This window comes from Phalacrocorax carbo, chromosome 4, assembly GCF_963921805.1.
Source record: "Phalacrocorax carbo chromosome 4, bPhaCar2.1, whole genome shotgun sequence".
Taxonomy (NCBI): Eukaryota; Metazoa; Chordata; class Aves; order Suliformes; family Phalacrocoracidae; genus Phalacrocorax; species Phalacrocorax carbo.
Window position 1 is genome coordinate 16,989,767 of NC_087516.1, and position 281,534 is coordinate 17,271,300.

Consider the following 281,534-nt stretch of genomic DNA (forward strand, 5'->3'; position numbering starts at 1 on the left):
TTTGCAGGACGGGTAGCTCAAAGACAACTCAATCACTGATCTGAACTCCTAGACGTTGCTACAACACGGCTGCTGAACAAAGGCAGGCTTTGATTTATGCAGTGAAAACAGAGTGGGTGGAAATGTCTCAGGATTCAAAAACCTGTCTGTTTTAAAGCTCATCCTTAGTCCCCGTAAATCATGTTCATATTAAAAGCTGCAAGAATAAATTGGGGTATTTCATGTCCCCCCTCATCCTCATGCCATCCTGCAGCCTGACACTGCACTCACGTCTTCAGTGGGATGCAGCATTTCCAAGCTTTCATGTGAGAAAATTTTGTGCTCCCATTTCAGGCTTCTGAGACAATATTTTTTGTGCTCCCATTTTGGGTTTGTGAGACAGAAACAGAAACCGCTGCAGTTCCTGTTTTTGCAGAATGAATGCTTTAACCCAATAGTTTGTTTAATTTACCAAAGCTGTAGCTGTAACACCTGCAAGGCACATCCTCATATAATTTTCCAACAAGCAGGAAAGAATCCAATAGGGAAATTACTTTCCCTTTTTTCTCTTTCTTTTTTTTTTTTTTTTGGTGTAGCAAAGCTGCTTTTCAGTAAAGATGCCAAAAATTTCTCTGCCCAAGCAGTGAGTTTAGTGTATTTGGCTTTGGGATGTGAATATTTTTACACAGCTTCTCATCTGCTGTTATTTAGTAACAGTTTTTACAGGGTTATTTTCCTGCACTACTTGGAGAGTGCAGATGGTTCGCAAAGATTTTTAGCAACTTTTTGACTGGCCTGTTCTTTACTGTGTGCATTTGTGCTTGAAAAACTGAGGAAAAACTGGGCTGGAGGATAGAAAGCCTTTAACTCTCCTGGCTACACAGAAAATGTTGAAAATATGGGCTGATTTCATCTGAAAGATTTGAAAGCCAGAACGAAAATGAAGATTCCCACATTCATTGTATTTAACATTTTATCATTTGGGGTTGGGAATAGCTGAATTATTAATTTTGAATGTTTGGAAGTGCTCTTGTTATAACCATAGACTAAATCAAATGCAACTAGCAATAATCAGATCTGTTTTCAGGAGCTCATAGACAAAGAAAAAAAACTTAAATTACTTGTAAATGGGCAAATGAAAGCCTTCCAAATGACCAGATGAGTGAGGGAGACAAAAGAATGATGCAAAATACATTTAAATTGGGACTGCAAACAGTTTGATCATATATTCCAGGCATGTCCAACCAAAGCAGTTACTATAAAGCCTCGATACAAAAATGAAACACACAGCACAGGACTGCACATCTACTGCTGAAAATCAGACACCCCTTTTGACAAATGCCTGCCTTTTTGCTGGAGTAATGTTCACTTCAAAGGCTAAACAAAAGAATGATTCACAATAAAAACAACATCCTTAAATTTTCGTGAGGCTCTGAGCTGTGTTTATCTCTGCAGATGCAGGGTGTCTGCAATCATGCCACTCAGCTCAGGCTGCTGCTGCAAAATCGGAGCTCTCACCTCTGCACAAAGCTGTTCTGTTTTGATTTACTTATTCTGAACATAAAATAGCCTGTTAGCTGCAGAAATTAGAGGTATTGGAACACTGCTTTCACTAAAATTAAAAACCCTTCAGGGGTGTATAGAGGATGCGTTTGGGGTATACTTTTTATACCTTTTAACTGAATGACTTTTACATGTACTAATTACTCCCACCACTATTTTAAGCTAAATGCTAAAATAGCTGTATTTTCACAAATTCTACATTTTCTCACCGTTATCTCAGATAAAGAGCATACTTTGTATTTTTCACCCATTGTGTTAGCACAAACCTGCCAAATCCACCAGAAAACTATCTCGCTGCTTTCTCCAGTGCATCCTCAAGGACAAGGACTTGTGACCTCCAGCTCCTCAGCTGGCTTGGAAGTGATGAGCCACGACTGAGGCTCAAATGAGCAGGGGGGCTCAGTCAACAAGGAACACTTCGGAAAACCCCACCACCAGGCAAAGTAAAGAAAGGAAGAAACTGGTGTAAATCTGGGCATAATCACAGCTCAGGCCAAGTGCTATGGGATTCTTGCCGCCTCCACCACTCATTTGTAAAATAAGGATAACAGCCCTGCACTCCCACGGGAGATGTCCTGAGGAATAACAGATTAAAGGCCATTAAGTGTTTGGGTGCTGTGATGGGCACGTCAGCACCTTATTCCTCAGCCTGCCTATGACTGCTTTAGTCCTGCACACCAGTAAAAGCGAGTCTCCTTTGCATCTGCTGTCCACCCTCTTCCTCTGGAGCCTGACCCTGGCTTCCTTCCCCAAGCCTTTGCAGCCCCTTTCCCCGTGCCTGCCCATGAGCTATTTCTACATGGAAATAACCTCACTGGCACACAATTCACCCCATTTACAGTGCAAGGAAAGTGCTACCCAGGTTCACAGTGGTGGCATTTTATAGCTTAAAAATGGCTTTTCGGTTATTGCAAATGGGCAGTAAACCGATATCCACGTTGCTTCTTCCATTTTACTGCTTCCAGACCAAAAAGCAGATAACATTCTTGTTCTTCATTTAAAGAGATTTTTTTTTTTTAAATTATGTATCTTGAGGTCAAATTGTTGGGGTTTTTTTCAGTGATTACTTATAATAGCAACCTGAAATTCCACTTCCACAAATAAGTTTATTATTGAATTTTCTGTATTATGTTACTAATTCAAATTTTTGTAAGAAGAAACTGAAACAGAGTGCTGGGAGCTTGATATTGCTGAAGTTAAATGTGTATTTGATCCCACTCAGGAGACTAGCAGGTGCTGGCAGGGACCTTGAACAGGTACTGAATTCACATAACTGTATATCCAAAAATAAAGAGAAAACTCTGTGATACACTAAGACCATTCTTGGAGTGAAATGACAAGCCAAATTACATCTTAGCCTTCAACAGCAGGAGAGAGGTGTGCCACACAGCTGCTATTGAAAATACCAGGGGGGATTAACATCTCAGATCTCCAAAAACTAAATTGGAGATGTTAAAAAATTGAGAGAAGAATGTACTCCTTTGAGGGTGAGGGCTTTGAAAACAGACAGAAGACCCTGGCTTTCTTCCATCCTTGGTTTTCTAAAAAAAGGCATCTTCTAGATGGCACTATAAAATTTCCCAGTTCCAAACTTTGAACCCAGCCCTGTGGTTCATCAGATAAAACTGCCATCAAAGCCCCAGGCAGAAGCCCAAAAGATAAAGACCTCATCCTTTTACCCATGTGCGAGGAACCATGAGGTGGCTGGCCAGTGCCTGAGCATCCCAGGGCACACACAGCACCATCCCTCAGCTGCAGCTTTCTCCTTAAGACCAACTCTTTATTCCTATTAGTCGAAGCTCATTCTGTTGGCATATTCATCCCCATAATAAGGAACGTTTCCCAGACTAATTTGCAATGTTGAGGACTACAGATGGATGTACTTTCTGGTTTCTTACTGCAGCAGAGGATTCAGCGCCTGGGTTTGTCTCTGCTGCTTCCCCTGCACATTAAATCCCTTTTAAGGTCTGCCTTTTCCTTCCTTTGCAACCTTGCCTTGCTTCCTTCTCCCAGCCCAGCAGAGGCCTCTTGATCGTTGCAGGCATTTGTGAGGTCCCTGGTCCTTTCTCTCTCCTCTGCGCAGCCCCAGGGCTTGAACGCTTCCCACCAGAAAGGCACCGTAACGTGCATTTCTCACTCTGACCTAAGGGACTCCCAAAGGCATGTAAGTGTAGAAGATACTGCCAACAGCAGTAGACTGAAATGCCAGGTTAGCTTTGCTCTTGTCTTACTTCTGTGCTGGCATAAAGTAGGGCTCAGATCTGAACTCTGCTTTTCTGTTGGGTTTGGGTTTTTTTTTCCTTTTGTTAGGTCTGAACCCTCATTCAGAGAATGTCACAATTCTTTTTAAACCTCTGTAAAAGAGCTTCACTGAGTTTGGGAATAGCTGGGTTGAATGGTTCAGACTGGAACCCCAGGTGTAAATCGTTCTTTTTATGCTCTTCCATCTTGTGTTATTTATAAAGCATATCTGCCATGCAGCCCAAAAGCAGAAGATAGTGTTGGTGCATCAAGGTAGCTTGGCTGACAGTTGCTGTCTGGTTGCAGAGAGGACCCCATGCCAGCTGGTTTACTTGGGTTACTGCTTTTCAGGACCTTTAGTGCACTTAGCACTAAGGTTTTCTATGCTGTAGAGACAAGTTCTCATCAAAATGACTTGCTAGAGGCTTTGCACCCTCTCCAGCAGGAGCAACGCTATGTGCAGAGGGAGCAAAGGCAACACCATCCTCAGATTTCAGCTGGCCAAGCCGCTGCCTTGGGGCAGGACTGGTGAGATGGGTATTTGACAGCCAATACACCTTTTTTAACAGAAGGGAAAAGAGCTCATTCTCTGCATGACATGGAGGTGGGCTATGAGACTGGGAGACTGTAGCTTTCCCTCTCTTTTGCAGCCAGCCAGCACCGTCCCACGTGGTGGGTCTGCAGCCTCACCCTGACACCCTGCATCCAGCTGTCCTACAGCAAACCCTCACACCAGGGAAAGCTGTGAGCAGTCTGGTCGCTGGGCAGATGTTTCCCAAGTTTACTCAAGGTGACTAAAAATGTGAATGCTTTCCAAATTCAGATGAAGTGTAGGTGAGGGGAGGGTTAATTAATTTATTTTATATGAGAGAGCTCTAAGCTTTAAGTTACACCCCTAAAAAAGATGCTTGCCTCTTTTTTTGGTGGAGCTGACTCCTAATCTTAGTCCTTTCAAACGCACAAAAGTTATGCCAAGAAACCATAATGCTAAGCTTGCTGTAGGGCAGATCAGCTCTATCCGTTTTCACTGATTCACTGGAGCAACCAGTTCATTATTATCCTGGCTTCAGAAAAAACTTTCTTGGACATTAACTTTTCTTTGGAATATAAACCAACCGATGCTCTTAGCTTGTACACAGGGCGAGGGGGACGCTGAAGCCTGCCCACTGGAATACGCTGGTCAAAGAATGCACTAAAGGGTGTGCAAAACCAAGAAGGGCATGTCTTGAGCAGGTACAATTTGGTGTAGCAGTAGGGGTAAAATGGGTGAAACCACAGTACCAAAATCCCTACCGATGAAGGAGGAGCTTTTAGATGAGCTTGGGAACCACAGAAGTATGTTTTAGCATCACCAGTCTGAGGTTGCTCAAGCTGGTGATGCTGTCAAATACTTCAGAGGCAAACAGTAGAAGAAGAGGATAAAGAATAAAAGCAATGGGGGACTAAATGGCAGTCCCAATAACAAACAAAATGATGATGGTATTTTCAAAAGTGCCACCAGAGGGCAATAACAGGCAGAAAACGAGCTAACCTTGGGCTTTCTGGGACTGGGTGCTTCTTGCATCTCACCTTCAGACGATGTGAAACGCCTTTGACTCGTCTTAGGCAAAAAAAATTCCCGCCGATTTACCTTGCTCACCCTGCATGCGAATGCGAGAGGACTTCATATTTCAAGCCTGTGTAAAGACTTCTTTGCACCTGGGCAGCAAACGGAGCACCCAGAGCCCCCCTCCAGCCCTGCGGCCGAGCCCGGCTGCGATGAGCAGGGGCTGGGCAGCCAGAGCTGTGCCCACAGCTTGCCTTGGGCAACTCTGCCACTTTCCTTAAGGACGGAGTCCAGGCATATTCCTAAACCCTTCTCGTCTGGGGCAGCAAACAAGCTGCTACAAGCACAGCCAGTTTTCGGCTAGTTGGTTTTTTTGTTTTGTTTTGTTTTGTGTTGTTTTTTTTTTCTAATGAGGTTGGCTTTAATTCATTTGAAGGAAAATTTGGTTGGATGGCTGTTGCGGACACTAATGCTGCAGAAGGAACTGGGCTCATTCCCAGGCACACCGTGCAGATGTGTCTGTGGGGCTGTGAGGATTTCCCACACTGGGAAGAAGGCTCTCACCTTCTCACATCCCTGCATCCCCACATCCCTGCACACTTTCTTCCTCACATCCCAGCATCCCCACATCCCTGTATCCCCTCTGCCCTCAGCACGGCAGGTCTTCCCTCTCTGATGCAACACATCTGTGCAAGGAGGGACTTTCCTTAACTGCTCAGCAGCAGACGCTCCCCTCAATGAGTGACTTGGGAGCACCGATTCAATCATTTCTGCCCATGGAATTTAATTGTGACAACAGCAAGTGTTGCTTTTACATAACTTCTTTTTTTTTTTTTTTTCTAAAGCATTAAAAGTAGCCTCTAAGCCAACACACAGCTTATCTGGAATACAGCTAAGTGGAGTGTTCTGTTTCCTTTGCTTTTTCTTTTGGGAGGGGGCAGGGGAACAAATCACGTATTCTTGAAATGAAATAACTTTGAAACAGAAGATGAGAATTTGTGAACTCATGCTGAGATTTTGCTTTGAATCATGGGAAAAGTGACTGTGAACTGGAGCCTCCCCCATCACTGGGGAGTGCCCTCACCCTCTCAATAATAAAATAATATTCTCTTCAGTGCAGAAAACATGTACCTAGCCCGTGGAAAGCTGAACTTACATCAGAGAGACTTGGAGGATCCAGCCAAGAATATCCTTGTGGCTGGACATCCGGATATTTTCCTGGAGGGAGGGATGGACTCAGATCACCTGAAGCAGGAGAAGGAGTTGGTCTCCTACGCTTCATGACAGTCAGGTTTTTTTGCTTTATTTTCTTTTAATATCAGTGTTAAAAAATTAAATACTTTTTTCCAGCTCAAAGCAGCTCTTCCAGCCTCCTCCATTTTCCCTTTTGTTTTTGCTCGGAAAAAAAAGGAAAGCAACATTAAATATTTCAAAGCAGCATAGCCCAATTCTTCTCCTAATTAGCAGATGAATAAAAAAACCCCATAAGCTGCAAAACCATTATCTAGACTTTTTAACCCAATGTTGAAAGGTGTCAAATGCGGACCTTTGAAAAAAAGCTGATTCCTTTTTTGTGGGTAACAACCATACACACACACAAATTCTAACACAGGGAGGGAAAGAAAGAAGTGGTCAGATAGAGAGCTATCTCCCTGTGTGTATGCTGGTATGCAAGGGGGAAGGTCAAGCCATGCTCCCTTTCTTGGCATGACTAGCAAAATGTGTAGAGTTCCTCTGTGCATTAAAAGCTGTAATCATGGCCTTGTGGCATGTTGGAGGAAAAAAACAGTAATTTTAACCAAGAAGTTATGAGAAAAAAAATTACTCTTTCCTAGCAAGTGAGGCTCAAACCCTTGATACTGCATGCCCTCTAAAAATTGCCATTTCTCCTTGCACTCTACACCAACATCAGGAGGGGACCTGGGGTGGAGGATAACCTGTCGCTCAGTGTGGTGGCCTTTGGCTTTGAGAAAGCGCCACAGGTACTGCACGCTGCTGCGGTGCCAGCTCTGGGTGAGCGTGCAACACACCTGAACGTGTGGGATGCCCTTCTCCCCCCGCTCACATCCCCTGATGCTGGTGGGAGTCTCCCCACTGAATTCACCGGCAGTTGGACACAGGTAGGGGAGCATCCCATCCAGGCAGGGTTTGCTCCTTCTCGGGCTCCTTCTTGGGTTCCTGCAGCCCAAAAGCGGCTCAGATGCACGTGGATCCCTCCTTGCTTCCCCCAACCAATTTGGCTGGCTCTATTTCTACAGTTCTGTGAGTTTTGTGATACCATGTATCCTCAAATGTGTGTCCTTCACAGCATCTGAGGGCCTCTTCAGGGGTAGCTTTCAGTGGCCAGGAAGGGAGATCCCCTGAAATCCCAAAGGACATCTCAGAGTTTCACATCTTCAGAGGTTTAACCTGTAGCTGCTGGGAGAGAAAAGCATTTTACCCTCACTGCTTGGGAGAAGTGATTATGAAGGTTCTTTAAAAGAGATTTAGAAAGTGGACAGAAATATCTCTTTAAAAATAGCAAAAATAACCTATAAAAATGGTTCCAGTTTCCAGGTGCTCCATTCTCACACTAAGGACAGGTTTTTAGCAGCAGAGAGGGTATCAAAGAATGACAGTTAAAACCATGGTCATGCTCTCTGCATTCAGGGTCATTTGGGAACCAAATTCTGTCTCTCAGAGATGAACCTTATGCATGTGAGTCCACTCAGGTACTTCTGCTCTGGCAGAGTAACCCTTAATGAGCCTTCTTAAATGTCGCAAAGAGGCACAAAGAGACATTACTGCAAAAACAGATTGAGTCCACGATTTCTTAGTTATTCCTAATGATGTAATTCTTTTGCCTTGCAGCGCTATTACTCCTGGGTTGTTTGGCTGGAGTCACTTGGGAAGCTTCAAGAAATTTTGGAAAACAGCACTGCGGAATTAGAGGTCTCTCTCATCTCTGCAAGGATAAATATATTCACAGAGCAATTAGTTACTGTGGAGTTAAAATGCTGTCCAGGAAATATAAAGGGTGGAGAACAGGAACATTTTGGAACAAGAAAAGAAAAATATTTGGAAATTTTTAAAATAGAAACCCTATAGAAAACAGGTCACATGGGACAGAGAAAGGATATCCTCATTTTTCATCATTAAAAAGAAACAACACTGTAATTAAAAACAGATTCCAGAATACTGGTCTGTTTATTCACTATAGATGGCCCAAATTAGCAGTTGGTTAGGAAACACAGACACACAGAAAAGGATAGAAAAATAAGGGTATAGAATACTGTTCTTTCTTTTAGACTCCCATATCCAAATACACACGTTTTTTCATCTAAGACTGCGTGCTCTTGTCTTTGCTGTGGTGAGCTAGTTAAACAGCCCCCTGCCTTCGCCAGGGATGGAGCATCGTGGTGATGGTCTTTGCAGCTCTCTGGGCTTGCTACCACTCCAACTTCTGCTGTGTCGCAGGATTTTCCAAATTCTTTGCTGCTCTTCCTATTACATTTGTACCTTCATTTCCAAGTGGTGAGGGCTGAGCCAGAGGGCTGGGTAAGCCTCCGGCGGGGGCTGTCTCCCATCCCTGGCCGGCGAAGCAGCAGAGGCACTTGTTCCCGGCAGCAGCAAGGAAAGCGTTAGTGCTTCTCTCCTCCCCTTCCTGCTCCTTTTTCCACTAACACCATCTGGCTGAGCATCCGAGCTGTTGTCCCCATGGCCTGGCTGAAACCACACCGTCTCACCAGCCAGTTCCAGGCTACTCCCCGCTGCTCCTTCGGCACCTTCTCTCCATCCGCACAGCACCTTCACCCCAGCACCCAGCTTTGCTATGGGAGCAGCGGGGTAGGAAGGAGCAGTTTGCAAGTCCTTCCTCCCAGAGCAATGCCCCAGCACCCAGGCTGGGCAGCCTCCATCCCTCCCACAGAGACGGATCCTGGGAGCCATGACACCATAGGAAGAGACTGTAAGGTTGTAGCATCTTCCGCTTGAGGCACTCCAGTAAAAACCTACAATGAAGGCTCATGGACTCTGGTCTCTGTTTCTTTAATTCAATGGAAAATGTCCTGCAAACCTAAATCAAGTCCCACTATCCACGCAAGCTTGTGTGCTCCCTGTCTCAGCAAGTGATGGCGATATCACTGCCTCTGGCCACATTCATGAAAACTGGACCATACCATGAATGGCAGCATCTTGTACAGTCCAGCTTACACCACTGCCACTTGCTGTGGGCTTGGCAGCCTGCGGAGAAGAGGGTGGTGATGCCAGTGGGTGGTAACATACTCAGCACCCAGGGCTGACCTGTAGCCTGGCCTGGATGGGCACCTCCGGGGCTGGTGGCCACAGCGCCATGCATGCCGCATCCCGCATGCTGCAGGGAGTCCCTCCCTGCCTCCTCCCCACCGAGATCCTTCACACTGCCTTTAAAGCATCCTGAGCCCTCCAGTGAATCTTTCAGCTCATTAATCTGGCAGAAGAAAGATGCAAGTTCTTGCTGGGTGAGTTTATGCCAGGTTAATGAGCTGAATCTGCCCACAGAGGTGTTCAACGAGTGGGAATACAAGCAGCAGGGATGCACAGCTTAGCAGAGCAGGTGCTGGGGAGCAAACACCCCATTTTGGCAGCAGGGAACTCCTAGATAAGCTCAGCCTGTCTTTTGGATTGCACCCTGTAATAGCTGGTTCCCCAACGCCTGTATATTTGAAAACCAGATATTCATGGGCCCCGATGACCTGATCCCCAGTCTTCTGTTAGTCACGATACTCAGTTGCACAAAGGTAGCAGTACACCTCCACTGTGGCAGCACACCTTGGAGATTTAGGATGGGCATTAAAAACTTCAGCTGTGCATGAAAGAAAAGCTTTTCTGCTAACAAAAATAAATATTCCAGTGTTTTAGAATAAATTGCTCATTCTGGTCAGTGCTGTTATGCTACCTCAGTAGGTTTAAGTAGTCAAGCTAATTGTGACAGCAGTGTTTTGTTTCGGAATCGGACATTTCATTTCAGAAAGTTACCAGCTACATTTTGTTACCGTTAGTGTTAGAGAACTTGTACAGGTCAGGAAATGCATACAGCCAACAGCCTACTCACTTGGAAAGGCATCCATAGACAATAAAGTTTTATGAACAGAAATTTAATGGCATGGTTCTTTCCAGTCTTGCCAAAGAGACTGAGCTTAAGTGATTATTTTCGATGCTGAGTCCTTGTAGTTAGGTATCTGCTGGTAATGCAGGCTGCATCCTGCTCCACTGCTGTACCACAGTGCCATCTGTAATTAATTGAGCGTCAGCCTCCCCGCATTTGTTTTGTCTTAGCTTTGGGGGATGGTGTCAATTAACAATTAAAAGAATCCTCTTTCCGTTAAATTAAAGAGCATCGAAAAAAAGAAATGCCTCCCTCTGATAGTAGTTTAGCAGCCGGAAGGACCGTCTATCAGCCAGCCAGAGAAGGAACAACAGAAACGAATATACATGCGTATCCATATGTAGTGTTTGGTTTTCTTGAGCAATTGCCATTTTATCCTGGAGTAACCCTCGAACCATTTGCAGGAGGGTGTCAGATAATGCTTTCTTCAAACCCAAGCCAGCTGTATGTGCAGTCAGGGAGAAGCATATGGTGCCTCATGTGCGAGGCTGATATTTTCTGGGTTATGAAGGCAGCTCCAAAGACTGTCTGGCTGACTGTCTCACCGTGTGAACACCGAGCTGCATTCGGCAGCTGCCCTTTCTGCCTGAGAGGGCCACTTGCATAGGTTGGGAGGCAGGACATTTTCTGAATTATGTAGAAAATCTGCCCCTCTTCAGGTAAGGGACCTTTTCAATTTCTTCATATATACAAACTACTCTCATCCGATAAGGCAAATGTATATTTTTGAATGCTTTGCCTTCTTGGTTATGCATTACATAAATTCAGTACAATTCCTGTCCTTATTGGAGGTGTACAGCCTTTTCTTATCCAATTCTCCTTTACTATAGTGACTAATTGCTAGAACTTCATAATGAGTTTTGAGACTGGGTAACTAAGACTCATCAAAATGCTATATGTCTGTCTGGACAGGACTGCTAGCATTTCAGCACACACTGTCATGTGTGTACACTTAAAAAAATCACTTTGTCTGTGTTTGAGTTTCTTTTACAGTGAGATTTTTCATCTATGCTCAAGGCCAATAGTGCTTGAAACACTTTCATAAACACCACTTTTGAGAGGTTTGTGATGTTCTCCTCACCTCCTTTTTGAAGAATACACTCCTTGTAAAGCACAATTAGAATAGACGCAGCCCTCCACATCCAAGGGCTCGATAGCCTTTTAGCATTTGTCCAGGGGAGTCTTATGTGCAGGTTGCGAGCTACCTTGGACCCGAAGAAATTCAAGTCTAGACCTCTTGGTGCTCAGGAGGGTGCCCTGACCACCAGACTTTGGTCTGTTCTGCCCAAAGGACATTCTTCACCCCTCTGCTGAAGCTGTGCCACACTGCAGAGGAGCAGTTGTAATTGCCAAGGGTTGTTGAGTAAACGGGAGCTTTATTTGCTCTTTAGCCCTGTGATTAGGGCCCTCATCTGGAGATTGTGGATCTTCTTTCCCACGTGTGCTTCCAGGTCTGTTTTTACCCATTCCTAGCACTAGCAATGCTAGTGTTAAAATGAACATAGTATTCACCCCTGTATTTGTTCAGGAGTTTGGGGCTGGGAATGAGGCATACCCTGAACACTTATGGGGATAAGCCTGTCATGAGAGTCAGGCAGAGAGGCAGTTGCTTGACGTAATGATTACAAAGGCAAATCTGAACATGTGCATGGGCACAGAAAAGTGGGCATACTCTGGAGAACCTTGCCTGAAAGTTGTGATTAAACTCCTAACTCCCTATCAGCTTGCTCACCACTATCTTTTCTTTCCCCTCTTCACATTCCTGGGCAAAAATGAGGATGGACTAGTCAAAAGTAATAGGTTACAGGAAATTAAACAAGAATATATACAGTTTGGTTTTAGCTATTGTAAATTAAAGCACTTGGCAAGATAGTCAGAAAGGAACTGGAGAGACCAACAGTAGAAGTTAGGTCACTGTGAGAAATAAGAATATTAACTGCTTTGTACTGCGGTGATGGGATCACATAAGATTATTATTTTTCCCAAAAAGATTTATCAAAATACTGTAATATAGTCATAATTTGTCAGCAGTTATGAAGCCCAGGCACCTCAGGCAACTTTTCAAATTCTGCATAATCTTCAACATCTATGGGAAATACAATGAAATATACCCTGCTCTTAATTGATTCCTTTTGCGCCACATTTTTCACGCAGGCTTGGCTGTTGGCCTTTCTTTGCTAAGTGAGGGTTTCAACAAGTGGAGAAGATGGATGGCCAAACCAATCAACTACAGAATACGCAAAAGGTCAAAGCACTCAGCTAGCACATTGCGGACTGCTTCCAGATAAACCAAGCATAATAAATCTGATAACTTTCTCTTTGAACAATCAAAATAAGGAAACTAGAAAGTAGTTCAAGCTGATAAAGTTTTCTTTATGACTTGAAGTGCTACATACATAGCCCTGTAGAATAAGAAACAGTATAAAAGTCCTTTCCTACACTATCCTGTTGAAACAGAAGAGAACAAAAATAAGTAGTTTGCATCTGCGATGCTGAATAGATTTGTGTCAACATCTAAAGTAAATTAAGATTGATGCGTGCAAGCAGTGAAATGTTGTTAACCTTTGTGAATAGCTGTAGCATTCTTCTTCATAAAGGTTTTGAATGAGGGGCTTGTAGAAACATGACCTCTCTAACATACCCTTTAGTCCTGGACAATGACCATAGGAGGGCAGAAGTGCTTGTGTACTGCTGCTGCTATGGTCTCTGTGGTCTCCAATGCCAACAGGCCTTCATTGTAGTAACTGTATGGATGCCTAGGATTTAATGTCTTGCTGGGTGGTGCTGGGGAATTCCTGCCCATGACATGGCAGATGCAGCAGAGCTGTGGGAACTTCACCGATGTCAGCAGAGCACTGACGAGGGGCCAGCAGAGCTTGCTTTCTCACATGTACAAACTCAGCATACCCAGGAAGGGGAAACCGTTAATAATGCTCAGAGGAAATATTTGGTTTCCCAATGCTCCCAATCAGTATGTCTGCTAATTTTAAATGGGCCTCTGTTACTTTCAGGCTTATCTTTAGTTGCTGCTTGACTGCACTTGGCAGGAAAGAAATAAATATAAGCCATTCTTATTACACTATCTTGAATACCAAGCATGTTTTCATTCCATCTAGCTAATATGAGTAAAAGATAAACTGGTGGCTTATTTCCTCTTCCAAAATAAAGAGGAGTGATAAGCTGAGACCTCATGGTGATGAAGCTGTGGTGCCTCTGGAGGGTACATCTGTACAGCCACCCATGACACAAAGACAGTAATCTTGCTCTGAAAGGGATGTGAACTGACAGATGAGGACTTTATTTCCATCATAGACTATTTGTGTGGATTTGGAAGAAATAAAAACCTGGGTATTAGTGAAACCTGTCTATAACCTGTGAAGGGGCTTCACCTCAGCCCATGTGAGGTCCTAACTCCTGCTCAAGGTAACCTGAAGGTAGACCTGTTTTGTTATCTTTAAGGAAGGACCTGTAGCAGTGATATTAACCTGACAATTTCTGAGTAACACAAACGTCCAGCATTTGGAAAACAGATACTTTGGTCTGCATTTGGCACAATGGTAATTCTCTCTGCTTTGAGAAAACAGACTAACCAAGAGAAAACAAGATAGAAGATTTAGACAAAGCATTGTTTTTTGCAGAGGTTGTCAGCTTACAACAGCCCTCACTCATTTCAGGAGCAGTGTAAATCTCACTAGGTGCCCAGTGACGGCCTGAGGTATCAAAACATCTTTGCAAGTCTGGGCTCTGGTGTTTAGAACTTCTGCTGGGAAAGTGTGCTACTGAATGAAGATGGAAGGGAAAAACAGCAGGAAAAAAGCTCTCCTCATCATGCAGAGGCGCAGGCAGGTGAAGTGAAACTCCAAATAAAATTTTGATTGCAGATGTATAGTGGAGGCAATGGAGCCACAATGCTTTGCCCCATTAAGACTCCAAGCCCTAACACTGGGGCGATCTGACTCACTGGAGGGTAAGAAATGTAATGTGCTGTACTGCTTGCAACAAATAGCATTCGATTCAAAACAGTACATATAGCAGAGTTGTTCCAAGCTGTTCCAAGCAGATAAGATTTAAATCCTGCATGTTAGATTTACATTGGTGACTAATGATTGAATGGAGGTGCAGAGCAGAAGTGTCTTTAGTTAGGTAATCTTATTGGGAAAATGAAATCTGGACTGTGTTTTCTAGCAAATTCAGGCTTAGAATAAATTATACTCATATGAGAAGTCACAGGCCCTGTTGGAACTGCACTTTGCATCTCACATAGATAAAAAAATGCATGTGGAGTTAATCCATTGATACGCAGATGCCTCCCTGAGGTGTGCAGCCCCAGCACCTGCACAGTCATCTGGACATGAGCTGTTCATCATCGATGTGTCCCCGTCCTGCAGCCATTCACTTGTTGGGCATCTCCAGATGGGTGCACCAACTGTGAGTCATGAAAGCAGCACCCCTTAAAAGCAGACCACCCACCCCTCCCTCTTCTGTTTCCTTAACAGTGATACCTGAATTTACTGAAGTTTTCACACTGATCTCTTTCTTAGCTATTTCTGTGTTATCACCCTGGGAATACCTTATAAGTTCTTTTACTGACCAAACTGTAAATGCCAAGAGCTAGCTATTAAAAACAAACAAACAAACAAACAAACTAAGCAAAATTTCCAAGTGTTTTGACATCATATTTCCATGTAACAACTCATTTTTCTTCTCATTTAGGGCCACCGGGCAATGACATATTTCTGTTTACCTGGATGAAGCCAGTCTTCATTCACACCACTCTGCATGAGGGAAGAATTAGCCTTCTGGTTTTTGGCAGCTTTGTGAACTCCTAGAGTGCACTGTGCCATATAAACCTGCTCATTCTCTCAGTATTGAAGCAATATGAATCCTGAGCAGTTACATTCACATCTTGGCAATTGAATCGAGTATTATCTGGATGTAAATGCATTCAGCCATAACACAGGAAAATCCCAAATGCCAGCATCAAAGGATACTTCTCTTTTTAATGCCACAAAATCATAATTCCTTCCTGTCAGCAAATCAACTTCTTAGTGGTTCACTGCAGATGAAGGATATTGTTTGATTCCTGGTTCAGATACGTGTGTTGGAAACATCCTTGATACCTATTAGAACCTGCCGAATCTTAAAACACTTTGGTCAGAGCAAGGACTTAAAGATGTCACCAGGGAAAAAAGTCCCAGCTGCTTACCACATGAGAGGATTGAAGATGAAAATTTGTCAACAATGTGACAACTATATTCCTTAGAGCAAATTTACTCATGCATCTACTACATGGATTCATGTTTTTTGTCTTCATCTTGCAAAAATCTGTTATGCAACAAGTGTCCATACAGGATCATATGAAGACTTGCACTCACAGGTGAAGAAAGAGGCATTTTCTTCCCCTTTGAAATTACTCCAGGGTGAATGATTCTTTTTTTCCTAACCCCTCTGTTAGTTGCTGTGTTGTACCTGTGAGGCCATGAATGCCAAATAGCAGTTCCCAGTTCAGCTGCTGCAGCTAGCAGCTCCATCCTACCACAGCTGTGTCTAGACTAAGCCAAAAGCAAGAAAATCAATGTTCTGGTGAAGTGCTGAAATATGAAATGGTTGCCTAGAATTGTAACTTTAGAGGGATTAAAAATGAGCCTATCACAGGTACCTGTGAGCAACCCTATAGAAATATAATCTTTCTTCCAAAAAAATTGAAACCTGTGTTTTCTGCTGAACACTTAAACCTCCAAGGCTTGCAGAGCACTTTGCAGTTTCTCCTCCACTTTTACTCCTGCCTCCTGTCTCTGATATGGAAAACTGGTAAGCAAAAGAAATTGGTTCAACTCCTTTCTTTTAAGAGTCTTGTTATGTGGGAGCTCACGTCCCTTTCCCTCTGACAAACCTTTAACTGCGTTTTCTTCCCTAAGCCTCCTTCTCTATAACATAAGAGAGGAACTGCCAGCTGGTGCTTTAACTTTGTGTTGTGGACCACAGAAAGCTATCCAGGTAGTCTCAGAGGTCATAAAACATTAACAGCTTAGAAGAAATGTTTGATTTTTATTATTGCTGTTATAAAATTACTGGGTTTAATATTATTTGCTACTTCACTAATGGCTGTTTAGTCATTAGTCATAATTCTATGAGGCGGTTAGCAAACAGAAGAGAGGAAGACTCAGTCCAGAGCCCAGGTTCGTAATTCCTGCTAGTCTTCTCCACACACTGTTAGAAAACATGTTTCTTCCTATGGGACAGGGACAACATGAAGAATGTCCCTTGAAAGACACAGCGGGAAGGTAAAGCAGTTTCTCCTGCTTCCCTAAACAGGAGCAGGAGGAGGCCAACTGCAGCAGCACTCTCTGGGTGATCTTTAAAAGTTCTAGGTAATTCCCACAAGCATGCAAATACATTTCCTGAGGTGCCGGTACCTAATGTCTGATTACAAAATGAAAATTAAGACACAGAAATCATTGACGCTGTTTCTACAGCACATTTAGGTGACATGAGGATGGTATTTGTACATTCACAGTTGCCCACCTGCATTCAAGTCCACCAGCAGATTCACAGAGTAAAATAAAAATACTCTGATAGCTATACTTTGGGGGAAAATGGAGACTTGTCAAACCATTTACTGAAGTTTTCACAGTATCATATGACTTTCTAACAGAGTATTATATAGCCAGGTTATCATCATTTAGTACTGGAATAAAACTCCATTAGAAGATTTTAAAAAAGATTTGGTTTTCCTTAAACCCTGTCTCCCATTATTAGCAGCAGTATTTTATCTATATTGATTGAATGCACAGGACCTTGGTTTTTAATTCTCAATTTAAAATATGATATACTTAATATTTCAGTGTCCTGTAAATTAGAACATTTGAATGAACATGATTTTTTATAGCCACTTTAAAGGTGGTATTTTGACATTGGCTTATTTTGTCACATAAGATTAATTTCCTCTTTCAAGAACCTCAAACACCTTTGAAAATTTCAGTCTAATGATTCCATCTTTACTTAAGTTAGTTTTGCAAGAAAATATGGCTGACAAAGCCAAAGTCACTTTAATAACAGCTACAATAAACTGTATGTCACCTTAGAACCAGCAGGTTCATTGGATGCACTTCCAAAAGTGGTCAGTGATTTGGGGCATAGTCTGAGATACGCTTTTCAGGACCCTCGTTTTTAAACAGAAGTTTGTTATGGTTCTGTTGTGGTTTAACCCCAGCTGGCAATCACACAGCTGCTCGCTCACTCCCCCCAGGTGGCATGGGGGAGAGAATCGGAAGAGTGAAAGTGAGAAAACTCATGGGTTGAGACAAAGACAGTTTAATAAGGAAAGCAAAATCCATGCGCACAAGCAAAGCAAAACCAGGAGTTCATTCACTGCTCCCCATGGGCAGGCAGGTGCTCAGCCAGCACCAGGAAAGCAGGGCTCCGTCACACGTAATGGTTACTTGGGAAGACAAACACCATCACTCCGAACATCCCCCCCTTCCTTCTTCTTCCCCCAGCTCTGTGTGCTGAGCATGTTGTCATATGGTGGGGAATATCCCTTGGATCAGTTGTCCCGGCTGTGCCCCCTCCCAGCTCCTTGTGCCCCCCCAGCCCACTCGCTGGTGGGGTGAGAACCAGAAAAGGCCTTGGCTCTGTGTAAGCCCTGCTCAGCAGTAACTAAAACATCTCAGTATTATCAATACTGCTTCCAGCACAAATCCAAAACACAGCCCCATACTAGCTACTATGAAAAAAAAAAATGAACTCTATCCCAGCTGAAACCAGCACAGGTAGTGTAGAAGCTCAGAGACTGAAATTTCCTGAAACACAATACTGTGTTATATTTTGGCTTTTTGCTTGCTTGCTTGCTTTTAGCTACTCTGCAGAGGGAACTCATATTTGCAAAAAGGGACCTTCAATTCATAAATGTGCACCAGGTGTGTCAGCCCTAGCTGGTTCAAATAAATTCCTTGCAAAAAGGAGGAATTCAACATGGGCACAGGCAACTCTCCTGCATGAACGTTTCACATGCTCCACTATCTTACTTTGAGCAAAGCAGAACTGAACCATGCCCAGTAAGTGGATGCCTTTGAAAATCAAACCTCTGTTATTTAAAGCTTGATGGTGTCTCAGAAGATAGGGTCAGTGCCATGAGTTTCTTTTGAAATCCCCCAAAATCACATGGGGGAGAAGTTTGGGGTTGTGCTCAGCATGAACCTCAGCTTGGGTATCCCACCCCCTTGTGAGAGGGACACCCCACATTGCATTAGCAGAGGAAGCCCAGGAGAAAGCCCTTGTACCTGTCCCCCAGAGCCTCAGACCAAGTACCAGTGCCTCTAAAAATACTGGGAGTCTTTTGGCCAATTCAGGGACCGGGCTCCTTTGGGAGCTCTGAGCACTTTGTGTATTTGAGGTTGTTGCTTCTTCTTCCACTTTGAGGCAGATGCTGCTCCTCCCAAATCCCACGCTGAGGGGACTACATGCCAGAAGAAGCATGATTTTTTCCTCTTCTCTGTGTCTTTACCAAGAAGGAGACAACTTACCCTATCATGCTTTCCAAAGATGATATAACGTTACCTCCGGGAGGCTATGCCCCAGGTCCTGTTAGGACTCTGTCATACTGCTTCAGTCTGGAGCACACACTTGCTGCTTGCGCTGTGGTACACATTGAGCTCCTTCCAGCAGGAGTTTAACAGCAAGCTCACAGTTGCTTTAAATTAGAAAAGTTGGCAAGTATCCAAGGAAAGGAGTGGGAGCTTATTTAGCTGAGACAGACAGTTACTAAACTCAATACAAGAGCATCAAGCTTCAAATAAGTTTTCACTAAGTACATTACTTGTCATCACGCCGTTTAAATTTGTTTTAAAGGATTTTGAATCACCAACGATTACCTGTTGGTTGAATTTACAACTCTTACGACGCTGCCCCTGAAAAATCTGATGTCATTTACTCAAGCATAAAGGTAAGTTGTAATTGATTCTACTTTCCTATTCTGACTTCTCTGAAATGCATTTGAAGAAGGGAATGCAATGGAGCAACCTTTCAGAAGAATGCAGATTTTTGCTGGGATACATGTGATTCCATTAGAAATCGACTGCAGTATGGCTTCAGTGAAATCTGTTTATGTATCTTGTCTTGTAAGAGAAAAGTAATAAACTCGGACTTTATGCACATAGCTTTGCCATCAGAAAGTTACCAGACAGATTTTTAAAAAATCAAGGACAAAATTTTCTGGCAAAAAAATATTTTTAAATGCCTACATTTCACAGGGTTTAGGGTGATTTAATTGTCTAAAATATTTTGAAATATTTCTCTCTATTTAGCTTTAATCTTGCATTCCATCAACCCAAAACAGAGATTATTGTTTTTTCCCTCGTGAATGATTCCAACATCATTCCAAATCTTCACTTTAACCTTTGTTGCTATGGTTTCAAAGAAACTTGTTTTGGGAAAAAAAAAATCTGTAAATACCAAATAAATCATTTTGCATCAGGGTTGTGCTCTTGCAAAGTTAAGCTTCTGCATTTAACTTATTGAACTCTCACAATTATAGCTGTTTATTATTTTGCTAGGCTGTTTCTTCTGTTTGGTTGGGTTTTTTCAAGGTCATTTAACTTTTTGTGCTTCCACTGCTACTGGTAGTATGCTTTGTGCCTATGTGCAGACTGGGGAGAGAATGTGTGCTGTTAAATATAAATGAAATGCTGGGTGTAAGTGATTAAACACAACCTTAGTCTGGTTAGGTGAGAGTGTAAATAGATTAGCAGTTTCTTGTTCCCTTTTTTCCCCTGGGTCTCTGCTCACCATTATCCAGGCGAGGCTGAGGCAAGGCTCGCCTGAATGCCAGCTGCCCAAAACCTGATACTCACAATGGTGGCTAATTTCTCTAACCCACTCACTTTCAAGGAAATTATGAAGCTTTTCAGGCTGAAGTTTTAGGAAAATATGGGTGTGAGCACAACATTACCCACAGCCCTTGGAGCCGTGCAAGCTACGGAAATTTGCTAACACTGATGACTACAGAAACAGCAACCTGCTTCAGAAATCACACAACTACAGTGCTATATAGCATGGTGCATTAAAGAGGCAGAAAATCCCATCTTCCTACAGTGCCTGCTGCCTGTTTTCCTTGGCCTGGTACAACTTCAGCTGTGCTACTGAAGCAGATTTTCCCTGGTGGGAATGCAGAGCTGCCAGTTCCCCTGATGCTGTGTCCCTGTGGGTCATGCTCTGCCTGAGAAATGTACAGAAACATGGGGCAGAGGAAAGGGTGCAGAAAAGCAAAACTGGAAGTGGATGAGCTGATATGCCTGCCCACTGGCATGGAGAAAAACCTGAAAGCCTGGCTCCCTATGAAGCTGCCCCTGGGTTAAGTTTTGTCCTGAGTGGGAAGCCCACCATCACCATCCTCACCGAGCTCTGGAAAGGTAGGCCTGGGGGCGCCTGCACCAGGTGTCACCTGGGCAAGGACTATGTAGCAGGGGGATTGGGAATTGTATTTCCCTCGCTTAGTGGTTGCCTAGTCCTTGTCCTTCCTCCACAATGCTGCGTAATACCAAACTGACGGGTATGTGAGAGGTGATGGGTGGTGAAGGCTGGTCCCACTCCAGCCTGCTTAGTGACACAGCAGACAAGATGGTTTCTGAAACGGAGTATCTCAGCCACAGGGACGGCTTCTTGCTCAGCAGCAATAACAGGGAATAATGCAAATGAAGAACACAGTATTCATATTGGTTCATCCCTCTGTCATCTCCATACTTTACTATTGCACTTATCTACAGTTCAGTCATAATGAAAAGGTGAGAAGGTGGATGGAAATCCACATATGAGCAGTATCCCGAGGGCTGGGTTTGCATACCTGCAGGAGAAGATCCTCTGTCCCATTCACTGTGACAGAGTGACTTACATCCTTAATTCTCCGTGACATGTCCATTCACAGGTCTGTCCTATGCACATGCACTGGTAAACCTAATTTCCAGGCCTCTTAAACAGATGCTACAGCAACAGTACATATACTGTGATTGCATGATAAAAGAACATCTGTGTTCCCAGAGACACGCTGCAGGTGGTAAAATGCCAATTTAGATTGGCCAGAAAAACTTAACCTTGCAGGGGAGTGAAAATCCTAAGGCTGCAACCTTCTATACAAATATGAGGCGTTAAAAAAATATAGTGTTTCTGATTCCTAGAGGTTGCTTATCACAGATACAAAACAGGTCAAACTCCATGTTATCTGCTGAAGTGGATTCTTTGTTAGTCAAAAAGACAGCGAAGAAATCATGCAATTGCCTTGGCAGAGAAATCTAGAGGCTTTGCAGGCTTGTCTTTGCAATCATACCCAGAAAATAAAGGCTGCAAGTGAGATAATTACTGGCCAGATCTACATTTTAGTTACAGGCATCAGGCTGCAACTGTCAGCAAAAGGTATTCATTTCTGCTCACAGTCTCTCTAAAGTAAGGGATGCAGACCAGTAGGGTAGTTTCTCTGTTGAGGTGAAGAAGAAATCCAGATTACTCTGGTTTTCCCACGCTGAAGTAAATTGTTCAGGTTCTTCATAAATCAGGATTCAGTTTTCATTTTGGAAAAGCAGTGTGAATCTGTCCCTGCGTGTCTAGCCTCAAGCTTCACCTGATGTCAGATGCAGAGGGGAAAGCTCAAAGCAATGAAGGCAGAACTGCAGAGGACCTGACTCAAGTCTTCAGAGACACTTGATGGTTTCACTAAACCTTGGGGTGTGGGGGGAATATGAAAATATGATCAAAGTCTACACATTTCTGTGTGAGGTATATGTGTTGGGGGCGGCAGAACTGTTTAATAGAAACCAATTCTTAACACAGAGGATAATGGAGACCATTTTAAAAGGGGAAGAATAGGTTGTGCATAATGTGAAAAAGATCCTGGCAGTGAGAAGTATACAGTTATAAAATAATCCACAGGGAAAGAGGGGAAAAGTCTCACTGGCTGGGATGTTTCACTTTGTCTGGGCAAACCTAGAAGAAATCTGTGGAGAGCAATCTTTCCTAGGCTGAGAGATGTGAGAGTCCATATGTTGTGCTGGCTTAAATGTATTGATTGGCTCGTCTTCAGTCTATCTACTGGATTTGTCTTCCTCAACTGTGTGAGTACCGTGTCTCTCAGACCCGAATGGGGCCTACAGAAGTGGAGGCCAAATCTCAAACAAGATTTAATGGAGATAGTTGACTGTGTTTGGACACCGTCAGGCCACCCATCCTATTTTCAGCTTACACTCTGCCCTCCCCCTTTGGAGAGACCCCAAACCCAAAGTCAGACACCCTGCAACAAACAGGAACATCTGGCAAGAGTCTGAGGTTAAAGCTGGGGAAGGAAAGGAACTGTTCAGTAAGGGGAGCTTTTTTTCGGATGTATTGTAATTCATGCACTGTTTTATTTCTCTCAGTTTTGCCACATTCTTGCAATAAAGTTATTTTTCTCTCAGGAGAAATGAGAGTGGAGAGGGTATTAATAACGGAGGTGGGACCTGAAATGTAGTGTAAAAAATGTGCAATAAAAACAGGGAGTGACGATGCTATAAAAACAAGGAGGGCTCAAAGGGCAGAGCTGAAGAGGTGTGTGTCCAGCCTGCTCACCCCACCTCTTTCTGTTGGTCCAACGGGCCTCATGGCTGCGTCCGGGCCAGCACAGGCACTCTGTCAGCGCAGCATGGGGGTACCAGATCTGCGAGCTGCTGAGAGAGGGACCTCCTTTTTTTTTTTACCCTTTGGAAAAAAAAAATTCTGAACTTCTTGTGGATTTCTCCAGGAAAACTCCTTTTTCTTGGAGGGAGATGCTCCCTGTGCTAGAACATGTGTCTGCTATTCTCACTAGCAGTTACAACTCAGGACCAAAAGTCTTTTCCTTTTTCAGCAGTCTATAAAAACTTGATGTTACGCCAGCCTTGCTAGCCCTGCACTGATGTTCCTGCATAGCGCCAGTCTGCTGTACCTTAATGCACCTGGGGATTGAGCCCACCTCCCCAGCACATCCCACACTGCGGGTTTCGAGTCCTTTTTCATGGTCACTAAACAGTGGAAGTGGCTTTTTTGGGACTTAACAGAGAAACACCTAGGCTGCTTTTTGCATCCACTGCTTATTCCAGACACCATGTCGGTATTATTTTTACAGAGCAATTGGCTCCTTTGAGTCTTTCTGAGCTCCAGCTCGGCACAGATATGCTCTGAAGGTAGTCTTCCAGAGCCTGTCTTTTTTTGGTCCCAAAAACCAAGAACAGCCTTTCATCACAGCCCTGCTTTAGCAGCTCTCCCAGTCCCACACGTCTTTACTTGTCTCCAACTTCCCCTTGGTTCCTCTACCCTCTTCCTATAGCTGATTTCCCAGTGGCTGGAGGAAGACTGAGACTGCTTTGGTGTCTCTTCAGTTACTGTTTTGGTTATTCAGTGCAGACGTTCCTGCTAGAAACTGGCAATACAAGTCTGCAGATGACCTCTGAGTGCCAGCTTTGTGGTGGGGCAGCAAGATATTGTTCCAGAGAGATGTAGTGATTTTGGGGGTTGGAACAGGATGGTCTACGCTCCAGCAAAGCATAAAGGCCTGGACTCCAGGTCACAGGCCCCACTCCTCTCCTGGGGGAAGGAAATTTTCACTTCTCTTGGGTAAAGAGAAGAGAAAGGAAAAAACTATCCCCTTTCCTTATTCAACTTCACCATCAGCAACATCATGTACCAAGTGTCCCTCATGGGAATGCAAAGATCAAGTAACATGGGCAGTCAGGCAGAAGAAAACAGCATAGGCAGGACAAGCAGGGTCAGTGGTCCTGGCTAGCTGTGAGACAGGTTGTCCTGCTGCCTCTCCTCTCCCTCCTGCACTCCAGAGAGAGCAGGCCCTCTCTGCCCAGGGCTGGCGCCCGGGTCTCAGGAGGGCTCTGTTGCACATCCAGGTCCATGGGTGTGCAGTGGGTATTTTTTTAGTTTCTTTAGAGCATGGGCTGCATTTCACTGTATTTGAAGATTTACAGATGGATTACAATGCTTTACTTTGGAATGGGGTTTTGGAGGCTGCACTGGAGGTTGCCTTCAGCTTTTTAAGGAGAAATGAGAGTTTCCTCTGCACAACAAGGGGCCATTCACCTCAGTCCTGATTTTGTGGCCTGCTTCAGGCAGAACTAATGTTCAAAATTTCTGTGCCTGGAATTTCTCAGACAGAAATACATTTACATTGCAACTGCATCACACCTGACTGTGCAGTCAGGTGTCCAACTTGTAGGACCTGTACTGTCAGCCAGTCTGACAGCATGCACTGAATCTGCCTGGGGTTTCTTGCTCTGACAGATACGATAGATTATTGGAAAACCTTGGCTAAATGCACATAATCCTTAAACCCACCTGGAGACAATATCCAGGCAGAAAAAGAGATCATCTAAGGTACAGAATTTGTCAGAAACCACCCAGCATCTTGGTTTCTCCTCTTCTGCAGGCGTGCTCTGTCCCTGCAGACCAGTGCTGGCATCTGAGAGTTTTGATTGCCAAAGGCTGAAAAAATGTCTGACTGGTGTGTGTAAACCATCTGTTTCTGCAGCCCGATAGGGCATGTATTAAAACCCCACAGTGAGATCCAGGCCACACTGAAGTCAAAACAAGCCTCGCGGTTCCCTTTGGTGGAGTGGCATAGGGGGATGCACGGACTGGGTCTGTCATGGGTGCAGCTCCATGGATACCCAGGGTATATTTGGATTGCTGCACCTGGCAGAATTTAGCCCCAGCTTTCCACCTCTGCAGATAATAGCTTGTAAGCAGGAGGGTTATTTTCATAGCTCTTGCATGAGGTGAAAGCTCATGTGAAGTGTTTTGACGTGATGTGTCTCTTGGCTGTTTCCAACCTGCTTTGGCAATTGGGAAGTTGTATCACTGCTGGGGAGATACTCCAGGGTTGTAAAACATCTCCATTCCTTCAAATATCACCATTTTCTTCATCAGAAGGGGTGGCCAGACTGCTTACTGCCATCGTTGCTCATGCTTGAGCGACTTCTGCAGGGACTCTGGCACAAGGTTTGGATTCCTTGGCATTAAGACTTTATGATCCCATAGCAGAAACAGTTTCTCTTGCACAGAAGAACTGCCAAGACACCCTTAAAAGGAAGGCTCTGCCGAGCACACGCTGCTGGAGACGCTTGCCACTGCTCCAACCTCGCCAGCAGCCATCCTGAGCAACCCCAGCAGCAGCCATGCCTCTCCCCTGCCCCCCTGAGCCCCTGTGCAGAGGGGAAAGGGCCTGATCCTTTCAGACCCCGTGGCCAGAGGTTGGCAAGACCGTGCCAGGGCACCGAAACCCCCCCAGCATTGGAGCCGCTTTGCTGTACATGCCTCTTTTCCAGCATGTCAGCGGAAGCAGATGTTTTTAATTTATCACTAAAAACAAACAACTTAATCCCCCAAATATGCAGCAGTGGGGGGTGAGGAGGGGCCCTTCCACTTAAAGCTGATTTATAAATTGGATAATTAAGGTTAATTTGTCCATGAATGAAGCAAATATGTGTCAGATATCATTAGAACGCTTCCTCTCTCTAATTTTTGCAAGCCCTAAACATTCAAAGCTTTTTCAACCTGAGGCATGGGACATGTTCCTGTTCAGATGGCCAAGTGGCTGGCATTGCTTCCTTTCATCAACAACTCTAATATTTATCTATTTAGGCCTTCAGAACATTATTTATGTGTAACAGACACTGCAGCCCTCAGTTGCATGGGTGCCAAAGGCAGGTCACAGCAGCAGCTCCAGCGCGCGCCCCTTCTTGCTTTTGAAGATGTTATTTCATTCCAGCTGCCTGAGAGCAAAGGCTGGAGCACAGCGTGGCCCCCAGACAAGTCTGCCCTCGAAAGCCCAGGCAGGACCGTGCCAGGAGCTTTCACAGAAACAGCGTTCGCTTAACACAGCGGAATGGCTGAAGGCATCAATGGGAAGGGGCCCGAGTCCAAACGCAGTCCAGATAAGATTGAAAAAATTATCATTTTTACCTATGTTGTATGAGAGTTGGGGGCCACAGCTACGTGCGCATGTATTGAGCCATCCAGCCTACAAACAATATACATTACTTCTGTGGACACCTACTTCAGACCACCAGTTCCTACTGCTTACAGCCTGTGTTATTATTCATTAATATTATTCATTAAAAAAATCTCTTCTCCAGGCAGCTTGGCACCTAGCCTCAGCACATCTGCCATGCACAGGCAGCACTGAAGTAACAGCCACCCAGTAGCCTTAAAAAGATCTTAATAGCTCCTGGAGACATGGCAGCAAAGCCAGCCCAGTTCTGCAGAAGGGCAGAATTTGGGGGCTGCCAATGGAGGTCTCTGCGCCTTGGGTGTCTGTGAAAGGTGATGGGAAAAGGCAAGTCCTACCAGCAGTAGGGTGGTCAAAATGCTTGGGCATCCACAAAAGAGAAAGCATCTGGTGTGGGAATGGGAGAGGGTCCTCATGTGGTTCCTCAGCAGCCGTGGACGCCTGCCTGTGTGGGTGACAGGATGGGGATGCCAGGGCTCAGCAGGGCTGGTCCTGTGGCTGCAGATTGCTGTGCAGCCAGGAATAGGGTGCTCAGGGAGGCAGGGCTCATCAGCATGGTGTTACCTGAACCCCAGGGGTTTATGGGTTTATTACCTAAGAGGTAAAACAGGAAGAATACTGAGCTTGATCTGCACATTGATGTGCTAAACCTAGGCTGTTCCATAGGAAATGGATAGCTGTACCAATTTCTTCAGTAACACCTTTAAAAATAGGGTTCAGTTAGGTGTCCTTTCCTAGTAGATGCTGCAGTGCTCCCCATTCCTCATATGCCAGTGCCCCTGCTGCAGAAAGGGACCCAAAACACAGGCTGTGCTCCCCCTGGGGCTCTCACACACGACAATAAGCCCCTGTAAACCCAGGTGTGTGGGTGCACGTACTGCAGCCATGGCAGAGCATGCTGCTTTTGGAAGTTTGGGCTCTCAGGTTTAATTGCAGCAGCTGAGCAGGTTGTAAGAAAACGTAAAATAGCTTCCTATGCAGTTTTTTGCTAGGGGCATGGGAAATCAAATCTTACAGAGGAATGGTGATATGACTGTGGGATGCTGTTGCAATGACCAGTGCTCCTTACCTCAGCAGTCTCTTCTGCTCTAAGCAACATCTCCTAGGGCTGGAGCAGCTGAGAAACCCTTCCCCCCATCGTTTCTATTAAGTGGTAGGATTAGACAATGTAGCAGGACTGCAAATAACTTCTCATCAAGTCTTAATGTCAGGTAGGCTGAAGGAAAACCAGAAGCAAAGCAGGATTAGACTCAACAGAAGCACCAAAAGCAGGAATTGGAGTGCTCAGTGCTCTGCTCCAGCTACTACACTCCCGTCCCTCACATAGACAATATCCATAAAGCAATCTGGGAAAACAGTGGGTTTGAGAAGAAAACTGAAGACAACTGGAACAACACTGAGCTTGAACAGAGCTGAAACAAATCTATTTTTGGACTAAACAAGCAAACAAAAAAATTAACTCATTCCAGACAAGCCCATATTGCTCAAGCAGTTTTAAGCTGAACACAACGAAAGCACCAGCACCAGTTTATTCTGCACAGCTGCAATCTGCTTTTTAGTTTGAAGCCTTTTCCTAAATGAAGAAACTATATGCCATCACATTAGTTTGTACCAGTGATGTAGCCCTTTACTATTTGCAGACTGGACTGCACTTCAAATGGTGATACACACTCTAAGTGTCATCTTCTCTACCTTGTTAAGGAGGTGCCTTCCCTCATGCTGTACTCATGAGGGATGGTCAGGGATACCCTTGTGTCAGAAACCCTTGTACTTGCAGGAAGGAGACTGGTTGCAGCTCATTGCAAGAAAGGAACATTTCTTTTTCATATTTTCAACAGCTTGGTCTGAAATAGCCTCAAGCTCACTCCAGACCTGATGAAAAACCTGATGAATTTGAAGGAGGAAACCTGTATTTCCAGGTTTCTGTATTTCCAGATGTGTCTTAAACATGATATTTTGGGACACTGCTTTCTGTTTCTGACTGGTTTTTCCAAGGCTGTGGAGAAGAAATGGGTACAGATTTAACTTATGGGCAATTTGAAGTGTGGGAAAAAGAACAATTTTCTTAAACTGTCAAAAATTTGAACATAATGTTTTACTATCATATTGAAGGTACATGAGCAGCAGACTTTTGATGGGAAAATGACACAAGCTACTGATAGAAAGCATGATTTCTAATTCCCAGGGAGTTCATTTTGCCTTCCTACCTCTGATGAACTAGTCAGTAGTTGAAATGAGTTTTGCTTTTGGCTGTAGATACACCCCACAACAGAAGGGACAGAATGTCCTTGCCTTAAAGCATCTCCAGGCTTCACTCATGTTGCCTGACCTCTAAGAGGCAAGGCAGTTTACTAAAAAACCTTCCTGACTCTCAAATGGAAGATCCCACATCTCCTCAAGTGCAGGCTCAGGACATTTGTATCTGTGCTTGAGATTTTCTTTTGATGGGTTTTGATGTTTGTGTTGCTGATGTTCCTAAATTATATAGTTCAGTGAAGCATTCAAAAACAAATGTTCAGCCCCCATGGGGTATGGTAAAAGGCCTAAGGATAAGCTTTGATGTGGATATAAAGCCATGGTAGCTGTCAGGTCCTGAGTCATCTTCCAGTGGCACCCACACGATCAGAATGGGAATATATATGCTTCTGCACATTTTTGAGCCAGACCTTCGGCTGGTGTAAATTAGTTAAGCTGCCTTTGCAATCAATGCAGCAGTGCCAAGTTATGTCAGCTCAAGATCTGGCCATTCAGATTTCAAGACTGAGAAGTTATACAGACAAGATATTATACACTACAGGTTTAAAAAGGAGATTAGTTTTTTATGCATTAATGACATGTTGAAATCAAAATAAATTACACATTAAAAAGTCAGAATTCTTCATTTTTAATGTGCAATTTGAATCATCAACAGGAATTTGCAGCTCCTGCGTTCTTGCCCACTATTCAGTAACTCCTGCACTAGCTGAGACCTTGTGAACAAGTGCCATTAGCATCTCACCTTAAATGAGATATTGCCACAGTCATGATTTGGCTGGCTTGGCAAGTCTGAGCAGGTATGCAGCACGGTTTCCAAGACAGAGGCTGGCAGTATGGGCCATCCACATATGGATTGCAAAGAAACCTGACTGGATCGCTCCAGGAAGTAGAACAAGTCTAGCATCGATCTGTGACCCATGCTATATTCTTTTGGTTTTTTCCCAGAAGTAACATACTGTTGCCTACCTACACACCATATATATTTATATATACTGGTGGGACCATGCATAAAACAGTATTACTCACCAAAAGCTAAATGTGAGATCAAAGTGTGAGGACCAAGCATATGAGCCACTTGTTTAAACATTTTCATTTTCTTTCTTGTATTTCAAGACAAGACTATCTTGTCTTTCAATTCCTCCCAAGCCCTTCTTACGTATGAACTGAATTTCAAAACCAAAACTGATTCCAGATGTCTTAAGTATATTTTTCCAGGCCTCCAATTTAAACAAGTTACAGCAATACTCACCTCTATTTCGTTTTTGATCATTATAATATGAATTCTCACTGACAGCAGTGGAGATCATGGGGACCTTTCCTGGTTTCCAAAACCAGCTTTTACTAATTTGGATCCCATTCCAGATTGTCAGAAGGGCTCTGTTTTGAGGATGATCATTCATTTGATGATCCCTAGTACAGCTGCCCACCACATGTACAGCAGCTGTGTTAGCACTTTTTAATTTTCCCCCACTTTCAGCTTCAGCACTGGAACCTATTACATAGCTGGCATCTCACAAGTGCTGTGTTACTTTGCCCCTTGCCTCAAGAAATGATCTGTAATAGCAGGGTGGCTATTAATAACTGCTAACTAATAGCAGGAATGCACAGAGAGGTGACAGCAGGTAGGACACCAGCCCTGAGACAGCCACTCAATTTCTTACTCTGCACAGACTGTGTGAACTCTGACAAATAATGTCATCCTTGTGCCTTAGGTCCACATCTGTAAATGAGATATTATTTTTTGGCTTCCATGCCAGATAAGTTTAATCAAATGATTGGGTGATCAGATACTGCAATAACCAAGAGCTGGTAATTACCTGGAGTAAGGTATGCAAAATCCCTCTGGACTACAATCATGGAGTCAGCTCCCTGCTCTTGAGGGTAATGGAGGTCAGGTGCTCTATATGGAGTGGAAAACCCTGAATAATAGAGTCATCATGGCACATACTGCAGAGACAGCTGCCAGCTGATTAGACCTGCTTTGAGCAGATGTTGGATGAGACGAACTCCAAGGGTCCCTCTCAACCCAAATTACTCCTGTGATTCCGTTCTAACGCTGCGCCTCCACAAATACATCTTCTTGGAGCACTGGAGACCACGGTGCACACCCCTGAGGCAGCGCTGCAAGAGACAGCTTACCTCCATCAGGGACAGGCCAACTAAGTCATGATGGCCTCCACCAAAAGTACTTGTCACCCCAATCCTAGAAAGAGTGTAAGTGCCTTTAGGTAGCACTGTACCTCCACGGAGCCAATCAATGGCATGGTTTATTTCCAGATGACCATCTAAAGATAATGAAACTTTACCATATTGGGAAATGTGCTCTATATTTACCTGCCACGTCATCCTACATTGCCTCTGAATCACTGTTTCAGTCCTTCTGGCCCAGCCCTTACATGCAATAGCTAAACCGAGCTGTGTGGTTCCTACTGACTCTTCGTATGTTGCATCTGTCACTAACTAACTAAATGTGGGCTTTGTAAAAGGCTTGAGAGCTGACATTGGAAATAACAGCCACCGGGATGTATACCCCTGTGATACCCAAATTTTTTAAAGCTGTGCGTAAAATCAGTTTCAAAACAAAGTCTGATCAAGGTAGTTTAACGGACTGTGTCACATCAGGCATAGGGACCTACTTTCTCAGGGTCTCAGCAGAACAGCGCTCCCAGTCTGCGGGCAGCACAACCCAACCAATCTTCTGCTGTTCAAAAGATAAACGAGAAACATAAGACTTTAATTTACATATAAGGGTCTATACTTCTACCAGGGGAAAAAAAATAGAAAAGAGATTTTAAAGTTTTTGGTGTGGTAGGTCAGGACATATTCTTCACCAGACAAGTCTCATACGTGCTTTTCAGCTTCTGGGGTCCTGGCCAAGCTTCCACTTTCACATTCACAACCACAATTGCAACTGTGACCCTGGGTTTGTGAACCACTTTCTTAACTCCTATATAAAAGTCTGTGAATACACATATAATACTCAGTAAAGCAGATAATATTTTCAGAGACTACAGCTGCCTCCAGTTGCAAGACACGATTTCACGTGGCCACAGTAAAACACAGTGCCCCAAGGCTTGCAGGGATTACACAGCTGTATTGTGGTTGAAACAGCCTGGGGGAGAAATGACACCATCCATGTACAGGGAGCTGCAAGTGCACTGCCTGATGGCTTGTGGCTTCCTCAGATGAAAGCCAGATCCCTGCGGCAGAAACCGAGTCATGCCGGGGGGTAGTTAGCTGGAGCCCAAATTAGTGGTGTGTTTCAGATACTGCAAACGACAAGATTTGATTCTCAGAAGCTAGGTATATATTCTGCTTATTTCAAAACACTTCACAAAGAAGCAGGTAATAGCTCCCAAGCAAGTGTTGAAGTTTAGCCTCTTGTAATTACTGACAGAAAGCTGGAGGGGATCCCGATAAGCCCCACTCATGGGGCTGCTGTCTGAAACCTGGGCGTGTGCGAGTAGTCCTGCGTGCCAAGCCTTGTTCCTACAAACCAAGTCACAAGGCCTCTGCACCGTAAAGCAAGCTTAAAAGTAAAAAAAATCACAGCAATTTTCTAAAAATAGAAAAATTGAATGGGGAGAGAGGGAGAAAATGTGCTTACTGATGGCTTAGCAGAGAGAGAAGAGGTCTAGCACAGCAGGTGCTGAGCAGGAGCCAGCGCAGGGGAGTTCAGCACCCACCTATGTAAATAAGCCCTAGGTATGAGACTTGAGCCCACTGTGGAGAAAAAGTGGTCTGGTATCTAAAGAACAATACTTCCACCCACACTAGTTTTAAAACAACAGCTTGCAAACATGCATTTTAATAATAATAAAAAATAATCAATGCTAATACTTTGAAATTCAAGATACACATATATAGTCTGATAGTGCCTTATATTTTGAAAAAGTTAGTGGAGAAAGGGAATGGGAAAACAGCAGGAAGAGCTGAAAAGTGTCAGAATTAATTTACTGTAGACTCAGAGTTTCAGTATTTGACAAAAGAAGTAGATATAAATGGAAACTAAATTGAAACTGAGACTTCTGTCATTCAACAAAATAGATCACTGCTATTAGTCAGCTACAACTGGGACAGACAATTTAATTACCAATAAACAACTCTGAAGTTGTACATGTGTTTTAGTGTCTTAATGAAGTTACAAAAAAAAGAAGCAACAACAAAAGCTGAACTCAAGTCTGAGGTTCAATAAAAACCTTGATAACACGCATATAAAATGTGTAGGGGATTTCTGAAGTCCATTGTCACACAAGGGAAATAACACACTAGACAAGAGAGATGAGATCATTTGATTATTCTTCATTAACAACTATTGTTTCATTAAGCTAGAAATGCTTATTAAAAGTTTTGAGGGCTTTTTTTTAATCTTCATGTTTCATAAAGCCAGGAATATTGCATATTTTAAAGTTTGATTTTAGACCGTAAGTTTGTTTCCCTTTTTCCTTCTTTTGCAACTTAATACAATGGAATGAATTAGGACTTCGATTTTCTTTCTTATCTCTTTGTTACTCCTTTTATTATGCCTAAAATATGGGGCTTTTTTATCCTCTCCATAAAACCTCTGTCCTCATTGTCTGAGAATTGAATGACTATGTTTAAAGTAATGTCTTTATTCTTGTAAATAAAATTTTACAACGGCGCAGGGAACTTCTTTTTTGCTGAAACCTTACATTATCCTACTTTAAGCTACATCATTATCTTGCTTTTCATATTTGTCTCACTATTTGTTCTATTGAGGACTTGTTCCAAAAGCTGTGCTTGTTTTTATTATGTTTAATAAGTAGACCAAAGGAAAAAGAGAGAGAGAAAAAAAAAAAGAGAAGTAAATGGATCTTTTGAAGGAGAACAAAAAATATCTGAAAAACACTCATTTTGCTTGCAGGCAATTCATTGCATTTATGATGTCCAAAATGCTAAACTTCAGCCTGGGTTACATTTCCTGGCTGAGATACAAAGATTCTAAGAAAACCGAGGTTTGAAATAGAAAGTCAGCAGTAAGCTCATCTGGAACACAAGGAACCTCAGCAGAGGGGACAGAGCTGAGAGCGCTGCCACTTGGGAGCTGTGAACTGAAATAGAGATGCCTGTCATCTTCGTTTCATTTTTAAAATATATGAATAAAAGCTGAAAACATGCACTGTGTTTTCATTTTGCTGTGCCTGCGCTAGGAGCATTGCTCACGTGCCCTACCGGTACAGAGCATGACATGCCACAGTTTCTGTGCTCCGATCGCTCACTCTTATGTTACTGCTCAAGTATGCATTCAGAAAAGAGCCAGCAGATATAGTAGATTTATTCTAGTTGTCGAGGTCAAGGACTCCTTTTTTTTCTGGATTCAGCTGAGAGGGAACTCTTTCCTCATAATACCAGACAAGCTTTCTGTTTTGCAGTTTACTGTCAGTGTGCACCACTGATAAAAAAAATTGTGCGAGTATTTTTAAAGGAAATTATTTATCAGTCTGAAGCACCGGTGAGTTATGTGCCGCCTCCAGTGCCAAAGTTAGGGGGCTTTCAGCAAAGCACGATATCTACATGCACTGCAATTCAGAGACTCCAGCTGCTGGGAGCTCTTGCAAGCCATGTAAGTAAAGGGCTTTATTTTGCTGAAGCAATCTTTGTATATTCTCTTGCCTCATAAAAACTCTGAGATAATCTAAACTTGAGGTGAATTTCCTAATACTAGTAATGTTGTTGTCTTGCTGCTGCTTTGAATAGCGTGCATATGCATATGTCAGCACAATAAATAATTTGCCTTTCTAGAAATGTTTTGCCTGTGAGTAGTGTGAGGAGCAGAATCTGTACGCAGCTCAGGAAGGCTCTGCATGCTTTTCCAATCACCAACAGTTTCTATTTTGTGTTTGTGATCGGCACAGAGAACTGTCTGATGTCTTTGATCTCTTGTTACTCTAACTTCAGGGACAATGGGAAGCTGGCAGGAAAATGCAAAACGTGTGCAAAGGAAAACAAAGAGCAGAAGGGTAGTTTAAAGTGGCGTCAGTGAACCCAAGTGGTGTGTAACCCCCGTGTTGAACTTGTGGTCTTGTGGGATTTTGTGTGCTTATAGTGAGGTTTAAGACGTCCCAGATTATGTGACTAAGAGGAACGTTAAATGACAGAGGAAAATTTTGATTACTTTATAAAATGTATCCTGATGTTCATGCTCATATTTGAGTTAATCCCTTTCTGTATGGTTATTTGGAGTTTATTGCAGGGGATGGATCAACTTTCTCTGAGCTGCACAATGTAATTTAAGGTCATGAAATATTTCCTTGTTCTCTATGCAGTTCACGTACGTATTGCAATCAAAAGGCCTGCCAGACAGGAATTGAAATCCCAAATTTCTCTTGCTATATGTGAGGTCCTCCCTGCCCTTTTGATGGCTGTGCATATGCCGAAAGGGTAGTAAGTGAATGAAAACTGACTGTTGTGGCCAGAAGCTTCATTAGCTCTGCTGACCAGGTAGAAGTGGTATTATCCTGAGGCAGAAATTTCAAGTACTTAGGCTTCCCTGTGTCTTCCTGTCCAGACAGCCTCTAGCCCTTTGCATTCCTTGCAACCTTTCCAAACCTATGTAAACCCTCTGATTTTGCACCTTCTACTTGGCTCCCACTTTCTCCCAGCTCCCACTAAATTTTAGCAAGTCCTTCCCTCCACACCCATAGGTCTGCAAGGTACAAACTCTGCCCTCCAGCCCCCACAGTGGAAATCTGGCACATACCCACAGGGCAATGCCAACTTTATTTATTGCAGATATGCCACTGCAATTGCCTCTTGCATCAGGTGCTCAGAGGAACACAGTGATGCCCCAAAGAGCTTGTACTGCTCCCAGCCCTCTTGTTGGCCTTCATTTCCATGGCAATGCAAGAGCCACATGGGGAAAGGGATACTGTCCATTAGAGTTGCCCACAGTTGATTGAAGTCAATGGGAAGGCTCTCCTTGACTTCAGCCAGGCAGTCAGACCTGGGTGCCAAAATAGCAAGGAAATCAATACACTTGCAGGGCTTTGGAGCTGCAGCGTGTTGTTCCCAGTGAAGCCAGGGTGTCACCTCCCTGAGAACCGAGAAAGGCTCTGTAGAAAGAAGGTTGCTTGGTGGAAACAATCATGTTTCAGGGCACGGTTTAGGAGACATGGTATTGTTGGGTTGGCAATTGGAATTGATGATCCTAGAGGTCTTTTCCAACTTTAATGATTCTATGATTCTACGTTTTGAAGGTGTATTGGCAGAGGAGTCTCAGAGTCGTAGGGAATCAGTGTAAAAGTCAGGCTCCTCTGGTGATGGAGGAAGAAGATGTTGCTTCTCAAGAGTATTTGGAGAGTGACAAAAAGTTTAATTTTCAGTTCAGAGATGGGTAACAGTTGAGGTAACTCTTATTATTTTTTTCTTTGCAACTCAGCTCTCATATACATAGCTGGTGTAACAGCACTCCAGGGAGAAAAGAGCAGTTTGTTATATTTTTGGAATTTATGTATATTCATGTGTTCCATTAGTCTCTTGGCAAATGCATATTTTGACCTCTAAAGCTTTGTGAACCTTTCATATAGTCCTTTGCTTTGAAGCAACAGATGTCTGCGATAAGCAGATGGTTATGGCTTTGAATCTGAACATCTTTAAATACTTTGTTGTGTATATTTTATGGGGAGGAATGTACTCTGTCTTCCTATGCAGAACTGATGCACTAAATGAAAAGTATCCATGTCTGGATGCTTGATGTCACTTCCTAGCTTGCAAGCTAATAAACCACATGTTTTTCAGGATTATTTGTTGTGAGATATTTTCACCCCATTACTCAACTTGTCTTTTCAAATTGCAAACCAACTGCAAAATGTGCTAGTCTGAGTTCAGTCAAAGCAAACAAGCAACAAAAAGAGTCAAAGGAGCGGCCCCGGTTGTGAATTGCGTTCTTACTCTAATATATACCGTGAGCAGGCTGAAATCTTGCTCTTGCAAAATTTCCCAGAGGAAATAAAGCAGTGCCTATGGAAATGACTGAGAACAACATATCTTGATCTTTCTTATTCTAAAATGTCATTTTTCAGGAGGTACTGCTATGAAATTCAATGAGCAGGAAATCTAAGAACATAAGACCTTAGACCAGGAATAAATTTGGGAACACAAATGGAAAGAATAAATCTCAAATAAGAAGATAACTCTCATTTTCTTTCATCAAAAAGAAGCCAGATAAACAGATCTAATCCAAATATTTTGCTATTGGATATTCACTTACTGCTCTAAAAAATTTAGTTCTTTTCTCCCTCTCCACCTGACTCTCAGACTTGAAGAGTTTGTTTTTCAAAGAAATCTCTTGAGACAGCCTATGACATGTGAGAACTGTTTAAACTTGGATTAGTTGATCTTAAGAACAGATTATTGCACAGACCATCGAAGGCTTTGTTAATTATAATGTTATAAGATATGTTATTGCATGGACTCAGTGCTTACACAAGGCATCAGCCTGACTTGAAAGAAGAGAAATGCCTCATTTCAACCAAGCTTTGGAGTTTTTGCTTCCACCTTTGAGAAGGCAGAGACTGTTGAAGGGTACCTGGTGCTAGAAAGGTGCTAGAAGGGCTCAGCGGTCATGCAGGCTATGCTCTTTCTCTCTGTTTTTTTCTCTTCCTCCATTCCCTCTGGGAATCTCTTCCTTTCTCACTTCTCCAGGATACTGTAACCCCTAATGCCAGGTTGTCCCAGTATACAGGTTTTCCTCTTTTTGCACCTCAGATCAGCCTCTCTTTACTCCACAGCACCCGGGCTGGTGTTCAGCCTTGCTGGAGAAGAGAAGGCTTGGGATGGAGAAAGGGACCGATGGGAACAGTTTGGGATGGAGAAAGAGTCTGAAGTCCACTGTTTGGACTGCAGTGGCTAATCCCCATGTCTGCCAAAGTAACCCATGTGTAAGCAAAGCATGCAGGCTGCTGACCCTTGTAGTCTGTTGCCCAAGGCTAATGGCTTCTTTGATTACTGCCTTGACTAGCTGTGCATTTCCTGGTGGTTTCTTCACCCAGGTGTCTTCTGGGACTGGTCATTACCCAAGACAATAGTGGACTAACAGAACCATTAGTTTGACCAAAGAGAGCAGTTTCTTCAGTTCTACTTTGAAATCTTTAAGAGCCATTCTATATCCAATGCTTAAAAGGGTTTTTTTTAAAAAAAAAAAAAAAAAAGACAAAAAAGAAAAAAAGAAGTTGAAGGGTTCTATTTTATAGTCTATTATTTGACAATATGAGGTTTAGAAATCTACATACAAATGAGGAGTTGTGAAAACTTCTGATTGATGGGCTGTCTTTCTTTCTGACAATTCTAATTGTTTAAAGGCTGCAAATGTTCAAATACTTTGAAAACTGCAGGCAGTACTCTGCTACCTGACAGCAATGCAACTCAGAGAGAGGCTCTCCTAAATAAATCCCTGCAATGACACGAAGAGATTACATTCTGATGCGTGCCAGACTTCTCTTGTATCTATCTCAGGATCACTCTCACTCTGTGGAGCCCTACTATCCATCACTGGCCTGGTGCGATACCGCAGCACATATGTATTTATTTCTCTGAATACCACCTCTTGGGCTTACAGATGTGAGGACTGAGGCAAGACTCAATGACCATAGAATTGAGAACATACTGGAAAGTCTGTGAAGATACAGAAAACTGCAGGTAGCTTTCCTGAATTCTGGAAATATGTGTCCATTCATGGTCATCCATAAATAAATAGGTTCTTTGTAAAGAGGGAAAGAAAACAGCTTTTAATCCTTGCCATGCTGCTGTGTGCCTACAGGGTTCCCATAGGGTCACAAACAGAAACAAACCCTCCAAACCTGTCAGAAAGCTCCCAACCTAAATGTTGTACAAGACAATCAGCAAAGCAGAGAGCGAAGGACGATAAGTAGCAAAACATCCAAACGTGACCAGTATGGAGAGCACAGACCAGTTACCATTACTGTGGTTCCAGTAATGGAAAAGCTCTTGGCAGGCAAGGAAGCAGTGCAGCGGCATCCCAGTTTGCAGATGGAATCTAGTCTGGAAGCTGCTCTAAGCAAGCCGCTGCAATGGAGGGTTGCAGTGGGAACACAGGCTTTTTGCTTGTAGGAAAATCAGCCTTCTGGAACAGGAACTGTCATCCTTAGATATCAATAGCTGTTAGTTACTGCAACCTATCTTTGAGTGACTGCCCATTTCTGAAGTTCAGTGAAGTAACATACTTGATGTCTTATATGTAGTTGTCGGGGAGAAATCTGCTTATGTTCATATTCCAGAGGGAATTACTTTTGCTATATTTGTAAGATTTCATCTGTAGCTTTTAAGATGTTTCCTGAAATCTGCAATTACATTCATGTAACATCTGCGTCCAGCTTTTTCTAAAATAATGGTGAAGCAGACTACGTGGTAATTGAAACAATTATTTCACTGAACTTCATCTCCCTTTTGGTTTATCAGCTGAATCTCTAGCAAGTTATTTCTGCCTTGAGGGGCTGTTGATAGATACTTCACTGAGTATCTTTTAAGCATAGGAATGGACTTAGCACATGAGGGAAAGAGTCATCCCCATGTTCATCCTCCAGGTTGAAGTGAATGATGGCATCAGGCAGACAACATGCAGAGATGCTTGAAGGAAGGTGTTGCCAAAGACCACTGCAATAGCACATCTATGCTGTGAATAGCACATTTGAAACTATCCAGCAACAGCTATGTCACCTTGATTTGCATGGTAATACAGATGATGCAGTAAGGCTCTGGAGAGATGGATCCACAGTTAACCAGCAATAAAACTTTTGGCTTTTATGAATCACTGAAATTTCAAAATTCTCAGGGGTGTATTTCTCTAACTTTGCACCTTGCCTCTTAAATGAAGAAACCCTGCTATGGTCACATCTATGACATCACCTCTTCAAGGGGGAAAGGATGTCACACTTATTATTTCTATCTGAAAACAGCAGGTGCAGAAACAGAGTTCTGGACATTTTTCATACACATGAGCTATGACAAAAGCTTGCTCATTATCAGCCTTCTGGTTGAGAATAAGCCTACATTACCATTGAGAATAAGCTATGTTTAAGGGCCTACAGAGCACTAGACCCTGTTCCAGAATAAACCAGGTCAGGGAGAAATGCGAAATGTCTTTTCATGAGAGGAATGTTGTTTCCGAGATAATCCCATAATAGAAAGTCTTTAGGCTACATAGCCATTTGCAAAGTGTGAAAGGACAAGGACGCTGGCTTCATTTTATCTTGCGGGCAAGAAAGGAACATGAAGGTCCAGAGAAGCACTTCTGCTCATGGGATGGTGGTGTCTGGTGATCTCCCTCTTTATGGCAGAAAAAGCAGTATGTGGGTCTTTAGACATCATCATCCCCTTCAGTGTAGCCCTTTCTTACTCCATTTTTTTTTCCCAGAGAAAGAATTTAAAAACCTCCTCCAGCATCTCATCACTAACAGGGAATTTTTCAGTGTCAGATTATATAAACTGTATTTTGCCTACATTTATGGAAGTTGTGACCACACTTCTGTGGTCAGGGCTGTGTGTATATTCATGTTGATTTCACTGTAATGCTAGCTTGTTGCCCCTTGTTGTAATGAGGTCTTAGGTTTTCCCTGTTGGCCTGAGGTGGTATTTTCCAGATTATGGGTGTATTTTCCCTAAACTGACAGTGTGTTACACACTGTAGCACTGTATCACTTTGCCGTGCCTCTGAGGGCTCAGATTTCATGCAGGTGCCTAATGCTGTTCTTGAAGTTCATGCTCTAATGCAGACAGGGCGGTTGGCTAATTTCTGCTTCAGATGGCTTCTACCATCTTTTCTTCATTGCTGCCAGTGTTTTCTCTTGCTTCCCTGGGGACACCAGATGCATTTAATGAGTCCAGTTCCAGATTCCAAGCTGAAACACATCATGGACAGCGGCCACGTGTTGTTCAGATGCTTGCATGGGAGGGAGAGATCTTTTTCCTTTTTCTCTTGCTGAACCAATTCACTCAATAAGAACTTGGTTTAGATCACATTGGCATTGCTTTTACCTAACTCCAACCTCCTGAATTCCATGCTTTTACTATATCCTAAAAAAGGAAAGTTGTCTTAAAAGAAAACTGGTGCATGGAACAGCGTGCCTTGCTCCCAGCTTAAATGATAGGACAAGAAGAGAATTTAAACCTAAAAGTCACAGGCTGTAGCTGATGAAAAATAAGACAACAGCCAGAGACATGCTTCTCCCAGTGTTGCATAAGTAGGTATAATGTATAATGTACTGCAACATCACAGCAGGTCTCCCAAATTGAAAACAAGGAGGAATAGAAGACTACCATACCTTGGCTCTTAAATCCCTGACTGTGTTGTCTGTGTTGATTAGTTACTTTGGTTTGTGCTTCCCCGCACAGCTCATTTTTCCCCTTAATAAGAGTTCGGCTTGTAAATTGTCACTTGGATTGATAGTATTTGCACCAAACAGTGTAATTAGGCTGGAGTGATGGAATATATTACATTGTTTGTTTTCCATTATGTTTATTCCAGATGGTTTTTGTCACTGACTCTTTTTCTGAGCTGGGCTGTTAATAAAAATAGGATAAACCTAATGAATAAATTTGCTGTGCTTGGTATAGATCTGTGGTGATGGCTGAGATGGAGTTATGCCACTGGGTAATGGGCTCTCATTAGAACTACAGAAATGTTAATTCTCACTCATATATGAGCCCATGGGTAGCAAGGGGTTGAAGTAGATACTTGTGTGGGGTTTTTTTCCTTTAAAAGACATCAATTTAAAAATTACACTGAAATTATGACGAGTTCACAGTTGTGGTGCTTTATTGTTTCTTGGGACAAAGGAAGTGTTTTATGGTAAAGCTACAGAGTGGGTAGCTGGCTTCAAGACTTTCATTGCTGGAAAGTTCCTCTGTACCCTTGACCAAGCTGTTTTGGTCTTTGCCTCAGATCCTGAACAAACACTTCTTCTGCGTTTTACCTGTCTTGTCTCTTCAAATAGAAGTTGTTCAAAGTCGCTGCCTAGGCTGGAGGTGCAAAAATTATTTTAGGAAGAGAACTGGAACATTTTGGAGAAAAGAACCCCATATGGGATGGAGATGCAATGTGGAAGTCTACACAGCACCAGGACTGTCTTAATCTGCTCGCTTGCCAAAGTGACGTTGACTGGAAAAAAACAAAAGCCAACTAAATGGCATGACAGCAGACCTTGGAGAAGTCATATCACTTAAGGAGTTTTCCAGTACTGGCCTCTCAGTTTTTCCATCAGAAAGGAAAATAAGAAAGTCCAGGATGAAGCACAACATGGTCTATCCTATCATCTTTCAAAAGCTTTAAAAGCTGGATTGAAAGAGGTGATTGTGACTGCTCAGCAGTAGGACGTTAGAGCCCTGGTTAAAGAGCACATTCTTTTAGAAGAACAGCCAAAAGCAGACGGTAGCAAACAAATTTGGTTTCTCCTATCATTTCCCACTTTCTCTGAATTCTTCCAGAAAGCACAGAAGCGGTCAGCTGCCTGCTGTGCTGCCTTTTGTCTGTATGAGTGGCTCTGTTGAGAAGGACCTGGGAGTGCTGGTGGGCAGCAAGCTGACCCTGAGCCAGCAATGTGCCCTTGTGGCCAAGAAGGCCAATGGTATCCTGGGCTGCATTAAAAGGAGCGTGGCCAGCAGGCCAAGAGAGGTTATCCTCCCCCTCTGCTCTGCCCTGGTGAGACCACATCTGGAGTGCTGTGTCCAGTTTTGGGCCCCCCAGTTTAAGAAGGATGTGGAACTGCTTGAGCAAGTCCAGCGGAGAGCTACCAGGATGATCAGGGGACTGGAGCATCTCCCTTATAAGGAAAGGCTGAGAGTGCTGGGTTTGTTCAGCCTGCAGAAGAGAAGACTGAGGGGGGATTTCATCATCACCTATAAATATCTAAAGGGAAGGTGTCAGGATGATGGGACTAGGCTCTTTTTAGTGGTGCCCAATGACAGGACAAGGGGCAATGGGCACAAGCTGGAGCACAGGAAGTTCCACCTCAATATGAGAACCAACTTCTTTCCTGTGAGGGTGCCAGAGCAGCGGCACAGGCTGCCCAGGGAGGCTGTGGAGTCCCTTCCCTGGAGACATTCAAACCCCGCCAGGATGCGTTCCTGTGCCCCCTGCTCTGGGTGTGCCTGCTCAGGCAGGGGGTTGGACAAGATGATCTCCAGAGGTCCCTTCCAACCCCTGCTATTCTGTGATTCTGTGATTCTTGCATTTCTGTTAACTGCTTAGCCCTGTTCTGAGCAACTAGAACAGTGCCTCTGGCACATTAAGGTAATGCAAGGCAACACTTCCCCAAGTGAAAAACCAAGCTGTGAACACCAGAGTGTTGACTCACCAAGGTTAGGATGAAGAAATTGTCCATCTGGGCTCACATGGGCCCACCAGTAACAGGCTGGGAGCCCAGTTGGTGCTGTGAGCTGCGTGGCAGGGGGTCTCAGTCACAGTGGATCTGAGCATCTTGCCCTCTGCCAGCCTGGCTGCAATCCCCTCCTGCCCTCACCTGCTGCAGTGGTGTCACTGGTTTGGAGGGGAGAAGGGAACAGCATTTCTCCTTGTGAAAAGGCAGAGCATCTTCCTTTCTGTGTTGCTTCCAGCCATGTCCTGGAACTGGTAGTGAAGGATCTTCCCCTTCAGCCTGGCATTAGTTTTAAACCAGGGAGCCAGGCTCACAAAAACAGCACAATGGCTGGCATTAGCAGCCATACCATATTTTACAAACTATACCATGCACCTCTTACATGCCCTTTTCAGAGATACGTCAGCTAAGCTGCAGCTAGACACTAAACATTTCTGTTGGCTGGCATTTCTGAAGGTTTCTTGGAACAGGAGTGAACAAGGAAGGGGGACAAGAAGCAAGATGTGTGGGAGCAATAGTTCAAGAAGCCCCCAAAGGAATGGTGAGCTGAGAAAGGCAGGGAAGGCACGGCTCTTTTGGTCACTGAGGTATAAGGCAAACGAGGATACAGCCTGTACCCACGGCACTGGGTGTTCTGCCTGGCCAGGCTGCAAGGCATGAAAGCGTTAACCCTTCTGGAATCGGTACAGGACATTCCAGTGCTTGAATTCACACAGTAAAAATAAACCTCGTGCAAGGCGTGTTGCCTATGGGGTTTACACTCTGCTTTTTGATTCAATCATTTAGGAATGCGAAGCCCTTCTACCAGGATGGGGCTCTGACAGCACCTTCACTTTGCCATCACCGACTGTCACCAAAGGTGGAGCTGATCTGTGGTAATGAAATTACAACGGCCTACGTCTGCCTGCAGCCACTTGGTCATGCTATTTCTATAGGGTCTGATTCATCTCTGGACTGTGCTGTAGCACCATCTTTTAAAGACTGAGGACAGAAAGCTTCCTCTCCTGTGTGTTGTACCCACCATGCTCTTCCTAGGCACCCCTGCATGTCCACTTACAGAGTCGGGCAATGGTATGTCCCACGGAGGGTGAGGGTTTGCTGCGAAATAAGATAGAAGAGTCCGCACATCAAATTCCTGGGTATTTTGTTGGATTAGAAGGACAGTTTAGTTGTCCCCAGCCAGTTCAGTCTGTATGCAGTGTCAGACTAAAGTAAAGCAAGGTGCAAACTGGACAACAGCACTCCAGGCAGGCAGGTGCTCTGGGGGTTTTTCTCCTGTATTGGCCAGGATAGGACTTGGCCTTTGTATTTTTGAACAACCACAGTTCCTGCTTCTGCAGCTGAAATCTTTATCTCCGCTAGTTCCCAACACTCAGAGGCTTCTGATGGGAGTTTCCACTCATTTCACATCTCTCTCTGTCACCTGCCTTATTTTCCACCTGAACACAATCAGATACTCCCACGTCACTCCCCACATCCCCAGGCGGTCCTTTGGGTGGCAAGTGGCTCCCAATTTCAGCACCACACTTCTGCTCCCCAGATCAACCAGCTCCAACTGCCAAAATGATCTTCCTTATTCTCTGGTTTTTTGTCTTCTCTTCCTGGCTCCTCTCAGTTCTCCCTTACCACCTTCTCCCCATGCTCTCACACCTAGGATTGCCTCTGTATTTTCAGTACTGCCTTTTTCCTTGATTTTTCTTAGAATACGGGATCCTCAAGGCTGGCAGTAGTTTGCAATTCCTGTATTTGCATACTGAGAGGTGGTCTACAAAGAAGGCACATGGGGAAAAAAAATAGTGGTGTTATTTTTCCTCCTATTATTAGGTGGAGAACATGCAGTCAGCAGGATAGTTTCATGGATTTATTTATGAGTTGTCCTTATACAAGGAAGTGGAAGAGAGAGTAGAGGAACATTGGACCAATTTCTGTTTGGTTACTCACTGGAAAACTGGAAATAACCACGACACAGTCTGAAGACTTACCCTGGATTTACACCAGAGCCAATGAGACCATACTTTACTCCACTGATTTTACATCACAACCCAGCGGACACGGACAATGCCTGCAGAGTGGGAAAACCTATCCGAATGCTTATTAAGAGTCCAATAATAATGTTATTTACTGAGGATTATTTTAAAATGCATTTTCTTCCTTCATTACTTCCACCCTGGCCCTTTTGGTCTTCTGCTATTGTCAACCACAGTTGCTGATCTCCTTGGCCATAAAAGTGAACGGCAATTTCAGTCTTTAGTGAACTTCATGAAACATCTGGCATTTCTCATTTCACAAGTCATAGGACTCGGTTGTCAGCTTAGATTTTCTTAGTCTTGTCTTTTAACCTCAGAACACTTGACTCTGTTTGGAAATATTTCATGCAGAGTTTTGAAAGAAAAAGAATCCATAACATCCAACAATTATATCAAGAACTAACATTTATTTTATCTCCTTTATGAAAAGGATATCTGCAAAATTTTAGCCTGTTACAAGAAATGTTGATAATAATTATTTGATCTCTGCATTGACCTTGTTAATGCCATTCAGTGTGGCATTTAACTATTAATGAAAACTGATTTACTTAAAGATCACTTGCCTAGCAACTTTTGTAGGAAACTCAAATAGAAAAATGCTCCAGCTCTATTATTAGGCTCTATCCAATTCTACTCATGCCATTAAAGATGCTTCAGAAAATACTGCAAGCCTGAGCCAAGTCAGTTTATCTGCTTATAGCTTGCATAATCCAGTAAACCCAGTGCACGTGCCTGACTTGATTCACATCACTACTCCCACATGTTGATGCGTTGCAACACATCCAATGTACTTGAAGTTGACAACTCTTTGACAAAAAGAAAAAAAATGAGGAGGACAAAAAGCCTGTACTTTCAGTCAGAAGAGTAGAAAGCAGGAGAATAACGTCAGAGCAGGAATCCTCTGCAGCACTGGAGGCAACAGGAGCCACGCATTGCACTGAAAATTTCTTCAGCCTTCTCCATTTATTTTCATCTCTGTGGCATGCTAATGTGTTAGCTTTACAGTGCAGCATGCTGCCAGAGCATTGCAACAATTACATTCAATGCCAGATGCTAAAAAAGCTTCTTGGAATATTACTAAATAAGGTATTGTGCATGTTCTTCATGGGGAAAATAACTAAATTCCCTGAGCAGTAAGAATAAGGGAACCTCTTAAGTCTATTAGCGATCTTTCAAACGCTTATACTTCTTTATGGTGTTTTTCTTCCCTTTCATTTAGTTCTTCCACTTTCAATCTCAGCTTGACCATTTTTGGGGGAAACTGAAATCACCTCTGATTTGTTATTGCTGTATTACGGTCTTAATTTGAGATTCATGTTGATCTATTTAGAGTAACAGCATACCAAGATTTCAGTATCTAGGAACAAACAGTATCAGAAGACTAATTACTTGGAAAAAAATTATGCTAAGGGCTAAAATTTAGTACTTTTGCTGGGCACGTTATTATATTTCCTATGTACAGGGTTTATTTTTAGGATCATAAAACACTTTCTGCAGGTTGCCATCATAGGTAACTATCTCACACAGCCACTAGCCAGGAGGGCAGCGCTGTACATGCTTAGTCAACTTGGGCAAGCCCTGGCTACGAGGGAGGACAAGTCATGGGTCCCAAAGGATCACGATCATGACGCTAGCATTCAAAGCTGGAACCTGAGACTTTTTTCCATAGCAGCATATTCAGCACTAGGGATAACTAAATGGCAGCAGACCCACAGCAGCCTGGCTCAGAGCCCACTCATGGAGGGAACTGCACAATACCCCTCGGGTGGCAGTAACCTGTTCTTGCTCACTGCCTTCTTCCCACCCCATCTCCCCTGTCACAGCAGGCTCCCACAGAAGACCCAAGGGCCTTCTCGCCACTTACCTGGTGCATGAACACAGCAGAGCTGGTCTTGCTGGGGTTGGCCACGTTTTACAGCACGTGCTGGGTCTGCTCATCTGCGCGTACACAGCAGGCACATTGCTACAGGGGACGGGTGCAGCCATACGGCCTCTCCTATACGGAGGGTAATGCATTGCAGCCAGTGAGGCCCAGGCACAGGGGCACCACAGCCGTAGCAGAACAAGGAAACAAGCTGACAAAATATCTTGTTCAATTTCTGGTCCGTGTGAAGGACTGCTGGCTGTTCCTGAGGCTGCACAGTGCTTGCTGTCACCTGGCTGTGGCATGGCTTCGGAGAGAGTAGTTGAACCTGGGATCAACCTTTGTATAAACCATTTTCTACATATCTTCTATCTACCGCTTTAGCTCTCCCACAGGCTGCCAAGATAACTTGATTTGCTGTTTAAAAGCTTAAATGGAAATTGAAAAGTTTCCAACATCATCACTAAAATGTGCAGTGGGGACAAGCAGAAGAACTAAATTTATCGCTGGAAAAACAAAGCCGATACTCTTGTGAGTGGTTGGAAATCAGTTTGGCACTGCAGTTACAGCACTTCAGTGTCTTATTTTTGTTATGAAAATTGTTTTTCTCAGTTTTCTTCAAGGCCAATCAGTAATCATTTGTTTTGTTGGATGTGTTTTGCTATGACAGTTTTCATGTCTCTCTCATTCACAGTCTGATTCCTCAGTTTGCTGAAGGACAGCTGATAAAACTCAGTTTCAGATAAACCAAAAATTACTTTTATGCCATAAATACCCTCCGTGATTATGGGAAGACATACAGTCAGTCTCTTTTCATTGGCAGTGAAATCAGCATATAAAGCGTGCTTGTTCATCATTGTTCATTGTTGCAATATTGTTTTCTCAGGGACATCAGGCCAAATTCTCTTTTTTCTTCCTACTGTCCTTATCTGAACCTTTAAGCCCTTTCTTTCTAAGTTATGAAAAGTAGTTCCCAGTATGCTCTGTAAAATCCTCTGTCTCTCCCTAGGGTATTCATATCCACTACACTCAGTAAAGATAAGACTAAAAAGAAATGTGTCACCTCGTGACCACAGCAGCCATACCAATTGCTGTGGCCAGATTTTTCCACTCACTAATAATTTACAATGGATTCCCTATTCTTTCCACTTAGCTCCTAATAGCATTCAGAAATGTCTTTGTTTATCATCTGGCAATATCAGAAGCCATTATAATCAGATTGCATATTTCAGTGGTAAAATCACCAAAGATCTTGATCCTGAGGATGCACAAGAGACGTTACCTTTCACAGCAGCTGCAAAGCACTTCAAGTAGCTAGCAGTTTTAATTACGAATAAGCAACCAAACCAGAGACAGTATCAAAGCTTCAGATTTGAACTGAGAGTTGCCCTCAGCTGGAGGGAAGCTGGACTGCAGGTGGTGGCCAGGCCACGTAAGCCACCATCCGTCAGGCTGTTTCTTTAACACAGAGGGGTTTTGGAGAGCAGCAGGCAGGCTGTTTTCACTCACCATGAAATTTCCATAATAAATTATACTACAAACAAAACAAAACAAAGCTACTCCTTTTCTTTCAGTGGTTTTCCTTTTTTTCAGTAGCATTCAGCAATATTTTAAGATTATTAAGCAATATTTTAAATTTATCCATACTCCATCATCTTATTATAATCATCACAGTGGCACAGCACTAGCTGAGTAGCTGGGTAGTGCAGGACGGACAGACCAGGAGAGCTCTTCCTTACTTCCTTTCAGGAGTCATTAGTATTTTTCTTCTCTCCATTTGTGCTTTATGAGTATTAATTAACTCATCTGGCACCACTTCAAGGCAGGAAATCATTGCCCTTCATATGGAAATAGAGAAATGAAGCACATTATGTGATTTGCCCAAAGCTATAAAGACAGTCATTATCAGGACCAAGAAGAGAACTGATGATATTTCTTAGTGATTGGTCCTGTAATGCAATTAGTAGAGCAACCTCCTTTCCCCTCATCTTCTGCTGTGTTATCCTCCACCTAAGAATGGCACAGACTTCAGCAGTGCTTGCTGTTTGAAGCTGAATTCTACTGCTAAGGTTCATTTCCACTCAGTAGGATGACTCCTACTGATCCATTTTTCCATCTAAGAGAAGTATTAAAATAAGCCTTTGATTAAAAGCAATATAAGAATCCCCTTTAACTGCAGTGTCACCCCATCACTTGGTAATTTTTTAGGAACAAGCTGATATCTTCAAGAGCATTTTTTATGCCATCTAGTGGTCTTCAAAATCAAATGCCAAGCTCAAACCCAGCTCAAATACCAGCGTTCCACCCAGCAAAGTAAATCTAGGTCCTGCTCTGACAAACCCTGCCTTAATTAGGGTTGCCTGTGCCTCCTTTTCTTTTGCTGCTACTGCTGTCAGTCTTTTCCTTTGATGGCTGCAAGCTGTGCTGCCAAAACTCTGGAAAGCTGCAGTAAGAAATGGCTTGAAAACAGAGTTAAGTAAATGGATACTCTCAGGAGCACTCTCAGCTTACATCAATGCCGTGTTTCCGTGGAACAGGGAACGTGGTTTCTTCGTTGCTTGGAAAGTGCGAAGGAAACTGTGGTCATAGATGAAACAACAGGCAAATAATAGTAATTTATATACACAAAAGATTAGTCATTTGTTTCCCAAGGAGATGGACATGACTGGGTACCTTGGGGAACAGGGATGACCCTGGTGGCTCAGGTTTCCTTCTTACCCTCAGGAGAAACAAACGGGCACAGAAACCTCATTTTCTGCACACAGAGCCACAAACTAATGATTTCTTCCCATTGTACCTTAACGCTGTGCACGGGCGTGCCAGGCTCTGCCCCACGACATGACATACTGGCCGAGTGAGAGCGGCACTGGCTGCTCCGCCGGGCTGACCCCTAGCCCCTGCAGGGAGGACAAGCAATGCAGAGGGCTTGCACTTGGTGTTATTTTCAGCCACTTTTTAGTTCTATTCTCAAAAAACACAGAAAGGGACTTATTTCAGCATGTAGCCATGATCTCTAAAAGTGCAATCAAAAGAAATACTCCTCTAGCAAGGGCAGTAAGGAAGGGCTGTATTATGTATACTTAATTAAAAACTTGCTTGAAGAGTTAAGGAAAGTCAGACAGCACCATCAGCTGTAGTGACATTTTTCCTACTTCTCAGTGTAAACACCATTACCTGCCTTCTTTAGTAAAAAGCAACTGTTGAACAATGAGAAGAAACCATAAATTTAGCGTGCCTGAAAATAGGTCAGCTCAACAGCTAAGGTCATGGCCACACAGATGTATTTGTATGGCATTTAAGGTTGTTTTAAGCAAATACATTTTAACTGACAATTGTCATGAGCACAAATATGATAGTTCCTAATGCAGATAGGGGTTAAGGCATGAAAAGCATGTTAATTTGTCACAGTTGACCTTAGTGTTACAATAGAAGTTTAATACCGTCTGCTAAGACAGTTTTGGCCAAGTGAAGCTAGTAGCTCACCAGAGTTGGTCAGCATTGTGTATTACTTTGTTTGTACACACATTAACACATTTAGTAAAAACATAACAGCTTGATGAGAAAAGCTTCCTGTTTGGACTGGATTGCCTTTGACAATCCTTCATCAGTCCCCATGGCCCTAGCTCAAGCCAATGCCAAGACCTTGGGAAGTGAGCAGCCCAAAGCAGCTGAGTCCCCTGCCACTCTCCAAAACTCCTCGCCCACAGGTCACCCCTCATAGCTTCAGCAGCAGGACAGGTTTCTGCTCCCACCCTGGTGCAGGAGGGCTGCAGACAGACAGCCTCCTCTGGATCCAGCTGTGCCAACCCAAGCTTGTCTCCTGCTGCCCCACTGTCCCCTGGCCAGCTAGGGCTCCCCACTCCTTGTCAGGCACAACCACCACAGCAAACAAGAGCTCTCTTATTCCCACTGTACAGGCTAACCTGGTTCATTTTGCCTGAAAGAGGCCAGGATACACACTTTGGAGCACCCAGCAGAGCTGGTGCTGTGCCAAAGAGGCTGGCGTGGGAAGGCAAGTGGTGACCTCTCCAGCCGTCACCACCTGAGATGCATGTCTGCACCCCACTTGAGCCAAAGAGGATCTGGGATGGCTCTGCCAGCAGAGCTGCAAGGGCAATAACCTCCAGCGGTGTGGCTTGTAATCTTCACCTGGCACAGCTCTCTACAAAATGAACATCTGTCCACAGCCTACAGATATGTTTCAAAGCTGATTTAATTAGACCAGTGCAAGCACCCATCTGGACACTTTTAGCGCTTTGGCTCCCATTCACCTAGCAAAGAACAATGCTGGATAAAAACTGTTTTCACCTGCCCCAGTTGCAAAGTGGCCAGAAGGAGAGGAGGATGTATCAGCCACATTAGCATCTTAAACTTCTGGCAAGTAAGTCTGGTGAATCCTGATGAGGTGTTTTACAAAGTTGCCGTCTGCTGAGATCTCCTGTGCACAATGGCCGCAGCCGCAGAAAGGGCAGTGGAAGGAACATGTGCCTGTGGCTGTGCAAAGCCCAGTGTCTCAGCTGAAAGAGCCAATTTCAGTAGGTCCACAGAGTGTAGGAATGGTTTACACTGCCTATGCCCTGGTCAGGCATTTACTGCCTGGGAACCCTTCCCTCTCTTACCCACCTGGCTCTTATGTTCCCCTACACAACGGTACTGGAGAGCAAAGCATGCAAACGCTCCCCATATGATTTACTGGAGGGTTAAACAGCCTGTGGAAGTGGCTGATCTACAATGAAAGGGACCCCTAGCAGAAGAGCAGTAACAAACTGCAGTGGGATAGTTACATTTTAAATAGGTGCACACATTTCTGAAGCAAGCACCTGACCATATCCTTAATTTATATAGCTCCTTATTCCAGCTTAGGCCAAATAAAAATAAATTGGTGGATTCTAGATCAGTTAAGGCATCCACTGATGATCTGGCATTTATTTAACTAAATTATTTGAAGATAAACCAATGCAACTTTGTGCATAAATGTTAGAAAAACATTTCATGCAGATTAAAAGAAAAAATCATCTCTGACAACTGAGAGCACCATCATTTTTTCAGCACCATTTGGAGGCTGCAGATAACCCAGGTCTTGAATAGATTTTTTTCTAAACCCTTAATAAAAACTTACAATTTAAATTACTTTTAATCTACCTCATGCTTACTATCCATTGATAAAATTGTTTTTAAGAAAAACAATTGGAATTTTAACTAGTTACAGATGGTGGAGATAAGATTGGTCTTTACAAATCTGTGTTTAAAATAGGATTTTCAGGGAAAGTACTGTTTATGTTTGCTAATGTTATCCAGGCTGTCTATTTGTAAACAGGAGTCAAAGGTTTACAAGCTTTAGCTTGCAGTAAATCAGAAGAAAGAGGGCAAGGCCATAAGCATTAAAACCCCCTGATAGGCTGGAGTTGCTTTATCCTACATGGACAGGCTACAGCAAGGGTCAAGCAATGAGCAGAAGGGAACAGATGCCCTTGACACAATTTCTGTTGTCTTTATAGAGAAGACAATATTGGTAACTCATTAAACGATCAGATTGGACTTCAGGTTCCCCTGGCCTTTTCCTAGTAGTCGGACCAGACCAGGATGATAAACACGGATGTAGATAGGCGGACAGGGAGATCTCAGGGTTCCTGAGCTGTACAAGTTCGTGGGCAAGAGGGACACTGAACAAAGCCTCCGTCTGGCCTCTCCCCGCTGTGGGTTTTAGCTGTTCCCCTTTTGCTTAGCACAGAGAGACTTGCAAAACCGCTCCCTCAGAGATGTTAAAATGAAGCCACGCAAAACCCAGAAGCTACCAACCATTAGTCATTTTGAAACAGCAGCAGCAGTGTTTCCATGCACTTGCTACCCGCAGCAGGTCTCAGCTGCCCGCCCGCCTCCAGGCCTTTGTGCTTTTGGGCACAGTAAGAGTTGCAGACAGCCTGGCTCTCCCCCGCCTCACTGTGGCACCCGCCAACAGGGCAGAAACAGGGAAGATTTAAAATTATAGAAAAAAAGCAACCCCATAACTTACAGATGAAACTCCAGAACAGAACAATCTCTTCACTTAATGGGATCCTTGTTTTTGCCAAACCCACAATGTTTGCTAATAGGCAGTGAGTCACTATTGCCCTTTCCCCACAGTTGAGGGACTCCAGAGATGAGGCTGTTTTGGCTGCGATTACTTCTGCACAAGTGGTATCACCTGCACAGCATCTCTGCTTCCAGGGTTTGAAAGCAAGGATTAGTCTTCAAAAGCCCACAGATGAGTTGAGGGCAGCGACAGTACACGGAGGGTTGGGGCTATACCCTACACCCTGTGCCCTTCCAACAGGTCCCTCTTCTGTAACTGCTGGCATACTGCATCCCTGTCGTGGTTTGAAGATAGGGCTCAAACAGAGAGAAGGGACTATGATATCTGGGCTCACCACAGCTTGAACATTCACTGCAACGGTTTACTTCGGCCAGACTTCTGGCAGGAAAAAAAGTTCCACATCTGAGATTTCCATTTAAGGACTTTCCCCAGCCATCTTCAACTTGGCCAGCTGTAGCATCATGCTGTGGGGACAAGCTTTCACACTGCCACCTCCCTGCCACCACGCTGCTCTCCAGACAGGCCTATGTGGACAGGCCTGTGTCCCGTGTGGACATGGTGGCAATCCAGACGAACATACAGATTTACATCAGGATGGCCCTGGTAGCCCCTGGCCTTCGCATGCTGCTGCATCTCTCCTTCCCCATCACCTCCAGCCTCAGCATCTGGCAATTGAAGAGAAAACCCAGAGGAATCTGTATCCCAATAGACAGGGAACAAAGGGGAAAAGGGTCTTTTCCCCATATGCCTTTTGGGAGCAGGACAGATTTTAACCTTTGGGCTCCCAATGCTGGGAGGAGAGCTCAGCAGCCCAGCAAGGACAGGGGAGCTCTGTGCTGGCAAGCACAGGAGGAGGAGGAGGAGGAGGAGGAGAAGAGCTATGCCAACAGGGAATGGCAAATGTCATCACCCCGTAACTTTCCCAGTGTTGTGGCTGTGAGGACATGTGGTCATCAGTGACGCCGTTACATTCAGCTGGCTACTCCTGGTGAGCAAAGCAAGAGTCTGTATAATCTGCTGTTCTGTGGCTAAAACATAAATAAAGATACTCAATTTTGAATAATAAAGAGACACATCTGTATTAAGAAACCATGATTGTTTTGTTAAAATTGTGTCAACAAAAGCAGTATTTTACAGAGTATCTGGAAGACTGTCTTTTCAGCTGCATGTAGCAAACACATGAGAGTTTATGCAGCTTTGATGAATTCAGAGCTTTTCTGTTTGTTTGTTTCTATAAGAGCCACTAATGTCTCCTGGAAAACATTTTATTTACTTTTTACTACTTTTCTTGGCTTTTAAGTCTAGCAGAATGACGATTGCTACAGTGGGGAGATTCTGTTCCATGTTGTACATCTTTGGCAGAGACCAGGTAACACAATCTCAGGCAGCTGCATTTTTGCAGCTGTACTTCTGCATTTTTGTTACAGATGATGGGTTTACACTGATCTGAGGACATAATATGAAAGCAGTGAAGCTGTTAGACCTACTGATTTTGTATGTGTTTCAGAATCTTGCTTACTAATGTTAGTACATGAGAGGAAAAGAGCAGATGGCTCTTACAATCTAGCGGACCATGTAACCACTAGAATTTGTAATTGTAAATTAAAAATATTCAACGTGGAAGTATTTGTGGCAATCATAAGGAGTCCAAAGTTACCGCTTTTATAAGAAAGATAATGAACTAAGGAGCAGATTAACCACTGTCTCTTCTAATGCAAGAAATAGAAGGAATCAAATGAAATTATCTGTTAAAATATTTAAAAGAGGCAAAAAGGTTTAAGGGAGACAAATGTGTTCTGTGCATACCTAATCCAACAAATTTACCTATGAGGAGTGTTGTGGAAAGCCAGAGTTTAAACTCTTTCCAAGTTTATGGATAAAGAGTCCAGCAAGGCTGACAGAAAGCAAAGACTCAGAAAATACCTCCAGTTCAGAAGACCTCAGCTGCAAAGGATTGGAAGCAGGAAGATAATCTCCTGGCAAGCATCACTGCGCAGTTCCCACATCCTCAGGAAGAGCGCAAAGGCCTGCTCCAGGACACTGCTGGAGAGCAAGGGTACACAGCTAGAAGGGCTTTTGATCATATTTGTCAGAGTCACTCATATGTAACATTAATCCCAAAACAGAGGCATAATGAAACAACTGTTGTGGGTAACTTCATAATTGCCCCAAGAGAACAAACTGGGACACCAATTAATTTTATGGAGAAGGAACAGCAGTGGCTTATGAACTTCTGCAAAGACCTAGATTCATGCATTAACAAAAAAAGCAGAATAAATAAAATCTGTAACAGAGAAGCTGTGTCAATAAAATTGTCTCAAAATAGTGTTTCAATATTCTCTCCCACAAGCTCAGCAATTTATAAAACTTATTTTTTAACTTTACAGTGTAAGTGTACACACACATATATATACATACATACATTTAATATTTCCTAAAGAAAAAGGAAAACCAGAAGCCTCATAAGAAATCACAGCACCTCAAAGAAAGAATAGGAGAATTCCAGGCAGGAAAGATGTGATGTTTGAGCATGGAAGAGTTTTCTATTGCAATTATCCTGTTCAAGACATAATGTGAATTTTAAGCAATAAACAAAATCACAAATGTCAAAATAGAACTTTCTGCAATGCCCAGTGAAGATACCTATCACAAACATAAAACGCCAAAATGGCTTATTACATGCCAGCTTACTGTTTATCAGCTAGAAACAAACCTAAGTACATTGTTAATTCAGGCCACCAGAGAATAGATCTGTATTAAAGAAAATTAACTCCATCAGTCAAAGTCAGCTAGAAAAAAACCCTTTAATAATACCTTTTACATAAAATAATACCTTTTGCAATCACGCTCCAGGGCCTTGAAGAAAAGCTAAGTGAGAATCCGGACTGCTTTGGCTGGTAAAGGTACAGATGTATATGTGTATACACACACACACACGTGCACACATACATGCACTTGTCTGTGATAAAAATATGTCCTGGCTGAGGGAAAAGCAGCTGCCTGAACTGATCTGAGAGACTTCAAATTAGAATATTTTTTTTCAGTTTTATATCTTGCTTCCATGCCATAAATTTTACCACTGAAAAGTCATTTTAACCAAAGCAAGAGAAAGCTTCTCCATGTTTTATGTATTTGCAACTTTATTTGCAAGTCAACACATTCTGAATCTCTGTAGGCTTCCATTTAAGTGGAAATTGCAAAACCCTTTACCTTGATGGAAACTTGAAGTTAGTATGCTCTAAGCCTTGCATGACTCCTCTTTTTATACATTTTATTTGTATTAACTATTATGTAAGGAAATTTCTGGGGACAGATCATTAGAAGTGATTCTGGCATAGTCTTAGACTAGCTAGAATTTCTTAAGAAATCAATTTAAATCAAGGCTACTGTTTAAAATGCAAAAAGGCTCGTGGCAGACAGCTGCCATGGATATGGCTGGATATATGGTTCTGGATAATAAGACTGAGTTTATTGTCATCATTATGCATTATATCTGTACATACATGAACGAGAAGCCTGGGCAAAACTCTAGATACTACAATAAGGCAAAGTCATATTCACTGATTATGGAGTTGCAAGAGGGTTATCTATATCTAGCTGTATTTTTAAGAAATATGCATGCTTTGACATAACCTACCACATACCTCTACCGTGAGCTGTGTTTGCACTGCAGGTGCACACCAAGACTGTGTCATCTGTGGATACACCTCTGTGCTACCTGTATGTCATTTTTACTCCTTCCCCAAAGGAACCCCTCTGGTCCTGTGTCTGGGCAATCAAGCCTGGCAGTCCAGGGCACAGTCCACCACGCAGCTTAGGGTCCACCCAAATGTACCTCTACTGACTATGTGGACTAACCTCAGCATGCTGCATTTGGGTAAAATGTCTCCATCTATGCTTTTTGCTACACAGTGACATCTTAATTAATGTGGGGAAGACCAGCTGGATTGGGGACCTCCTCAGGTGACTCTAACAGCCCATAATTCAAGGTTAGCTGATACTTGTTGTCAGACAGACATCAGGGCAAATTCAAGTGAAAATGAAATTAAATTGGTTGCTAAACACTCTGTGACCTTCAGACCATCCAGGAATGTCCATTTATGTCGCATGGAGACCCTGAAGCATCACACACATAAAGAACAAAGTCAAGGTAAAGCCTGCTTGTTACCAGTCAAAGGTCAGACTTTCCTACTGAAGAGTGACAAGTTGACTGACAGCTACAGCTTCTTTGTGCTATCCCCTGCAGGAACCCAAGAAAACAAACACTTCCCAGATAGGATGGATTTCAAAAACCAGTCAAATTATTGTTGGAAGAACTTAAGTGAGAAAACACCTTCAAGGCCAGATATAAATACAAGCCATGTGGTTTCAATAGAGCTATGCCCAACTACGAGGCCCAAATTTTGTTCTTAATGATAAGCAGGAGTACGGCTCATGCTCCGTAACAAAGTCAGAAATGACCAGTTATCAGACGCTAGACCTCATCTGCACTATTCTGAAAAAACTGCAGGAATTATGCTGACTTCATCCATTTTAATCTCCCATGAGAAAACTGATTTGAAATATGAAATGGCAGTTGACAATTACTTAAGAAAAGCAGAATCCAAAAAGTGTTTTTGAAATAACCTGCTTTTACATAAGCAGAGCAATATTACCCCTCTTCTTACTGATGTTGTTGTTTTACTGATGAAGAAACAGAAGCATGTAAGATTAAATAACTGCCACGGACAAGACATTTCTGATTAAGGAACAGAAATCAGATCTTCTGGAAGAAAACTCTGTGCTCTGTTTTCTTTCTTCCTCTCTGTGAATCTGATCAAACACTGCTAATAAGAGAGAGATTTGCATTTTATTTCAGTATGTACAGAATCAGGCTGACAAAATATTATGTGTATCAAATTGAAGTTATCATATCACAGGAAAACTGTCATTCTCCTAAGTGAATTTATGTCAGACAAACTTGTGTCAGACAAATTTGTGTCAAACAAAAGAAGACAAAGCTCTTCTCTTCTCTTCTCTTCTCTTCTCTTCTCTTCTCTTCTCTTCTCTTCTCTTCTCTTCTCTTCTCTTCTCTTCTCTTCTCTTCTCTTCTCTTCTCTTCTCTTCTCTTCTCTTCTCTTCTCATTAAACTCTTTTTAAAGACTTGTTAGGACATATTGCAATTAGGATATACAGTAGGCTATAGTAGTTAGTAAAACAGATTGATAGACTCTCCAGAGCTCTATACAACAGCATGAGTTTTTAACTTCTAAGGTTTGTACAAATTAGAAAATAAATAAATAAATAAATGAGATAATACCTTTTTTCCTTCATGAAATTTTTTCTTGGAGATTTAAAACCGCCCACCTGAAATGTCCAAGTTAGAAGTACAGAGGAAAAAGGATTAATGTCAGTGTTACTTCAATAAGAAAACCATCTTATAACAGATTCTAGGTTTTTCAATGTGTTGTAAGAACAACCCAAACATTTCTTCAAATAAGAAGCTTGACACATCTTCACAATATATAGCAGTTTATGTATTAAAAATACCCGAACAACTCAGACTGAGACACTGCAAATCCAAACAGTCCACCATAGATATGGTTCTCATAAGGAGACTGAGAAAGCAAGATCTAATCCGGAAGGACACAAGTTGGCTATGTGGCTCAGTGAATGCTGCAGTGGGGAGAGGGGTAAGGAATTAAATAGACCTTTGAATGTCTTGTGCTGAAATCTGTTATTTCCATATGCGTAGAGTGGAATTATGCTGCCAGACTGGGATCACAATGGTTTTTTCCTCTTTAAATAAGTAAAAATTGCCAGAGCCATGAGGGCACGAACATCCCTGTCTGTCCTGCCAGGCTCTCCTGGGGTATCCCACCACCCTGCCCATGGCCCAGGATGCCATTTCAGCCCAGCTGACCCCCACCTACAGGCTGACATCCTGCCCTGGCCTTGGATGCTGGGGGTGCCCCTGGCTGCCCTCAGGCTGCCTTGGTCCCTGCTGGGGTGGTAGGACAGGCTCTGGCTGGTGAGAGCCTGCCCTGCCACCCTGTGGGGAGCTCCATCACTCCCAGCCCCAGGGAGCCGCCAGCCCTTGCCCAACACAAACACCTCCGCAAGATGGGAAGTTGTAGAACATCAAGCCCATCAACTAGAAATGCAAGTCCTGCGTGAATGCTTGCTGGGTACCAACGGGGTTGCCAGAAGGTGGGCTTGGGTGGAGCTGGTGTTCCTATGAAGCCTGATTGGAGGCAGGATGCATTGTCCCTTTTGCTCTTCTATGGAAACACAAATCTTTGTTTCAGTAAGAAAAATACCATACCACACAGAATTTAAATGGAATTTTATTTTATGGCTCCAAACTGTTAAGAGCTGTCTTTCTAATGTGCATGTCTTTCAGTCTCACAAAGAGGTCAACCTCACTGAAAACTAAGTTGTTATTTAAAGGTTTGATTTAATCAGGAAGAGGCATACTTTTAAAACGTGTTATTACCCAAAAGCAGACATTACATAAATTTCATTCTATTTTTACATCTTCCTGGCTCCGATCTCCTAAATCTGACATTAACCATAACAATCACACATGTGACTAAACCAGGCCAAATTCTCCTTTTTCTATTCCAGTATAAATATAGAAGTAATGCTGTTGAAGTAATAGCTTTGAGGTAGACTCACTCCACAAGAACAGGATTTTTCTCAGAATAGCCAGAGTCAGGAAAGTATGCTGATTTTGAGGCCAGATTTGTATCTCATATACTGACAAATTAGAGCACCAGTGTGGAGGAGACCACCAGGGTTGACATGATAGCTTGGCAGTCCCAGGGGCTGGGGACATCTGTTAACATGGGTGGCTTTTTGAAAAGCATGTGAGGGTTCAAAGCTCTCGTGCCATTTTCAAAATGCCTTAGGCTTTCACAAGTTCAAGCCCCACTGATTTACAGTAAGGCTTAAGCTTTTAAATGCATTTCTCATTTGTGAGGCTCAGCTTCACAGCCACAATCTCTCCCTTAAGTTTGACTTTTCGGTTCCACGCTGAGGCTCTCTCTTTGATGCTCCTGAACACTCCAGTGGTTCACCAAGGGTCAGAAGACGGAGGCCTTGCAGCTAATGCCGCGCAATGGATAGTGCAGTGCCCTGTGGATGTAGTCCTGCAAGAAAGGTAGCAGTATTTGCATGGCTCCAGGTTGATTGGGCATTGAGCCATGTCAGGTGTGCACAGCCCGGGTCTCACATTGCTGTCCTGAGTATCGGTGTGGCACAGCACTGCTCCTGTAGATGCGCCTGAAGAGACCCCCTTCAGAAACTCTAGGCTAAGGCAGCCTCTCATGCTCCAGTTGGTACGTCAGAGGTTTTATGGTCCATTCATTTGGACTTAGGTACCCAGTTCTCTCCAGGATGCATTTTCTGTGTGTGAAAGTCATATGTAAAAGTTGGACTATAGGAACTTTTATAAATTCAGCCCAAAGGTCTTAGCACCACAAAGTTATTTCCTACCCAGGAATACTTAATTCCAGAATGCTGATTTTCTAAGCCTGTTTTCACATGCACAGTTGTGCAGTTATCTTTCGAAGGTTCTCAAGCAGGAACCTGGGAGCTATAGTGAGTTTTTTTCAGGACTGGTATTATCTGAGCTCTGTTGTGCAGCTCTGCCGTTCCTGAGAGCACAGTTTGGCTAGCATGGAGCGCTTCAGAAATTCCTGCTTTTATACTGCAACATATAAACTCTCAGTAATAAAATTCAGAGTGTTTTAAGATAATGAAATTCATACTACAGGGCTTTTACAATGCCTTCCATCTTCTAAAAGTGTCATATAAATAAAAATTAATTAGTCCTCCACAGTCTTGTCAGACATGCATACTCATCCAAATTTTAAAGTTAGAAAATTTATACTTTATCCTACCATTGCACTTCCTAGTGTGTTAAGGACTGTTTACAGTATCACCTGGTTTGAAGGGACCACAGTGTTTAGCAAGCCATTCCTAGCTAGGGATTTGCCCATGTAGGTAAAATTTCCAGTTCCCTTCTTGGAAAAGCTAATGGCTTGCTGTGTTGTAACAGCACTGCAGAGAGGCCCTTTGCACACTTAAAAATATTGCTAACTTAATCATGACTGTTTGCAGTGTGAAAAAAATTACTTGTGTCAAGCCTCAGATGGATGTCCTCTTCCACGTACAGTAGAACAGGGACAAGAGGTTGCCACTCAGCTGAACACGGCTGCTCCCTGCCCCAGGTCACAGCCTCCACTGCTCCTCTGGCAGAGAAGTTTATGGGAGCCTTCCCCAACTTGCTTCGGGGGAAATCCACCAGCTTAGTCCTGCCCAAGCATTTAAATTGCTCCTTTGGTCTTTGCCTAGTTTGATGTAGAATGTAGTCCCTGGCTGGATGCCTACTTTTCCACGGGGTTCCCAGAAAGACACATTGCCTGGGTGATATCATTTGATGAACTTCCAGAAGAAAACAATGTGCTGGGGGAGGAGTGTCCCTTTCACAGTCTGGAAGCTTTCTTCTCTGCACAATTATGTTTGTAAATGGTGAACACTGTTGTTTGGTAGAATATTCTGCCATCAAGGGAGCAACTGGATGAAGGAGAATCCATCCTCAGTGGTGTCTGTGATCTAATAAATGACATTTACCTTGAGGGGATGAGAATTAAGCCATGCCTAGGGAGTAAAACATATTCAGCCAGAAATGCAGCAAAGTCCCCAAAGTTTTTCTTGCTGTGTGTGTCTTGAGCTCGCTTTACTGGCTGGTCCCCATCACTCACCCCTGTGTGCAAAGTGATTGCTCTCATGGTGGGAGCTCTTTATGGACTTTTGCCCACGAAGCCCAGGTACAAACACAAGTGAACACAGGGCACAAGGCAATGGAAGTCTGTCCCCTATGACCTGTGGCAATAACCTATGACTTTTGTTCTTGTTTGTCCTCATGTGCCTTGCAGTCTGACATTTTCTTTTTGCACCCTCTGTATTCCCTCTTTCCATGCCATCCGAAATGGTTTTCCTAGTCCATTCTCCATTTCTCTTCTTTCATCACAAGGTTGGTAAAGCAGAATGACCTAAGATAGGAGACGGAAATTCTGGCAAGGGCTGGGGACGAACTAAGAAGAGGAAGCCTGCCTGAACTGAAAGGCACTCCATGGGAGATGGGCACGCTGCTCTAGGCATCTATCCACATCTTTAGATGCCTACACACTTCCACATGCCTGACTCCAGTTCAGATTCATAACTAAGCCTGCAAATTGCATGTCATCCCTGAAGAAAGCTTGTGATTTATGGTTCCCATCTCTTTTTTCATTATTATTATTTTAACAAAACAGAGAAAACCTTTTAAAGAAGCCTGTACCCAAAGTGTAGGGACACTTCTATCCTGAGTGTTCCAGTGTTAAATCCTGGCCATTTTTCACTCCATTGCGAGAAAACATATTATTGCCTCCATGTCAGTTGCCAACTCTAACCAATTGGCTTAGCCTCTCAGCTCTCTGTCAGGACAAATTCTGTCAGGTTTCATTTATTTGTGTGTTCTGGTATAGCTGGCAGTGAAACTGCTTCGCCTGCCAGCCCTCATGTTAAAATTCCCCACAGATGAGTCAGACTATCTCACCGATACATGCCTTGACCAGCTTTTAGGGCATTTTTAGTAAAAACAACCTTCCAAATAATGGGAATGGCTGCAATCAGAAAGAGAGACTATGATTCAGGTCAGACACTGAGAAATAAAATTACTCCCACTCCCTTGATATTTTGAAAATCAAACACATTAAACTTTTGGTCTTGATTACAAGCGCACTATTTTTCATGAAGGCTTGAGGCGTGGTTGAAGAATCTGACTGCATTCAATGTCGTTATGAAGGAGATTGTTCAAACTAGACTGTTAAATGTCAGCATTGCTAATAAGGACTTCAAGGATTGTTTGCTCAGAAATATTTAGCTAATGGTCCTTACCACTGACCGATTGATCCCTTTGGGCACCATCAGCCATTCTAGGACTGGGAATCAAAAGTTCAGACCACTCAAAAACTGTCAGGTCACTCTCCTCGTCCTACACAAGGGAAGACAATGTAAACCCATGTGAAGATTGCTGGATTGCGTAGCTAACGCAAGGAGTGTGGCAGTGGCCAGCTGTGGTCTTGATTTCTTAGAGTAAGGCATGGCCTTATGGGTGGAACTCTGGAAGTCCAGCATAGTCCCCATAACACAAAACAAGCTGGGAGATGCATAAACCTGTGCTCAGCTGGAGGTGAATGGTCAGTGTAAAATATCTCAGAAAAAAATCCATGATTAAGTCTTGTATTTTAAATAGCACAAAAAGAAACTGCAGAGCGCGGTGTGCTAAACCACAAGCCACTGTTTCTGAGCCTTTGCAGAAAGGTCAGTGGTGGCAGCAAAACTGAATGGCAGGTTTGGACCCTTCAGGCGTGTGGGCACAACTGATATTTGTGGATCATGTTTTGACAGAGAAAAGACAGACATAGCTAGTGAGATTTAAGCTCATTGTTGAGGGTGCCTCTTTCTGCTTCTCATCCTGACTTATTACCTCCTTCTCCTCGTTTCTCCTACCATACCTCTCTTTTATGGGAGAGCTGAGGAAGGTTTGTACATCCCACAGTGGGGATGCAAGGTAGCCGTGTGAGATAGTATGGGCCTTTGCTATTGGAGAGCTGGAGGATGTGTAGACTATCTTGTTCAGCACCACTAATCCATTGCCGGTGCTGCAGACAGAAAAGGCCCGGGAGCATTGCTACTTCTCATCTACATCTTTTTGCACAAGAAGGTTAAAACACATCTTCCCCTCCTCCTCAAATAGTTGTGCATATGTATTGGAAGTGAATTCAAAGCTAGCAAGGAAGGACAAAAGTAAGCACACAGCCAGGATAACTTGTGACTAATAATTACTGGCTTTTCACCCAGCTTTTATTTATAACAGATTCATGGGAAATCTTCTAGGATTTTTCAGAATAATGCCAATTAGTAAACTTTAGAATTAAGACCTGCTTAGCTGAACAAGGGAGGAAGATTAGATATATACCAGGAAGTCTCAAAACTTGGAATTTGCTACAATCCCTTAATTCCTAAGCTTAAAAAAAATGTTAATTACATAGTCTGAGTATATTAGTAATGAAGTGAGATTTCCTAAAGGCTTGATGTTAAAGACCCTCTGCCCAGCACCTAGCTTCAGTGGGAATGCAACGTGCAGTGCATCTTCTCAGGTAGATGATAGATTCACAGAATACTTTTGGGTTGGCAGGGACCTATTAAAGGTCATCTAGTCCAACACCCCTGCCATGAACAGGGACACCTTCCACTAGACCAGGTTGCTCAGAGCCTCATCCAACCTGACCTTGAATATTTCCAGGGATGGGGCATCTACTGCCTCTCCGGGCAACCCATTCTGGTGTTTTACCACCCACATTGTAAAAAATTTTTTTCTTATATCTAGTATAAATCTACCCTCTTTTAGTTTAAAACTATCAACCCTTATCCTATCATAACAGGCCCTACTAAAAGGTCCTGTCCTCACAGGAGGCGTGCTCAATCCCTCTGATCATTTTTGATCCCTCCTCTGGACCCACTCCAACAGGTCCATGTCCTTCCTGTGCTGAGGGCTCCAGAGCTGGACGCAGCGCTGCAGGTGGGGTCTCACCAGAGCGGAGCAGAGGGGCAGAATCACCTCCCGCGACCTGCTGGCCACGCTGCTTTCGATGCTTCGATTCTTTAGATCTGTCACCTTAACAGACTGCAACAAGGCATTATGTCCAGAATAGTTTTTTAAATATTTTTCCAATACTGCATGAATCAGATGATCTTTTGGGTTTATGCGATTATGCTGCTCAGCCAATTTGAAAAGTGATGGAACAAATTAATCTGCCACCCTCACTCAGAAAAGCTGTTCCAGAAATCACTGTGACACTAGAATAGATCAGCATGTCCATCATCTTCCAGTGAATGTCTTGGCGTGAATGCCTGCTCTACCTAGTGGATTTGGAACCTATTGAAATGCCATTTCCTAAACTTGGAATAGCATTATTCTAATGCTGTGTTCATATAATTCTCTTTATTATTTTTGGTGATGATTTTGATGAATAAGATTGTTATTTTTGTGAACAAGAATACTGTGCTTGTTCTGGATTTCAATATTTAGAAAAAGAATGAACTCCTCAAATATTGTTTTTCCCTGAATAAAAATTATTTGGCATATATAAATGACATTGTTTCCTACCCCAGATTATGGACAAAAGTTTGTATCTTTGAAAAGGACGACCAGAAGCCAGGACCAAAGTGTAATTTATGACTCACTTTCTGCCTACCAGTTAACTCTCTGTGATCAAGTATTTCGCTGCAACACAGGTGACTCCTGAGAAAGTGATCTGGAAGGTCTATTCCACCCTCTAACTTCATAAACCCAAGTGAACTGAAATCTCTGATTTTGGCCTCCTAATTCAGCCTGAAATTTCAAAAGCATGGCCATACGTTGTCTTTCACCTTTAACATTGCTCTTTACCTTTTAGAGCACTCACCAGGAAACAGGGGGCATGTGTTCAATGCTGTACATCTTTCCTTGGTCTGAGGAGATCCACACTTTCCAAGAGACTGCTGCAACAACAGAGAGAGGCACCCCCTACCCCTCCTTTCAAAACTGGACCATTACGCAGGAAGAAGTGCAAGTGACTGAAGTCAAAGGGCAAGAGAAGTCCTGATCCTCTGGCCTAATGCATGGTTTCCCAAATGTCATTTGTTGGGTACCACTGCTGGAAGCAGCCTTCTGTATTCCCCCCAAGTCTAAATCCAGGACTGTAAACGTCTGAACATTATCACCATTTCCTCCCACTCCCAGCTCTGTTCCCCATCCTGCAGTCCCACCATTCTGCTTAACAGCCCCATCACTCCTTAAGACCCACAACCCATAGCTGAAAGCCCCACATGTTCCCTTCTATGCCTCCTCCTTCCCAAATTGGTTCTCCAACCACCATGCCCCTAGCCATCTAAGGAATATCCCTATCTCAGCAACCCCATTCCCCTCACCTTCCCCAAATGACCTTTTTCCCATGGCCTTAGCGGAAACACAAGTCCCAGACTAATTAATTTCCTGTAGGCACATGAGAAGAACAGCAGGGGAGGTCTGGGAGCTGGAGACAGCTTCACACATCAATAAATTACTGGCCAGCCAGTGACAGCAGCAGCTGTGTGAAGGCTCTCACTCTGATTTGTAAGAGATCCTGGACGTAGGCAAAACCAGCAGTTGTTGAGATTGGTTTTGCTTGGCTTACATACAAGACACTGTGGGAACATCTAGCCTACTGATTCAGACTTTCATTTGGTAAAGGGCAATTTTTGTTCCCATCCGTGATCCTTAGGTCATGTCTGCTTCTTATCCATCAGCTTTGTGTAAAGTGCATATGCAGTCTCAGGCATGAACTCCCTCCAAGCTGCTCCCTCCTGGCTAAGTGCTTGAAGTTGTTCTTCTCTGCAGAGAGCTTTGTTGTCCCTGATTTAAGTCCTATGAAAATCCACGAGCTTTATTTGGGTACACTCAGTAGTACATCACAGCAAACGTCGCTGTGAAGTTTGTGCTTGGAGCTAACTACTGCTTTGGAGTTATCATCTGCTGCTCTGCTCTAATGTTAGGAATTCATATGCTAATCCACTCTTGGAGGCTGTTGAGCCTGACTGTACTGCAAGGCTTTATCAAATGACAGCAAAATTAATAGTTTGGTTTCTGCCAATTTGATACAAAATGCTTAATATGAAAAGCAGAATACACATCACGGAAACAAATTTTGGAGCATTGCTTATTTCTCTTCAACTACAATATTTTCATGCTTTTTTCTGCATCGCCATTGATACCAAGACAGTTTTAAATTTTCTGTTCTGTTAAACAGAAAAGATTCTTCATAAAGGCTGTCTATATATATGTCTATTTGTATGTGTATCTGCTGGTCTTTTTCCCCGCTGAATAGATTTGACCATGCCGTGTACCAGTTGAAATATCATGAACTGCAAATAAATATAACAGTTTGGGTTTCTAAAGCAATCAGTCAATGCCAATCAGTATCACAGAGAAGGGAATGGGAACAACGATTTCCAGATTAATTCACTTTGCAACTTCTTTAACTCTGAGTTTGAAAATAAATCTGAGTTTCACTGTACAAAAAGGTATAAAGTATTTCACACAGGTGTTTTTCCGAATCCTGCACTCCATTTCTTCTGTTTCTCCCCACAGAAACCAGTGGACTCCGATTTCCTTGAATGCTGTAAATTAGCTATGAAGGAATGGACAACTCCAACAAAAAAACCCACACAAATCTTATGAGAAGCCAGGAAGGGAACTAAAAAAACCAGCTTGACTTGCAAAACTTCACCTGACCCATGACTGACTCTCTGCTAATGCAACACTAATTTAAGACGCCTTTGTACATCAGGTACTGCAACTCCTCAGCATGTTGCTGTTTGTACAGAGTTTTTTCTTTAGTCTCACAGCATACAGTGGAACAGAGAAATCCAAGTTGCTTTCACTCATTTATGAAAACACCCAAATACTACATATAAAGCTTTAAACTGTTTTCTTGCAAGATATTGCAATACAGTTCATTTCATATGACAGTCCAAGCCAGGTTTAAAAAACCCCAACCTGTTAGCAGCCCATTCACCCTCCATCCATTCCCTGCAGGGCAGCTGCCTGATCCGACCTGACCGATCGGGGTGAAGTGGTTATTTGTGCTGTGGTCATCAGGGCTTCCAAACAGGAGCTGAAGCTGTAGCTCTCGTACTGGTATCCTTTCTGTATGCTCAGCACGTTTCTGCTGCAGTTATTCAGGCTGGAGATTCATTTGTAACCATAAAGGCAAATTTCAAAATGAAATTATGGTGTACGCCTTGTCCTCACTAGAAGAGACTACTTCTGCAGGCACATCCTCCTAGCACAGATATAACTCCCTCCAGTGACAGGGCTTTTCTCTGTAAAGCTTATACAGGTCCCAAAGACAAAACAAACTATATATAAACTAGCAATGGATTTTGCAATGAAAAATCCACGTTCTTCTTTTAACATGCAAAGTTTGGTCCAAAAAAGCTGGTATTCAACAGTTACACTACGTCAGTCTATAGGCTATAGGAAAGACATACAGTAGCATATGCAGTGACCAGAAAAAGGTCCAACCTGACAGACTTTCCTCCTTGCTTTCTACATGGATTTTGGTAATGCAGAAATCCCAGGTTGATCTCTGCATGTGTACCTGTGCATAATGCACCACAGTGTCACCCTTATCAGCATATTCAGAGCCACCTCCATGTGACTAGAGTGCCATAATATGCATAGTCTTATTTGTATATATTTTTTCCAGATGCAAGGATGTTTGTGTTGCTTTACATTACAAGTTTTGCCATCTACACAAGTGAACAACCCCTTCAAAGCCAGTTCAAAGGAGAAAATTACTACACCAGATACATCTGTAGCATCCCTGGTTTGCCAGGCCCTGCAGGTCCCCCCGGAGCTGGTGGATCCCCGGGGCCACACGGACGCATCGGTCTTCCAGGAAGAGATGGTAGAGATGGCAGGAAGGGAGAAAAAGGCGAAAAAGGGAGCACAGGTATTGAATATTTGTGTCACCTAACACAGTAGTACAACAAAGTAAGACGTTTCATCGTCACTTTTATATATATACCTATATGTATATGCATATATGTATATATATACAATGAACATGTGTATGTGTGTGGGTTTAAGTGTGATGCATGTATATATAGTGAGAGAAAGAAAACATGCAGATGTATTTTAGATATGTCTAATATGCATATACTGAAATCTGTGTAAATAAATGCAAATGCATAGCCTTCCTGCATATAGATGCTAAGAAAAACTTTGGGAAAATTGAAGCATGTGTGGTGTCAAATAAATAGCCGAATTTGTACCATTAGCTAGGACTAAAAGAATAGCAGGTATTTCAGTGCACACTAAAAATGCTCAAACAGTAGGAGATATTTAGTGCACAAGTATCACTATACAGGTAGCCACGCTGCTCTTTGTTCATAGTTCAGTCAGCAATGGACTGATACTTATGAAATTCTTCCTACCAAAGTAGGAAGAATCAAAGTGAAGAAAAGTAGGTATATAGAAACAAAGGACCCCCGGGCTGTGGAGCCCAGTCCTCTGTTCCACCCTGCCATTCCTTTTGCAAACTTACTAGAAGATTTTGAAAGTATTTTTGGAGTATTTTGAAGTTCTGAAATTCTGTGTTTTTCTTGTTTGTTCAGGCACACATAGTAGCCCACACAATCATTTACTGAGATGATATGTGCAACGATTAACTAACTTAAAATGTTTTTGAAGGTTTAAGAGGAAAGACTGGGCCATCAGGACCAGCTGGAGAGAAAGGAGACCAAGGTCAGTCTGGTAAAAAAGGACCTGGAGGATTGACTGGTGCCAAAGGTGAAGTAGGTCCAGCTGGACCACCTGGGCCTAAGGGAGATAAAGGAGACCGAGGAGAACCAGGTGCACCAGGGGTCTGTAAGTGTGGAAAGATAGTGCTGAAATCTGCCTTTTCTGTTGGCATCACCACCAGCTACCCACAGGAAAGATTACCAATTGTATTCAATAAAGTCCTCTTCAATGAGGGGGAGCATTACAACCCTTCCACAGGGAAGTTTATTTGTGCCATCCCAGGTATTTATTATTTTTCTTATGATATCACCTTAGCAAACAAGCATCTTGCAATTGGGCTGGTTCACAATGGGAAGTACCGGATAAAGACATTTGATGCGAACACAGGCAACCACGATGTAGCTTCTGGATCCACAGTGATCTACCTTCAGCCAGAAGACGAAGTATGGCTTGAGATATTCTACACTGACCAAAATGGTCTCTTTTCCGATCCAACATGGGCAGACAGTTTGTTTTCTGGATTTCTCTTATACGTTGATACAGATTACCTTGACGCTTTATCAGATGAAGATGAGCTCTGAAGCAGATGATGTCAAATGGCATTCAAACTGGACACCCCAATAACACAGGACATTATCTAGCTGTGTGGGGAGACAAAGTTAAAAAAATTATCTGGGACTTTATTTTTGCTTTGACAGGAACCAAATCTGAGCTCATAAGGATCCTTCTAGAAACTAAGCTGGATTTTTTACTGAACAGCAGGGATATCAAAAGGAACAGTAATTAACAAAAGACTGCATCACTCCAGGACTGATTCCTCCTGAAAGTTATGTTTATAATACTATTTAAACAAAATTAAGATACTGTACATTGGATTTTATATAAAATATATGAAGTTGCAATGTAGAATGGATATTTTGTATACGACATTAAAGTAAAATTGAACAACAGATGGCAATATCTTCTTTGGTCATTTTAGGACAGAAAATATATTAAAACAGATAAAACATTGATTTTAAAAAAGGAGAGGAATAAAATAGGAATGTCTGCTCAGGATGCAGCTGAACAGGTCACAAGGAGAGTCCCATCTGATATTTACACAAACAAATTATATTCATAATTAACTAACCTCTTAATAAATACATGAAGATTTGTACTAGCTGAGGACTGCCCAATGATAGTCACAAAAGAACAGAACAGAGGTATTAAACGTATAAAATAATTAAACACTGGGAGATCTGAAAATTTGGAGATTGAATATCAGTATTCAACATGGGTATTTTCAATGTAGTTCCAAGTGGGTTTGCTATTCTTTCAATGCTATTCAGTATCTTTACAAGAAGTGTGGAAGAATATATAAACTTTTTACTGAAGAAAAGTATGGATGCCAAAAAACTGACAGAACAGCAACCAGTACTGAGAATAAATTATATGGAACAAACTGAGTCACATCATTAAAGCAGACTTAGTTATATTCCAATATGGCCAAATGCAATGAAATAAATGTAGGTCACACAAAAGATGAACAACTGCCTTCAGGAAATAAGTGAATTTGGAAAGGGTACATGGGACCTGATGGATAATCAGCTAAATATGAGTCATCAGAGTAGGCTCTTGCTACAGCCCATTGGATGGATGATAAATGGAATTATAAATAGGAGTAAGGAGTAGTTACTTACGAAGCTGCGACTTCTGTCAATGTTTCGAAAACTTACTGGAAAATGAAAAAAAAAAAAAAGGTTGTAATCCTGCCCAGGCAGGTTACACAAGAGATGTAACAACGTCAATTTATTTTTCTTGTCAATGAGTTTAAGAGGTGATTTGATCACAGTCTGCAAGTACCCTTCTGGAGATAAAATTTCCAGTAGTAGCTGGCACTTCCTTCTATCAGATAGGAGCATAGCAAGATCCACCTGTGAGAAACTGTATCAATTCCCATGGGAAACGAGGAACCCATTTTACCGGTGGCGGTAATAAATCATTGTAAAAATACCTAGGAACATCATGAGTTCTCCCGCATTCAATATATTTAAGTCAAGACTGGCAATCTTTAATTTGATCTTCTTACTTTCCAAGAATTTACAATCTTATTTTATTCTTCCCAGATTTAAAGGAACCTGCTATTTTTATCAGTTCTTCAGAGTTTCAAATGCTAGTGGTTTGTGTTGCACAGCTCCTGCTCCCATTTTATTTATGACCAAGGTGGAGGGAAATTTCTGGGGTTTTTCTGTGTACTTAATTAAGAAAATTACAACCAAATAAAATTACACAAAAATACCGCTGAGACTGCAAAATGAGGAAATGTTAGCACTACAGCTATGTGTGGAACATTAATCTATGCACCCTGTATCCGTGCCCTCATTTCCCCATGCATTAACACACATCTGAGTACATGATTGCTGCTTTATGCAGTGAACAGGTACAAAGTCCTGTCCACAAATCAGACTGGCAATGCCTGTGCAACCCTGATTTTATTTGACAGTGAGAGATGTGTGGTAGAAGACAAAAGTGGATTATTTTTTCTAACTAGACATCTAATTTATTAGTGTTATACAAGGGCTGCTTCCTGTGAAAAATATGGAAGAGAACACCTACAGGTTCAGTTTATCACTGTGCTGTACAATCATTTATACATCTGCAAATTAAGCAAAATATGAGTGCAAAATGCAGCCCAATCATCATTTACAACGACTGATGCCAATGCTTCGCAGCCATCAGTGCCTATGCGAGGCACAAAGACTATCGGCATTGCTCAGTGCTGTCTGCACTGAAATTCCACAGGACAGAACAGACCATCGTATCAGGCCCACGCCTTCCAGGAAGCATAATTCAACAGAAGCAGGACTGCACCTATACTATGTATTATGCAGCAAAAGCAATTAATGGAAGTATTTAATTATATGTTTATTTAAAAAAAAAGATGGAAATAGGTTTATCACATTTGAATCAATAATAAGTTTATTTTAGGAGTTGCAAGTCAATTTTCATTAGAATTAGAAAATCTCCTAACAAGCCAAACTTAAGAAAAGAGTGTGACCAATTTTATTCAGACTCTGCAGAAACATATTTGGTAGTTATAATAAATCTGGAAATTTCCAGACAAAACTAATTTTCCACAACTGAATAGAGAAAAAATAGGGCTTTACAGTGAAATGATCCTGGTTGCAATCCTAACTAAAGAGCAAGCAGATTCCATGTAATAATATTGTAAAAATGAATGAAAGATTAAAAAAGACACTTCAACCACACCTAGGTTGAAAATGACATCATGGGAATAAGTAAACCAAGAGTTATTGCTTCCCTCTACCTAATAATTTTAGATTTATGTTTGTACAATCATAGAAAAGTCATTTTAGATTCCCTAAGTATTCCCATTTGGATTCTGTAGTTATTTGAACCATTTATATTTTGGAATGAACTGTTAAAAATAAGTAATTCTGTTGAATTATTCCTATAGGTTTTGGCAAGAAGAATCTTTCTGCTACCCATATAGACAACATATGTATACAAGTGGCATGTGTCCCTGCCCTCATGCAGGATCTCAAGACATCATCCTAAAGTAAATCATTGCTGTTGCTATTATTTTACTTGAAAATAGACCAACTTCTATGACATGATTATTTCATTAAGGGTATTCCTCTGTCTAAATTTGAATTTGTTTGGAAAATATCTTGGGCTGAAGTCTTCCCACTATTTACACCTGTAGGTGGGGAGGTCTGGTTTGATTTAAAGATGTTACAGGATAACAAAGAGCAAAATCTCTTTGGATTAAATCTGAAATTAATCGATATTTCTACATGATATATGTCATTCTACACATGCCATAGTGCCATATTATTAGGCATCCAGACCAAGTTAGTCATCTAGACTTTGCCTACAGTCAGCAGAGAGAAATTAGTGTCAGCAGAGAGAAACTCCCAGGAGGACATGTGTCTTTGCTATGGCACCAACTCTTGGGCTTCCTGATCGAGGCTGCAAGAACTCATATGAACCTGAGACCACCAGGAAAACTTCAAGCAACATTAAAAAGATTAGTGTTCGTGAGATTCATAAGTAAATATATATATATTTACTTGGGATATATGTATGCAAATATACACAAGTAAAAATAAGGTTATTTGAAACAAAATAGCTCCCCACAATCTTTTACTCTTTCAGACTTTCTTTATACCTGGTAGAGCAACATCAAGGAATAAGTCAGTCACATGTTGCATTGCTGAACATTTTTAACTGAGATAACTAATTAACCATTAAACTCCATCTTAAAATTTATATGAGTATGTTACTTTGCATAAATACCTTCACTTTCTTCACTACAGGTATTCATGTCCATATGGTTTAGGCTGTACAATCTTTTCAGGAGTGACAGGTCCTAAAGAATTTTTTTAAATACTCATACAATATACAGGAAAGAGTTACTGATGGATATAACTTCTGAGAACATTATCTACATTCTTCAAATCTTTTAAAATCTACTTAACGCCATTTATGTACTTTTCAGATAGGCAAAAATATATAAAACTGACAAGCAGCTTATTTCGTTCCCTACCAAGTATGTTTCATCAGTTGGTGCAGTTCACACAATACTTTATTTTTACTTACCTTCAACAGGTCACACACTAGGTTCAGATCATATTAATTCACTAAGACATTTACTGAATAATTTGCTTTTCACTAATTTATCCATTGGCAGGTAATTCATACTTAGGATAACTATACTGATGTGGTACTAGGAAATTTGGTCAGTAGGAACTTCAGTTTTACGTGGAAATGTGGCTTACTTTTTCTATGTATTTCAGTAGGTGATGAACCCCATCCAAGAAATAATACATGAGAGTAAACAGGAGAAAAATAGAGTTGAGAAAGCAATATATCACAGTCTTTCTCAATGAGTAATACATTGCTTTCAGGAAGCAATTTATTCCTTTCAGTATAAGCCATTTAGAATTCAGCTCAGAGAGCATTTAGAGGTCATATTCACTTCCCTGTAACTCCTTAAGTCAACATGTCAATGTCTGACTGTTATGTCAGTACTTCTGAATTTCAAAGGCATGATTCTTTCTCACGTCAGCATGAAGAAATTTTCAAGTACTCTCATGAAATTCTCTATCTCTGATACTTGATTTTGTCCTAGCTACATATATCACATCAATTAATGAAAGTTACTATCTAAGGGAGACGAAAAAATACTTAGACATATTATATACATATCTTTCAATAGTAAATATATAAACAGAAGAAGGTGTCTTAGATTATTTGGTATTTGGCTAATATCCCTCAGTTCTGAGTATAGTTATTTTGGTACGATCCAGCAGCTACTTGCTGGATGAGGTGTAAGATTTTTCTTCTATGCATATTGTTTCTGCAGCAGCAACTATTAATACAAAATTTATCTCACCTCACTTTAATCTCTAAAAGCTCAGATCATTGCCTTGGCTAAATTAGTTGTTAGCTCTCCTGTCATCAGTGCAAAGAAATAGATTGGGTAAATCTGTGTTTGGATGACACTGTATTAGACACCTACGTTAAGAAAGGAGCAATCAGGAGGCACCTGTCCCTTCACATTACGTGCTTCTACATGACTAACTTAGGTTAGCCTTTAACTTTGAGATGGCAAGAGTTAAGTGAGATGTCTGCTCTTAGAGAACAATCTGCCAAGTGGAAAAATTGGCAGAATTTAATGTGGCAATTTATATATCTCACAATTAGAGAGAAGATGTGGATTGATGAGAACACAGAAGTACCCTTATAATGATGGAAGTCACCTCTTGTCAGACCCTTCATGAAGTATTGCCGAAGTTCCTCCTGGGACAACTTCAACTGCAGTATCTTGGCTGTCCTCCAGAAAATGCTACAGTATATTAAAGTGGCCTAGATAATTCTCTCACACTTCCAAATTCAACACACTTAAGTATATATAAAATATTGACGTTTTTAAGGATACTTAATTTTAGGTGTAGAAAACCTAAATGTAACCTGGAGTGTTTCTACTTATACCAAAAAATTATATATTATAAATGATAAAATTATAAATTTGTCTCTTCAACTTTAAAGCACCTGTCAAAATCCTAAACACAATATAAAACATTGCAATATTTGCAAAATCATCTCTGTGAAAGACTAGCCTTGTTTATGTCATGTTAACAAAGGGACAAAAAATACTAAATTCTTGAAAAATGTAAATTAACTATGATTCTCAGCAGGCTCTAAAGCGAACTTTTAGCAAGAAGCAAACGGGATTTCTAGAAATGAGTGAATTGTGTGAAGGAAAGTACCAGCAGTCCCTTTTTTTCTCCACTCTCAACAAAGTGTTGTCCCTAGGCTTGGAAGACAGTGGAAAGGATTTAAAATTTTTGAGTTGAAGAACCATCTCTTTAATGTTTTGAAAACTTGCCCACCACTGGTACGGATGTCCCTTCCATGCACCACCTGCATTCATCCACACTCTGTCAGACGTTCTGGTACGTGAACTCTGATTTCTCCTCCTGTGACAAATTTCATTAAATTTTATTTGTGATTTCAGTCATGTTGGAGTAAGGTGCGATCAGTTGAAAATCATGAAGATGAGCAGAGTTTGTTCTCCCTTGTTTGTAACCTCTATGAAACCGAGATCACTGTGGAGTTGCACACGGTATTTGACATTCCTATTCTAAGAACACGGCAACACATGCTCTTATTTTGTAAATGTCATACACAGCTTGTAAGATTTGGAGTTTCACCTCTGTTTTCATTTGGTTGTACAAGTTTTGGCTTGTAAAAAGGCAAAGCAGGTAAAAAGAGGTGTATATGGCAATCCAAACCTCACACTATTAATTTTAAAACAGTTTTACTGTGGAACTTGGGGTCTATGAACCCTTAGCCTGCCCGCTCCTGCGGCAGCCTGCACCATGTGTCACTACAAGCTGCCACCTACCCTGCCCATGCCAAAGGCCATCCTTGACCATCGATGGAAAAATAACTGTTTAAGTGTGACAGTGTCACAGCTAACAGAGTAGAACTGCTCAGATCACCTTATTTGGAGCACTAAAACTGCTGTCCAGTGTAATCAATGACATTGGGCTTGCCTTTGTTTTTGTACTGCTGACTGAGATAACTGAGTTGTTCTCCACCCCAGGAAACAACTAGGGTGGTTTGAATTCTGTATGTCTCCTGTGAGTAGAGTCATTGTACTGACATGTGTTTTTAAGCAGCTTTGCATCCTGTTAAGCAAAAGTCCCCCACTGCTCCTTTAGGGTATTATAGTAATGTTTCTTACATAAAGCTGTTCATATTTGTCCATCATATAAACTGTTTGTACAACTGTTTCTGAGACTGGAATAAATTGTTGGGACACAGACTTACTAGCAAAACAAGATGTTGAACCTGAGTCCTTGCCGAAACTTTGGATGAAGGTTCACCCTCTGGATCATTTCCACAGTCCATATACAGTGGGTTTAGCAGGTAACAGTGATCGTGTACTGTATATGTTACCCTAAGAAACCTGTCTTCTGATTACATTTCTTTCCCATTCTTGAAAGCTGTTGTCATGTCAAGTGTCTTCTAGCTATGACAGTTCCTCTTTTTGCAATTAAAAAAATGCACGCTCCCAAACTTTTTATCTACAACTGTTTACTTCTTCCCGTGATCTCCTTACAACAGTATTCAGAAATGGGAAACAATTTAGGCATCTCTTCTCATGTGATTCCAGCTACTAAAACTTTGCAGTAACAGACCTTCAGATGTTATAGGGACTGGTTGTATACAGACAATTATAAATAGGTCTAAAAATAACTCCATTTAGTATCAGCAATATTGTTTATTCTGGTCGTACTAAAGATACTAATACATGTTAATGTAAAAAATTACTTTGTTAACAATTCAGGGCAGTAGAAAAGACCCCTCTCCAGAGCTGATAGGAAAATGATAAATTGCCTTGTACCTATAAAAACGAGGAATTGTACATAAGACAATCCACATTTCTACAAACTATCTCATAGTGCTTACATTTCTGCCATTCCTAGTACCTACATAAGCAGGTTGTGAGCATTTAACAACCAGATAACCCATCACTCCACTGCTTCTCCAACCAGGGCTTAAAGACACTATCTTCCCTTACGCAGTCTCTAGAACAACCTTAATGGAGCCTTCAAATCCTTCTTTTTTCTGCTATGTAAGTATTAAAGTATAGTGATAACTTCATAAAGTTATGATTTGTTGTACCTCTTACTTTGGTTTCACAATCTGCCTTCTCCTGACTAAGAACATTTACTGATACATTCTTTAATCCTGGTGTGGCAAAAAGCCTGTCTTTTCAAACTACAGCTGCTAAGAGATTATACTTTTTTTTTTACTCTGCTGTGTTTCCAATTACTTTTTCCCAAAATGACATACTAAGAAGTTTTCTAAGGCTTATGCTGATTTGTAAAGGTCATCTGTAAAGAATGATGCGTCATTGTCCCCTTGATACAGCTTCCGAGTACTTTAATCCATTGTAAAACAAAGACAGCAGTTGGAAAACAACTGGCTACTAACCATCCTCTTCCAGGATTTATCCCTACATGACTGATGTCAGGGTTTTTTTTCAGAGTGAAATTAATCTTAAAAAAAATTTACTTGCTGGAATGTTGGTATATAGTCTGAATTAGAGGTTTCACATCTCCCTTTAGTCAAGAGTGAGTCAGGGTCTTCCACAAATGATTGATATTCAGGAATCACTGCTCTGAACTGTACACCTCCCAGGAACAGAGTGTGCCTCTCCTCTAATTACAGAGGAAGTACACAGAAATTAAGTCAGATAATTTAGCAAAGTTAGGTACTTAAAGTTAGGAAGAGTGACTGTCTTTACCATATTTTGGTCTGAAACAACCATTCCTCGTCCTGCAAAAATATACAACCGATGCTCATTTTCAAATCATTGCAGTAACTGAAATGCGTTGCTGTCTGCAGGAGCTGCAGTCACTCTATCCCCACCCGCCCCTTTATTCATTACTTCCCTTTTACTCTAAAATAAATTGTTTATAAAAAAGAAGTCTTCCGGAACTGTTTTAGTGGCTTAAGGACAAGAATCTGACTCTTTCACTTTAAAAAGCAAAGCTGAGGCTTGTTGCTAAGGGGAGTGCTGTGCTTGGCTCGCCTGTACTTCGAAAGCTGCTGTGTAAGAAAGCCCAGGTAGGAAATGTTTTCCTTTAGCTATGTTTCAATATCACTCCATTCTGAATGTTTTCATGAATAAGATGGATTTAAGAATCCAAAATCCTCAGAATTATTTTCTAGGTATTTTTGATGTTAAGCATTTTTTAAAGAGGAGCGAGAGAAACTTCACTGTGTTTCTACTGTTGGTCTTAAGTGCTTTAGAAACAGTCTCTGAGCTAATGGAGAACTTCATAGTTCTTGCATCCAGTTGTTTATTGAGTTTTAAAGTGCCTGCTACAGTATGTAGCTTCAAGAAATGCTAGAAAATTGTTAAAGAATGCGACCATAAGGCCCATCTGCTATGTTGCCAGCGTTCTCCATTTACATGTGCCTTTAGTAAAGACTGTTTACATTTGACACACAAAGCTTGATACAAAGAAGAGGTTTATGTGCCAAGTAATAAAAATGCTGCCGCATCTCACAGTGGTATATTTCTTGTGCCATGAAGATGGTATGTGAGGAACCTTACCTGCAGCAAGGAAATGTTGCCATTTTGGGGTACATCATCACCCTTAGCCCTGGTGAGAGATACTGAGGGAACTGGTGCTGACGTGAAAGCACAAGTGGTTTGGGAGATAGTCACATTTGTCTACGAAAACCACTTGTTTGGGGCGAGTTCAGCTCCTTGTGCTAGTTGAGACTTACAGAGAAACCTGAAAACCCTTGAGGCTAGTAGCTGGTAAGGGCTAAGACTTAGGCAGGAGATAACCATGTTGCTCCCCCTCTGCTTATTCTGCTTTTTTATTAGACTTCTCCTAAGAGATAAAGAGGTATATGAAGATCACTCTTCATTTTTTAGCCTGGGCTGGAAGCGCTTTTTGAAGCGCATACAGATGAGTATGCACTAGGCTGTACATACCCAGTACAAAAAATTATGGGGAAACAAAGGATGACCTGTGTAGGCCTCCTCTGTCTTGCTAGAGGAGATAGAGTCAAGTACAGAAAAAGGCCCCATGTTTTATGCGAGTTGTTTCACGGGGATTTTGAAATACAGAATAAATTATGCTGTTGTGAGTGACTTCATCTGTTAGCTGTGTACATCAGCACTCGGGTTCTGCACTGGTGCAGCTATGTTAGTGCAAGCTTTGTGCTGGGAAGAAGTACAGCTGAGGTTGCTTTCCTGTCAATTAAAGGTAAAGCAGGACAGGAACCTGCAGTGATAGTAGCAATGAACTGAGTTGTACAGATACAGATTTACAAATTTCCTAAATGCTTGTAATCTAATACAGCAACTTTCTAGTGTAAACAAAGCTGAAGTGATTTGGTGGGTTCTGAGTTGGGTAAAATTGGAACCCCAAACAAGCCCAATGCTGGAAGTGGAGGAGAAAAGGGACTGAACATGTCTCTGTGATCTGAATCTTGCAGCTGGCTTTATGGACTGTAGGTGGGTTGTTTATTACAAAACAAAGCAACAGGAGTGTTCGTACAGCATATACAGGCCCACATTATTCACTATTATGTAGAATAATTAAATACATGGATACATATATTTTTGAATATTCCATTCTGGGGAAAAAAATGTTTTTTGTTTTAAAGTACTGTGTCTATATGTTAAACGGTATGTCATTTGAGTGTTCAGGCTGCAAAGGTTACATGGAATGTACCTCAAGATCACTACGAATGTATTAAAGCATATCTAGTAATTCCTGCATTGCTTGTGACAGCCAGGTCTCAGCCACTGGCCAGGTGACCTACAGTGAAGAATCCCAGATGATAATCATGGAGGTTAGTGTCCACTTAGTTGAGACAAAAATGGTGTATGATTGTATTTCACAGAGGGCAATAGGAATCTTTTATATATGTAACCGAGAAAAGTGAAATCAGTAAGTCAGGAGTGTCTTGCAAGCTCTTGTTAACCCTGTATCAGTCTGTACCATTCTAGTTTAAGCAGGTCTGCAAAATTTATTTATGTGCAAATACACTGCAACCACAGATTACCATATGCTGTGAAACAAGCACCTTTAATGTGTATCTTTTAAATTCTATTTCATATTGATCCAACGCTGAGCTGATTAAATTATCTTCAGATTATTGGTTAAATATATGTAGTCTGGAGTAGGTGACAAAGTTGTTTTCTCAGATGTAGAAATGCTTTTGAAGTGGTAATGTTTAAACCGTGTCTGGTGCTTTGTCAATAAAATGTCAGAAAGGGTAAAAAAACACAAAAAACCCCTCTTGTGGTATGAAATGAACTGTAAAGGTAAGGGAAGACTCTTTAGACCTGTCAGTAAGCTTTAATCTTGCTAATGAACAGCAGTGTGTGCTAACTTCAGTGTCAGAACGGTAGCCTGCCAATGGCATCAGAACATACATACATACAGGGAAAATCGCTTAAATCGGGTATTTTGATAGAGATTACTTCCGTGGGCCTGAAGGCAAGGACAGCCCCCACCCCACAGCGCAGGTCGCTCTCTCTCTGTGAAAGGAGGAGCTCCTGGATGAGGGCCCTGCTCAGGCGGACAGGCTGCGGAGGGCCCCGACGGCCCGCAGGCGCAGGAGAAGGCACACGGTGCGCGCCCAGCGCCCGCTTCCCCGCCTCCGCGGCCGAGCTCGGCGGGCCGCTGCGCCTACCGCGCATGCGCACATATCGTCGGACGCGGCCGCCCGCAAGCGCGCTCCCTCGCTCTTGCCTCCTCCCTCCCCTCCCCTCAGGGCCGGAGTCCCTACGGCGGCGGCTGCCGGCGCTAGGCCCGCTTCTGGTCCCGTCCCGTCTCGGCTCCCCTCACTCATGCGCCGCCCCTCTCCCTTTCTGTCCCGCTGCAGCTGCCGGAGGCCGCCGGTCCCACCGAGCCGCGAGCGGAGGAGCGCAGCGGCGTCAGCATGGCGGTAGCCGCGTCCGGTGCGGCCCCTCAGGCACCGCGCGGTGAGTGACTGCGGCTGTTGCGGTGGGCGGGGCCGGGGCGGGGCGGCGCCGCCATGTGGCGCATGTCCCCGCGCCCCCGGCCGGGTCCCGGCGCTGTGGGGGCTGCCTGAGAGGTGGGGTACGCCGCCGAGGGGCAGCTTTGCCCTGGCTGTAGGGTGTCGCTTGGGTTACGGCTGTGCGCTCCGAGATCGCTGTCAGCTCGTGGGCAGAGAAATCGCTGCGGGATCCCCGTGTAAGGCGGGGAGCGTGGGGCGGCCGAACTACTCTTGCCCTCGAAGGGCTTCGTTAAGCTCGCTTTTCATTCTCAGTGTTAGAGCAGGGATGGACGGGTGTCCCTGTGTGTCCGTCGTGTGCGAGGTCACCTCACGGCATTATGCATACAGCCAGACTGCTGGAAAAAGACATTCCTGTGGTATTTTAAGCATGAATGTTCTTGCACGAAATACACTGTTTTTCAAAGGTGGTAGTGTAGACATGCATCATTTACATATTTGAATGTGAACCTCATATTTTGTGCTTGAAGTGTTATTCAAGCTTATAGTGGTGTATGGATTTACTGGTAGGATATTTTAACTGTCGCTTTTGAAATTATTTACTCGCAAAGTAGGAGAGTACAAGAGAGTGATGTACTGGGAAGCTGTTAGAAGTGAATGTCGAACTGCAGGCTTGGAAAGTTGCTGGTACTTGAAAACTAACCATTTTCTTCGGCAGAGTCTCTGCAATGTTCTTGTTAAATAGTTTGGATAACTTCAATGTTGTGAATCTTACTGCATGGTTTTATGGATACCTGAGTAGGATGCATAAAAGAGCTAAGAACAGATTAATCAAAAGTCAGTAAAACCAAAATCCAGTGAAGTATAAACATGTAGTTTTTCATCGATATCAAGGCTTATAAAAATAAAATGTATGTGTGGTCCTTAAATTCCTTTTAGCAAAATATGGTATTTGTTACCGACATCTACAATTCAGGGATGTTTCCAGCTCTTTCAAGGTCTGTGTACTTTAGAACGTTTTTTGAGTCTCACTGTGCCAACTTGTGCTAGGAAGTGATACGCTGCTGACAGATGGAGTCCAAACAGTTTTCATAATTGATTGCATGGGGAAATTAAGAGACACCCTCTAGTGATGGTTGTTTTCTTTTACAGAAGCTCGTTTTGCAAGAATAAACAGAACAGCACAGCAGTACTCTGGGAAGAAAACTAGCTATTAGTTCCCTTACATAATAAATGTTTCATTTTCTTAAGCATTTTGCTGTGTTACTTGTTACTGCTTCTGAAATCCCTGGTATTCTGCTAATTTTGTATGATTGAGTGAAAAGTACTGTGTGTAGTATTCTGAATAGACTGTATCAGTGGTTTGCTTAATTGCTGTATAATTAATCCGATTTATTTTTTTAATTACATCTTAAATTTTGAGAAAGACTGTACCTTGACCTGAAGTCTTTATGCATCTATCCAAAACTTATTTCAATTTTTTCCCCTAGCATTCAGTCTGACAGATTTATAAATAATTTAAATTTCCATCTTCTGTATATTAAGCATTTGAATAGGCTGATGCTGATTTTTGCTATTGTGTTGCCCAGTCATAAGTTAAAAGTAGATTTCTTTTCAGTTCCTCACGGCCTTTACTGGGCTGATGACCTGTGCATGAATTTCTGCTTATCATTGACTTGCCAAGTGATACCATTTTAAAAAAAAAAAGTAAACTCCCCCATTTTCCAGGTGCTGTTGAAAAATTCTACATAGCCTTTTCTTCTGCTATCTTGTTTTGGTTTTGCTTTAGTGCCTGTGACAACACATTGCCTCTATTCCTAGGCCTTTTTAGTTTATCGTGGTTGTCACCATATTTGTTCATTGTTTATGTTAAATTTGTGGTGCTGAAAGTATACAACACAGGCGGACATACACTCACCCTTTTTGTGAAAGGGGAACTGTATTATAACACAACTGGGAAGTAGGTAATGTTTGTGGAATTATCAATTTATATGTCCCTTAAATAATTGGTTTAATTTATGCTAGCACGGTATGATCATTTTCTCATTCTGGTCCCACCATGGCAGACTTGTCTTGAAGCATATCCATCAGCTCTTTCTTCACTTAATGTTCATCATATTCTCTGTCCCTATTAGTCTTTTAAGCATTCAGTCAGTCTCTACTATTTTTTAATGCAGTCCGATGGTAGAAATGTATCATTTTACTATAATGTAATTATGCATGTGCTTAGATGCCTATATACCTTTCTTAAATGGAGGGACTTGGCTATAGGTCAGTCCACTAGTCAGCAAAAGAAGAATTGCTTTAAATAAAAGGCGCATGTCTGAAAGTTATTCCCTTGTGAAGCCAGGACAACCACAGTGTTACAAAATCTTTTTCTTCATTATTGGGTTTTTAAAATTTGTTCATTATTTGGGTGCAGTTTCTGGAGTTTCTTGCTATGCATTTAGGTAATGGTTTTATCCATGAAAAATACAAAAGTGTTTCTAGGACCTATACTGGAAAGTACCATTCCCTATTTTTTTTTTTTTTTGTAGTTCATGCTTCGTCACAGCACAAATGTCTGTCTGCTTTCCCTCATGCCTGGTCTCTGCATCCTGTTCAGATATGGGATTGGTGTCAAGATACGTGCAGCAGTTCTGGGTCTGTGTCAGAGTAGAGAGCTGTGAAGTCACACAGACCTCGTGGGTTTGGGCTATTTCGAGTGCTGGTGAAATCAAGGGAGAAACTTACGAGATAACATTTTCAGGTTCTCAGTTTGGCTTCATTTCACTTTGACTATTCAGCAAGCTTGTTAGATCTGCGTGAAGGAAAATATGGAGCCATTGTAGGATAATGACACTTCCAATGTAAAATGTGGTGTAAAATTTTTGATACAGGCCTGTGATGCTGATCTTGCGAAGTAATGCTCTCATGGATATCAGTCTCATTCTTTCACTTAAAAAATATTTTTTGAAGTTAAGCACAAATTAGTTGGCTGTAGAGCCCATTCACATAAGCAGAACAAAAGCATATGTACAGAGAAAAAAAAAAATTTTCATGTGGTCCTTTTTTCAAGGGACTGCAGGATCCCACAATAATTGATACATTGAATTAATTTTACTGCAACTATTAAAGCCTTAAATTTTTTTCATTATGTATAGGAAGGATAATTCCTGTTTCTTAGAAGGAACCAGTTCATTCATAAAGAAATCTGCATACAGAGCATCAGTTCCGATGCTTTAAGAGGTGCTTAAAGTAGTGGCAGATTGTTTCTGCACTAATTTTGCATGTTTACGCTGCTCACTTTAACCTGTCTGGAAACGTTTACAAGCAATTGTCAAGTATTTCAGAAGATCAAAAGCAGGTTCTAATCTATTGCTTTCTAGTTTTCATTTATCAGAATGGAATTAAAGTGAGGCATTTGCTCCAGTGGCATAGAGTATGTTTCTACATGCTAACTGAACAGAATACAATGGTCACAAAGTCACAGAAGGTAAATCAAAATCTAACTTAGACCAACTTTTCCCCTTAAGTCATTTCAACTCTATTTAAGTCTTGATACCAGGCATTGGTGGGGGTTTTTTTGGTTGTTTGGGTTTGTTTGTTTGTGTTTTGTTTTGTTTTAACTTAAAAGCTTGCACCACCGAAGATTCTGTAACTATTTAAGGGACTTGGTTACAATTCTAAAATACCCCAAAAGTTAAAAATCTTTTCCAGTGTGTAACCACCTTCTTTATTTCAATTAAAGCCAATCATTTTCATTTCCAGCAGACAGAGCCTTTCTGTGTGCAACAACCTTTTGTGAGCTTGAAATTGTAAAAGATATTGAAGTTTTTTCTTCATTCCAGAAACTCTTCAAAGTCAGTCTTTGAGCAGTGACTGACAGTTCTTGCCTGCATGTTTTATACACAGATAGACATTATTCCATCATTCAAATCGTTAATAAATGTTTTAAAGGCATTAGATTGAGGCAGACCCAGAAAATACCTACTCAGTATGGGGTTTGAATTTATTAACTGTTACTTGCTTATCTTTTAAAATGTGGTTTTCCAGTGACTTGCATGCACCCCCTACCCCCCTGTCTTTTAATCAAAATATTTCCTACTGAGAGAGGCTTTTTATAAGGCAGGCTCATTTGATCTTGGCTAATCTAGGCCTTCTGTTGCTAACTAATTTACTGTCTTCTAAATATTTACAAATAGGTTGAGTCTTTTTTATAAAGTTGAAGTTAGACTGACTTGTGTATGCTTCCGCAGCTCACTCTTTCCCATTTCTTAAAAAACGCACTTGCCCGGGATTTTGGAACTTGCCTGTTCTCCATCACTTCTCAGAATCACTAATGGTTCTGATTTTGCTGCAGTCAGTTCATTATTGGATGCCCTGCCATGATGGTTTTAATTAGCTCAGTCTGATGAATATTTAACTAGCTCTCGTTTCTGTTTTGTCATGAATACTTACCCTGTTCTTACTCATACTGTGCTCCTTGTGAGAAAAGACAAAATGCAAATCGGCTTTTCCGTGTGTCATCTTTTAGTGTCTCGGCTGAGTACTTGCTTATTTCTGTTTCTAGTATTCCTCTTGGTAAGGAAGTAGTTATGGGATGCTTGCTTTTCTCTTATTTCTTATGCTAGTGATATTCACTTTGTACCTTGTTCTTTTTTTTCTGAAAGTTTCCAAATAGGATGAATGCTTCATTTTACAAATACAGGCAGTAAATTGTGTAATTTGAAAATATTAGGATTCTCACAAATCTTTTGATGTTTCTGAGTAGAATCACTGTTAGTGGAGTTTATCTTAATGTGTTTTTCTTTTCTAAATGACAGCGCACTAAGGTAATCTTAGAAGTTAGATGGCACTTTGGTATAGTAGGTAGCCTTTAAATGTTTAAGTTGTATATTCAACATACAGTATTTTCTGCCACCAGTAAATCTCTTGGAATAATATTGAATCAGCCATAATGTGATATATGTTGTGTGACATTACCAATCCTAAGCCCTTACCCTTTGCTGGTTTATCTCCTTTTCATGAATTTAATGCCTTATATAAACCTGAAATCACCCTTTACTTACATCTTGCAAACAATGTTCTTTCTTAAGGGCAAAGAACAAAGCAGTATTTGACTCGGAGAACTGACAAGTAATATAATTCTATAAGTGGAGAGAACTAGAAAAATTTTACCTAGAATATCATGTGTTCACAGATTAAAAATTAAAGGGAAAAAAAAAGCTATGCACTACAAAGCACATGTACGGAAAGAGTTATGGTTTTTTCCTGCTAATCATCTTACAGTTGTTCCAGTAAAAAGGCCAATGTGTGGAACAATGGAGCTGCTTCTGGAAATAAAAGCTAGTTACAGAATTTCAGGAGAATAAAGTAAGATCTGAGGATTCCGCATATAAGAAGGGATGTAAAGCATTTATCTTTAAAAAGTTAATATTTCATGTCTTAAAGTTAAACTTTCAGTAAGCTCCTGAGAATTTCCAGGTGAACTCTAGGGCTCCAGTGAGACTGTAGAGGTCTCTGTAGATGGGGAGACAATTATATAGCTAGAATCAGTTTTGTTAACAAAGAAATTAATTAGGTCTTTCAAATAGAAAAACACTCTAAGTGATGACTTTTGAAGCTGTTAGGTATATAAAACTATGTTTTCAGCTAAAAATATTTTGGAGACTTTTATAAAGAGGAGAACCTTTACTCTTTTCCAGTGGTAGTGCAATCCGTGAGAGGGAGATGGATACCTCCTCAAAATACCATGCAGAAGACAACCATAATTGTATTTAATAAGGAAAGCTTCTGCAAGTGTTGCCATTTGCTTATACATACGATCTCATTTATATTGGACGTTTTAAATGTTTTTCATTTGTGTGTATATGAGAGGATGGGTTGTAGGTATCCACTACTTTGTATTTCTGACACCAAGACCGTAGCTTTTCTGTAAACAGCTGGATAATTATTAATTCTTATTATTTGGGTAACAGGGGATAAGCTTGGTTGTCAAAGACACCTTCTCATTCAGTTTTAATTATGGAAGAAATTTTGGGAGCAGCAATTCAAAGCCTGCAACAAACAGTAGTTCTCCTTTCCCATAATCACATGATTACCCAAGTCAGGGTCCAAATGTGGTAACTCAGATTTGTAAGTTTCACAAGATCAGCAGAGAATACCTGATCCAAAAAAATGTAGAGTTTTGAGGAGTTCTCGAAGTTGGAGGGTAGGGTGTGGGATTTGTTTGTTTGAAATCAACCCAAGGGGTACAGCTGTAGTAATTGCCTCCAGCTGGACTTAGCACTACTGGTCACAACACTTTGAGCCCAACAGTTCAGCCAATTTTCAGTCCACCTACTTATGTAGCCTATATTTCATCAGTTTCTCTGTAAGGATGTTACAGGAAACGGTGATAAACAACATCTACTGCTTTCCTTTCATCCACTAACCCAGTTATCTCATCATGGAAAGTTGGCTTATTGGTCAGGTAGAAGTTTCTCCCCTTCATAAATCCATGCTGATGACTCTCAGTTTTCATCTTGCACTAACATATTTGGCAGCGGTTTCCGGGATTATTTGCTCCATCACCTTGGACATTAAGATGAGGCTGACCAGCCCGTAATTCCCCAGATTCTCCTCCTTGAAGACAGGGACGGTGTTTGCTCACTTTATCTCCTCAGGACCCTCTCTTGACCATCACCAAAATCTTTTAAAGATGGTTGAGAGTGGCCTTGAGGTGGTGTTCATCAGCTCCCTTGGTGCTCATAGGAGCATCCAATTAGGACCCATGGATTTGTGTATGCCCAGTTTTTAAAATGTGGCCTTACTTGATCTTCCTCTATCGAGGATAAGTTTTTGCTGCCCTGGCTTTTCCACTGGTCTCTGGGGCCTGGTGTTCCTGATGGCAGTAAAAACTGAGATGAAGAATGCACTGATTACTTGGGTCTTTTTGGTGTTACCTGTCACCACGTCCCCTGCCCCATTAAGCAGCAGGTAACCATTTTCCCTGGTCTTCCTTTTGCTGCTAAAGCACCTGTAATATCCCATCTTGTTGACCATCACATCCATTGCCAGACTGAAGTCAAGGTGGACTGTGGCTTTCCTAAGCCTGTCCCTGCATGGTCGGACAGAGTTGTAGTATTCCTCCCAGGTCACCTGTCCCTGTTTACATCTCTTATAAGTTTTCTTTTTAGGTGTGAGTTGAGTTAGTTCATCTGTGTAGCCTCCTGAGGGTCTTGCTTGACATTCTGAGCATGGGAACAGACTGCTCTTGAGCTTGGAGGAGGTGATTTGTTGATTCCAGAGAGGTGGCACAAGCAGATCTGAGACTAGCTTGTGCGTGAAATGGGAAGTTACTTGGTGATGGTGCCAGTCATACATGGGACAGTGTAAAGTACATCTTACTCTCTTGATTGTACTAGAGCTATAGCACAAAAACACTGCTGGAGAAACTAATGTTTTGTCACTACAGAAAGTAGGTAGCTCTAAGCTGAAAAAAGAAGCAAGTCTGTAAATTCTTTACTGTTCTTATCACACCTGTATCAGTATTTAGAGCACATCACCATTCAAAATTAGATCTAGAGAGCTCTGGCTAACAGCTCATAAAATGCCAGGTAATTCTTTACATATATTTAGTAGAAAAAACCGTGTGTATGTGCTTTACTTAAGGTGGTGCATAGTGTGTAACAAAAGGTAGATCCACCGCTGCTAAAGGTGTTTAAGTGATAATCTTTAAGGTCTGAATTCCAAAAAGTTTCATTCCTTTGCATTGTCTCATGCAAGTTCTGTCTGTTGGAAAATGGTGCTCTTTTTGGTATATATGGATTTATTTTACATAATTTAAAGTTTCTTTCAGAAAACAATGTAACCATGTTAGTGTGTTTTCTCTGTTTCAGACTTGCCACCTGTTCCTTCTACATCGAGGACAGGCTTTGCAGAATTTTCTGTTAGGGAGCGAATGAGAGAGAAACTAAAAGCAGCAAGGGTGAGAATCCTTCAGAAGTCCTGTTTGGTTGACTTTAGTCTTAAGTACCATTCACTTCATTTTCCTTGCTTAGTGTTATGTAAATCTGAGTTGGGATATCTGCTGTTCTTATTTGTAATGCCAAAATACTACTACTTGGTTCATCAGTACAGTTGTTTTCCGGTATATTTCTATTGCTATATTTTTTAAAGGTTATTTTTAATTTGGTTTTTTTAATAATATAAAAGTTATCATTGTTTTGTAATTCAAATGATACAATCATTACAAAATTATTCTTGTATTTTTGTCAAAAAATTCTTTCACTATTTTGAAATCAGTGGATTTCTGTGTAAGTTTACTTTGCAATTTAGTAAGGGCTATTAACATCTAGGTCTGTAAAATCACTTAAGCTGATTATATAGTTAAAAGATTCTGTCCCTAACGCAAATGTGTATAAGTTCTTGAGTTCCTGAAAATTACTGTAGCTTATATTTTATTGTATTTCTATTACAGCTAAGCATTTTTTTTGTTTGCTTAGTCAAAAGCAGAAATTACTTTATTGCAAGAAGACTCCAGTCCACGATCGAGGCGTTTAAAAACCATCAGAGAAAGGAAAACAGAAGTCAGACTGGATAAAGCGGTAAGAAGGTGCATTGGGTCTTGCTGTTCTGATAATGAGAAAATGAATGTGAAACATGAAATACATCAAGGACTACACCTAGTATTGAAGATCAACTTCATTTATTTTAATGGGATCAAAATTACACTATTTGAATTAGTAACCAGGAAGGAACCTTTCTGATTATTGCTTTTAATGTACATATTTAACAATAATAATTTACTTTCAGCATAGTATAGACATCATGTGAAACTTCTGTCATTTACAGGTTCATGACTTCTGTCACTTAAGATGCTTTGAAGTATTTAAAAGCTACTGTAATGGAAAGGACCACTGTATTATAGCTTTATATAAATTTGCACAGTGTAATCACTAAAGGCTAGGTATTAACTTTATGTCATTGTACTGTGTTGTATTTCCTTGTTACAATTTTATATTCAGGGATTTTTTTAGTATTAGCATGTTCTTTGTTAGAAAACGAATTTTGTATAAAAAAAAAACACCAAAGGCAGAACTTGCACCCAGATGTTCTTCAGAATTCACAAAGAGATTGCTTGCCTGTAGCAGATGTGCTCCAAAGAATGTGTATGCTGCCCAGGAAATGATAACATGTAGCAGTAACATTTTTGTCTGGAATTCCCAACACTATGAATTAGCCCAGGCAAATTGCTTGTCTAGAGCAGAATTACCAATTCATGTAGGTTGTGGGGAGGTTTTTGGCAGTATTTTCTTATAAAAAGTAGTTGTCATAGCTTTCAGTTAAGTAGTATTGTTTTCAAATACTTGTTTTAGGAAAATATGGAAGTGATACCCTTATTAAAATTGGTTACTAATTTTATATAAAGTATATATGAAACCTTCCATGTGTTGGTTTTGTTTCCTGTACGTACTTATACATGTATGAAGTATTGTTTTTTTGTTAAACAACTAGCCATCGGATTGCCAGGGTTTGAGATTTTCTTTTTGCTATTTTTATTTTCAAGTTTAGGTTGAATAGATGTAAACTTGAGAAATATCTTCCTTTAATCTAAGAATTCAGGCCACAAGGTGGAAAACCAGGTAGAACGTTCGGTGTGTTTATGTTGTCTGAGCCTGATGAAAATCACTCTGAAGCACATCCGAGAACTTGCTGAAGCAACCTCAGAACCAGTGGTGTTGACAGTGATCTGTGTGTAGGGGGAGATGAGACTTCAGAAAACTGGAGATGGATAACGATGCTACCTCCTTTCTTGAAAATGTAGAGGAGTATCGTCAACGGAGTTTTACAGTAGCCTAGCAATAGTTGTTTGAGAGAGAACAAAACAAATAATCAAATCTGTATTTAAGCACCCAAGCAATGAACACCACCTCTTATGAATAATACCAAATAGGCTTTTCCTGATTGCAGCAGGGGCTACATGAGAAGCTGGCCTTAGCTGCCCGATTCCCTTCCCTGGGCAGCAGTGTCTGTCAGCAGCACCCTTGCCACCGCTGCCTGGCTTGTGTTGTCGGTCAGCGTTTGTAGATGGGAAGATTTTGCACTGCTACCCCATTTCTTCCCCTTGCGGAGATTAGCTTGTGTTCAGGAGTGCAGAAACTATGATCTCATCAGCAGTGAAAAAAAGAAGCTAACATTTATGCAGTGAACCATTTCTTCATACTCTGCAGTCTATTTCTTGACCCAAAGGAGAAGGGAGTTAAGTAATAATTAGATGTACTCTTTTAAAATAAATACAAAATCAGTATAATTGTTACCACAGTGACTGTGGGGTTTTTTGTGTGTTTTTGTTTGTTTGCTGTTTTTTTTCTGTGAAAATGCAATATCTGATCTCTGCATTCAGCTATTTGTCTTTTTTTATGGATCAATAAATGTATGCCATAACTTATGTATATATTTTTATGCAGTCTGCTAATAATACATTTAGAGAGGTGCAAGAGGATGAATCCCACTTACCATCAAAAGTAAAGTTTCGTGAATCTGTAAAAAAGCTTAAGCAAAATTCAGCAGTAAGTACCAATTCCTTCATTTCAATAACTGATGTTAATTTAATTTAAACTTCATATGGCTTCATGATTCAATTTGAAGCAGCAGACAGAATTCAGTTTTTAACAGTGGAGAGGGTTTTATTTGATTTAAAAAATCACAAGCAGTATATGCCAACAATTGAAGTATAAAAAGGCAACCTTCAACAGATATAAGAAGGGGTTTGGGTCATTTGATTTTTTTTTTTTTTTAAAAAAAAGGTAAATCCATCTGGACACGATTACTGGAGCTTGGAGCAAAAACGTTTCTTCTGTTTAAATCCTATTTATCGAATGCCGCCAACTGGCAGTTGAAGCAATTCACAGATTAGTATATTGATATTTATTAGCCACAGAATGCTACTGTTAATTCTTTTATTAGAGGATTCATCCTAACACTAAAGGGGCCTGGGTCCTTCAGAGGCAAAATGCCAGTAGAAATTTCTCTTCATATCCTTCACCTGGATATCTGCGTTATTGCCAAAATTTAAACTTTGGCATTTCTCATTCCCAAATTGTTTATATTTAAAACAATAATCTGGTTAAGTTAAACCAGTTAACTTTTTTTAATAAAACATTGCAAGAAATGTTTAATGAAATAGTAGTATAGCAATAGAGAAAGTTTCATGTATAATTTAAAAATTTCAGTTGGCTTCAGCATTTGGGTGAGTTCGCTTTGAGATAAAATAATTATTATCCTGCGAAGTGTTTATACATGCTGTTATTGCTATTATTAATAGAAAGATATCTTCACTTGCCCTAACTTTAATATCACATTTATAAGAAATTATCTTTGTTGTCTTTTCTTAGTTCCAGAATGATTTTCCTTCCACTGAAGAAGCATACAATTTCTTTACCTTCAATTTTGATCCTGAACCAGAGACTATAAAGGCTGGAGCCAGGCAAAGGCATGAATTAAATGAAGAAGAGGGGGCAGAAGAAGAATGTGTAGAAACCCATGAGGATGAACAAGAGGAGGATGAAACGGTGTGAGCTATAGAATAAATGCTCAAATTTTTATTCAGGCTTCTTGAATTAATTTTAATCATCTAATACAAAGTGGCAACTTTTGTTTCCTTAAAAATTCTGAAAGTATATCAAAAGATCTCCAGTCTAAGAAACAGACAAACTAACAGAGGCGTTTGCACTTAAACTATAGGATGAAGATGTACGCCTAGTTAAAGATGATGATTTATTCATTATAGGGCAGACAGCCGAAGATTTTCTAGTAATGATACCTGCTGGTTGCGAAAGCTACTCTGAGCAACTGAAAAAGGAAAAAGAATTTCTCTTCGTTCCCAGCATGCTAGCAGGTATGAAGATTGTGCTTTTCCATTTTGTTCCTTGATTTTGCATAGCATGGCACCCTTTGATCTGCTGAAAAATCTTGCATCGGACTGTTTCTGGCAGCAGAGAGATATTTAATTGTGGTTCTCTGACACTGATCATCCGATCAAGTCTGAAAAGGTCTGACAAAATGGATTAACTAGGAAGATGCACACCTCAGCAAGTCATGAGGTGGTACACTAGCAAGTGAACTCGGGGCACATCAGTTGCTCTGGCGTAATGACCTTAGTGCTGTCTATAGTAAACGCAAGATGGCTGACCCCTCTTTCACTGGGGTTTAGCTATTAAATTATTTAGCATATGCAACAGGTTACTGGCTACACACATTTAGGTGCTAAGACTGGCTCATGCGCTGTACATTGTAACTTACACTATTTCTTCACTTGGCCACATCTGCAATTTTTTCCATATGGCAGGTTTGTCGAGTCATGTAAGTAAAGTAAGGATTTTTGTAGTTCAGGGGACCCTTTTCCCAAAATCTGTTTTTGTGAATTGGAAATAGTTAGTCAACATTGATCATGTCTGTGACCTTCTTGCCTTATTCCCACAGAACTGCAAAGTCTGAAAAAACCTGTTGAATAATATCACTTGCTATTTAATATTTCAGGTGGAAGAAACAGAAGCGAGTCTCTCAGTGGTCTGTACCAGAATGGCATCAGCACAGCTTGCAATGTAATGTCAAAATATTTGACATTGGGTGCCTCTGGTTTTTCATGTCTTGTAACTTAGTTCTGACTGCTTCCAGTGTGGTCCACTGTTTTCTGATTTAGGGGATATCTTTTATTGTAACCCTCAGTATAATCTCTCCCTGTTTTGAGATTGCTCCTTGAAAAATACTGAGCCCATACACACCAGTGAAATAATCCTGCGGGCAGGCTTTAAAGAATTCTGCCTGCTGTTATTGGGCTAACTTGACTTTTTATGTGTGTTTTGTGTTTTGCACAAGAGTAGCTTAAGCAAACTAGTAATAGTAGTTTGGATTAATCTTACTTGAAGTTTCACTTTATATGGGAAACACTTAGAAATGTTTTGTATAGTCAGTTGTTGCTGCTAAAGGGTTTTTACACTGTTATGCAAGCAACCATTAAAACTAAACTTACTAAGTTATTTGAAGTGGGGTTTTTTTGTGAGGAAATGTTTAATTATCTGTTTAGAAGACTTGTGACACTTTTATGATACATTTAAGCTGTGGATCTGTCCCAATTAAGAAAAGGACCTGTTTTGATTACACATTTACTGCGGTTTTCCTAGCTAAAATATTTCTGACAGCATGCTTAGTATGTAGTGCCATTTGTTTTAAGAATGCCATAGGCTCTTAGAGAATTAATAAACTAGAACTACAGTTACAAGATATTTTACATGCATTCCTATTTAATTTCTCATTAGTGCCTGCTTCTGAGAAGATCCGTGAAAACATGGAGCCTAGGTACCTTGAGGATGAGGGTCTTTACACAGGAGAAAGGCCCTTTGTATCACAGTCTAATCAAAATATTTTAGAAAACAGAATACTCAGACAGGAGCAAGTAAGTTACTACTACCTTCTTAGTTGTCTTTTTAAAATCCTTTATTTATCAGTATTTTATTTTGTTATAGTTAAGTAGGTGGATGGTCATGGTAATCTTGGGCTTTCATCTTTAAAATGTTTAGCAGTATCAGATGTCATGAAATGGGGATTTTTGTAGGAGTGTGTTTTAGTGTATCCCAATAGTCAGAGCACCAGACTGGGTCTTAGAAAACTGGTATGTTTTCCTGGCTCTGCTTGTAGTCTGCTGGGGAATGAATCACTTCAGTTGTCTGTGCCAGAGTTTGGTTGCAGTAGGGGTAATTATAATTTACTTTTTTTAATAAAATGCAGTAAGAGCTAGTGGTATGTATAAAGACCTAGGTGAGCTGGCCACTGTTGTTGTTGTTTATTAGAAGATGATAACAGAAGGAAACAATATGGAATGGCTGTTTTTTGTGTCCGCTGAAGGTAATATGAAGTTACAGACTTGTAGAAATTTACTGATCAGACTGATCAGTAAGGGTAATTAAATATTGGTATAGATTATTGGAAGAGGTTTTAGAATCCATTTAGATTTTTAAGAATGGCTTATGGAAACACCCGTGAAGGTGGCTTGGATATATTTTATCCTGCTATATTATCCTTCTATACACAGTAAGGTATGTATAGTTTAGTACAGAGTTAAGCTACTATTCAGCAGTTGCCCTTTATATTTTATTATGATTCTATTAATTCTTCTGGGGCTACCAGAGTTTTTTTGTGAATCAGATTGGTAATATTTGGATCTAAAATTTTTAACTGGTCAGCATTAACCCAGTTAGTTTTCTGGTTTGCTGCACCATGTTACCACATCAATGTTTGGTTCTAGGGTCAGCTTAAACCAGGTGTGGGAATAATTGGGGAGGCCAGCATCTTTCATCAGCTGCACTGGTTTAAGCTATTCTTGAATCCAGGTCATGGGAGTAGAGGGATTAATTAGGACATTGTTTAACATGTGAAGCCATGGATAGCAATCGGTGTCTAAGATACATACCTCATCTGCTTTCATACATGCTGTTTAATTAGTTCAGGTTGTGTGCTATAAGAGTTGAGAGACCCTTTGATAAATGATCTCTCTGAGCTGCCGTTTAGCTCTTTAATTCTTTGCTTTATGATTTTTATAATCCAATTTGAAGATGTGGGTGACAGTCTTGTGTAAAACATTACAATTCTATCAATTTTAGTGATTTAAGAAAACACAACATTTAAATGTTAAGTGATGTAAGTGTTGATTTATTTTTTTCTTTTTCCTTCAAATTTGTAACACTGAATCTTGGAGGAAAAAATTCAGTATCTTTAAAGTTTGAGCAAGCTTTGGTCTTGGTCTTTTGATTTCAAAACTTATCTATAGTATATTTGAAGATCTCATTTTGGTGTCTTAGAAAAGTTTTGGTTAATTCAGTTATAGACAATTCATATTTATTCATATTTATTCCATAATTGCTTTTCGTAAGAACTACAATTTTGCAAGTTATTTCTATATAAAGTAAGAAACAATGTAAAATTCTGTTTTTATTTGTAGGGGAAGGATTGGTTTGGTGATGATGGCAAAATCTTAGCGTTGCCTAATCCAATTAAACAGTCTTCTACTAGGCCTCCAATATTCTCATTGGAAGAAGGCATTGCACCAGAACTTGAAACAGTGTATAGAAAGGTAGGCGTATTTCATATATGTGGTTCCTGATACCTGATATCCCAGTTCTTCTGTACCAGAAACCCTGATGAGCTGAAGGGTTTTCTGCTAAGAACCATGAGTACTGACTGCTTTTTGGGGCTCCACAACTGGTCTTAAATGTGCGCTACTTTTTCAAGTATATTTCACCTGTATTTTTCTGTAAAAATAATGCATACAAAAGAATGAAGAGTTTAGCCATAGTACTGGCTAAAATGGTCAAATGACAGTCCATGACAAACTGCTTCAAGTCTGTAAGTCACTAAGGTCTCTGTGAGGCACCCTCGGGTATTCTCATGCCAAAGTAGGGTAGCTCCTATATTAGTGTATCTGTAAAGCTCCTTGTGGTAGAAGCTGGTAGACAGACTCAGTGATCAGGACAGAGGTGCTTTCTGCAGCTTAGTAGAGAAATCATTCAAGAGCATGATCGTGATGGTTGTTTTACAGTTATGAAAATCCTCCAAAATAAGTCTTTACATACTGTTCGCTCACGTAGAAAGTAACTAATTTTGAGTTATGTTGCATCGGTTCTGATATTTTTGTTTTCCCCTCAACCACAGCATACCTACCCTGGAAAACAGCAGTTGTGTGCTGTCAGTACAAATCAAAATACATTTCAATTAAACCCATTCAGCAAGCTTTAAGCAAGCTTTAATTGTTCTGGTTGTTAGCACTGTATTGCTCCCTTTGAAAAACTGCGACTTTTTACACTTCAAAGTAGATTGCTTTTTTGGGATATGCAAGTGTTTCTGTCTGCTGCTGTTGATACAGATTTGAATGTTGCACTTTAATTGATGCTGGTTACGAATACATAATTCTCAGGATGCATCCAGTACCACAGATCTATGCAGGGTGTTTCTGCATACAGGAAAAGAGGTGGCTGCTTAGATCTTAGTAGAGATAGGCCATGAGAATTTGTTTCAAAACCACCATGTTTACGTGAATAGTGACATGTAAATACCCAAATCACTGTTGAAAGCTCAAGGGTCCTTTATCAGCAGAAAAATAGTTAAAGCATAAGGAATACAAAGCTGTCATTTTTATGGCAGATTGTGTCATACTAAACATTTTGATGAGAAACTGAATGTGGAAGGATCAGGTGGACTTTACCAGTCCTGTAAAAGCTACGCCACAGCTGAATTCCCCTCTCAGTCCCCCTTTTTCTTCTTACGAAGGGGCTGCAATGAACACTATATAACTAACAATTTCATCTTTTCTGGTTCTGGTTTTCATCAGAATATCTCTGATGAATCTCTTCTGAAGAATTCTTAGAGGGGAGCAGCAATAGTCAGGCAGGAAGCGCTTCTAATTCTCTTCTGATTTCAGAAACCTGAGGATATAAGCCACGATTGCCTTTCGGCTGCAGCGGGTTGAAGCAGGGTCTTTAAGATTTGTTGCTGAAAGCGTTCTTTGGGCTTTGTTGGTGTGAATTTCCCTGGTGTTAAATGGGGAAGCAAGCAACATATTTCCTCTTCTGCACAATCCAAATGGTCTACATGGAAAGCTGCTCTCCAAGAGCTGGACTGTTTATCTTAGAGCTCAGTTCTAAGAGGAAATAAAGCAATACTAAACAAACAGGTGAAAGGGAACTAGCAGGCTTTTTCCAGTTCAGTGTCATTGTCTTCATTGCTCAGCAAAGCCTGCAGTACAGACAGATGACTTCTTATTTCAGCCTCATATGGGCTAGCAAAATTCTGTTGTGTAGAATGCGCATGGTGGTTTTGTGCCACCCGCTTGTCAATAAACCAAAGAGGTTACCGCAGAAGCCTTTGCGGTTTGCAGATGCAGTAGTTAGCACTGCCTACATCTAAATGGGTCATTTTCTATCACAGAATCTTTTGCAAGATAGTTTTGTTGGGGCTTGTAAATCCATTTTACTCTTTTTTTTTCAGGCAATAAAAATGACAGCCGCCAATCAGTATCTTGTTGGACCGGGAGATTTTCAGGGGCCATTTCAATTGGATATTGATATTTCTGGACTGATATTCACTCATCATCCCTGTTTTAGCCGTGAGCATGTGTTAGCAGCTAAATTGGCTCAGTTGTATGATCAGTATTTGGCAAGAAAACAGAAGAATCTTACCAAACTTCTCACAGACAAGGTATTTCTGTTCTGTTGTCATAGCTTCTTGAGATAATGATGTGACAGTTTAAGGTAAAAGCTGAATTTGTTTCTTCAGAGCAGAGTGATGAAGTTCTTAATTGTATGCAATGAATGGCATTTTGTCAGAAGGTAAAAACCTAAGTATTTCACGTAGGCTGTTGTGTGTTCAGTGCAGAACTGCATTTTTAAGATTATTAGTTTCTTTGACCTTTTATTTAAAATGAACTCTGTGCAGGTTCTGAGGTAAATGAATATAATTGTTAGAATAGAATAACATTTTTATAGCATTCCTTAGAGTATCCAAAATATTTTCCAGTGAATGACAGGTAAGACTTCACAGCATTGAGTACAGCAGCTCTGACAGGCAGACAGCAAAAGACAGTATTCAAGGGTGGAGTGAAGTTAGTGAAGTTTAGTTTCAGTTGTTGATTAAAAGGAAGCCATTTAATTTCACCAAATTCTGCAAAAGTTGATGACCCATTCTCAGGTATTTATCTGTGACAGATGCTGTGTTTTAAATGCACACTGTTGTCACATTTACTATGTCATTCTTGTGACCTGCCAGAACTCTAGGGCAAATATAGACTCTTCTGTTCCTGGCTCCGTTACTGACTTGCTGGCTGACCTTGGCTGGGCTGCTTACCCTCCGCGTACCATCACTCTTCCTCCATCTGTGCAATGGAAGTACTGTTAGTGGTTTTCTCTGATGTCAATTTGTACATGAACATTAGGCATTGTTAGTACAATTCTAATATCGTCAGGGTGCACAACAATATTTCTAAAGCACTTCAAAATGCTTTTGAAATCTGAAAGGGTGACAATTTTTTAGAAATGTGAGGTAAATATTGTGGTAAGACATAGATCTGTGTAGTAGGGCTGGTCTGTTAAAAATTAGTTTGATTATTAAGTACATATAAATTCAGATTTCCATACATGAAAGGAAGTGATGATTCTCTACCTTAAAGGGCTATTATAAGGGAAGAATAATCATTGTATGCAAGGTCATTTTTATATTACTGTAATAATAGGGCCAGTAGGTGCTTGTACAGGTGCTTCTGAATTTTGGCATAAAGGATTAGGTTATAGTTCTAATGCTGGACAAATATTTCATAGAGTGTCTCAAAATAATTCTTTGGTATACTTCAGTCTGTCATTACTTTTTGAAGGATAGGCTTTAGTTTTCCATGAAACAGCGAAATAGGACATTTGGGTTCTCCATGCCTGCATTATAGGAACCGATGTGTGGAAGGGATTTCCTGAGTGTTTCCACAATACTTTGCCAGTATTGTAGGCAAACATGTAATATAGTTTCCATAAACAGATTTTAACAATTAGGTATTTCAGCCACCATTCTGCTACTGACAGGCAGTTTAAAAACCTGTCATCTCTACTGGTCATTATTTAATGACCAGATTGTTGCAGCCATGTTGTTCTTAAGCCTAAACAACTCATCTCCCCTTTCCCCCTCCCTCCCTGCAGTGTCCCAGTGGACTTCTTATCAGCTTTTGATGCTTGCTCTTTGTATCTTAATCACCTTTCAGTCCTCATTTTCCCAGGCTAAAGAAACTGTACTTCCTGTCTCCTTTTATAAAACATGCTCCCTGTGCCCCAGATAATACTAGCAGCTTTCCATGTGTTCAGTTATTCTTTGTTTCAAAATTTCTTTCAACGACTTTTTGTTATACAAGGGAGTTTCATTTTGTGGTTGCCCACGTTTGTTTTCAGCTGTATGCTTTCTGCTCTCCATTTATATTGTCTCTCCAGTTTGATAGATTTGTTTAAAACAGCCTTGGCTCCCTGATTTGTAATTTCATTGCTTCTACTTTGGATGTAGTTGCATTCGTCTCCTGCAGTGCCATTAGCCATTCCGGTTTCACATTCAGTATTATCCATAAGGAGATTTACAGCAACATAATAACTAAAATTTTAGTTCCTATCTTACTGCTGTTCCTTATTTTTCTCTCTTCTGCTAGCTGGTCCTTCACATTCTCTTGTCTTCGCAGCCATGCATGTTTTTGAATTCTCCTAAACTAGGTGTAATTTTCCATGTAATCATTTGATGCCTATCTTCAAATCTTAGTTGAAGGTGTGGCCTCTTGTCTCAAAAGTATGGCTTCAAAAGTACATTTGATCTGTACCATTGTTCACAGTTCTGTCTTGTCCTTAGACCTTCTCTTCCAGTTGTTACGTGCAATATGTTATGCTTTGTTGCAAGGTGCCCAGCTTCTGTAAGGCACTCATCAAATCCACAATCCACTCATTTTTTGTTGTTGTTTCTTGATTTACCTTTAGTGGCCCTTCCTGGTTCCCAAAAAAACTTTTATAGAAGCTGTCTTTTTGGCAGACACTTTTTTTTGCCCCCCCCTACCTCTTTGATTGATGAGCTTTCAGAATAATTCCTAGATCAGTCTTGTACCCTGTCCCCTTGTTTAGATCTGCCACAGTGATCAGAGTCAGTAAATCTCCCCCATACATCTAGGGATCCTAACCAGAATTTCATCTTGAAGAATCAGCACCTTACAGACATGGCAAAACCCTGTAGATACAGAATCAAGACAGTTCAGTGTTTTCTGTTATGTAGTAACTAGCTCTTTCATGTCAAGGTGCATTACAGAGTATGCTTCACAAATGTCAAACCATGTGTTAATTGTTCGTTTGTTCGTTTAAGCTGCATGCTTTGAGGAATGCTGTGCAATGTAGTATAGACGGTGGTGGTGCTGGTGTTCCTAGTCCTGTGGCACAACAGAGCATACCTGAATACAAAATTGAGATCAGGTAGGTATGGATTCATTAAATCACTGCTTTTTAAAACTGTATTCCTTTTTTTCATTCCATGCTGATACAGAATGTGATTCATGTTGGACTTTTAAACTCTGCTGTAAATAGCTCTAGAAGAATTTTGAGGGCTTAGGAGTTCTTACTGATAAGCTGAGTAAAAAGTATTATGAGGAAAATACAGCTTAGACTGAAATCTTGATTCAAAAGTGGTCTGATTTGATTACCTTTTATTTATTACTTAGTAACTATTCACTGGTGTGTTTTGCAGAGTTAAAATTTAATTAAGGTTTCAATAGACATCAGCTGGATGCATGAAGCGCTCTTAACAATGCAAGTGACATAATCTTTTGAACAGACAAAAGCTGTAGTTTTTTTCCATGTTCTTCCTCTTTACGCAAGTGTTCTTGATTCATTTCCCATTCTTAGGTATTTTGGCCATGTTTTTGCCAATGGGTTAATCTACATAAAATGGTAGAATTTTGTTTTACAAGATCACAGTTATTGTTCTTGGACAGTAACTGGTAGTAAAAATATGTTACAGTTTTTGGCTTGGCAGTGAAAGTTAGTATTATTTTTGGCAGATGGAAAATGGTGAGCTGTAAGTATAACCAGTATGATAAAAATTAAGTTGTTTGCTATATCTATGCTGAGCAGCCTTTTAACTAGTAGATACTTAATACAAATCTGAAAGTTTTTCACAGTCTGAAAGTAGGCAATAATGTATTAATTTATATAAACAAGTTCCGACTGATTTAATGGGTCACGTGAAAACACAATATTAAAAAAATAATTTCTTTAATAACAATTCTACTTTCTGCCTTGAAACCTGCATCGGCTTACACTTACACATCCGCTCATTGCTTTCAGTTTGGCAATTGCTTCTTCAGATTTTCATCCTTGAAGTACACTTTCTTGTAAGACATTGGTATCTGTGCAAGTCTATAATGTGTTATTTTATACTGAAGGACAAAGTCTTCCTTCCATTGAAAAATGAGTCGTTTTTATTAGTTCTTCTTAACATATCTGTTAGAGGACTAGGAGCAGGAAGTGTGCAGTTACCATACAGTACCTTGAAGACAGGATTCTCTCACCAGGGAAAGCGTGAGAACAGTGATGAGAAGGTTCACCATGCAAAGGAGATTCTTGGATTTTGGCACCAACCCCTGAGGCTTGCTTCGTGGTTAATTCTAATTAGATAGAATATTCCTTCTGGGTATCTTAAGTGTGTTTCTAGGTCTTGAGTGTAGTGTTACACTAATATGAATCAGAAGAAACTCAGCTGAAATCAGTGACATCAGTGTTGTGTAAGTAATGTGAGATGAGCTTGGCTGGGATTATTTTAGGGCTTTTCATATCTGTAATTATTTCTGGCTACAGCTCTGTTGTTGGAAGCTGTTACGCATATGAGGCTCAGATGGGCTGAGGAATTTTTACTGCCATGACATCTAATACTAACTTGGACCACGTATGTTGGTAAAAACATCTGACCTGCCTTGTCTCTCTTTTAACATTGCATGTCCCTGATGGTCAGTATAATACAGTCATGAGAAATTACAGAAGTGAAGAGAGTGTAGCATGAAAAAGAACCTAATTGTTTCCTTCACCCTCCAGTAACATAAATGATGTGTACTGTTTGCTGTCTGAAGATCAGAGCTGTAGTTTTCCATCGGTTTGAGGAAGAAATGTCATCTGAATGCAGAAAACTTTTGCAAATTAGCAATTTCAGCCCTACTGTCCTCAGTTGCTGAGGAGGAAGCCAACGTATGCTGTGGACTGCAGGTTTCAGGCTCTTCTGGCTGATGTATTTTAGCAGAGGTGATTCTCTACTGAAAGGTCCTGCTTCCAAATCAAATACATTAGATAAGTGTAATTATTGACCTGCGTGTTCCTCATGTCTTTAAGCTTCGTCTTCTAGACAAAGAAGAAAAGGTTGTTAACCTGCATGGATAAGTAAAACTCAAACTGCTAGCTAATGGAGTGGAGAAGTTACTCATGTTGCTTCTGGAAAGTCTGTATTTCATCTTTGTTTATTGTTTTTACTAAATCTGTTTATGCTTTTAAATAATGCATGATGTATTTCTTCTCTCAGCTCTAACTCAGCCTCCCTGTCGTCTATATTCTCTGAATATTGCAATTAGTGATGTGCTAGTTTAAATCTTCTATTTTTATTTTTTTTAATCACATTATTTTTACTAGACATGTTTAGCTACCAAGATAGTACTGGAAACAGTCTCTGCTTGTGCTGCATAGACATTTACATTGCAAGTGTGTGTTGGTCATTAAAAGTGCTAATGAATAGCTCTTTTACAAACAGATTAGAAGGTGGAAATGTGAAATACCAATTCTGAGGCAAAAAAAAGCCCTGTTAATTTTGTTTGTGTTAAGAATCTTGTAGGGCTGTCAAAGGACTTCTGTTACTTCATACATTACTGCATTACTTCATCTCTGCAAGTCCTTTTTACTGGAGCAAGAAGTGTGTTAAGTTTGAAACATATTTTGTAATGTACAACTGTAATAAGCATTACTTCATAGCAGCAGTGTAGGTTTCCTGGGCTCTTGTTTACATGAATTGACTTTTAAAATGTTTTTAATGATATACAGCTGTAATAAGCATTTCAGAAAACTTTGAGATCTCTAGAGAATGGACTGTAATTGAAGTCAGATTGTCCAAAATGCGAGAGACTAGACTACGGAAGAAAATCAAATCCTGCCATCTTCATGTCTGGGTTTTATGCTCCTTGGATTTAAACCATTACCGCCATCAATCAGATTGAAACCCACATCACTTGGCTTTTGATATCGCAAGTTTTCACTCTATTGTTCCACTGAGTTATACTTTTCTAATTGATTTTGTGCATATATGTATATATTTCTAGGCAAACCAGAAGACTTCGTGATGCTGAACAAGAAAAAGACAGAATGTTGCTTAAGACCATTATAAAAGTTTGGAAACAAATTAAATCCCTCCGTGACTTTCAGAAGTTTACTAACACACCCATGAAACTTTATTTGAGGAAGTATGTTTTGATAACACTTTTGTACTTCATTTGCCAACAGTGGAGTTTTAATAATATTAGTCAATTTGGGAACTTACAATTCTGAAACATAGGGTGCAAAAGTAAGAATTCGAGCAGTATCTAGCACTGGTTGAGCCTGCCTCTATTCTTTTTGAGTTTGGGGAGGAAGGAAGGTTAAAATAAGAAGTAACAGAAAGGCAGTTCTAAAGGCTAATGAGTAAAGAAAAAGTAATTATATTCATTCTGGATGGTAACTATCTGCTATCAACTATCTAACTATCTTAGACTATCTATGCTAGTATTTTTAAATAGAACACACTTTTGATATAATGAAATCAATTCATGGAGAAGTAGACCTATTATGTTATATATTATAGACTTAATTGTAGCCCTTAATTTATGCAACATGTTGATAACTATTGTTTTGAAGGGAAGAGGTTGATCAGAGATCAGATGAAAAAGCATATGAAGCAGAAATTCAGGCTGAGATAAATGAATTGCTAGAAGAATGTATGGAAGAATATGAAAAGAAAATGGAGGAGTATAAAACTGAGCTACAAGAGTGGAAATCCTGGAAGAAGACACAGGTTTGTTTAACTCATTCAGCTTCACAAAAAATAAATCATTACTAAATGTGTTCAAAATTTGTCCTTCCAGTGCAGAGAAAAAAAATCTGTTCCAGGGCAGTTACGTGTAAATTTTATAATGTACTTGGATACATTCTGTCTACTTAAAATTTGTTAGTAAATTAATTGTTAATTAAAAAATATAAATGTGCTAGGTTTTTGTGGAGCATTATCTTCCTGCGATTGATTTTCAGCACTTCAGCGGCTCTTTCTTTAATTTTAGTAGTTTTGCAGCATTCCCATTAAATTCATGTCCTCTTGCAAGGAAAAAACATGGAGGAATTTTGTGTGTGTGTGTGAGTGGTGAAGCAAAACAATTATGGGGTGTTTCTAATGAACAAGCAGTGCATGTCATCTCATGTACATTTACATTCAGGAATGTTCCAGATTTGAAAAATTTAAGTAATATTTTAGCCTTTTACCTCTGAAAAGCTTTATTGCTAATAATCTGTACTGTAGTTAAGGTCTCAATTGTGCTTCAAGGGGGTATTGACAAATACAGGAGCTAGAACAACACACTGCAACAGGATGATCTTTGAAATAGCCTGTGGCAGTGCTAGCAAAACCAGACTTGTTTCATAGAACTTGGCAAGGTACTGGATACCCCAGGCTAATGATGGTTATAGTTGAATGTAATTACTACCCAGTTTGAACACTGTGGGTTTTTGGATACCAAAGCAAAATAAGGTTTAAGGAAGTGCTTCAAATACAGTTTTCAAGAATCTAGTGCATCTGCTGATACTTATATGGAAAGTTTTTTCACGTAGCAGCATCTATGGAAGGCACTTACGATCTTTGTGGGGAAGCTGATCTGCTGGTATTGGGAAGTCCTGTTATCAGAACATTAGTGGGCACATGACTTATTAATATCATGTCAGTTCACCTGTAGGATAAGATGAATAAACGCAAACCTTAAAATGAAGGCAGATAGTCTTAGCATTGATCCTAATGGGAACCGTTCATCTACCTCTAGCCAGTTATGCCTCCACAAATACCACAGTGGGTGGTTTCAGCTGAGGCTGCTCTCAGCATCTTTTTATTTTGTTGGTCACAAACTGTCTTAAGACTGAGATGATTGTGGTTCTTGCCCTTTAGAGTGAAATGTCGTACATAGACCTTCCTTTCGTGATTTTATTTTACTCAAAGGACTTTGTTGTTTAATCACTGCTGTTGATGCCTTACTAGCACAGATCACATGAATCCAAGGAGACACTAAAGGTAGAAGAGGCTAGATAAATGTAAAAGGAGATACAAGAACAAAAATGGGAACATAAAATTAGAGCAAGCAAGAAGGAATATTAATAAAAATATGTGAACAAGTTGTTTGGCTTAATACTTCAGTTAGTGAGGAGATACTGTTTGCTTTCCTTACCTCCTCCTCTTTTGCTTGTGGTGTCTGGAGTCAGGAAGTGTCTGGTGCTTCCAAGCAAGCTGTACTTCTAAGTAATCTCTATGTCTGTGGAAGTAAGAACTTGCGTGTAGTTGTTTTCAACTGAACATGCACATGAACACTGGAGTTCTGCAGTTTAGGAGATGCTGAAAGGCATGCGGTGTTCTGTTTGTTTATTCTTTTTGGCACAGAGAAAGGGAGGGGATCATTCTGCTCATGCTAAGGATACTGCTAAGCTAAAAAGCTTGTGCTCCAAAGTTTGTGGCACATGTGCATTCACTTTGTCAGCGTGTATGCAGGCAATACATCTCAAGGAACTGTGTCTACTGATTGAGTAACCTTCCTTCAATCCTAACAGAATGCACATGGTAACTCAGGCTAAATGAGAATTCAGCTGCTAGCCAGAATGTTCAAGCAATGTTTATTTTGTAAGTTGGTTGGGAAGGTTAAATAATTGTTTTGTTTGAAGCATATTAAGTTTTTGAAGCACGTGAATGGAATGTATTGCTGAATTCTTAATCTGAAGTAGTCCTATAGAATGAGATACACCTTATTTTTATGTGCGGTGATTTTAAAATTATACAGTCATTTCTCATACATGTTTATCACTTGTGAATCAACTGAAAAAAAACTGCAGTGATTGAAACAGATTTAGGAAGAACTTTATTATTTTTATATGCAGAAGTCCAAGAAGAAAAAGAAGAAAAAAGATATTAATGAAGAAGAATCAGTAGAAGACTGTGATCTTAATGAGGAACGTGTAAAACCCATCCCACCCAAAATGGCCAATAGCCTGGAAATAGAGCAGCAGGTTAGAGAAAAAGCTGAGAGTTGCAGAAGGAAACCTGGAGAGCCTGTTCTAATTCCTGAACTGGTCCTGTCAGGAAGCATAACTCCAACTGAGCTATGTCCTCGGTAAGATAAATATTGGCCTGCAAATTACTTTGTTCTTGATTTTTGTGCTGTATTTTATTAATTGATTTTTTTGTACCACTTCAGAGGCATGTGCTCACCGTTCTCTTTAGCCTGGTGATAATACTCCTGCTTCTGAAGCTGAGATAACTTAATTCTTTTTCAAGTCACATGTAACCTTGTATATACTGGGCTTGGAGAATGCATGTGTACACATTCCCTTTAAACCTTATGATGTTCCTTAGCATCTGCATAGAACAGTGATGTGTATATATAAAGAAGTTGTTTTCAGCATAGAGTCTAGGTCATTCCTAGTGGTACCGCTGTCACCAGATAGTCCTTTACACCAGGTCTGTGCTATAGCCAACAAAGGGAAAATAAAGATACCATGTAGTAAACCAGAGATTTCACTGTGGATAAAATAAAAAAATTTACTTGTTTGTGTTACTTTCCACATTTACACACACAGTTTAACAAACATCTGGCATATTTCAGTAATTTAAAAACTGCTTTGCTTTGTAGTTCTTCAGGAAATAGCCTCATCAAGGAATATTGCTTGGCTGTTCTACTTGCAGTGACTAAAAACTCCAAAATCTTAACTCAATTTGATATAATCTGTTGCGCTTTGGAGGAAGGGAGTAGAAGGGAATGGTGTTTTCCTAAATAACTCCTTTTATACGGAGGTGGCTTTAGGGGATCTAAAATTTGACTTGTTCATTTTTAAATCATTTCGTATTCATGCAACGATAAAACAACTGTTAAAGAATAGTTTTAAAGTAACTCCTTTGTAGTGACATTTGAATTAGATTCTCATTAAATATAGCCAAAGAATAAAAATGTTATCGAAAATTATATGACAGCTTGTTTGACATATTTACAGGGCAGAAGTTTTGCGACGAGAAGATGTAAAAAAACGTTCAGCATTTATAGAAGTCCTTTTCAACTCCAAAGAAGTATCAAGGACTGTTACCCGACCAATAAGTTCAGATTTCAGAGTCCACTTTGGACAGATCTTCAATTTACAAATATTCAATTGGCCAGAGAGTTTGAAACTACAGGTAGATAATGATTTATCATAGTAACTTTTAAAAAGACAATATGAAACTTAATTACTCCTCTACTGCTTGTATTTTGCTCTACGGTAGTGTTGTAAAGACTGAAAAACCTGTGAAAGACCCTTCATAAATCATCAGTCTTATATCCCTTCCATGCTTCTCCAGTCACAGACTTTCAACTTTGCTGCTACATTTTTGATGCTTGCGCTTTACATAGATATATTTATGTTTTTCATATATATGTGTTACATACAGCATGACTATGGGCTGTGGGGGGAAATTAAATAATTGGGACATGTGATTAAATACTTCAGTGGAGCAGCCTCTTAAATTTTAGAAGTGATCTATGTTGCAGATAAACTTGCCAAAATAGTGTTTGTAAAACATTGTTGTCCTAATGTTTGCTGGAGGGGGATAAGAAAAAACTTTGCTGCTAGTAGTGTCCATAACTGCACTTGACTTGATCAACAATCAAACCACCACCACCCCCATTCCAAGTATATATTAATGAATGAGTCGCAAGAGTAATTTTCAAAGCCAATACAATATATTTTTAGGAGAAACATGGTCAGGATCCGACTTCTCCTGTTGGGATGACTTTCCGTGTTAGATAGCTTTTCACTGGTAGTTCAGGGGAAGGTGTGTATCCCTTGCCGGCTCCATTTATGTAGTGCGCAAACTGAAAGGGAAAAGGAATACCAGCTTCTTGGAATAAAAACATATGAATGGAGAAATCACTCACGTCACTCTGAGCCTGCAACTGGCCAGGAAAGAGGAAAGCAGCCTGCAGTACTGCCAGAACAGGGACTGTGTGCCTTACCCTGCCTTTTGTGGTAAGGGAGCGTTAGTGAGGCAGAATCCCTCTGGCATCTTCACCTGATACCAATGACTGTCACAATCAGCTGAATATTGTACAACAATGCTCTTTAAAGCCTAGAATTCGTTGTACTATTTTCAGGTGCATTAGAAAGGTGAGGAGGATATATTTTTAAGAAGAATTCAGACCAAGTTAGCTGCTGGTAGCTGAAATGTCTGCTAATTGGATATTTTACAAAGTAAATGAATACCTTGAATTATTTCATGCTTAAGTTGTAGTAACATCTTTTGTCCAAATATTCTACAATATGTTTTCAGCTTCTCATGAACACGTGTAAATTTTTTATTATGTCTGTCACCGTGGTTTTTTCTAGATATACGAAACAACGGGTATGAGCAGTACCACCTTGTTGGCTGAAGTGTTCATACCTGTTCCTGAGACTACAATTCTGACAGGCAGTGCTCCTATGGAAGAAATAGAGTTCAGCAGCAATCAGCGTGTGATGTTGGACCATGAAGGAGTTGGGAGTGGTAGGGACTCTCAGTCTTTTTCAGTTCAATGTTTCTCATTTTGCTGAAACCATGCAGCAGTAACAGGCTGGCATAACTGTTAGAGTAAAATCTATTAAGAGCATTTACAGCTTCTGTAACTGAATCTTATAAAATAGTCACGATTCTTATTCCTAAAGTTTGCTCTGGAATTTTTGTCTCTTACTAGTTTTAAGCTGTATATAATAAAAAGGTATGTGTTTATTATTTGGCTGGTAGTATTAGTGGAGCTCTACTAGCTGTAGAAGGTGTTTGGTGGGGGTTTTTTTCAGTATTTAAGTAATCAGGCCTCTGACACTGCAGAGCAAGCAGATGGTATTAATCAGTGTAGCTCCAGTGATTTTAATGTTTTAAACTAGTGAAGAACTGGCTGTGTAAGTGTATACACAGAGTAATTTTTTGTCTTCCTATTTGCTTTATTGACATCCTGCAATGCATTTTATCCCTAAGACTTTAGAAAGATAAAATAAGGGGGAGAGAGGAAAAGGGGAGACAAGAATAATACATAGAACTATATAGAACTTTCAAGTTTATATAATAAGTTTGAACAGCATTACGAATGACTGACTTGCATAAATTTGCCATATATGAAATACAGATCAAGCTACAGCAGAAGAATAGATAAAAAGCTGGGAGGAAAGAAATGTGGTAAAAAATCATTACAACAAATATGTGTGTCAATGTCATTGAACATGATGAATGTATATACAATTGTGTATCACAAAGCTTTAGGACTGACTTTTCAGTCGTGCATAATTCTTTTGACTCTGAATTTCTGTTTCATTAATAACAGTATACTGAATCTGAAAAATACCAGAAATATTAAAGTGTGCATCTGTGAAGGGGGGAAAAAAAAAAAAAAGCACCTTTGGCATAGCTTTCAAGGCATAGCCTTTCCTTCCAACCCAAATGGAAAGCATTTCTGTAGGTGGATTGGAATCTTTCACTCCTTTCTAAGAGCAGAGCCCTTGCCCACAGCATGCAGCAGAACCAAGTTCTTTCACATCGCCCCATTTAAATAAAGGCACAGGTTATTTGACTGCTTATTTTCAGGAAGTATTTTTAAAAATATTTAGACATTGTGTTTGAATGAATAAATATACTACTTTGGATTTTTTCTCCTTTGATAGGTGTGTCCTTTTCATTTGAAGCTGATGGTAGCAACAAAATTACTTTAATGACCTCTGGGAAAGTATCCAACAGTGTCTCTTGGGCAGTTGGAGAAAAAGGAGTCCCCTTAATTCCTCCAGTATCCCAGCAAAACACCGGCATTCCAAGGTAATGTGATATGAATTTTCAGTGATTCATGGGAAACTGATTATACTAGTATTTTAAAAGAAGAGACTTTCATAATCAAGAATTTTCATGATCTTTTTGCTTAACTTTAGATATTTTACCTTGCGCTGTAACCCCCTGAAGATATCTCAGGGTACACATTTCTGGTAAATAGATTTTAGTTAGAAATTTTATCTTTAACATTATCTATAAATAATATAGCAAATGTTAAGCTGATTAATTCACTGTTATGATTTTCTAATAGAAGATTTATATATTGGCAAGGAACTTTCCTGTAATCATTTTGCTAAGAACAGAAGCTCCAGCTCTTTGTTATCCAACATGGATTTGGGGAGGATTTTGGGACACATGCTTTAAATGCCATTTCTGTAATTAATGATAAAAATTAGGCTAAGAAAGCAGTGTAAGTTAGTATGGGGGCTTGACACTGTTAATGAATTAATCAGTGAAAAATTCTCACATGTCAGATCATTCCAAGATAATACTCTTCCATGATTTTTCTCCATCAGAAGCCTGTTGACCTGCAGAAATGAGTGTATATTATTCCATTCAAAACAATCTAATTTTCCCTGTGGCTCCAAGTTGGATATTGTAGATTATTTGTCCAACTTGTTGCTTTTATGTAAGATGATACAGAAAGTCTGCTTTTGTAATGTCCTCAGATAACTTCACTGTAAAGCATTAAGAGCTTTCTCATACTCATTAGCACTGTACCTCTTCCAGCTGATTAGATTCTGTCAGATTTTTATTTATTTAGAGGCTAGACATTGGCATCCAAATCACCCTGTTACTATTTTTGACCCAAGCTGCAGCCGCTGATTTGCTGATCAGCATATGAATAACTTGCTGACTTCAATGAGACTAGAATATCATGAGATTAAAACATAAGGATGCATTCCCAGAGGCTTACTTTAAACTCGGGAGACCAATCACTGTAGTAAATGGAAAAATGGGAAATTTCAGAAGGAAGTTAGCTGTAAAACACTCTTCTTTGAATCACCTTCTAGATACGAGCATCGCCCTGTGAGTCCATTGTCTATTGTGAAAGTCAGAGAGAAGATTTTCATGCCTAAAGCTAGTTTTTGCTGCCATTAGCTTTTTAGCAAAATTGTGATTCAGTGTGCATCTGTTCAGGGCTGGTGCCTAAAGATATAACCTTGATGTTAACTGCTTTATATGCTGCTCCAGTAACTGCTGGATAGTTGGCTGATTCTAACTAAGCACAAGCAAGATCCATATGTTCTTAAAGCTTTCTTGAAAATAATCAGATAAATAGGGAACAGAGACTCAAATTAGCACCCCTAACAAGAGAAGGGGCAACATCCACATTCTGTGCTATTTGGCTCATAACCTGCATGTCCTGGTGTATTGGGTTTACACGGCAAGGTTTTGGTAGCAGTGGGGCTTCAGGGGTGGCTTTTATGAGAAGATGCCAGAAACCTGGCCAGCGAGTCAGTGTGCAAATGGCCTCCAGACTACCTACCATACTTCCTTGCCTACTGTGAATACAAGAAAGTGAGCTGGAGCATCCAAAGGATAAGGAGTGGAGCTGGGACTTGTAGTGTCAGGGAGGACTAAAAGCAGGGCTGCATCACAAGGGAGAAGGCTGCAAGGGTGTCCCAGCACAGGCAGTGCCCTCTCCAGCCACCTTGCAGTCCTACAGGAGCTGAATGTGACAGGCAGAGCAGAGTGCTGGCAGCAGTCCCAGCCACAGCCAGGGGATCAATCGGTTCGCAAGGGTCTATCCAGAAACTGCAGGGAAGGTGGTGGAGACCAAGGCTACAGTGCAGGTCTGAGAGCGCCATCCAGGAGACAGGTCAAAGACAGGATTTAAGACAGCACAAGCAAGGACTGTACATCTAAGAAGTTATTTTCAGTATGGATTGTCAAAACTTTTGTGTTAACTTTCATGCTGTGAGGCAATTCATCATCTTACTTCCTAGTAATCAGCAACAAGGAATAGTGTAGGTGTATCATAAATGTATCAATAAGCACTTTTATTGTATAAAAGTTCCCTTCCATCAGTTCCTTCATATTTCTCCCATACTTTCCTTTGCAGTTCATCATTCCCTCCATTGCATAGCTAAAACTAAGAATTGTGTAGGGCGATTTACTACTAAGGTTGTGGGGAGCTTTTTCTTTTTTTTCTAAGATTGTTTTAAATACTTTTTAGTATGAAAAGTATGTAAGTTTTTTAGTTCTTTAGCAATATAGCTGAGTTATATGTGTTTTAGGCGTAAGTTCTGTTAATTCTGTCTTTTTAGTGCTTTAAAAAATATTGATGCTATTGCATCCATTGGCACATCAGGACTAACTGACATGAAGAAACTAGCTAAGTGGGCAGCGGAAGCAAAACTTGATCCAAATGACCCAAACAATGCAGCTCTGATGCAGCTGATCATGGTAGGTGGCTTTTTCAGAGCTGTAGGGCTAATGGAGCTGTGAAACACCTAGTCACCAGTACCTTCTCAGGCAATCTTCATGCATGCCAGGCGTTGTAGCAGCATTTGAATTTCTGATGGACATACTCATGTCAGTGTTAAATCATATTTTTAATAGACATCTTGCTTCTTATTAATCCATTTAGTAGTGGGTTGATGATTTATTAATGAGTATGATTTAGTAGTATTCTAGTGGAGAAAAATAGATATGAGGGAATACACAAACTGATTAACTTATAAATAGAAAAAAAAAAAGGATTTTGAGTTTCTTGTTTCCTTAAAGTGCAGAGGTATTCCCAATGTACTTGTATGGTATTAAATAGCAGGTTGCTTATTAGTGACAATTGCACACAGAGATCTAGTGTATTGTAAAAGTTGGGACTTTCTCTAAGCATCAAATTGAGCTATTTACATAGCTGAAGTTGTATAAATGTCTTTACAGTCCAGTTTTCTAGGCTTCTCTGCTATGTTATAGTTTTCCTACTCTAGAATGTTTTGTTTATGTTACAAGGAAATAGAATTTTATTGTATTCTTAAATGTATTGTCATATATACTTTGCTCAACAAAAACCTACTTTAAAACACGTAGTGTTTCAGTCTGATCCATCTTGACTGCTTTTGCTTAAAATGAGCATCCTTGCAATATGTATGTAAGACTTACAAAAGTTATTTTGCAAACTTTTGTCACTTTGTATGTAAAGGTTAATAATTTTTTGACTAATTTAGGTTGCCACAAATGGAGAGAGACATGCTCCTGATTTCTTCAGATTGGAACAGTTGCAGCAAGAATTTAATTTTGTTTCTGATGAGGAATTTAATAGATCAAAGAGATTCCGACTTTTGCAGCTCAGAAATGGAGAGGTGGCAGAGTTCCGAAACTACAAACAAGTCCCTTTACATGAGCGAGAAATCAGTGAGAAAATTTTCCAGGTAGAATGTTATCTGAAATATTTCTTTCCAGTTTTGATGCTAATAATATTCAACTTGCAGTTAAATTAATTGGTCCCTTAAAGAATATACACCTATGCTGATCTGTACAAAATTATAATTTTATTACTTCAGTGTTTTCTGGTGTTATTTCAATCTAACTAAGATTACTTCCTTCCAAAGCAATATTTCCACAGCTATACTGTGGAAGAAGAAAAATAAAATACAGCAACTCCTGTAGATACAAATGTTCTAAAATACTTCTTTTTCAAAAAAAAAAAAAAAGATAAGAGCTTGTTTTTTTTTTAAAGGTGATTTCAAATACAGAAAGGTAATGCAAACATAATTCTGACTTAGGCTTATCTTTTGAGTCCTTTCTGTGGAGACTGCTGGAAGCAATGACTCCAACAAGAATTAAAACCTTCTTATGTTTTACTGCAGCCTATGTGGCAGTTATTTCTGTTTGAGTACATTGTTCCAATTAGCTTACCCATCCTTGCCTGTCTGTTAATTACTGAAACGCAATGTGTGCATTTTTTATTTGGGTCATGCTTCAATTATTTTTAATCTCAACTCCATTATTAGTATTAAGTCACGCATTCTTTTGTTCTTTAGCAATTCATGCGGCTAAGGAGCATTTTAGTGGGTTCGTTCCTTAGCAGGCTCGGAATAATTTCAGATTCTGGCAGCTGCTGCTTTATCCCTACTTCTTCTTACATAAATTTCTGAAAAATTCCTTTCTTCCATTTCTTTTGGATTATATGGGGTTTTTTTTAAAGGTATTTATTAATTCAGTCATGTCTGGCTCTTTACAATAAATATTTTCCATCTTAAATTTTAGATTAGTTTTGTATCTTTTATTTAAAGATCTGCCGCATCTTTGCTATACATTTCTGATCCAGTTGATTTTATGGACTTTGTTCATTTCAGATTATCACTCCAAATTGAAAACCATAGTTTAAGAATTGTTTCATTGGATTTTATTTTCATTAAGGGTAAATTAGATAAACTCATGATCACCCATTCCAAGTTCATTTTATATGGCATGATCTTCAAAACTAAGTTTAAAGCAGTATTTTTCCTAATTGGTTACTAGCTATTTGGCAAAGAAGTCTGAAAATTCATAGAATCGTGGAAATATTTGGAAAATATTGTCTGGAGGTCATCTAATCCTGTTTTGCACTGAACTGGTGGGACTGTTGCCAGCACTAGATGAGGTCAGCTGGGTATCTGTCTAGCCAGGTCTTGAAAACCTCTAAATAGGCAAATCCATAGCCTTTCTGGATAACCTGTTCCAGTGCTGCACTATCCTACCAGTGATTATTACAAAAAAAAACCCAAACCAAACAAAACAAACCATGTGCAACCTGAGCCTTCCAAGTTGTCTTTAATGGCTGTTTTCCCTTGTTATGTTGTCAGGAACTACAGAGATGAGTTTGGCACTCTCCTCTTTGTAACTACCCCTCAAATAGATGTGGGCAGACACTGGATTGCTCATTAATCTCTTCCTCACCGGATTATTCGAGTTGAACACCATGTCCAGTGCAAGAAAGGCACTGAAATACTGGTGCAAGTCTAGCACAGAGCTACCAGGATATCTACAGGGCTGGAGCACATGACGTACAAGGAAAGGCTGAAAGGACTAAGTTTGTTTTGGCCTAAGCGGGCAAGGCTAAGGGAGTATCTTACTTCTTCCTTCATGTACCTAGTGAGACAGTGCAGAGAAGACAGAGCAAGACTCATCTTAGAAGCAGGATGATGGTAGACACAGGTTACTCCAAGAGAAATTCCAGTTAGATATAATGAAAACATTTTATACAAAGAATGTATTCTAGAACATGTTGGCCAGCCAGTTTGTAGAATTGCCATCTCTAGAGATACTGAAAATTCAGTTGGCAAAGGCCCTGAGCATCCTGATTGGATTGTTCCTGGTTTGATTGAGGTTTTGGATCAGATGATCACCAGAAGTCTCTTCAACTGTCATTATTCTAAGATTCTGACCTCTTCTTGTAGATCATGTACTCCAGGCCTCTGACTGTCTTAGTAGACAGTCAGAGTGGACCCCATCCAGTTTCTCCACATGCTTCTTGAACTGGCATTCAGTATTTCGGGTATGCCCACACAAGTTCCACATTGGAGGAGCTAGTAATTTCTCTTTGTCTGTAGGCCATGCTACTCCTAATGTAGCCTGTGGTTTGCCCTTTGCCAAAAGAACACGTTGTTTGTTGTCATTAAACCATAAGCACCAGATTTTCTTCAATATGGCTGTTATTCTGCCGGTTGCTTTCCAGTCTGTGCCGCACATGTTGTTACTCCACCCTCAATACAGAGTTTTGCCTTTTCTTCATTGAGACTTCAGTTGTCATGGTCTTCAGTTATTAAGAGCCCTCTGAACCATTGTTCAGTCAGTCATTCTACTAACCACTCTTTCTAATCAAGTATCATTGGCTAAACTGCTGACAGTGTGTTGTGTCTCCTCATCCAGGTCACTGGTAAGATACTTAGTAATTGGCCCTATAATCAATCCCAGGAGTACTTTGCTAGTTAGAGGATGCCAACCGGACATTGATCCTTACTGTTAGAGCTCAGTTGTCCACCCTGTTTTCAACCCAGCAAGCAGCCTATTCAGTCCATTCAAACCCATACGTCCTCAGGTTATCCCAACCAGGAATAACTGCATTCTACTTGTTGACAGTAGTGATATTTTAAATCTATATCCTAGCTCTATTCCTAAATGACAAATTCTGTGGTCATACCTAAACCTGATAATGGAAGTTTCCTGCTGTTGGTTAACCGTGGTAGGCAGCTGAGCACCACACTGATGCTTCTTCACTTCTGCTCTCCCTCACACTCTGGATGGGGAGAGAATAGGTAGAGTAAAAGCAAGAAAACTCATGGGTTGAGATAGTTTTTTATAAGTGAAGGAGAGAGGAAGAAGAAAGAAATACAAAAAACCCCCAAGTGATGTAAAAGCATTTGCCACCTCCCCCATGAAGACTGATCCCTAGCCAGTCTTTAAGCAATGGCCACCTTCCCCAAAATCCCTTTCCTTTCTTTTTTACTGCTGATCATGACATTACATGGCATGGAATTAACCCTTTGGTCATTTTGGGTTAGCTGTTCCTGTTTTGTTCCCTCCCCAGTTCTTGCGCATCCCCAGCCTACTTGCTGGGGGTGAGTTGGAAAAAGATACAGTGTTGACACTGTGCAAGCACTGCTCAACAATAGTCAAAACACTGTTGTGCTATCAACACCACTTTAGTCATAAATTCAAAACATAGCACCATACCAGGTGCTGTGAAGAAAATTAAGTCCATCCTGGCCAGACACAGTACCATTAGGCCATGAAATTATCTTCTTTTTTCCCCCACTGTGGTGTTTCCCCAAGCGATTCTGTTGTATTTGTCCTCTCCAATATTTTTACAGTGTACAGCACTGATATGCAGTACTGCTATGGAATGTTCTTTTGCTTTATATTTTTGGTTCCTGTGTTCCTCAGAACAAATGGGTCTGTCATCTCTACCAATGCACCCAGCAGAATGGGCTGTAGGATTTTGATAATCCAAGACATTCCATGCTCATGGGCAAGCAGAATGTCTTGATACACTTAGGGAAATAAAACAACACAAGTGTCTTGGGTCAAATGGGAAGAGTTTCAAGCTGGGGTTCAACATTAGAGTTGGGGCCAATCAGTCTGTATTTGAGTATTTGCTTTATCAGAAGTTTATGATCTTTTCCTATTTCTTCTGAGAGCTTATTTAATGTCAACAGTTTACTAACCATTACCAAGTACTAATTAATGATTTGTGGTGCTTAAATCACCCTGAAGTAAAAAGACTTTTGAAGGGAGCAATGCATATGCATGTACCAGTTAGGCATTCAACTCCCATTATCGGACTTCTAGCTTAGTCATTACCAGTTCTGCCTAAAAATTAATATTTCAGGCTCAGAAGAGCTATTCCTATTTTAGATAAACTTTATTGTGGAAATAATGAAGCACTGTGTTTCCAGAATACACTTCCTGAACCTTTTATGTTAGGAAAAATATGTTCTCTTAAGTAACAACAGTAGAAAATGACCTGAAGATTAATTTTACTGAGTAGCTTTTACATGATAAGTAGCTGTGGTTCTAAAGCCAACCTGATTTGCAGACTGCTGTTAAGCTGCATGTCCTGGGAGACCCCCTGGACTTGTAGGCTCTGTGTTTTGCTTGGAAGCTGAGTGTCGGCTCTAGCCTTTTCTTAATTTATGAGACACTTCCCTAAACTTGTGAATAAAAGTTTTATTTGTCAGTACAGCTTTCATTGTAGTCCACCAGAATAGTAACCACAATCCTGAGAAATATTCCATTAACATACTTCTCCCCAAGAACCAAGTGCTTCTCTTAAATCTTTTCTTGTGGTGGTAACCAGTATTCATCTCAGCCCCTCAGTTAGGCTACAGACTCTTTTATCAAACCTCAGGCAAAGCAAAATCTTCACGCGCTGGCTGCTGAAGAGCTTTCACTTTCTCATGATGTATAACCAAAGATTTTTATTAAGCTATTAAATATCTATTTCTTGACTATAACATAAAATAGCTCAATAATTTTTTCTTAACAAATTCTCCCACAAGCAGTATCTCTTCCAGTGTTAGACACTTTGAAAACTAGTTATGTGTATTAAAACACAGTTCAGATTTCAGTTAATCCTCTATGAATACTGCTTCACTTCTGTTTATAAAAGATTCTCCGTATTGCAGCTGCAGTAAGAGAAGCCATTTCCAGTTCAAATGGAATTTCAGTTTACAGCAGCAGGTCAAACTTTGGCTTTAAAAGAAGAGAGGGAGACCTTCAAGTTATTAATAGTAATTTAAACCACATGAATCTTGTAACTTAATGGAATTCTTGTCTCTGTTAATGGAAGTTTAGCAACGGTTTTGCTGTATACCATAGCATTAAAAATAGTTTTATAAACCTTTGACACCTGTTTTGGTTTACTGTGATCCATATATTGATATTAATGAAATATTTGTCATTTTTCTTGTATGTAATAAAGCACTGAAAATGTATCAAATCACAAACTCTAGTGAATATCTTTAGGACTATGAGAAGAGACTGCAAGAGAGGGATGTGATTGACAGCAAAAATTACCTAGATGCACACAGAGCAGTTGTTGCCAACTATCTGCAGAAGGTAAGCTGCAAAAAATATGGATCCATCACATTTCCTTAGGCCATATGTTGCTTGTACACTTGGATGGCTCATTTCCATGAATACTAAAAACTGATTAATCTCTAAACGTGACCTACAGATATGTCTTTATAATTCCAAGTTAGGCCTGAAACTGGTCTAATGAACAAGTGGAGGTTTGAGAATGACTCATTTAATGTTACTGAAGAAGATGCAATATACAAAATGATCAGTCATTCTGGATTTTTCTAGGAGTTCTGTAAATTCTTCTTTGCTCCAGTGTCCCAGGAGTTTGTACTGTTGCGTCCCAGGTATTCCCTAATTTCCCTCTCCTCCCTGTTTTCCTCCTTAGAAGCTGTGATGCTAAGAGATTAATTATCTCCATGAAAGTGGCCCTAACCGCTGTTAAAAATCATTTGATGCAGTACACAGAGTGTCTTGTCCTACAGCCTAAGGCAGAGGGCTTATCTTCCGTCATATTACTGTCATTGTGGTATTAGAGTAACATCTTGTCTTGATTTAATTTATTTTTCTAACCTGTTCATTCTGTTAGGATGACATTCTCTTTAATTCTTAGGGGAAAAAAAGTTATAGGAAACTATTGGTCATAAAACCAAGAGAAGTTTGCACTATTTTGGCAAAACAATAAGTGCAAAACATGGCTACCACTTTCTTACCAGTACTGGAAATACCAAAAAGTGTATCAGATCCTAGCCAGCCAGCAAAACGTGTAATATGATTATAAGGTTGATTTGATGTAGAACAAAAGAAATTGTCTGTTAGAAAGAATTGTTCATAAAAGAATCATAGACAATGAAGAGTGTTTAAATCTTCCAGGCAAGTGCCAAAGCCCAGATTCAGTATGATAATGTAAAAAAATTATTTTTAACTCTGCTGTCATGTTTGAGTCAGCCCCATATGTTTTGCATGGTATATAAGTGTGTACTTAAATATATGGTTTATGGAGTACACTGAAAAATAGTATAGTAGTACAGAGTAACATACATTATAGTACCTTTATTTGTCACTCTTTTAGATGAAGTACAAGTAGCCTTTATAAAAATAATATTTGGATATTTTCCACTTATAAATTGTCAGATGTGCTTGAAGATTAGATTGCTCACGTTGGAACTGAAAGTTCACTCTGAAATGTGTTCATTATACTCCTATCACACAGATATAATAATAATAACTTAAAAAAAACCAAAGGGAGATGTCTTATAGAAAATTGTTTGCTATTGCTCTTCTGCAACTGATCTTGCAATAACATGGTATATAAACGCATTACTAGTTTTGGTGGTAGGAAAAAAGGACAAAGGTAATAATCTGTCAGTCTGCTTTCATGTACTTGTTGGGAGGAGAGGGAAGACTTTAATTTCTGTGCTTCAGTCTATGACCTCAGCATAGAAATGAAAGGAATTAGGGATTTTAAACATTTATTTGAAATCATAGTATTTGTAATACAGGCTTCATTGATTGCTCTACAGTCTGAAGTGTTACTTTTTTCCCCCGTAACTAATACCATATAGATTTCTTTACAGCCTTTTTTGCAACTTCATTTAGACGCAGAAAAGAGATGTCTCTTAATATCATTTATTGTTGTGATTGTTTCTGGCGAATAGTTGTAAGCAGATAAGACTTCATTTTCTGATTGCATGCTTTCATATGTTCTTATATCCGGCTAGCCAGGATGTTTCTAGAGAATCATTGTACTCATATTATGTTCTGAAGAAGTATCTGGTGTAAAAAAAAATTTTCCTTGGACCATGACTGTTTTAAAACTGGGAAAAAATAATGTATATTTTGACATTTTGCTTGTGTTTAATAGACAGAATGCAAGTATTTGGCGTGGGTTTGGATTAGAAATGTATTTTTGTCTTTTCTCCCTCCCCATTCACAGGTTCGAGAATCAGTAATAAACCGTTTCCTTATAGCAAAACACCATTTCCTTCTCTCTGACCTTGTCAATGAAGAGGAGATTCCGAGCCTTGGGTAAGGGAGCTATTTTATTTTTCTACAATAGAATTTATTTTATTTTATTTATTCTAAATCAAAATAATTAATGTAAAACTCTCTGATCTTTTTTTGCAAAGTATATTGATATGACCAACCGATGCGATTTTGTGTTTAGTATAATATATAAACTTCTAATCACTATGTACACCTCTGTCTATACAGACAGGGTATTGATAACACAAAGTGCATAAAATATTATTTAATAAAAAGTCTGGTTTTGGCAGAAGTAATGTGACAGTATGTAAATAAGATTTAGCATGATATAATGCATCAGGCTGTGACCTGATGAGCTGATCATAACCCTAGGTGGTGCCAGACTGAATGACTTCCAAATAGCAGACAAGCATCAGAGGTAGTAACACTACTATTGGTTCTACAGGTGATGCTCACTTTGAGTCAGTGCATAGGCCCTGCAAATGCTGTGCAATGGTTTTTTTAACAGCAATTTTCCTTATTTTACTTCTCCTATATTTCTGTTTGCTGTTGCTGGATATCGTCATATGCTATTTACTTTCAGGAATGTTACCCAGCTTGGAAATGACTTTTTTTCTTTTAAGATTATTACTTGGTTTATTACTTAAGCACATTCTTTGAATTTTTCTTCCAAATCCCATAGTTGTTGATTTTATCGTTTATCAGTCGTCACAGCACAGATGACTCTTAATTAGTGTTGCTCAATTAAAATCTGTGTAAGTAAACAAGTTGTGAAAGGTGGTTATTTTTTCTTTCATGTAGAAGTTGCTTGTGTTCACTATGAACGTGACATCCTTAAAGTACAACCAAAGTTTTTTCTATCAGCAGTATAAATCTAAACAGTTCCACCTGCTGGAGATACAGAGACTTGCTCTCTTAAAAGAGTTCATCCTATTTTCAGTTCATGTTTTCATGTCACAGAATGGAAAAATCCAAACAACACTATAATTATCTTTTGCAGTTGTTTAAAATCAAATGGTTCATTGATATTTTCTTATCATGAATACTAATTCATAATGGATTCTATTTGCTAATCTATATGGTTAGTGATTTTATAATACACCATAATTTGTTTAAAGCAGCTACTTAGTGAGATATTTCAGTAACTTGAGGTTTTGTGGTTTTTTAACAGTAATTACTGTGATTTTTTTATAATGTATAAGGAAGTAGTGCCATTGACTGAGTTTTTAAAGTAGCTTTTGGAATGTCTGCAGTTAATATCAATGACGTGTAAAAACATGGATCTGCTTTTTTTTTTTTTCTTCTTTTCCTTTTTTTCCTTTGGTTCTGCTTTGCCTTGGGTTGTAAGTTCTGAGGGTCCAGGGTACGTTGTGGCATATTCATTCTGCTTCCTTTCTACAGCCTATTGTTTGTTGTACATAGCTGTGTAATTAGATTTTTTGCCTGTTCCAAACAGTGGTTGTAGTCATCTGCTAGATACTTTGTTTTATAGCACTGTAGCTTAGATCTGTCTTGAAGCTCTGTAATTGTCTTATTTGTATATTACCTAGTTTTGGAAAAAAACTTTTTTGCCCACTTAAGTTATAGTTTCTGAAATATAAGACAGAACTGGATTATGTAGTACTAAATAAAATATTTTGACGTTCCCTAGAGTTTTGTAGGGCACTAATAGGAACATGTATTTCCTTTTTCTGTTAGTGCATAATTTGCTTGTGTGTCATGGAAACACTAGAATGCTGGATTCTATGCAGAAATTACTAAATATCTGTTTTATGATTTTTAGTATTTTGGGACTCAGCCTCTTTAAACTGGCAGAGCCAAAACGACCGTTAAAACCCAGAAGAAAAGAAAGGAAGAAGGTCACAGCACAGAATTTATCAGATGGAGACATAAAACTGTTAGTGAACATCATTAGAGCGTATGATATTCCAGTGAGAAAACCAGTGATGAGGTATGTTTAAATGCCTGTTTCCAGTACAGATGCATTTTCTGGTTGCAGCTGGTTTGAGGAGAGATAATGCAACTAAAGCTGAAATTCAGCCATGTGTGTTGTTTTGATCCTCATGACAAAAACATATATACATTTATCTTTTTATTACTAATGATAAAGAGCTGCTGTTTGTGAGTTTGTAGAATAATATAATCATTTATCAGTAACTGCTAAATTCAAGAAATGTTTTACCAAAAGCTGTATTCATCTGCTTGAGGAGAAAAAACTATCTGAAAGATAATTTACAGCTTTGACATTATAACTCCGGTAATATCAGATGAATTATACCTTAAGCAAGCCTGGTAGTTAGGGCAATTTTAATTGATATCTTAATTGAATACCAAAAAAAGTATTTAAAAAATCTAGTTCTTCATTGTGGGTTACTATATTTGCCTCCTGAGTATAGCATGTTGGTCTTCATGAACTCTTTGTTCAAGTTAATGGACTGAGCCTAATTCAGCTCTGACTAATTTTAAAGGTGACCATTACCTCCAGACACATTAAGGCAATGCCTGCAGTGCGTGATGCTGTGTCATGTAAAGGTACTTCAGTTTTGAACAGTCTGGTTCAGTTCCAGAAGCAATGTATTAGTGCAGCGTTCCCCCTCTCCCGCCCAAAATGAATACACCTTGCATGTAACTTGGTCAGCTTGAAAACATCTCCAATTACTGTGCATAAAGAATTTAGCATCTTCTGCTGGTTTATCTCTTTACTGTAATAAAGGTTCGGTTGGATTTCTGTAAATAAGGTCATACTGAGAAAAGCAATTAATATTAGAAACATGTTGACAGGAAGGAAAAGGTGAAAATTTCAAGTCATTATCAGTATTAGAAGAATAGCTACATTACAAATTACAAAAACCCCTCCCAGACTTTTTGCATTATATGATATATTATTTTGAGCTCCTTTCTCCATGAATAGTTGCTCTTTTATAATCTCTACTGTGGTGTTATAACTTTTTTTGTAATGTGGAAACACTATAAAAATAAATATATTAACATTTATTTCACTCATGGGTTGCCGATTGTGTAAGATTCATATGGGTTTAATTTTGTCATAGAGGCCTTGCCTGGATACCATGAAGCCTACACTGTTTATGAATTCTGTGGGGATTCATCTCCTTAAACTGAAAAACCTGGGGCTCAAGGAGATTGTATGTGGAAGGCAAAAAAAAAAAAAAGTCTGGGGTTGATAAGCTTCTCAGAAAGGAGAGCCTCCAGGCACAAAGCGCTCTTTTGCAATGAGGCTTACAAGAGCTATACACTCGCTACCCCTTTCTGGCATTCTTTTAATGTTATTTGATCAAATAAATATCTTTCCAAATTAAAGTCATAACATAAAATACCAGAAATATTTCCAGAATTCTGTATGATTAATACAGAATGTGAGGGACTCATAGTTTGTAATGTGTTTTCTTCTTGTTGTCTTTTTCCTCTTGTAGCAAACTTCAACAACCATCCAAATCTTCAAGGTCCTTTAATGAGATGTTTGCAGCCTCTCCATCCGCTCAGAGCCCAACTGATAGCCCAGATTGGGCATTCAATCAGGTATATTACAAAACTAACATTTTCTTACATGAAGTTGTGAGCTCTTTTCCACAGACAGTAACATCATTAGAAAGGTATTTTATCCCTCTCCTTGATCTCCAAAAAGCTGCAAAAGGTTCAGAGAAGGGCAATAAGGATTTCAGAAATACAGAATGGCTACTGTACAGTGAGAAATGGTAGGGCTTTTCAGCCAGAAGGGCAGTAACTGCAAGCAGGGGAGGAGGAATACGGTAGAGAGGCACAAAATCATGAGTACTGTGGAGACTGTGGGTAGGGGTTGGCTGTTTACAGGCTCTTTCCGTGCAAGAGTGAGGGTTTGTCAAATCAAGCTGGTAGGAGTTAGGTTCAAAACAAACAGAAGGTTGTGATTCTTCATGCAGTAGTTAGTAGGTGCCCAGAGAAGTTGCTTACCCGTATTGTGGACTAAAGAGGTTTGCTTGGATTGAAGTGGGTGTTGGACAAGTATTTGGAAGAGTGATCCATTGGGAGTTATTAAATAGAAAAATCATTACAGGCATAGGAAGGTCCTTCATCTTAAAAATGATTGAAGCCTGGAAAAGTAATAGGAGAAAATATCATATATGCCTGGTCTGCTTTTACCCTTCTGTATGTGTTTGCTGATGGCCATTTTCTCAGCCTGAATTTTGGGCCTGGTGCACTCTTAGTCTAAACCAGCACAGCCATTTTTATGGCTGATACTGAAACTTCATTTGCTTGCTATTGAGAACTAAATTCAGCATCCTTGAGCATGACGATGGAAGCCCTTCAGGGCTTTTTCCTGATTTTCTTATGATTTTCCTTCAAAATTATTGCTTCTTGAAAAGTAGAAAAGGTTCTGCCATATGTATTTCAACAATAATGAAATGCTCTATTAAGGCATTTTTAACCACATTAGGCATTTGTTGTGTCTAGTAGGAGCTGCTTATCTGTAACAGGGACCAGTTTCAGAGACGACCAGGACTGTAGCAGTGGGCTTCTTGGATTACAGATAAGAGGATACAAGTGCACTTTTTTCCACTGGTGTCTGGGAAGCATTTTCTGTTTCAGTTACCTTCTCTGATTAGATAGCCAGTAGCTTTCCCACTCTTAGGGGAAAATGTGGTTTAGCTTGTGTATATAAATATGTCAAGTATTCTGAATACACATAACCTTTAGAAAATGCTAACATATAAAATATTTTTTAAAGCTTCATAAACTCTTAGAAGTCTGGGAAGTGCAATATTTAAGGTGTGTTAAAGTTTTATCTGTGTTGGACCAGCCTGATCTCCAGAAAGTATACATTTATTTTTCAAAATACATAAAAACGTGTAACTTCTATGGTCTGATTCATTTTTATAGAGATCTGTTTCTTTTTTTTTTGATCTCTATTTATAGGTTTTAGTCCGTCCTTTTGTAGAAGTTTCTTTTCAGCGAACAGTCTGCCGGACAACAACAGCAGAGGGTCCAAACCCCAACTGGAATGAGGAACTTGAGCTTCCATTTAGGTATGGCAAAATGAAGTAAAATTATTTCTGAGTAATAATAATGTACTTTGAGCATGCAAATCTATACAAATTTTCCTGTTCTGTTCAAGTCACTTTTTTGGTTTATTTAACCTTTTTAGAGCTCCTAATGGTGACTACAGTACCCACAGTTTGCAGTCAGTGAAGGATGAAGTCTTCATTAATGTTTTTGATGAAGTCCTTCATGATGTTGTAGAGGTGCGTTCTCAATCGAAGGACAGTGTGCATTACAGAATATTATGAGCTTTTTGAAGTTGACAGAATAAGACTTAGCCATGAAATAGCTTTCACCCTCCTGTGACTCTTTTTTCTCTGTTTTGTCATTCTTCCTTAACAGTTTTGTATCTAGTCATTACTGCAAGATTTTTAGAGGGAGCATTCCTTACGGTGTTAGCCTTTCTCTGTACAAATGAAGCTTGTACTATATAATCTGTTTCGAGAGTTGAACATGTGTATGTAGTCTATTTTACTGATATTTAATGAAATTGGAGATAGTAAAATGAGAGGCAACATATGAATTGTAATCTGAATTGTATTCTTCTTAATCAGGATTTTTACTAAATTCAAGATGAAAGATCCTAGTTCCTGTATTTTTATTAGCTATCACTTTATGCTCTGTCTCATCATGTTTTACAAGCTCTTTGGTGAAAAAAAAAATCTTTCACTTGTATATATTAATTTTTTTGAATGAAAAAGTGCAAGTACTAGTAATAAGAAATTTTTGTAAGCTCTCGGAGTTGGCATAACTCCTTCCCCTGTTGAAACCAGTGAAAGCTTCCCCAGACAATTCAGTGTGCACAAAAATAGCAGCACTCAACATTCTTGAAAATAAAACCCAAAAATAAGCAATGCACATGTTTAACTGAGAACAGAATTCTGTCCTCTAAACTGAAATGGAATCTGATGCAGCAGAAGGAAGATACAGGCTTGAAACTCCAATGTCACTCAATCCTTTAAAGATTTTTTTTTTTTGACAACTTGTAGGCTGATCATATTAGATTTGGAAATCCCTGTTAGGCAGTACACATGAAAACAGTGCTTCTATTCCACGGGGTTTAGTTAGATTTTCATACAATTTTACCTTCAAAAAGCTGTTTTAAATACTAGTAAAATATTTAATTAGAAGACCATAGCTTAATTTACTTTGTCTGAGAAGACTCTTGTGGGCTTCTCAGAATTTTGAGTTCTCTATCACAGGTGGTACAGGAGTTGAACCCTGAAGTGCACGCACATTGTATCATGGACCATGACATTCTTGTATTTGTTCAGCATCTGACACACTGGAAAGGCATGCAGAATGACCACTGCCATACTAGTAACAAACTTATATTTGTTGTAAATTATTAAACCAATACAGAATTTTTATTAATACCTTGGCTAAATTGTTGATTGAACTAAAGGAAATAAAGCTGTCTTGCAAAGTTTTATGTTGGGCAACTTTTTAATAGGATGATCATGAAAGAGGAAGTGGAATCCGCACTCGTGTTGAGAGACACTGGCTGGGATGTGTTAAGATTCCATTTACTACGATATATTTTCAAGCGAGGGTAAGTATCAATAACTTGGAGTAAATCTCTTAAAATAGAAAACTGGAGAATGGAAAGGGGCTGGTAATGGAATATCAGATTTAACAATGTTCTCTGTAGCTGTTTATTTTTATGGAATTGTTTGAAAATGTCTTTGAAACCACTGTTTTTTGTCAAATTTGGTGAGCTTTTTTCAGTAAGTTCACATTTAGAAGGGAGAAGAGGTAGGCAAACATACTTTTACACTGACAACACAGCCTGGCTTCCTTCAGTAATGAGGTTAAAAGTGGGAATTCTTTAGATGGTCACAGGAAATCACAGGAACAAAATATTTGAATACGAATAGCAAATGTATTTGAGAAGAAAGTTTTGCTGTTTTGTTTCTAATGAGAAGTATTTCTTTATATATGTTGTAGATTGATGGTACATTTAAGGTGGATATTCCACCAGTCCTCCTTGGCTACAGCAAAGAAAAGAACCTGGGAATCGAGAGAGGTTATGATTCTGTGCGAAATCTGAGCGAGGGCTCGTACATAACACTGTTTATTACCATCGAACCACAGCTCATTCCTGGAGAGCCAGTCAGAGAAAAGGTAACTAATCAGTAATTCATCATACTCATGCTCTTTGTTTCCAGTGGTGCAGTTCTTGAGATGCATATAAATAGGTATGCTTCATGTACCGAAGGGCATGAATACAAGTACAGAAGGACATTAATACAACTTCTGAGTTTTCTGCTTCAAATTTTTCAGCTCATTTCAAATTAATTGGATGCACCATTAAGTTAGATGGACACGTAATGCATGAGAAATAACTTTCACCAGGTATCTAGGTCCAATGTTAATAGAAAGCAAATTTCCATTCATTATCTGTGAGCATGTAATTTTCCCATTTATTTCTGTAAACAATAAAGTATTCATGTGAGTATTTGTGAACAGTGGATGAAAAGGAGTTGGCAGGTGCAAACATAGTATTTTCTTGCTTCTGTGTTTATACTACTCAAATACAGCATTTATTATTTATGGATTCATGCATGCCTTCAGGTCTTGAAAATAATTATTTCTAAATAGCAGCCATTATTTTTTTCAGTTATTTTACTAAAACAGAAGTGCCTTACACTAACAACAATATGTAGTTAAAATGCATAGAGCACTTGCAATTGTTTGTAACATCATGCAATGATTTTGAGATCCATTCAGTAAGGATGTGTATTTTTCATGCACAAATAGCGGCGGTTCATTCTTTTCCAATTCAGTGCTACATTGGTCATTTATTAGAGGCAAACAGGAACTGGAGAGAAAAGTCTCTTGTTATGTAATATATTTTTCAGAATAAATAAAAAATTGTATCATGCATTCTAAAAACTCTCTTTCCTGTTAAATTATAGTCTCGGAAACTATTCAGTCTTATGTTTTCCTGCTCTCATGCAATACTGTGGGAGTTGTTATAATTTAGTACTGTTGAAAATAAAGAAAATTAATAAAGTGCATTCATGGATGCCTTTTAAGGTTAATTAGTTTGAATTATAATGTTACTACTAGTACCTAAAACCATAAATATAAACTTAACAGCCTTGAAGCACCTTTAATAGATGAGACTTTAGTCAAGGGTTTCACAGTGTTAATCTTCACATAAAGTAATTAGTTGCTGGGAAAAAAATGTACTGAATTTGTAAGGAAACAGACTTCTATTTATGGAAGAGCCTGTCTCCAGTACTGTTTCAAAAGAAAAATCGTAGAAATTCAAATAAGGAGCAGGATTATTGTAAAATATGATGGACTGTATGTTGCAAATCTTGACCTCTCTAAATAATGAGTAAATATTCAGAATTTCTTGCATAAATGCAACTTGATGCTTAGTTACTAAAAGGTTATGTATTGTATCAGTACTTAGTAAAATGATGCAGTTTGGTAGCTATATTTAGAATTGATTTGAACAATTCAGATGGAAAAAACAGGATATTTTATTAAAGTCATAGATCTTTCTGACGTAAGTTCTCTTTCATTTCAAAGATGAAAATAGGAGCTAACTGTCCCTTGCCAAAACTCAGACGTAAAGAACTACAAGGAGGCTGAAGTACCTTCCATGCTGAAGATGCAGCAAAGATTCATAGCACACTAGGTCGCAATACAGGAAATTAGTCCTATTCGAAGTAGCAAGAAATACTACATGTTAAAGCTTCTCCTCAGAAGGAAGCCATGCTAAGAAGAGAAGGGGCAATGGGTACAAGTTGCACTAGAACAGGTTTTATCTCAATATAAGAAAGAAATTTTTTACAGTGAGAAAAACCATTCACTCAGACAATCTCCCCGGGCACATGGTACAGTCCCTGTCGCAGGAGGTTTTCAAGATGCGATTGGACAGAGTGCTGGATAATCTCATCTAGGTCCCTTTCCTGCCAAAGGCTGTACCAGACAGCCTTTCGAGGTCCCTTCCAACCTGGGCTGTTCTATGATTCTGTCAAAGCTAAACTGTACCAAAAAATATGCATTGTCACTGAAGTGCATTAAAAGTAAAACCAGGAATAAGGGAAGAGTTGCTGAGGTAGGAAGACTACTGGTACAAAAGTTCTGTTTTCTAAATTTGAAGAACAGTGAAAAAAGCAGTTAAGTTTAATTAAACAGTAGGAGTTTTTCCAGATTTTTCTTCACTCTGCATTAGAGATGTTTCTAAATCTTATAAAAATTTTACTAAGTCGTAGATTATTTGTTTACCTTGGATATTAAGCCAAACCAAATAATTTCTTTAGCAAACTTTGTACAGGATTTTCAAATAATCCATTTTTCAAAGCAATATAAATAGAAAACAATAAAATATAATTTAATGTCAGAGGAAACTCAGTAAAGCAGGACCAAATTCATTAAGGTACTGTTCTATTTTAGGTGGTATGTATCTAATGAAACCTGTACATAAAAACACTACTAAAGTGACATGTACTGCATATTCTGTGACTGAAAAAGTAACTATTTTGTGCTGCAGCTCCCCAAAACTAACGCATGTACTTATTGTAGAAAGTGTTTGGCATAAAATGACAGAAACTAACTATTTTGCTGTCCTTTGTTCCTATTCCTAGCCCTTCCTTCTGTAGTTAAGTAAATACTTGTGTACTGTTTTAGGCTGCTAAGCTTTATTTTAGTTTAATTTTACAATATCTTTTTTGTTTCTTTACCTATTTTCCTCTCTTTCTTGCTGTCCTTCCTGAATCTCTATATAGATGAATGAAATGCTTAAGAAGGTACAATATTAGTAAATTAAATCAGTTGAGAGATTCCTGTTGTTCCCTGTTTCGGATTTAGCTTGGTTTTGTGCCATTTAGCAGACTTTTTGCACTTTGCGTTGCTTGACTCTGACAAAGCAGTTGTTTATTTGTCAGTAATATTTGCAGTGAATTACTACATTTAAATTTACAAAGGGCCATGGGCTTTGTATTTCAGCTGTTAATTATGGCTGAGAAGAATTACCACCACCACTGTGTGCCTTCTCTGCTGACTTGGAGGTCTAGCTGCAGGGCCCTGCCCCAGCTCTTCCACTTCTGATTAGTTTGAGAAGAAGGGTAACAAACCACAAAGTGGTTTATTTTGAACAAAACTATTATGAAGGGTGAGCTTTAATTCTCAGCGCCACTAGAAATATGCAAGGGATTCTAAGTAGCTGAAAAATGCTATCTTGACTGATCCTAATACCTTTAAAAGGTGTCAACTTAGGTGACATATGAGTAAATAATTGTCATTGTTACATAATTAATATGTGCTACAGTTCTATATTTGCTCCTGGAAAATATAATCTAAAATTCTTTAAATTTTAGACAAGTCTGAATTATAAGGATTCATCTAAAAATTACTTGGACCTTCTCTGCAAATATTTTGGCATTGCGCAGGGTTGTTGCAGTATTGTTTGTATAAAAATTACTGGGATTTTGTGTATAACCTCAATTTTGGTTTTAATGGACTGTTATGTGAATAGTATGCAGGATTAGTACCTAACCATAATTGTTTACCTTTAAATTAGCATGGGATGTTGCATACTCATTCCTGCCATTTTACTTGACCGTAACTTTCACTACATTTTTCAGTGCTTTAATAAAGCCAGCTTATAAGTACAGGTCATTATGTTCATTCATAAGTAAATGAAAATTGCTTGATTTTCCATTACCTTGACCTTTCTTGTGTGTCTGTGATCCAAAGTGTATACTACAAGCAAAGTTCAAAATGCTAATAGGACAGAATTTTACATTCCTTTGACGGTCCTGTAAATGGTGAAATAAGGCCAAGTATAGTAAAGATTTAAGCCAAAACTATAAATAAAACTATTTTTTTTTAATAAATTCTACTGTCTTTTGAAGTTTGATACCCAAGAAGATGAGAAATTGCTCCAGGCAGCAGAAAAGTATGAAGCTGAATGTATGTCAAAGTTTCCAAGTCGCCAATGCCTAACAACTGTAATTGACCTCAATGGCAAAACAGTTTTTATTACCAGATATATCAAACCTCTGAATCCACCACAGGAGCTTCTTGATGCTGTCCCAAATAGTTCTCAAACAGCAGCAGTAAGTATTTAGAAAAGACAGTGAAGTTTCTGGGGTATAGATTTCAGAAGGTGTGTGTTTGCATGTCCACATGCATGTGCACATAGGCACATAACATTTTTGTATGTTTGCTGTATAGCTGTGCTTTTTGTAGAGGAAAAACTAGAGATACAAAATAAAGTAGTAATGACTATGCGTGATACACCGTAAATCCATCCATAATGATGCTAGAAAAGGATATTTGTCTTCTCTGGAAAAAAATAGGTTTGTTAACGAGTATTGTCCTTTAAAAGACAAAGAATTATGCCAAACCTCAGTGGGAGTAAATCATATCAGTCTTTGATATAAATTCTAAAATGAGCTAGCCGCTACTGTAATGAGGTTAGTCAGTTTTTTTGTCATTGGTATACGTTTCCACAGCACTGTGCTTCACATCTGGTATAATACTACTGTTGTTGTATACCTGTGTTAGGAATGGAAGGGGTGACTTGCTGTGTTTCATTTTCTTGCAGGAATTGGTGGCTCGGTATGTTGCTTTGATTCCTTTTTTGCCAGATAGTGTGTCATTTGCTGGAATTTGTGATTTATGGAGTACATCAGATGTAAGTAATGCATTAAACAAGTCCTTGATCCTCTTGAATGTGATGTAACTTCCTAGCAGCCCCTGCTTCTGGGAGGAGTTTGTACTAGATGAGCTGTGAGGTCCCTTCAGACCTAAATTATTCTGTGATACCATTATTGTGAGGACTGTTTGTCTTTATAAGCCATTTATTTCAAAGAATGAGGACCAAAGCTTGAGAAAAGTTGCTCATCCTGACATGAGCCAAAATTTTTATCTTAGATAGGTTGCAATTGATTGACCCTAAGAATGCTTAGGGCTTTAAGCTTTTCCTGGCTTTTTTTTCAGTTACAAACCAACCCAAAATGGCTAGTCATGCCCAAGTGAAAAGATGCTGACTGATGGAGACTTAAAAACTAGATTTAAAGTTGATCATTGTAGTTCCAAGGAGCTACAGAAAAAACATTGCATGCAAAGTCAGCAATAATGGGAGATTTAGTGTTCTTTGTCACATATAAATAAAACCTGTGATCTGTAGAATAACAGCAGACATTAAGTTAATCATAGACAATGTTTTTACAGTCTCAAAACTTTTCTGCAAAATCCAGAACAACTCAAAAGATAAAGCTCTTGATTCTAGTGGTAAAATCTCAGATCCGCATCATGGATTTTCACAGCTTTCACTCTTCATCCTGCATGTTGAGCCGTGCCCAATAAACAATAAAGATCAATTGCAAAGATCCGAGAGGACTCTTTTGCTTCAGAGTTGTTAAGAAATATTAAATGTTGTAAGTTGAAAACACGGTTGATGACTGCATGGAAAGGCTTTGTTTTTCTTTTTTGTATCTCAATTAGCAATTTCTTTACCTTCTGGCGGGAGATGAGGAAGAACATGCTGTGCTTTTGTGTAATTATTTCCTCGGTATGGGGAAAAAAGCCTGGCTTATCATCGGAAATGCTATTCCTGAGGTAAGAGGATTTTTTTTCATTTGGTCTGAATATTAACTTTTATTCTCTGAGTCTTTGGTTCCTACCAATGGATAAAATTGTTTCTTGCTGGATTGTCTTTCCAGGAAGTAATCTAAACATTGATGCTGCTGGAACCAATTCTTTCCAGGGAGAAAAAAAAAAGAAGTTGAAATTATATCTTAGTAAAAGTATCGTCTGGTTTGGTTTGGTTTTTTTTTTTTTTCCAGGACCCATGCTTCCACGCTTAATCTGGTAGTAGCTGTTGTCCTCATAGTACATAGAACACCAATCATCTGACTGGACTTCAGCTTGTATAAATGGTGTGTCTGGGACAAAGGTGATGGAGACAGTCCATTCACAGCATCCGTGTCGTGAATACGCAGCCTGTGACAGAGCTGGGGTGGGACTGGGTAAAGGTTGAGAGGCAGCAGGAGAGCGTTAGGGGTTTGCCAGGGATTCTTACTGGTATGTACACATCCCTTGATTCTCTCTCCAGCTGATGGCAAAGCTGCAGCAAGAATCGTGATAGATCTGTTCAGGCTCGACCAGTCAATCTTCATCTGCCTTCTGTATATACGGGCAGGTTAGGCAGTCTGCTTTGCCTTGGGCTGCTGTGTGCCCTGTCGCTGCTGCGAGCCCCGTGCGCACAGTCTGGCTTAGACTGGCTAAGAACTAAATTCTTTTGCCCCTTAGGAGATGCATTTGTTCTCAGGGAAGCACTCAGATTTTTCAAGTAACCAATACTTTTTTTCAAAGAGATGGTAAGACTGTTTATAATGCAGATTTCTGCCATTAGTATCTTAAATTACCAAGCATCTGTGAAAGCTTTGCTGAACAGAATTTTGGTTAAAAACCCTGTCAAGACGAGTTTCTTCAGCACATTCTCAGATGCTGCAGTGGCAGGAACAGGTACTCGGGTACATTCCTTACACTCCAAATCTGATGGAGACAGTAGTCCTTAATAAAGCATTCAGTTTATGCATGCTGTAAGGAAGAGGATTATTCCAGGTATTTCAAGGTACCTGGAAAATCTGGGAGATAACAAGAAAATAGAAGAGCAGTTTAGGGATTCCTGATAGAGAATATAAAAAGATAGCTGGGAAATTCCATATGTGCCTGTGTGAGGGAAGGCTGATGGATAAGGTGTGACATGTGCTGCCTAGGCGGCAGTCCTTCAACTTGGAAGTTGCCCGTGGATAATGCTGTGGCAGCAGCCAAGCAAGGCATGCTGATACTGAAGTGGCATACGTTAAACGTTCCTGTTTATGGAATTTCTCATCAGTTCGTAGCTGAACCAAGACAACTTTCAGAATCTATATTTTAAGAATGGCTCAGGTCTGCGTATGTCTAACATTTCTGTGCCACGTAAGAAATAGAGAACACATCATTATGTAAATGTTAGTTGGTTGAATTGGATTAAGCTGTAAATTCTTCCAACCAGCTTTCCCCGAAAAGTACTACTAATCTCAATAGTAAGAATTTAATATTCCAAACATTCCAAAGCATACTGTCTTTGTAGCCAATTTTAAAACATATCTCTCATACTTTTTCTTTTCCTTCCTAGGGATCAACTGCATATGTGTTAACTTTGGAACAAAGCCAATATGTAATTTGGAATCCCAGTACTGGATGTTTTTATGGGCAGTATGATACTTTCTGCCCCTTACAAAATGTTTATTGTCTGATCAGCTGTGATAATGTAAGCGTACCCAGTCTTGTCACATTTCTATACACTTAAGAGTCGATACTTGATATTTTTCTTGACCTTATGCATCATTTGTTCATCAACGTAACTATATTTCGTCTGTCACGTTATTACTGATATTATTCAATCTTAAGTAGTTTTTTCAGCTACTTTAAATACTTAAGAAAACTGGTTGTTTTGGTTTTTCTTTAACCAGCATTTAGGTGGATCATGACATCCATTCATATAATTTTCATTACTGGGTTTTACTTGGATGGCCTAAGAATATGTTCAGTTTACCACTGCTTAGCCAAGGAGCAGTACTTCAGAAAAGCTAACAGTTTGCAGGTGAAGTGTAACTGAAAAATGAAAACTAAAGCATGTGGGAAGGAGTCACTTGAGTTGCATACGAATGGTCCAACGTGCCTAACACAGAGCGGCATTACAAGGCACAAAACCTGTTACCGATTTTTTGCCTGGGGTAAAGTCCTCCTGTTATTTTGCTATAAAATACAAGTAATGTAATACATCTAGTGCCTGTTCACAGTCTACTATTCACTGTGTGGCTGGAAACCCTCTGAGCGATAGCAGCATGGGAGAGGAGAGAGAAGACATCGTAAGAGCTGTGCAGCTCAGGGCAGGCAAACCAAAGGCCACAGCACGGGGCCGAGCCGAGCCTGTGTCGGGAGGGGCAGAAACGCTGGGCAGGTTCCTGCCAGCAGCACTCCCTGCCTTGGCTGGAGGCCCACCCTCGCAGCTTCTGGGGACACAAACGAGGGCGCGATAGCAAGGTAGAGACGCGTGCGGAAGTCTGAAACTGAGGAAAGAGAAGATGAGTTTAAAGAAAAGAACCCTAGGATTTATTCGAATGAAAAGTGGAAGTTGAGTTTAAAAGTTTGCTCCTCAGATTTCTGGAACCACTATACGCAACAGAGTGAGTCAGGCTTCCACTGTGCACCAAAACACGGCAAACATTTGTTCTTATTTTCTGTATTGAAAACATACCTGGAGAAGTCCTTTGAAGTGTCATGCATTTTAAGTTTTGTTTTGTTCTTTAATCATCTGGGGTTTTATTCTAAACACAAGGTTTTGGATGAAAATTTAATATTCCAAAGCATGTTTATTTTAAAAGTGTCAGTTCTGTCTTTCATTGAAAGTGTTCTGGGGAGTGGTTGAATTGGTGAGGTTAGTGTTTTTTCTGTTTTCTGGGGTTTTTTTAAGTCATACTAAACCTACAGTTAAGAAAAATGTAACTTAATTCTTGATTGCTGGAAGAGGCAACTGAGGACTTCAGCACTGACAACCTAATCAGCTAACCTTGACCTGCAGAGCTCAACACCTTCCAGTCCACAGGTGCCTCTGAGCAGGTGTGCTGCCAGCACAGCGATGCCGCTTCGTATCCAACAGGGGAAAAAAGCTATGCTGTGTCATAGAGGCTGCACACAGAACCGTCAGTTACAAAAGGTTACATATTAATTAGTACATATGCATAATTATTGTTGGTACATTTTGCAGCCTTAGCAGCAGTTATTCAAAGGTTGTTTTGAACAAGAAGCCTACAATACTTGCATGCTTTAGACTAGGCTCAAACACAGACCAAATTCAATGTCTATGAAGAAGCAGAGTGCAAGACGTGGGTTTTCCTTGATGGCAAAATATACACAGCTCTGTGTGCGTCTGCAATACCTACTTATCTTCTGCATTGTAACCTTGAAATAGCAATGGTGCCAGGGTGCAGCAGGCTACCAGGCATCACACCACAGCTGCACTGTGCTGGGCTGTTGGAAGAATTTCAGCAGCATTCAGAAAAGACTTGTGGAGCAATCCAGAGGGGTGGGAATGCAGCTCAGGACAGCAGAAGAAACTGGAGTATACTGTAACCCAGCACCATGTGATGCTGAAGCGATGGTGAAGGCAGAAAGTTTCTGAAAGCATAAACACTGCCAAGGTGCACAGTAGATGAGGTGTTGAAAAAGAAATACTGGAGAAAAAAAAGATTCAGCAGGAAGGTGCCAGCTGCAGACCAGCAATTCTGTTCATACACGGGTCTCAAGCCATACTCAAGCACAAGACATGACAGACCACCAGCATCCCTTTTGACACAAGAATGCAGAAGCTGCCCATCAGCTGGGACTGTACAAGAGTGCCTTGTTTCATACGAACTCATACTGGTAATTGCTGTGGGAGGTCAAGATTATATAGTATTTTACTGCTATGTAAGTGGGATGTGGTCCATGGCTGTGATTGCTTATATGCTGCAAGTTAAAACAGATTTGCTTTCTTGTAGATTTGGTTTAATATGCAAGAATATGATTCCCCAGTAAGGATAAATTTTGATATCAGCAAACCAAAACTTTGGAAATCTTTCTTTTCAAGAAGCTTGCCCTACCCCGGTCTCCGCAGCATTCAGGTATTAAGGGATCTAGTACCAACTTCATTTGAGGGGTTGAGCGATCACAAACTTAAGTATGTTTCTTTATACTAAGTTCTTTGTGCTTGTGTGGTTAAGTATGTTTATGTAATAGCATTGGGTTTTAAAAATATCTTCCCAGGCACTCCTTAAAAGAAATTGAAAGCAGAAATGTGGCAAAGTAATTGGTTTTATACAGAATGAATGCACATCTGCTGGCCTCTGAATATCTATGTAAGATCTCAGGACAACAGTGAAGTAAATGGGACAAATCTTTAACACAACCCTAGCCAAAGCAGGAGCTTGGTATTATAAAGAAAAGGTCAACTTTTGCCTTACAGTCAGGAGGGCATTAGTTGAAGCTGTACACACATCCTTAGTTAAACAAACAGTAATCTTCCTAGTTTATCAAAGGTATAAACAGTTGAAGGTTACCGGGACAAGAAAAAAAACAGCATTACACACAAACATCTCATTGATGTTTTTATTACATTTCTCTTGAGTAATAGATCATTGTAGTGTAATTATGAACACATGCAAGTACCATCAAGGCAGTAACTCCTGAACTTACATTGCTGTATAGCCGGAAGAGATTGTGCTGTTTAATATTTAATCTTTTTCTTTATTGCTAGCCCGAAGAACTGGTTTATCAGCATTCGGACAAGGCTGCTGTGATGGAACTGCAGGGCAGGTAATTCTACTTCTGAAACAAATGCCATCAGTGCTGGTGCTGATCACTAGAGGTGGAGCACCTTCTTCTTACCTTCCTCAAGTGTAGCTATATCTGGGTCCTAAACACCTGCTTTAAATGCTAGGAATTGAGAGGGGCCTAAAATCAGAAACTGTAGCTTGCAGGGCCTTTTCACTTTTTCTCTCTTTCTTTACTAGAGATTACCAGCTAGAAAGAACTGATCAAGCATTGCTCTACAGTTCCATAACAAGGAAAAATGATGAGAGGCACAGGTGTAGACTAAAAAGGGTTGTAAGCCCCTGGCCTCCCATTGTGTTACTGAACACGCAGGCAGCATACAGATGTGTTGGTGTTGCTTATCTGTGCTTTCAGGTACTGGTAAACTTAACTGACATCATTTATGTTTCCCAGAGTCTATACTGTGTCAAGGGAGATCAGTTCAGGTGTCCAGTAAATATCAGAAGTGTAGTAATCAGTATATTTTATTGCAGGATTGAAAAAATACTAAAAGATAAGATTATGGAATGGAGACCAAGGCACCTAACTCGTTGGAACAGATACTGTACCTCTACCCTACGTAACTTTCTGCCGTTGCTGGAACAAAACCAAGGCAAAGATATAGAAGATGACCATCAGGCAGAGCTGCAAAAACAGCTAGGAGATTACAGGGTACAGTTGTGAACACAGATGGCTCATGCATAGAAGCAGGACTCTAAATCCCTAGGATTTAGTATCACTACTCTGTGGTATAGAAGAGTGTCCTAGGCTACTTATTTACTCTACTACCAAACATCACAAAAGCTTTTATACTAAAGATAAACCAATGTCGTAATCACAGCTTCAGTCTGTAAATACCTATTTTGTTCCATTAGTAGATGCTGGAGACAACTTTTCTGTTGAACGTAAAGTTAAGAATTTAAAGATAAATCAGCTGTGCTGTTCTTGTGTTCTTACTGCACCACAACAGTCACTACCTCTGATAGATAAATCCAAGTGCAGTGTCCCAGCTCTGGCTGCTTACGGGTTGATCGGTGCATTAGCTCTCCAGCCTGGTCAGTAAGAACCTGGCACCAGTGCTGAGTAGTGCTACACACAGTCTACTTACAGGGGCAGGAGGCACTGCCTTACTTCAGTGTCTACGCTTTGCTCCACTCTTTAAAGGCAGAAGAAAATTTACTTCATTATTCACTGCAGCCACCACTGTACGCATGCATTCTTCCTCCAGTCTGTTCTAAAGGTTAGGTCCTTCTGCCTTCCATGTAAAGCACACGTGGTAACAATACTGTACGCAGCTATGGCGATTTTCAAGGTGGGTTGAGGTTTCAGTTCCTCTTGGGCCTGGAATGTATAATGGGCAGGAGGCATTTGCCACCGCCAATCCACAGCCAGTGCAGACACACCACCACAAACTGAAACCCGTAAGCAGCAAAGTTACACTGTATGTGTTCAATAATATATTCTAATGGATTTCTAAACATCTTTGGGTGGAGTTCCAAGTAAACTAAAGAGGAAAAATGTCAAAGCTTGCCTGGAGTATATGAAATAGGGAGGTGACATTAAAATACAAAAGGGGCTTTTTTTTATTGAGTTTCCTCAGGCCAGCAACAGACCAGATAAATTTACATGCACAAACAGATTTTTAAAACTGTATTTATTCAGGTGCCTTTACCTTTTCTTCTTATGTGTTTTTTTCCTCTTCCTTTCTCCCAGGTCTCTGGATTTCCTATTCATATGCCATTTTCTGAAGTCAGACCTTTAATAGAAGCTGTTCACAGCACAGGAGTTCACACCATTGACATTTCCAATGTTGAATTTGCTCTAGCCGTGTATATTCATGCTTACCCCCAAAATGTTCTCTCTGTATGGATTTATGTTGCTTCACTTGTTCGAAATAGGTAGTATAGACCAGTCAGAATACCCCAAGAAATTTGCTTACGTAGGGGTAAATACAACAGATTTCTCACACCACTGATTTGAGCTACCTGAAAATCAGGTTCTCACTGTTTTTAGTAGCTGCAAACACGAGCTTTATTCACCCTTCAACCACTGAAAATCTTGCTTATTACCGCTAAGGAAGAGACAGACAGCTTGAAATTCCAGTACTAAGGGCTGATTTTCTATACGGTATTTTGTAGCTCCCAGTGGGACATGACGCTCTTAAAAGCATTAGACGCCCGCATACAGCGGCATTGCGGCGTAGAATGGCAGAATTTGGCCGCTGTATTTTCAGGTGAAACCTGGTTCCTGGAATCATGCCTCAAAGCCTGTTTTTAGCTAGTCAGTTTATCTACAGACCTTCTTCCTCTTCAAAGACACTGTCCTTCAGTTACAATACAAATAGTTACAGTTTCCCAGGGCCTGCGTTCCTGAATGAAGACCAGGACTATTCACCTATGAATACATTTCATGCACCAGAGCCATCAGTGAAGGCCATACTTCAATTTTTAATAAGCAGCTGCTTCTGCTACTTCACACTTTAGCGCTGGCATTACATTTTTAGAGGTATAAGAGGACATTTTCTTGAAAGTATTTAATAAATATTTATACCAAAGCGGAAGTTTTTTTATATAAGAATTTGATTAAATTACTTTTGAGTATGAGATCCTTATCTGCAAGTTACCCTAGTAAAAAATTATGATTTTTAGTATTCTTTTCAAATTCACTTCTTAGTGTGTAAGTAGTGGTTTTAACTGCTTATGCTGAGATATATATACACATACACATTTTTCCTGTAGTTACCTCCCTAATTAAACTCTTTCAAGCAAAAATGATGGTAGGTTGAGCTAGAAAGGATGTTCATCAGAACATATCAAAGTTAAGATTGTTCTTGAGCTCAATTTCAAACTAGACACAGTCCATCTAATAAATACTAGACACAAAATCTTTGGTTTAGAGCGAACGTGCAGCAGGAGCCACAGGCTCTATAGTCTCCAGCAGAGAGGTGTGGCTACATCATCATCATACAGACAGTGCCTTGCTGAACAACACTGATGACATCTTCCATGTTTAGACCCACTCCCCTCCAAAGGGTGAAGAAACACGATGTAAGTGAACAGAACCTTCTGCAGCTGGTGCGGCCCTCAGCTGTGTCTCCACCAATCTGCACAGAAACCACCACCTAGCAGCAAGGATAGGGATCTCTAGCTGCACCTCCCCAGCCTCAGAAACGAGTGCTGGAACAAGGAGAGATGCAAGAAAACCCACTGTGTGCCTTGCTACTCTTGTCTTGCCTCTGTCAGCACTGCACAAATGGTCACGTGCCTACGCTAACCTTTGGGCACAAAAGTCAGTCTAATGCAGCTTCCTTGAACGAGCAGTTGCTGGAGTCACAGCATCCTTTCGTGTGTCTTCTGTAGGCTTCTGACTGAGCCCTGTACGTTCTGCCCCGGCCCACGTTCAGCTGTTACATGAACAGCCAGCTCTGCATCAACTCCACATTCACCGGTGTTTTTCCCACCTTACCACTCTCCACTATTAGTGGCAGCAAGATGGTGTCAAAACTTGAGTTTACTGTAATCCCCAGCTGTGCCTGCAAGCTGGCTTCCCAGACACCGAGAATCTGGAAAGCTACATTACGTCACCATGACTGCTGTCCTAAATAAATACTGCTCTAAAGAATTTATCCAATTGATAAAACAAGTAAAATTTATGATTTTGACCTATTGTCAGCCTTCAAAATGAGGCAGGTTGGGGGGGGGGGGGGGGGGGGGGAACCCATCTGCCTTCCACAAAAGCTGCCTGATGCCAGTCATACCAGCGGGCGGCCATTAAAGTTTGCAACGTAACACGGGCTGCAACACTCGCTTCCTCTCGCGATGGGCTCTTCCCCACGCGCTCGCCCACTACACCCAGACAGTGCATCCCCCTCCCTAGTGCAAGTCTCACTAAGCCCAACAAGGGATTCTCTGCCTCCCCGCTAGTCTGTACTCTTCCGTGAGGGGTCTTCTTAAAATTCAAAGTGATGGGGAAAATCATTCTTGTCTTCCACAGATTTCATATGAATGAAAACTGACTTTCTTGGAAGCTGTTTCAAACAATGCATCTTAACACAGTCATGGGAAAAAAACCATAGAAGAAACCCCCACGCACACACTGCGAGATTCACAGCTCTGCAACTGCCACAACAGCCGCCCACCCATCTCTGCAGCCCGCTGGCGTGGTACGCCTGGATATTACACCTTAAAAGCATAAGTAACAACTGCTACGTATTTTTTTTATTGGTGGGAATCTTTTATTTGAGTATGTCTTTCAAGCCCAAATACAAAACCAAATGCAAAAGGAAGGTGGGAATCTCCCTCATTTTGCAATATAAAGAACAACTTCAGGATGAGAGGCAAGGGGAAGAAACAAGGCTCCTAAGGATGTATATAATTGTTACCCAAATGCAAACAATACATTTCAAGTTCTCTGCAGAGCTTCATATTGTACTTACGGATTCAGAATTTAAAAAAAACAAACACTTAACACAAAATAATCCAGTAAAGTATATTTAAGTGCCAAACCTGGAAGAAAGTGGCATTAGAAAAGAAATCTGAATGTTTTCCCATCTTCCCCAAATTAAGTAAAACAGAACCCAACACCCTTCAAACCAAATGAGATTTTGTGAGATCGTTACGACACTGTACAGTACACTCATAATTAAGATTTCGAAGTTGTGGGCAGGGTCAGGCTAGTATAACAAATCTCACTCCAAGGATTGTTAACACAAGATGCGAACTGTAAGTAAAGTGCATGAAAGGAAGCCTGCTCAGCTAAATGAAGTAGACTGAAAGATCAGAAGTCAGCGGTCATTCGCCAGAGCGGCAGCAGGCCCGAAAACCACACTGCAAATTCTGGCATCCACTGGCGGTTTCAGCATGAGGACCTGCACAAAAACAGAACAAATGTGAAAAGAAGAAAAAGGCCATTTATTTAAATTCAGAATTCTTGTAACCTGGTAATTCAGAAAATGTCTCTTTTTTTTAATACACTACACTTCATTCAGCGCTGTGAAGCCTGACACACTGCCAGTACTACCACAGTATAAAAACCTCAGTTGGAACAGTTATTTTTCAAGAGGTTTTTGCTCTGATAGCTTAGTCCCATTTAGACAGCACATTCGAAATGACACAGATGTACGATGAGCAACGTTAAATGAGCAAGTCTAAGCGAGCTCTCACCGCTGGCTTTCAGAATTGAGGTATATTTTCCCATTGTATATTTAACTCCCATTTTTCAAATTCAGATGACGACTTCATGGCTTTACCAAAGAAACCGTCATCTCCAAGACTATTTCTACTATAATGGAAACAGTTTTTTTTATTCTGGAAGGTTTTTTTTCTCCATGAACATTTCAGGGTTGGCTACACCTCACATACTCTGACTGGAAATTCAAGAACTAAGGAGAAAATCACTTTCAGTATCGCTGCAGTTATCAGAAGCCAAAAGGCTAAAATCTAGCCATTCAAAAAGAAAGAAAAAGTTGCAAGCACAGAGAGTATGAAACGACACTGTAATTCTACCCACCTCCACTTACCTTTGCTTACTGTTATCCCTTTAATTTGAAATGTTAATGTGATCATGAGATAAGAAACTATTAAATGTATTAGTAGAGGATTTTATTTCCTGCACCCATACGGCCGCTTTAGAGACACAAACATTTACAATCAGGTTGGCTGAATGCTGGCACCCAACACAAACTGGAAGTGGGTTGCCGAGTTAACCAAAAAAAGCAGGTAAAGACCTAACCAGGACAACCCACACTGCCCCCCTTGGTACTGGAGACAAAAAAAAGGTAATGTTTAAGGTGTTTTTAATATATTTAGAAGGGACTAGCAAAATAACGTAACGGGCTAGGGCACCATGCTATGTCTGGCTTGTTTCCTCCCCTGGAACAGTAGCTTAAAAGTTGTAACTCAATTTCCAAGAACCTGGTGCCTGGAAAACAGCGTTCTGCCTTATGCCACACGCCACTGAGCAACAGTCTACAAGGTAATTAAGTTAACATGTATGAGACTGAATAAAACAAACCTGAAGCTATAATGAAGGACAATGGTTACAGTATGCGAAAAAGTAAACTTTTCATTTGTCAATAAACTTGTTTTCAAATCTTTTTGTTCACCTGAACTAAATTTTGATCCTCCAAGTCACTTACGAGCTAGAGTTTAAAAGCTTCTTCATAAGTCCTTTAAAAAGGAGACTCGGTGCTTCTGAATAGCTGGTTTAGCAGAGCATGTTCTGTGCAGCAGCATTTTCCAAGTCGTAGCTGACCCTCCTCACCGCTGCCACAGCTAAGCAGCACATCAGTAATTCTCAAGCAACTGTCACATTTCTAGTAAAATCCTTGTTGACAAAACGTACAGAACCACAACATCCCAAGGAAGGGAATACTCAGTATACTTTAATATCGCTCTCCCTCCTGTTCTTGGTCATTTTAGGAATGTTCTTCCTCATGCCCATAACTGGAACGTAGAAACTGCCCTTCAGGTCTGACCAGCGGTCCATCTAAGCCTACCTTCATCACTGGCAACAGCAAGTCTTACCCGGGGAGACCATACAAGCCTGCCGTGCATACCTTTTGTATCTCCGCAGCACCCCCAACTGTTGTAGCAGGGACACCAAAGTCCATTCGCTTTAGTATTCGCTTATGGTGCAGTTGTGTATGCAAGCGTTTAACCTCTTTTTGAACCTGCCCATACTAACCGCTTCCACCACCTCCCACAGGACCAAGTTCCAGCAGTTCACTACACTGTACATCTGCTTTAAATCAGTCGCCTACTCATTTCACCTACCGTCCCTGAGCTCTAATACTGCAGAATTTGGAGAGTTGCTGTTGCACATTCACCTCATCTACTGCCTTCCCCGTTCTGTACATAGTCACCCCCCTTCCTGCCTTCTCATTCCCATATTGAAACATCCCCGCCTTCTGACTGTCTCCTTGCAAGACAGCTGCTCAGTTCCCTAACTCTTTTCAGTAAAGTTCTTCTGTATCTTTGGTAACTCCATTACGCACACTCCTCAGGATGGGGAGACCAAAACCGCATGCAGTACTCCGAATGTGAGTGCCCCAAGGCTTTCAGGACCACGCAGCAACACCCTCGATAGATATTGTTTTCAACACCCTGTCGATGCATAACATCGGTGGCTTTTTTGGCTGCTGCTGCAAACAGGAAAGATCCCAGAATTAGCACCAACAGCTCTCTCAAATCATTGTCTCCACAGTGCAACTGCCAGCTCCAAATTCAGTTTCATGCAATCAGTTTGATTATTCCCAACCACCCGGACATATAACCATACATACAGCTATACTGAAGCTCATAGAAGTCCTTCTGGAAATCTTCAGTACCACTATCATTACCTGAGGCAGTGCAATACCACTCAAAAACCTGGAAATTACTGCCTACATTTCTTAGACCACAACAGCAATGGAAATGAGGAGTAAGACTGATCACAGCACAGAACTCTTGGGGGGGGGAGGATGAGGAGGGATGTCACCACCCAGATTGCTGTCCACCCTGAACAGTGACCATTAAGCCCTGCCCTTGCTTCCTCTCCTTTAATGAGCTTTCAATTTTTAAATTTAAACTAGTCTTACAGCAACTTAGAATCTCAAAAACTTAGAAACTTGTAAGTAAACTGCATCAGCTGAAAAGTTTATAGGTTCATTTCCTAATTTATTAGGCACTGAATTACAAATGGCATTAGCCACACCACAGTGAAAATTCACCCTCCTTCCTATGCTGCATTTCTTGTCCCACGCCTAATCATCATACCACCACAAGCTTTCCTCTCCTTTACAGCCTCTGACAAACAACTCTGATGGAATGTTCAGGGCTCAAACCTCATCTCCCAGAATCTCCCCCCCCGCCCCCCATATTCTTTCTTAGCCTCTACAGGCAATTCCCGTAACTTGGAGAGTATTTTATGCTCTTATTACAACAAGGTAGTCAGTGTCATTAATGGTTGTTTTAACAGTAAGGCTATTTGGTTATGACTAATTTAATTTATGTTTTGATATAAAAAACTGATCTCCTCCATCACAGGTCATCTGTCTCCTCTATAAATGCCCTAGCCCTCCTCAGCTTCCTCTTTTCACGTGCAATATAGAATCAAAATACCTTTTCTTTTGATAGCCACAAAAAACATTTCCCTAACTTTTATTTACTACAACTGACTTTTGGCTACACTTCTTTGATTTCCTAATCTCTGATTTCCCCAGTCTTTGCTACTGACCTCATTTGGACTGGACTTTGTTTTCAAACTATCTCTGTTTAAATTCAAATGACCTCTTTAATCTTGCCAAAACCCACTCTCTCCTGTTTCCTTTGGACTCTATATACAAGGTCTCCAATTCGTCTTACCTCACTGATGCACCAGGTTAAGCAGCATGATAACTGCACACAGTTCCCTTTGTATTGCCCAGTGAATGAGACGGTCATTTCAGATCTTACAGCGGGGCTGAATCACTCTCAGAAGGGTCTCTCTCGTTATACTGACTCTGAAGACTTAATGAGTGCTAGCAATGAAGTGCCTCAAATGTGTTTTGGGCTGGTTCACCTGGGAAAGCGAAGTTAATCAGATTCTTGTCTAACCTGCCACAGTCTACATTACTGGTTTAGCTACCTCTGAATTGGATTATCATAATGCTCTTCACATGCACGTCTGCTTGCTCAGATGCTTGAGGTGACCCAGGACAGAGGTCTGCTTACTCACAATGAACAGCTCTCACTGTTTTCAAATAAAGTACATATAAAAACATCTGGCAATGTAAGAAAAGAGCCCAGCTGGTTTGATTACTCCATTTTGCTGCATGTACTAGTAAAACGAAAATTAGTCAAAAGTTTCTAGAAAGTTAGGCATTTCACCAAGAATACATGACAAGCCAGACCAACACCATGGTGGAAGAGCCGCTCCAGCCAGGACAACTGGCTGCCGTCACCACCACATCCCTTCAGCCACTTGTTCTAGCTCTCGCCTGTGGCAGCAGAAACATTCACACGGTCTACAGCAAGATGGATCCCTGACCCATCTAGGAAGGAGAAAAAAAGCTACACCAGGTCTTCACTGAGTTCACCAAGCAGCCGCCCAAAGACTAATGCTGGCCACAGGAAGGCAGCAAGAATGAGCTGGGAGGAACAAAGGCAGTCAGGAAAGACAGTTCTTTTTCACAGCCACCAGCAGCGAGAGGCTCCACCATCAACACCATGTACTGTATTTGATGGTAATCTAGCCAAAGTAATACATTACAGGGGAATTACAAAAAAGTGATCAAATTAAGCATTAGTTTTAAAAATATATATATAAAGGCAATATTAAATTCAAATCTGAGTTTACTGAGTGCTACTCTCTATCAGCCTTTGGTAAAGTTACACTTAGAGACCTTTATGAGAGCACCTTGGTTATCCACAGAACTTAAAGGGAGACCAAACACTTGATGTCTAACAATGCATTCCCATATAAATCTACACACAGGAGTCCATAAATCTTAACAGAAATTGCAAAGTCTTTGCTCCATTGCTGGAAGACAGATCAAGCTAGGACCAATGAATTTCTAAAACGCCAGAAAAGAGTGAATCATCAGAATCACAACTTTGTTTCACTAATACCCTATTTCTTTAGTTACAACACCTGAGAAATACATCATAAAACACTCTAGAAACTGAATCATAGTCAAAAGCTGAAAAGAGCTACTGCTACAGAAATTAGGGAGCTCCGTTTTTCTAACCCTGAAGCTGACAGTACTCCGGGCTTTAAAACAGAAAAGACAGTAAGGAGACTGAACACAGCTGGACAAAACAGCCTACAGGGAAATAGAAACTGTGAAAATGACAAGACATAACTCAAACATTGAAACTGTTCTTACCAAGTTCAGTGAGATTCACAATCAAATGCATTTTAGACATTAAATGAAATCAGCAATTAGAAGGGGTGTATAGTGACAGATTTGTTTTCAGCTGCAGCTGAGAGTTATCTAACTCCAAGTCTCCAGTGTTGAGCAAAACATCGGAAGAGATTCTAAGCATTAGTATACAAACCAAGAACTGAAGTCATGCTAAGAGTAAACAAACAGAAAACAAGCGTGTGGAAATTCATGGTCTCTGGTCATAAAAACTGCATGACATTACTGCTGTGCAACAGCAGTCTGACTCAGACGCAACTAAGTCTGTCTAACCAGTCTAATCACAGCTGCTCTACTTTTTTAGTTTTAGTCTACTGAAAAGGTAGCACAGCTATGGTTAGAGCAGCACTTGCAATCAAAATCTGAAAACTGCATACAAACATGCCTACAAAACAAGTCCAGCAAGCCCTCCACAAAGAAAATCCAATGAAGCTGTGTGTAAGGACCGCTGTTAGGCTCAGTGTTTGTAGAAATAAATCTGAGAATAGGCTGTAGGTGAAATTAAAGTCTTTATATGTCAACAGACAACAAAGCGGTATCTTTATTATTCAAAGATGGCTAAATTCCATGCTGTTGCTTCCATTTTGTTCTGCAAACTGACGGGTTTTCCAACATGATCCCAGAACAAATCTCCTTCCCCGAAAACAATCCCTGATAAGCTGGTGGGCAAAGAAAATTATGAAATTATTCTCTACATGCTTACAGACCAGTAATCTTTGTGCAGCAGTTAATAATACAATCTATATAAGTGCAAACATAAACAGCTTCAGACATGGATTAATTTAAATGAAACAGCTAGTGCTTTCCCTGAAGTTACTTTAGAAATACCGAAAGATACAGAAATAGTTCAAGCTCTCACAGAAATCCTGCTGCCCACAGAGTGGAATAAGGCATTAATTTCACACTGAATAGGCCTCTCATAATGAAGTTTGAGTGAAAATAACTGCAGGGGATTCAGTTACAACAGGTTATTTTGCATTTCAGAGTTTCGCTAGGACACCCCTGTAAGTTTTTAATCAACTTCCTTCTTGAAGAAAACAGTCACAAACTTCTGAGATGCTACTATTTCTCAACAGATGCAAGAAGTCAGACCATGATAGCCCTACTCTCCTGTTGATTTCTCTACAGGAGTAACTGTTCATTCAAAGGCATGCACGATGCTTTACAGGACCAAGCAGAATTTATAAGCTCGCAGCTTCCAGCAGGCAGTAGGAGGGAAATAAATAGGAAGAGGATCAGGACAACTTTATAGAATATTTCCAGAAAGTATTCTGTTTAAATATAAGTAATTCCTTGAGGATATTATGGAACAGCCAAGCTGTAAAGCACTGGACTCACATAAGAGATTCTGGCTTTGTGAACTAACACTAAGACAGAGTATTTTAGGGACAAGGAGAGAAACACAAATGCCTAAACATAAACCAGAGCATTGAGTCTCATATTACTGACAGAAGCAAAAACAGAGGAAAAATAGCAAGGAACCAGATATAAAAGGAAAAAGGCTTCTACCGAGTCTTTGAAGACATCTTTAAACTCAGCACAACACAGGAAGGAGAGTCAGTGAGGGATTTCAGAAAAGGAACCTTATAATTTTCAGGTTGAAATGCGAGAAGATTTTTAAAAGCTGTAGTCTGGATGGAATGGAAGGAAGTAACAAAATGCAAGCGTCTCAAAAAAACCCAAAACAAAACAGTGTCAAAAAAGCACATAAAGTGCAAAAATTCTGGAAGTAAATATGATTTAATACTTTCACTTCTACTATTAGGATCCAATCCAAGTGCATCATCTTATATCAATTTCAGTGGATTGAATACCCAAATGTCAGTACAGATTGATTTACTTGTAGTACCAAAGCCTGTACCCCTGCTGTGGCTGTATCTCAGTAGAGATGCAAACTACCGAGCTGAACACCATGAACTACCAGGGAATATAGTTTTGTTTTACACAATTAGCTCTTATAATCCTGTGAACTCAATTATTATCCTCCTTTCCCCTTCCTTTCTGTTGCACTTACCTGTTTTAAATCCACACATGGAATACAAGTCACACCATGGTTCCCATCTCTAATGCTACGAATGCTTAGTGGACCTAACATAATAGACTGAATTCCAGTGTGGTAAACACTGAAATGGCTTGCACCATAAATGTATTTTATGCATTTATCCACATCCTTCCCCAGCTCAGATCCATCCCTAAGTTCCTGACTCAAGCAAAACCAGAAAAACTAAATTACATTTTCCTTAAGAACACATGATGGTAGGATCAAAAATATCCCATACCAACATTACTATAATATGAGAGGAGATGTTTACATGGCAAAACACATCATTCCTTTCCTAAAAATCACTCCTTTGGTACCAATCTAATGGAGCCTCTGTCTGAAGTTACAACCATAAAGAAAACATACAACTACATGATTTACAGGGAAGATATGGAGAGGGAAAGTGTGTATTAGCTATATGGAGAACTACTTTCTAGCCCCTATTCTTTATGCTCAACTAAACTGTGAGATACATGGACTAAAAATGCTTTCCTAGGTAATACAGGACTGTACTAGTGTTAAGAAAAAGACCCTAAAAGAACAAATGAGGAAAAACTGACTTAACAGTTGTCATTTCGTAATTAATCTGTGATACTCAGTGCTACACAGGCAAGAAAAAACAAGCAGGGTTTTGGTGGTTCTTTTTGTTTTGTTTTCAAAAGTGTCCTTAACCAAACATTGCTCCCCAGAAAAGCGCCACATCTTCATAAAAAGACATTACCGTTGATGTTATCACAGTAGTAAAAGTGTTCATCGTTTAGAGACGGGCATGCAGAAACTAAATCCTGCAGGCCCGCACCAGTTACAGTGAGACAACCCGAGAGGTTAAGGTGTTCCAAATGCGGCAGTCCTCCTCCCAGAGTCAATGCCCTGTAAACAGACAGAAGAACAGTGTTAAGGGCCTGCACAGCACTAGACTGACAAGTACTCTACTATGTCCCCAAGCCACAAACTTAATTGTGTCTTGTAGGAAAAAAAAACACAACCAAAACCCCACCAACCACAAAAACACACCCCCCCAATATATCATGTAGTTTTAGATCTGGCAGTTCCATACCCTGTGAAGGGTACCACCCCTGAAGCTGCAGAACAGACCTGAAAAATGGACCAATTTCTGCAGAAACTAACAATTCCTTCTGACAGACTTAAATGGTAAATCACTTTGTTTATGAATGACTCCAGAGATGACCCAGTATTCCAAAGAACTGCCAAGACGTTCTCTAAACCACCACTGCTTTTAGCAACTCTTCCAAGGTGAGGTATATTCCTCAACCCACCCTGAAAACCTAACACTCCCAAGCTTGGAACATTACACTCCCAAAAGTTTGAGTGTCTTTTTTTGTTGTTGTTAAATTTGTTTTGGAATCCAAATTTGTATTTTCCTAGGGCTGACAGCAGAGCCTCTCTTGGCCAACACACCACCTTATTATTCCAGTGGAATTCTCTATTTTTCCTCCAAGTCCAAGAGAGCTTGGCTGCTGATGCAACAGCCACACCTAAGCAATCACTCCATGTTGTTAGACTGCTTGCTTCTCTGTAAGCTCACAGGGCAGCCAGCCCAAATTCAATCACAAACAAGCTCACCTACCTGACAAGAACACCAGGCTTGAATCACCAAGCAGCAGATTCAAGCCAGGACATAAAAACTGAAAATGCCTTCAGAACATCACTGTACAACCTTCTCCTGTCAGCAGGCAGAAGGAGAACCGTTGACCACAAAACCAGAATGAACTGTCACAGGTTTCTATTATGAGGTTTCACACTTTCCTCAAGGACTCAAACTGTTCTGGTGAGTGCAAGAAGCACTTGTTGCAGCACATTTTCAGCTCTTAAATACTGGTTTTTATCCAAAAAGCACCAACAGGAAATTGGCACCACAACTAAACCCTTTCCATGACTCAATGACCAAATCTCCCTTTGGTCCTAGATTACCAAGTCATGAAAAAACAGACCAATAACATGCAAACTACACACAGTAAGACTTAATCAGCACCAAGTGAAACCAGCAGTACCAGTCCACTCCACCACCTGAACAGCAACAAGCTCGAACAGAAAGCACTGCTACTTGAAGCTTACTCTGAGCAAGACTAACACTGGTGAGTGAAAATAGTACCACTATAGGAGACATTTGAGCAGCTAGTACTTCTGAACGTCAAATGGGGATGAAGTCTCAAGAGGCACAAATCAATGCCAGCCGTGCCTCACACCTTTTCAGTTGACTACAGCACACAGTACAGGTAGGCATGAAGTCTTCCCACTCCAAGAAGCTTTAATTAGCCCTAAGAACTGCAGCACACCTGAGCAGGTGGCTGCAAGTACTCCAGCCTCATCCCATTTTCATTATGAAGCAGTAACTACATTTTTCTGACAATACAAAGTATCAGTGGCAAATATTATCAAACACAGGAAATGTTGTAGCTCTTGATGCCATCTCAGTGTTCAAGCCAACTGTTTTTCTCCTTCTTGAACTGCTATATGAAGTCATTTAACATGATGTTCTGCACACACAAAATTACCATAGAATCATTTAGGTTGGAAAAGACCCATAAGATCATCAAGTCCAATCATTAACCTAGCACTGCCAAGTCCACCACTATCCCACGTCCCTAAGCACCATATCTACACATCTTTTAAATACCTCCAGGGATGGCGACTCAACCATTTCCCTGGGCAGCCTGTTCCAATGCTTAATAACCCTTTTAGTGAAGAAATTTTTCCTAATATACAATCTAAACCTTGTCTGGTGCAACTTGAGGCCGTTTCCTCTTGTCCTACTGCTTGTTACTTGGGAAAAGAGACCTACACCCACCTCGCTACAACCCCAGTTCCCTCAGCCACTCCTTATAAAACTTGTGCTCCCGACACTTCACCAGCTTTGCTGCTCTTTCTTGGACACACTCCAGTACCTCAATGTCTGTCTTGTTATCAGGGGCCCAAAACTACACCCAGTATTCAAGGTGTAGTCTGACCAGGGCAGAGTATGGGGCGGATGATCACCTCCCTGCTCCTGCTGGCCACACTATTCCTGATACAAGCCAGGATGCTGTTGACCTTCTTGGCCACCTGAGCACACTGCTGGCTCATGTTCAGCCGGTTGTTGACCAACACCCCCAGGTCCTTCTCCGCTGGGCAGCTCTCCAGCTACTCTTCCCCAAGTGTGTAGCGTTGTATGGGGTTGTTGTGACCAAACTGTAAGACCCAGCACTTGACCGCATGACCTTGTTGAATCTCTTACAGTTGGCCTCGGCCCATCAATCCAGCCTGTCTGTAAATTATGTCATTATCCAGACAGGCTAAATGAGATGTTACTCCAGCTTTATAAAGTTTCAAGCATATTGACAGGCATAATAAAAAAAAAAAACTCAGTGAAGCAACACAATTTCTTAACAAGAAATCACTAAATATCAAATCTAAAAGCATTAATACTGCCTAGAACAGCAAATATACAACAATACTTGACTTCAGAGATTACATCTAAAAATATGTATTTTTTAAATCCTCAGAGGAAAAGCTGGAGCAAGTTTTCAAGTCTAATACCATAAATATGTTAAGATGCAAAGACAACTTAAAACTCAGAGTTTCTTCAATAAAAATGTTTCTACTGAAACTAGGCACATTCACCCAGAATGACCCAACAAATAAAATCAGAAAAAATGCACTGCAGCAAAATAGCTCAAAAATATCTCCTCACCTGAGAGCACGGTCTGTGATCTGGTAACATCCAGACAGACTGAGAAACTGAAGAACTCGTGCAGTCTCTTCATCTGTTTTTTTACTCCCAGAGTATGCAGAGTCTGTTTTCTCTGACTGCTTAGTCCTTGCTGGTTTTTTACACAGTGCAGAGGACTCTGGAAGTGCTTGAATAGTTCTTAGTGCTGTCCCAGCACAACAAAATGAGTGACCGCAGTAAATCAAGTCAGTAGAAGCACAGTGCTGCTGCCACCCTCTAGTCCTTAAGCCATAAATGTCTCTACTGTAGCAAGATGCAGAACAACTAATATGGGATGTTGGTTCCATAAGACAAAATCCTTCAACATTTCTGTGTCTCCACTCTGCAGCATCTTCAATGTCAGCTAAATCATCTGCATCAAGCATCCACACATAAGCAGAACTGAAGTTTTCTGAGCCGTCAGGTTTAGTCCAATGCTGCTCACTATCTCCTCCTCCCTCAAAGAGATTTTGATTGTTGATTTCACGCAAACAATTATACTTCTTGTTGGACTGCAGACTAATCTCTCTGTTTTTCCACAAAGTCTTAGCATGCCTGTTTCTGCAGCTTTTCAGAATACCCCTGTTATGGTGAGTTGATATGATACCCAGTGCTCTGGACATCCTCTCTATAGCCACATCTGTGATTTTTTCACATCCAGACAGATCAAGGTGGCGTAGATTTTGACAACAGCCAAGTGAAGACCAACTAAAATCAGGGAAAAAAGTGGGCTGGTTGGTTGGTGGGGTTTTTTTGGTTTTCTTTGGGTGGTGTTTTTTTTTTTTTTTTAGTTTTTGTTCAGAAAAATGTTAAGGCTAAATATGCAAAACAACATTTCATAAGTAAAATACTTATATTAATTCACAGAATATTTCAAGAAAATACCCCAGAGACAGGTTAGATTTGACACTCCAAGAGCTGGATATATGGCTAGAAAAACTATGTCGAAAGAAATGTAAAATGAATCATGAACCTGTGTTTTTCCATGTACTGAGACTTAGAAGTCATCCAGATTTGCCATACATTGAACAAATTTTGAAATAGCAGGTGAGACTGCAAGCACAACATACATGTGAAAACAATTTCAAAAAGCAGCTTATGCTGTGTATGATGCAGTTACCAAGAGCCATCTAAGATACTAGGCACGACAGTTAACTTCTCAGAAGGCTGAAAAAAACCTTACTGAATGAGCAAATTGCCCCCCTTCCCCAACCAAAAAAACCCCACCTGAGATGTAACATTCAGTTCAAAGTGTTTTAATAGTTGTACTTTCTAGTATTTGAGTTTTTCAAGCTTGGCTATTTATACATATGGGAATATCAGTGTACTTAGATCATCTATCCTCCTGTCATTTCCCATCTCTTTCAGGGAGAATAGCTGGATTCCTGAAACATATTCTGTGTACAGTATTAATTATTCCATAAAAGTAATTACAATTAGAGAAGTTAATGAAACCAGACTTTTTCATATTAACAAAAAGTCACCCCTTCAGCCTTACCAACTGAAATAGAAATTTGTTCTACAGTAATATTGCACATTATTAGCTATAAAATTATACAGATGATTTAAATGACCTATCCATAGTTAATGTTAACTATCATTTACTTTCCATAAGTGATTACTTATATTTACAGCAAGCCAAACTCTTTTTTAATTACAAATTGGGGTGTTGGAAATATATGAGGAACAGCAAATAATGTTTCACTAGGGATTGCCAAAAGCTCACAAAAATTGATTTCTGAGCCACTTCTTGAACAAGCTGCAGAACATTGTTACCAGCATCCATGCTGATAAAATCTTCTGTGTTGTTAACACAGAAAGCTTGAGAGCACTGTATGATTTAAGTGTTAAACACTGAAACAGCCGAGTTTCAGTATCACAATAAGACCCATCAGTGCAGGCTCTGCATCCATGCACCACCCCACTGACATCAGTGAAATCTCTGGGGTTATTACATCTAAGCCATAGAGCTTCTCCCACCATTTGATCCGTGTCTTATATAGCAGTATTCCAAACACTACCAGCTCTATTGGACCAGGAGCTACCATAACTGAGTGACTCCGCAAAAATCTATGGACAGTTTCAAGTTGTTAATACTAGAACGCAACACAATTACTGTTATGGATAACTACACGCTTATAGGTAATACATAGCCAATAGTGAAGACAGAGCATTTTACATGGCCATTACAAAGTTACACACTTCGCTTCTGTTTCCATTGTTTTGTTAACTCTGGTTTAGTTTAGTTATGTGTGAACCTTGAATGTGACGTCTCTATTTCTCTCTGTATTGGCAATGGACTAAGACACGTTTGAATGTTTTTCACACCCCAAAGAGCTGGATTCCCCCCCTCCGAGGGAAACAACAGTTATCTAACCTTTCAAATGCAGAGTCCGAAATATCAGTTTGAGTGAGATCCAAATATTCCAAATTGGGACAAAGCTCCAAGATCTGTCTAACCTGGAGAAAGAAAGGAAAATAATCAAACACATAAGCCAGTAAGGCTGCACACAGTGTCAAGAGACAACAGATGAATTAACATTCTCTTGAATTGCAACTCATTTTCACTACCTGAACGTTTTAAACTCAGACACATCAGTTATTAATTAGAGGCTGCATAGCCACAATTATTAAATGCCAGTTTCAAATTACATACCATTTTGCTAGACACTGCAGAACTATAGGCCAATACCAGTGTCTTCACTGAAGAGCCTACATGCGGGAGGACATTATGAATTAAGCCATGAAGTAAACGTTTTTCCATTTGTGCTATATTAATAGCAAGTGAATCTTCAGCTGCTTCTTCTGCAAAATAAAACCAGAAGAGAAAGACTTAAAATATGCTTTGAGTCATTTGGAATTCACATTGCCATCTTACATGAAACAAGTTATCAGGAAATTAAAGAAGGCTTAACAAGGCGTAAGTTTCAGAAACTACCTTACATTAAACTTTTGCTGAACTGTCACTCAACGTACTACTTAAGCCCCATCTTTAAAAACTATCTGCTTGTCTTTCTGGAAGTCGTGAAGAGTTTTAGCTCCGACAGCAAGTAAAAGCAGTAAGAGTCTTAATAGTTATCATTAAAGGACTTGAAGAAATATTTACTACAGATTATGTACTGCTCAGGGCTGTCTGGGGCAGCTGTTTCCACCAACTTGCCTTATACATTGGAATATTATCTCACGGAGCAATTCATATCCTGTAGTATAACAGCTTAAGGCAAATTTTAAATTAAGGCCAGAATGCTTTAGGATGCAAGATGATTCATCCAAACTTCCTGAACAGATGAAGCGTAGCGTTTACCTCCTCCCTAATTCCAGACACATCCCCATAATTCTTCTTCTACCTGCACTTATGTTTGCTCTCTCCTAGACAAATTAATTCAACTCATTAAAACCAGCTGCCTGCTTCTACCCACCATCACATGCCATTCCTCATTTTCTTCCACCCAGCTGGGAGTCAGGATGACATGAACATGAGGAAAGAGAACACTCCTTTCGGAAACCTTAAGTAATTGCTAGACAGACCTTCCTAAGTTCTTTTCTACCATGTGGCTTAAAAAGCATTTAATCTAGACAGAATGTAAGTACTATTGCGTTTGTCATTATTTTAATGTACTGTAATCAACTATGAAAAAAAAAATTCTGTATTTTAAACTAATTTTGCAGAAAAGATTCCATTTTAAACATTTATTTTTTACAGTTCTGTCATCTTCAGGGGAAAAAAAATTCACCAAAATCAGAATTTACCTACCAGATTCATCTATGTCAGCATCTTCATCCCATTCCTGGAAAGCACGACTTTCATCTTTTCTATTTTTCACCCATTCCTCATCAGGTTCCATCTCAAGATCTGCTGCAGGACCACTATACCAATCACCTACTCAACCCCCCCAAAAAAGAAGGAAGGGGAAAAAAAAACAGAAAGAAAACCAAACAAACCAGGAATTAAGACAAACTTCTCATCACTGCAGAAAATGGCAGTAATAAATTCTCAGCATACTGCGACCTGACCTAAAGATATAAATTAATTTTTCACTGATCTCAGTTAAGGTCGGACTGAACCTTGACATAATTAGCATTTGATCTATATTTTAAAGCTTCAAAAGATTCCTGGAACAGTTTCAGTACTGTTACAGAACTCACAGCCTATTATGCTATTCCGAGACACGCCTGTTGTCCTTATTTTCTTAGTAAGGACCAACATGATTGCAAAAGTAACAGAAACAATTACAGAATATTTGGACTACGTAGGTGCTGAAGTTCTTTCTGGTAGCTAAATTAACTGTCAACTTTTGGTATAACACTTGGTTTAAGACATTTCTGTTTTCCTCTGGAATCTCACAAATATACAGTCAGCCAGGATGTATATTATTAGCCTGTTTTTAGCCAGTGCACATGGCAACTCCAGGATCAAGAAACCCACGTTCCAGAAGTAGCCCACTTAAAACAACTATGCAATACTCAATTATAACATACATATGACTCAAATCAATAAACAGTAATTTTTTAGAACATCTGCATGAACATGAATATCAGTAACAGCTCCACTGTTTTAGCTGGTATGGCACCCCCTTTCCACAAGGGTTAGTTACTGCACAAGTGTAATTTACTTCTAGTTTGGGTATACTGTAGTGTTGGGCTTGGTATAAGCAGGTCTGCTGCCTCCCTCAGCATACACACGCTTAAAACAGAAACAGCTTATCCTGCTGTCTCACTAGAGAGGGATACTACTACCCCCAAAGGAAGAACAATCCCTGCTAAGTGGTTTCTAAAGGAACAAGGTTTCTTATAAGAGCAACCCAGTGACAATGAAATCTCGACTGTCAATCAACTGTGAAGCAAAAGGTTTCGGTAACATTTCTCATCATCTTTAACTCATCTTTGTCATATATAAAAAGCCTCAGAAAACCTCTCTGTATTAGGAAAAAAGTTAAATTTTTAACTAAGCCTGTGGTTTTACGTTCTTTTTTCCCCCCTCTGGCAGTAAATCCTATTTGAGAAGCTTCCACCCAGTTTAGAGCAATCGTGCACAAACAACTGTAATCGTATAGGCAGTACTTGAAGAGACTACCTTCCTGTTGTCCCGAAAACAGGTTTAGGAATATCATTTTAAGCAGTTGCCAATTATCTCTTTTGCATAGCACTGAATCATCAAGACAACTAGGTTTTAGACGAAAACTATAATTTAACAGTTTAAATGCTGAAACCTGTTCTCTCCACTCTTTTGCAGCTCAGGGACCAACCTATTCTTGCCGGTAAGATCTATCCAACCAAAAAAAATTAATTCAGGCCCAAAACTCATAACTCCTCTGTGCCTTGTACAGATTTTACAAGCCATAAAGGTCTAGCCAGAAAGAAGATTTTAGCTTTTATGTAACTCGAATTTTAAGTTATATATTGTTACCGTACTCTCTTAAAATCTTACAAAGACACATAAAATACAGTTTTTTAAACAGCACAGATGGTCTCCTTTTTACTCAGCTACACTGACTTGGTAGCAATTGTGAAGCCTGGAATGCCATAGTCCAGTGATTTTTTAACACTCAAATATGAACAAATACAAATAGAAATATTTAAAGCTACAAATACGCTCTGACTTGTAAGTGGCCTCATTGGAATACACAGCATCTCGTCTATTTGAACAAGTACTTTTGAAAAGGTTACAATTAAAAATTTTCCTATTGAGAAGTAACAGGAAAGTCTGAGAAACAGAGTTATAAACAAAAAACCCACCACAAACAAAACTACTTACTCTTTACTGCAGTAGAAGTTATTGAAGTAATATATCTAAAGAATTAACAGTAAAGCTAACATTCATACAGTTTTCTTTGAAGTGTGAACATAAACAGCGAGAACAGATTGTGAGGAAATCTTAGAACTCCATTTGTTTGAAACTTCCATTCTGCAGTGATGTCTGAATCACAAGACAGACCTCAGAGGAGAGCATACTAGTCAGGAACTAACACAAGTAGGTAATATTATTTCTACCTAGTAACCTAATGAAATAAAAATATTTCAAATAATTCAAATCCCCTTAGATTCTTAAGTCATAATTAAGATGATGTATTAGCGAATACACTTGTTAGCATTCATACAAGCAAACAAACCTCAGTAAAACTAATCAACAGTTTGTACACAAGAACCACTCATGAGTTACATCCAAGACAACTTTTACTTTCTTAATTCTACAAGATAGAAGTACATTTTGGGGATTTTTAACATTTAAGCAAGTTACAGGGCACTACCCTTGGCAGAAGCATGCTCAGCTCTCAGGTTCATTGTACATGACAGCCTATACTAAAACATGCTCTTCTATTGGCTCAGAAATTCTCATAATGGACATGCTGTCAAAGAAAGAATTAAATTTAACTTACCTCTGGCCCAACGAACTGGGTAAAGATGTTTCCAGAGAGATCCAGTTTTAGCCAGCTGTGACCATTCAGTGCTTACTTGACTACACTGACATAACTCTTGGGGGTTAAGGTAACTGAAAATGGTCAGCATTACTTCAGGAGGAAGATTAGTAATATTTGTAGTGTGCCCTGTTACTTCGGTTTCTGAAACATAGAAAGTGTGTGTTAAGTGAAGCACAGCCTCACAGCTTTAAATAATAGTGGAACTCACATTTTGACTAGGACGATGAAAAAATCGTGTCTGGAAAACAATTTTAATAATTGTTTAGGAAAATAGTTGAAAAAATACAAGTCACTTCGGCTTTAAAAACCTTTCACTGTGATACCACCTTAAACAAACAAAGAAACCCCAGCTGTTTTCTGTTTGCCATTTTCTCAACTTGCTAGTTTTTTTCCAAAACTGGGAAAACCCAAGGGTGCAAGAAGCCCTGGACAAAAGTAACCACCTGCTACTCAAACACAGCAAGATAAAAGCAGTATCTGCTATAAACTAAATGCTTTAAAAGAATGCCGTATATCATAGATTATATATACACACCTGCTTTGCCACATTCCCAGGAAACAGTACTAGCACACAGAATCTACCAGCTGGGACCACTCCCAGTGAAAGCGCTCAACCTCTTGCCTGGGACACAGCAAGACATCCACGCTTAACTCTTTGCAGCTGTCTCATATTTTATTTCTAGCTTTAACTGCTAGCATGGACAATTTTAACTTCCCAATGGTGACAAGCCATTCAGGTTGGAAGGTAATACTAAGTATTAGGTTAGAGGCTAAAATTTAGCCACTGTAATTAGTACTTCAATGGACAGCAGTGGGAACCATCTCCAGTAGCTCTCCCTTATCACATTAGTACAAGGAGAACTGCAAACTGCATAAAATAACAAATGAAATGCTTTGGTTAGCGGGGTTTTTTGCTGTTTTAAGAGAATTTTTAAAACTTTGTTTATGGACAATTTACTTGAGAGAAAGTACTTCTAAAATAGTTTTCAGGAGTCCTTAGAAATAGCACATTTCACAAAGTAGTAGGGATTTCATTTTAAAGTTAGGACTTAAAGTATGTAAGAGTAGAGTGAGACATAGATCAGGTTTCCTTTCACAAAGAAGCTCCAGAAGCAACCATAACGTAAACTTTACTGTGTGATAGTCTCTTGCTATTTCAAAAAAATATAATTAGATACAGTTTCACTTGATAAATCAATATATTTGTATACCTGGCAAGTCGCTGCAGGCAAACAACAGAGAATGCAGCAAACTCACTAAACCATGCACACTGTAAATGTAGTAACTACACTAAAATGCAGTTAGAACTATGCAGGACCTCAAGCTGCATTATTTTCTTCCTTTTTTTTTAAAAAAAAAAAAAGGAGGCAGGACACATACTTTCTTCTCCCTAAAGTCTAGAACACAACCATTGCAGAATTATCACTCTCCCAAAACTGCTATTCCAGCTAGACTTAACAACAAATAATGCCATAAGGCTACTTCTGTCAAGTTCATCTGTTCAGACTCAACAGTATTTCACACCATGGGCCATGATCTTTTTTGAAGGTTTCACCTGGAGGGCAGAAAACGACCAGTTCAGTTCATAGAAGTCAAGTTTCATAAAAAAAAAAAATCTGATTACAGAGTAGTTTTTCAAGTTCTTCTAATAAGAGCACCACATCTTATCAACACCACAAAGCCAATTCATGAGGGCTTGCTCTATTTATCAGGCTAACACCCACTATTACACTTTTCATACGGTAATTCCCCTTCTTTGGGGCATCAACCCGTCATTAGTTAAGAGTGAAAACTGCAAACACGGACAAAGTCAGCTGCTCCAACAGTCATAAAACAAGCCTGAACTGCACTTTAGTAGTTACCCATTTATTCATCAGGAAAGCTAGTTAGAGAAGAACACAAACTAAATATCTACTTCCAGAAGGCACATTTCATCTGACCTACTGACACGCGGCATGGATTCATACCCTTGCATCACTCCACAGACACAGTTTCTTCCTCTCTGATTCCTGAGAGGCCCAGGGAAGTTAGGCAGTGGAGTTGGGGAAGGTGAGATGCTTTTAATTTGTAATATTGTCAATTGGCTAACTATTCTGTGTTACTAAACCATCAACAGAAAAGCTTACCAAACAGTCCTAAAAACCAAGAATTAAATTCAAGATCTGCAAATATAAAATATAATCTCAATGGAAGTATGAAATTAGAATTAATTAAATTTTTTTTTATTATATCAACTATTACCAAGGGAGGGAAGGGAGAGGAAGAAGGTTGAGAACAGGCAAACAGTGAAGTAGTATCTACATTACACCCTGCCAAGAAGCCTGTATCAAACAGTGAAGTCCCTGAAGTTTCAAAAGTAGTTTGAAGAAATTCCCATTTTATAAAAACTATCTTATCTGCCAGTACATAACTTTAGGTGTGTCACCGGTGCAGCTTTTTAGATAAAAATTGCAGTCCAAAAATTACTTTAACTTTAATTAGATGCTTCACCTCGATCTGCCTTCTCATCCACAGAATACTTAAAGACCTTCTGAAGCTCTTCTGCTTGATTCCACTTACTGAGACCTCTGAATTCTGCAGCCTCCTTTTGTGAGCAGTGCTGTGCAATTACTTTCTTCTTAATATCTTTCAATTCTTCGTAAGTAAAGTATTCCATCAACATTGGCTGAAAAACCTAAAGCAAAAGGGGAACAAAAAAATGTCTGGTGTTGACAGAGATAGTCGATAATGCAACACAGGCCTACCAACACAGAATTTCCTGTTTCAAATTCTCTCCAAGTATAACATGTCATACATTAAGTAAACCTAAGGACAAGATCATGGAAGTTTTGAGTTCCAGTCCTCTGCTTCCCATGGATCACTGCATAGTCTCAGGCAAGCTGTTTTAGCTGTTTTAACCGTTTTCCCCAGCAGAAAAGGGAAGTGATTAAAGTTGCTTAAACTCTATAACTTATTGAGGTACTCACATGGAAGGCAAAGAGGCAAGGAAAAAAAACATGAGAAAAGATTTCTCTTGGACAGACTTTGGAAGATTTACTCTCTCCAGAAGATGCCTCCCAGTTTTTGGAAACCCATAAATCATCAGACTGGCAGTACTAGTCTATGTTTCAAATGTAGGTCAGAGGCTGTTTGGGAGTGTCAGCTTGAGTCATGAAGCACTGATTTGCAGGACTTTTTTTTTCCTTTAAGTTTTACTACACATCCCCTTAAATGACTACCTGCTGCAAACAAATCCCAGCCCCAGTGGACTTTTGTTATAAATTTTTTTAAAGGGCAAGAATTTCATCATAAATGTTCAATATAGTGACTGCTTCAGAATGTGTCACTCTGCAGTCAGAGAACAGAACAATGACACCACAGTCCTGCATGCAAATTGGCATAGTAATAAAAACAGAGAACTGTGGAAAAAAAAAAAAAAAGAACCTCTAAGCCCTTTGTATCTATTCAGTCATTCCAAACCCCAAAGATGATCAGCATAATATTTGAGGAAGATTTTTACCCACCTCCTCTTCCTCTTTCATATGAGGAAGGAAATCCCTGGTAAAGGCTTCCAATCTCTCCTTCAGCTGTTTCGCATAGTTCAGCTGTTCATATTCGTTCTGAAAAGAAAGCAAAGATTTATTTATTTATTATCTAATCTTGTCCATTCACTCAAGGGTTGAACTGTTAAATAAGCCAGTGTTTCAAAGAAAAGCCCATTATGTCTTCCCCATGCATGCAGCATGCTTGCTCTATTTCATGGTAAGAATGTGTTCGCTTACAAAGTTTCACGACAAGCTGACAGTCTGTATTGGCCTGTTACTAGACAGAACAAAGTATTCCCTTCCTTCCTGATTCTGTTACCAGATATGAACTAACTTGTCTAATCACATCTTTACTTTGGAGCAAAGACTGAAGTCTACCAATCTATAGTCTCACGCAAAGTTCAAAGTAATAAGAGTAATCCAAGTATTTGCATGCTTTGCGTAAGAATTATCCTAGGATACAGCAGTTCACTTCATCTTTTAACTGCATAAATTCTACATTAGTTATTCTACAATTCTAGCTTCCAAATTACAATCAGGATTTACAGCTGGACATGCTTTATAGATATTTACTTTGGAAATGGAAAGAACTCTTAAAGTAACTGACTCTCATATGTTAATCAGACCAACTTCAGCTATCAATCTGTTAGTTTGTTCTCTGTGCCAGTAATAAGCAGCTGGTTCTGAAGTCTGCCCATTAATTGCAACATACTGAAGTTCCTCACAGCTCTTACAGTAAATGTTCTAAGTTGTTTTTTTTTTTTCCAAACTTCTACATCACAAACATCAAGAAATCCTGACTATTATGGAAAAAAAGCTTAAGTGATCAGTTTAAATTGAACTAACCACAATCACAAAAAAAATTACAGTTAACCTATCTGAAGAGAGCTAAAGAATCTGTTTTTCCACACTTAAGTAGTCAAGTAACAGACTAACACCAGCGTCCTATCAGAGAAGCTACAGCACAAAGCCAAGTGTTAGATTTCCCTTCTCCTTCATTTTCTGATTCATTAATGGAAAAAACTTAAGACAAATTTTAAGGTTTACTATGCACAGGGAAAAAAAAAATATTTACAGGATTCCCAGGTCCAAATGCGCTTTAGATAGTAAGATGAAACCAATTAACTGCATATTTAATATTCTTCTTACTGAAAATAAGGACCATATGTACTAGAAATATAATATGGCATGAAAAATTATTACTGGGGACTATAGTTTTTAGAGTGCAGGAAGGGGGAGTTGAGTTGGGTACCCCAGAGGAAAGACACAACAGCATTCAAGTAGGATTCTACTGGAGAAGAATTTAACAACTTTAAGTCATGGAAAAGCCAGCTGGAGAAATAACATCTAGAGTTTCTTGAGGACTGGAACATTAACAGCATTACTAAGCAACAGATTACTGGAAGGAGTACATGACTCACTAACAGAATAAAACAATGCCTTTTTTTTAAGTCCAGTAATCATCCCCATTTGTGACAATAATACAATCCTATGTGCCACAAAAAAAATAGATACTCAGGGTTTCCTAAACAAATTAATAAGAAACATTATTTCTATAGTCAGAAAGTGTTCTAACCAATTAGCAGAGGAGTCTTTGTACTTGAAACTTTCATGTTCTCTCTCCAAAACACCTCTGATTACGCAGTGATGGACTTATGTCACAAAATACACCTCTGAAAAGAATTTTTACTAGAAATTTAGTAACTGTGAGGAATGACAAAAGAATTTGTGTTCTGGACTGGAGAGTTTTCACTACTGTATCAAGAAACCACAAATGTTTCTTCTTCCTCATTAGTTTATTTGTAGAGAGTATTAAGAAGAGTTGAGGCACACTAATATGTAATCACAGCATGTTTTCCTTAGGACGCAAGTCCTTCTTATAGTGTACTTACCTTTACATTCTTTAACCCTTTCTCAAAGAGGCTAAGCATCTCTGAGAGTTTGTTGTCCGAGTGCACATTGTACACTGTCCGGCTACGTTGCTGAAGCAAACCAATGATACACTCATTTTCAATCTGCTCATGCATTTTAAATTCTTTGAATGTGGCATAAAGTGATTGCAGAAGAGCCCGAAAATCATTGTTGTTGGAGAAGTTGGTCTTGGAAAGCTAGAAGAAAGAAAAGCTCATAAAAAAATCAATTAAAATCATGTCAAGGTCAAGTTAAATCCTTAGAACAGGTATTAGGCTCCTGTTATTCATTGCTCCCATTACTTATAAAAAGCTGAAAACCTTCAGTTTTATAAAGAAAACTGGCGAAAATAAAAAATGAATTTGCAATTTGAACAAATTCAAAGACATCAAAAATGAGAGTAATGAATGCTTTTAATTCCAATCTTCAAGCACCACAGATAAAAATCAAAAAGATTCAAGTGCATAGATAGGTATATACATACACGTCTTCTATCTGAATAGTAACTTTCCTGTAATTTGTCTAATTCATGCATTAAAATAAATTTAATACAACTTCTTCCAGAAGTGGGCAGAATTAATATTGGCATTTGAATACTAGGGATTAACAAACATTTATATAATATCCCTATTAATGACTTTTGAATTTTTTCACAGAATTCATTATTATTTTAACCTTCATGACCGACTTGCCACTTGATTTTTATTTGTTAACAGGAACCAACACAAATTCTACATAAAAACCTCAAACTTGTTTTACAACTTCCAAAAACTCATGCATGGTCATTTCACATATGGCTTACTGTTTTAATGAACTGTAAGAGGAAACATTCACACTCAAATTCTGTTAACTCCCCAAAATAAGTTAACAGAACAGTTTTACAGTGTTGTGGTTTGTGAATGATGTTTAAGTAAACCAAGGAATTTAATTGCACAATTCTGTTTTCCAACGGCAACTATGTAACTGCATTTCCCATCCCAGGCTCTGAAGAACAAAAAAATGAAGCTATGGATTTTAGAAATATCACAAGGAATGAATAAGAACTACAGAAGTTTAACAAAGCATAATATATGCAATAATGTGCGTTACATTTAATCACACAATTTCTGAAGGGAACTGCCTCATCCCACGTGGATGAACAGAGCTTAAGAAAACAGCATAGTATGATAACTTTTTAAAGGAAAGTCATCCTTGAGAGAACAATGCAGTTATAGCATTAGCTTTAAGACGCCTGTAAAGTCGAAGTTGTTTTTAAGGAACATAAACCAATCTTGTGAAACCTTGTGGTAAACAAATGTAGAAAGATTTCCTGGTAGAAATCAAGGCACTCTCCACACCCTGGCAGGTAACTAAAAGGCATAGCCACTTCCCCAGATCTACATTTTAGTCCTTACCAAGAAGCCATTATCATAGCACCCTGAGCCTACCTTTAGGGACATCATTAGCCAGAAGGAACACCGAGTCCCACCAAGTGGACACAAACTATACTAGCTGTTAGAAAAGGTTCCTAAAGGACTGAGAACCAACAAATTGAGACAACACAAAGTTCTAGGTAAGACAGTAGTGCTATTTTTACACGTGTACTGTCACCATTAGTAACGTGTTTTAAAACTGTATTTTCCTTTGGTGAATGTAGAAAATTTTTATTTCCATTCTTATGTTTTATTCCACGTGCAGCTTCAAGAATCCTAGCCTACAGCAACATACAAGAGCAAGCATTCTAAAAATATAAATATTTTAATTTAATTCAGAAAACAAGCCACTGGAGTATTCAGAAGAGTTTTATTTTATAAAGATTCTGGAATCTAAGTGTTTTACTAGAAACGGGAATCTGAGACATATGTAAGTTTTATGTATGAACATATATATCAAAAATAACCATAAATTGAGAGATCTAAAACTTCTATCATTTAAAAAGCCCAAATGCACTTATTCATTCTGACATTGCATTGCCACTTCCTGGCAATCACCAGCAATGCAAACGAAACACACTGGGCATCTGCCAAGTCCTTACGCAACTCCAACTCAGCTGGGCCTCCTGTATATTACATGGTGTACATCTGAGCAAAATTACTATCACTATGGGAAAAACCCACATTTACTTAACCTCAATGGAGACAGAAAATAGGGCAAAGTTAAGGGTTGGGGTTTTTTTTCCCCCAGTATCTTTTAGACCAACTACTGACAGGTCAGAAAAACATGATGTGTGTTAGTGATGCACTGCATTAGGATTTGAAGCATGCATTGTTATGCATGTATCACGAATGGGAAAAGATCTTGGCTTTGAAGACCTTTTCTATCCTCTGCTAAGCTCAGAGGATGTAATATACAGAGCAGTGGTACTACACAAAGCTACAGGCTAGACTTTACACACTGAAAAGCAGAAGTCTGAACAAGCACAAGAGTTGGGTGCAGAAATACATCTTCAAGATAGCCTCCTCACCTCCAGCCATTTGTGATTCAGACCTCAATAATTGTGAAGTTTGATTTCTGATGTAGTATTTCTCTTGATCAAGGACTACCTCAAAATTGGTTCCTTCTTACCTGTAAGGATCTACAATACCTGAAGTCAGTCCCCAAAGACCCTTTTTCCCAAGAACCCCATTTGCTCCCAAATGCCCAGCATACAAAATACCATCTTCTCATCCTTCTGACTCAAAACCTTTTCAGGACTCACACTTCTGTTGAACCTACCTATTACCATCCACATATCTGGAATAAATTTGTGCACCTAATTTAAGAATTCCTGTTATAAATGTATTGTTATAGAAGCTACTGTAACATGAAATGCTTGCATATTCACATCTGCTACTAAGGCTTCCAGCAGATATCCAAGAGATTAGGAACTATGGAGAGGATATTGAAGTTTAATGACTGTACTTGAATCAGCAATCAGGTACATTAAAAAGGTCAGCCGAAGCTGAGGAAAACTGGCTTTTCAGAGGATAGGTAGCCTAGCAACAAAGTCACTCGGTCAGATCTGTAATTTCATTACCAGGACTGATAAGTCTTACAAGGGGGGAACCAAGACTATTAGCAGACAGCAGCTGCTATACTCCAAGGTCCACTTTTCACCAGGTCTACACAAGAAAAACTAATGCAGGAGTTCAGTAGTGCAGAAAGAAAACCACCACCCCAAAAACTCAGACGGAGAATCCCAAGAGAATAGTGAGGGGGAGGAAATGGATTGCATTAAGGATATTTGCTGACTAGTCAAAAATATAAAGCACAGTGCACATGTGATCCCCAAGCAGGCTTAAAGTACACCGCACTAATCCGATTATCACAGCCACAGGTGTTAAGAGATACCTGGGAGCTTTCTGGACTTTTTAAGACATTAGATTTAAACAACTGTAAGCTACAGCACAATGGCTTTTGTGTTTGGAATGCAAACTCGAATTGAGGAGCCATACCACAAGAGTGATGCTGCCTCCTGAAGCCTCATGAAATTTAAGAATTCTACATAATCCAAACAGCCTGAGCAACAGGCCAAACAACAGACAGTCAACTGCATTGCAAATTCTGTCTGAAACACTTCAGAGGCCTTTGGCTGATGCAGGCATACTTTAGAAGTAGCCAAGAGCTGTTAAACTCAATATTAACTTTATTTATTAAGCCCTTACAAAAAAAAAAATCAGAACACCCCAACCAAACCACACCACAAAAAAAAACTACACCCACACCATACATCAACTTTATTTCACATGAACTGTGGAAGGCACATCAATAATCCAAAGGCTGCTGTGGTGCCCGCAGTGAAGCAAAGCACTAGTTCACAAAATATACCGAATCTCTTCCAAGGAACAGCATGAAAAGGAGATAGTCATACTAACCTAAGACTGCTGTTCTCCTCTGAAGTTCTTCGTACTTAACTGGTATTTAACTTAGGGGTTTTGCAGTATACAATACTTAAAATCACGAAATAAAAAACAGAAATATTGGGGGTTTTCCCCCCTTGAGGCTGAAAGCAATGTGTAAACTAGTATTAGGATTATTAAGACGTAGATCTTAGAAGTTTTCTGCCATTGATTCAAGATCACGTAATTTCATCCTTCCTTTGCAGGAAAAAATAGTAACTCTGAATTAAGAAATCACTTGATATCTTTTTTTTAAACCTCAAATTATGCAATTAAAGAATAGCTATGCTTAAGAAAAAATATCTTTGTAACTCCGACAATCACATACTGGTGTTCAGTGAGTGCTCAACTTTACTGGACTATAACAGAGCCATTAACATGGTTAAGGTGAGTGTACAGAGATGTAGCAGACAAACACCCTTCCTTACTGTAAGTTATTATTTAATTTTTGTGCTTCAAGAACAAGCTGACAATACCAGGAAGATTAACAGTAATTGCTATTTATACCACGCTTCATGTTCATGACGCTCAGCTGAAGGTAATTCTACATTCAGTTCTTTCATCTCCTTTGTGGCTTTAGTGCTTTCATTACGAAAAATGAAGCTTTCTGTCAGATAAAGCCAGAGGTATTTCTATCCAAAACCTTGTGAATAAATAAGAAAGCTCAAGACTGCTAATCAAATCACCGAACAAAATACAGTATTACTTGGTTTCTGGAAGTGTTTTGTATACATGCCAATATAGAAAAATGTTTTCCTAGAAGAAGAAAATTAATTTTCCAGAAATGCTAGTTTACAGTGAGTAAATGGAAATAACTTATTTCATAGTATCTATGCCAAAAATACATTTAATGAGTGGAAAACGTTTGTTTCTTCCTTACAAACATCGACACATACTATTAACCGGCAAGGAGAAAGCAGCAAACAGAAATAAAGAAAAAGTACGCTGCTCTTATCAGACTAGCACAGCAGTAAGCAAAGCCTACGCTATGTGCTAACTTTCCCAGTTGCAACTATCTGTTTACTCCCAACCACAAGCTGGAAAACAATAAAATATAAGGAAAGAGAACAGGAAAGGGAAAATTTATTTTTTCCACTCTGACCAAAGGTTTCACAAATTTAAATGGAATAATTACTCAAGGTTAAAGAATTTAAAAGTGGCTACAAATTCACAAACTGCTTTATTTCAAATGAAAGGGTTTCCCTATTTCGAACAACCACTAACCCTAACAAAATCAGTCTAGAATCTAAAAAACAATTAAGGCAATTTTTCTTCCTTTTCATGTATCACAAGTAATGTTTTTGATAGGTCATTCCTATATATTCTGCTTTCCATGTGTAACCACTGTGCTCATTAAGACCTATACAAACAGCTGATTGCTACTGGAGGTCTAATAAAGATATAGTATGCTTGATGATCAATGCAGACTAGATTTCTACCACTAGTTAACTTGGCAGATTTAAAACTCATTAAAAAAGTAGTAAAATCTTTTTCATTATGGAGCTGGCAGACCAATGCCAGCTTGCTCAACAACAGGACAAGGGGCAATGGGCACAAGCTGGAACACAGGAAGTTCAACCAGAACAGAAGAAAAACTCCTTTCCTGTGAGGGTGCCGGAGCAGTGGCACAGGCTTCCCAGGGAGGCTCTGGAGTCTCCTTCCCTGGAGACATTCAAAACCCACCTGGACACGGTCCTGTGCCCCCTGCTCAAGCAGGGGGGTTGGACAAGATCATCTCCTAGAGGTCCCTTCCAACCCCTGCCATTCTGTGATTCTGTGACCACTGAGATTAAAAAAAAAAAAGTAACATTTTTAGAATAGCACCAGGAAAAAAGAAAAAAGCAGCATGGCATTATTAGTCAACTACAGCTTTTCTGTCTTACATTTTTAGGTTACTACCACTTCACATATGCAATAGCACTAAAATTCAAAGGACAGGAACTTGGACTCTGCAGAGATATTATCTCAATTTTATGAGCAAGAAAAGAGAGGGACAAAGACCATAAAAAGGTGTGCCTGTGTCAACACCAAGAGCATGCAGTTTCATGTTATACTTAATCTGCAGTTTATTAGGGGGCAGGGAAGGAGGAAGAAACACCCAGAAGCAGTAGCCCTGCCCCTACTTCCAGCTGTACATTCCTACCACTTCCCTAGAACATGCTCCAGCAATTTTGCAGCTGCAAGATAAGCCCATTTGGTGTAGAGATCCAGTAAGGCGTGCCTTTTCAGTGTGCTTGTTTTCCTCCTGGTCAGTGCACTAGTCTGACAGACAGCATGCAGTGACACCCAGTTACATGCCATGTCTTACTTAGGAATCCACAACAAGAAGCTCAGTTTATACTGTCCCCAAGGAAGAACTACAGTGCAGAGACAGCCTAGCAAAAAGGATGACGCCTCTCAGTGCCACCTGCTCCTTTGGTTTATCTTTATGTAAAGGTGAACAGTGAGAGAGTTAGCTAAATTACTTCATGCTCCAGTTCCGATGTATGAAGCCTTAAACCAGAGGAGTAATACAGATTTTCTATCCTGGGTGCTTTTGTTGGCTGTGGGTCAACCCAAAATAATAGTAATTAGCAAGGCTGGCAGGCAGGACAGGATCTGGCAGAACTCAACAAGAACTCCAAAACTTTCAAGTGCCCGTCTGTTTTCTTCTCGATATAATCCTGTCCTCTAAGTAATCTCATCAACTGTGTTGCAGCTTAACTAAAAATCTTGAAATAGCCTTTCAAAAAGAGGAAAAAATACCCCCAAAAAAACAAACAACAACCACTATATTAACTCAAAAGATTAAGGCATACAAAATGATTTGGTTTTCAAAGAGCACAGGCAACAGGGCAGGTAAAATCATGTACTCTATATTTTAAAAGGCTGAAGTGAAGCTGATAAATGCCAAGCATAAGAGCACAGTGGAGGTGGAAACAAAATGCTATTTTAATTTTGATTTTGGTCTTGTATATCACTCTCTTGCACTATGTTTGCAATTTTGTCTAATGAACACCTGTAGATCAGATTTTTAATCATGAAGGGCTCTTCACAAAAAGACATAAATAACAATACAGGGCTGACTGCACCAAGATTTTCACTGATGCAGTTACTATAAGTGTCAGACCCCCTTGGGGACCATAGCAGAACGCACAGCTCAGGAAGCACTGGTAAAACCAGCTGAGCTTCCTCCAGCATATGGCTTCCACAAGTAGAAGACTACCAGGGATGAAGGGACACAGGCTGTCACTGGGTCTGCAGAGATGAACCCAACAAAATACTTAAGAAAAAATCTAGTAGAGATATGAAATGCAAGGGCCTCAAATGAAAGCACAATGAACACTTGCAATGATGCCATTACTTAGGTATCTGTCACAGCATTTCTCATATTCGCTCTAGATGCCATAGAAGACTTCTTTCCTGCCTTACATCCTCACACAGATACGTTCCCGCTAAGACCTGGCCTTTTGGCCTTCTGTCAGGAGGCATCTAAAGTCCCAGGAGTGAAGTAACAACTGCCCCAAGGCTCCTCTCCACTCTCCCACTGCAGTAACTCACAACATTAAAAAATGCTTTTGCACTTCTGCACCAGTCTCTGCAATTTCCTAACACAACCGACGGCAGGCACTGGAAAAATTCACCACTGCAGCTTAATCCACCTTGGGCACTAACTGCAAAAAGCCAAGTCTCTCGAGAATTACAACTTATACTTTACTTGATCAGTTAAAGCATATTCTAGGATAGCTGCATAAAACCTGTACGAACACTGATACACATTAAATTACAGTCTCTAGCTTTTCAGAAGGCATCGGTTTCTCCTTTTTTTTGTGCCACAGAGTAGACGAGTGTAAGTTGTTGCTTAAAGCAGAGAAGGGCAAAGGTAGGTTATTACTGCTCTCCAGAGCAGGCTGAAAGAAAGGACAAAAGATCAGAGCAATATGTGAAGGGTGAACACAAAACTTTTTTCCTACAATTCAAGGGCAAAAATAGGTGCTAAGCAATTACTTGGAAGAAACATTGCTACTGTGTCTGGTATAAGAAAATACCCTCAGGTTTTTCTTATGAAGGCAAAAAAGAGAGACAAAAGGGCAAAGCGTCAATTAGGTAAGAAAAAATAGGTGTTTTGCTAGACAAAAAATAAAGAAACAAAGAGGAGGTTTGAGGTGGCAACAAGAGCTAAAAGTGTCCTGAAAAAGGGAGTGAAATTGCTATGCAGGTCTGAAGAGCCTCACTTAAACTCCAAACATGTTTTATCACAGTTGTCCCCCATTTCAGACCTCCTTTGCCGCTTCACTTAAAATGCATTTGCTTTAAAATGTAGATATGTGAAAAACTTTGTCACTTACAGATTCATCTTCAAAATATTCTTCTGCACGGAAAATGTATTCAAAGCTGTGATTTCCCAATAGGTATAGCAAGAAGTTACTGAACTATTCAGCATCCAGAAACTAAGATGGAAGGAGGGCTCGTAGAGTCTCTGATGAAAGACTCAGAGGCAAGACAGAAAATTGCCCACCTGTCTCTGGATGCTAATGAGAAGGTTTAATTTCCTTCTATCAAGATGGAAGGAATTTCTTTCCATGTTCTGCCTGCAGTGATACTGTAGCCCATCGTTTGCAGACTTATTAACACTAAGCATCCTAAGTAGCTGTTTAATCATTCTAAACATAGGTGATGGCAAGTGCTCATGCTACAGAATCTTAATTGGTGATAAATAACATGTTTAAATCATCACACACATTTGAAACAGCAGTGGAAAATGAATGGCAGTGAACCAAAATACTGATATAGGATTTCAGAATTAGAACAAAAGCTTTACTAACGTTTGTTGTTTAGAAACAGACTTCTTTGTCTAATATTTCAGATTTCAGTCCCTTTGCTGCCATTAAAAAATGTAATCATAATGTGGTCATCTTATTTCCTGCCCAATGCTCTACCACATCAATTCAACTTAATTCCCAATAATTTAGAAGTATTTTCACTCCTAAAATGGTTCATCTGCAATATCTTTATTGTAAGAACATCACAAATTTAACACATGAAAAAAATGTGTTCTCTTCAGCACTGGCCAAAGCTTGCAAGGGAGCGAAACAACTGAAGCGCTCTAGAAGGCTACTGAAATAGACACAAAGGTTAAACAGACACGGGAGTTATCAAAAGAAACCATTATTAGGAAATAAAGAGAAGAACTTCTTAGCTATGTGGAATTTTGAAAAATCCTACAATAACAACCCAGAATTTATCACTGCAGGTAAGTAGAACAGAACAACATTTTGACTTCAAACAAGGACAGAAGACACAGAGAAAGAGCAAAAAAAGTCTATATATACTTAGATAAAAGAAGAAAAGGGATACTTAAGTCAACTATTTAACAGGAAAGGCAGAGATGACAACAGCAAAATTAAATGTCATCTTTGTTCAAGTCTTCATGAGGAATTTAATCAGGAAAAATATTTATGGCAATTAATTTTTAACAAGGCATCAGAAGTACAGGCTAGAAAAGAAGAATGTTAGTTATATATTTATACAAGTTCAATGCATTCAAGTCAGCAAAACAGGACAAAATTGATCCAAATTTCCTGGAAGAACTAGCCAAAGTAATTACTGAACCATGAGCATAACTGCAGAGATCTTATGTAGAAAGGTGAGATCACAGAAAACTGAAGTCAGGCAAACAGAAGAAGGACCTTAGATGTTTTTGATCAAACACTCAAAGGTTTCACAATAAAGCTGAGTTATTAAAGCAGCTGTTTATTCCTGCAGTGGTTAGTCCTGTTCCCTTCTCCCATACTGTCAACCTGGTTCTGGAGCTTGTTTGACCTCTCATCAAGCCGGTTTTACTGAATCACCTTTCACTTCAGTGCACTAGATGAACTAGCTTCTCATCAAGGGGCCAGACAAGCACTGAGGATACAATCAACAATTAACCCTTCCAGCAACGGCAGCCAGTTGTTAGATCCACTCAGTCACAATACAAAATCTCACCCTAGTTTTGAGGGGCAGACAGGAAGACATGAGAACAAGTCATCAATCACCAATAACTGCATTACAGCATTTAGAGCATGACTATTTTTCCTATTCCTTTTCCTAAAGCAGCCTAAATTTCCTGGGCAATTCTATAACGCAAAGATTTGAAAACATATTCTTCCGCTGTAGTAACTTCACAGAACAGCAGGAAGTTTGAAACCTCACAAAGCAGTACTAGGTGTCTTGTCTCTGGGGAAGGGCGTAGCCAAAATTTAATCGCAGTGTGTATCTAGACCAGAGTCTGCTACTTGAGTAGTCCAGATCTCAGAGCTAATGAAGTAACAATTGCCCAGCCCAGATTTGTTTAGAAAAAAGAATCTGATTATTTCCTTTTGATAAGGCAACCAAACTACTTAAGAGGAAGATGACACGTTACAGATCATGATTTCCCTAAGGTTTTTGATACTGTTTTGCCTTACAGCAAACTAATACTGCCTACAGGAAATCGCAGGGTAGCTCAAGCACTTGCAAATAGTGCTCTCAAGCCTCAGCTACCAATGTTTTCAGCCAAACCACAACAGGACTTTTCAGTACGGGATCAGCTGAAATCTGTGCTGCCTCATGACAGATACAATACTTTCAGCTACAGCTGGGAAAGCAGGAAAGCTGGTAACATATGAGTCGCAGATTTTTGAGTGCAGGTAACACAAGACATAATGCAACAACAGAAACAGTCTCTACTGGACACCAACGTACTGACTTGGACAAGTACATGTGTCTACATACAGGATGGAAATCCAATGACAAATATGAAAGCAAATTTGAGTACCAGTCTGCAGAGAAGCATGGGATTATAGAGAAGCACGAAGTGAGCATGCTGCTGATGGGGGGGGGGAAGAGCTTGCAGAATAACACATCCAAAACATATCTGCCCTACTCAACACCAGCAGCGTCCCGTTCTGCAGAACAGATTTCAGGAACACAGACATAATTAGGCTGAGGTTTCACAGTAGCTTAAGCCAATCTAGTTGCTGGCTGTCACAGTCCCACCCTCTGCCTCACATCGGCTTCAGTACTCATCTGACCAGTCCTTGCTGGCAGCACTACATCAGCATAAGAAGTACCCCGCTTCAGAAAAAAAAAGAAAATTGCCGCCAGCTTAGATCCTTTGTGAGTCACTTCAAGTGCTGATGGGAGCAAGAAAGGCATGCAGTCGTAACAGTGGCAGTCAGATAGCTTAAACTGTTACAGAACAGCAGTTTAGCCCTGACAAAATCAACAAGTACACTGAGGTACGGAAAGCGTGACCCATATGGTGAAGCAGAATGCATCGCTTTGCTTAGGCCAGAAAACAGATAACTAAGATGGAGGACACAGCTGCAATTTGCAAATCAGCACGAAATCGTTCTGAAAACGAAGAATGGTTCAGCAGAGAGAGGAAAACAGAATCTGATCTATTTGTAGCAAAGATGACGTCAGGCATTAGGAAAAGCATTTTAACTATAAAGACTGCCTGCTGTAGCACTCCACTGCCTACAGGGGGGCACATCCTCTGAGGACTTAAAGAATCTACTTATCATCAGAGTAGGCAACAGATCTGACAACTTTGTGGGTTTCCTTACTGAACAGAATTTGTTATTTTTATTATCCAAGTCCAGGGCACTGTGTACAATGCAGGTAAAAAAATTAAGAATGCAGCAAACGTATGGTGAGATCTCTGCTAGTAACAGTTAAAAAAAGGAGTAGGATAACTTTCCTAATGCACCAAACAACTGACTGACTGTTCTGTCTCACATCAAGTCCTGGAAGAACAAAATAAACTGTGCCTCTCTGTCCTAAAGGATTATTTAAGTACCTACATACTTTACCCATCAATAACATTACAGCTGTTCCCCTGAAAAGTAAAGCACAGACAGACCCATTTCACCCTCACTAACATTGGTTGGAACTTACTAATTCAGCTGCTAACAAACAGCGACTATATTACAGCGTACAGGGAACATGGGGAACAGCAGGTAACACACAATTCACAAAATTAAAGATCCCTCAAGGACAAACTAGATTTATAAAGAGCATAGCTTTACAAGTTATAATTGCCATATAAGCAGAACTTGAGTCTTATTTAATTACAGCATCTCGATCACACAAGAAGGAAAGTCAAACATAGTTCAGGGTTTTTTCTGATGCAAAGCTAGCGTTACTGCAATACAAAGGTCATAGGCCAGGCACAGTCATTGAGTTCTGAAACAGGGTTAAAAGATGAAAGATTGAGTACTTTTAAGAAAGAAGAACCATTCATTCATACATGCACTTCTTCAAAAGAGAAAGGAGGCAAGCAAACTCCTGTATAAAAATTTTTAGGGAATGAGAGATTATGTTCATTGCAAGCTGGATAGTTTTAATCAAATTTGCCAATATTTAGGAATACCAACCATTCCTGCCCAGGGAGTTTTATCAAGTCATAGTAAATTTGGTCAAAACTTTGTGGGAGGCTCAATAAAAGTGATCTAAATGTTGCTCTAGAAACAAAACCCAAATGACTACAGTATCCGGAGGTTCCAACAAAACCTGTTCCGTTGCCGTCAACAATATGCCAATCCTGCTGCTGGGGGTCGGGGGGCAGAAAAGTCCCAGGTGTTTGCTTCCCTTCACCTAAAATCCACTCTGTTAAGACGTCACAAGTGTTCATGCCGCCACAGATGAAAAATAAAGCAAACACACTCACAGATAAAAGGCAAAGCAGCATTACACAAGGTCTCACCTTCTCCTCCCCCCAAGACCCTCTGCTCAGCCTGTTCAGTTAGCTAATCCAGCAAAAAACGACTCGCGTTTTCTTCACCCGATTACCAAATTGAACGGGCTCACAAGAAGGGACCTGGTGAGCCCCAAGAGCAGTACAAGGTGGCATGTGGAAAACAGGGGGAGGATGCTAGAACTCCCCCAGCCCGCTGGCAGCAGTAAGTGAGTTACATGCGAGACAGTATACTTCACCCTCCTTTTAAATGCCTGTTAACCAATCTGGTTCTCCAAAGAGCCATTAATGCCCCGAGATGGGAGGCACTACTTCTTTCAGTACGAGTGCTGGCTTTGAAGTATCTACCTGAAACCCTTCCATTACGCTCGAAGCTGCTGCAGTAAAGTTTGCCTTTCAGGTGACGCATCAGCCTTGCTGACTAACTGCTCTGATGCAAGAATAAAAATTACTTTTTCCCGCGAGTAAAATCATATGTATTTAAAGTAAAACAACCTGCCTAGGGTATCTTTAGGCTGCTCACGGATTACACGCTGCGCATGCAAACGCACAGGCAGCCGCCGGCAGGCTCGGGGAGCCCCATGCGCAGCGCCGGTGCCTCGCCTGGTACCGGTTAATTAACGAAAAGCGGCGGGGCTCGCAGCCGGCCCCCCCGCCGCCCCCCCGGCCCCCAGGGCCACCCGCTCGCCGCCTCGCGCCCCAAGGGGGGAGGCTGCTCCGCCGCGGCCGGCCCCGGCGCCCGCTCCCCAGCCCCGGGGGTAGTCCGTGGTACGAGCCGGCGCCCCGCTTGCCCGCGGCCCGGCGGGAGGGCAGGCGGTGGGAAGGCGCGGCCCCCGCGAGGGAACGCCGCTCCCCCGAGCTGAAGGGGACCCCCGCAGGGGCCGGCGAGGAGCCGGCGGGGCTCCGGAAGCGAAGGGGGCCCCGGCCCGGCCCTGACGGGGCTGCCTGCGGCGGGAGGGCCGGAGCGGCCGGGAGCCCCGCGGGAGCGGTGAGAAGTTGGCGGCGGGGCGCTGACAGATGCGCGCTACCGAAATCCTCCCCCCCGCCTCAGGGGAGGGGAGCGGAACGGAGCAGAGGTCGCCCCCACCCGCTACCTTGTCGCAGTAGAGCCCCACGAGCTGCTTCATCCGCCAGTGCGGAGCCGAGAAGACATCCACCTCCTCGGGGAAAGGAGCCATGTTTTCCCCATAGAGCCCCGGCGGTAGCTGCGCTAACGGCGGCGGCAACATCCGCCCGGCGCATGCGCGGCCGAGGGCGCCCCGCCGGCCCCAGCCCCACGTGACCGCAGCCGCCCCGCCAGCGCAGCTGCCACCCGCGCCACCGCCGCGCGCATGCGCTGCTAGCCCCGCCCCTTCCCGCCGAGCGCTGCGTGGCGAGCGGCGCGGAGGGACCGCGCCTGCGCAGTACGGGCGGATGGGCGGGGAGTCTTGGCGGGAGGTGGGGAAAGCTTGCATCACCCGCACACACTGAGGGTGTGACGGTGCGCGGGGAGTAAAGGCGATGCCGGCAGGTGAACTGGTGTTTGTGAGGGAAGGCGCATGATGTGTCCCAAACTGGCCTACAGTGGGGAGTCTGCGCCCAACTTTTCACAGGGGTTGTGCCAGATAAGCAGATTAAAGCACTGAATTTTTCGTGGACGAGTTTAAAGGGAGTCTTGGTTATTTTCTACCGATATTAATGCAACTGAAAAATTTGGGCCCAGACTGTTTTTTCAGTGGTGCCCAACGACAGGCCAAGGGGCAATGGGCACAAGCTGGAGCACAGGAAGTTCCACCTCAATATGAGAAAAAACTCCTTTCCTGTGCGGGTGCCAGAGCAGGGGCACAGGCTGCCCAGGGAGGCTGTGGAGTCCCTTCCCTGGAGACATTCAAACCCCACCTGGACGCGTTCCTGTGCCCCCTGCTCTGGGTGTGCCTGCTCAAGCAGGGGGGTTGGACAAGATGAGCTCCAGAGGTCCCTTCCAACCCCTATCGTTCTGTGAAAAAGCTATCATGAGATCCAATGACTGCAAGCTAAAGGTAGACAAGTTCAGGCCAGAGCTAAGGTTTGCCTTTCAAGGCTATCAAACCGTTGGAACAATTTCTCTGGCGGTGAAATTGGTTTAAACATCATGTGAAGCATTTAAATCAAAACTAAGAACTTAAATTAAAAATGGCTGTGCTGAGTTAGATCAGAGGCCCTTCTGGCCCAATGTTTTGTTTCTAGAACTGGCCGGTGAGGAAAGGCAGCTCAGTAGGGGATGAGGTGGGGATTCTAGCAGCTGTTGGTCTTATTTCCATTCCCTCTGGGATGTTATGACAGGTCATCTCTTTATTGAAGAACACCACTGAGCAGCACCCAAATCTTCTTCCTGAAGTTTATGAGCCCTAACCTGGTGTATCCTTGGAGAAAAGCCATTCCAAAACTTAGTATCCATCTTTATGTCATTTTAGTTTATACTGTATATTTTAAGTGGAAGTTTTAGTATTGATGCAAAAATCAGTTGCAATTTCTGCCCTGTTCTATATAGAAGATCACATCAATGATGCTTCTAGTTTTGCTTAGACCTGAAATTATTGAGCAAAATTTGGTTGCAGCAAAGTGATAATAATAAAAAACTCATTGACTTACATGGATAATTGCACTCTAATCCCAAGCCCAAAACAGTGACTTGAAACCTTTTGATTAACATGCTGGTGCCCTATCAGCATGGCCATGGTTCAGAGAGTTTAGGAAGAGAAATAGGGAGAAAAAGCATCAGAGAAGTAACTGAAGTACAGCTTTTGCTGTGTCCACCATATCAAACACAAAATTGCACATCCATTTGTGGGTAAACCTGTCTTTCCTGAAGACTCTGCTGCAGGTAACAAATAAACTAGTTTACCTTCAGCAAAATCCATCAGCTAAGTACCTGTGCATCAATGTAAGCATGACACTATATAAATAAGTAGATTAATAATAAAGATGCATATATTCACTAAGGCATGGAGACTGTTTAATAGAAAGAAAAGAAGAACCAGCATGTTCCTCAGAAGTGTGAGTCCATAGACAAATTACTCTAAGGTTATAAAAATATTTTTTTTAAAAGAGGGAAAAAAGTAGTGTGGCTGTATTTGCAGCAGTGTATGGCACAGAATATTTACACTGAAGATTAGGTTATTGAAGCCATTTGATGATTTAACAAAGTACTTTTAGGGAAAAGAAGCTGGAGGGAGAATAAAAGTAAACAGAAGTTGAAGAGATTTCTTCAGTGCACAGCGGGTATGTCTTAATCCTTTTGGTTCTCATTGTGATTAATTGTTCATGAAGACTTTAAAACACGTATCATCACACCAAAATGTTGCTGTCAGGGGTGAGCTGGAACAAGAGCTGACTAATATTACCCCTTCGTGTGATAAAAGATCACCTGACAATTTGGCTGTTTATGAGATCAGCACTTTACTGGCCTATGTCTTGATATGTATTTCAGAAAATTCTTTTCAGCCATTAGAGAATTATGTTTAAAAAGTGTAGCCCTTTTGAAATGAAAAGAAGCTGATTTAAAACATGTTGCTTGCAAACCCTTGTGATGTTTTAGGAAGCTGTAATGTGGCAATGAGTGTTAAGGAAACCTGAGGCATCATAAACACAGAAGTGGTAAGTGGTTCTTTCTCCTTTTACTGAAATATATGTAATTCTGCTGAGTTATCACCAGGTGGCAATATTATGACCATAAAAGTAAAGTTTTTTTCAGAAGTGGGGAACAGTTAGGCATGAGGAAGTGATGTATCCCCGTGCTGCAATCGTTCCAGGAAACAGTTAGATTACAGTCCCCGGCAAGGTTCAGATTTCCATCTAACGTTGTCTTTTGTGTACAGAGCTATAGCTAATACTGAAAACACTAAATGTTAAGCCTCCACATTTCCATTTAAATTGTATCATTTAACTCTTCCTTTTTTTTTCTTCTTTTTTAAGAACTTGAGTTGTCAATTCATGATGAAGAGCCTTCTTTTGTCTCTCTTACTTGTCTCTGTTCTGTTTATGAACAGCTTCTCAGAAGTGCAGGGAAGAAAATGGAAAGGGAAAGGTACAACACAAAACCTGGAAAGTGTTGTCACTGGAAGATGCTATGACTATATTAGAATTGTGAATCCTGCTGTCGGGTAAGTTTTGCTTGTTTCTGGATTAGTTTTTTATATTCTGGACAAAATGGTTATTAATCAGAATCCTGATGTTTTGCTCCTAGCCTTGAAAGTGATCCTGTTTCTGAAGCCAACAGGCTTATAGCTGTCTGGAAACAAAAAAAATGAACTTTGATGGATGTCATATTAATAAAAGTAGTGTAACTAAGGCAAGCTTTTTAGTCCTTCAACTTTTTATTTCACGTGTCACCCCCCCCTAGTGCCACAGTGTTCTGTAAGGAGAATGCTGCACAGAAATGGTGGGGATGATATTTCTGAAGTACCAAATCTGACAGTGCGTCTGGGAAGACCAGCTTTACTTTGCATGCCTTGTATGTCAGGTCATGTACGAAGGAAAGCACCACGCTTTATAGCTGTCCTATGGTGCTGAAAGAGACTGATTAGCTCATCCACCTGAAAAATCAAGTAGTAATCAACTGCTGAAGTATGATTTCATGAGCTTTCATTGTCTATGTTAATTACACAGAACTGGAGGTAAGTCACACACTTTGCTAAAATGACCACTCTCTGTCCTCCTTATGTTGGTTGAGTTTTGCTAAACAGGAGAAAACTAAGGATAGGATCTCAGTCCTTTATTCTGCCACTAAAATTTCTCATGAGAGTTTGAAGAGGTATTTGCAGAGGGGGCCTGGCTGGGTTCCTGCAGCACTGAATTGTGGTCTTAATCGGGGTTAGATTATATTGTGTAATATCAGCAAATACCACTTCCTTCCTCCAACCTCCCATTTTCAGCTCCATCTGCAAAACAAGAAGATACAGGACTGAAATCGGGTTCCTGGCTTTTAAAAAAGCAAAACAACAGGTTTCTTCCTACTAACATTCGTAACGTGCCAGAAGTATTTTGGTTCAAGTTACCCACAAAAGAAAAGATCATCCTAATGCCAATAATGCAGTATTAAAATTTCAGGTGAACATTTCAAGTCTGGCAAATTTATAAACACGTCACAGTGGAAGTTGCCGGTAAACTTTAGCTATAGATTTCTACACACCTACAATATAATATATAATGTAAACTATGAAAACTTAAGTCAGTTATAAGTTGTGTAGGTATATGAAGTCTGGTCTTGCAGCAGGCTCTAGACAGGTAGAGTTCTTACTGGAGTTAACAGATGGCACTTTATATCTGAAGCAGGACATGACAATATAGAATACACTAAAATGAGCAACATAAAGCGTTGTTATTGTGGAAATGTTAACTTTATCATTAAGTGACTTGGGCTTTTAGACATGTAAATACAATATTCTTGAAAGTATTTCTATATGTCTCATGTTTATGACAGTTTTGTGGTTGTCCTCATTTAATCCCACCCAACAACTAAGCACCACACAGCCACTCACTCACTCCCCCCGCCCTGATGGGATGGGGGAGAGAATTGGAAGACTAAAAGTGAAAAAAACTAAAATGAAATAAAATAAAATAGTAATAATAATAACAACAATAACAATAATAATAATAATGATAAAGGAACACAGAAAGCAAGTGATACATGACACAACTGCTCACCACCTGCTGACCAGTGCCCAGCCAGTATCCGAGCAGTAATCACTGCCCCCCAGCCGACTCCCCACAGCTTACATACTGAGCATGGTGTCATATGGTGTGGAATATCCCTCTGGCCAGTTGGGGTCAGCTGTCCTGGCTGTGTCTCCTCCCAACTTCCTGTGCACCTCCTCACTGGCAGAGTAAGGGAAGCTGAAAAGTTCTTGACTTACTATAAGCACTCCTTACCAATAACTAAAACATCAGGGTGTTATCACATTATTCTCATGCTAAATCCAAAACATAGCACTATGCCAGCTACTAGGAAGAAAATTAACTCTATCCCAGCTGAAAATAGGACAGTGGTCTAATTAATTCCTGTAACATTTTCACAGTATAATTTTAAAATTGAGAAGTCTGAACACATTCAGCAAAGTATTCTTACTCAGAAAAGCATGAAGCCAGGCTGGACATTAGGACTGTTTTCCTGAATTAATGCCCAAAGTAGCATTATAAAAAGAAGAGCTACACAATTCATTTCATATTAGGTGTTTTTTTTCTCGTTCCCTTAGGTCTATAAGCAAATAGCGTAATCTAAACAAAATGGAAATTTCATATTGCACAGGTGCAAACCAGAAATTCTAATTATTAATAACCCTTTCTGTTCATTGTCTGTTTCTTAATTGCCCCCAGGATAGCTTTTCCAGGGGCACAGCCACCTGGATAGGTTTTGCTCTGAATTTATGTGCAAATAGAATCATTTTTAAAAAATACTGCACTAACAGAAAAGAAGCTGGCAAAGCATGTCTTTACACTGCAACATAGTTAAAACATAAAGGTGTTTATAGAAACATAAGAAAACCTTTCCTTTATGTTAAAACAGAACATGTACGATGGCAGTTAAAAGAAGCATTTTAGAAAATGTTATGGTCATGTAGAAGTGAGGGATTTGAATGAAAATCATATTTGAAATTTTCTAGTAGGAGTATGCTATATAACACAAATGATCCTGTAGTGCATTTCCCCCATATTTCTTTATTGTGGTTTAGCCCCAGCCAGCAACCAACTCCACGCAGCTGCTCACTCACTCCCCCCAGGTGGCATGGGGGAGAGAATCGGAAGAGTGAAAGTGAGAAAACTCATGGGTTGAGATAAAGACAGTTTAATAAGGAAAGCAAAAACAACACGCTTGAGCAAAGCAAAACAAGGAATTCATTCACTGCTTCCCATGGGCAGGCAGGCGCTCAGCCATCGCCAGGAAAGCAGGGCTCCATCACACATAACAGTTACTTGGGAAGACAAACACCATCACTCCAAACGTCCCCCCCCTTCTTTCTTCTTCCCCCAGCTCTGTGTGCTGAGCATGACGTCATATGGTATGGGATATCCCTTTGGTCAGTTTGGGTCAGCTGTCCCAGCTGTGCCCCCTCCCAGCTCCATGTGCACCCCCAGCCCACTCGCTGGTGGGGTGGGGGAATGAGGAGTAGAAAAGGCCTTGGCTGTGTGTAAGCCCTGCTCAGCAGTAACTAACACATCCCTGGGTTGTCAACACTGTTTTCAGCACAAATCCAAAACATAGCCCCGTACCAGCTACTGTGAAGAAAATTAACTCGATCCCAGCTGAAACCAGCACAGTAGTATATCATGGGAGGTTTGAAAACATACTTTTTTAGCTGACTAGTATGAAGTAAATCTAATATGACTTACTAGTGTCTATTAAGATTGGAAGGAATTGTCCTGAACTACAGTCCTTCCCCACCCTGTATTTTCAAAAAGTATTTTTGCCATCCTTTTGATAGATGGCAAAATCCTTTTGATTTACAAGCTGTTCAAACCCAGATGAGAAGACAGGAAGAAAAAAAAAGGCAGTAAGTGAATTAACCAGAAAATTACTGCTGTATTCAACTGTCTATAAAGATGTTAAGAGTTCAGTTGATCACAATTTGCAAGTACTAGCATGAATAAGTGAAGGCTTACAGTAGACAGCTCTTTAGCAGAATAAGACATAAGTGAATACAATTTTCAGAAGCTAAAGTTTAACAGCTTGAAATTGGAAATAGGGTAAATTCTTTTATCAAGAAGGTTATTTAAACATTGGAACTACTGATCAAGGGTCATATTGCATCACTGAAGATTTTCAGATCAAGATCACATATATGCGTACAGTACATTGTGTTTTTTTTATATGGTTATTGCAAGCATGACCAGAGATTACTGTAAGGGAATCTGTGGTCTGTTTCCTGCATGGGAGCTGCATAGCTCCTCACAAGGGGTCCTGTAACTTTAAAGTACCTGTGACATTCAGTATTGCAAAGCAGCTGCTTAAAGAATCTCACAAGGGGAAGCACCAACAGAAACCCTGTTGTCTATGGATGATGTTAAATGAGCAAAACACTCCAATGGCAAAGTTTGCTTTACTTACCAGGACTACTGTTATTCAAACTGCAGATTTGCAATTGCAGCTGTTCACATTAGGAATGCTGTATGCACATAAAATACATTATTCTGTTCTGCAGAGTGCTCCCAGCATAGACATTGTCACAGCATATGTGGGGAAGGTACTGTGGGAAAGTGGTGAATGTAGCAATTCCCATCTTTATTACTCCAGGCAGGCTCAGAGTGTGACAGATGAGATCCTGCAAATCCAGGGCAATAAGACTCTTCCATCCCTACATGGCCTGTTGTGTCCTTCCGCGGGAGATTATTATCCTCAGTGCAGAGCTAGCAGAAGGGAGCTGTCAAAGTGGATAGCCTAGCATCTTATCTGAGGTCCCCCTACATGACCAGTTTAAATGTTGAGTCCTAACAGTATTCTTGTAGCTACTGCACAGTGACAGTACATGTCCCACACCGTGCACTCATTCCAGCAAGGTAAAGCTGCATAATCCTAGCGCCTATATACACAGAAGGCATCTCTTAGTCAAAACCATTATTCTGCCATCAAAACTTATTAGTAACTCTTCCTGTGCTTGAATCTGATATTTTAAGACTAATTTTACATTCTAGTAGCTTTGCACGTTTAGCTATGCTTTAATTGAAATGGCTTTTTGAATCTGGAAAATGTCAAAGCAAGCTGTTTTCTTAAGTATTTCTGGAGTGCTGGATAGCAGTCTTCCTGTATACTGTATTTCTAATTCCAGACTGTAAATCCTAACATTTTCATTGCTACTTCTTCCTAATCTGTTGTTGTTAGGAGTCAGGAAAAGTCAAGACCGATATGCTCTTCCTGTGTTGCAAGTTTTCTACCATCCTGACTTCAGTTTTCTGTCTTAACCTTGCGGCGTTTTTAATTTGGGAATTTAAAGAAATTGGGAGCAAATTACTTTCTTGCTCAGCTTTGAAAAAACAGTTCTGCTATTTGTTTGTTTCAATGATTACAGTGAGAAGAATTGTTCAGAGATATGGGAAGCATTTAAAAATGCATTTATTAACAAGGATCCTTGCAGCATTCTACCTAAGGACTATGAATTATTTATCAACCTGTCATTGCACCCAATTCCACCAAACAAGGTAATGATTATTAATGTCCTGTGACATCCAGCACGTTTTCCATGACACAGTTCAAAATTGGCCAAGAGTTCTCTGTGGTTGACTCATGAATTGTTATTTTTGGCCTGTCTGTAGTTTACAAACTAGACTCAAACTTGATGGCATTTTTCCAAAGTGTTTGGCTGCGTTTATTTTATGTGGTAGCTTCTCAGCAACTTCTCTATTTTCATTCTACAAAGATCCCCCACTTTTCCTGCCGTGCTGGGAGCTCTGTTGTAGTCCCTGAACTTCCGCTTCTACTTTACCTCAAGTGCTCTGCTTGCCAAGGTTGTGCCTGCTATCATGTTTTGCTTCCACTCCTCACAGCCAAATCTGAGGGCAATGACATGTTAAACATTGACATGTTAAACAAATATAAGCAGAAATAAGATAGGACACCCTTATATGCTAGAAAACAGTAAGTGTTTGATGTGCTGGCAATTGCAGAGAACTGTGAAAGTGCAAAAAACATGGTTCTTTGGGCTGTCATACCCCATCACAATGTGCGCTTTGGCCCTCTCTAAAAGGTTGTGGTGTAAAGCAGTTTTTATTCTAGCACAATTATTCCTTATCTCTAAATGATACAAGCTAAACCCACAAATACTTCTGTCAACACAGCTTAATTCATGGAGTTTTGCAAGCACAGTAATAACAGCTAGACATACGATTTTTTCACACTATAAGCCAACATAGCAGTATAAGAGAATTCTGGTAAGATATCTCACTTACAAATACCTGTCTTCCCTTTTTTCTTCGTTTTCCTAAATCTGTCTGCTGAGGAAGGCAAAGCTAGGCCTAACTTTATTAAATATAGGTCTGTATCCATTCCCAGAATGGTATGAATGCCCCGTAAGTTTTTAGGGATCATAATTTACACTGCCATAAGAACAAACTTTTGTTCCTTTAAAGAGATAGGTAACATTTCTAGTTATTAGCTTGATTTTGAAAGAAATACCAAAACATGTTTTAAAATGTTCTTAACACCCCATAATCAAATTGGGTCCACACCCAGGCGATTGTTCATTTCTTATCTTTTTTTCCATTTTTTTATATAGTCTCTCTTCTGGGAAAATAATCACCTGCTAGTCATCAGCTTTGCTGGCAGAGGCCGTCACTACATGTCACTGGGTGATACTCTGATTGGCTTCTTTGGAGATCTTCTAAACTGGTGCGGGCAGGCAAACAGCTCTGGTAAGAGGATGAGTTGCTATATTAAACATCTGTTTGTAAAACCATAATGGAGACCGACTGCTGTGTTCTGGAGGAGCTAATTTTTTCTCTACCCTGGGAAAAATCAGATATAGCTTCACTGTGTCATTCTCTCCTGTTTTGTGTGAATATTTAACATTACAGTTAGGGGAGCACACAGTGAAATCGAAACAGTGCTGCACAGGAGCTAAACCTCCTTCTCAGTCCTCTGAACATGGAGTGCTCTGCATCCCAGGTATAGAGTTAGAGCTGTTTCAGCCAAATGATTGAGTCCACAGAATGTCACTGTTTGTGCAAACTGCGAAGGATGGAAAATGATAGAAAAATATACAACTGTCAACTCTCAGTGTTATGTCAGACCATCTTGTGTGTTCAGAAAGTAACACAGGAATATATTTAATTGCTTTCTAAGGTCACTTTTTACGGTCGTTTTCATCTCTGATAGCACAAATCACATGCCTTCCTACAGGACTGGACTATGAATCCTGCCCTACCACAGAAGAATGTGAAAACAACGCAGTGGAATCTTTCTGGAGGATGGCCTCGATCACTGTAAATAGTGCATTATAGCTGACTCTGTACATTAGTGTGTGTGTCCTGGGTGTTTCAGGAAAACATTGCCAGATAAAATCGGATTTAAGTCTGTAGCTGTGCTAGGTTATTTCCTATGATACAAATACACTATTTTAGACTGGGTACAGTGTTTTAGCAAGAGGAACCTAACTTTCACCTTAGCTAGATAATGTGTTAAAAATCTGTGTTAGCTTTGTTAATATATTATTAAGCATATACTAAGCAGAATAAGCACGCTAGTTGTCTACTGAATACAGGTCCTAGGTGACATTTGGCAGCCTTTATTCAGATCAAACCCAATACGGTGCCAAAATGCTTTTTTCCTATGCTGAAGAAAATATAGGTTTGAGAAAATAGTTTGAGAAGATGCATTGAATTCTTGTCCTCTCTCCTGACCTGCTATGGTCCTAGTTTGATATTATTTTCACAGTTCTGATGCTTTTTTTGGTAAAATTCTTTCCTTGGTCATTGTTGCTTGCAATACAATACCAAGCCATATGACAAATCTGTAAGATGAGTTCTGAAAAAAAATTCTTATGTATTGCAGTATGCGCAGCACAGTTCTGGGGTGATACATGTCTTGTTGAATGGTTCTGCAGTTGGAGGAGCTTATCCAGACCCAGGGTAAGGAAATGGACTTAATTATGTGTACAAGGCCTGATGCCTGCAAAAAAAGGGTCAACCTGTTGTTCAGGTGTTCTGCTGCACAAAGAATGGGAAGTGTAGCTGAAAGAACCCGTTTCATTGAAGTCTGCTGAGTTGTGGCGACAACCGTTAATTGTCCCCAGCTGTAGGAATTAACATGAAATGGATGAAAAAAATTCTTTTGACTCCTGCATTTTAAAAATTGCAGTGGCAAGCAGGATAAATGCTCTTTGAAAGCAGCCTTCAAGTCAGCCAACATACTGTGGCAAAATGTGCTTGTCTTCAAAAAGATGAGTGTTACTAAATTTTTATTCAGGGACATATCCAAGGAGAGGACATCTTTACAGGGAGTGTAACCTCTGTCAGGCCTAGGAGCAAACTTGTTAAGTTCTATAGCAAGAGTGCTTGGTCCTGCTATTTTTCCATGACCAAGAGAGGAGGGAGTTCGAGATCCATTATGGTTTCAGAAAGCAAAAAAGCTCATTGAGACTAATAATAGCAAGGATTATCTCCTCCTTCTCCTTATTCCCTCATATATTAAGGACAGATGTATTTTCCTTGATTTACCAGTGTACCACTATGCAGAAGTTCATCTAAGCTTGTATTTAAGATTTACTGTAAAAATACACCCTTAAGAACTTTTACTGAATATGCGGCTGTAGTAACTCCCTACCTTTAATGAAAGATGTATCTTTCCTTACCTGAGCAACTGTCCTGTCCAAGGCAGATCAAAAAAAATCATTAAAAAACCCCCCATAGAACAGATCCTGCTCCTGTGAGGTCACTGAGGTCTAAAAGTAACCATTGAAAAGTTAATTTTATCTCTGGATAGGAGACAAACAAGAACCATCTGTTCCAAAACACCTACTACCTGCTTACCTCCATCCCCCAAAAGGTCCACCTCTGTACACAGCTTTCAGCAAATCAAGATGACTTATATGGTTCCCTTGGATTGGTCAGGTGGTCAGCTGGGATCAAGTCTTCTGCAGATGATAATACCTGGCAGCAGGTCAATGCCCAGAATCCCATGTAGAGTCCTTATTTCAGAAAAGAGAGTCCTAATTTCTGTTAATCTACAGATTCCTTATTTCAGAAACCTCTTGCACATAAATTAATTCTTTCCATGAGTTCCCTAGGTCACCTGTCCGGTGGTATCATGACCAGTGAAATCTCCACCACCGGAACGCAGCCTGCCGTGAAAACAGCAAAGCCAGTTACTCCATCCTTTTTCTTAGCTGTGTAACTTCTGGCCATTTATGACTGAATTCATTTAAGAGATCTTGTTTAAAAGAGGCTTAGAGTTGAGTAATTAATAGCAGAAGGTAATCTGGGAGATCTGCCTGTCTTCCTAAACATCAGTCTGGTCGTTTTCAGGCATTTCAAAGCCACTTCCAAAGTTTTTCCTGCATTACAGTTTGTAAACGTGAATCATCATGACGTCACCTGTTATCATTCCAGTTCAGATTTATTTCTCACATCACTGCGAAAAACTTTGCTCATTCACGCAGTTCGAATGTAGTTGGCAGACTTCTTTAATAATATTAGTTGATTCAAGAATTGGTTTACTGAAGTCAATTGTACATGTTCCTTCATGGTTTCTGACTCCTCTAGTTAGAGATTCCTTTATATTTTGGAGGAAGCTGCATTTTTTCTGGCAGTAACATATGCATGAATGAGCAAATGAGTTTAAAATAACTGGAATCTTTATTTTTGGTTATATTTTCACCATGTGTTTAAGGCAGGCTTGGACACGTTAGACAGACAAGCAAACCTACTGTTGCTGCTACTGGTCTGATTAGTCACCACCATACCAGACTTGACCAGAGAGGGCAACTGTTGGTATCTGCTTCCTCATGTTCCACTTCTCCAGAAGTTCAAATGAACTTGCTGACATCATGAGCCCATCTCAGCTGGCTGCCAACAGACTCTGACAACGACCTTGCATCTTGTACTTCCACACCAGAGCACTAGTAGCTGCCTGCGGGCACCAGGACAGAGCTGTGGTCACATTGCCACTGCTGGTCTCATCCAGGAGGCGACAACTGACAGTCCTTTCTAGTCTGGGGGTCTCAGATCATTTAAAATGGCTAAGAGGCACTTCAGCCCAGGTGTAGACATTTAAGAAGATCCATGACAGGCGAATCAAGTGCACAGCTAGGCTCAGGCTTTGACCAAGCATGCAATGCAGAGAAAGCCCTTACAAGCTTTCTGAGAAGAAAAAAAAAGAAAAAGAGTAATTAAAAGTTTGGAAATCATTACAGTACAGCTTGCTGGAAAAGTCAGAAATCTGTGGCTTTGAAATGCCTGCATCTCACAAAAAACTCAATTCATAGACATTGAAAAAATCCTTTGGATTTGGCATCTTCCAGTTAATGTAAGAAGATCTAGTGGCTGTTTTATTGTCTTGTTTTAATCATCATTGAAATGCCTATCAAAGTCAATTTACAGAAGGCAATAAAGTGAAAGATTCTTCCTAGGCCAGGGATGGACAGGTCTAGAAGTTTCTCCTTTATGGTCTTACATATCCTAGACAAATACTTCATGTTACTGTTGCTGTGATTTTGTATCTGAAAATTAATTTTGTCTTGTGGCTGTTGCTTTTTTATTTAAAGTAAAACTGTATTGTGTCTAAAAGCAATAACTACAAGAATGACCTCTTTTTACTGAGTATCAAATGCTTTTTGTTTTGTTTTTGCATTTGTTAAAGTTTACTGCATTCTGGTTCACCTCTAAGTTGTAACTTTTTTTCAGCTGAGCCCCTCTAAGATGAAGAATATGAAAACAGAACTTCTGATTAAACGTCTTTGTCCTTTGAGGACATTCAGAATGTCAGTCACATTTTTTTCTACTCTGTGTTGAGTCTGTAATCAGAAGATAAAAATGTAAAGCAAGCCCATACCCTACAGTAGGATCAGAGCTTTGATTATTGCAAAGAGAAAAAAAAAATATTTTTCCTATTCTTTATAGTTCTAAATGTTTGTTTCTTGAATCAGTTTTTTTGCAGATTACGAAATACCTAATCTCCAGAAAGACAAAATCTCACAAGTTGTCATCTGGGTTGTGGATGATATTGAAGGACCAGATAGGTAAGTTATGTCTTAAAAAACCTAATTTCTCCTTTTTGAACCTGTCTTTAAAGTTTCACCTTTGTTTTCTATTTGGTTATATTTCTATAGCAATTGAACTAAAAATATTTTAGATGCTTTCACTAACACACGAGGCACACTTTGCTATTCCCAAAGAATATAAAAATACCAGAGTTAAACAAAATAAGAATAAATTCAAATATTAGGTCTGGAGCACATTCATTAGTTTAGAGATATGCGTGTGTGGACCTCAGACCTTGAGTGAAGATGTATCACAAACAGTTTTATTAAGGAAAAGGTCAGTCTGAATTTCAGATTAAATGTTCAGATTAAATTGCCAAATGCATCCTTTTCATTTTCATTTTCAGTACTTAAAATCAATCCAACAACAACAAGTAGGTTTTAAGAGGTCTAATTCTGCTGTTAAGCACATTTAAAACAAACAAAAACCAGATCAGTCCAAACAGAATAGCCTGTTGGTAAACAGCCAAAGACTAAGTGAAGATTTTCAACCTGTGGAAACACAGTGGAAAATGGACTTTGAAGTTAACAAAATAAAATTATTAGGCCTGTTTTGGGACTGATTAAAGGAAGAATTAATTCATTATAGCTTCGGGGGGGGTCCTACAAATGTACATAGATGAATCGAGGGTGGAGAAGCAAAGGAAGTCAGCCTTACCCCAACCATCTGCAGGGTTCCTGCAACTTAATATAATACATGGTGGCACTTCATTGGTCTTAAAACTGTCGTGGCCGAAGAGGGCCAGAGAAGCAGACTCAGATGTCACCATATCCGCCACTGCTGGCTGAATCCGTGGTGTCATTCTTAGGGGCATGAGGCTTCTGTTCTTGCTACTCAAGCCTTTTTATTTATATCCGTTCATTTTCTGTCACTTATCTTTCACTTCTCGTCTCTTCTCTTTCCTATCTCCTTTTGCTTGTCTTTCACCAAATTTTGGCATGGCCAACCCATGTCACATATTTTACCATAGTGCTGTGGAGTCTATGACAAAAGAAGCATGATTCAGATTAGCATTTCTCAGCTTTTATCTTTAAATCAAAGATTTAAATACCCTTCTGGGAAAAAATACATAGCTCACCTTTGCAGAAGTTGCCCTTATTACAAAGAAAAATTAAGACAAGGACTGAATGTTAATTTATCTTTCAGTTTGTGCTTCTCTGGACGCATGGGAATATTTGTGTATTTTTATTAATTGCTTTTTACAATTATTTTGTTCATACCCTTATGGTTTCTTTAGAGTCATGAGTATTTACTGGCCAATGGGTACGTAACACTGGCTTTAATACCTGACATCGGTGCAAATTTTAGAGGTCCCAGTAGGTTCTGCACTATGTCAAGCTTTCTTTTGCTAATTGGACCACAAAATAAGAGCTGCATTTAGGATTGTTTTTGGGTTTTTCTTTCTCGCTGTGTTTTTCTGATGTTCTGTATTTGAGACAGAGGACAAGCTTCTAATATGAAAAATAATTCTTATTTATTGTAACCAATTTATTCTGTAAAGAGAGCTATCATCAACTTTAGCCACATCTAAATAGCTGCCAAAGAATATTACAAATGAAACTCATATTTATTATTTTACAAAATTATTTTGCTCTTTTCGTGCTTGTCTAGTGAAATATTAGGCATGGGAATATTGATTAATAGAATCTGAAGATGCTACACAGGCTGAAGCCAATCTTCAAGTCTTTGCAAACTGAGTATAAAATGTTAAATGATTGTAAGCAAATGCAGCATTATAAATAGCAATGTACACCAGTTTTCTGTAGGTGTTAAGGAATATGGAAGAGGCAAAGGAATGGGGATTTTCTTTACTAATTCCATCAATTTCAGTGAAAGGAAACAAGATAATAAAAGACTTGCAATAATATTTAAATCCTTTCTCACAGAGATTCCTGTGGAATTCACACTGTAAAGATACTAGAAGACAGGCTGAAAACCCTTGGTTATGATGTCACCTGCACTGACAATTACAAGTAAGTGAAAATCCCTCATAAATATAGTGCCCTTGCAGAAGCAATTCACCTGATTTAAATTTTCACGTTTTTCAGACTTGGCATTTTTCAGACATGCATTGAGCAAAACACTACACCTAATTGTATAATTGTATAATTAAGTGGAACATTGTATTTACCCAATGTCGGACACAGAAGATGGCCTCATGTATTCAACTTCACTGTAAAATCTTTATTTGGACTGAAAATCTAAACAACAGTTAAAAACACTGTTGAATGTCTGCAGAACAACTGATTATTTGCAGTAGTATCCACAGCTCCAGTTATACACAGTAGATCTAAGGTAAATATCACTGAAGGGAAGCTTTAGAGATGAAAATCCTGTTGAGTTTGTTTAAATTTCTTCGTTTTCCTCAGTTTTCTGCCTGAAAGATGCTAAGTAAAATTATATCTTCACAGGCCTGTAATGTTCTTACTCTGCCTGGATTATCCTGATGATTCTAAGTGTACCCTTTCATCGTAAGTAAAAGAAGTTCAATCCATCCTCAGTCTCATTACAACCAGTTCAACAGATTCTACCTCTATCATCTGTTACATCTATTATATATCACCCATAGGCAATATATAGTATTCTTGAATTTATTACTTAATGTGTATTTACTAAGCAGTTTTCTGTCTACAGATTGTGCGTAATTGTCTGTGAGCACCTGGTATTCAAAATTAGTTGTTGATCAGTTCTCATTGATCACACAGTCACACTGTATATCACTGATGGTATGAATGAAGTTTGTAAATATCAGTGATATTTACAAACTTTATGAGACTTGTGATCTCATATTTTCTGATGCAAAATCTATTAAAAATTCAAAATTGTTTTATTTATATTTATATTTATATTTATATTTATATTTATATTTATATTTATATTTATATTTATATTTATATTTATATTTATATATTTATTATATATGTCATTAATATTCTTCCTTGAATAATGTAATTGTAGGTCAAATGACAGCAGATCTAATGAACGCTTCTCCAGCTACTGGAACTTGCAGTTCCAAATTTTGAGGAAGTTTTTTTTAACCTTCCATTTTGTGTGCAAACCCAATTTCTATATCTTAATGTATTTACCCTGGGCCAGTAGATTATCTGCAGAGAATGCAGATTACATCCAAGGTACAACTTTCTTAATTAGCAAGCATCACTCCTAAACGAGGTTTTAATGGTTTCCCTTCTTATCCTTATTTTTCTTTATTGTATAAAGAGGATTAAATGAAGTTATGATGAATTTCATTGAATTTACAGTAAAGATGACTGTTCGCAATTGTGTTTAAGTTTCTTAATCTATTTGCTGTTGCATGTATAGGTACGCATAAGATACTTGAACATCTGAATATAAAAACTTCCTCACCATTTGGAAAGTTGCAGGATACATAGATGCATAAAATTTGTTCTCTAGTTATATTATTTTTGTGCATAATGCATACATTTGGCAACATCCTATCTCCTACTGTTCTTTCTGCCCTAATTCAAGCACCTGCAAATCTTTTGTATGTTAATACCCACATAATACTGCAATGATAACTTCTGCTGTGAAGAGCCTGGTTTGCTGTCCCTGGTTATGGCAGCAGAGAGATGCGACTCCTGCTTCCTGTCTCTGGCTGTGTGGCAGTAGTGCTTTATGCAGCGCAGAAAAGGAGGTGTATATCACTTTCTGTAGCATATGTACAGTTTTTAATACACTCTTACAGAGAAAGTGAGTATTCTCTGTTCCTGCTGGTCACTGAAAGGTTTTACTCATCTTGTCATGTGACAACATTTATTCTTACATCCAAATTATATCCCAGCACCAACCTATAAATGTGTGATGTAAACAGTGGCATTTTAGGTACCACTGATAGCTCCAGAGTCCTTCTAGGAAGTAGATCATAGAACAGGCTTCCAGGCCTGTTAAAGCATTTGTTTGTTACTAGATACCACTTGCATGGTAGATTAAAATAGGCTTTCCTTGTTCTGCCAGTGAACGGTAAGGCTTTTGTTCATGTGCCAAAGGAAAATACCGTTGTCCCATGAAAAATCACAGCTGTGAATGCGGTGACAATATTAACAAACTGGAGGCAAAAGCACTTTACAGGACCTTAAAAAATAGAATATTGTGAACTCCTAACAGAAGATTTCTCTCTTCTCCCAGGTTTTAAACCATTTTCCTCAAAGTTTTGTCATGTGGGTACATTCCTCAGCTGAGGAAATCTGGGTGAAAAGTCTTTTGGAAACCATTAATGTCTTTTTCTTTCACCTAAGGGATGAGCATAGCAGTTCTCCAGTGTTACTGCATAGCGCTTGCAGCGTGTAAGCAGGGGAACAGCCACCCCTTCCTTTCCATCCATGTCGGTACTTAACCAGTGTATTCTAAGCATCAGTCTCATACTCTCCTGGGGTAACTACTAAGCAACTCAGCTGATATCACCCTCCTTAGGAAAAGTTTCCTTGCTTCTTTCCTTCCTGAGCCTTTGGTTTCCTCCTGTATGCATGGCAATGTAATAGCCTTGATTCATTTCATATCTCTGCTATCCCTAATCAAGACAGAGCTTCCCAATCTGAATGCTAACTGTCACTGCCTCTCCCTGAAATTCAAGTAGCTAAAATACTTCAAGCCAATGAATACTTACACTTTTCCCAAAGTCACTTACTTCTCTGCAGTAAATAACATCTCCATTGAAATTAGCTGCCCTTTCAGAAAGAGCCTTAAGCAGATGGATATAAATTATTTGATGATTATCTTCTAGATCTGTTTTCTCTGTGGATGGATCCCTGCTCTCTGATGGTCCATTAACTGACATGGGAGCCGTTTGGTCAGTAGTGGTGTCACTGTTAAGAGCACGTATCTGTTAAGAAAAGGCTTCCTTTGCATAGTGTGTGCTCAATGTACACACGATGCATTTTCATACTTCCATAATAAGTAGTTGCATTCTCTTTCACAGTGGCTATTTACTGTTACAAGACTGATAGCTGGCTTCTCAGCCTCCAGAGAGTAATGTCCTGAGCCCAAAACTATGAGAGTTGTGCAAGTGACTTTTTTGTCACAAATCCCGTTACATCAGCAGGGTAGAGCTCTGTCAGGGTAGCAGAGGGAGGACCTAGAAGGTGCTGTAGTTAACTTCAGGCTTCTTGGGTAGTGATAGTGGCCCTTAACTCCTCTCCGGATTTGAAGTATATTCCTGCTGAGTCAAAATTTAGACTTCACTTGTTGACACCCTGATGGCTGAAGAAAACTTGTAAGTAAAAAAATACCCACTAGATGGCACAGATGGCTCACAAACATAAGCAGAAAGGAAGCCAGATGCAACCTATTAGTAGTGGTACTTATTACTTGCATTATTGCAATGTCAGGGAGACAGAAATGGATCTGGATACTGTTGTGTCAAATGCTGTAAAAATACAGACCTCTAGGACCACTGCTGTGTAGAAGAGCTCTATACAATCTCAAGCATAAGGCCATAGATAGTAAATGGATGTGGAGAGAAGACGAGGCTCAGGTATTAAGACAGAAAGGAGTGTTCCCAGGCTTTTGCACACAGACATCCTGTTTATAAAATCATGACAGGCAGAGGGAATCTGGTGGCAAGCTCTTATAAAGAAACTTCTAGCTAAGCACTTGGACTGCAAACTTCATCCTTGGCAACAAACCCCTGATATTTAAAAGAATCCTAACTCAGCTCTGTGCTGTGAACATCCTGTTTGTTTTCTTTTCTTCAGATCTGCACCAGCAGTACAAAGAGGACCTATATCTTCAGGCAGAGGAGGCAGCTGGGACAAGCTCATGTTTGTTTCTTTTGTAGGCTTTTTGTTCAGATTTGCTCTAGTGTTCTAAGTTAGCCAACTGAATCCATGTCCTCTGTTTGCCTTAGCTGGCTATAAATTTGGCTTTAACTAATTTCTAATTGCAATTTCTCCCTAGTTCTGGGACTGGCAAACCTGCGTATTAAAACCCTGCATACTTCTATCTAGATACCAACTACTTTTAGTATAAAAAATCATTCTACTGCTGCTAGAAAGCCTCACCCTTCATTTCCTTTTCTTGAAGAAGAAATCCTCTTACCCTTATTCTCCAGAATTAAACTGAGAATAATACTTCTGTTCATATGTTTCAGAAAGAAAAATGAAACTATGCCTGTCATACATCTCCCACGCAGCTTACTTGTTCATATAAACAATCCTAGCATTTGGCCTTGGAAACTAAGTGTCTGATTATCATGTTTCGGGAAAGGGAAATATGAATTCAGATGGGAGAGGGCTTAGATTGCTCACTTGGTACAAGATATATTAGGTAAGACAGTGGAAAAATTAAACTGATTTTCATAAGTGGTCTAGTACTTGGGCCAAACTTACCTGAAACCATCATATAGCAAGATTCTGGCTTGCATACTTCCATACAGTATTTTACCAGATACTATCGATTGCTTCGTCATCCACACAGCTGTTCTTCAGCTGCCTGTTTCCTGGCCACTGGATAGCCAATAGTCAGGAATACCAGGTCTAGAAAGCTCCACGGGTTTTCCACCGTGATGTGATAAGTAGATTTATGGCGTATCAATTTCAGATGAGAACCTGCCAAGTCAGACATCTGCCTGCTTGCAGTGAACTCCGTTAGCATGTTTTGGAATATATTGAGGAGAGAGCAGATGCCATCTTGAAGGTCTCCTATGAATTATATCTAAGTGTTCAGACTAGATGTACTTCTAAACCACCAAGACATCCAGCTACCAAGAAGACACATAAATCTTTGGAAATAAATAGTTGTTTTTCTAGGAGATAGCTTTAATTACAATTTTCTTGAACATTCTCTGGTAGCTTCTGTATTATTTATTTGGTTTTGTATTAACTGATTGTCAGGAAACTGCGAAAGGACATTCCATTTATCTCAGTGGATCTGATTTAGGACTTCATACTTCAGACACGTCCAAAAGCACTGAAATCAGAAGTTACAGACCTTTGAAAACCAGGGCTGTGTTATGCTTCAAAATTGACCCCTACCCATGCTGAAACATTAGTCCTTTGATTAGTTCCTTCAACGTCCTCCTTGTTTTTATTGCTTGTTTGATGCTCTCCTTAGCAGCTGCCAGAATAATAAGAGAGGTTTGTAACACACAGCGCAGGTAACTAAACCCAAGCAATTTTGATCAGCCTTCTCTTTACCCACAGCAGATCACATCATGATACATTTTGGACCTCAGGCTGTAGAGATAGTGCATATGAGGCCCACAGATAGGTGTCTAAGCCATCTTTCAGTCTCGTGTTGTCCTACCCACTGACCTGCATATTATAGTGTGTGTGGGATTCAGAGCGTAGCTTAATACCACTAACAAGCCATATGCCTCTTGGCAACTTCCACCCAGAAGCCAAGCATCCAGCTGGCCAATTTTTGCTTTCCAACCTATGAAAGCTTTCCAGCCTCTGGATACAATCTGCCCCAGGAGTGTAGTCAGTGCTGGCCATTACGTATGACACCAAACACACTGTAGGAAGCTCTAAATAAATCTGTTTTGAAAAAAAAACCCCACATCTAAAATACAAAGTAGGATAGATATGATTCAAATAATTGGAGGTTATTTACTGCATAACCTTTTATCAAGACCAACACACTCAGAAACCTCTGCCTGTGTTTTCTTACTTCTAATGTTCTCGCCTCCTTTCCCATTACTTCAACCCAGTAGTAAAGACAGCGTTTTTTTCCAATATCTTTTGAATAAAGTTTCCCAGACTTGCTGGAAGACCTTGGGAAGATCTGTAAAGCTTTTCAGCTAACCCACAAATATAGCTGGGAAAAAAAAAAAAAAGAAGGCAAAGTTTTAGATACGTAGGCTTCCTGAGATCTTAAAGGCAGCAAATCTCAAGCTGAGTGTGGATCGGTTGTTCTGAGTTTAATATAACGGTTTTAACATGTGCGAAAGAACAGCGTGACTGGCATCGCAGAAGCCGAGGGGCAGAAGAAGTGTCAGCAAAGCGAGAAACGATAAGGTCAATTGTTACTCCCAGAGGGAGGGAGAGACGCGAACAAAAAGTTGTGAGCAAAAGAGTCCCTTGTATCTGTCTCTTTCTTATTTCTATATCTACAAAGTGAGTGAATAGCGCTGTTTACGCATATATTTTACACTTCTGTGGTGAGAATCGGCTAGGTATGCCTGTGCTCTGTCTTGAATGCTCAATAAATGCTCTGATTAGCAATGTCTTATGTAACAGCTGTGCCAAATTTGGAGAAATCATAATGTCTAAAAGGCATCTGCCCTTCTCTGTAAACTCATGCAAGCCTGGTAATGTTCAGCAGGGTGCTTCAAATACAGATTCAAAATGATTCAATCATTCATACTTGTACTAGCAGTACTGTGAAACCAGCTGCTTCTGGACCTGAATTCAAGGGGGAAAATGTTTCATATGAAAACATTGTATATATCACTTCATTTTGAATCCAGCTGAATGCCACAATTGTGCATAGATCTGTTAACATCCACCTATTCATGGCAGATGAAAGCATCATGTACAGGAGCATTACAAGGCTCTGCATTTCTGCAGACAGACCTGTGGAAGCTGCTGATACTAAGGTAGTATTTCCTGTCTTTGCCCATTTTGTGGGCCACTTAAGAACTCAGTTATGTCACACACTTCATTCCTATATAGAAATAAATATAATCTCCCCTTCTGCTAATCTATTTTTTTTCCTGCTGCACGTGTTCCAGTCATTGTATCTGACAAAAGCTGAACTCTAATTCAGAATAATTCCTTTATTCAGCACGTATGTGCATGCACACATATACACTGCTCATACCTGCTCTGTCTACTTTTAAATGCCAGCTCTGGAGTGCTCTGGAGTAAGAATTTATGAGAATAAAGCAAGGACAAAACTTGTTCACCTCTCTGTTCTTTTTATACTGCTGGTGTTTATTTTTGTCATATTGGCCCTGATGTGATATTCAGCTGACATGACTGTGTTTCCAGTCAGCAATCTCAGATGCAGTGGAACTTGAACTGAAACCTCAAGAAGACGCATAATACTTATTGTTCAAAGAAAACTAACTTTTTCAATATTTTTCTTTTTAACTGGATTAGCTAGAAATAATTATGTGGTGTTCTGCTTCAGCAATAGAGAGTGTAAAGTGCTTTTAGCAGAGCCAAGAAGTTTGGTTTGAAAGTAGCTCAGTAAAGGGAGGCAGAGAATCTTAGTTTAGGCAAATGTTAGGGTGTCTCAAACACTTTACAAGTGTTTTTTCCAGTTTTCAGGTTTTTCCTAATTCCAGCTTCTGCCCAGTCTAAATTTAATTGCCATTTTATTTCAGAGGTGAAGAATATAATCTGCCAGATTTTATTTATAGTCTGCAGGTATTTGATTTCCTACAGTTCCCTGTGAATTACAAAGGCAAACTGAGAGGAGACTCCTGTTCCCTTACTGCAGCAGCGTACTTCATACAGGCTGGCAGGGAGAGGGGTGCAGGGAACTGGAGCCTGGGAGCATGGCACATATGTACCCTCGCACCATGCCAGGGTACCCACTCTGCCTGGGCAGCCCCTCTTCCCCTACCTTCTCCTCTTTTTCCTGCCACCTGCAGCACAGGTGAACCTGATCTCAGTTCAGATGAGTTACTTTGTATTTTTAGCAGACTGAGTGAGTGGAAAATTATGATGTTGGGAGTTTTATAGAACGAAAATGAAGGAGGAGATTATATTTAATAATACACATTGCCTTTAACAGGCAGTGAAGTAAAGTAACTGGTCCTTCACTTGTGACCATTTGACTAGGAATACCTCTGCACTATGTAAGCAGTAAGTGTGGTAAATTGCCAAAGTGCAGGCAGAGGGGATGCTCCAGAACTATGTGTCTGAGTAACTGGAGTTAGACCATTAGTTACAATAACTAAGAAATGGTATTTTTTTTTAATCCAGTAACTGTGTTTGCCTGGGCGTCTGTTAGTGATTACACCTGATACAATCTGATATCAGGTGCTAATGAGTGCTTGGATAAATAATTAACAAGGAATGTGAGGTATTACAGGCATAAACTAGGATGATATGTCAAGGATTTGGCAAACACTGGATCACCAAACTGCAGGAGGACTTTTTTTTTTTTTCCATTTGCAACAGGTGAAGTCAAGAGAGCAGTGCTAAGAAAATGACAGGTACTGTATATGATATGCTGAGTCAGGGCAGAGGTGTGGAAAAGCTCTTAGGTCACACTATATCAAATTGAAGAGCAGAAAGTGAAGCAAATGAGCAGAAATAAGTATTCGATCAAAATCTTGCAATCTCAGATCCCAACTGTAGGACATGCTGGCCTGTGTTGTGCTTCATTCTTACTTTTCCTTTTGTTTTAATAAAAGTTGCCAGAAAATCCAGTGTTGGTATTTCCACGAAGCAGAATGAATGCTCTGGCCTTTCACCCTGAATTTTCTGTCACCACTGCCCATTAGGAGGGGGTTAAATAAAAAAAGAGCTGCAGAATAACATGAAAAGGAAGCAATGGCAAGCAAAGTATATGTCATACATCATGCAAAAAGAAGTTAAGGACAGTAAGAAGAACCAATAAATTTGGAAACCACAGCATCAAATCCTGGGCAAATATTAATATGCATGTATACAAAATCATATTTTACGTAGCTGTCAAGCAGAAAAGATCTTGTTTTTCAAGTTGCTTGTTTGTTGGCCTTTGAACCATCACATGGATCCTTTCCAAGTGGCAGATCTAACCCCTATAGGTCTTTGAGGAGAACTCTTGCAATTTGCATGCTCCTGTGCTTGCAGAACATACTTCTGTACCAACTTTGTTTCCTTGGCCACCCCAGTGGGATGGGAGCCTGCTCAGTATTTCCCTTCAGAATGCGTGAGCAGCATAATTGGTGCTGGCCAGAAAGCAAGCACTTGATTTCATGAAAGCCTGTGGGGTTACTGCATTTGCTTTTCCTCTGCACTGAGACTAAACCTTGAAAACTGTTTTGCACAAAAAAAGTACAGCAACCTCACCAGAAATCACAGTAAGATCCCTCACTTTGGTAAGGCTCTCACTTTCTTGCAAACTCTTCTATTCAAGTGGTCCCATTTTTATATATATTAAACGTGAGTAAAAAATATTTTCTTCATAGCCTGACTCATGTTGAATGCATGATTCATTAAATGTGGGTCCCCCACTCTGCAGATTAGTGGTTTAAACACTATACCCTTGAATATCTTGGGGTTTTTTTTAATTTCTCTAGGACATCATTTTCTGACATGTCTAAATAGAAAGGGACATCAGAAAAAGGTGAAGGCGATACAGAAGAATGAAGCTTCCTCAAACTGTTCTGGAGCTACCCCACAGCTTGTGTCCCCTCTCCACCTCCCTCCCCACCACTAGTGCCTTTGTATGTAGGGAGTCTCTGGGCACGTTGCCTTGCTCCATGAGAAAATCAATGTACGAACCCCAGCTATGACTTTGTTTTGTTACAAACCCGCCATTTCGGCTGAGGAAGGAATTGGGAACTGCAAAATGCAAAAAGCAGCACTGGTGGCAGCAGGGAATTCTTCAGGCAGCAGCAAAGCTTAGGAAGCACCTGTACGAGCACCAGGCTCTCCAAGCGAAGGGGAAGGCGCAGATGGCCTGACACTCAAGAGAGCCAGCACAGAAATGCGGGGAAGAAGCTTGATCCAAAGGTGAAGAATGTTTTGGACCCTTTGGGATCTTTCTTTGCAATAAACAAAGAAAAAAAATCAGTCATTAGTGCCTGTTACCCTGTCTCACACTGAGCAGCACAGTCAGTGCTGTCATAATTCCATCTGGCGACAAACTCACACAGCAACAAGAAGGGAAGCAAGTCCTAATCAGACGGACAAGGGGAAAGGAACTAGAGTGTGCATGTTTGTGCGGAGAAGGAATAAGGAATAGCTGTTCCCAAACGCCGCTTCCCTGGACATGTGCTTTAAATGCATATCCCGTCATAGTGTTATTAATTTGTAAGGCAGTCAAAACAGTTTGAAACATCTGAGCTGAAGGACAGGAGCCACGACTTCTGAGAAAGATCAGGGTACAGCTGTATTCTTGCCAGTAGATTTCGCTTGGATACTTGATCCTACTGAAACAATCTGGCTGTCCATAAATCATGTCCTAGAAACAAGCAGCTTAAAGTCTAGTCCTTCCAGTGCCATTTCAGCAGAGCACAACACTAAGGGAAAAAGCAGGCCACTAATTTAGGGATCTTAAACTCTGTCATGGGCCCTGAAAAGCACGCAGCCCTTATGCTAGCTCTGTAGTCTGCTGTGCAGCACTAACATGTAAAAGATTGCAGCAGGGAGATGGCAGCGCGGACGCACTGGCCCTCCAACCATGGTCTGACCTGCTGCTGCACTCACAGCCCCTACGCACCTGTGCACACACAGAGCGGAGAGCCATCTCCCAGGGGAGAGCTGGAAAAGGGTTCAAGAAGAAGACAGGACAGACTGTCCTGGTCAGGCACAGGGCATGGCCAGCCAAGCGAACTGACCAGCCAACTGCTTACATGTGACTGGCCCTTTTTATTCCTGTACCCCTCTCTTTTACCACTCTTGTTCTTCCCAAATCACCTAAGCCCCTCCTTTCCCACCTTTGGTTGTCCCCTTAAAAATCCCATAATAAGTCCCATGTGATGCTTTTCCCCTGCATCCCACAATATTTCCCACCCCTAGGCAGCAAGCCGCTTAGTCCAAAAAGCGATCCGGAGAGCTCCTCCCCATGGCTGATGGTGATGGGTGTCATGCCTGGACAGTGGGGCTGGTGCCTCTGCTGCAACAGTCCTGGAGGGACCCAGAGAAGGGGAGAAGGTCGTTGTCCTTCAGGAGTCCTCAGTTTGAGTTCCCACCTGCCTTTGTGCCTCTGTGCTCCTCTGGGCTTGTGCAGATGGGCCTTTGATGGGTAGATGGCCCCTGTTGCGGGCCTGGGAGGAGCCAGGCAGGCTATTATCTGGTCTCCCCCTCTTGCCATTGTCTCTCTGAGCTCCTCTGTGGTCGTGCAGGTGAGCTTTATCACATAACCCAACAGTCTGGGCAATGCTTCTACATTCCTCCCAGGCACTCCATCCCTGCTTCCACGCTCCTCCCCTACACTGTCTTCCAACATTTAAGCTCGGTCAGGAATTCCTGATTTGGCCAAGTGTCATGGTTTCAGCTGGGATAGAGTTAATTTTCTTCACTCTAGCTGGTATAGTGCTGTGCTTTGAAATTAGCATGGAAAAAAAAAACCCCGTTGAGATAACACACAGATGTTTAGGCTGTTGCTGGGCAGCGCTTATACTAGTCAAGGACATGTCTAGCCTCCCATGCTCTGCCGGGTGCACAAGAAGCCAGGAGGGGAGGGGGCACAGCTAAGAGAGCTGATTCAAACTGACCAAAGGGATATTCCATATCATGTAACGTCATGCCCAGTATGTTACCTGGGAGGGGCTGGCTGGGGAGGGAGGGGGCAATCGCGGCTTGGGGACGGGCAGCGTCGGTCGGCGGGTGGTGAGCGGTTGTATCGTTCGTGTTTTCTGTGGTTTTTTTCCCTGTTTTCCCTTTCCTTCCTTTTCCCTTTTATTATATTAACATTATTGTCATTATTATCATAGTCATTTATCATCATCATTTTATTGTAATCATTAAACTGTGCTTATCTCAACCCACAAGTTCTTTTGCTCGTCCGATTCTCTTCCCCATCCCACAGGGGTGGGGGGGGGGGTGAGCGAGCGGCTGCCTGGTGTTCAGTTGCCAGCTGAGGCTGAACCACGACACCAAGCCAGCCTCCTGCCACAGCATCAACTTTCTGCCCATCAGGGTGGACCACTCTTGTGCTTTGAGGAGATGGTCCTTGAACCAACTCGCTCTCAGGCTCCTTTGAAGTTCAGTATCCCTTGGGGTCACGTCTACCAGGTCTCTGGAAAAGCCACAGTCATTCAGTCACGAATGTTTCTGTCACACCACACTCCAGTTCTGTATTTTTTTTCCTTTTTAAGGCCATTTTTCAACATTTCCTAAGTAATAATTTTTTACTAATTGTCCATTCTGATCATAAAATTCCCCGTTCTGCTGATTAACATCTAGAAAATGAGTCACTGACTCCGTGGGTTTTGAGAAAACTACTACTAGATCAATTTATCCCTAATAAAATAGCAAAGCACTGTTGCTCTACTGTACCGGGTCACAGACAGACAAGGCAGTCAGTGCTGGTGCCCAGCACCAGAGCATTGCACTGATCTGCCCGGGGAGGTCATTTCTGAGTGGACAAAGAAGCGGGGCTGAGGCAGAGCTGCAGAAGGTGGCAAGAGCAGCTGGGAGTGTGGAGGGGAAATCTCCCCGAGCGACCCGAGCAGGTCCCCCGGCCACTGTCCTGTGCCTAAGCTTATTCCCAATTGCAGATCTGCAGGTGATAGACAGGTGGACCACACCATCCAGTGTCACACAGGAATGAAATAGCTTTGTGCTGGTGGCCCTAAGACATACTCCACCCTGCCTTTCAGCAGCGCACAAGTATTGTATTTGAGAAACAGGAGGCAAAAGGGTGGGGGAAGGAGAAATGGCTGGCGTGAGCCTGTGCAAGTGCAGGAATGTTTTGCTCCGAATAAAGGCTTCTCATTTTAGATGTAATTTTGTTATGTGCTGCTGTGCTGGCTCTTTCTGGCTCTACAGTTCAAAACCGGTGCATCGGCTTCAGGATGCAGTCCAGCATTAAGTCCCTCATACGCGTGCTTCTTCACATTTTTCACACAGAAAGCAGAAACACTATCATATTTGTTAGATTTTATCTGTATTGTTTTTTCTTTCTTTCCTTATACCCTCAGCTTCCCGCACAAGTCTTGAGACAAGAAGCAGACACATCACATATAGCCAGGAGTGTGTGTAGGGTAACAAAAAGGTCACCGGCAAATCTACAAGGCACAGTGGTGGCATTTGGTCCTCCCACACTCTCCTCATGTGTGAGAACACATCGGAAAAAAATAGTACATTCCAGTCGAGGGAGCAGAATGCATTTTTTAGAGGAAACAGGCATCATGCTTGTCAGCACAGGCTGATCCAGCACTCTCGTTTCCCCACCTAAACCTCTCAACAGCACATGAAACAAAATTAATAACTTCCCCGTGGAAAAACAGGCTACTCATAAGTGATACAGATGAAAGAGACAAAAAGCCCCAGCAGCCTGTAGTGGGCAAGCTGCAAACAGCGACTTGCGGGTGCCATTTTACAGGATAATTTCCTTCATTCTGGGTTGGTCAGCTTGAGCCTGTTGCCCTGCAGTCAGGTGGGCCTGCTCTCACCTGCAGCACTCAGAGGAGGACCTGTGTTTGAAGCAGCCTGGGTGACTTTGCAGTTTCAAACCTATATGCTGAAAGGAGGATTAACCCCAAAACATGCCATCAGCAGGGAGCGGGGTGCATGCATCCACACCTAGATGCAGCAATAACACTGATGGTGATACTCAAGCGATACCGTGTACAGCAGCAGGTAATGGCAACGATCCCTCTGCACACCTCTCCTCCTTCCTAGGATATCTGCTCTTAAGGGTATACTGATCATGAGATCATGTCCTTATGTACAGCAAAAATATTGCTACTCAGAGCACCTACAGAGTGCAAAGTCACTTGTTTGAAGAATGTAGGTATATGGGCTTGAGAAAGCAATTTCACACCACTTTCTATCCTATAATTCTTAAATATAAGGAAGTCTAAGATCTAATAGTGTTTCCATTTGGACTCAAAAGTCCTGGGTGCTTAAACATGGGTGTATTAACAAGTTCAGGACCATTAGCGAGTCAGAGGCAGGCAGCAATTAAGGCATTACTGATTTTTCCAACAAGTTAGTTCAGGGGCCCCTCTGTGCACAAAATTCGGTAGCAGTGAATCAGTGCACATGTGCGTGCACACATGAGACCATTTTTACTTTTGAGGACTGTCGCACAACTAATTTATCTACAGTTTTTCATTATAATTAGAGGAGTTCAAGTCTGAAATCTTATAGATCGGAAAAGCTGCAAGTGTCTAAAAGGAAAAGGTGAAAATGCAAATACATGCATCTTTATACTCAGCAGTCAGTTCTACATCTCCATTAGCGATTGCTGCAGTGAACTACCTAGACATAGGTCAGGTACAAAATAAATCACCACTCGAAGGGGGCAACAATTTAACAGAATAGACCAGGGTTGCAAGACAAATGCACAAAACCTTTACCTTCAGTTGCTCAGGGGAAGCAAAGTCCATCTTTACACTTGCCACAGGATTTTACCCAGGGCAGTGTTTTGCTGTATGTCAGCAGAGCCCCGAGCTCTGTATACAAACCACGCAGGAAAAACAGAAAAAGGTTATAAACTTTCAATCAGCTTCTGTATGCAAAAAGGCAGAGAGAGAAAAGCACGTGATATGCTTTCAAAGAATTGAGAAAATGCCAAAGATATTAAAAAAAAATATGACGCAAAGTTGCAATATCAGATTAGCTGACAAAGGTCTGAAAGCCAATCACCCGGTTAATCAGCTAGATTTTATATTGCACCCGCAGTAAGCGAGGGCAGTATGCTGTTATTTACCACAACACAGCACTTTGTGTCATTGCTGTTGCAGAGTCATTTGCACGCTTAGAAGTGGGAAGATAATTTATCTCAAGCCTGGTTTACAAATGAAAGGAGGCCTATGCAACTGATTGGTTTGCTTGTCTGTCCCTGCATGTATGAGCCCTTTCCCTCCCCAAAACTTGTGAATTTATTGGCCAATTTCAACCAAAGTCTATTGGACTGGGCTGTAGAAATTATGTTTTTGTTATTTTACTCATACATTTACATCTAATTTGAGGGGGGGCCTGCCTAGATAAGGTATGTATCGCTGTGAATGGAAGCCACACTGTTGTATTTTGAGGAGACTAACCCTCCCTACTATCTGATACTCGGACTTTAACATATAAAGAAGTTTTTTGCCATCAGAAGTAATCTTAAAGAATTTACAAGAGAAGAAAATGCAATCAGAGTATAAATTTGTGTCAAATAACAATGAAGTGAGCAAGACAATACCACCATTCTGAAGACAACCGGGTAAGGAAAACCAGCTGAGAAAAAAAGATTTGGGGTTGGGAAGGGAATGGTGGTGCTCAGACCATCTCCAGAGAGCTCATCTGATGAACAGGAGCATAACATGGCCCGTATTCCCAGCAGTGGATATGGCTTTGCAGAAGACACAAATGGGACGTTTTTCATGTCCTTTAGATGGCCACCAGTGCAGGCTTGGAGTTAAGGCACCGTTGTCTGTGTGGCCATCTCTTTGCCCACCTATAGCTCTAGGGTAGGTTCAATGGAGGCTGCCACCAGGACAACAGAGAGCAACTTACAGGTTGATTAACTGTCCTATATCCTGCAAGCGCTCATGCACTTGGCTCAGAGCACAGCTCTCCAGGGAAGCTCCTGTGGTTGCAGGCCGGGGAGTTGAAAGAAAGGAGACACTGAGTTACAAATGCATTTTTCACAGTAGCTGATGTGTGCGGTTGGATGGCATACAGCTCTTCACAGCTGTCACTTTGTACTAGTTGGTTGCCTCAAACCTCTAAATGTTATGACAGCATTTACCCTGTGAAACTGGGAAGCAATGAGAAGACGAGTCATAGCTATTCCAACAAAAGCCAGGAAAGATATCGTTTCTTTGATTACTATAACAGCTCTGCTCTTCTCAGTTCAAATTCTTTCACTCATAATTTCTGCTGAGAAGTGACAGCCAGTAATTACAGGTGCCCACAAGACTGGGAGTGATTAGCAGCACTGTGAATGCTGTGGTATTGTTGTAATCTAGATGTTACGTTAAAATGAGTCTTCATGACTCCTAAACTGTGTAGCATTTCAAGAAGCCTTGTTTTCTGTTATACGGGCAAATTCATTGCTAGTGCAACTGAGCTCTCTTCCATTAAAGGCAGGGGTGTTGTCTCCATTTCCACCAGAGCGCTGGCCACACAGCACAGCTGGGAGAGAAATAGTGGCCAGTGAGGGATGACCAAAACATAGGCAAACCACACAATCATAAAATATTTCTAACAAACCTTTTACTCGCTGAGGAAGAAACATTTCCAGAGTTTCCTAGATGCACTGGAAAGATGGACAACATATATTTTCTTACCTATGTTTGCAGGTCACTTGTTTCGGGCAGGTTCAATCCCCCCTGCTGCACACCACCTTTTACCAGCAATTTCTGCCATGAAGGATTCTTTGCATCCCCAGCCATGTTTTGGTGCCAGAACTATCTACATTTGATGGACAGTAAAAAAGAAAAGGATAAAACAAACTTTTGAGTGATCAGGCCTTGGGAATGGCTGGGGGTGGTTTGTTATCCCTCACTGCCTCAGAAATACCATCTGCAGAACTTGCAGGTAGCAGTGGGAGCTAGCTGCTTTTCTCTCATGATACAGTACATATAAAGGCTGACAAATTATATGTAATATAGGCCCATACTTACAGAAGTTCCCTGCTGCAATACATAGGAGCAAAGCAGAGGCTGGCAATTACACGCCTGAAGTATTTCTATCTTCTGATCTTTTACACCCACTTTTTAATCACCCTGCCCAAAGTTCTAGTGTAAACACTGGCAGAAGGGTGGACCAGGATTAGTTTAGATTTGCTATCTTGGAAATTCACGTAGTTCAGAGGGCTTCAAAAGCTGGCTATCAGTTTAAGAGACACAGTGCTTTTAAAAACTGTAATTTTCCTCACAGAAGGCAAAAAGAACCACTAGCAAACCAGTTCAAGAGGGATACAGATCCATGAGTCGTTCCTGCAATCTCAGGGGAAATCCTAAATTTGCATTTGCTTAGGGTCCTGTTGAGGGTACTGGATTCCTGTGGAATAAAGTTAGTTGGCTTAAGGTCATCTGCCTGGGAAAACTGCTTAGAAACAAAGTGAAATCCAGCTCGCTCCACAGACCTAAGGGGACACAAGACCCTTGTAAAACACACTGCATTTTGCCTCCCTTTGTCCTTCCACATTTGACTTTCTCTTCTGTGCTGCCCTCCCACTGACCCATTTGGGGAATACTGTTTCACCCCTTCTTCACTGAGGCACGATTATCATTTTACTTATGCCTCTCATGGAAACACTCTTGGGCCAGAACGTTTGCAAGGAATGAGTTCATGCTCACATTCATACTGGGAAAGAAAGCACCATCTTCTGAACCACTGGGAGTATGTGCTTTTCCTGGCTTTTCTGCGGCCCCCTTAACTCTGCTTGTCCTATTTATTCATCCTGATTAGGCTGCCAAGGCTTGCTGAACGGCAGCTTGACATTTACTTGTCTTGGACATTCCTTTTGTAGTTCGAGGTGTTACAAAATCAGCAGCAAGGACACCTTCCACGCCACTGAGTCTGCACTCACCTTATTTATTTATGTCTTAATGAGCCAATGTCATATTTGAACAGAAGAAAAAAATCTTCTCGTATCAGGTTACTGAAGGAAAGAGTGTTTAAAAAAACTTTTAAATTAACTATTCAGTTGTTTGGCTCTAAAAGCGTCTCTTAGACTTACTGAAGACAGTATCATCACCACTCAGAGCAGGCAGAGATTGCAGTTTTACTGCATAAACTGCTTAGGATGATGAGTTGGGGCTTTTTTCCAACATGGTATGTGCTTAGCTAATGAAACTGCAGAGCAGCAAGCTGAAAACACACACAAACAAACATTAAGGGAGGAATAAACCAAATTCAGTAACCTCTTGTGTGTATAATAAAAGATCACAAAGTTCAGCTGTGAATACCTGCATTTATATTTACAGGATGACAAAAACTAGGAACAAATAAAGAACAACCATCTCGGCCTGCCAAGGAAAGACCCGCGTGCTTACTGAAGGATTATGGGGGAAAACTTCCTTTATAAACTAATTCTTATTGAATTGTCTCCTAGAGAGCTTCCTGCTCTTTTCTGCAGAACCTGTGTTGGGGACACAAGCAGTGTCATGAAGAAAAACACTGTTACCTCTCTTACGAAGACGTTACACTGTTAGGAAGAGATATAGAATATTTCAGTTGGAAGGGACCTAGAACAATCACCTAGTCCAACAGCCTGACCACTTTGAGGCTGTCAGCCTGATATGTCACTCCGAAACTGAAGCTTCAGTTCAACCCCAACATCTGCATTGTTTCTCAGAAAACAGGATTAGAAAAATTCAGATTATGTGCTTAACATATTGCTTAACAGTGAAGGCTTTGGTCAGAGCACAGCATTTCACAGGTCTTTTGGAGCTGCCTAGTCCTGAGATGTGTCACAGACGCCCTTTCTCACACTCAACCAGATGGATGCTTGGTAAGCAATTATTAACAAATTATTATCAATTTATAGTTAATTTTACTCTGATATTGCATAGCTTCTTTTGTTGAGATTTTAAGATCTGAGTCTTATTTTATGTTGACTTTAGACTAAGGAAGTAGAATCGCCCTATTTGGATAGGACAATAATGAACTTACTTCCCTTTTCCAGAGAAAACTTAATGCTTTGTTAAATGATTTCACATAGCCTCAAACACCCACAATTTGCACGCTAGGCTTAGAAAATCATGTGACAACTAATCCAATCTGCAAGGGAGAGAAATAAAATAACCTGTTGTGGGTTGATGAACTATATTTTTATGACTACTGCAAAGTTAATGATTGCCTTTGGTAAAGCCAGATTCAACACCTATCATTTAAAAACAAGTTTAAAGAAAGCAGGATGGGGTCCTTTGAATTTGGCTCACCCGCACGTTGCAGCATGTCACTGCAATGAGGGCTTTATTTAAGCAAAGGCTTTGGGGGTTTCATGAATAACTTCCTGGCATTCACTGTTGTGAGTTATCGCTAGTAACTGCAAAGTCTACTCAAGGAGGTCACGGCAAAGCCACAAACAGAAGGCAAACAACAGCCAGGCTCTCATCTTAGCATGTCAAACCCCGAAAAGCCGTTGGCTGGCTTGCAAAATGACTGACTTGGCCGGAGCCCAGTGGGAAGGGGGTGGTGGGAAGCCCGGCGGGGGGGTCAGCCCTATGGGTCAGCCCAGGGGGTCGGGTCAGCCTGGGGGGGTCAGCCCGGCCTCCCACCGTCTGCCGGGGCTGGGCCCGGGGTGGGGAGGTGCTCAGTGACACACTAGAAAGCTGTTTTCCCTTTGGGCTGGGAAAGCAGCTGCCGCTGCTCCTCACCGAGTCCTCGCAGGATGCCTTTCCAGCAGGGCTCTGCCCGGACGCGGCAGCGCACCATCCTCCTGGTGGGGATGGTGGTCCTGCTGGCCGCCCTCCTCCTCGCCGTCGTGCTGGCCTCTGTCCTGACACATGGCAATCAGGTCAGCTCCAAAATGCTGAAGTGGAAGGACAGAGGGACCACTAAGAATCTGCGAGAAGTCGTCCTGGGAAGATGCTACAGCTACGTCATGGCGCAGTACCCTGAGCTGGGGTGAGTAGTGGTCTCGGTCGTGCATCAGGTGTGTAAGGTGGACGGGAGAGAGTTGCCTCGCACCTCCACCTGGCCATGTCCACTAGGTCTGCAGTGGCGGAGAGAAGTGAGGGGAGTAAGACCTCTGTTTTGTAGCAACATGTACAAACTCAGACAGGAACTGTCAGTGCCTGAGTGCTGGCTTTCTAAGGAAACTACCTGCAGAACCAATGTAAGTAATGCTAATCCTAGGTTAAAGCTCGATCATAAGTGCATTTTGCAACTTCCTCAAAACTAGCTAAAATAAAAGCTGGATTCTAACAGGTTTGAGTGTGTGGACATGAATGCAATTTGCTCTAAAGCCAATCTGCCAAATATCCTGTAACATCACTCTGCATTCATGAGACCAAAACTACACAGGAGAGAGGAAAAGGAGAAGGTTCAGCACAGATTTATAGGATGGACAAAGATTTTACAAAAGCATTGACAAATATCTTGGTGTTACTCAAAACAGTTGTTTTTAGTGTGTGTGTAAGACTTTACGATGCATGCAGACAGCTTGCACGGAGAAGTACAGATGGATCACAGTGCCAGCAGAGCTGTCCCTGGCAAAACCTTCACCCAGTGGTGGTCTCTGCTCAGCCCATCGCAGCAGGTGCTGTAACCCCCCAAGCAGCCCACCGCTCCTCTGCTGCAGGAGAGGATTCCCTGGGCCCAGGTCTGCAATACCCCATTAGGGCTGAAAACTGATTTTCTGATCCCCTCCACTCCAGGGGAAGGCAGAGTATGATATAAGGAGTGCCCCGGGTCCCCCTGTGGGTACTGGGGACACCCAGCCCCTCAGGACAGGATCCAGAGCAGCCAGGGATCCAGCAGGGATCCAGCCATCACTTCTGTGGCACCAGCCACTCTATTTTGTGTCCTCAGTAAGCCCCTGGCAGATATTTTCACCACCCTGGGCTGAGTGCCGTGGGGCTGCCCCATACCCTGGCCAGATGACAGGACCGTCATGGTCTTGTCTTCAAAAAGACAATTGCCACCTCTCGTTCTGATGACATTGAGCTGATAAAACCAAAGCTGTACATAGGATGTCCAGTCGTTTTGTTCAAATTGGGGTGCTGAAAATGTAGAAAACACTTTTGTTTTCAGCCAATGTCACATATGCTTTCATTCACAACACAGTCTGAATCTGACCCGGGAATAATTTGTTTAAACAATTCTTTCAAGGACACTTTTTTAAAAAATCACAAAACCATGATCATAAGCTTTCTAAAAAGATTGTTTTTACAAGGCATAACATTTTGTGCTATTCTTAATGCAACAGTGTTTAATAGCTTCGTGGCTGTGACCTCACTTCCTTTCAGATGAAACGATTTCTGTGTAGTAGGACCCTTTTTTGTTTTATTTTATTTAAGAGACAAATTTATCTGAGACAGAGAGCACTGAAAAAGGAATAATATGCTCATTTACGTACACCTGAAATGTTCAGGATGTTCCTGAAGAGAGAATTAAATATAGGTGCTTTTCTGGGAATCTGACCTGAGATTCCGCATTTTCAGATCCTGCTGAGCTCCGTGCAGTTTGTCGTGTAACCAACCACTTCTATTGCTGGCACTTTCTGATAATAAAGTGGTTGCCTTTAGGACACATCAGAGAGCCTGTATCTTTCATCCCACGCTCTTTCATCATTAACGTAGGCGTTGCATGAGATCTTTGGTGCACTTGATCAAAGAAAAGGAGTAGGAAGAGGGAACTGCAGAAACTCGGGCAGGCTTATGAGCTGAGCAAGCTGTGTCCTATACTCAGTTAGGACTTTTGTTGCCACTACTCCCACCATGGGAACCTCACTGCCTTGGTGAGAAATCTTCTAATTTCCTCATAGATTTGTCCATAGTCTGTTCTTGCCCTTTTAATCTTACACCAACATGTGCATATGTTTGAAAAGCTCTGCTTTTGGTAAAGCAGAGGACATTTCCTCATATTTTTATATCAGAGCCATTAAATTCCATCTTTGACAATATTTTCATTTCTTTGAAAATAGCAATCTGTTCTGCAGTAGTTAGTGTGACTATTACATTTGGGAGTGTCATATTTCAAATCGGAATAGTTGGCTGGTTTTGGAAAAAAGAGGGATTGTTGACTTATGAATATGGACCTTACAATGTTTCTAGATATCACAGATGGATTTAACAGGGGCCACAAATCTACAGCCCCCATTTAGCTCTGCTTTTGCAACTGCATGCTATAAATCATGTGAGACGGCCACAGGTGTGCTAATGTACATCTTCACCATCATGGCTGCTTTAATCCTAGGGGGTACCTCCTTGCACTCTCCCTCATCTTACTGGAGCCCTGGACACTGTAGACAGTCAACACACTCTTATCTTTTCTGATACAAACTGTGGGCTGAACCTGAGCCCACCGAGGCCACTGGAAAGACCGCTGCTGCCTGCAGTCGAGTTTTGTAAGCACCCCGTGCAATCAGCTTTTATCCCATTGATCCTCTTATTGTCCAAAATAATCAAAACGTTCAGGCGCTGTATTGAACTTGCTTGCTAAAGAGCAATTCTTAGGTACTGTATATAGCACCTGCTGGTAATAATTTTAACTGCCTGCATGCGATAAAATCCTTGGTTTTATTTCTGCTGCTGGCTGGCTGACTCTTACCATTTGTACACGTACAGTTCCCTCAGTTAGTCTTCCTGCATAGAACTGCCATTGTGATAAAGTTGAGGAGAAACAAGCCAGGAATGCCAAATGCTTCAAATAATGCGTTTGCAATATTAGCCTCATTTTTAGGAAAAGATATAGATGGTATAGCAGCAGGCTTTAGGGATTTTGTTCCCTGCACACACAGTTGCACATCTAGATACCCACATTAAAGAGCAGCGTTTCTTTTTCTTTTTGGCTTCCGTGGAAAATAGTGGCTGCTGCCAGCAGACAGAGCTAAAGCAGTAGTTTGTCACAGCAAAATAGTTTGTGGTTGATTTTTTTTTCTCCCAACATTAACAAAAGCTGCAAGTTCTGCTCTCACAAGTCTTGCAAAAATCCCGTACTCATCAACCATGGCCGTTGGTATGTATTGTAGTTTTGTCTGAACAGAGGCCAAAGACAGTTTTGGCTGAAGGATTTGACCTTAAATTACTTCGTCTCCTCTTTCCCAGTAATACGGGCTCCCTCTCGTGGCTAACAAAACACAGGTCTCATACTCCAGATCTCATGCAATGCAAACTCAAGTTTAGAAGAGTTTATCCCTGGTATCATTAGAGAAGCGTGATGGGATACACAGAGCTGCACGTTCAGCAGCACCAGGCTTGTGCAGGGCCAGGTCATTGCCAGATCAAGACCAGTTGTGCTGACCTGGTGGCTTACCCATCACTCGGAGGATGTTTATGATGGTTTTGCACCTCGATGCCTGCTGGGGAGAACAGGTAGTAACAGCTATAGCATGAAACCTGTTGATATGAAGTTAACTGGTTTAGTTTTCCTCTTCACCATAGTTGAACGACAGGCTGAGGTAGATACGATCAGCACTTTGTGACCTGGGAAGGCGAAGGAAAGGAACATCTAAAAATAGGTCAGAGTCACTGATTCTGGAAACACAAACAATGATGCTTTTCAATCTAGAAATAAACTCAGATAATGACTACTCCCCCCCAGATCTGCAGTCACTTCTCCGTCTCTGGTTCACCCAAGCTAAGCCAAGCTTGTAAGGACTATTTAAAAATGGCTGAAATCAAACCAGCTTATTTTTTGTCTAACTTCTGCTCGTGAGAGAGCACTGAGGATGCAGACAGGGAGCCACTTCAGTAACTGGTGACTGGCCGCCAGTCCGATGTAACCCCATTTACTGTGACCCTTTGCGCCCGACCCATCAGCCAGTTGCTCACCCACTGCATTATTTGCTTATCCAGCTGTGTGCTGGGCATTTTGTCCAGGAGGATACTGTGAGAGGCACTATCGAAAGCTTTACTGTAATCCAAAATGTTCACATCAACTGTCTTCCCTCAGTCAACTAGGTGGGTGACCTTGTCATAGAAGAAAATCAAGTTTGTTAGGCAGGACTTTCCCCTTGTGAACCCATGCTGGCTGGGACCAATGACTGTGTGGTTTCTCAGGTGTTTTTCAGTAACTCCCAGAATAATCTTCTCCATAATTTTACCAGGCACAGAAGTGAGACTGATGGGCCTGTAGTTACCAGGGTCCTCCCTGTTGCCCTTGAAGATTGGGACAATGGTTGCCAGCTTCCAGTCAGCTGGGACCTCTCCAGATTCCCAAGAGCATTGAAAAATCATAGAAGAGAGGTCTCAGTATGACATCAGCCAGCTCTTTGAGTACCCTCGGATGAATCTCATGAGGCCCCATTGACTTATAGAGATCCAGCTGGAGCAGCAAGTCCTTCACAAGTTCAGGGTTGATTGGGAGTTTGTCATTCTCGCAATCATGGTTCTCTAGCCCAGGGCTCTGGGCATCCCTGCGCCCACCATCAGTGTTGAAGACCGAGGCAAAGCAAGCATTAAATGTCTCTCCTTTGTCTATGTTCCTGTTTGTGAGCTGACCATGCTCATCAGGCAATGGGCCAGTGTTATTTCTGGCCTGCCTTTTGCCATTAACATATTTTAAAAAGCCCTTTTTATTGTCCCTCATAGTACCAGCCAGCCCCAACTCCAGTTGAGCTTTGGCCACATGAATTTCCTCCTGCATGATCATGAATGCATTTTGCCTTTCCATTACTTTGCAGCCCATGGAGATGGAGATTCATTTTGTAAAAAAGAACATATGGAACATGTTTTTGTGAGAGATACTATTGCACTTGGAGCATAATTTCTTCCAGAAAGAAATCTGGGTTTTGTTGTATGTTTACTTTTGCATTTTGCCTTCATGCTTTGCTAGGCATTTTTGATTTAATTTCTTTGTATTTGTTCACCGATTGTTAATACTTTCACATTAACCTTGGCACTAAACACAGCCATGATTTGATTCAGGGTCACAAAAAGCTTGGCTTTATTTTATATAACCACGACATTATAATGAAACTTACCTGAGATTTTTTTTTTCATTTAGAAAATGTGCCTTACATAAGAGAATGCAGACTTTTAAAGCTTCTCAATTTAATATACATCAAACTGCACAGGATTTAGCTTTTCTTTATTTTTAAAAAATATGCTTTCTAAAAAAATGAAATTATTACCATTATTACGTCATTGCTTTTGGTGCCAGAGTGAACAAATAGCTTTATTTGCACTGTCTATGGAAAAGGACATGTGGTCCCAGTGGACAAGCTGAACATGAGCCTCCAATGTGCCCTTGTGGCAAAGACCAGTGGTGTCTTGGGCTACATGAGGAGGAGTGTTGGCAGCAGGTGGAGGGAGGTGATCCTTCCCCTCTGCTCAGCAGTGGTGAAGCACATCTGGAGTGCTGGGTCCAGTTCTAGGCTCCCCAGTACAAGGGACATACTTGGAGAATATCTAGTGAAGGACCGTGGAGATGATTGAAGTATCTGAGATACAGGGAGAGGCTGAGAGAGCTGAGACTGTCCAGCCTGGAGAAGAGAAGGCTCAGGGGGATCTTGTCAGTGTGTATAAATACCTGATGGAGGCAATAAAGAAGAGAGAGACAGGCTTTTCTGAGTGGTATCCAGTTGCAGGCCAAGAGGCAATGGGCAATAATTAAAATAAGGGAAATTCCATTTAAACGTAAGAAAAAAACCTTCTTTTTACTGTAAAGGTGATCAAAGAGTGGACAGGTTGCCTGGGGAGTTTGTGGAGGCTCCATCCTTGGAGATACTCAAAACCAGACTGGACACGGCCCTGAGCCACCTTGTCTTAGCCAGGGTTTGGACCAGATGATCTCCAGAGGTGCCTTCCTATCCTTCTCTTAGAAAATGCTTTTAGACTTACAAGATGTCCACTGGGTAACTAGGACAAACAGTGATGCAGAAACGTTTTGGCTCACCTATAGTGGCAATTGTGTTGATAACTCTTGCTACTTTCGGTTTGCCTCTCAGTATTAAGGTGGGCACTGTAACACACTGTCCATTAAAATGCCCAAGTCAGAACATTTGTTACAATGCTTCAGTGTACGCTCTTAATATTCCCCTCCCTATTTCATGTACCAATGTGTTGACTTCAATAACTTTTCTACGTTAGCCTTTGTTATATGAAACATGCATAGCTCTGTTTTTCATTTCTTCTGTCCTTCAATATTTATAACAAGGTTTTCTTTTACAATTGTTTTCCCCTAACTTGTGTATGAGTGACTTTGTTCTTGCAATTTCTTGGTAACTAGGATATAATCATTATAACTGTTAACAATTGTGTGAGTCTTACTTAAATGTGCATTTCCATTGAAATATGCTGTACTGAGCTTTAACGGGGAACTGGAATGTAACATTTAGTAGACACAAGTGGACAGCTATTAGAACTTTAGGATTTAGAGGCAGGGCTACTGGTTCTATAGTTTGTCTTTCAAGTGAGTCCTCATGCTGTTTAAGGCTAGTTTCCATAACTATTCTGGGCTGTAAGATAGGGCCTCATTTGGGTTTTGTTGTCATCTCTTTCTACAGGAAGTTCATTAGAAAGAACTAATTTTCTCTTTAGCAAGAGGCAAGTTCATATGGCAGTGGGTAGCTATCATTTATTTGTTCTTGAGATAATTAATCACCAACATATTTATTTTTGCTCTTCTGGAGTATAAATATCAATGCTAGACTGTGAAAGTCCATCCAGTTCTGTGCAAGACTCAGCTTTTCACAGAAAATTTAACCTCCCGGGCTGTAACTCCACTGACAACAGCAGCCCAAATTCTGGGAGTGTCCTGCAAATTTAAGGGGGAAATGCATTGTCTTTTCTCCATGGCCAACATCAGTGTACTTTGGAGGTACAGAAATGCTGTTGAGAACTGAATTTATGGCTCACTTTGGCAGCCATATGTCAACTCATGTGTCTGTTTATACTGAGTTATAATAATATAAAAAATATTATTAAATTACTATAAATTTCTCATATACTCAAACATCTTACATTTATTTAACAGTGGTTAGATATTTAGTGGTTCTTACTGCAATATTATGTAGGATTTCAAACAATTTTTCACATTTAGGTTAGCCTACACATACTGCATCACGATTACCCCACAGTCATATATTAAAATCTCCTTGCAGTGAAAGTCTCCTTTGGTTTTAATCCCAGATACCAGAGAGAGTATCATTCTGTCTGTACTGGCCTTCTACGCACCAATCAGAAGTATTTGCTGATTAAATACTGTTCAACTTAGTTTTGTACTGCAACTTTATGCAGCTTTTTTGTCATGCACAACCAGTTAGCTGCATTCTTTGCCTTCTCTCTTGTTTACTGATTTTATAGAATGGGCTGTACAGAGCAATGGCTGGTGGCTGTCTAAATTATAGCACCACCCTAGGGTTGAAATTATTAAATGTTTGGATGACCCAATCTAAGAGCTTGTTGTTGCTGAAAGGGGGAATCCTGTTCCCTCCCACCTCTCCCTGCTTCAGTTCTCCTTAACATCTGTAGAGATGTCAGTGAAAACAGCTGTGCTCAGAGATGATAGCATTCAGCTGTCATTGGTAAGGTATGATTAAAACTCGAGAACTGTTTAACACATCAGAGCACTATGAGGAACCATAATTTTGCTTCTCCATAGGGATAGGAGGAATAGATCCTCTTTCCCCCTAGGATCAAATTAAAATCTCCCTCAAGTGTCCAAGGGTTAAAACAGATGCTAAAGAAGCAGTCTATCTTCCCAGGAGATAACACTGAAGTAAGGTATTAGCAAGGAGCTTGCTCAGTCATACTAAATCACAGAATCATAGAATCACAGAATGACAGAATGGCAGGGGTTGGAAGGGACCTCTGGAGATCACCTCGTCCAACCCCCCTGCTTGAGCAGCCACACCCAGAGCAGGGGGCACAGGAACGCGTCCAGGTGGGTTTTGAATGTCTCCAGGGAAGGGACTCCACAGCCTCCCTGGGCAGCCTGTGCCCCTGCTCTGGCACCCTCACGGGTAAGTTTTTTCCCATATTGAGGTGGAACTTCATGTGTTCCAACTTGTGCCCATTGCCCCTTGTCCTGTCATTGGGCACTATTGAAAAGAGCCTAGTCCCATCATCCTGACACCCACCCTTTAGATATTTATAGCTACTGATTAAATCCCCCCTCAGTCTTCTCCAGGCTAAACAAACCCAACACTGTCAGCCTTTCCTTATAAGGGAGATGCTCCAGTCCCCTGATCATCTTGGTAGGTCTCCACTGGACTTGCTCAAGCAGTTCCCTGTCCTTCTTAAACTGGGGGGCCCAGAACTGGACACAGTACTCCAGATGTGGTCTCACTAGGGCAGAGTAGAGGGGGAGGATAACCTCCCCTGACCTGCTGGCCACGCTCCTTTTAATGCACCCCAGGATACCGTTGGCCTTCTTGGCCACAAGGGCACAGTGCTGGCTCAGGGTCAGCTTGCTGCCCACCAGCACTCCCAGGTCCTTCTCAATAGAGCCGCTTTCCAGTAGTTCAGCCCCCAGCCTGTACTGGTGCATGGGGTCATTCCTCCCCAGGTGCAGGGCCTTGCACTTGCTCCTGTTGAATTTCATGAGGTTCCCCTCGGCCCAGCTCTGCAGACTGTCCAGGTCTCGTTGGATGGCAGCACAACCTTCTGGTGTATCAGCCACTCCTCCCAGCTTGGTGTCATCAGTGAACTTGCTGAGGGTACACTCTATCCCATCATCCAGGTCATTGATGACTATGTTGAACAGGACTGGACCCAGCACAGACCCCTGGGGAACACCACTAGTGACAGGCCTCCATCCAGACCCTTCTCCATTGATCACAACCCTCTGAGTTCTGTTTTTCAGCCAGTTCTCAATCCACCTCACTGTCCTCTCATCCAACCCACACTTCCTTAGCTTACCTGTGATGAGGCTGTGGGAGACAGTGTTGAAATCTCCAGTCTGTTCCCTTGTCCTTGCCCTGCTGACACATGCTACCCTTGAAACAGGGACTTCTCCTGACTTACTGCATTTATGCCTCATCCCAACAGTTTTGGTTCTATAAAAAAAACTCAATGTATTGCAAATTCATGTTACGGGGAAAAAAAAATATCTGCAGCTGGATTAAGCCGTTGAGTGGCTCCCTGCTATAATATACTTTTATTTAGATAACTCTTATAGAAGTGTTTTTCCTAGTTTAATATTAAACCAAATATTAACCAAGGGATAAGATGCCAGCTTATATTTGTTCCTTTTATATCTGTTGATGACATGTTGATGGTTCTCACTTGGAAGCTTAAAATGTAGAGCAACTACAGTCCTCTGTCAAAATGCAGTCCAGGTGAGACTTCTGCCCTTCTAGAGGCTGAGGCTCACTTATAGAGCTTTGCTGAAAACACCATCTGCTTAAGCAGCTTGTTTTTTCATGCAGGAAAGCTGAAATCCAGCCAGCAAAAAAAATCTGCTTAGGTAGATGAACTCTCCACTGGTTTATAGCTGCCATCTCTTGGCTCAGCCCTTCCTGGAAGGGTGATAAGGCTTAGTGTTGTCCTGGAGCACCAATTCCCAACTCACATAAAATACTCGAGGAGCTATAAACCAAAGCCGCAAGTCCACCTGCCCTTGAAACCTTCTCATTCCTGCCAAAGGTGAAGCGCCGGTGTGATGAGGAACTATCATTTGTTCCAGGTCATTCCTCATACATGAACATACACAGCCCTGCAGAAATCTCACCTAGTACTTCTTTCTCCAGACCTCCAGACTCCCCACCTCTGCCATGGGGAATTTAATTGCTCTGCCTACAGGCAGCCTTTCCAGAAGTTCTCTTTCTCAGAGGCAGAGTTTTGGATCTCTGTCTCTAGCCCCAGCCAGTTCTCTCTGACGCTTTCTTTACTGGCTTTTGAACTATTTAATTAACAGAGAGCAATACTTACAAAATCAGGCGCCAAAGAAAAATCAAGTATGGCATTCTCATATTGAAAAAAAGTCAGTTACCATAAACGTTATGGTGGCAGATGCTTTGCAATAATTAAACTAAGTGGGTAGTGAGAGGCTAGTGCTCATTGAGATTGACAGTTCTGCCATGATATTTTCCTTCATCCTTTCTGTCGGTAGTTTTTCCCCTCTATTATCCTAATGCTAAAGCAGCAGCAGCAGTCTCCTCAAACCCTCGGCGATGACAGCATACTGTCTGACCTCTCCGAACTCACATTTGCCTGATTTTTAGCACAAAGATACCTGATAGGCGATTTTAGGTGCTAGAATAACAGGAAGGAAGCTGAGCTGTTGTATGCACGTATCCGTGTTCTGGAGAGAGGTCGGGCCGTCAGCCGGCGTGACGAGCGGCACACCTTTGGGGTTGGCCTCAGCTGCTGCTCCCAAGAAGTCCCTTCTCCCCGCGGTGGCAGTGTTCTCCTTGAGTTTAGCTCCTCGCCCCCGCGCCTCAAGTTGGCTGCAGAGAGGGCCAAGCTGAGCTGCCTGGGCTGGGCTTGGCTGCGGCTCCAAAACAGCTGCTCCAGAACAGCGGTGAGACACGGCAAGGCTGGAAGAAGGGAAGGGACAGCAGAACTGAAACCAGAAATATTTAGGGGAAAAAAGGTAGCAAAAGGATTCTGCCTTACAGAGGGCTTCCTCTCAACGCAGGCATAAAGGCTATTGTTCACTGCGTAATTTCTGACAACGTGAAGGCATAGCTACTCATAAGCTCACATGAAAAAAAGCAAATTGAATATGGGTATATACAGAACACTGCTGTCTACAGCCGTCGCAGTTTACCTAAAAGAGGCAGATAAACTGACACACAGGCAAAGACGGGTCTGTTGAATGCAGAAGTATCGCTACAATATTTAGATCCTTTGATGCTCTGAGCTTTTACAGGTGAAGACAATGCCTTGGACTCCCAGCAGAGTGTGAATTGGTCCTATGCCTTTAAGGAGCTTTGTTATAACCACAAACTTCTCACTGACTTTTTCAAAAGCCAGATATCTGAGTGCTTAGGTGCATAGCTGCATTACTGTTTTGGCTAATGGTGGTAGCAAATGAGAAGGATTTTCTTATGCAAATCGCAACTGCTGATGAGGTTTGACCCTTGCAAAGGCCAGTTACATAAAAGGCTCTGGGGGCTGTTTCCAGCACTAACTTCAGAGCCTCACCACAGAGCCACAATTAAAAACTCAGTGTGGCCTGAAGACATCGTCGTATTTTAGAAAGAAATCTCAGCAAAGCTGAGAGCAAAGCCTTGGCAAAGCTGCTATTGTTTACAGGCGAGACCTTGTCTCACCAGGGAATTGTCTCTGCCTGGTAGAGTTGATTGAGTTTACCAGAACAAAGCCTGGAAGCCATTTTTCACTTGTAAATTTAAAATTAGTCCATACTTGAAGCATCTCTCTCAAATTTTTGAATAAAAAACTAGGGGCAACACAGCCCAAGGAAACACTCCCCTTCTTAAAATGTTTTTAGCATCCAGTGTCAGCCTAGTGCTGAACTGAAAGCAAGACATTTTTTCATGGTGTAACTGAAATCAGCAGGGATGAAACTTATCCTTGATATTATACCAATTAAATCGATTTCCACTGGGGGTGAACTTGCTCCATCATGTCCAGGTAAAGAATAAAAATTAAATCACAAAATAAAGAAAAAAGAGACTTATATTAATAGTGATTTCCCAGCTAGCCCAAAGCCATCCCATTCCTTTAAGTGAAAGGATACTCTTTCAAGGTTAGCCAGACCAGTGTACTGATATGCAAGAGATAATGATGCAGAAGCTGTCCATTTTTCTAATATGCACGTTAAAGTTTGGCTGCTAGGATAGCTGCTAATGGAAATATTCTTGGCCCCAGCTTCCATTTGATAGATTGATGTGATATTCATATAAAAGTTAAAGGGATAGAAATACTCAAGTTCATTGGAAAAAGCAACTTCTATCCAAATGTAAGGACCAAGGCAGCATAAGCTTTGCAGTATATGTAACATTCAGATTTAATATGAAAATGTAGTTCTAATGGTTATTTGTATCCCAGCCTCTGTTTGATGCTGTACTGAGTGCAGCATATAGTCTCTGTCTCCAAAAGGTCATGAGGCAAGTTCTGCAATCCTTGCTTTCCAGAGAAAGGGCTGCAGGTTCAGTTCCTGAGTTTATAGCAGGCTTCACAGTGTTCCTTCTAAGTCTGTTAGTTATTATTTCACATTTATCAGCATTTCTCAAACTGTCGTCATTAAAAAAAAGAAAAAATTAAACACAGAATTAGAGTATATTTATTTTACATGTCACTAAATTTGGATTAAATATTTCAGATTCTGTAGTTAAATAAAAAGCCTTAAATATTTCAGCATAAACAAGGTTAACCTCAAAGGAAAAAATCCATTATGCCTAAAGATACGATATTTGCAGATACAAAGCAGAATTAATATGTAACCCAGAACATACAAACAACAACCAGAGAAAGAGAACACACGAGCCCCGCATCAGTGTGGTACATAAGCATATTCACCATGGACTCCTGGACCTGAACTAGATAAATTTAATTAACTGGTAGACTGATGATTTCTTTCACACCCTTCCTTTCTTTTGTAAATCAAGGAAGAAAATGAAATGAGCCCTTTCTGTGACTGAGAACTTCCCAGTGAGAACGTGGGAGTAGCCTTAAGAAGACAGTTTGTTTCTCAGGCATGTTTTGGCAAGGCAGATGTGCTTGTTTCAACCTGAAACTCTTCTTGCTGGAATTTTTAGCATACCAAGTGCCAGCAAACATCTCATATTGTTTTCAGGAGGCCCAGAGCTACAGCAGGTCTCTGCTCTTACCTCTGCTCAATGTTAGTGCCACACACCAAATATTTTCTTGCTGTACTGGAAAAAGGGACAGGTGAGACTTTATTAATAGTGTCTACCTCAACAGGTAGGCTGGAAAGAGTGGCATATCTTCCTGGAGCTGGGATTAACAAGTCCTCAAGTTCTCTCACTTATTTTTTCATATATCAACCCAAATCATGGTCCTACATGACCGGTAATCTCTTTGAGATGTGAGGCAAAACCTGTATTTCATATCAGAGAAATAGCTTTCCAATGGCAAATCAATGAATTATTTTTATTCAATTTTTAAAATATACATGTTGATAGGTGAGGACAGCAAATGAAGTATTGTTTAGCTTTTGTATGTATTTCTTTTACATTGAAGATCTGTATTTTATTTCTAAAACAATGCTGAAATTGCCTAGTTTCTATAAAAGCCCATCTTCATGCCTTATTCTTCTCTGTGGTACAACCAAAAGGACCACACTGATTAGCAGCTGTAGAAGAGCTCTCCCCATTGAAGGCAGTTCAGCTCAGCTATGCCAGGGCTGTCGATAAACACTCTTCTCTCAGATATGAGTGACATCCATGCACATCATGAGTTGCTGAGCTTGGTGTCTTGAAATGTTAGAAAACTGATGCTTTGAATTCATGACTTAGCAAGCTGTCTCAGGATCATGACAACCTGCATTGTTGTTGCTTCGTGCTTCTCATCTCCATGACTGGAGTCCAGCAGCAGAAATGCTTTGTGCTGTTTCTATCACTTACTGCTCTGGAAATAAAAAACCAGGTTTTTCTTATGATTCCTTGAAAAAAAGTTTGTCTTCTGAGACCAAGCTTAAAAACTTTGCAATATGAAAGGATAAATGACCAGGTAACCAGCTGTCACCTGTGGCTGTTAACACTGTTACATACAACAGATTTCAGGAGTAGCTTAAAAAATAAAAAGAGTCCTGCCAGGAGGACAAATCATTTGACAGATTAGAAAGTGTGAGACATAAATATCTGTGAGACGTACCAGTGCTTCCAGCCAAGCCCTACAGATTCTGTTTACGATACTGTTGACCATGCAAAGCATGGAATACCATAATGTCACCCCTTAATCAGCAGGAGCCCTCTCTTTTGGCTGATTCATTGTGGTCATGTTGTAATCCTACATGGCAGGGAGAGGTATTTGCAACCTCCCAACCCCTAAATGAAATGCCAAAGTTGGAAGGATGGTCTCTGTGGGTTACTTACAGAGTTTGCAGCCAGAGACAGGCTCCTCCAGGAGAAAATTTAATACACCCAAGTTAAATTCTGCTAAGTAAAACATGTGAATACTCCCTGACACAACAGTGCAACAGCAAAGTGATGAATGTGCTCACTAGAGCATCTGCAGTTTGGCTTCTTATTTCTACAGTGACTGTAACTGAAAGTGCATTTAGGCTCCTGGATAAAACAAAATAGCCCAGTAAAAAATGAACATTGTTACTAGTCTTTACTTACCTGCAAATAAATGTGGTTCATATGCCCAAGAGGTGTGGTCCCTAACACAGCTGCGGCTGCCCCTGTAAGGGACTGGCATGGTAAGAAGTGAGATTCAGCCTGTGGCCAGGGCTGCCCCGCTTGGCCGTGTGGCTGAGACCCTCCAGGCTGACCTGCCTTGCCCCTGCCCCCAGGCTCTGTCCGCGTTTCAGACAGCACTGTACAGTGGCAATACTAAAGCTTGTTTTAAATCAGCAAGGTCAGGCTGTGGGATATCTGCAGCCTAGATCGAGCTCTCCACTATAATGCACTTGGTTACCCCAGGAGTGAGCGATGAGGACATATCCACCATAGACCCTCCGCAGAGGAGGACTGGAAGAAGCTGGAGCAGGAAACCTGCTGCAGTAACGACCTTGGTGGTACGACCTCCCAATAACGGATATCATATAGAATGCTAAGTTAGATTTGTTACTGCATAACTAAAGGCAGAAGGGAATGAAGGCCAGGGACATCTTGCTGTGGATTGCCTGGTCCTTCCCGGCTTGATACCAGCCCAAGCCGCTGTAATGTGTCTGATAGAGGCATTCTGTCTGGTACACAGTGCTGTCAGGTGCTGTCGCTTTCTTCTGGACACAGAAAAACAGAATCTGGCCTCCTCTTTGTGCTATGTTTCTTTTCTGTAAAGCTTAGGAAGGAAAGGAAGAGGGTTCATGTCCAAACTGTGATGAAATGGCCAGGAGCTGACAAGTGGTTCTGGGTCCCACAGTTTAGACGTGGCCTATGTAACACAAACAGCTCAGCCTTCTGTGTTGCAGTTTGCCCCCCTGGTGCTCAAATGGCACTCAGTAGAAATCATGATCAAATTCAGTAGTAGCAATGAGATCACACAACTGTTGGGAAGACTAACTTGAAAATGTTTGGAAATCTTCAATGAATTACTACTGGCTTTCTTAATCCCTTTAGGACTATTTTTAAGACTAATCAAATTCCACATCCTACATGTTACCCAACTACCAACAGGTACCAAAGCCTGCAGCTGTGTGTCTGTCACGTACTAATTCATCATGCTATTTTTATAGTGCTCTGAAGGCATTAGTTTCTTCACACAAGACAAGGTCCATTCTTCAAACAGCTTTTAGTGGGAACACACTGGGAGATGATTGCAAACAGTGAAGAAAGAGTGGATGAGTCAAAGACAGTCAGAATAGCTCCATTCAGACATGTAGACAGCAGATGCAGTCAGTGCTTAAAATTTACATAAAAACAGGGAAGAGAAGGATGCAGAATCACTGCAGTACTGTCACTGCTGTAATGAGCGGGCAGGCTTTCCGCGTGGGCCTGAAACTATGGGAGCGTGAAGAGGAAGGGAAGGGCACCCATGGGGACAGCCTTGAAAACACATACTAGACAGACAATAATTATGAATTATCTTAATGAAAAGTTTTCATTCGTTACCTCAAGCACAAGAAAGGAAACGTCCTGAGCTGTCCCAAACGTTATTGTATGCTGCAGGCTCGGGAAGGAAGCACGGCGCTGCTTCAGTACAGAGATACGATTGCTTGCCCACACTGTGCAGTAGATTTCCTCTTGGTACTACGAAAGCAGGCCTGCTTCTGTCAGCAGAGAGGTGCTTTACTTCCTAGGCTGACAAAGCAGCATCTTAAGAAACACATGTAGGCTGAGGTGATAGAGTTGTGTCATGGCATGAAGCGGCTCCCCTACGTAAATTTAGTGGAATTCCTCTGACTCATGCCAGTGAGAGCAAAAGGGCCAGAACCTCTGATGTGGTGAAGGATCAGAAGGAGACTGAAAAAACGTACTGGGTACCAAGCACCTGATCTGGATATTGGTTATACGTGTGCAAATCAGCTGTGGCTCCAGCAAAGTCAATAGCTGAAAATTAGTGCATAAATGAAAATAATATCAGGTCCAAAACAGCCAGACCCCTGCTTTTTTTTTAGGTGAAATCATAGACATTATTTTTATAGGGTCGAACACTCTGTAGAGAGACACATGGGCATATTTTTGGCTCACTGTACCTGAGGAGGCAGTATCTTTCAGCCGTATTTTTAAAATGTACAGGCTATAGTCTGCCACATTTGCTTCTCATGAACTGGTATGAATAGTCAAGAAATTGGATCTTCTGGTAATGTGATATCAGCACTGCTCTTTTTTAGGGACAACAGCATAGAAGACATTCAGATACTGCAATAATCAGTAATTTAAAGTACAGGACACGGAGAAAGATGTTTCAGAACTGCTCATTCCTCAGTTTATACTCAATTTGCTGAAGAGAGTCTGCTTTTGTAATGAATAATGTATTTTGGTGCCTGAGCATAGTTAGAACTCTTTTAAAATCTGATCCAAACTTTTGACCATAACAGAAGGAGATGCCTTCACAGCCATAAATACTGATTAACTATGATTTATTCTTTTGGCAGAGATAAGGATTGCCTAAAAATATGGGAAACATTAAAACATGCGTTCATTTACAAGAATCCCTGTAATATTACATCAGAAGATTATCAGCCTTTAATGGAGTTAGCGAGTCATCGTATACCCTGTAACAAGGTAAAAGCACAATGCATAGCGGGCTGCATAAGTAGGATTGTTGTGGGATGGCGTGTCCGTGCAGTGCTCTGAGTGATGGGATCTTGTCCGTAATGATTGTGAGGGTCTGTATGTCAAGGATGTTTTGCTCTTGCACTTACTGCAATAGTCCTGCAGTTGTCACCTTTGGACCCCAGTAATCCTGTTCATTCTCTGTCGCTGGAAATCCTCCTTGTGTAAGGCTTGCCTCAAACCTCAGGACTGGGTCATCCTGGTGAAATGACAGAGATGTCCCTGTTCCCTGAGCATACAGCGCTCTAAGGAGCATGCTATCATGCTGTTAGAGGGACGCTGCTTCCAAAAAAGCTGCTCTTCCATGTGAAGTTCAAAAGCACACAACAAATCAGGTATATATCCTATAAGAACTAGACAAAACCTTTCTTTCAAAATGCTTTACAGGCTGAACATCTCCATTTCCAGAAAAGATAAGCACCCAAAAAGATTTTGGAAATGGGAGCATGGGCTGGAGAAATAAGAGCTGACCCACTAAGGTGAACTTGCAGCATTTCAATAAAAACTAAAACTCCTTCATTATCATGAAACCGTTTTATTTTTTTCCAGGAAAATTTCCTGACCAGCTTTAGTATAAGTATCACTTATTAGACATTGTACCTTACTTCACAGTCACTGTTCTGGAGCAAGACAAGTGACCTCGCTCATCGTTACACAAAATCCAATCAAAATTTCCTTACCTTGGAGGACACCTTGTTGGGTTATATGGCTGATAGGATTTCATGGTGTGGAGACCCCTCTGCCCCAGGTAGTAAGTCCTATTTTCTTCAAAACAAATATGAACACTGGAATTCCAGCTCATTATTTTCTCTTGTTTGTCTAGACCTAAACACAATCCTTTTCACATATTCTTTGCTTGTAATTTATTTTAAAACCTTAACTGTATTTCTGTCCCATATTATGGAAGACTGCAAATAATACTGCTCTCAGGTTAATTTACAAAACACAGCTTTGGCTGTTATCAATACACCAAGTTGCTGCTTGGACTAATGGTCACATCTATCCCTCCTTATCTAGATTTCTCACTTCCTTCCTGTAACTTTTATGGGACAAACTGCAAAACAAGAATGCAATTCAGAAGGGTCCTGGCCATTAGCCAGTCAAATTGGTGAGGGCAGCATGTAGGTACCCTGGGCGTATTGCTGCCTGCATGACTCCTGGCTTGGTGCTTTAGGCTAGCAAACTTTAAACTGGGCTGGAATTACTGAAAATGTTGGGCAAAGTTTAATTCTTCAAAGCAATTGGGCAGTATTTGTCAAGAGCCAGCCTGTTTGTCATGTTTAGGACTACATGCTTTCCCTTCTCAGTTTTCTGAGAATTATTTGCATACAGGGCCTGCAGCCATCTCCCTGAAATACGTATGAGTGAACAGGAAGACCTCTGAACACATGCAAATTCCTTTTTCCTTAGAGCCCTTTCCACAGGTGGCCTTCTCGCTTTGGTAGGGGGCAAATCTTTTTGGTATCATTAATCAGCTCTCAAAGCCATATAAACATTGCAGCAATATTCATTCTAAACTTAGCTATTCTATAAACATATTTCTTCTCAGGAATCAACTATGAATCTTGTCCAAAACGAAGTGAATGTGAGAGCAATCCTAGCTCTGTATTCTGGAAAATGGCATCCAAGATGGTAAGACCTAGAATAAATCTCCCCGAATCCAAGAATGTTGAAAGGCGCTAAGTTCCTGACACTGCCAAAAATGTGAGTTTGCAGATTGGACTTAAAACGTAGAATAGTAAAAATTCACATGAGCTTTAGCTTCAGATGCATTGGAAGTTTTATTTCCAGGGTCCTATATTTTATGTACAATATTTAATGCCACTATAGTTTGGCCATTCTTATTTGTGGATAGAGCCTGTGTGCCAGTGTCTACAGCAACACTTGGCAGACAGCTGGAGCTATGCAAATAATGCTTACAATAATAATAACCACCACCTTAATTAAATCACAGGACTAAAATTGCTAAAATAAAACACATTTTAGCACATTAATGTTGAAAACAGTGCCCAAATCAGCACAGAAATTTTCCAAGCTGCTGAGAATCCCCTTGGACATTCCTGGCATAAACCTGAAGAGCACATCCTCCCACAACAGTATCTGGCAAGGTTCCGATGATGTACCCACCCGTATGCACATGCCAACTCCCATCACATGAATGAAACCCTGCTAGACTACGTTAGGCAGTTAGCCTGGCTTTGCTGAATCAGCACATTACAGAAAAAAAAAAAAACTGCCAGAAAAAAAATCTGCTCTCCTGTATCAGTTTAATTTTACAAGTCTCTCAAGACTTCATCCTTGATATGACTATTAGTAGATGACTGCCCAAGTGGAAAACAAGCATTCCTGTATGCTTCAGCTCTCATGTACATAAGAAAAAGTCTACTCGCTGTAAAAGCTGTTTTGTGGGTAAACTAGTGTGCATGAGTTTTCCAAGCTCAAAACAGTTTCTATGTTCCCATTAGTCCCCTCAGTTCCAGAGTCTGGGAGGGATAAACCATCACACAGAGTCAGGCTTGCTCAACTGCAGGCTTTCTAGTCCAAATAAATTTAAGATCTACTAAAACTCATGCTTATTACATTAGACAGTTACACATAATTAAACTTTCCTGCAACTTCACAGCTCTCAAGAGCTGAGTCTGAGCCACATTAGTTAGATATAAGAGGACTTGGAAGATTTTATAAGTACAGTCACCTGTGTTAAGCTTTTTAAAAATTCTTTGTCTTACCAATGGATTATATAACTCGAGTAGGTACCTTACGTTGTACCCTTAGTAGTCTTTAAATATTTGGACATGAGTTTTAAAGAATAAAAGAGCAGTGATTACATGATCCAGTAATTTAAAAATCAAATCAAACAAAACTCAGTGATGAGTTTTACTAAAACCACAGGGGAGAAATTTCCAAGCCACAAAAGAACACAGAGCATGAGTCACAAGGTAACGAATACACGATGGTTTGCGTGGCCTTAAACCCATGGTACCTCTGTTCTGGCTTGTTCCTCGCTGTCTGAGTTAAAACAGTCTGAGGATTATTCCAAGTTGCTATGTCCCGATCAGACAGCTGTAGCTGCTAGGGTTCTGGAAAACCCTGTAAAAGATGAAAACAGCAGTGACAGCAAAGTTGCTATACCAATCCATGCACCCTCAGACTGCCAAATCATAGCTGGCTAATTCAGCTTTATCTCAGTTTTGCCACAGCCTTTAGAGGCTTTTGCTTTGACATGTTCTGCAATAATTTCAGCCAGATCCTGTACTTGTATAAGTCAGTTCTGGCGACATCAAAGAAGTTACAGTAACTTCTAGCCCTGAGTCTGACATGGCACTGCAAGTAGTGTCAGAGTATAGCGTCCATCTGTTTTGTTCAGTTTGCAGAAGCAGCTTGTGGTGTGGTTCAAGTGATGCTCAATGGATCAGTAGAAGCAGGAGCTTTCAGAAGCAGCAGGTATTTACTCAGCATGCCCCCATCCGCATTTTGGGGGGGCCTGCATGCTGGTGAATGTGTCTTTGCCAGTGAGTTCCAGTGAAGAACGGATTTTGGTAAACTCATCTAGGAGTCTAAACCACTGGCTGTGGTAGAGCTGATTCACTTTAACTCCTTCTATACAGTGACTGCAATTGAAATCCTTCAGAGGGTATGCGGGTGGGGTGTCCAGTATACTCTTACTGCACAAAGTGACTTTATTATTACAGATTATTTATTCATTATACATGAATGACACATTTCTAAGTATTCATGGATCTGACTGGATTTTAACCCTCCAGACTGTGCTTCCTTGTGTTACATAGCTGGAAGTGCTGTCTTGAAAAATATTGAAATATGAAGAATATGCTGGTGGGGGAACAGCCATGTTCATATCCCTTGCACGAAGCCAGATCAATAGCCAATAAACTGAACAGGAGAAAAGGCACTAAAGATGGAAAAACTTCAGCTTGTTTCAGTCTACAGACAGTTTCAAAAATTCTCCTGAAAGTGAAATAAAAATGGGGAGAAAAAGTTTTACCATAAAGCAATTAAATAGTCTATGAAAATCCATTGGCAAGATAATGTTCTTTCACTGAGAATAATAGCAGCACTGATAAGCACTAGGATTTGGGGAGCATACTCTGTACGTCTGACTCAGATAACTAAGAATATTTTGCCTTTTCATGTCCCATTCTTACAGCATCTTTGGAAGTATTGAGATCTTTAACCTAAATCCAGATAAAGTCTCAGAGGTACACATTTGGCTTATGCATGACATCGGTGGACCTCAAAGGTAAATCACGCTGGTACTAAACGACAAGCAGTGTGTAGAAGGCAGACGGCACAGCTCAGTTCTGACAAGTGACTGTCTCAAGTCAGCTCACAAAACCTGCTTTATGTTCACTTTCCTAGCTGCTTACTTTACTGGAAAGAATAACATTTGTACAGTTGAGTTTTTTAGTATTTTTTTAAGTACTGCTGAACATTTATAGCTAAGACACAATGACATTTTCCGTGCTTTTAAATTCCTTCCAATCCCACTGAGCTCTACAGACCTTTATTATGGGTGCAACACTGAAGTCACAGAAAAGGCTATGTTTGCAAGGGTGAACAGCTAGAAAATATGTTTGTCCACAGGAATAGTACGATTATGCTGAGCAGAACCCTTTTTTATAAAATCATTTCAAATGCTGGAACACATTTCCCAGAGAGGTTGCGGAGCCTCCACCTGTGGACATACTTAAAACCCAACTCTGTCCTGGACAACCTCTGTAGCTGATATTGCTTGGACTAGATGTCCTCAAGCAGTCCCTTCCAACCTAAATGATTCTGTGATTTTTAATAACAAATCTGTAGCTTAAATACTTACCATTGAATTACTGACACCGGAACAGTGACCTCAAATCACATCTGAGCCTTTCTGAGTGACCTTTTCCATCCCGGTCAGATTCATTTGCAGGTCTGTCACATTTCAAGCACTGAGCGTGATGCTCAGTGCATTTGACCCCTATCTTCAGAGCCCATTCTGTGGTTCATGTGGTTATAATGCAATGCCATGGCTTCTCCTGTTCCTAAGGGCCCCCCATGACAGAGCCAGCAGCTTTGATGCTGTGGGTCAGGAAGCAGGCCATGATGATACACTGCAACTCAGGAATGAGTGTGGACTCAGCAGAGATCCTTGCTCAGACAGCCTTGCTGTCCGACACACTACTAGCTCTGGCATTGCAACCCCTCCCCTAGCCCAGAGACCCAGAAGCATGTTTTCACCACTCAAGCTGACACATCTATTGCAGCTCACAGACATGCCTCTATCCTGCGGTCAGCATGCCAGACGTACTCTGGTGGCCCGTTGCATAGGGGTGTGCTGAAGAAAAGAACACTGAGTAATCTGTCCATTAGTTCCCCCAGACATGGCACTTGATCCTTTCTCCCGTGATTTCCCAAATCAGAAAAGCCATCATGTTCCAGTGCCCTGCCAGCCTCCTCGACACATCCTCCTCCTGTGCCAAGTTCACAGCAGTTTCCTTTTTCTGTTCTACTTTCTTCCAAGAAAGAGGGAGGGTAGCTCCAATAATATGTATTCCTTTTATCTTCTGATTTGTATTCCATATTGAATCACTGATAACATCTGGCAAGTCCAGTGAACAAAGAAGAGCTGGCTCTGCTTTCCACTAATGCCACATGTTAGGAATTGCATTTGCCCCAGTATTGCATTATTGCCCTGATATGTGTCTTATACTCTGGACCAGGAAATTATTTTTATCTGGAGGTAACAAGGCTTTTGCCATGTCTTGGTCTATGACATTTGTCAATCCTCTCACTATAGCTTTGGTGCCCCTTGGGCTATTCCAAGCAAATTAAGCATAGAGATAAAGATCTTAAAGGTATGACATTGTTACATGCTTCATGAAACCATTAGCTGGATGGAAAAGAAATACACAAGTCAGGGCTCCTACAAATGCAAAAGTGGTTGAAACATCCCCTTGTCAAAACAGAGTAGCAGCAGCCACAGACTGAGTCAGACAGAGAGGAGGTGCTCATAGCCTGCTTCTTCCCATGTTTTGTACCTGCTTGCTCCTATCTTACGTCCTACCTGGGGCTTAGCTGCTGGTTTTTGTTATTGGCCCTTTCTCATCACACAGAGGACTTGATCACTTTGTCCTTCCACAGATTCGAATGAGCCTTATATTGTGCTCCTGTGGATGGAGGCCACCAGCAGCATTGGAGCAGTTCTAGAGCCTGCCGAACTGTGAATGGAACTGAGTTACTTCCCACAGATATCTTCCTGCACAAAATTCTTGTGCAAGAAGCTGTGCACAGCTGAACATCACATAGTTTCTACCAGCAAAGGCCCAATAGTAGCCAAAACTCCACAAACCCAATGCACTTTACAGCACATTAGCAAGCAAGCTTTTAAAGAATCTTACCTGAAATAAAGCATAAGTGACGTAGTGTGGAATTTAGCTGAGCTTCTTGTACACACAGGGAACACAAGTAACAAAACACTTTTCTTTCCAGTGAATCCTGCTCAGGTCATTCCATAAAGAGGTTAAAAAGCATCTTAGAAGAGCGAAACTTTAAGATCACCTGTGAAGACAATTACAGGTAATTGCTTGCTTTTATTGGTGACAGCTTGCTAACATAAAACTAATATTGCATCTCCTTTTTGACTTAATATAGGTTTACAGCGAGCTTGAGCAGATTCCCCTCTTACTGCCGTCACATCCCTTCCACATGGCTGTGTGCGTCTCGGGGGCTTCCACTAGTGCTGCAGATCTTGTGTTGGCCGGGTCTGGGGCTTCCTCTCTGCCCTGCACTTGCCATTGAGCATGTTCAGTTGCCTTCAGGGAAGGAGCAATCCAGCCTTCTTCAACAGATTTTCATTTGACCAGGCTTTTACTTACAATAATTGGAACCAAATAGGCAGCTTTCCTCCCTGTTGCATGTGGGTAACGCAGTATGTCAAGGATGGTCCTTCCTTCGTTCGCTATAGTTTGAGCTTACTTTCTGCCCAGCTGCTCTGTCTCTGCACGAGACATGCTAAGCATTAATAATCACTGTAGTTCACCATTGTCAGGAGAGAAAAACAGGAGTCCTGAAAACAGCAGCCCGAGTTCTGACTTGCCAGAAATCTCTATCTGCCTGCTGAGGGGATAGAAAAGCCTGAGACCCTTTATCACTCTGTGTGGGTTCAGAGACCTTCCCACAGGGCAAAAGTTCTTTAGTGACATTAGAAAAGCAGCAAATGTTCACTATTACTCATATGTTATCTGTCAGAAATAGCTTTTCAGAGTGAAGAACTCATACTTCGACAAGAACATTTCCAAAGTAAACAAACATTTCTACAAACTACTGACTTCATGACTTTAGTTTTAAATAAGGAAAAGTTGGTGTGCAGAGGAGACAAATGCCTTATCTGGTGATAGGGCTTTATTCCTGAAGGCAGAGCACATACTCCTGTGTAGGTATTGCTGAAACTGATGTATGGGTGCTCTGCACATTGTGAAGAAAATAACACTGGTGTTGTGCATAAATCTGCCAAATTGTGATGTTCATGTACTATCTCTTGGCGTAAATGCAGTCTTTAACCAATAATCCCAGGACGTGTAAGTAGGTAGAGATTATTTCAGCCTGTAATGAAATAAGATGAGGGCCCAGGGAGGAAGGAGAAATATGTAGTAGCTTACAGCTACTTGTAGCACAAGGAGGAACCTGTAACACATCATGAAGAGCTGACACGCTCGTTGCTGTGACTCACAACTCGCTTCTTCAGATAGAATAACAAGTAGGGCTTTTTGTCAGAGCTCAGCTAACACATACATAAACAACTGTGTAGAGCAACATGGACAATTAATTTTACTATTTTATATACAGAGCAATAATAAACAATGTAGATGTCCAGTAAAACTCTTCAGGATAGACAGTATAGGTTAGCTTCACTCCCTTGAAGTCATTGCAAACAGCCGTGTGGGTCCATATCAGCCGAGTACCTGGCTTTTCATGCCACATTGCAATTTATGCTGATCATTTTCTCTTGCTTTTATCCATGTCAGCAGTTTCTTCCAGAAATATCTCAAAAAATAAATTCACTGGATGTACTTCTGGCAGAAAATTGTTAGCAATAGCTTTACATTGTAGCAGTAGGGGTTGCCGCTGAGTAAGCAAGATGGTGAACTTCCAGCACAGTAGCAACTCCGTAGTCTGTTCAAGAGACCTTACTTCATTTTCATAATTATTTTTGTTATTGCAGTGTAGTTGACATGCTGTGAGTTCACACCCTACTTTATTTTGTACTCACTTGCTCTTCTCCCAAGCCCCTATAAACACCAAAGTTATCTTTCTGCAGCAAGATCTAAAAAAAAAATTATGCTAAGAAAAGACATCCACTTGATAAGCACAGATGTAACATGCATTTTGGCTTTCACGTTGCATTTAGCAACTGTGGAGTTATTCTGTTGTACTTGCAAAGTGGTGACTAAATATTTGTTTGTTTTTGTGTCTTATCACAGGCCGGTTCAGCTCCTTCAGTGTGTGCATAACCCTGACCACGCAGACTGCAGACTTTGCACCAACACCACGGCAGCGCCATGAGCGGAGCCTTCCGTGCTAATGAAGACTTTATTTGTGTGTAAAGCTGGAAAAGACATGGCTACATAGCTTAGAGTGATAAATAGTAGCGTGGTGTGTACAGAGTCCATAACCAGAAATCCTTGCTGTGACACTAACAGCCAAATAGCAGGAGATGATACTTTAGGTGTGGTTACTGTACCCGCACACACACAGAGGGGCTGGGGGCACGTTCAGTGGTTGAAGGCAGATGCTTTGCCCTGGTTTGCTCCCTCTGCGCCCAGAGGCCCAGAGCAGGGAGTCCCTGGGCCATGCACAGAGACGAAAGAGACTTCTCACTGGAACAGAACTTGCTTCCAACTTTCACAAAATGTCCCTCAGGCCAGAACTTGGGCATCCACTGGAATAGAGGCAAACATCAAGAGGTTGCCACAATAAGGAGTCTCGCTTGACCTCCATTTCTGAGGTGAAAGGTGACGCCTTGCAGAGTGTAATTCACAGGTGTGGACATGCCGTAGTACACTGAAACAGCAGGTTACATTGATTTCCTTTGATTTCCATTTTGCCAGTCTCATGCATATTGAAGCGCAGTGTTTATAACAAAATAAAGATCTGAGGACAGCTTCTGGCCTTGGCTGTAGTACCTTTGTGCAGTGCCATTGACACTAAGCGAACAGAGCAGGGTTTGCTACAGACCTACTCCTAGGTGTTGCAGTGCGAGGCTAACCAGCAATTACCAATTCATTAGGCAGACCAAGGTTTTCGTGATCCCACAGGCAGGTTATAATGCTGTATGATTTAGTGACTACCCAGACTGCAAAGCATCCTTATGGAACTACACAGGCTGGTGTAATTTTGAGCATCTCTAGGTAAACCATCGCTCTGTAATGCACAGGCCTGCACTGAGCATAGCTGGACCACACCCAAGACCCCACCCATAATGTTTACACTGAGTGAAATATATGTTTATTTGCACTATCTTATGTAACTACTTAGATGCATCAATGCAGACACATACCAATACTTTCAAACAGGTTATTTCTGGCTGTAGCTCAAGAGTTTGTCTTCATGCTCACTTTTGTACCTTTTCCATTGTAATATAAAATGTTGACTGTATAATCAAGATCTATAATAAAATTGCTGATGGCAAATGTTGTTAATTCGGTTTCATGTTCTACTTAACCTCAGATTGAACATGAAAATAAGCCACTTCCTAAAAATAGCTCAGGAATTCATTCAACCTATGAAACTCCATATACACCCACCCAGAAAAGCAGAGACAGGTCACAGCACCTATCCTCCTCAGGCTGCACTCTGGCTACCTCACTATCCATCTGGGACAGGGATGTTGTTGCCTTTGTCGGTGGCTGAAAGTGGAACATCCTTTGTCTTTATCTTGAACACAGACATTCAGATAATGTATGTTGTTCTCAGCCATATTAGTTAAGAAAGATGTTCTTATCAGTGGTTGCATAGTAAAATGTTAAGAAGCAAATCTGTGTTTTTGAAAGCTGAGGTGCTCACCTAATACAGCCAACTGTGCTGGAGTAAATGACAGCTTTGTGACACAGGTGGTTGTCATGAACATTGTCACAGCAAAACATCTTTCTTTTAAAAGTATGTAAAAATGACACACCTTTACAGGGCAACTTGGCAATAAAACACAATTAACATCAGGGAAATAGTTGAACTTGCGATTGCCTGGTTCCATTCTGACTGGTTATTCTGCTGCCAAGAAGGACTGCAAGTTTCATGGATTTGCAGGTGGATGTACTGGGAAGAGGGTGCAGGACATTAATGGCCCGTTTGCTTTTCCCCTCATTAGCACTTGTTGCAAAGGGAGAAGAGTCAGCCCACAACAGTGGCTTTCGCATGCTCTGGATACACCTCAGCCCCTCAGGCCTGCAAAGCTTGGTGGCATCTGCTATGTTGTACTGCTTGCCCTTAAGGAGGGAGTGTTAACATTTGCCCACTTTATTTATTAGTACAGATGCACTATAGGTGTACATATAACACTCACTCAGGTCTGTGCTGCTCAGGTTACATGTATAACAGAACATGAGCAAGCTAATTTCCAACAAACAAGGAGAAGCATTTTGATTATCCATGATCACAGACTTGACATGCCATGCAGACATCCCTACCAGGCAGCTATAATTCCAAATGCTATTGCTCTGCTGAAAATTTCTAAACCAAAAGTCTTCCCAAACCAATACGAAGTGTCCCATATTCACAGAAAACTACCTAAAAGGAAAAAACATCTATGAGTTTTTTTCATTACAAGGAAGAAAAGTTTCTTAATATAATATGAAACATGTCGGGTTTTGAAAATATGCTTTCAATCTGATGAAGTTAACCTCTTAACTTGTTCAAGACAAATGGGCAACCTTGTGCCCCAGCCCCGTAGCAAACACTGCTGAAGAGCACTGCTCAGAAACCCGAAAGGAAACTGGGTTATTGTGTGATAAGGTGTTATCAACCTTATGCACTCCCAGAACCACAGAGCACTGGGAAAGCTGCGTCTATGACCTTATTAACACAGTATCGCTGCTCCCTCAGTCTTTGAGGTACTTAACCTGAGAGCCTGCAATCATTAAACTTATTTTTGAGATTAGGAAAGAAATGAGATACAGAAAGATTTGCTCTCCTTGCCTACCCATCGCTTGGCATTGTGTACTTACCATGAGTCACAGTGTTTGATTTACAACATGCCAGCCTCTCCTAGGGCCAGGAGGCTCAATAGGATGGTATGCAAGTGGCCTGAATTCCATTTAGGTCCGTACACCTCATGTTTCCTCTTGGCTGACCCTAGGTATCTGCCCCCACATGTCTCTTCAGCCTTCTGAATCTCCCTGTGGTCACCCTTCAGGGGCCAGTAGCTCCACCCATTGCTTCTGTGTAGGGCTGTGGGTGAAATTAATGACTGTGACTGTAGGCTTTAATTTAAAACAATAACCCTTGTGAATCTAGAGAAAAGTTTGAAAACTGGAAACAAAGATTTAAACGTGAAGGGCAATAAACCTTACCCTCAGAATCTACTCTTCTTTTTTGTTGTTTTTTTTTTTTAAGCTCTTTTTTTAAAGCTCTTGTGCTGCTTTTTTGGAGTCCAAAATTCTGAGTGCAGTGCCTGTAACATAATCTATGGGGAAAAGCCTTCAGAGAGGGGGCTTTGATTCTGTTTATATGTGTATTGTCTGCATATAGTGCAGTAGCACCCGGTCCCCCAAGACACCGGCAATAAGGGAGTGGTTTTGGTTGGCACTCGACATAGCTGCATCACTGCAGGGTCTGTCAGGCAGAGGCAGAAGTTTCACCTCACTTGAGTTGGGATGCCCTTCATGTGTGTGCATGGGGAGACTCCCTGATACTCAAAACAGTGACCCTCAGACACTGTCTTACATAAAAGAGCCCTGTGGAAAGAGTAGAAAAATTAGAATAGCAAGTCTTCAGGTGGGAAACCCTGCAAACAGGCTGCATCTCAGAAACTCACTCTTAATAAAAATGCCATTCATAGGCTTAAGACAAGAATTAAATGTGCTAAGAGGCTGATTGTTCCTATTAAATAGTTTGAAAGGAGTAATGCACTGGCTAATCCAAAGAAAACACTGTGCATGGTAAACATGAATGCTGGTGAAAAGATAGAAATCCAATAGTATGGCTGAATGACAGAAGCAAAACCGCAGAAAGTACAACAGGAGCTCCAGCAGCAGAAGAAAAAGGTGTGTTAAAGATCTAGCGCTGTAGTTGGACCGTAACAGCCATACTGCCCACACACCTACAACCAAGGGGTGTACGTCTACCTGTCCTCAAAGTCAAAGGGCTGCATTCAGCTTTTGAGCAAGCCACAGTGGGCTGTGCAGACTCAAGCATTCCCCTGCAGCCTTCGCAGTTTGCTCCTTTATCTTGCAGAAACATCATCCCTCTGTTCTGCCAGCACAAATGTTTCATGAAACTCCTGAAGAATCAGGACAGGCAAATGATCTGGGATAATATTTTTTCCCCTGCTTGGGAAAAAAAAAGTTTCTGTCTAGCTGGAAAAATGTGAATCAATGGAAGTTTTTTCTTTCAAACTGTACATTTATTCTCATCACTACTTTGTGCAGCAGGAGAGAGCAGCTGCCTGCCCGTTGTTCCTCCTTTCTTGTGTGGCACTGCCTGCCCAGATCAGAAGAGCCCAAGAAGCACATATAGCAGTATCTGTTCCAAACCAGCACATTCCCCAGCACTACAGCTACCTTAACCCTGATTCATATCACTTCTGGGATTTGGGTGTGCATTGAGGGGGAGTAGAGGGGAGACAGTTAAAATCCATACTAAATACTTTTGATAGGATTCATATCACATAAGGTTAGCCTTCTACAGGCTTTCTCTATAGTCAAAGGGACAAACCTGGCACCATGTGAAAGCAGTTATCCTGCTCTGCACTGGGATGTGCTCCAACAGAAGCTTCTTACCTCTCTCCACTGACTATGAATGTTGCTTAGATTATTAGCTCAAATTTATAAAATTAGCTTCCAGGTGGGTAAAGTTGCATAAAATGAACCCCAAACTTTAAATGTTTTCTTGTGAAAAATATTCCTAAACAGAAAAAGACATCTAAGCATCCTCTTACACAGGGCAGACAAATGTTTTTGCAAGATATTTAAAATCATAATTTCACAATTCGTTTCCTGAGTATGTACAGCCACAGTTCTAAAATTTGCTGACCATTTCAGGAGGTGACTGTGTGATAACACAGTCTTTCAAGCATATCAGATGCTGTCAGTTAGAAAATCTAGTATAGTGCTAGGAAAAAAAATGCTGTTCTTAATGTGCTGCCTCTGTTTCATAGGTTGTGTTCTGTTGGTTGCCTCCATTTTCAAGACACAGACCACATATGTCTGCTTTGGGGATTTCCTTCTGTGCACATGCTTTACTATTTTAGATTTTTTTGGTTTTGCCAATTTAGTTATAGAGGCACAGCCAAAATTTCCTGATGCCACCATGGCAGAAATCTTACAGTGAGGACAGTCAACCATTGGAATAATCTCCCCAGGGAAGTGGTTGACTCGGCCATGTTGGACACTTTCAAGAGTCGTCTGGACAGGGTGCTGGGCCATCTTGTTTAGACTCTGCTCTTCCTAGAAAGGTTGGACTAGATGATCCCTGAGGTCCCTTCCAAGCTGTGGTTCTGTGATTCTGTGATTCTTTCCAATTTCCTAATGGAGTAAAAAATGCAACAATCTAAAAAGTGCAAATATCTTAAAAGGTAGCTTAAATGTTTTTTTTTTTCTCTTACTGGAATTGAAAATCCAGAAATTAGTCAATATTGGAGAGTTACACTAGTGGTTTGCACAGGACTGGGACAAATTCCAGGGAAAAGTTTTTTTTCCATTCCTACTGTTCTTGAAATACTAATAAAATCAATAGCACTGCATTGCAATTAGACCTGGGACTTCTGAAGCTGAGGTCTGAACCTTAGGAGTTTGAACAAAAGGCCTTCTGTCTGAGAATATTACCAAAATTACACAGGGGTGGTGTATAATTCATTAAACAGTCAGGTGGAGCTGCACTGGGATAGATAACAAACTTCTTGATGATGAGGCCCTAGGCAGAGCCATATTTTTGTGCTATAATATGCTATATACAACATTAGCTGACCAGAAGGAGCCAGCTTCCCTTCCCCTGAAGTCAGACTTTCAACAATGTCAATATGTGGCTATGTGTTTGGTTTACAGCAGGATAACATTAAGAAAAGACTAAGAAGTGGTATGGACAGACAGAAATTACAGAAATAAACAAAATAATATGGATAATATCTCATTCCTTATACTAAAAATATTAGTAAAAACAGGATGCAGGAAGACAGTGACAGTTTCCACATTTTTTTATCAGGAGCTCTTAACTTTCATGAGTAATATCAGACACTTCTGATATGAGATATGAGATATGTGATATGTGGGGCTGCTTCACATGAAGAAGTAAAAGAATAACATGTGGCTTGATAAGTTTAAGTGAGTCCTGGGATGCTTGAATCTTTTTTTTTTAATTGATCAACTTCATTTTTCTTTGAGCTGTAGCTGTATTGAATGCACTATGCAGAGAGGGGTTCATCTCTAGGGCTACCAGGGACTTGCTGTGTGACAAATGTCTCCAAATTTGACACTTCCTGCCTGAATGGGAGGAACGATAAGTCAATATTTTAAAATGTTAAGATTATATCTTAATATCTAAGCTGATCTTATGAATACTGCAGATTTTTAGTTTCATCCTATATCATGCCTCTTCTCTGTCCTCAAATTGTGCTTTAGGCTAATGCAACCTTTGCAGAGAGGCACTAGCCTCATGCTCTCTGATAACATGAGGTGAGGAAGCATCCATGCTTCCAGTGGTAGGTTGTTCCTACAGTAATTACTCAGCACCATTCCACTATTAGAAATTAATTTATATTTTGCCTATATTCAGGATCTAGCAACTTCTTCTTCTTGTATCTAAAGTTCTTTCATCTTCCGGGAAAGGGTAGCTTCTCCCCCTGAAAGGAATCCTTATTCCAGACACTTCTCACTTTCATTTTTTGGTGAATTAAAGAGATCAAGCTTTGTAAACATCTCAGGATGACACATTTGCTAGAATCTGTGACTTTTTATGGGACTCTCTCCCATTTCTTGTTATTCTTCTAGTGCAAAGAGACATTTTATACCCCCTGCAGCATGTTGATTGTTGGATTAGGCTGACATAGCTAGAGTGAAATTCAGTCCCTGCTTTTATTGTGTTTATCAGTGGTGAGTCATAGTAAAATGATTACAGATAGTACTCACATGTTTATTGGAGCAAAGTCGAGAGGCAGATTCTCTACTACTGAAAACCAACTCAGTTGTTACTCTAAAAAGCAGAAGTGGGTGGACATTGTGGTCAAAATACTCAGCTGCAGGAAAATTTCAGGGAACCTCTCTTTCAAGTATGTCTTTCATTTAATCTATTTCACACATTATTTTTCATAACATAACATCATGGCATCAATTAACACGTTATGGTGGCAAGGCCTTTTTTCAGATTTACACCAGAATACTTTCTTATCATTCTACCATGGTTAATTAATTACAAAACAACATTTTCCTTTAATTATTAGCCCAAACATTCTATCTTAACAGGACTATAACCAGACGTTTTGTCACTCCAACATTCTTGTGAAAAAGAATTTCTACACGGTAATATACCTGCAACTACAAGTTATGTGCATCAAGCTTTGCTTAATAAGCTAATAGCTTTTCTGAAAACCAAAAAGCCCTCACCAGCATTGACACATCACTATCTCAATTTACCAAAAGAAAAAACAGCAATCCTGGCAAGTTAAAGAGCTCTTTACCAATGTCTGAGATCCTTCCTAACCTAAATAGTAAATTGAAGCACAGAGAGTCAGGGAAACATAGCTATAGACCTGCTGATGGTCTATAGTCCTTTTTAATACTCCAACCCTACTTAAGTACCACACATATTCCATCTGACCACAATTCTACTAATTTTTCCTGTTTATGCTTAATTTCTGCTCAATGCCCTGGAAAATGGAGACACCCATGAGTAAACCAGAGGCAAGGCACAAGCATGTGGGCTGTGGGATATAAATGAACACTGAAGTCAAAACGAAATGACCAACATTTCAAAGAAGAGGAACAAAATCACTTAATATTCCATGTGCTTTTGGTTTGGATTGCTTGTGTTCAGTCTCACAATATTACCTTAAAATAAGTGGCACAGAGATGATGTTTTGGGAGATGATTGATTTTGATCTGTAGATGTACAGCACAACAAATTGTGTCAGTGCAAAAGTAATTGCTTTTTAATTACAATGACAAAAGTTATACAGTCCCAGAACAGAAATACACCATTCTGCATTTCTAAAATTGCCACTCTTTTAACTGACATTATGTTTAATTAGTTCAGGCAAGGTTACTTTGGCCAACTTCTGGCATGATAAAACTTGACACTGTAAGTTAAAAATGGATAGGAATTTATTTATATATCTCTTCCAGTACTATTTTCAGCAGTCTTTGAGTTGAAATAAATATTAATGGCAGCAAAGGTAGAAAATGCTTGGGCTGTCCCATGGGCTGATAGACACCTACTAGTCTATAAACCTAGGGTAGAGTCTGTTGCAAAATGTCCCTAGCCAGATATAAGAATGCCTTTATTATTATTATTACCTGAATTCAGTTTAAAACTCTGCTTAGTATTGACAGGGATATTCCAGTTGGTCATTACTGAGCTGGAACACAGCCTTTTTGTGCTGCTTCATCTCCAATTCGGAGTCCAACCAGGAAACAGCCCAGCTCCCACACGTGTGGATGGAGCAGTGCCTTTAATATAGTGACTGTGCTACAGCAGCCCAGTCCATGCTGTACCAGAGTTTGTGACAGACATGATTTCAAAGAGCAGTGCTGGCAGTAGAAGGCTACCCAGAGGAGAAGGGCATTAGCCATTCCCTGGCTAATCTCAGACCTGAGGAAGGGAAAACAGGAACCACTGCAAGAAAAAATCTCCCAGGGGCTGGATAGGAGCTCTGTCACCAAAGAGCCAATATTTCCCAGAAATAAAATTCTGGAGGAGGAGTGAAGAAATAGGATGCATCATCAGTAGCCGTAAAATTTTCTTCCTGGTGTGATTAGCAGGATTCTTGGTTATCTCTAGCAATACATGAGCCTTAGAAAAGGTTAATGCTTGGAAAAAGTATGCAATCTCTGGAAGGTTTCACTGGGCAGGCTGCAGCCAGAAAAGAGTGGGATTAGCCGGCTTCTCTGACTGCTTTTCCATTTAGCACCCAGCAACACCCTCCAAACACCCACATTTCTGTGATGCTTTGCATAGTGGCAGATGCAGGGAATTTAAATCCAAATTCAGTGCTTGTATGAAATATTACAGACTGGTTATATGCATGTATTAGTAATTATGATGACAGAAAAGCATAATCAAGATATAAAGAACTTGTACTATTATAATTATAGTTTCCCCTGTCATGGATATAGTATCTGAACACAGGTCTCAACAGAACTACAGCTCTTGTTACCAACTGAAACAGAACAAACTGTTCCATGTAGAAAACATTGCTTCTTGGGGTGTTCCTGCCTGTAAAATTCACAAGGTAGCCTCAGGTGAAGGCTCTTTCCTGGCGAATACTACTGGCAGTTTTCTGGCAACAGTACTAGGCAAGGAAAGGGTGAGTAATGTTGGATTTTGACCTGTCTTGAGCTTTAACTTTTTAACTTTCTGCAGACAGGACCAACACCAGCAGGTTCTGTGGACAACATGCTGTTCATGAGTCATGGTGTTATGTGTTTTGGCTAAGTTTTTGACGGAAATAGCACAGGAATAACAGAAGCTCAATCTGTGACCTATAGGACCTTGGACAATAGCACACATCAAAGGCATGTGTCTAAGTTGCAAGTAGCACAGATAAGATTAGCATTGGTGTCACACAGTCCTATAGCTGCTGCAGGCTTGTCACTGCTCTCCGTGTTTCCTCTAATAAAACTACCGTACTTGACTCTGGTTGCAGAGGGCATGTGAAATGACACCAGTACGTCTAGAATTTATTAACATACCATGCATGTGCTGTTTTTCTTCATCTCCGTTTAAACGACTAGCTGTCCAGAATTCTAGGTAAATGCCTGACGTCCTCAGAGAAATCCAGGACAACACTTCTTGATGGAAAAAGAGATGAAGTTCAGGCAAGGCCATGCACATTGCTCTTCTAGTTTATTTCTCCAAAGGAAAATCAAGGTGCAACACATTTCTCTTTTCCCCTATCTCCACAGTATTTATTAGAACAGGTTTCTGCTCTATTACTAGCAAACTCGGTTTTCACCATCATAATATAAACCCTTGTGGCTGAGAATGACTGTGCAGGGCTGCTACTGAATTAAATGCATGCCTTCTGCAATACCACTCAGCATGACCATTACTGTTGCTCTGCTGCTGTTCGTTATTTCCCAACTTATTCCTGTCCCAGGTCTTGCCAGTGCCAATCCAAAATACCAACAGCTTTCCTCATCAAGGTACTCTGCACTGCTGCTTGTTACTAAGCACTGCCAAGGTTTGGTTAGTATGTTACATGCAGTCAAACACTTCCCTCATATATCCAGAGGCACTTCATCTTTCTTGATTAGCAGATGAGATATAATGAACGAATAATTAATAAATGTAGGCTTTTGACTAACTGAAGTCTTAGGCGTGACTGTTTGACTATTTCATTCACATTTAATCCATCTCTTTGTATGAATGGCCATTAAACAAAAGGTCTAGCAGCGGGTACCATTACTTGATCATACTGTTATATTATTACTGCTCTTTGATTTTTCCAAAATTTTGGGCAAAGGCTTAGTTTTTTATATGTACACTTTTGTGATAACTCTGGGGCTATTTCAACAGCATTTAACCTGAATTCACGCCTTCCTTTCAGTGGCAAGCACGAGTCAAGTTATGGTACAAGCATATGAAAGGGGGTCACCTCCATCTTTGGGAGCTTCCTTGGAGCGTGGTGGTTTGTCTCTAAGGCAGGATGGCTACTGCAGACCTGCTCAGCTGTCCGTGTAGTATGAAAGTCTAAAGCAACAGCGGGGCCAGGGAAGATATTTCTGTAGTGTAACACACAGGTTTGAGTGATTTAAATGTGGATGTAGAAGACATGAAACTTTTGTATGGTGCAGAAAATTGAAGTCATTGCGTGTGCATTTTAAAATCTGCACACAATGATGGCCATGATTGCCAGCTTGCTTCATTTGCTGCATACATTGATCATAGATTTTGAGACGCTGACCACAAAAGAGGCACATGAATTTCCTTGTGGGTGAAAAAGGATATTTTCAAACTTTTTTCCCAAGCTGGAGCTTACCTGGCATACTAGCGTGTCAGTGGGAGGTCTCCACAAATCTCAGTGAAGGAAGCTGGTTTCTGGAAAAAGCAAAGAAAGCATTGTTCATATGTGCTGCTTGTTGCCAGACAGATGCATATCCAACATGCAATAAATCAATTTGCTACAAGAGGAGCACTGGTAACAGTTTTTCTACAAAGATTTTTAAAGGAGATTTCTTTTATCCCTCTGGTCTGGAGCCCCTGCGGCCCCTGAATGGTCTGCACAGCAGCGCACTGCTCAGGTTGTGCCCATTATTTGTTATTTCCTGTCCACCAGCAGTATGTGTGCTTGGTGATTTAATATCATATGACAAAGTGGCACACAGTAGAAAGAGCACTACAGATCTTCCATCAGAGCTCTGAAGCATAATTCAGCTACCTCTAACTCATCAGCTGATGGATTAAATCCAAAGACTCCCAGATTCCATGAAAATATCTTTTCTTAGAACATTCAGAGTTCAGAGGCCAAGTTTCAGACCCTTTTGATTGACTTCTGAGGACCAGAAACATTTAGAAACATTTATCACCCCACATACAGGAAAGAAAATAGGATGATAAGACTGTCTAGTCTCAAAGGCATGTCTAGCAAACAGCAGATATGTTGTAGTCTCTTGCATGCCTGAAATCGGTAGATGAAATCTGAGGTGAATATGATGAGCAGTAACTAATCATAGCTGGTTGCAGTAACAAGAACATTTTAACTAGCGGGAACATGCCTAAAGAAAACAAACATTTCCAGTGTTACTACAGTGAAGTGTGTTTCTTTCTGTACTTAAATTAAGGATATTGTGACATGATAGCAGCCACTGGATGAGGCTATTGCTCACCACCAACAATCAGTGTGATCTCTGGGCTACAAGGGAATGGCACCCCTAAGAACTTTGCATTATCAATGAAAGCCAGGAGCAACCAGCCCAAGAGTGGGAATAACACTCCAGCAATAACTGGATGTCACCATCACAATACCTGCCAGAATAAATATGCCTGGATTTTTTTAGGCACACAACTATTTTACATAATTTCTAGAGTTTATGTGAGCATATAATTTTAAATTACCTTTTTTCCATACATTTCTGTTCACATGACTAGTTATATAATCTAATAAAAATGTTCTTAAGATGCTCAGAATTTGAAGTTTTTTTCTTTTGCTTATAAATTAAAGCTATTTAGTTGATTTAGTGAAAAGAGTAGGTTGTCCACTAGACTGAGAATTTTAACATGGGAGTTGGATTAAGTTTATAGACTGTCTGTGCATTACATATCAGTTTTTCAAGAATCTAGGAACGGGCTGGATTCCTACTTAATGATTGTTCATATTGCTTATGTTCAGCCATACATCCACATGGCGCTTCCAGTTTCTGGAGGAACTGAGAAGCCAATACAAGTGTTGACATTTTGAGATCTTGGAGAGCGTAGGTGCTGATGGAAGTTGTTAAAGATTTACAAGGAGAGCACTGTTACATTCAGACAGACTAATGAGAAGTTGCAGTGAAATTGCTAGCTCCTGATCACTTGGTTTCATGACATTCCCAAGTGCCATTCTGTGGTGACTCAAAGAAATGAATACTCAAACTGCAAATTCCAAACCCAAATGAATACTTAATATAAGTCCATAAACTTGAATGCACATAAAATATGAACAGATTTAGCCTACAGAATCTACCACTATGTTGACATATAGTCTTAGTTGGTTTAGTCTTCTGTCTCCATTCCCTTGTTTGTAAAACAGAAATAGTCTCCGTAATATACAAGTAACCATTCATCGATCAGCTCTGCCCACTGTTCCCCAAAAACATAAATTCTACCTTCTGAACCCTGCAACTATGAAGACAAGAAAAAGCTATCTACTGACTAAAAGACTCTGGCATATAATTTTAACAAGATGTGTGACACTGTAAATCTTTGAATTGTATGATTTTTTTGCCTCTGGATCTACCTTCAAGTACCTGCATCCTGCATACACACATAAATGCATCTAAACTGTTGTACTTCTAAAAGTCAAAGGTTGCCAGCAAGAAATAAATCAACTTGTTATTTTCTCTGCCTGTATACCTCAGTACATTATTTTCTATGTTGATTACTGGATGTTGCTAATCATGAATTTTCATGTCTACACAGAAGATGAGTTCTCTTCTACCTTACTTAGTGGTGGTGGTGAGTATTTCAGTATTTCAGACTTAAAGAAAACTACCCAGACCATCCTTTCAACATCCTCTAGAACAGAAACCTGCAGGATGCAAAAGCAAAAGGCTTTATAATCATTCCAAAGGTCTCACGATGGACTCATTGAGCTGGGCCTTTTGTTGCTGTTGTTTCCCTGCACAGAGGTGGCTTTTTCTCCATATGAATGAAAATCTTTGGTATTTTCTTGTTTCTTTTACTTCCTGCTGACTTTGACTAATAGTAGTAATGCAGAAAAAAAGACTTAATTACAGCACCTGGCTAGCATTCTGCAGATGTTTAGCATGTTCTAAGAAAGACCAATCTTCCTATGATATGTGGCAGAACCTATTTCAGCTCCACAGGAATCATGAAAGGCAATTATCTTTAGAACTGCCAAGGACACTTACAGATACATGACGGCTTCATCTGCTTTCCAGGGTTTTGATCTCATCCATTGCTTATATCACACCCCGAAGAGCTTTCAACTTTTTCAAAAGTTGTAGTTCCATAATCAGAAGACATAATAAAGGGGATAATAGTCAGTTCTACTGAGTCTGCATTTTCCCCCCAAAAAAACCCAAACAGTTCCCATTGTCCCAACTTGAGCGACAGAGAAGCTTCTGTTGTTCCTGCAGCAATACACATTTTTTATTTCTCCTCCCATCTTGCTATTTGAATTCATAAAGACAGATCCTCTGCCTTTCTCTAAAACTTCCTGACACATCTGTTGCCAGGAAAAGTAACAGTGTGATATTTATCTGAGCAGAAAAAAGCTAGCAATTATACAAATACTATTCTCAACTAATTCCACAAGCTGTCTGGATAAAGAGGTGAAAGCAACTCTTTGTGTCACACAACCATCTAACGAGACAACATTAAGAAGTCAATATTATGTACTGCATGGACTAGCAATCCTCTCAAACCACATATTGCAGGCAAATGTAAGGGAGAAAGGTATGCTCAAACACAATCATCGTTGGATACCCCATTATCAAAGTAGACTATGTATTGCCTAGAAGTACTGCTCAATATGCTGCCTGCCATCAAGAAGAGACTTGAACTGCATATTTTTGGAAACTAAAGAACTTTCGTATTCATCAGGTCACATACCTTACCTCTAGGTATCAGTGGGGTCATATTGACTGGAGTGTTTGCTGAACTCATGCAGCAATTGTTTCTTGTATTCGTGAAGAAGCCTAAAAGATACAGCAATTCTTTATGTTAACAAAGGGAGTGGGAAGAGAGAGCTGTCGACAGTCATTTTTTGTGCCTTTTCTGCTTTCTCCTTTGGGCTGTTTTCAGTTAATTCTATTTGAAAACAGTTAATTATTTGGGCACCTCTGGCTTACCAGTCAATAAGTTACAATAGCTATTTCAAAGAATAAAATTGATCCTAATGATAGGCTATTAGCCAAATTTACTTCTGAGTAGTACTTAAGTAAGTCCAAGCTCCATTAGTATTGAATAGACGTAGGTCCCTGAAAACAGTGGTTTTGGGTAAATGGGTGGACCTCAGGAGGAAAACACAGGGCCTCTCAAGGAATACAAATACAAAGTATTCAAATGCAAATGAGAAACCAAATTCAACATTCATTTGGGAAGAGTTAGGAAGGTTTATATGAAGGCTGGTGCTCTGTAGGAAGATGAGTTAGTTTTCATCTCTAAGTAAATCTTGCCCTGCTTCCAAAGACTGAAGCCAATATACTAATAGAAATGTTAGCTATACTCTTGCTAGAACTGTCTACCAAAGCAAGCATGGGGAAAATTCAGATGAGCCATGCAGGCATGATCCGCCATCATCAGCTGCTAATAAAAGCCTAAATTCAGGCATTAAGGTAACCTCAGTGCTGCAGTACTAGGTACACAAAAAAAAAAAAAAAGAAAGAAAGAAAAATTAGGAAATAAAGGAACGCCTAGTTTTTAAGGGGAAAGGCTCAAAAAGCCAACAAGCAACTGCCAGTTCAGGAGTGTGTAATGACTCACTAAGCCTCACTAAACTTGCTCTAATACAGTGCTGGTTTGCTTGGGTTTTTTTCCATATGCCCCTGACTCATACTTCATCTGTTCTTAGAGAAGAAAGAGACATAAATTTGTGTGAAGTTCTTCTCGAGTGATCCTGGTTTATGCACGTCTTCCGTTCTTGCATTACCACAAAGAGCTATAAAACAAGTTGGTGCTTGAATATCCACCTGAAGATAAGGTTCATAATGTCAAGCAAGAAATATTGTATATGATAGAGGTGGCATTCAGCTAAACATTGCAAGCTTTTGAAAAGGAAAACTCCACTGGAACTTTGCTTGGAAACATGCTCCAGCTAGATGAGGAAAAACTACTTACTCAGCTTCTGAGAGGCCTTTTTAATACTGTGACAGCTTTGTTTTACTTTTGGTAGTAAAATTATTGTATGCTAAAATAGGTTTTTCCTCTTTTTTTTTTCTGCATAATGTAGCCTTTTAATTACAAGGATAGAATTTTTTTAATGAGCCTACCCTATACTCTGAATAAAATACACTGAAATCAAAGTAGCTATAAATTACCAGTGTCTGTTTTCTGTGAATTATATTTTTATTCATTACTAAGCATCCCACCTACAGAATCTCATGTGATCATTTCTTACCATTTCTTTGGAATGTACATTTTTCTCTCATTTTATTTTGAAAAAGCAAGTCAACTTTACAAATGTAATTTCTATTCATACTGCTCCCATTCTATTGCCTGGAACCTCTCCCTCCATTTTACCAATTGGAAGCACTTAATAGTCATAGATGACCCTTATGAGATTAAGTTAGAATGCAATTTTTAAGGAAGTAATAAATAAGGGGGTCTTTTGAATTTTGCTTTGGCTTTTGAATTGCTGATGTGGACTTGTCTGTGTTTTTAAGCCTTACTCATACTGGAAGGGCTAGACTATTCCTTTATTTAAATGAAAGCTAAGATACATTTTCATAGGATTCTGTGGGTTGTAGTATAAAAGAAACATCAAGCACAAGTACAGTCAAGCTGAAAACACTGGATAAGGAGACTTTGATTCTAACTGTTAACTAGCTCTCCGAAAACTGCAGTTTACCTGGTTTTGTTTTTACACCCTCACATGTATTTTTCCTTTTGCCTTCTCTCTAAATAACAGTTGGAGATTACCTTAACAACTGGTCCTCGTTCAGGCTTGGGGGGACTTCAGTAAATACCCTCCTAGTCCCCTGCCTAAGTAAAATCAGCCACATCTAAATGTTCGTGGTCAGAGCACAAAGCAGTTTAAGGCAGTGAAGAAACCTGCATCTGACTGAAATTCTAAGAGTTTGGGCAGCAGAGTGTAATTACCTGGCTGGACATTGGCCAGGACATCATCAGCTATCATCTTCATTCTTACAGTGACAGTAACCTGGGACCTCTAACAAACCTGTACAATGAGCAGTCCGATCATTAACCCAAGTGGACAGTTGTTAACCCAAGCACCCCATCTGCAGCGCATGCAACCCCTAATGCTTTGTGTGAGGATTTTTTTGGAGACAGGATGTCATCTGAGATCTTACACAAATCAGCAACCCTGATGTCCCAACTTTTCTCTGTCTGCAAACTGACCTCTTTAGCTCACTTCTGTGTCATTTGCACGTGTAAGGGAGGAATATAGAGTCTATGAGATCAGCATTTAACTGGAGTCCTCCCTATAGGGCATTAAGGTGTATAGGCTGCCACACATGCAGAGCAAAGACCATGTTCATACCTGCAGGCATAAGAGACAAGACACAAAATTCCCTGGAATCTTGCACTGCAGGGAAGAACTGCAGCCATGCTTTGAAGAGCCCTTCGGAACAAGGAGTAGGAACAGAGCTGCCATGGTGTGTACATCTGTAGGGATTCACTGCTCTGGACTAGCCCAAAAGCAGTCTAAGATTTTCCAGGGAATCTTACCACCTCTAGAGTGATGCTAGAAACCACATCACCTTCAGGCAACAGATGTAAAGTTAACTCATATGATATAAATAGTATTCTATTATCTAAGCATACTCATTACATATAATTAGTGCACATATTATGGATGTATAGAATACATTCCTATTACAGATAATATTGTAATTCCTGGATTTTAAGATTCACCTTAACATCAAACACTCTGGCTGACTGGAACAACTCTCTTCTTCCTTGGCATGAACAGACCACCACACAGTGCTTATACATGCACACTCGCAGGCAGTTTTCAACACGTTGGAGGCTCTCATTATATAACAAAATCCCTTTGATGTGTTTTTCTGTTGCCTGGAAATCAGTGTGGGACTTCCACAGTCCACTGGAAGCTTCAGGTTAATAAAGTCTATCATTTCCGTGTGGGGCCTGGTACGATCAGTGACTGAGGCAGCCAGGTAGCAACAACTCCATGGGAAGCCTTCACAGTTCTTCCGCCTACTCATTATCACTTCTTCGTCTTAAACCACCTATTTCTAGTGGGATCAATAAGCAACTTTGGAAGAAGTTCCAGTAGATGAGTAAAACACACATGCTTTACTTTTTAGGAGCATGCTTCTGAAGAAACCTGTTACACAAATCCTTGCTGAAGAGATAAACTGGGTCCTAATGCATTATTTTCTGCGGGTGGTAGCTTTACAAACAGGTAAAGAGCTTTGTGGCATGGCCAGTCCCCTCTTTTTTTGTGTGACCCTGTGTTACCTCACTGCAGTAATGGCAACGGAAGGAGAAAGCAAGGCACATGGATAACTTTTCAAAACCTCTAGGTGTTCAGTGTCTGATAATTCTAATCTTACTAGGATTCTTACACGCTGCCTTCTGCTGTCTGGCTCTTTGAAGAGAGGTGATGACCGCAGCCAAGGTTCAGAGTTCCCCTGTTGTTTCAAGGGAGGGAGCAGAAACAAGCTCAAAGATGTTAGAACACAGGAATGCCTACAGCAGTCTTGAGATTTGTAGGGCTTGTTACACCATTTGTGGTGCTAACAGGCAGGTGCCATGCATGCCCCAGCCAGGGGTGGGATGGTATCACCATCCTAGTGACAAGGTGGCAAGAAACTTCTGCAGGCTGGAACCTGCTGAACTTCCCATCCTTGAAGCTGGATTTTTCCATTTGATCAATTCCCAGTGTCCTAATCAGAGTGGTATCGCTCTTGGAAATAGCCTAGAGGAACAAACAATATAATAGATTGAAATGGAATGAAAACTAGGCAAAGGCACGGGTGAGGTGCAGCAGCTACCAACAAGTATTGAGCTGCCTTGCTCAAGGCAGCATCAGGAAAAAAAATAAGGCAAAGGTGGAAAAGGGAGTGGAATTTATTATCTAGGTTCAGCTATGCCTACATGGATTGAGCACGGCCATGTAAAATATGTCTTGTCTGAACACTCAGTCTCCGCTATGGTTGGTCAAATACAAGTGAGGTGATATCAGGTGGTAGGTACTCATTGGCCCCCTCAGGGGAAGAGGAGGGTAGGGCACTCCTGGAAGCAGGAAGGCTGAGTCACTCAGCTCTATTCTCCTACAAGTAGTCATGTAACATATGAGATTAGATATGTAATCTGTACTGTTGCCGAAGTGGTAAATGAGTAAGAAGGTTGCAAAAGGAACGGAAACTCATTCAAATGAAATTGTGTGTGAAAGTGAGTAGAAAATATGCCACAGAAAATAATAAAAAAATAAAAGATTTAAAGTTAAAGGAGCTGAAATTTTACAGATTCTTAAGTAGTACTGCATTGCCAGAGCTATTTGCTGGGCATTAGCAATAACTCCTCATTTCCAGGTGAATACAAAAATACATCTAAAATTTTCTAGATAAGACTGTCATATATTAAGCAATTACTTTGGAAAAGCTGTTACTTTCAAATTTTTCTCTCCCCTTTTTCAAATAATGATTTTTTGAATCTCCGAAGTTTGATGAGAGTTTAAGAATTTGTGGGAGTGTGTGTGGGTTGGGTCCACTTAAAAAGATCATCCATAGTCTAAAGCAATTACCAAACGTGTAAGTAATCCATACTGCAAAAGCAGGAAACTTCTCTATTCCTGGAACTAGAATGAGTTTCCTATCTTCATAAGCCCTATCCTTCTTTCAAATTATAATACCCATGGTTGTCTGGAGAAACAAACTATATTGCCTAGAAAGTAAGCTACTTTTTCCCAAAGATATTCCTAATAATTTTAAAATACCTAGAAGTTAGCTGGACATTTTCAAGAGCAAATACATGTATTTCTTGTGCAGAATGATCTAATCACAAGGCATGAGAAGGGGCCACTGGAACTCTGAAGACCTCTGTTCCTGATTCAGCCACTGATTTTCTCCCTATGACTGTCAAGGTCATAGGGTTTTCCTATACCTCATTTCCCCAGCTGTAAAATGGGGCTGATTTTCCATAACTCAGGTCAATGCTAAGACAGCAGAGATCCTTATGTTTTCAATCTAGTAGGACAGCGGAGTTGGGCTGCACAGACATAATTTAAAACCATTCATTGTTTTCCTCCACTGTGTTCCTACTTGCCCTACTATAGAAGGTGTTAGAAAAGTCACTGCCACCATTATTCTAAGTTCTTCAAACATGAAGTTCTAACACAATGACAGCTAGTGCACCTGGGGAAAAGAGGCACAGAATAGAGCTTAGCTATAAACTTTTTCATAATGACCATAGATCCTAAGATGCAGAATGCCAGGAAATGTTTTATTTATCCTAACCAGCTTGACTCCAAAAGCATCAAAGTTATACTGACCTAACTGGCTCTGTAAATGCCCAGAAGAAAGCGACTCGTATGTAACTGCTGTCAAGTGATTGCTTTGTAAATGTAGGACTGAAACACAAGGCTTGGTAAGTGCAATGAGAACCTAGATGCACTTAGCTGTAGACTCGTGGTCTGTTGAGATCAAGCATGTTTACCTCCTCCAAAGAGCCACATGAAGATAAAAGATAAAAGTCAGTCCTGAGAGAAAACAAGAAGATGGAGCAGCGGAAATGCAGTTCATCCCCAGAGAGGACCGTGCAGCTCCCACATGTGGGTCCAAGTGCTGCCAGTCCTGCACACAGAGAGGTAACCCACAGGTCTGAAGTTGGAATTTGCTCTGGGATATGTCACTGCAAACATTGTGTGCCTGGCTGGCTGGCAGCCACAGGGAGAGCAGCGTCTGCAGGCGACTCCGAGAGGGACAGATCATGCTCCATGTCAAAAGTACTTACTGTAGTACTCCTGAGTGTAACAGCAGCTAAGGGTAGTTAGGATTGGACATTTTCCAAAACATCTGGAGCAACTGAGACTCTGAAGCCAGGCTTGCCCAGGTCTGGGACTATTATACATGTGTCTGTGTACAGGATTAGATATTCATAATCAGTTGCTGCAGTGTAGGATTGCTTGAGATAAATGCATGCTTCCAATCCTTCCTCTGCATCTTTGCTCCTAATGCGAAGTGGTGTAGGCCAACACACAGAGTGTCGAAGCAGCTGGAACTCATCTGCACTTTCAATACTTATGTATCTACCTTAATAACAAGGAGCTGGTAGCTGGGTTTCCACCCTGCTTGGCACCAGAATGGCTGTGTCTTCCAGCCAGGAAGTTAGTACTGATGCCCTTTTTTACTGGAATTTTGCTTTGCTGTGGGCATCAGTCTAACAGAATTTATCCTGCACAGCCTGGTAATACCCAGTGTTTCCACAGGGCGTGCAGAGGCTAGAACTTCAGTAAGAAGAATCTGCTTCTCTTTTTGCCATTCAGACTTGGTAAAATACAGCCAAATCCTTCTCAAACGCAGCTTGCCTGACTAATAGCAGCATCCCACATTAAAGATATTAGTCACAGAGAGATTGCAGTGTTCTAAGTAGCCAAAAATGTAAATGAATATCATATGAAGTACTTATGAGAGTCTCCAGAATGCTGTCATCTTTAAAATACTGTGCCTAACACCCGAGCTGATGCCATGCCTTCTTCCCAACTCTGCCAAAATAATTTCAACCCTGTGTAAGAACGCTTGATTCCTACTAACAGGCAAAACGGAAGCGAAAAGCTGTTTTTAGTAGCACTTTCCTCTCTTATATATGACTTCCACCTAAATTTAAGTATTTTTGCTAAGTTAATTTTTCACTGCAAAGAAAATACTAGCTAATATTAGATAATGGCAAGGGCGTTTATTGCTGTAGTGACAAGACAGAGTAGCATTAAAATGCCCTTCCCAGACATGGTCATTTAAATAGAAAGTGAGTATATGCGACAATGAAGGAAAAGAAAGAAGTTGCAGGAGGTGAGTTACACATAACATAACTTCTACAAGGCCTTTGATACGGTCCCCCACAGTCTCCTCCTGGAGAAATTAATGCATTATGGCCTAGACAAGTGGTCTGTGCAGTGGGTGGGGAACTGGCTGGCAGGCTGCACCCAAAGGGTGGTGGTAAATAGCTCTTTCTCAAACTGGCAACCTGTCACCAGTGGAGTCCCCCAGGGATCGATATTGGGCCCAATGTTATTCAATATCTTTATAAGTGATCTGGATAACGGCATCAAGTGTAGCCTGATGAAGTTCACTGATGACACCAAGTTGAGTGGGGAAGCAGACACTCCAGAAGGGAGAGCTGCTCTGCAGGGAGATCTGGATAGGCTGGAAGAGTGGGCCAACAAGAACCTTATGAAGTTCAACAAGGACAAGTGTAAGGTCTTGCACCTGGGAAAACATAATCCGGGAGTGCAGCACAGACTGGGATCCACCTGGCTGGAGAGCAGCTCTGTGGGAAGGGACCTGGGGGTCCTGGTGGACAGAAAGCTCAGCATGAGCGAACAGTGGCTGCTGCGGCCAGTGGGATGCTGGGTTGCATCAAAAAGGGCATCGCCAGCAGACAGAAAGAAGTCATTATCCCACTCTGCTCAGCACTTGTCAGGCCACACCAGGAGTACTGTGTACAGTTCTGGTCCCCCTCTACACAAAAAGGATGTGGACAGGCTGGAAGGGGCCCAGAGAAGGGCCACCAAGATGATCAAAGGACAGGGAAGCTGCCATATGAGGATAGGCTGGGAGAGCTCAGGAAAATTGTATTTCATGAAAGTTCAGGTTTCTATAAGTGGACCACTGTGGTAGGAGACCATCCTTCCCAGCTGCTTGCCACCAGAAAAGTGTAACTTGTATATTACATTTCTTCCAGCTATTTTCAAATATTAGCAAAGCTCAGTTGTCATTATTTAGCTTTACATTCTTCTAAATTCACTAATCTTGTAGAGTTTGGATTTCCTTTTTTTTTAAATACAGGTGAAGTCTAATGCATAGGAAAGTATTTGTGTTGTCCATACATAAAGATAACAGAAAATGTAACTTCAAAAGAACATACAGGCAGTGTTGAGCATGAGTGCTTCAGCTGCTTGAGTAAGGGGTCCAGTCCTGGGCCTGCGTACGAACTTGTATAAGTCATTTTCTCTCTGTGCCTCAGTTTACCTGCCAGAAAGTGTGTATAATGTGTTTCATACTATAGCAGAAAAGAGAGAATTGAAGTTTGCAAAGCTTTCCAGCATCTTTTGATGAGAAAAGTTTTGCAAAATTATGGAAAGATCTAAAAATCTGGTTGCCCTTCATTATGATGATGATGAAAAACTAATGATAATGTAGTTCCCTATCAAAATGGTGCTTGCACTGGCTGAGAAAGCTGAAATCTGCAAAGCTGCAGAAGTATTTTTGAAACTGCTTTATAAGCAACACTTTGCCTAGATTCTGTGAAAGATCAATCTTTGATAAAGGCTTAGCACTTGCAGAGACATCTAGTTAAACACAGAGAGAGAGAGAGAAAATACTTTTAATATATTTTGAAGTTTATTTTTCTTAATAATTTTTAGGTCAAAAGTATTGTACATAACCATGAAGTGCATAGCACTGAATTCATCACTTTGGCTAGCACAGCTCAAAGAGGGCAAGGAGACTACTTATACACTTCTGTGTAGAGCATGTAACACCCATTGGTAACGTCTGTGTAGCAATCTACATGCAAATAAAATCTATAATATATTCCACTATGTCAAGTGTAGTCTGTTGTGTATATACAAAATCAGAAAAATATATGCTTTTCTTTCTTATTTACACTATATAACATGAGAATAAAATCTGGAATAGTTTGCAGCAAATTAGATGAGACTAGACTTTCATGATACAGAGCTTTAGAAATGCTTCCTCAGCATCTTTTGTCTTGCACCATTGTGATAAAAAAGTTGCAGAAAGAAAGCAAGCTTTCTGGACAGTATTCCTCAGCCACCTTTTTCTGATCAATATAATCTATGTCTTCAACACAGTCTTGAGGACGGTGTTCTGGCTTTTTTTCAGCCACAGAGGCAGCTGCTGGAGTCTGAACTTCTTTTGCATGATGAACTATGTTCCCTTTCGCTGGACCCACTGATGTTAGTAGGCTTGAGTGGGTCAACTTGAGATGAGCGCCTCGTGGGCCTTTCCTACATACTTTAGATTTCAGGACACTTTTGGGGTCTTGACAGATCTGCTTCTGCTTCTTTAGGGATCGGGAGACTTGTTTCCAGTAGGATTTCTGGTTTGCTGCATACTGTGGGCAGTTGGAAGGGTCTCCAGAGAACTCACACCAGAACTTGCTGTCACCATGCTTGCACTCTACACGTACAGTGGCAGCAGTCATGTCAGTCACTGCCCAGGTGCACTCAGCATTTTCTTCGGTTTTAAACTTGCCTTTAGGAGATGTTTTTCCTCCCTTTGACTTCTGCCCTTTTTCGTTTTCTTGGTTAGATTCCGGGGTTTTTTTTCCACTGTCTTCTATGTCTTGCCTTCCCTTTTTTCTTTCCTTCTGTCTTTCACAGTTGGCTAGTATCATCTGGGAGACCAGAATCAACGCACAAAGAAGTCCTAAGCTTTTGATCCTCATGTTCTCTGTTTTGCTTGTTATCTGCCTTCAAAACAAAGAAAGAAACAAACAAAAACATAAAAACATTTTCACTTAATGCTGGACTCCTTTTGACAGTTGCAGTATTGCAGACATGGTATTGCACTGCTCCTTGATTCCTATTAAAATCATGTGACCAGCAAAATCCTCTGTCCTTTGTATGAATAATACCTGGTTTCTAGAACCATTATGGATTATCCTTTAGAAATGTAGATGGTTATGGAGTAAGCCCTTCTGATCCAATTACTTAATTATCTATGCATTGTGAATGGAAGAGAGTCACCCCCAGGATGTGCTACTGCCCAGTGACTGAGGTACCTTAATTAAAATCTCTTCTGCAGTCAGAGGAGGAATTTAAGCCTGGGATTTGTCAGTCTCAGATGGATATTTTAAATTGTAACATATAAGCAGTTGTTGTTCCCATGATCTCCCATTTTGTAAACAGCACATAAGTGATTTTGACTCCAACCTCTATTCTTCAAAAATATGCCAGTCAGCAAGGAAACCATTTGGTTCAAGTTGAGCAAAATGATTTTTTAGGCATCCTGAAAATTTTCTTAATTCACTGGTTATGCCAGTATTTCAGTTTTCTGTTTAAATAAATAAGGACAGAAGTCTTTCTAGATACCAAATAGTAACTATTGATGCATTTTTTGCTGCCCTGACTGCTAACAAACAAAACTATCTTTTTGCTTGTGGAGACACCTGCAGTGTACTGGGCTGTGTCTAAAGCTACCAAATTCAAGGGACAAATATGCAAGTTCAGTTTTAAAATGTAGCTAGTTAGCAAATTATTATCAAGCTGATCCCCTCTTCTGCACAGAGCACGTTTATTTCTGTAGGTGTTTCTCTTTATGAAGCAGCTTTCAGGATCAGAGTATACCATAATAATAGAGGGTTTAAATCTGGTATTTAGTTGATTAAATCCCTAAATGTGTTTTTCAGATGTTTCCATCATAGCCATTTCTGTAGCTAAGTTTCCATGTTAGAAAGCAGAAATTCGTGTGTAGGCATGCCAATAAAGCACGAATTTCAACATTCAACTACCTGCAATTATCTTTAATTACATAAATTTAGAATCTAGAATACATAGATAGCAGCAGATGTGAGCAGGTCCTACTTTTGCATAGTTCTTACTTGATTTGGTTCATTCCTTATACTACGCACGAGATTTTCACTCCATAAAACCCTCTTTAGAGAACATTATGTAGTATTCACAGTTCTGTTGCAAATACAGCAACTAATAACATTAAAATGAATAATGAGGTGACAATAACTTTCGGTTGCAAGTGGAACAGTGCCGAAGTAAGATAACTAAAAGACATACCTTGGGCTTGGAGATATCCAAACGCAACTCCTGATGCAACTTGTCCCTTTCAAAAGAATCAGAGCTAGTTCTAAAAGCAGCATGGCATTTATAAAGGCAGAGACACACCTTCAGGTCTCCAGCAAGACTATTACAACACAATAGGATACTTCAGTGCCATGTTCATTTACCTCTGACACACCTCCTCGGAAAAGTGCCAGTTCTCATTCTCAGCACAAAAAAAAAGAAATCCAACCACAATGGGGTGACAAGGTGTGTTTGTGTAAATTAGATGTTACTTAGCCAAGTCCTTCCCCCTTCATGGACAATGATAAGAACTTTATTAGGTCATGATCTTCTCTAAGAGAGCTTTTCCCAGCCGTTGGGGAAGTATTCTGCAATGCCCTCTGCAAGTTCCAATACCCTTGTGTTTAGCAGGATTTGGGTAGTGTTCAGTGATTCAGAAAACCATTCCACAGACCATTTCAAAGTCACCTTTTGAACATTTCATTACCTCCTGTCACAAGAATGTATTGGAGAACATTTAAAAATCAAAATACATAATTATTCTGCATTAAGGACAGCATTGATTATGGTGAGATGGTCATAAGTACAAAGTTCAGAAACAAATACAAGCTCCCTCAGAATGGGGTCTAAGGGTGGGGGTCAGTTGCACAGTACTGATCTATGCTCCTCCCTCTCTGCCAGCTTTTGTGTATGTAAAGTGGGTTACATCATGAAATTTCCATGACTAGACCATGTCTAATGCATATTAACCTGAAAAATATTATAACAGTGAAAGAATAAGCATTAGACAAATATAAAAATGCACTCAGTTGGGAATAGGCATCCCTTAATAAAGAATGGATAGAGCAGCTAGTGCCTCTCTAGCTCAGCTGCTTCAGGTGGTTTTACTAGAGAAAAGTAAGTGGGACATTTGTAGTATGTGCTTGGGAAACACAAGAGTAAAAGGTGGGATGCAAGAAGAGATAAAAGTAGGAATTAGTGTAAGATACAGGCAGGTCTTCCGCTTGACTCTTTCCCATTACATATAAACGGAATGAGACAAAGCTATAGGCAAGGCATTGTCTGGGCTGATTTGTTGATGAGGAGACCTAACTTTCTGTAAAAAAATACGAAGCTGAAAAGGAAGAAAAAGTGTAATTCTGCAATGAGTGCAGGGCAGAAATGTGGGGAATGGGATTCATTTATTTGAAATGATCCGTGTGCCAGGACCAGCTGCTAATCAATCTATGTACGTTCAGCTACCTTTGATGCTTTCCGATCGAGTTCAACCATTTGATCTGCCTTGTGCACCTTTGATTGGCATGAGGTACTATAAAACCCTTTGCAACAGTCCACTAGTTGGATTTGTGGTTAGCACTAGTAAGGGCTAATGAAAGGTCAGAAAATGTTTAACAGTGTGTAAGTTGGATGGAAATCAGAGAATTAGGGTAATGCAAGAGATAAGTATGTGAGGGAGTACCTTGCTCAGGAATCCTAAATTAACACCACATAGTATCCACAGTATCATCTGGACTATTACTATTTAGGTTTACAGTATTAGGTACTAGTACCACATTTACAGTTGGACTCAATGACCTTATAGGTCTTTTTCAACCTAAATGGATCTGTGATTCTATGATTCTATTTAATGTGGCTCCTCAAAACAGTGCAGCTGCATAACTGTGGCTATGTGCCCTAGCTAACGAGCGTCTCATCAGGACTAATTACTTTGGGGACAGCATCAAGCCAAAGCAGTTACACTATCTCAGGTTCTGGCACTAATTCAAGAATGTCTTTTTCATGCCCCACTGCCTTGTGTAAGCATACTATAAATTGATTTCTGTGTGACAGATTAGAGGGTTGGTTCAGGCATATCGCCAAAAAAACCTGCCACCAAACCACCCACACACCCCCCCCTGCTGTGGCCAAACAATTTCTACAACTAGGGAAGAGAGGAAAGTTGCAAAGAAGTATATAAGGAACCACAGGCAACAGGACCAAGCATAATGTTTACAGCAAGGAACTACATGTTCCTGTCCCAGCTCTGCCACAGACTTTCTCAGAGGTATTCACGAGGAGGTGCCAGATGTTTACCTGGAAAGGGAATAGAATACTTATTCTTGTAGATGATGTTGCAATGATTTTTTTTGTTGGTGTTTCCAAAATACCATTTACTGGTGAAACTAATTACAATGTGTTGAAATTATTTAAGACCTCCACCATTCATCACTTCCAAAATTGCCTATTTTGACAGCTTTGCATAGCAAATCAGGTTTCAGTGCCGGTGTCGGTCAGCTGCCCCGTTGTCAATCGTAGAATCATAGAACGGTTTAGGTTGGAAGGGATGTTTAGAGGCCATCTAGTCCAACCCCCCTGCAGTGAGCAGGGATGTATTCAACTAGATCAGGTTGCTCAGAGCCCCGTCCAACCTGACCTTGAATGTTTCCAGGGATGGAACATCTACGACCTCTCTGGGCAACATGTTCCAGTGTATCACCACCCTCATTGTAAAATTTTTTTCCTTATAACCAGTCTAAATTTACCCTACTTTAGTTTAAAGCCATCACCCCTTGTCCTGTCACAACAGGCCTTGCTAAAGAGATTGCACATGGAACACAGCAGTGTAGTCTTCCTACTTGAAAAATAATGGGGGGGTGTCATGGTTTTAGCTGGGATAGAGTTAATTTTCTTCACCGCAGCTGGTAAGCGCTGTGCTTTGAACTTAGTATGAAAACAATGTTGAGATAACACACAGATGTTTTGGTTGTTGCTGGGTAGCGCTTGTCCTAGTCAAGGACATTTCCAGCCTCCCGTGCTCTGCCGGGTGCACAAGAAGCCGGGAGGGGAGGGGGCACAGCCAAGGGAGCGGATTCAAACTGGCCAAAGGGATATTCCATATCATGTAACATCATGCACAGCATGTTACCTGGGAGGGGCTGGCCGGGGGAGGGAGGGGGCAATCATGGCTCAAGGACAGGCAGTGTCAGTTGGCGGGTGGTGAGTGGTTGTATCGTTTGTGTTTGCTAGGTTTTTTTCCCTTTTTATTATATTATCAATATTTTCATTATTATAATAATCATTATTATAATTATTATTTTACTGTAATTATTAAACTGTGCTTATCTCAACCCACAAGTTCTTTTGCTCGTCCGATTCTCTTCCCCATCCCACAGGGGTGGGGGGGGGTGAGCGAGTGGCTGCCTGGTGTTCAGTTGCCAGCTGAGGCTGAACCACGACAGTGGGACAGGGAGAGAAAAGGCTGTGCAAGAGAAGATTTGCCTTTCTGCTGCTTTGATATTCCCTGCCTGCGGTTGTGACAGACTGGACACGTCAGCTCTTCCCATCTTTAGTGTGTAGGAACTTCTGTAGCAAATTCTGCAGTCGAGTGCTTATTGATACAAACAATTACATCTTCAAGATGATCCATCTTAACCCAGCTGGACCTCTTGCCTAACCTGCTTGGATGATTTCAACACCCCAGTAAACCAAGATTTACTTATTTAGGTCCATAAAATACAGTCTCAGTCTATGGAGGTTTGCCTGCAGTTTTATTGCTATGGCCCCAGAATATCTTTTTGTTTTGTTTTAATTAAACATGAACTAATATTTTATGGATGCCTTTTCCCTACCTGGGCATATAGTGCATATTCATACTGTACCCCAATAATCCTGCTGGGAGCTGCCTCATTACTATCTCCTGGTGATCAGAACATTTTTCTTCAACTTTCATCTTGAAAAGAAAGTACACAAAATTAAAGTAGAACCTCCATTTCTTATGTGCTTAATTAGCACCTAACTGTCAACAAAAAACTGCTGCAAAAACTTGTTTATAAAATGATTTCCAAGAAAGTTGTTTTTTTTTTTTCTGTCTATCATGAATATTTTAAAATATACCTTAGCCTTGCCTTTTGCTGAGCTAAAATGCTGTTTGCTTGTAAACTGCAGGCACAGTTTTGGCGCAGAACAAACAGTGCAGACTTGTAACTGCAAGACAGTTTGGTCCGTGCAACATATGGCAAACCTGAACAGCTAATTTGGCAAGATCAAGTTTATGGGGAGCTGTTTAGTTATTAAAACAGGCACAGAAAACATTTGCCAACACTAGCAAATAAAAGTAATCATTGAGAATTACAAACATGGATTCCCAAATCCCAATGTGAGTTTTATATAGAAAATCTTAATCCAGACATATTCCTGCTGCCTTTTGACTGACACTTGGGACAGTTAATCAGACTTTTAAAATTTTCATTAGAATTGTTATAATTAAATCTAGCTGGTGTCTTTCTGCTGTTCAAGCAAAGGGGTGAAGAGGTTTTATCCTTATTCCTAACTATGATTCATTGATGTGGAAGAAGTGCAGTATTTTCTAAGTTAGTCCTCATTGCTGCTTACATATTATCCACAAATATATGTATTTTTATATAGGAAATTATTGTCATTTGAATTATTAGTTGCACTGGTACATTATTTGCAAACTGCAATTTGCTTGTGGTGTCATCTATGTGGCATTGTGAGGCTCCTGTTCATTTACAGGTTCTTTTCCCCTGCAGAATAAAAAGTTAATTTTATATACAAACAGTAGAAAGTTAATTTAATTTACAAATAGTAAATGATCAATTAATTCCCTTGACCACCTACAAATATGACTCTATATCACAGAATCACAGAATGGTAGGGGTTGGAAGGGACCTCTGGAGATCATCTTGTCCAACCCCCTGCTTGAGCAGGCACACCCAGAGCAGGGGGCACAGGAACGCGTCCAGGTGGGGTTTGAATGTCTCCAGGGAAGGGAATCCACAGCCTCCCTGGGCAGCCTGTGCCCCTGCTCTGGCACCCGCACAGGAAAGGATTTTTTTCCCATATTGAGGTGGAACTTCGTGTGTTCCAACTTGTGCCCAATGCCCCTTGTCCTGTCATTGGGCACCACTGAAAAGAGCCCAGTCCCATCATCCTGACACCCACCCTTTAGATATTGATAGGTATTGATGAAATCCCCCCTCAGTCTTCTCCAGGTTGAACAAACCCAGGTCTCTCAGCCTTTCCTTATAAGGGAGATGCTCCAGTCCCCTGATCATCTTGGTAGCTCTCCGCTGGACTTGCTCAAGCAGTTCCCTGTCCTTCTTGAACTGAGGGGCCCAGAACTGGACACTTAAGAATATCAGCTATTTATCAGTCACATGTGTAGACATCAGGACGTTGTTTTTCATGCAAATACTGAGGCAGAGTGAAGTAAAATAGATCCAGCATCAGCAAAGTGAACAGCTGCTTACATTCCAAATTAACATCCGAGAGTATCATTCTGCAGCATTCAAGCAATCCTGATGATGGAGAGTGACTCCATCTGATGATGGAGACAGCATCAGGTAATGTTCCAAGGACACAAAAGAAGGACATGATTTTAATGGGACTCCAGGGACATGTGTAGAATCAGTTCCTCCGTCACAATTTTCCTTTTAGCTTAAACAGTCTGCACACAGGCTTCCTTGAAAACTGTGTCACCTGGCACAACGTACCTCACGGCGATTCTCTACAGTAAGTTTGCAAGCTTTGTTAAAAGAACAGGATCAGGTACGTGTATTATAAAACTCACTTTGCACTTTTACACATACACCAGAAGTGAATATATATTTGCTGCAAGACCCGAAGAAAGAATGACATTAAGCACTCTACATCTAGAGTTCCTTTAAAAATTACCAGGCTGACTAAATGGATGATGTTAAGCTGCAGCTAATTTCGGGAGGGGTGCGTGTTGTTCGTTTTTGATGTGCCTAGCATGCCAGGTGTTCCCTGCAAGTAAACGAATACCACCAAAGCATGTAAATCAGACATTTTCAGTGTAGAGGTACACAAATTACTAATGTGCAATTCTTACTATTATTAAAACAGACTAGCCTGTTCATGTACTGTTTACTAACGAAATATGATCACATACAGGCTGTGGGTGTACACCATTTTGCTGAAAATAACTGCAGAAGGATGAAGTATGTTAACAAATGTGGTAGTCATACCCCTACCTCCAAGTGCAGTACCCTTTTTACTGTGGCGGTGGGTTGTTCCCTGGCGCCTCACTTCTGTCCCTGGGTAAACAAGCTTCAGGCAAGGAACTCGCAACTTTATTTCCTTTTTAATTCTGTGAATCTAGTATCTACAAAATACGGTAAGCCAACAGCCATAAGTGCTGAAGCCCTCTTACACAACGACAAAAAGGTTGTCATGTGGGCAGTGGCACCAATGCCAGCCTTTCTGTATCTCACCGCCTGTGCCCAACGCTTCGGGAGACTGTTCCATAGTGTCCTGGCGTTTCTCTGGAAGATGCTGGTTAACTTAAAATGTGGTGATCGTTTCAGTGCACTGAGAACTGTTTACTGTTTTACATGGAGGCATAATTATTTGAGAGGAGGTTGAAGAAAACTCATCAGTTAACTATAATTTTCAGTTATTTCTAACTCAGAGTTAAATTCATACTAGTTAAATAAGTATGAAAAAGGCACCAGATTCTTCATTGAGACTTTAACAGTACCCAATTATTTCACAAACTGGTTAAAACTGACAAGTGAATCTGGCAGAACAGCATCCTCATGAAAAGCAATACCATTAAACCCCAATAAGAAAGAAACAAAAACTAGCTAAATCAAACAGGTGTTAACTTTAAATTAATCACAGAACAACAGAAACTGTATGACTCCTGTAGAGTAATTATATGCTAATAAAAAGAAGAGCACCTTACAAGATTAAACAGTGAGGTTCTTTCATAGCAAACTCCAGTTCGTGCTGAGGGTCTTTGCAGATGCCCAGGCATTTCCATTAAGAACTAAATTCCTGAAACACTAGTAAATTAAGTGAACACTGCTCCTTCATACAGTGGTTATCTGTGAATGAAACGAACAGCTTAATAATTTCATCCATCATTGTAGCCCTAGTATTACTGATTACCTTTGTCATCTACAAATTCAGTAGTTCTCACCTGTGCTGTTATTCTTCATTTACTTGCTGCATTATGGTGTCAAAAATATCCTGAAATTCATTACTGCCAAGGTGTAGTTTCTTTCCAGCAGAGCCCTAACCCTCTTGGCTCCCAGCTCGTACCTGGCAGTCAGCAGTTGTACATCTATTACCTAGCTGCTTATTGAACAGACTCTCCCATGCAGAGTTTATTTTCAGACCTGCAGAGTATTGCTTTATCTTGGTAGGCAAGGACAGTGGTGTTTTTGGAAAATTATAAATGGTTTTAATTAACCCAAGGAGATCCAAGCCAGTGATGGAGCATGATCATTAGAAATGTGTTTCTGAAATGATGAGGAAATCCCTCTTGTTTCATTACATAATACAGAGGAAAATTCTGCGGACCATGTGCACACAGGAGAGGGAAAACTTTGATACCACGTGGGGTTGATACAGCATTTCACCTTGGCAGGAGGAGGCTTTCCAAATTCAAAGAGAATAGGAAAATTTTAGATGCCTCTTCTCCCTTAATTTTATTGTGAAAGTATGTTGTACCAGCCCTAAGGAAAGTTTGCCTTGATTTTGAAACAATTCAGACAAAGAAGTATGAACAATTGCCGTTGCTAACTAAACATGATTACCCTCTCTATACAGGATGTTAAATGCTGATACCATGATAAAGATGATTGTTACTATGCAAGAGTTAGTGGAAAATATATCAGTTTCTAAGCAGATCCTAAGATTTTGGTCCCTGCATATTTGCATCCAGTAATGCTACAGGGTCACCAAAGAAGAGATGGGATTAGAGACATAGAAAATAATCTGTTTTTTCCTTTTACTTTAGAGTTTAGCTTTCACAGAATATGGGGGCTATACTTTATAAAGCAAAAAAGAACTTGGGGAAAAAAGTAATGTAAAATAGAGGGATACTATGCTGAAATGTGTGTTTCATACTGATTTTTCCAATATCAGGAAGAACTTAACCTCAAAATCTAAATTTTACATATTTTCATTTAATTTTGGCTCTAATGGAAGTTATCACTTCTCCACCTCAACCACAGCTAAAGACTCTTCACACACAATCATTTCATCGTCCTGTGAATTTATTTGAGCAGCCTGGGTGCTTGATTTTTAAGCAAATATTCACTATATTCAGGGCATGCTTAAGTTGTTTTGGCAGCCAGGGGAAACAACTATTGACTAATTGCCATCTGAACTATTTAGCCTGCTAAGATTTTTATAGCTCAGAGCAATGCAAGAGCCTGTCTGTCTGACCAGAACAGCTTCAGAAACACAATCAGACAAAGGATTGTTCACTTACAGAAAGATAAAATGAGTAAAATAATAAAAAGCTGCCATTGTAAATTGCTGCCATTGTAAATTACTGCCTGCCATTAGACTGGAGTCTATTCAGGGCAATGGCAAGTCATGCGTATCTACGAGAAGAAAGAATTTGACATGCTACATGAAATCATCAGACACATATCACTAGAACACAAGGGACTGTCTTATGAGCAGCAATATTTAAAATAAGCACCGAGCTTAACGCTCCAACCAAAAAGATTCTTCCAGCTGTCACGAATGCCTTATCTGTCATTAAGGTATTGCAGTAAAAAATTCCCCATAAGCTTTTTCAGATGAACAGCTGAAAAAAGCCTTTGCATTAAGGCAATTAAAGGCAGAGGAGGGTAAGAAATTAGATTTAGCCCTCTTCTAGTTCTAATCCACCTTCTCATAAAGGTAAGATTTTTTTTTTTCTTAGTGGGAATTTGAAATTACTTAGGCACCTGTTCTAGTCTTTTCTGCTGCGTACACAGCAGTTTCCACTGAATTGGTTCCTTTACAGGCAGCAAAAATACTATTTGACCCTGCATAGGTGAAGGGAACCAAGACCAGCTATGGGTTATAGTGCGGTTTGGGACATTTCAAATATTGACCAGCTCAGTGGTGAAAGGTTGCAGAGTGATACAGGATGAACATGAATGGAGTGGAAGACAGAGTATATATGGGCCAAGAAGTGGTGTGTTAGAAAGATATTCTTTCCTGGCGGCTGACCACTTTTTTTGAGGTTGTGTCTGGGCTTCTGTAAACCACATCTGATCTGAACTGATATAATCACCGGCATTTTTATTTTTTTTTCAAGGAAGATGGGGCAATTATCTTTTCTACCTTTTAGTTTAAGAAATCAAATCAACTTAGATTTCATTTCTAGTTTTTCTCTAATGCAGTCCCAGTCAGAATAGATGGACTTTCAAAAGTCTGTTTTTGATATCAGTGATAGCTCTGGCCTTTGTCTGTTCTCAGGATCCTCTCCATAAATCTTACAGCTATTGCATAAATAAATAAAGCTGTACCAATAAAAATGCGTGTGCATATATACACAAATGTATATATAATATAATAGAATAAGCATTGAATAGTTTTCTACCTTCCATTATAGTTCACTAATATTAATAGTTTTATTTGTATATTTGTTGAAATAAGGGGTGCATGTATTTGTGTGGAGAAAGAATAATAGATGGATCTACCCTGACTAAGGAAGTATATTGCATAAACTGTTATGAATTTATCAGTGCCTGGTAATTTTGTGGGTTTTAGCACTGGTTCCAAGCACAGCAAGATGCTTCTAGCACTTGTTACAGAAGAAACATTTATTTCAAGTATACTTTTTTAAATATAGCAGAAAAATGGGAACAGGAACCAAGAAATTGTTCCAGGAAAAGGAAACCAAGAACCAGGAATGCAAAACCAGGGACTTTATGGTGTAGGAGACCCTGCTGGATCTGGCTGGGATGGAATTAATTTTTTATAGCAGCCCATATGGTACTGTGGTTTAAATCAGTGACTAGAACAGTGCTAATAACACACAGATGTTTTAGCTATTGCTAAACAACATCAAGGCCTTCTCCTTTTCTCACTCTGTGCCCTCTCCAGCGAGTAAGCTGGGGTTGGGCAAGAGACTGGGAGGGGACACAGCAGGACAGCTGACCCCAGCTGATCAAAGGGACCCAAGGGATATTCCATACCATATGATGTTACTTACAGCAATAAAACTGGGGGTAGACTTTCTAGCTAGCTGTTGCTTGGAGACTGGCATCAGCCTGCTTGTGAGAGGTGTAGAGTGAATATCTTTATATCACTTGGTGTTTTTCCTCCTCTTCCTTTCTCTTATTAAGCTGTCTTTATCTCAACTCACATTTTTTTCTCTCTTTTGCTCTTCCAGTTCTCTCCTATATCCCACTGGGGTGGGGGAATGAGTGGCTGGTGGGTGTTTCATTGCTGTCTGGGGTCAACCTACCACAGAGATTTCAATCCTGCAAATAACTAACACAAATTTTTATTTCAGGGGATTCCAGCTGGAAAGAAACCAACGGAGAGTTCAGTCCATGTGCAGAACTTCCCCTTAGCTAAAAATACTGATGGCCACGCTACACTGATACTGCCTTGGCTCCATGCCTCTAAACCACAACAGGTAGCACAGCAAGGACAACAAGAAGGTACAGTCACGGTTGTGACAACTCTTTTGCTGACTTAGATTACTACATTTGAAGAAACTATTTCAGCTACATGGAAAAGTGATCTTGGGCTAATGCAAGCTATGCCCCCGCAAGTCGCGTCAGCCACCATAGCCTGACCTATGCACTGACAGGATTAGCCATAGTTTATCCTCCATAATCTTTGGGTTATCCTTGAAACATAGTATAAGTATCCTTCAAATGCACTTGGGCTGTAAGGCTCAAGAGCTCATATCTGGAAGGGGCTTCAGAAAAGTCCTGCTGAAAGCTCAGTAAGGCAAAAGAATGACAACAAAGGTCTGCATTCACAGCCACCCTGTGGGCTGGTAGGTCCATCTGACAGAAGTCTCTGAAGGCACAGAGAAAGGATGAAGGGAATGGACCAATATTATTTGCCATTTTCATTTTACTGAGATCAGCATGTTTGGGTGCATAGTGAATAGAAGCCATTAACAAAGTAAAAAGGTTTCTTGACCCATCTTTCCAAGCTCTACTGAAACTTGTTATGGTTAGCAAAAGCTGAAAGGACACATATCCCTCAGCATTAATGACAGATTTGGGGTTTGCTCAGTTAACCAAGAGATGATACAATGTTTCTACGTTCTTTCAAAACCTAGTGTTTTCTCTTGGATCATTTCTAACTCTACAGCACCTCCATGTGGAAATCATTAACAAACAAGGAATTAATAATCCTAAACACTAGGTATTAATACTTTTTTTTAATGGGTTTGCAGAGGACTAGCAGTATTCTAAATATTTAGGACATTTTTCAGAGGTATTCAACCCTGTTCAGCCAGAAACATATTTTCTGAAAAGGGGTGGAAAGCCGCACAGTAATTCTGTACGTCAGAATGCCACTGCTAATGCTGCGGCATTACAATTCAAATTCTAGTTTAAATTACCCTTTTTCCTCTGCTATGACACTAATTAGACTAACTTTTTACTCATGTTTAATTCTATTTATTCCTCTGTGCCTGTATAGGGAATCTCACGTCTACGTCCTACTTCACGCTATCAGGGAATCTGGCAATTTTATCCTGTGTGTTGGTAAAGAGGACCTAAATCCTGGTTAACTAACCTGCTGGTTGGGAACAGAGCTGAAGGATATATCTAGTAAAGAACAGCCTTCCTGTAACCACTTCCCACACTGCCTGGCCACAGTCTTCAGAAACTGAGTCCTAGATTATTTAATGCAATATTTAAAACAATTATTTAATAGATAGTGAATCTTACCTGTGTGTTGGTCATGACACAGTCCAAACGACTTCATTAACTACTAATAAGCATTAGGCTTGGGGCAAAGTGAAAAGATAAAAAAAGAGGACCACACGATACTCTGCAGGAATTTTGGAGAGTAGGCGCTGGCGCTCACCATCCCCTCGCACCCCTCCAGGAGGAACAAAGGTGGTATGAAGAGAGACTGTATCTCCCCTGCCTGTTCTCACAGCTGAACTGGAAGTGGCCAGTGTTCTTAAAGGTTGTTCAGATAGCTCTCAGTCATCACAAGGATATCCAATGTATGCCTGTAACTTACAAAAAGTTGTCATTTAACACTTTTAATTGAAGGTTTGAGGTTGAATAGGAAATGGAAGAAAATATGGAAAAAAGGGAGACTTCAGGGGCTGCTAGACCTGGCTGGTAAACCACCCGTTTAATAAATGTTAAATGGTCTGAACTCACATCCACTGTTGATTACTACAAGAGTGCACCTCGCACACGGTAAAGCAGTCTTTCCTGATGCTTTTACAAGGCGTTTCCTTAACCCAGGCCTCAGAACAGGTAGGGGTGGTTTTGGGATTCTTTCCGTTAGCTCTGGTCAGGTTTTGACCTTGGATCTTAAAAATAAATAGAGCTGGCCAATTCCTTTTGGGAGCAGTATTTTATAGCTTTTTGAAGTGTAGTTGAGCTCAGCAAAGAAACCTTATTCCTTCCTTATTTCAGCACCACTAAAATCCCAAAGCTGCTCTGAAGTAGGATAAGCTGCTGACCGAAGCATTCTGCATAACTATGTAACTATGGTCTACAGCACAAAAGGGCTCGATGGCTGCCCACCGCTACGGTAGGGAGTGAGACAGGGTGCACCAGACAGGCTTCTTTCACTCCAGGATTAAGTTGAAATCAAAAAGAAAAATAACAACATTTGGACAGTTTGTTCTCCGGAAGAACAAAAAGAGGTTTTTGAAGATAAACAAGATTTATGAAATGATCTCATAAAATCACTTCAAAACCACTATTTTTTTTTTAAGGATGGCATAAAATAGGATGACTACAGAGGGCAAAACCAACATTTTTCATTGCTGTCTTCTGGCAATGTAGACACTTGTAAATTTTAGCTTTGGAATAATCAGTGAAATCTTGGCATGCTCAAGGGCCCTTTCTTGTTAACTCATCAATATATATTCTGTTCCTCCAGCTACCCCAGAGCAGTTGCTTACTATTTGTAGAAAGATTTTTTAATATAAAGACATAGACTAGGTTTTAAATATTATTTTTCTTCCTCTCCTTATCAGCTCTTTCTCCCTTTTCTGAATCATTATATTTAAGGTAACGAACAGAAAGAACCAAAGAGTAATTATTTTAATTAAGTACAAACATAACAGAGAAACACGGTTACATTCAGATGGGGGATTTACATTAAACTACGTGCTGGCACACATAGGCAGGTCTGTATTCACCAGGGACACGATGTATATTAATCTGCACTTTGCAGCATGGCAGAGTTACGGTTGGAAGAACTAATGAGATGCAGACAAACAGATAGGCAAGCAAGATAAAATTGTAAGCAGCAAGACTTGAGAAAGAGATAGAGTTTACCGTGCAGAACTTCATTATTGTATCTATATGCATTACCTACTGATTACAGCCACAGTAACACTGTGTAACAGGCTGCCGCTCTTTGAGAGCCCTCTCGGCATGTTCAAGATGCAAAGCTGGGGCATGTGAGGGATAGACTTTGTTCCCATGTGTGTATTCATCTAGTAGAGTTACAAAAACGTGTTAAATTTTTGTTTCTGCTTAAATACACACTTAGTACTGTTTAACATACTAGCTTCTGTCGAAACATCTGCTGTCGGAGGCCCCCTTACGTGTCCCTGTTTCATAACCTTTTAAAGGTGGGTAACTATATTTGCCTGTGTCACAGAGATGCAAGAAAGTTACCTTTGGATTTCTTTTTTTGTAGACATCCTGAAATGTACAAATAGAAGGCAATGTGGAAATAAAATTAATTACAATTTTAAACGATTTCTACAACAAAGAAACTACCTTCTAGCTAAGTATGCTGCTGTATTCAGTTTTCCTTTCCAGGTCTCCAGGCTGACAAGCGCTGTACTTACACAAAGCTGTTGTAGAAAGCACACTAGCAATTAAATTGTGATGTCTCTTTAAATAGCAACAATTATTTTTGTTTTGAATAACTTTTAGATAATGCAGGAGAAAACATAACATGATGATGACATGGAAAATTAATTTCCTGAGGATTTCCTTTTCAGACGGATCTCCTCCTCTCTCTGATATTTACAGTGTGCCTTTCTTCTCACAGAAGCTGAAGGCAGGCAGCTTTCTACACTGCTTTCTGGTCCTTGACAGTATATTTTCTTTGCTCATGTAAATTATGCTGAAGCTGCAGAATAGTCATATACTGTTCTGCTATATGAGTTCAACTAATACGTAGATGTTTAAAAAGTGCCATGATACACCCAGAAGAATAATTCGTCTGGTGGTAAGGATTTACGGTAATCTTTAATTTTGGATCCTGGGTTCTTTCCAAGTCAGAAAGGCTTAGGACACAATCGTCCACAAAAAAAATGATTAATAGTGAGGAAGAAAAAAAAGTTTGCCCATTCCATCAAATCACTGTGATTGATCTATTGTACTTCAAATGAAGTGTGTTCCTGCCAAAGGACACTGCTGCTGCTGCTGGAGTGAAATATGTAATGTTCCATAAGAAGTTTTATCATTCCCTAAGCTGAAAGAAAACAGTGTTTCTGATTCTTTCAGTTGTTGACTCACCCTGAGCCAAGAAGATGTCCAGATGCCATGAGATCAGTACGAAGCAAAACCAAAGGCTACTGAATTGATTCCAACTATGTAAAAGATTTCAGGCCTGAGAAGGCGGGGGAAGCGGATGGCTACAGATGGTGATCCTTGTTGGTGCTACTCAGTGGCCCTTATCTCTTCTCATCTAGTATATTGTGAAAAATATCTCCTGTCACCCAGCGTAGCTTACCTTCATGGCAGTCACAATGTGGATTCCTATGGACAGGTTTTAACAACAGGTCTCGGAACATCTTTCTGATGAGACAAAGTGGTGTGGGATGCGTCATGGGGGACAGCAGTATTTGAGGCATGTCTTGGGGAAAGATGGAGGTCTTGTCCAGTCCCCAACCAGGTCCTGCTAGCCACAGCTCCCCTGAGCACTGCTGCTCCCAGCCGGACCCTGTAGAACCGCCAAAATGCCTACATCTGCCAGCAAACCACCCACCTCAGCACCGTGCAGGGCCCCAGAGCCAGAACCCAACCCCAACATGGCCCCGCAACACAACAGCACACACTTCCCCAGGGCCTTTTTCCCCACACAAAAACAGGTGCCGCTCAAACACTTGAGCTTCAGCTTCACTTGTGCCTTGTGAGGCACCAAAGAGCCACGACAGTCCTGGGTAATGTTTTCTGCACACTTACGTGGAAACCCTACTCCACGCCTTCCTCCTGTCACCTTCCCACACTGACCAGGTCTCCCACATGATCATTAAGGCATCAGATAATCTTCCCCAGCTACAAACATACATCTGTGGATGCCACATTAAATTTCTGGACATGGGGAAGTGTAGGAGACATGGGGATCATCTCAGTACCTTGGTGGCAGCAGCCACGTGACCTGTGCCTGTACCTGTCTTGAAGGGGAGCGAGAGGGGAGAACGGTGGGCAGCACTCCTGCCTGGCGGGCTGTTTTGGCAGAGGAGACAGCGAGGCCCCTCTCAGAGTCTGAATTTTGTTCACCGTTTCCTTCGGCGGGAAGCTTCTAGCCTTCTTCTGTTCCTAGGCAAATTTCTAATTTTATTAGAGTCTCGTTTGTGGGGAGGGCCCCCTCACACACCACGTTACACTGGTAAGACAAATAAAGGGGCAACCAATTTCACCATTTGCACATTAATTTTTACTGGCGGCAGCAGTAGTGACAGAGTAATGCAGGTTTTTTACGTCTGCAGCCAGCAGAGCTAAAAGGACACCTCTGTTTCCCTTCCTGACTACGATCACTGTAAGGCCAGAGGCAGTGGGAGCGTACCATGGGTTGGGTGCCGAGGGCGAGCAGCTGGCTTTTCAGTTTTATAACCTGCTGAGGAGAGGGAGGCGGGGGACATGAACTTCCGCTCCAAATCAGCCATCACCTTCATTTTTTTCTTGCTCTGTACA

The 281,534-nt window shown here is 40.6% G+C and overlaps 6 protein-coding genes and 1 long non-coding RNA gene across 15 annotated transcripts; 4 read left to right on the top strand and 3 right to left on the bottom strand.

Moving 5' to 3' along the window:
- The first annotated feature begins 19,317 nt into the window (after positions 1–19,317).
- Positions 19,318–70,523, top strand: C1QTNF7 (C1q and TNF related 7). 2 transcript variants are annotated; one of them, XM_064449156.1, is made up of 4 exons: positions 19,318–19,398; positions 67,241–67,439; positions 68,361–68,606; positions 69,347–70,523. In XM_064449156.1, the coding sequence occupies exons 3-4, from the start codon at positions 68,369–68,371 to the stop codon at positions 69,976–69,978; spliced, it is 870 nt and encodes a 289-aa protein (XP_064305226.1). In that variant the 5' UTR covers positions 19,318–19,398; positions 67,241–67,439; positions 68,361–68,368; the 3' UTR covers positions 69,979–70,523. The 2 variants fall into 2 exon arrangements, with proteins under 2 accessions (XP_064305226.1, XP_064305225.1); XM_064449155.1 differs by lacking the exon at positions 19,318–19,398 and adding an exon at positions 34,080–34,309.
- Positions 70,524–78,527: 8,004 nt separating this feature from the next.
- On the top strand, positions 78,528–143,427 carry CC2D2A (coiled-coil and C2 domain containing 2A). Of its 6 annotated transcripts, none has more exons than XM_064449159.1 (35): positions 78,528–78,544; positions 81,332–81,431; positions 89,287–89,375; positions 89,893–89,994; positions 91,858–91,959; positions 92,785–92,961; positions 93,134–93,287; positions 94,708–94,844; positions 96,387–96,518; positions 98,429–98,638; positions 101,309–101,415; positions 104,295–104,435; positions 104,866–105,022; positions 107,134–107,366; positions 108,244–108,421; positions 109,609–109,765; positions 110,914–111,061; positions 113,344–113,482; positions 114,247–114,450; positions 119,528–119,620; positions 121,518–121,609; positions 123,351–123,518; positions 124,999–125,104; positions 126,479–126,588; positions 126,708–126,804; positions 128,055–128,153; positions 128,549–128,725; positions 132,475–132,678; positions 133,170–133,259; positions 134,072–134,185; positions 135,750–135,884; positions 138,157–138,279; positions 138,912–138,970; positions 139,462–139,639; positions 140,681–143,427. In XM_064449159.1, exons 2-35 carry the CDS (start codon positions 81,389–81,391, stop codon positions 140,867–140,869), a joined length of 4,644 nt encoding a protein of 1,547 aa, XP_064305229.1. In that variant the 5' UTR covers positions 78,528–78,544; positions 81,332–81,388; the 3' UTR covers positions 140,870–143,427. The 6 variants fall into 6 exon arrangements, with proteins under 6 accessions (XP_064305229.1, XP_064305230.1, XP_064305232.1 ...); XM_064449157.1 differs by lacking the exon at positions 78,528–78,544 and adding an exon at positions 80,243–80,293; XM_064449158.1 differs by lacking the exon at positions 78,528–78,544 and adding an exon at positions 80,992–81,077.
- FBXL5 (F-box and leucine rich repeat protein 5) lies at positions 143,179–180,300 on the bottom strand. The gene is made up of 11 exons (XM_064449164.1): positions 180,104–180,300; positions 166,433–166,648; positions 164,520–164,615; positions 163,507–163,690; positions 160,975–161,157; positions 158,352–158,477; positions 157,254–157,402; positions 156,975–157,057; positions 154,580–155,305; positions 151,610–151,758; positions 143,179–143,834 (listed from the first exon to the last, which is right to left on the bottom strand). The coding sequence occupies exons 1-11, from the start codon at positions 180,236–180,238 to the stop codon at positions 143,758–143,760; spliced, it is 2,124 nt and encodes a 707-aa protein (XP_064305234.1). The 5' UTR covers positions 180,239–180,300; the 3' UTR covers positions 143,179–143,757.
- On the bottom strand, positions 144,211–151,603 carry LOC135313040 (uncharacterized). The gene is made up of 2 exons (XR_010372603.1): positions 148,361–151,603; positions 144,211–148,328 (listed from the first exon to the last, which is right to left on the bottom strand). It is a non-coding gene; the product is annotated as an uncharacterized LOC135313040 (long non-coding RNA).
- Positions 180,301–182,763: 2,463 nt separating the features above from the next.
- On the top strand, positions 182,764–202,570 carry BST1 (bone marrow stromal cell antigen 1). The gene is made up of 9 exons (XM_064449165.1): positions 182,764–183,130; positions 188,030–188,159; positions 189,233–189,368; positions 189,856–189,938; positions 190,507–190,583; positions 193,598–193,690; positions 195,599–195,685; positions 196,124–196,183; positions 199,424–202,570. Exons 1-9 carry the CDS (start codon positions 182,961–182,963, stop codon positions 199,536–199,538), a joined length of 951 nt encoding a protein of 316 aa, XP_064305235.1. The 5' UTR covers positions 182,764–182,960; the 3' UTR covers positions 199,539–202,570.
- Positions 202,571–214,753: 12,183 nt separating this feature from the next.
- LOC104051866 (ADP-ribosyl cyclase/cyclic ADP-ribose hydrolase 1) lies at positions 214,754–241,081 on the top strand. Its single transcript, XM_064449166.1, has 8 exons — positions 214,754–215,068; positions 231,743–231,872; positions 232,536–232,671; positions 233,473–233,555; positions 235,291–235,367; positions 236,089–236,181; positions 238,407–238,493; positions 240,398–241,081. Exons 1-8 carry the CDS (start codon positions 214,833–214,835, stop codon positions 240,477–240,479), a joined length of 924 nt encoding a protein of 307 aa, XP_064305236.1. The 5' UTR covers positions 214,754–214,832; the 3' UTR covers positions 240,480–241,081.
- Positions 241,082–263,263: 22,182 nt separating this feature from the next.
- FGFBP1 (fibroblast growth factor binding protein 1) lies at positions 263,264–279,078 on the bottom strand. 3 transcript variants are annotated; one of them, XR_010372605.1, is made up of 3 exons: positions 278,973–279,078; positions 277,356–277,651; positions 270,674–271,452 (listed from the first exon to the last, which is right to left on the bottom strand). XR_010372605.1 is itself a non-coding variant. In XM_064449167.1 (2 exons), exons 1-2 carry the CDS (start codon positions 279,059–279,061, stop codon positions 263,622–263,624), a joined length of 828 nt encoding a protein of 275 aa, XP_064305237.1. In that variant the 5' UTR covers positions 279,062–279,077; the 3' UTR covers positions 263,264–263,621. The 3 variants fall into 3 exon arrangements, 1 of the variants encoding a protein (XP_064305237.1); XM_064449167.1 differs by lacking the exons at positions 270,674–271,452; positions 277,356–277,651 and adding an exon at positions 263,264–264,360 and having other exon boundaries at positions 278,973–279,077; XR_010372604.1 differs by having other exon boundaries at positions 270,674–277,645.
- Positions 279,079–281,534: the final 2,456 nt, after the last annotated feature.

Bases quoted from the DNA above. Each gene is read 5' to 3' on its own strand.
- CC2D2A (XM_064449157.1), top strand. The intron at 96,519-98,428 runs GTAGGCGTATTT...TTTTTTTTTCAG, and splicing joins TTGAAACAGTGTATAGAAAG to GCAATAAAAATGACAGCCGC. The intron at 134,186-135,749 runs GTAAGAGGATTT...TTTCCTTCCTAG, and splicing joins TCGGAAATGCTATTCCTGAG to GGATCAACTGCATATGTGTT.
- C1QTNF7 (XM_064449156.1), top strand. From the start codon at position 68,369: ATGTTTGTGTTGCTTTACATTACAAGTTTTGCCATCTACACAAGTGAA. The intron at 68,607-69,346 runs GTATTGAATATT...ATGTTTTTGAAG, and splicing joins AGGCGAAAAAGGGAGCACAG to GTTTAAGAGGAAAGACTGGG.
- FBXL5 (XM_064449164.1), bottom strand. From the start codon at position 180,238: ATGTTGCCGCCGCCGTTAGCGCAGCTACCGCCGGGGCTCTATGGGGAA. The intron at 163,691-164,519 runs GTGGGTAAAAAT...CTTTTGCTTTAG, and splicing joins ATATGAAAGAGGAAGAGGAG to GTTTTTCAGCCAATGTTGAT. The intron at 157,058-157,253 runs GTATGTAATTTG...TTCTTTCTCCAG, and splicing joins CTGCAGTGTCTAGCAAAATG to GTTAGACAGATCTTGGAGCT.
- FGFBP1 (XM_064449167.1), bottom strand. From the start codon at position 279,061: ATGCCCCAGCTTTGCATCTTGAACATGCCGAGAGGGCTCTCAAAGAGC. The intron at 264,361-278,972 runs GTAATGCATATA...TTTGTTTTGAAG, and splicing joins ACTGTGGCTGTAATCAGTAG to GCAGATAACAAGCAAAACAG.
- BST1 (XM_064449165.1), top strand. From the start codon at position 182,961: ATGATGAAGAGCCTTCTTTTGTCTCTCTTACTTGTCTCTGTTCTGTTT. The intron at 190,584-193,597 runs GTAAGGAAATGG...TTCTTGAATCAG, and splicing joins GGAGCTTATCCAGACCCAGG to TTTTTTTGCAGATTACGAAA. The intron at 195,686-196,123 runs GTAAGTGAAAAT...ATATCTTCACAG, and splicing joins ACCTGCACTGACAATTACAA to GCCTGTAATGTTCTTACTCT.
- LOC104051866 (XM_064449166.1), top strand. From the start codon at position 214,833: ATGCCTTTCCAGCAGGGCTCTGCCCGGACGCGGCAGCGCACCATCCTC. The intron at 232,672-233,472 runs GTAGTAAGTCCT...ATTTCTTCTCAG, and splicing joins TGGAGACCCCTCTGCCCCAG to GAATCAACTATGAATCTTGT. The intron at 236,182-238,406 runs GTAAATCACGCT...TTTTCTTTCCAG, and splicing joins GACATCGGTGGACCTCAAAG to TGAATCCTGCTCAGGTCATT.